The sequence below is a fragment of the Haemorhous mexicanus genome, chromosome 2 (genome assembly GCF_027477595.1).
Source record: "Haemorhous mexicanus isolate bHaeMex1 chromosome 2, bHaeMex1.pri, whole genome shotgun sequence".
Lineage (NCBI taxonomy): Eukaryota > Metazoa > Chordata > Aves > Passeriformes > Fringillidae > Haemorhous > Haemorhous mexicanus.
The window spans coordinates 529,598-801,410 of record NC_082342.1 but is presented as its reverse complement, the minus strand read 5'-3'; the positions used below and the strand labels follow the sequence as shown (position 1 = coordinate 801,410).

Sequence of the window (271,813 nt, the reverse complement as noted above, 5' to 3'; positions counted from 1 at the left end):
GGTGTAGAAGGCAGCCTGAAGGGAGGCCCAGAGTGTGTGAGGCAGGGGCTCAGGAGCAGTGCACAAGGAATACATGGATTTAGGGGCTGCTGCAGAGCCTGTGCTCCCAGCCTGCTGCTGCAGAGGTGAGACCTCCCCTCCCAGAGCCCTGCCAGGCCCTGGGCAGTGCCTGGCCCAGCCAGGGGGGCTGTTTTGGGCTGCCCAGGGATGAAGGGCTCCGTGCTCCCTGCTCATTCCCAGCCCTGCCCTCGGCTGAGCTTCCCAGGCACTGCCTTGGCTTTAATTCTGCTTCCTCCCCCTACAAAAGGGGCTCTTCTTGTCCCGTGAGGGAGAGGGGAAACCACGTCTGCTGAGGTGGCAGGGCAGGTTTATTCTCATTTCCTGGAGCCAGAAACAGCCCAGGAGTGCCAAAAGTTCCATTTGCCATTCCCAGAGACTTGGGGCTGACACCTGGTCAGCTCCTTGATGCCTGGAACAGAGGCTGGGCAGAGCTAAAGAACAAAGCAGGATTTATTAAAATGGCTTCGAAGGATGCACCTTGGGCAGCACAAGAGCCCAGCCAGATGGACCCAAAATGGTCACAAAATGGGTGATTGGTCACACTTTGAGAAGTTTGGGTCCATTTCCACAGTGGGGTTGTCTGTCCAATTCCAGCCCCAGGTTCTGCAGTCCCACCCTCCCAGCTTGCTCTCCTCACTCTGCCATTTTTACACTTTTTGGGCTGAAGCTGCAGTGCTCTCCTTGGTTCAGGGGCTGGAAAAGGATTGTTTGGTGTGAGTGAGCTGTGAGGAGAGCTGCTGACACTCTGTGTGGGGTTCAGATTTCAATATTAATGCAGTGCAGGACCTGGAAAACATGACAGCTGAAACTCTGGGCATCAGGGGAGCAGAGCAGCAGTGCTGAGCAGCTGCAGGGGGCCCTCACACCCCTGCCTTCTCTAAGTCCTAAACTCTCTGAAACTAAAACCTTTTAAAAAAACCAAAAACTTTCAGAATTCTTGGAACCCAGGTAGGTTTCACCCTTTGCTGCCAAAAGGTGACTCATTAAAGGCTATTTTCCCATCTGCCTGCAGAAACAATTTGGTGTCTTCTGAAAGGTGTGGGGTCACTGGAATAATGGGTTTCTCTCTTAATAATGGGATCCTGATTGCAAATGATGGCCTCTTCTTTTACCCTTAATGAAGCTGCTCTGTGCATTTGGCAGGAATTGATGACTTGATGGAGGTCCTCACAATTCCCAAAGCCTGGCTCTCCTGGCTCCTGCTCCCAGTGAAGGGATGGACTGAAATTCATTCCCAGCGTGAAATTTAGAGGCAAAGTTCTGCTCAGACTGAGCACAATGCAGTCCACTGGATCCACTTCAGCCCTCCTCAGCCACAGGGAGCAAGAAGGGAGAGAAGGGAGCTAGAAGGGAGAAAAGGGAGCTAGAAGGGAGAAAAGGGGAGCTAGAAGGGAGAAAAGGGGAGCTAGAAGGGAGAAAAGGGAGCTAGAAGGGAGAAAAGGGAGCTAGAAGGGAGAGAAGGGGAGCTAGAAGGGAGAAAAGGGGAGCTAGAAGGGAAAAAAGGGGAGCTAGAAGGGAGAGAATGGGAGCAAGAAGGGAGAAAAGGGAGCTAGAAGGGAGAAAAGGGGACAAGAAGAGAGAAAAGGGGAGCAAGAAGTGAGAAGAGGGGAGCTAGAAGAGATAGAAGGAGAGCAAGAAGGGAGAAAAGGGAGCTAGAAGGGAGAAAAGGGAGCTAGAATAGAGAAAGGAGGAGCTAGAAGAGAGAAAGGGGAGCAAGAAGGGAAAAAAGGGGAGCTAGAAGGGAGAAAAGGGAGCTAGAAGGGAGAAAAGGGGACAAGAAGAGAGAAAAGGGGAGCTAGAAGTGAGAAAGGGGAGCAAGAAGGGAGAAAAGGGAGCTAGAAGGGAGAAGAGGGGAGCTAGAAGAGAGAAAAGGGGACAAGAAGTGAGAAGAGGGGAGCTAGAAGAGGTAGAAGGAGAGCAAGAAGAGAGAAAAGAAGAGCAAGAAGAGAGAAAAGGGAGCAAGAAGGGAGAAAAGGGAGCAAAAAGTGAGAAAGGGGAGCAAGAAGAGATAGAAGGAGAGCAAGAAGTGAGGAAAGGGAGCAAGAAGTGAGGAAGGGGAGCAAGAAGGGAGAAAAGGGGAGCTAGAAGGGAGAAAAGGGAGCAAGAAGGGAGAAAAGGGAGCAGGAAGAGAGAAAAGGGGAGGAAGAAGGGAGAAAAGGGAGCAAGAAGTGAGAAAAGGGAAGGAAGAAGTGAGAAAAGGAAGCAAGAAGTGAGAAAAGGAGCAAGAAGGGAGAAAAGGGGAGCAAGAAGGGAGAAAAGAAGAGCAAGAAGTGAGAAAAGGGGACAAGAAGAGAGAAAAGGGGAGCAAGAAGAGACAAAAGAGAAGCAAGAAGTGGAGCCAGTTCAGAATCAGGGTCACAGGACCACTGATGTTGGAAATGCCCTCCCAGCCCATGGAGTGCCAGCTGTGCCCAGTGCCCACCCTGTCCCCAGCCCAGAGCTCTGAGTGCCACCTCCAGGAATTCCTGGCACAGCTCCAAGGATGGGGACCCCAAATCTCCCTGAGCAGCCCCTGAAAATGTTTAACAACCCTTTCCACAAGGAAATTCCTGCTGGTCCAGCCTGGCCCTGCCCTGGCACAGCCTGAGGCTCTGCCCTGCTCTGCCACAGACTGAGCTCACGTGGCATCCACGGCTGGAGAGGTTTGGAGCAGGGACCAGGCTTTGGGACCTGGCTTAGGAAAGGAAAGGTGGCTGACAAAACACCTCTCAGACACCCTCCCTAAACAATCTTCTCTAAACTAACTAAAACTTCCTCCAAAAGTTTCTCCCTTTCCCTGGAGAAAGGTCCCGAGCAGGGTGCAGAGAGAAGGTCCCAAAATTCCCCCAGGGAGGGGTGCTGGGATCTGAAATGCAGGGAGCTCTCAGAGCTTTGGGCCTGTGAGCCAAGAGTTAAAGCCAGGATTTGGTCTGAGCCCTTGGGAAAGGCTCCCAGACTGAGGAGCTGGAAGTGAGATGGTGGATTTGTGGTTTGAAGCAGAGGCACGTTGAGGAAAGGAACGTTTAGGGGTTTGGAGTTTAGGATACAGGAAAATCAAGGTAGTTCCAGAGGTACACCAGGAGCTGAGAATGCAGCACTGTGGGGTTGTGACTCACAACATGAGTGGCTAAGAAAGCTCTCACTGTAGGTACTTTTAAAATATCCCCTTGCTGTTTTTTTGCCCAAAATGTCAGTGTCTGCATCAAATCCCTTCTGGTTCTGCAGGTAAAATACCCCATAAAAAGGAAGATCTGAAGAGTCAGCAGGAGTGAAAATCCCCTGTGGAGTGGGCACATCCCTCTCTGGCCATCAGTGCTGCCTCTCCCTCTTTGAGAAGGAACTTTGAAAGAACAAGAAGAAACCCAGGGAGTCCTTTTCAGGTAAGCTGGAAGCAGCAATAAATAGAAGCATGGTGGAACTGTGAGGGTAAAGCCTGCAGCACCTGGTGGAGCTGGGGCACTCAGCCTCGAGGAGCTGATGGAGAATTGTGCCTTGGAATGTTCCTGTGCACGCTGCCAGAGGGGGAAAAGCGGATTTTGGGGCAGCAGATTCCCTCCAACCTGGAATGTCAGAGCCCTGCAAAGCCAAAGCTGATTTGCCTGCATCACATCAAAACTCTTAAATTAATCCTTAGGCAGAACCTCAGCTCTCTGTGCACGGCTCATGGAGCTCTGCCATGTCACCAACACAGCAAAGGGAGCTGCAGGAGCTGCTCCAGAGGGGTGGGAGCTGCTCCTGCACCCCTGAGAGCCCAGCCATGGGCTGCAGGGCTGCTGCCAGGGCCTGCAGGTGTCCTCTTGGCAAACACACCTGGGCTGAGCATGCACCTGTCTGTACAGAGACACAAACTTCAACCAGCAAACAGAAAAATCCTAAATGTAAAAGAAAATGGGAAAAAATGAGAAAAAATTTAAATAATTTAGAATTTAAAAATTCTAAATCCAGAATCAGCAGCCAGCTCCTTTGCTGTTCCCTCAGGAAGCCCTGCCAGTGATCTGCCATGAGGGCTGCCCTGGGCTCCCTCCATCCCTCCTATGGCACTGCTGGAGTGGAATTCCCAAAACAAAAAAAAGTGGGGGGAAAAGAGCAAATTTCCTTACCCTTGCCATTTGAGCTGGGGGAAGACTTTTATCCCTCCAGCAGGAGCTCAGACTGGCACCACTGCCTGTTTGCACCTCGAATTTTTTAATCCCTTTTCAGGCCACCTGTGCTGCTGCTATTATTATTATTATTATTATTATTATTATTATTATTATTATTATTATTATTAATATTACTATTATTATTATTACCATTACCATTGCTATAAATAATAACATGGCATTATATTAAAATAATAATAAGAATTTTTATTTTTATTTTATTTTTATTTTTAATTTTAAATTTATTTTTAATTTTATTTTTAATTTTATTTTGGTTTTTGTTTTATTTTTATTATCTTTGAGGTGCATAGCATGTATTTCTCTGCCACCCTGGCACCTTTCTGGTTTGGTTTGCTGCTCAGCCCCCTCTGGGCCAGGCAGGCCCTGTTGAGGGAGCATTATCCCAGCCCGTGCTCACTTTGGGAATTATCTGAAGGCAAGCTCTGTTCAATTATGGTGCTGCATTATTAACAGGCCATATGGGCATCAGGCTTGGGAGAGAGGAGCTTAGCAAGGAAAACAATCTTCCAGATCCTTCCTTCTCCTAAACCATAATCCTGAGGGCAGGAAGGGGATCAAATATTGAAATACTGTGCTGCAGGGCTGGGAGGGGCAGGCTGCTGGGAACTGCTCTGGGAGGGCTCCATGTCCAGCCACCACCTCTGCTGCTCTTGGCCAGCACTTGTTGAAAGCCAGAATAATTTGGAATTGTTCTCAGGCCTGAGATAAGCACAGAAAAGCATTTTTCCTGCTTTTTCTGCCAGGTTCATTCACTTCCCTGCTGTCACCTGCTGCAAAACTGGGTGCAGCTTTGGGCAGCACAATGTAAGAGGAACAAAAAGCTGTTAGGGAGCATCCCAAAAAGCTGTTAGAGAACATCCCAAAAAGCAGTTAGAGAACATCCCAAAAAGCAGTTAGGGAGCATCCCAAAAAGCAGTTAGGGACCATCCCAAAAAGCTGTTAGGGAGCATCCCAAAAAGCTGTTAGGGAACATCCCAAAAAGCTGTTAGGGAGCATCCCAAAAAGCTGTTAGGGAGCATCCCAAAAAGCAGTTAGGGAGCATCCCAAAAAGCTGTTAGGGAGCATCCCAAAAAGCTGTTAGGGAGCATCCCAAAAAGCTGTTAGAGAACATCCCAAAAAGCTGTTAGGGAGCATCCCAAAAAGCTGTTAGGGAACATCCCAAAAAGCTGTTAGGGAGCATCCCAAAAAGCTGTTAGGGACCATCCCAAAAAGCAGTTAGGGAGCATCCCAAAAAGCAGTTAGGGACCATCCCAAAAAGCTGTTAGGGAGCATCCCAAAAAGCTGTTAGGGAACATCCCAAAAAGCTGTTAGGGAGCATCCCAAAAAGCTGTTAGGGAGCATCCCAAAAAGCAGTTAGGGAGCATCCCAAAAAGCTGCTAGAGAACATCCCAAAAAGCTGCTAGGGAGCATCCCAAAAAGCTGTTAGAGAACATCCCAAAAAGCAGTTAGAGAGCATCCCAAAAAGCTGCTAGGGAGCATCCCAAAAAGCTGTTAGGGAGCATCCCAAAAAGCTGTTAGGGAGCATCCCAAAAAGCTGTTAGGGAGCATCCCAAAAAGCTGTTAGGGAGCATCCCAAAAAGCTGTTAGGGAGCATCCCAAAAAGCAGTTAGAGAACATCCCAAAAAGCTGTTAGGGAGCATCCCAAAAAGCAGTTAGAGAGAATCCCAAAAAGCTGTTAGGGAGCATCCCAAAAAGCTGTTAGGGAGCATCCCAAAAAGCAGTTAGAGAACATCCCAAAAAGCAGTTAGAGAGCATCCCAAAAAGCTGTTAGAGAACATCCCAAAAAGCTGTTAGGGAGCATCCCAAAAAGCTGTTAGGGAGCATCCCAAAAAGCTGTTAGAGAACATCCCAAAAAGCTGTTAGGGAGCATCCCAAAAAGCTGTTAGAGAGCATCCCAAAAAGCTGTTAGGGAGCATCCCAAAAAGCTGTTAGGGAGCATCCCAAAAAGCAGTTAGAGAGCATCCCAAAAAGCAGTTAGAGAGCATCCCAAAAAGCTGTTAGGGAACATCCCAAAAAGCATTTAGGGAGCATCCCAAAAAGCTGTTAGGGACCATCCCAAGGAGGGAATGGGCACATGCTGGCCCCAGCACTTGTGAGCTCTTGGGTTTAAAACCCTGGGAGCAAGAGTCACCAGCTGCAGTGTGTCCTTAGGATCCCTGGCAGGGAGCTGCAGTGGAAGGCAGCAGGCAGCTCTGAGGTGCACATCCAGCTGCTTCTGTGTGTGGGGGACAGCTGGTGGCACTGGGAGGGAATCCGAGCAGCTCCAGTGACAGCCACGAGGTGCTGAAGGCAGCTGGGGGAAACCCAGGGCAGTATTTGCATGGAAATGGGAGTTCCACTGGTGTGGGAGCTCAGCCTTCCTCACCAGCAGCTCCCAGAGATGGCAGTGCAGCGAGGGGTGGCTCCTCATCCCCCTTTTCCAGCCAGGAATGACCCCCACCCTGCTGGGACAGCCCCTGGTGTGACATTGCCATCCCTTGGTGTGACATTGCCATCCCCTGGTGGCACAGCCCCTCTCCTCCTTGGTGCTGAGAGGAATGAGGATTTGTCTTTCCAAACCAACTCTGGGGCTGCTGTAGATAAAACCAGCCCTGGGAGAGAAAAGGAACAACGGGAAGGGTTCCACTGATGGGTGAATGGAAAAGAGATTTGCTTTTACAGATAAACTTCAGGTTTGCTGATAAAGGAAATTGGACAGTGAAAGGTGAAAGAAACAATGGGGAAGGAAAACTCCTAAATTCAGTAAGAATTAAAAATGAAAAGGGAGGGTTGTACATTAGAGGGGAATCTCTGGGTTCTGGGAATTTTACTCTCAAGTCCCTCAGAAATGGGGAAAGAGAGAAGGGAAATGAGGGAAATTGGGATAAAAAGGAGGCTGCACCCCCAAAACTGTGAGAGACCCCAGGGGATGCCCCATGGCCTCTCCCTTTATTGGAATAAAGAAAAAGGTCTCCTCTGTCTCCTTTTTGGACACAAACCTCTGGTGTTTGGGGATTAATTTTCCCAACAGTGTTCCCCCTCACCCTAATGCTTCCTCACCAGGCTCTGCCTCCCCCTTTCCATGACAGAGGTTGCTCCTCTCCCCTCTGGCATTTATTGCAGTTTTGGTCAGTTCTGCTGGGAAGACAGAGCAGGAAAAAGGATTTGCCTGAATGTTTGTGTTGAGGAGAGCTCCATGAACCCCTCAGGGCTGAACAAAACAGCACCAGGCACTTGTTTGGACAGCTGGAGAGCTCCTGCTGCCATTCCTCATTTCCCATCTCTCTGCTGCCTCCAGGTGAGCTCAGCAACAGGGCAGACCCACCCGAGCAGGCACTGAAGGATTCCTGTCCCTGCAGGGCCTGAGGAGGGGGGACAGACAGAGGGACAGAGCCCCAGAACCTCAGGGCAGCTCTAGCCCACCTTGCTGGGGTCTGGGACACTGAGCACTCCATCCTCCTCCTCCTCCCCCCCTCTGTGGGACCCTGGTTCTTCCCACTTGCTCCTGCCTTGGAAGGTTTAACCCCTCCTTCCCTTTCTGCCAGCCTTGCCCTGTGCCTGCCCATAGCCTGCCCTGCCCTCACTGCCTCTTCTTCTCTGCCTGCCTCGGGAATTCCTGCATTTCTGCGCCTTCTCAAGTGGGAAACAGTTTCAGTTTTCTGTGTTTGTTTGGGCTTCTTAGTTTGGTTTTGCTTGTTTCAGGTTTTTGTTCGTTTGGTTTTGCTTCTTTCAGTTTTTTTGTTAGTTTTGTTTTGCTTGTTTCAGGTTTTTGTTTGTTTTCAGCGGGTTTTTAGTGGTTTGTTTGTTGATTTTTTTACTGCTGCAGGCACAGAGGCTGCCCTGGGTGTGCCTCCCATCCCTGGAGGACTTCAGGGAGGAATTCTGGGGTAACCCATCACCCTCCTGCAGGACCTGAGCCCCCCGTGCTTCCAGCACATGGACGAGGTGTTCCTGCTTGTTTGCCCTCCCCAGGTGAGTGGGAGGCTCAGGCTGGGGCAGGTGGCACCCAGCAGTCTGGAGAAGCTCAGTGACTCAGTGCCCAGGTGTGTTCTGGCTCCCTTGCAGGTATTTTAATGGCTGCTTTCTATTCCCCTGCCCTGCCTGGAGCTGCAGTGACCCCTCCACCCTGGGGCTGGTGAAATTGCTCTCTGGGCATCCTCCCTGCTCTCCTGCCATTCCCAGCCTCTCCAGCCAGGCCATCACTCTGGAAGAGGCTCCATTCCCATCCTCTGCTAATTATTATTTTGGAGCTGGAGCTTCCCACACTTAGCAAAGTGTCCATTTCTGTGGGGAGCCTCACCTGGGGCTCTCTGAGCAGCCTCACCCCAGGCTGCCTGGCTGCAGAAAAGCAGAATTAAGGGTGAAAAAGGGTTGGAAACGGGTTGTGCTTCCCCGGGGGGAGACGTGGGGCTCTCACCTGGCCTTTCCTCTCTGCTGTAATGAATGTGAGGTGGGGAGCAGCTGAGAACTGCTTGTAATGCAGGAGAGGAGGGCAGCAGACACCTGGTACCTGCTGCTCCCAGCCCTGGGACGTGGCAGCAACAAGCACTGCAGCTGTTTGCTGGGCAGCAGGGTGTGCCAGGCTTTGGGGGTGATAATCGGGCTGTGAGCACATCCAGCACGCTCCTCCTGCTTCCCGGGGGCTCCTGGCTCCAGGAGAACATCCTGGGGCTCCAGGAGAACATCCTGGGGCTCCAGGAGAACATCCTGAAGCACATCCAGCCCTGTCTGAGATCACCCACCAGCCTCCCCTGAGGTGCTGTGTGACAATCTGGGACACACACACACACACAGGGGAATTGCCCTCAGACTCTTGAGCTGCCTTGCACTTAAACATCATTTCAGCCACACCCCAGGGGAGAAAAGCCAGGAGTTTGTGAGGGAAACACTCCTGCCTTTGGCTGGAAAAGCTTTGCTCAGTGTGAGGCTGGGTGAAATATAAAGAACAAGCAATTAAAATAGAATAGAATAAGTGCACAAGGGGCTGGAGTGACAATGGCAGTAAGAGTGACAATTTGGGTGCTGGGGACAGGAGTTCCTGGTGCAGCCCCTTCATGACCTGGGTGGGAATTCCTTTTTCCACGTGCTGAAAATTTCCTTTTTCCTCTCAGCAGAGCAGGGAGCAGGGAGGGGACAATTTGTGCTCTGGGGAGGCAGGGGGACAGCCAGCACTGCCACCAGGAGCCAGCTGCATCCCCAGGGCTTCCCTGAGGAACCCAGCCAGGAGGAGCCAGGACAAGCACACGCTGCAGGTGCCTCTCTTGGGACACTTGGGGAGTCTCCTCCTCGGGGAAGGGATGGCTTCCAGAGAGAATTCCTGAACAGCAGCTCTCAAGGAGGCTCCCAGAGGGGTTTCCCAGAGCAGCAGCCTCTAAGGGATGCTTTCCAGAGGGGTTTCCCAGAGCAGCAGCCTCTAAGGGATGCTTTCCAGAGGGGTTTCCCAGAGCAGCAGCCTTTGCACCCCTGGCTGCAGCCATCCCCCTCTTCCTGAGCCTTCCCTGCTCGTGTTTCACCCAGGAAAGCCAGACCAAAGGCAGCTGCTCACAGGATGTGCCACGATGTCCCACGTGTCCCCAGGGGCTGTGGGGATGTGGCACAAAGCCCCAGGGTGGCTGAGGGATTTGAGGATTTTCTTGATTTTGTTCCTCTCCCGGCTCTGCCTGCCCCCAGTGGGCTGAGAGAAGCTGGGGCAGGTGCTGGGAGGGAGGAGGGCTCTGGAAGGTGATGGAGCCAGGAAAGCCAAGGCCAAATTCCTGGAAACAGAAGCACAAGGGGCTCCTCATTCACGGGAAATCCTTTGCACAGTGGATTTTTGCAGGTATTTCAGTGCAATAATTGCTGCCTCTGCTCAGACAGAAATTGCTCTGGGCTGGGAGGGACCTTGGAGCTCTTCCCATTCCAGCCCTTGCCATGCCAGGGACACTTTCCTCCATCCCAGGGTGCTCCAGGCTGGCCTGGGGCACTGCCAGGGGTCCAGGGGCAGCCACAGCTGCTCTGGGCACCCCACCAATTCCCACCCTCACAGGGAATTCCTGACCAAAATCCCATCCAAAGCTGCTCTCTTCCCTTTTGCAGCCATTCCCTGTGTCCTGCTGCTCCAAGCCCCTGCAAAGAGCCTCTCTCCACTTCTCCTGTGGGTGCTGCCACTCTGAAACCCTGGCTCTCTTTCTGAGGAATTCATGATGGAATGTGCATTCCGTGGCGTTTGGGGATAATGAGAATTAATATTCATCAGCAGTCTTACAGGGGATTTGTAACAGCCTCCAAAAAAGCCCAGGCTTGTTTGAGATGTGTAATGATAATGTTCTTGCACAGCTGCTTTTGTGAGGGGGAATAATTTGGCAGCACTGGAGCTGCTGTTGACTCTGCAGTTGGTGGTGCAGTGATGGAGTGAGTGTTCCCTCCCGAGGCCCCCAGAGCTCTGGAGAGAGGCTGGAGCCTGCTGGGCTGCCCTCTGCTCAGCTGGTGTCCTTGCACTGCTCTGCCCCCATCCTGCCTGCATCCAACACAAAACAAATTGGCCGAGTTTTCTTTAGGCTTGTGGAAAATGAATTCATGTAAAATGGATTTGTCTTTTATTTTTTTTCCCCCTACAGACAGTGTTGGATCCTATGTGATGATTTATCCACAGAAGCAGTTCTTTCTCCCCCTGCTCCTAATGGGAAATTTCTGCAGACAGAAAATCCTTAAATGTGAAAAGGCCAGGGGCTGGTACAAGCTAAACAGAGGGAGATTAAGATCAAATACAAAACCAGGCTGTAACAAGATAAGAGGCAGCACAAAATATCGAGATAAGGATTATTTGGGACACTGCAGGGAAGGGGTGGGAAGTGAAGGGCTCTGCTTTTCCTCATCCCCTGCACCCCTCTCCAGCCTCCCCCTTTGGTGGCTGTCCTTGGAGCTGCTCAAGAAGCTGTCCCTGAGCAAGGACCCTGCTGCAGAAGGCACCATGGAGAGGAGCCTGACCTGGCTGGCTTGGCAGGAGAACAATTCCCTGGCCCTGCTTTCCTGCAGAGGGGGAATGCTGGGGCAGTGACACCTGTGTCACAAATCTGTGATGTGTTTTTAACCAAAGCAGTGGGTTTTATCTTGGATGAAGTGCCCTGCCACACTGCTGGAAGTGCTGCCAGCCAGCATGGCAGGAAAGTCAGGAATGCTGCCCACAAAGCCTGGGCACCTGTTAGGAGAGGGAATGGAATGCAGGGTGGTGGTGTGACCTCCCGTGGGCTGGAGCAGAAGGGCCACCAACGGTGGGGTTTGTGCAGAGATGGGAAATGTTTAATCAAATCTGCTTGGGCAGTGTCCCTCCGAGGGTCCAGCTCTCTCTGAGCCAAGGACTTGAGGGAGCTGAGCCTCTGGAGCTCTTGGGCCAGCACAGAAACCCTCTTCTGGAGCTGTGTCCCTGCTCCAAGCCGGGAAAATCCTTCTGACCCACAATTCCAGAACATCTGAGGTGCAAATACACAGAATCAAAGTGCCTGTAGCTCTCACCCCCTCTGGAGAGGAGGAAGGGGAGGAGGGCAGAGCTCCAGGCAGGAAAACACACGGGCTGTGCAGAAAAGCTGGGAACTGACTTCAGGGCTATTCATTCCTTACCAGAATGGGAATGGGGGGAAAAGGGAAGGAGGAAAGGAGAGGTGAAATGATGGCTGCATTCTGTATTTGTTTTCCTCCACAGCAACAGGATCCTGGGGCTGACAGTGAGCTGTGATCAGCTACTCCCAGGCATTTCTGAGGTGTCCCCTTGATGAAATGACATGTCTGGATGCAGAGAAGAACAACTGCTGAGATTGCTGCCTTGCCCCTCTCCTGTGTTTTAATTATAAACAAGCAGATGCAATTCATAACATCAAACAAGATTTCCTCACATTTCCTTCCAAAAATGGTTTTTGGGCAAGATAAGGCACTTAAACTTAATCCTTCCAAGAATGCACAAACACTGGATCCCTGATGCAGACACAATCTTACCACGAGTTTGTGTGGAAGCTTAATGCTTCTGTAAATTAATCAATAACATGGTTAAATTATATTTGCTCAGCTAATTATTTTCCATGTCCTGTAAATTAGAGCTCCATCAGCCTCGGGGAGAAGCCAGCCCAGCTGTTTGTGCCCCCTTGGTGTTTACCTCCTGATGCATTACTGAAGTGTTTATTTGTTCTCCTGAGCAGCCAGGGGGCTGCAGAGCCAGGCAATGATAATTCCATTTTCTCCTGGGCTGGCCCTGCCAATCCATGCCAGCAGGGAAATGCTGTGCATGCCTAGGCTCTCCTCAAAACCCTCCTTGGGCAGCAGGATTTCACCCCCTGGGAAACCCTGGGGGCATTTTTGGTGCTGGGGATGGACCTTGGCTGGCTTCTCAGGGTTTTGGGAGGGCACAGCTCCCAGCATGGGGTGGTTGAGATGATGTTCAGGGGCTCCTCCTGACCTGAATTATTCTGTGAATTATTCCAGGAACCTGCTCATCCAGGACATTTCCTCACTCAGTTTTCCTGCAGTCCTGCACCCAGACACCCAGCAGGCACTGCTGCACAAGACCCAGAAGGACAAATCAGGGCTCCAAGGGCCAGAAGCAGCAGGAGAGGCCCCCTGCCTTCCCTTTTTCCATGTTTTCCATGTTTTCCAGAGGTGGGGTAAGTCACTGGATACAGACAAACTGAATTGTGGAATGCCACAAACACACCTGGGCAGCAGAAAATGTTCTCTGTGAATGGGACCTTCCTCCCTGCTCTGTCCCTGCCTCGCCAGCCAGCTGTGTGTTTGCTTTCTGCCTCTGAAGAGGGAGAAGTGGCAAGGGAAAAAGGAAGTTCAGGTGAATAGCAGCAGGCTTGGGTTTCAATATCTGGCTAGTTATAGCCTAAATTGTTCTTTTAGTGTGCAACAAATTAGGTTTTCTCTTAACATGTGGAGTTCAGCTTGCCCACAGGAGTATCCTGGGTTTTTATTTCCCGTGCTAGGGCACTTTCAGAGGTTGGGCTGGGTATCTCATGCATATATTCATGGCTACAAGGGTTTGTAAAGAAGATCTACTGTTCCCTGTCTGTTTGGGGTGTTTTCCTTAGATTTTTACCCGTGGTTTTTGCTGTTCTGGTTCTCACCAATATCTTCACCTGGCATTTTCCAGGAAAGAAAAAAAGAAAGACAAGAACTCCTCAATGGGCAGTTCTTGCCATAAATGTAAGGGGTTTGGTGTTGTTTTCCTAAACAGAAGTGGTGTTTTTCTGATCTATTTGTGCAGGTCTGGCTCTCTCAGCTCCTGGGGCTTCCCACTGCACTCCCAACAGGGGCAAATTCCTGATTTCTGCAGAGGGAAACAGTCTGTTGGGTGGCTTAAATCCCATGCTGAGGAGCTGAATGTGCAATCCTTTGGGGATCTCTGGAGCCCTGCCTGTTCCACAGCTCCATCTGCAGCAAAAGGAATGTCTAGAGGTGTGTATAAATATATATATATATCATATTCCTGATCCCAGCACACCCCAGGGCTTCCCATCCCTCAGCATGAACACAGCCACAGCTAAGGGCAGGGCTTGGGGCTCTTTATTTTTCATTTTTTAAACAGTTACTCCCTTGCAGAGCACTTGCCTCAGAAAGGGACATTTATCCCAAGTGCCTCTGGCTGCTTCCAGCTCTTCCAGAGGGATTCAAGGTCTGGCAAAAAAGGAATGAAAACCTGCCTTGGCCTCCTGCTGCTCTTGGCTGTGGCTGGGGGGCTCTGGATGGTGTATATATATATAAATAATGTTATTTTGGGAGTGCCTTGGGTTATTCTGGCAGTAACCTGGGTTATTTTGAGAGGATCTTGGGTTATTTTGGCAGTCCTTTGGTTATTTTGGTCGTGCTTCGTGTTGTTTTGCTAGTGCCTTATTTTGAGAGCAACTTGGGTTATTTTGAGAGTAACTTGGGTTATTTTGAGAGTAACTTGGGTTATTTTGAGAGTAACTTGGGTTATTTTGAGAGCAACTTGGGTTATTTTGAGAGTAACTTGGGTTATTTTGGTAGAACCCTGGGTTATTTTGGTAGAACCCTGGGTTATTTTGGTAGAACCCTGGGTTATTTTGGTAGAACCCTGGGTTATTTTGGTAGAACCCTGGGTTATTTTGATAGAACCCTGGGTTATTTTGGTAGAACCCTGGGTTATTTTGGCAGTGCTTTGTGATATTTTGGTAGTGCCTTGGACTAGCTGTGTGTGGTGAGGCTCTGCTCCTGCTTTGGGGTGCATTTTGTGTGACAAACAGTAATAAAGGCCTTGGGATTACACCATGCTATGAAATTCTGCCTTGTTGCAATGCAGAGCTGAGTTAAGCAGCTGAGGGTTTTGGGGTTTTTTTTTCCTGCCTGGGAAAGAAGGGCTAACAGTGAATAAAGACAAGATAATAATGGTTTAAAAGAAAAGCATTCACTAAGGGATTGATTTACTGTAGGCTTAATGGAGGGTTGCCTGGAGAGTTTATCCAGCAGAGGAAGGTAAGCTGAAATACATGAAAAAATATCCCTTATTTCAGAGAATAAACACAGCTCTCTATGTGCATCCCAATTATCCTCCTTTCAGGGAAAGTTAATATTTCCTTTGTAGCCCATTCAGGTCAAGCTCATTCACAACCTCCTTCCAGAGGCAGCAAACTCGTGGCTTACAGCATTTCTCCTCCAGCACTGCACACACACAACCACTGGGTGCTTGCCACAGGACTCTTCTGGCATGGATATGCATATTTTTTAATCATTATTTATTTATTTTTTAAATATATATATATATATTTTTTTTTTTTTTAAATATATATATGTTTTTGTACAGGGATCTTCTGTACAGTCAGCCCAAGATTTTTGGGACCCCCTCACACACACCAGCCCAGTTTATAGGCATAAGGAACATAAACAACCCTGATATTTGCTCACAGCTCCCATGAAAACAGGCTAAATTACATTATTCCCATTAAGGTCGTGTTGCCATGATAAGCAATGGTGTAAAGAAACAAAGCCTAGTAAAAAATGAGTAATTCCAGACAAATTGATTTAATGAATGGCTCAAACCAATCAATAGCAGCAATATTTTGATAGAATTTTGCAACCAATTAATAAAGTGTAACTCCAGACCCCCAGAAATCAATGGACTCCTGCCTTTGACTGAACTGGGAGCATAATTCAATTTGTGGTGCCTAATGGAGCACAACATTCCTGTTCTGGAGCTTGACTGACTCTTTTCAACATTTCATGGGAAGTTTGTGATGTCAAAGCCTTTTTTCCTGCTGAGGGACAAGATTTGGGGAATGAGCAGAGCTGCTTCCAAGGGGCTCTGCCCTGTCCCTCTCTCCCCTGGCCATTGCATCCCAAGGAAGGGGAGCCCTTCCAGGTGAGCTGCTGCCATGGATGCACACCCTGCAGGCCCAGGGGAAAGGCTCCTGTGCCTCAGGGGGGGGAAGCTCCCCCCAGAACATTCCAGAAGTTCCCATTCCATTCCAGAGCTCCAGAACACCCACGATGAGGGTGGATAAATACACCCCAATGCTCCTGAGGGCTGCAGCATGTTATTCTTCATTTCCTGAGGAGTTGTTAAGCCTCATCCCCATGTGCATCCCTGAGGTGTCCAGTGGAATGAATGAGGAATAACAAGCTCAGGGTCAGAGGAGCTGCTCTCCTGGCTGCTCCAGGCACTCTCACCTCCCTGGGAATGGCCTCGTGCCCAGATGCAGCTCCTCTCACCCTCAGTTCCATCCCCTGCCTGCAATGGGAGCCCTGCTCCTCTCACTGCTCCCCAATTCCATCCCCTGCCTGCAATGGGAGCCCTGCTCCTCTCTGATCCCCAATTCCATCCCCTGCCTGCAATGGGAGCCCTGCCCCTCTCACTGCTCCCCAATTCCATCCCCTGCCTGCAATGGGAGCCCTGCTCCTCTCACTGCTCCCCAATTCCACCCTCTGCCTGCAATGGGAGCCCTGCTCCTCTCTCTGCTCCCCAATTCCATCCTGTGCCTGCAATGGGAGCCCTGCTCCTCTCTCTGATCCCCAATTCCATCCCCTGCCTGCAATGGGAGCCCTGCCCCTCTCACTGCTCCCCAATTCCATCCCCTGCCTGCAATGGGAGCCCTGCTCCTCTCTCTGATCCCCAATTCCATCCCCTGCCTGCAATGGGAGCCCTGCTCCTCTCACCCTCAGTTCCATCCCCTGCCTGCAATGGGAGCCCTGCCCCTCTCACTGATCCCCAATTCCATCCTCTGCCTGCAATGGGAGCCCTGCTCCTCTCACTGCTCCCCAATTCCATCCCCTGCCTGCAATGGGAGCCCTGCCCCTCTCTCTGATCCCCAATTCCATCCTCTGCCTGCAATGGGAGCCCTGCTCCTCTCACTGCTCCCCAATTCCATCCCCTGCCTGCAATGGGAGCCCTGCCCCTCTCACTGATCCCCAATTCCATCCTCTGCCTGCAATGGGAGCCCTGCTCCTCTCTCTGCTCCCCAATTCCATCCTGTGCCTGCAATGGGAGCCCTGCCCCTCTCTCTGATCCCCAATTCCATCCTCTGCCTGCAATGGGAGCCCTGCTCCTCTCTCTGCTCCCCAATTCCATCCTGTGCCTGCAATGGGAGCCCTGCCCCTCTCTCTGATCCCCAATTCCATCCTGTGCCTGCAATGGGAGCCCTGCCCCTCTCTCTGATCCCCAATTCCATCCTGTGCCTGCAATGGGAGCCCTGCCCCTCTCTCTGATCCCCAATTCCATCCCCTGCCTGCAATGGGAGCCCTGCCCCTCTCACTGCTCCCCAATTCCATCCCCTGCCTGCAATGGGAGCCCTGCTCCTCTCTCTGCTCCCCAATTCCATCCCCTGCCTGCAATGGGAGCCCTGCCCCTCTCTCTGCTCCCCAATTCCATCCCCTGCCTGCAATGGGAGCCCTGCTCCTCTCACTGCTCCCCAATTCCATCCTGTGCCTGCAATGGGAGCCCTGCCCCTCTCACTGCTCCCCAATTCCACCCTCTGCCTGCAATGGGAGCCCTGCCCCTCTCTCTGATCCCCAATTCCATCCCCTGCCTGCAATGGGAGCCCTGCCCCTCTCACTGCTCCCCAATTCCATCCTGTGCCTGCAATGGGAGCCCTGCTCCTCTCACTGCTCCCCAATTCCATCCTGTGCCTGCAATGGGAGCCCTGCCCCTCTCTCTGCTCCCCAATTCCATCCCCTGCCTGCAATGGGAGCCCAGCTCCTCTCACTGCTCCCCAATTCCATCCCCTGCCTGCAATGGGAGCCCTGCTCCTCTCACTGCTCCCCAATTCCATCCCCTGCCTGCAATGGGAGCCCTGCCCCTCTCACTGCTCCCCAATTCCATCCCCTGCCTGCAATGGGAGCCCTGCCCCTCTCTCTGCTCCCCAATTCCATCCCCTGCCTGCAATGGGAGCCCAGCTCCTCTCACTGATCCCCAATTCCATCCCCTGCCTGCAATGGGAGCCCTGCTCCTCTCCAATGTAACAGCCCCAGCTTTCCTGAGGAAAACATCCTTGGTTTTAAGTCAGGCTGCACACCTCAGGCTGTTTTCCACCTTTTGTCCTTTCCCTTCCCTCACTTCCAGCCCCCAAGCTCCCAGCACATCTGTGGGATGAACAGGTTTCAGACATTGCTCCTTCTCCTGTGCTGTCCCCTGTGCATTTCAGACCTGGAATGAAAGCAGCTGCTGCTGGGCCATGGGCAGAGGAATTCCCACCTGGCCTGGCCAGGAGCAGCCCTGGCTTTGGGAGCCCTCGGGAGCTGTGCCCTGGTGCCCCAGGCTGGGTGCCAGTGCTGGAGCTCTCTTTGTGCAGGTTCATTTTGGAGGTGGAAATGAACAGGGTAATGACGCTCAGGACGTGGGCTTGGCAGAGGGGATCAGACTGGACTGAAAGTGTCCAAAGCATGACCAGGAAAGATGAAAAAAGCCCTTTTTGGCATGGTTTGAGACTGGTTTAGTTCCAGCACTGCTTGGTTACTGGCGAGCTCTGGCCCAGGGCTCTATTACAGTGCTGAGCTCCAAAAACAACCTTGGGAGTCTGAGCCCAAAACCTTGCTCCTAAGGGCACCAGGTGAAACAAAAGCTGTCACCTCTTTCTACAGACCTTGCCTCTCACCTGTCTTCAGGCCATCCCTGCCATCCCTTCTCTTTTTCTTTCATTCCACCCATTACAGCTCCCAAATGAAGCAGGTCCCCTGTGCCCGCCCAGCTGCTGGGGCTGGCTGTATTTCCAGGAGCTCAGTGCCCCCCGGAGCCCCCAGACCCACCTGGAGGTGCTGGCTGCAGGCACTGAGGGAGGCTGCAGCTTTCTGGCAGCTCCTGTCCCTGTCAGCCTGTCCTGCTCCCCTGTGAGTCAGGCAGGTGACAAATGCTTGTGAAAGCCTGGAGCGGTTCGGGGCATTAAACACTCGGAGGGGTGCTGAGTGTTTGGTTTCTGCAGGCTTTCATCACTCTCCAAGCAGCTTCCTGGGTGTCCAGGAGCCAGGCTCCATCAGCCATGGCACCACCCAGAGCCTGGCAGCCCTGGCAGCCCGGGCATTTTGGGTGTGCTGCAGCAGGTGACCAAACCAAACTGAGCTCTTGCAAGGCCAGTGCCAGGCAGGGCTCACCCCGAGGCTGGAGGGGAGCTCAGTGCCCAGGGAAGGATGCAGGGAGGCCCAGCCCTGCTGGCTCTGGGGAGCAGGAGAGCCCTGGGAGCCTGGTGAGCAGGGATTTGCAGCGTGCCTTTGGCAGATCTCCCCGTGTGCCTGCCCCAGGAGTGCTCCTGAGCCTCAGGGGCTGCACACAGCCTGCAGAGAGAGCTCTGGACACCATGGCTGCACACCTGTGCTGGGTCAGAGCCTCCTGCCCTCTCTGAGGGTGCAGGTGTGTGGATGGGCACTCTGAAGTGAAGGGCTGAGAGGTTGTTAGAGGTTGCTCCCAGAGGAATTGATGCTGCTCCAGGGGAGGCAGCTCGTGCTGCCATCACTGGTGCCTTAAATTAAACAGGAGGCTCACTGACAGGCTCTGGGAGTCCTGTGGGCTGGGGATGCTGCACTCCTTCCTTTGCAAGGGGCATCAGCACCTGCAGAGCCAGAGAGGGAGCAGAAGGTGGAGCCCCAGGGAGGGATTCAGACGGGCATCTTGGTTTGCAGGAAGAGCAGATGCAGATCAGGCAGAGATGAGGTGGAAGGGGACGTGCTCCCTCAGAGCCCCCTCTCCTCTCTAAGGCACAGTTTGGGCTGGGCAGAGTGCAGGGGAGCTGCTCCTGTCCTCCCGAGGCAGGCAAGCATTCCAGCAGCCCAGCACAGCTCAGGGATGGCCGGTGCACAGCCAGGAGCCTCCCAGGTCTAGCCAGGAGTGAGCAGGGATTTCCCCTTGGATTCAATTCCTGCCACCTGGCCCTAAATCCGTGGGATCTGCGGTGCCCACCCTGGGAGCAGCCGTGTGCTTTGTGCTCTGAGGGAGAGGAGCTGCCTCAGCCAGCCCAGCCCCTCCTGTGAGAGCCCAGCAATGGAGCTGCAGATCTGGGGGGCACAGGGCTGTCAGAGCCCCTCCAGGCTGCCCCAAACAAAGGATTGACCTACACAAAATGGCTTTTGCCATGCTTAGCAGAGCCAGGGCCTCGCTGGCATCTGGGGGAGGCTCAGGAGGTCCCAGATAGCCACAGAGTGTTGGGGTTTTATCCCAGCCTGCCTCCTGTCAGTTCTGAGAGCTGCGGCGCTCCTTTCAGCTCCTGAAATCGGCCTTCAGATTCCAGGTGGAGCTTTCCCTCTGCTGCCTCCTTCCCCTCTGCTTCCAACAGAAGGAACCATCCTGCAGCAGTGTCCCCTGGCTGTCCCCTGGTCCCACAGCAGTGTCACCTGGGTGTCCCCATCTCCCCCAGCAGTGTCACCTGGGTGTTCCCTGGTCCCACAGCAGTGTCACCTGGGTGTCCTCTGAGCCCACAGCAGTGTCACCTGGCTGTCCCCTGAGCCCATGTCACCCGGATGTCCCCATGTCCCCCAGCAGTGTCCCCTGGCTGTCCCCTGGTCCCACAACAATGTCCCCTGGGTGTCCCTTGAGCCCACAGCAGTGTCACCTGGGTGTCCCCTGAGCCCATGTCACCTGGGTATCCCCATGTCCCCCAGCAGTGTCCCCTGGGTGTCCCCTGGTCCCACAGCAGTGTCACCTGGGTGTCCCCTGAGCCCACAGCAGTGTCCCCTGGGTGTCCCCATGTCCCACAGCAATGTCCCCTGGCTGTCCCCTGGTCCCACAGCAGTGTCCCCTGGCTGTCCCCTGAGCCCACAGCAGTGTCCCCTGGGTGTCCCCTGGTCCCACAGCAATGTCCCCTGGGTGTCCCCATCTCCCCCAGCAGTGTCACCTGGGTGTTCCCTGGTCCCACAGCAGTGTCACCTGGGTGTCCTCTGAGCCCACAGCAGTGTCACCTGGGTGTCCCCTGAGCCCATGTCACCTGACTGTCCCCATGTCCCCCAGCAGTGTCCCCTGGGTGTCCCATGGTCCCCCAGCAGTGTCCCCTGGGTGTCCCCTGAGCCCATGTCACCTGACTGTCCCCATGTCCCCCAGCAGTGTCACCTGGGTGTCCCCTGGTCCCCCAGCAGTGTCCCCTGGCTGTCCCCATGTCCCCCAGCAGTGTCCCCTGGGTGTCCCCTCTGCTGCTGCTGGGTGTCACCCACCAAGGGCTCTAATCCTGCTCCAGAGGAGCCCCACCCAGCCACGGGGCACTCCCTGGGTGGATTGCTGCACTTTAATCCCGTTTCTCTGAGTTTTCATCCTCCCTGCAGCCGTGCCCTGGTGATTTCCTGCGTGGCCTCAGCTGCTGCCCCTCCCAGAGCATCCCAGGAGAATGATCTCCCAGCTGGGTCAGGCAGGCAGGAGAGGGGATGCAGGGCCTTAGGCACGGTCTGTGCTCCAGCTGTGCTCACCTGCAGGGCCTGCCTGCCCAGAAACTCTGCACAAAGGGTTTTCCTGTCTAAACAAACCCATTACATGCTGGTTTTAAGAGAGATTTCCCATCATAAGTTGATTTCTGGTTCTGGAGTTAAAATAAGGGATGCAAAAAGCAGTTTGGGGAATTCAGAGGTGAAGGATGGTGATGGAGGCTGTGCTCCAGCTGAACAGCCCAGGTCTGTGTGCAGTGCTCCTCTGAGGGAGCAGGGTCCTGCCAGAGATGGGAGCTTCCTTCAGAGCCACCTCTGGCTTCTGATTCCATCTCCTCCTCTGGGGCAGGATCTCAGTGCCCCAAACTCCTGCATCACAGGGCTCCTCTCCTCTGCCTGCAGAGCAGGGGTGTGGCACTCCTCTCCCTGTGAGCACACACCTGGCGAAGGATTTGTTCCTGTGTTTCACACCTCACCTGAGGATGTTCTTTTCCCACCAGATTCCTGCTTGTAGACTCGAAGCTGCATTGCCCACATCCCTTGGGAGCATTTTCCACATGGAAATGTCACATTCTGCTGAATAATTTGCATTACCTGGCACTTCCTTCCTTCCTTCTTTCCTTCCTTCCTTCCTGCAACTGGGCTGTGAGTGGTTTGGGTGGACAGTTTCCTTTTCCTGGCTTTAGCTTTGGCTTTGAGCATGTTGTGCAGGCACCTAAAGCTGTAATTAAATTAATGCCATCACAGGCAATGTCTGAGATTTCCAAACACACCAGCAAAAAAACCCAGAATATGTCCTTCCTCCACAGCACTTCTTTCTTGGGCTTTGGTGGGCCAGATTAGAAGTTTATTTTTTAACTTGTGGTTTTTTTAACAGGTTCCAAGAGGTGGAGTGAGCATCAGCACATCAGCCTCTCCACCAGCTGTGAGCTGTCACCATTTGTGTAAGTTTTCTAAAATCTGGGATAAGTGTACACACTTAGCTCTGTGAAATTCAGAGGTCAGACAATTCTAAGTGCCAGCAGTTTACATTAAATGATTAAGGCCACTGAGAGTGCCATCTGTAGTTTTGTACAGGATTAATGTAGTAAACACAAAATGGCACTTAGCATCTAAATATGAAAGCCACAGAAAAATATATGCAAGAGCATACTTCAAACATACTTCTGCTGAGAAAAAAAATTGCCTTGCTGCATCTTCTCTCTGTGCCTTACACACCTGTAAAGGCCAGCAGATCAAGTCAGGCAGAAACCTCAGGGTGGGAGAGGGAAGGAGCCCAGGTGGGTGCAGCAGCATGTCCTGGGCTGCCCGAGGCAGGGCAGCCTGTGCCAGGGGTGTGTGCCCAGGCTTGCAGGGACCTGGGCTGCAGCTCTGGGGAGGGGCTCTGCTCCTGTGCCTGCACACCCTGCACACCCTCTGCACCCCAGAGCACCCCCGCTGTCACTGAGACCACTGCTGTGGCACACAAGGACTTTTTCCTTCTGGCTCTCATGGAGGAGCGTCCCCTGACTGTGGTGCCTCTGCTCCTGGAGTCAAAAGCAGCAGCAGCTGTGAAGCTCAGCCTCCTCTTGGCTTTGTTGCCCTGGTGAATTTTGGAGCTGGAAGAGCGAAGCTTTGATGTTGGCTGGAATACTTGACTTTCCTGTACCTGTCTAAGATCATGATTAGGCTTTTGTGCTTGATCAAACGAGAAATCTCCATTAAAGGGCTGCACCAAGTACCTGTTGGCTTGATTGAAAGGCAAATAACAATCGGCTGTTTTCCCAGCTCTTAAGGAAACGAGCCCCACTCAAGCCTCAAGTGGAGCTTTTGTTGTAAGAACAAGTGTAATGACCCATTTTAAACAATACTTCAGCAGGAGGAAGTTCAGGCCTTCTCTACTGCATTTCCACAGAGCTGCAATCTTGCAGTGAAGAAATTGTTAGCCCTGCAATTAGGCACCTTTAATTGAATCCCTGCCACTTGCTTAATTACAGCAGCACTTCAGGCACCCCGTGAGAAGCAGTGAAATCAGCCCTGCCCCACCTCTTCCAGGCTGCCATTGGCTGCAAACCTGCCCGGCTTGATGGGCTGCACTCAGGGGCAGTTCAAAGCCAATAAATAGCAGGGCCTTGGAGCACTCAGGAATGGATTTCCACCTGTGGGGCTCCGGGCTGGAGCCAGCCTCTCCCCAGGAACCCGACCTGCTGCACCAGCAAGCCGCTGCAGAAGACATTGCCTGTCCTGCAGCTTCCACTGGAGCTTTCCAGAGTCCATGGCTCGTGTGGGTAGGTGACTTTGGGGGCAGCTGGAGCCTCTCAGGGAGCTGGAGCCTCTTTGGGCAGCTGGAGCCTCTCGGGGCAGCATGGCCTGCTGCGTGCTGCAGATCACCGGGCTGATTTTCGGCGGCGTGGGCATGCTGGGCACGCTGGCGGCCACGGCCATGCCCCAGTGGAGGGTGTCTGCCTACGTGGAGGCCAACATGGTGGTGTTTGAGAGCATCTGGGAGGGGCTCTGGATGGACTGCATCAGCCAGCTGGGCCTCAGGCTGCAGTGCAAGCTCTACGACTCGGTGCTGGCGCTGCCGCCGCCGCTGGAGGCCCTGCGCGCCCTGATGTGCCTGGCCGTGGTGCTGGCCATCGTGGCCTTCCTCATGGCCATCGTGGGGGTCAAGTACAGCCAGAGTGGCAAGGAGGGGCCCCGGGTCAGTGCCTTCGTCCTGGCAGCGGGGGTGGCCTTCCTGCTGACGGGCAGCCTGGTGCTGGTGCCGGTGTCCTGGACCGGGGGCGGCATCGTCCGCGACTTCTACGACCCCGCGGTGCCCGCGCCCCTCAAACGGGAGCTGGGGGCTGCCCTCTACGTGGGCTGGGCCAGCAGTGCCCTGCTGCTGGCTGCAGGAGCCATGTACTGCCACGTCTGGAGCAGGGCTGGCACGGCTGCCAGGCCCAGCCACCCCTGGCTGGCGGCGCGGGCAGCGCTGCCCCGGGCGGGAGCGCCGGCCCTGGGCGTCCATGCCTACGTGTAGCTGCTGCCCACGGAGAGCTCTGGGGGAACAGAGCCCTAAGGATCATCCACCCCAGCCCCTGCCACGGCAGGGACACCTTCCACCACCCCAGGTGGCTCCAAGCCTCATCCAGCCTGGCTTTGGACACTGCCAGGGATCCAGGGCCATGCTGAGATCTTCCCACCTGACATTGATTGACTTCTTAATTTGCCTCCAGGAGGAGAAATGTTGTTGCCCTGCTGTTTGCTGCTGACTTGGGTCTCTGCTCTCTGATGGCTGGCAGGAGCTGCTCTCACACAGGTGTGTGGTCAGAGCCCAGTCTCCATCGCTTTGGGAATGAGGAATGGCGTGGGACAGCAGCAGCCTGTGCTGGGCTGGAGGGAAGGAGCAGCTGTGCAGGACCCAGTGCCCTGCCCAGACCCCTGAGGGGCAGAGGGAGCAGGGCATTTCCCTGAGGAGTGGAGTGTCCCTAAGGAGTGCCCTGGGAGAAGCCTGGAGCTGGCAGCATGGCCCAGTGAGCAGAGAAGTTTGTGCTGCCCCAGCAGAGGCCTCTGGGACTGTCCATGGATCTCTCTGATGCTCGTGGAGCTGGTGTATCCTCCTCTCCTCCTCTGCAGAGCTCGGCACAGCCCCTGCTCAGGCAGCCCATGCCAAGTGCAATGACCCAGCCAGGGAATGCACAGGCAGTCCCCACCTGCCCCTCAGAGCACAGAGCTGCTGCCCACGGCTCCCAGCACGCCCAAAAAGCCAAGCCCTGACCTTGCTCCAGCTGCTCTGTGCTTGCCAGGCTGCCTTGGGAATGCAGCCTGGTCCTGTCTGTCTGTCCTGCAGGATCCAACAGCATTTGCATGGTTTGGAATCCCAGCATTCCCAGCTGAAAGCCTTGGAGCCTGCGTGTGACTTCCATGGTCAGTGGGCAAGGAAGGGCCAGCTCAGCAGGGTGTTCCTGGATGGATGGAGGGATGGGTGGAGGGATGGATGGAGGGATGGATGGAGGGATGGATGGAGGGATGGATGGATGGAATGGATGGCAGCATTGCAGGGACAATCTCATGGCCCAGGGCTCAGGCTGACCCTTTGCTGTGCCCATGGCTGCTGAGAGAGGGCTGTACTGGCTGTTGGGGCTGAGCAGAGCAATGTCTCTGCCCATTCCTTTGGCTGCTCCGTTTGAAAGAGAACATGGAAAGCTGCATTTAATTAAAGGAGTCTTTTATTAACTTGCCTTCAGGTGAACTGAGATGAGGCAGTGCCGTGCTCCACAGAAATGCATTACATGGATTAACTCAGGAGCATTTGCATTGAAGGCAGCCAGCTCAGATCCTGCACTGGGAATTTTCCAGGCCCCACCAAACTGGTTTCACGTCTCCAGCTCATCACTCGAGCAGTCAAATCAGCACTTACTAATCCTAGATGGAAATTGAAGAAAACACTCGTAAATAGGTTTTTCTAGCACTGAACCATTTTTTTTTTTCCTGTTGTCTCATGAAGTCTGTCACTGACAGCTGATTTCAGTGGAGTCGTTCTGGTGACTTTTGTGATAATTTCCACCACCCTGAGGAACCCCACCTCCTATTTTATTGTGGGGTTTTTTTTTTCCTTATAATGCATATTTTGTTTAATATGGAACTATTTGGTGAGTAAGCCAGAATTGCAGATTTTGGAGTAATTTAGATATGACATTTGTGATTAACAAAGCAGAGGCTGAAGACATTTGCAATGCAAATCTGATACATATTTATGTGTAGGTAATGGATTTAAATGATGATGTATTCAGTGTAATGCAACTTTATGCAGATGTAAGTGCTTAAGAAGTAATTAAGTACAGTTTTCTGTAACATTAATTAGAGGATCCTGAACGCTTCCACTATCAGTGGCCTCATCTGGGAATCAGACTGGAACTGGGTGTGCCATTTGCACTGGCAACTTTATTTTCAAAGGGCAGGAAGACGATAGAACTGTTTTATTTGAGCATTTAAGATCCGTTTCAAAGCAAACCTGAGCTTTTCATGTCTGGCATGAGCACCTGATGACTGCATATTCCCCGTTTCTGTCTTTTTCCAGCTGATCAAAAGAGGAGCTCAGGCAGCCCCGTGCTCGTGTGTGGGCTCGGAGCCCAGCCCTGCCTCCAAGGGCAGAGCAGGCTGGGCTGCTGCTGGCATGTCTGGGGTTGAGTGGCACGAATGGCACTCTCTGGTGATGCGTGGAGCATCTCAGGCTCACAGGAATCCCTTCCAGGGTGTTCACATTTCAGAGCCTGCTGCAGGAGCAGCTGTCTCAGGTGGGGCTGACCTGCAGGACGGGGAAGCAGGGGCTGCCTCCTCCTGCTGAGCAGAACTGGAATTCCCCCAGCGCTGCAGCTGCCCCGGTGCTCTGTGCCCACAGCCCAGGCACAGCTGGCAGAGCCTGCAGCCCCCCTGCACTGCTGGGACAGAGCTGGGTGAATATCGTGGTTAAATCTCTGCTCTGATGTGCTTTGATGTTTGGTGACTGCAGGACCAAGTGACTTTGGGAACAAATGTGTCCAGCTGAGCTCTTGCTGTGTATTTGAAATAAACGCATGGCCTTGCCACCAAAATCCACAACTGCCTGAGGTTTTTGTTTTAAATGTATTTATTTTAGCAGGAGACAGAGGAGTCCTGCAGCTTTGTTTGACTGAAGGCGGAGCGCCCCGGGGCACAGCCCGCGGGGTTGGGGAGGGCACCGCCTCCTTCATCCCGCACTCCGGCTGCATTCCGCGCTCCTCCTCTCCCCGGGGCTGGCCGGGCCCCGGGGGGTGCAGCCCCCTGGCCCACAGCTCCGAGGTGCACCTTGAGCAGAGCCCCTCGTCCCTCGGGGAGCCAGGGCTGGTGCCAAACCTGCTGCCCACCGCCCCCAGGGACACCGAGAGCCTTCCAAAGACACTGACACGGCCCCTCCACCCCCAGACTGTTTGTAAAGACTGGGTGGAGCACTCTTCTTTCCTCTCAGTCCCTGCTCGTCTCACCCTGGCTCCACAAACCCTGGGCATCACTACCCTAACCCTTTTTAACAACGCTGGAACATTTGCAAGGTGACTTTTCTGAGTCTGCTCCCCGCAGGCGCTGTGGTGAGTAACTGCAGAGAGTAAAGCCAGCTCTGCCAGCCCCTGGAGCCCTGAGAGAGATCCCTGCCCAGCTCTCCCACCCTTCTCTTCCAGCTGAGACACCCAGACCTGCCGGGCTTTGGGCACCCTGAGCCGAGTGTGGGGTGGCCACTCGTGTCCTGCTGTCCTGGCTGCTGTCCTGCTGTCCTGGCTGCAGGCTGAGGACACCCAAGGCCACAGGCAGAGTCTCTGCACACCGGGCTTCCTGTTCAAGTCATCCCAAACTAACTCAAGTGAAGAGTAAAAGGAAAATAAACTAAGTTAGTAAATGAATTTTAAAATACTCAAATGACCTCAAGTAACCCCTGTGACCTAAAATAACCCCAACTGTGACCTCAAATGACCCCTATGACCTGCAGTAACCCCGACCGTGACCTCAAATTACCCCCATGACCAGGAGTAACCCCGATCGTGACCTCAAATGACCCCTGTGACCTAGAGTAACCCTTACTGTGACCTCAAATGACCCCGAGCACGGTCTCAAATGACCTAAAGCAACCCCTGGAGAAACCAGAAAATTCTCAAATGACCTGAAGTAAACTTTGTGTCCTCAAATGACCCCTGTGACCTAGAGTAACCTCGATTGTGACCTCAAATGACCCCTATGACCGGGAGTAACCCCGATTGTGACCTCAAATGACCCCGAGCAGGGTCTCAAACGACCTAAAGTAACCCCTGGAGAAACCAAAAAATTCTAAAATGACCTAGAGTATCCCCAATCGTGACCTCAAATGATCCCCATGACCTAGAGTAACCCCGATCGTGACCTCAAATGACCCCTATGACCGGGAGTAACCCCGACCGTGACCTCAAATGACCCCCATGACCGGGAGTAACCCCGGCCGTGACCTCAATTGACCCCCGTGACCGGGAGTAACCCCGACCCTGACCTCAAATGACCCCTATGACCGGGAGTAACCCCGGCCGTGACCTCAAATGACCCCTATGACCTCGAGTAACCCCGGCCGTGACCTCAAATGACCCCTATGACCGGGAGTAACCCCGGCCGTGACCTCAAATGACCCCCATGACTGGGAGTAACCCCGGCCGTGACCTCAAATGACCCCTATGACCTAGGGTAACCCCGGCCGTGACCTCAAATGACCCCCATGACCGGGAGTAACCCCGGCCGTGACCTCAAATGACCCCCATGACCGGGAGTAACCCCGGCCGTGACCTCAAATGACCCCCATGACCGGGAGTAACCCCGGCCGTGACCTCAAATGACCCCCATGACCGGGAGTAACCCCGGCCGTGACCTCAAATGACCCCCATGACCGGGAGTAACCCCGGCCGTGACCTCAAATGACCCCCATGACCGGGAGTAACCCCGGCCGTGACCTCAAATGACCCCTATGACCGGGAGTAACCCCGGCCGTGACCTCAAATGACCCCCATGACCTCGAGTAACCCCGGCCGTGACCTCAAATGACCCCCATGACCGGGAGTAACCCCGGCCGTGACCTCAAATGACCCCCATGACCGGGAGTAACCCCGGCCGTGACATCAAATGACCCCCATGACCGGGAGTAACCCCGGCCGTGACCTCAAATGACCCCTATGACCGGGAGTAACCCCGGCCGTGACCTCAAATGACCCCTATGACCGGGAGTAACCCCGGCCGTGACCTCAAATGACCCCTATGACCGGGAGTAACCCCGGCCGTGACCTCAATTGACCCCTATGACCTAGGGTAACCCCGGCCGTGACCTCAAATGACCCCCATGACCGGGAGTAACCCCGGCCGTGACCTCAAATGACCCCCATGACCGGGAGTAACCCCGGCCGTGACCTCAAATGACCCCCATGACCTCGAGTAACCCCGGCCGTGACCTCAAATGACCCCCATGACCGGGAGTAACCCCGGCCGTGACCTCAAATGACCCCCATGACCGGGAGTAACCCCGGCCGTGACCTCAAATGACCCCCATGACCTCGAGTAACCCCGGCCGTGACCTCAAATGACCCCTATGACCGGGAGTAACCCCGGCCGTGACCTCAAATGACCTCCGTGACCGGGAGTAACCCCGGCCGTGACCTCAAATGACCCCCATGACCGGGAGTAACCCCGGCCGTGACCTCAAATGACCCCTATGACCGGGAGTAACCCCGGCCGTGACCTCAAATGACCCCTATGACCGGGAGTAACCCCGGCCGTGACCTCAAATGACCCCCATGACCGGGAGTAACCCCGGCCGTGACCTCAAATGACCCCTATGACCGGGAGTAACCCCGGCCGTGACCTCAAATGACCCCCATGACCGGGAGTAACCCCGGCCGTGACCTCAAATGACCCCCATGACCGGGAGTAACCCCGGCCGTGACCTCAAATGACCCCCATGACCTCGAGTAACCCCGGCCGTGACCTCAAATGACCCCCATGACCGGGAGTAACCCCGGCCGTGACCTCAAATGACCCCCATGACCTCGAGTAACCCCGGCCGTGACCTCAAATGACCCCCATGACCGGGAGTAACCCCGGCCGTGACCTCAAATGACCCCCATGACCGGGAGTAACCCCGGCCGTGACCTCAAATGACCCCCATGACCGGGAGTAACCCCGGCCGTGACCTCAAATGACCCCCATGACCGGGAGTAACCCCGGCCGTGACCTCAAATGACCCCCATGACCGGGAGTAACCCCGGCCGTGACCTCAAATGACCCCCATGACCGGGAGTAACCCCGGCCGTGACCTCAAATGACCCCTATGACCGGGAGTAACCCCGGCCGTGACCTCAAATGACCCCCATGACCGGGAGTAACCCCGGCCGTGACCTCAAATGACCCCCATGACCGGGAGTAACCCCGGCCGTGACCTCAAATGACCCCTATGACCGGGAGTAACCCCGACCGTGACCTCAAATGACCCCTATGACCTAGGGTAACCCCGGCCGTGACCTCAAATGACCCCCATGACCGGGAGTAACCCCGGCCGTGACCTCAAATGACCCCTATGACCGGGAGTAACCCCGGCCGTGACCTCAAATGACCCCCATGACCGGGAGTAACCCCGGCCGTGACCTCAAATGACCCCTATGACCTCAATTAACCCCGGCCGTGACCTCAAATGACCCCTGTGACCGGGAGTAACCCCGGCCGTGACCTCAAATGACCCCCATGACCGGCAGTAACCCCGGCCGTGACCTCAAATGACCCCTATGACCGGGAGTAACCCCGGCCGTGACCTCAAATGACCCCCATGACCGGGAGTAACCCCGGCCGTGACCTCAAATGACCCCCATGACCTAGGGTAACCCCGGCCGTGACCTCAAATGACCCCCATGACCGGGAGTAACCCCGGCCGTGACCTCAAATGACCCCCATGACCGGCAGTAACCCCGGCCGTGACCTCAAATGACCCCTATGACCGGGAGTAACCCCGGCCGTGACCTCAAATGACCCCCATGACCGGGGGTAACCCCGGCCGTGACCTCAAATGACCCCCATGACCGGGAGTAACCCCGACCCTGACCTCAAATGACCCCCATGACCGGGAGTAACCCCGGCCGTGACCTCAAATGACCCCTATGACCTCGAGTAACCCCGACCCTGACCTCAAATGACCCCCATGACCGGGAGTAACCCCGGCCGTGACCTCAAATGACCCCCATGACCGGGAGTAACCCCGGCCGTGACCTCAAATGACCCCTATGACCGGGAGTAACCCCGGCCGTGACCTCAAATGACCCCTATGACCGGGAGTAACCCCGGCCGTGACCTCAAATGACCCCTATGACCGGGAGTAACCCCGGCCGTGACCTCAAATGACCCCCATGACCGGGAGTAACCCCGGCCGTGACCTCTAATGACACCCATGACCGGGAGTAACCCCGGCCGTGACCTCAAATGACCCCCATGACCGGGAGTAACCCCGGCCGTGACCTCAAATGACCCCTATGACCGGGAGTAACCCCGGCCGTGACCTCAAATGACCCCTATGACCTCAAGTAACCCCGGCCGTGACCTCAAATGACCCCCATGACCGGGAGTAACCCCGGCCGTGACCTCAAATGACCCCCATGACCGGGAGTAACCCCGGCCGTGACCTCAAATGACCCCTATGACCGGGAGTAACCCCGGCCGTGACCTCAAATGACCCCTATGACCGGGAGTAACCCCGGCCGTGACCTCAAATGACCCCTATGACCGGGAGTAACCCCGGCCGTGACCTCAAATGACCCCCATGACCGGGAGTAACCCCGGCCGTGACCTCTAATGACACCCATGACCGGGAGTAACCCCGGCCGTGACCTCAAATGACCCCCATGACCGGGAGTAACCCCGGCCGTGACCTCAAATGACCCCTATGACCGGGAGTAACCCCGGCCGTGACCTCAAATGACCCCTATGACCGGGAGTAACCCCGGCCGTGACCTCAAATGACCCCCATGACCGGGAGTAACCCCGGCCGTGACCTCAAATGACCCCCATGACCGGGAGTAACCCCGGCCGTGACCTCAAATGACCCCCATGACCGGGAGTAACCCCGGCCGTGACCTCAAATGACCCCCATGACCGGGAGTAACCCCGGCCGTGACCTCAAATGACCCCCATGACCGGGAGTAACCCCGGCCGTGACCTCAAATGACCCCCATGACCGGGAGTAACCCCGGCCGTGACCTCAAATGACCCCTATGACCGGCAGTAACCCCGGCCGTGACCTCAAATGACCCCTATGACCTCAAGTAACCCCGGCCGTGACCTCAAATGACCCCCATGACCGGGAGTAACCCCGGCCGTGACCTCAAATGACCCCTATGACCGGGAGTAACCCCGGCCGTGACCTCAAATGACCCCCATGACCGGGAGTAACCCCGGCCGTGACCTCAAATGACCCCCATGACCTCGAGTAACCCCGGCCGTGACCTCAAATGACCCCTATGACCGGGAGTAACCCCGGCCGTGACCTCAAATGACCCCCATGACCGGGAGTAACCCCGGCCGTGACCTCAAATGACCCCCATGACCTCGAGTAACCCAGGCCGTGACCTCAAATGACCCCCATGACCGGGAGTAACCCCGGCCGTGACCTCAAATGACCCCCATGACCGGGAGTAACCCCGGCCGTGACCTCAAATGACCCCCATGACCGGGAGTAACCCCGGCCGTGACCTCAAATGACCCCTATGACCGGGAGTAACCCCGGCCGTGACCTCAAATGACCCCCATGACCGGGAGTAACCCCGGCCGTGACCTCAAATGACCCCTATGACCGGGAGTAACCCCGGCCGTGACCTCAAATGACCCCTATGACCGGGAGTAACCCCGGCCGTGACCTCAAATGACCCCTATGACCTCGAGTAACCCCGGCCGTGACCTCAAATGACCTCTATGACCTCGAGTAACCCCGGCCGTGACCTCAAATGACCCCCATGACCGGGAGTAACCCCGGCCGTGACCTCAAATGACCCCCATGACCTCGAGTAACCCCGGCCGTGACCTCAAATGACCCCCATGACCGGGAGGAACCCCGGCCGTGACCTCAAATGACCCCCATGACCGGGAGTAACCCCGGCCGTGACCTCAAATGACCCCCATGACCGGGAGTAACCCCGGCCGTGACCTCAAATGACCCCCATGACCGGGAGTAACCCCGGCCGTGACCTCAAATGACCCCTATGACCGGGAGTAACCCCGGCCGTGACCTCAAATGACCCCCATGACCGGGAGTAACCCCGGCCGTGACCTCAAATGACCCCCATGACCGGGAGTAACCCTGGCCGTGACCTCAAATGACCCCCATGACCGGGAGTAACCCCGGCCGTGACCTCAAATGACCCCCATGACCGGGAGTAACCCCGGCCGTGACCTCAAATGACCCCTATGACCGGGAGTAACCCCGGCCGTGACCTCAAATGACCCCTATGACCGGGAGTAACCCCGGCCGTGACCTCAAATGACCCCCGTGACCGGGAGTAACCCCGGCCGTGACCTCAAATGACCCCCATGACCGGGAGTAACCCCGGCCGTGACCTCAAATGACCCCTATGACCGGGAGTAACCCCGGCCGTGACCTCAAATGACCCCCATGTCCGGGAGTAACCCCGGCCGTGACCTCAAATGACCCCTATGACCGGGAGTAACCCCGGCCGTGACCTCAAATGACCCCCATGACCGGGAGTAACCCCGGCCGTGACCTCAAATGACCCCCATGACCGGGAGTAACCCCGGCCGTGACCTCAAATGACCCCCATGACCGGGAGTAACCCCGACCCTGACCTCAAATGACCCCCATGACCGGGAGTAACCCCGGCCGTGACCTCAAATGACCCCTATGACCGGGAGTAACCCCGGCCGTGACCTCAAATGACCCCCATGACCGGGAGTAACCCCGGCCGTGACCTCAAATGACCCCTATGACCTCGAGTAACCCCGGCCGTGACCTCAAATGACCCCCATGACCGGGAGTAACCCCGGCCGTGACCTCAAATGACCCCTATGACCTAGGGTAACCCCGGCCGTGACCTCAAATGACCCCCATGACCGGGAGTAACCCCGGCCGTGACCTCAAATGACCCCTATGACCGGGAGTAACCCCGGCCGTGACCTCAAATGACCCCCATGACCGGGAGTAACCCCGACCCTGACCTCAAATGACCCCCCATGACCGGGAGTAACCCCGGCCGTGACCTCAAATGACCCCTATGACCGGGAGTAACCCCGGCCGTGACCTCAAATGACCCCCATGACCGGGAGTAACCCCGGCCGTGACCTCAAATGACCCCTATGACCGGGAGTAACCCCGGCCGTGACCTCAAATGACCCCTATGACCTAGGGTAACCCCGGCCGTGACCTCAAATGACCCCCATGACCGGGAGTAACCCCGGCCGTGACCTCAAATGACCCCTATGACCGGGAGTAACCCCGGCCGTGACCTGAAATGACCCCTATGACCGGGAGTAACCCCGGCCGTGACCTCAAATGACCCCCATGACCGGGAGTAACCCCGGCCGTGACCTCAAATGACCCCCATGACCGGGAGTAACCCCGGCCGTGACCTCAAATGACCCCCATGACCGGGAGTAACCCCGGCCGTGACCTCAAATGACCCCTATGACCGGGAGTAACCCCGGCCGTGACCTCAAATGACCCCCATGACCGGGAGTAACCCCGGCCGTGACCTCAAATGACCCCTATGACCGGGAGTAACCCCGGCCGTGACCTCAAATGACCCCCATGACCGGGAGTAACCCCGGCCGTGACCTCAAATGACCCCCATGACCGGGAGGAACCCCGGCCGTGACCTCAAATGACCCCCATGACCGGGAGTAACCCCGGCCGTGACCTCAAATGACCCCTATGACCGGGAGTAACCCCGGCCGTGACCTCAAATGACCCCTATGACCGGGAGTAACCCCGGCCGTGACCTCCAATGACCCCTATGACCGGGAGTAACCCCGGCCGTGACCTCAAATGACCCCCATGACCGGGAGTAACCCCGGCCGAGACCTCAAATGACCCCTATGACCGGGAGTAACCCCGGCCGTGACCTGAAATGACCCCATGACCGGGAGTAACCCCGGCCGTGACCTCAAATGACCCCTATGACCGGGAGTAACCCCGGCCGTGACCTCAAATGACCCCTATGACCGGGAGTAACCCCGGCCGTGACCTCAAATGACCCCCATGACCGGGAGTAACCCCGGCCGTGACCTCAAATGACCCCCATGACCGGGAGTAACCCCGGCCGTGACCTCAAATGACCCCTATGACCTCGAGTAACCCCGGCCGTGACCTCAAATGACCCCCATGACCGGGAGTAACCCCGGCCGTGACCTCAAATGACCCCTATGACCGGGAGTAACCCCGGCCGTGACCTCAAATGACCCCCATGACCGGGAGTAACCCCGGCCGTGACCTCATATGACCCCTATGACCGGGAGTAACCCCGGCCGTGACCTCAAATGACCCCCATGACCGGGAGTAACCCCGGCCGTGACCTCAAATGACCCCTATGACCGGGAGTAACCCCGGCCGTGACCTCAAATGACCCCCATGACCGGGAGGAACCCCGGCCGTGACCTCAAATGACCCCCATGACCGGGAGTAACCCCGGCCGTGACCTCATATGACCCCTATGACCGGGAGTAACCCCGGCCGTGACCTCAAATGACCCCTATGACCTCGAGTAACCCCGGCCGTGACCTCAAATGACCCCCATGACCGGGAGTAACCCCGGCCGTGACCTCAATTACCCCCATGACCGGGAGTAACCCCGGCCGTGACCTCAAATGACCCCTATGACCGGGAGTAACCCCGGCCGTGACCTCAAATGACCCCCATGACCGGGAGTAACCCCGGCCGTGACCTCAAATGACCCCTATGACCGGGAGTAACCCCGGCCGTGACCTCAAATGACCCCCATGACCGGGAGTAACCCCGGCCGTGACCTCATATGACCCCTATGACCGGGAGTAACCCCGGCCGTGACCTCAAATGACCCCCATGACCGGGAGTAACCCCGGCCGTGACCTCAAATGACCCCTATGACCGGGAGTAACCCCGGCCGTGACCTCAAATGACCCCCATGACCGGGAGGAACCCCGGCCGTGACCTCAAATGACCCCCATGACCGGGAGTAACCCCGGCCGTGACCTCAAATGACCCCCATGACCGGGAGTAACCCCGGCCGTGACCTCAAATGACCCCTATGACCGGGAGTAACCCCGGCCGTGACCTCAAATGACCCCCATGACCGGGAGTAACCCCGGCCGTGACCTCAAATGACCCCCGTGACCGGGAGTAACCCCGGCCGTGACCTCAAATGACCCCCATGACCGGGAGTAACCCCGACCCTGACCTCAAATGACCCCTATGACCTCGAGTAACCCCAGCCGTGACCTCAAATGACCCCCATGACCGGGAGTAACCCCGGCCGTGACCTCAAATGACCCCCATGACCGGGAGTAACCCCGGCCGTGACCTGAAATGACCCCTATGACCGGGAGTAACCCCGGCCGTGACCTGAAATGACCCCCATGACCGGGAGTAACCCCGGCCGTGACCTCAAATGACCCCCATGACCGGGAGTAACCCCGGCCGTGACCTCAAATGACCCCCATGACCGGGAGTAACCCCGGCCGTGACCTCAAATGACCCCCATGACCGGGAGTAACCCCGGCCGTGACCTCAAATGACCCCTATGACCTAGGGTAACCCCGGCCGTGACCTCAAATGACCCCTATGACCTCGAGTAACCCCGGCCGTGACCTCAAATGACCCCTATGACCGGGAGTAACCCCGGCCGTGACCTCAAATGACCCCCCATGACCGGGAGTAACCCCGGCCGTGACCTCAAATGACCCCTATGACCGGGGGTAACCCCGGCCGTGACCTCAAATGACCCCCATGACCGGGAGTAACCCCGGCCGTGACCTCAAATGACCCCTATGACCGGGAGTAACCCCGACCCTGACCTCAAATGACCCCCATGACCGGGAGTAACCCCGGCCGTGACCTCAAATGACCCCTATGACCGGGAGTAACCCCGGCCGTGACCTCAAATGACCCCTATGACCTAGGGTAACCCCGGCCGTGACCTCAAATGACCCCTATGACCTCGAGTAACCCCGGCCGTGACCTCAAATGACCCCTATGACCGGGAGTAACCCCGGCCGTGACCTCAAATGACCCCCCATGACCGGGAGTAACCCCGGCCGTGACCTCAAATGACCCCCATGACCGGGAGTAACCCCGGCCGTGACCTCAAATGACCCCCATGACCGGGAGTAACCCCGGCCGTGACCTCAAATGACCCCTATGACCGGGAGTAACCCCGGCCGTGACCTCAAATGACCCCTATGACCTCGAGTAACCCCGGCCGTGACCTCAAATGACCCCCATGACCGGGAGTAACCCCGGCCGTGACCTCAAATGACCCCCATGACCGGGAGTAACCCCGGCCGTGACCTCAAATGACCCCTATGACCGGGAGTAACCCCGGCCGTGACCTCAAATGACCCCCATGACCGGGAGTAACCCCGGCCGTGACCTCAAATGACCCCTATGACCTCGAGTGACCCCGGCCGTGACCTCAAATGACCCCTATGACCGGGAGTAACCCCGGCCATGACCTCAAATGACCCCTATGACCGGGAGTAACCCCGGCCGTGACCTCCAATGACCCCTATGACCGGGAGTAACCCCGGCCGTGACCTCAAATGACCCCTATGACCGGGAGTAACCCCGGCCGTGACCTCCAATGACCCCCATGACCGGGAGTAACCCCGGCCGTGACCTCAAATGACCCCCATGACCGGGAGTAACCCCGGCCGTGACCTCAAATGACCCCCATGACCGGGAGGAACCCCGGCCGTGACCTCAAATGACCCCCATGACCGGGAGTAACCCCGGCCGTGACCTCAAATGACCCCCTATGATTTAGGGTAACCCCGGCCGTGACCTCAAATGACCCCTATGACCTAGGGTAACCCCGGCCGTGACCTCAAATGACCCCCATGACCGGGAGTAACCCCGGCCGTGACCTCCAATGACCCCCATGACCGGGAGTAACCCCGGCCGTGACCTCAAATGACCCCCATGACCGGGAGTAACCCCGGCCGTGACCTCAAATGACCCCCATGACCGGGAGTAACCCCGGCCGTGACCTCAAATGACCCCCATGACCGGGAGTAACCCCGGCCGTGACCTCAAATGACCCCCATGACCGGGAGTAACCCCGGCCGTGACCTCAAATGACCCCCATGACCGGGAGTAACCCCGGCCGTGACCTCAAATGACCCCCATGACCGGGAGTAACCCCGGCCGTGACCTCAAATGACCCCTATGACCTCGAGTGACCCCGGCCGTGACCTCAAATGACCCCCATGACCGGGAGTAACCCCGGCCGTGACCTCAAATGACCCCCATGACCGGGAGGAACCCCGGCCGTGACCTCAAATGACCCCCATGACCGGGAGTAACCCCGGCCGTGACCTCAAATGACCCCCATGACCGGGAGTAACCCCGGCCGTGACCTCAAATGACCCCTATGACCTAGGGTAACCCCGGCCGTGACCTCAAATGACCCCTATGACCGGGAGTAACCCCGGCCGTGACCTCCAATGACCCCTATGACCGGGAGTAACCCCGGCCGTGACCTCAAATGACCCCCATGACCGGCAGTAACCCCGGCCGTGACCTCAAATGACCCCCATGACCGGGAGGAACCCCGGCCGTGACCTCAAATGACCCCCATGACCGGCAGTAACCCCGGCCGTGACCTCAAATGACCCCCATGACCGGGAGTAACCCCGGCCGTGACCTCAAATGACCCCTATGACCGGGAGTAACCCCGGCCGTGACCTCAAATGACCCCCATGACCGGGAGTAACCCCGGCCGTGACCTCAAATGACCCCCATGACCGGGAGTAACCCCGGCCGTGACCTCAAATGACCCCTATGACCTCGAGTGACCCCGGCCGTGACCTCAAATGACCCCCATGACCGGGAGTAACCCCGGCCGTGACCTCAAATGACCCCCATGACCGGGAGTAACCCCGGCCGTGACCTCAAATGACCCCCATGACCGGGAGTAACCCCGGCCGTGACCTCAAATGACCCCCATGACCGGGAGTAACCCCGGCCGTGACCTCAAATGACCCCTATGACCGGGAGTAACCCCGGCCGTGACCTCCAATGACCCCTATGACCGGGAGTAACCCCGGCCGTGACCTCAAATGACCCCTATGACCTCGAGTAACCCCGGCCGTGACCTCAAATGACCCCCATGACCGGGAGTAACCCCGGCCGTGACCTCAAATGACCCCCATGACCGGGAGTAACCCCGGCCGTGACCTCAAATGACCCCCATGACCGGGAGTAACCCCGGCCGTGACCTCAAATGACCCCCATGACCGGGAGTAACCCCGGCCGTGACCTCAAATGACCCCCATGACCGGGAGTAACCCCGGCCGTGACCTCAAATGACCCCTATGACCGGGAGTAACCCCGGCCGTGACCTCAAATGACCCCTATGACCGGGAGTAACCCCGGCCGTGACCTCAAATGACCCCCATGACCGGGAGTAACCCCGGCCGTGACCTCAAATGACCCCCATGACCGGGAGTAACCCCGGCCGTGACCTCAAATGACCCCTATGACCGGGAGTAACCCCGGCCGTGACCTCAAATGACCCCCATGACCGGGAGTAACCCCGGCCGTGACCTCAAATGACCCCTATGACCGGGAGTAACCCCGGCCGTGACCTCAAATGACCCCTATGACCGGCAGTAACCCCGGCCGTGACCTCCAATGACCCCTATGACCTAGGGTAACCCCGGCCGTGACCTCAAATGACCCCCATGACCGGGAGTAACCCCGGCCGTGACCTCAAATGACCCCCATGACCGGGAGTAACCCCGGCCGTGACCTCAAATGACCCCCCATGACCGGGAGTAACCCCGGCCGTGACCTCAAATGACCCCCATGACCGGGAGTAACCCCGGCCGTGACCTCAAATGACCCCTATGACCGGGAGTAACCCCGGCCGTGACCTCAAATGACCCCCCATGACCGGGAGTAACCCCGGCCGTGACCTCAAATGACCCCCATGACCGGGAGTAACCCCGGCCGTGACCTCAAATGACCCCTATGACCGGGAGTAACCCCGGCCGTGACCTCAAATGACCCCTATGACCGGGAGTAACCCCGGCCGTGACCTCAAATGACCCCCATGACCGGGAGTAACCCCGGCCGTGACCTCAAATGACCCCTATGACCGGGAGTAACCCCAGCCGTGACCTCAAATGACCCCTATGACCGGGAGTAACCCCGGCCGTGACCTCAAATGACCCCCATGACCGGGAGTAACCCCGGCCGTGACCTCAAATGACCCCTATGACCTAGAGTAACCCCAATTCTGACCTCAAATACCCCGAGCAGGGTCTCAAACGACCTAAAGTAACCCCTGGAGAAACCAAAACATTCTCAAATGACCCAAAGTAACCTTTGTGAACTCGAATGACCCCTATGACCTAGAGTAACCCAGATCATGACCTCAAACGACCCCTGTGACCTAGAGTAACCCCGATTGTGACCTCTCATGACCCCGAGCAGTGTTTCAAATGACCTAAAGTAACTCCTGGAGAAACCAGAAAATGCTCAAATGACCTGAAGTAACCTTTGTGTCCTCAAATGACCCCTATGACCTAGAGTAACCTCGATTGTGACCTCAAATGACCCCTATGACCTGAAGTGACCCCAACTGTGACCTCAAATGACCCCTGTGACCTAGAGTAACCCCGACTGTGACCTCAAATGACCCCAAGCAGGGTCTCAAACGACCTAAAGCAACCCCTGGAGAAACCAGAAAATTCTCAAATGACCTGAAGTAACCTTTGTGTCCTCAAATGACCCCTGTGACCTAGAGTAACCTCGACTGTGACCTCAAATGACCCCTATGACCTAGAGTAACCCCAATTCTGACCTCAAATGACCCCGAGCAGGGTCTCAAACGACCTAAAGTAACCCCTGGAGAAACCAGAAAATTCTCAAATGACCTTAAGTAACCTTTGTGTCCTCAAATGACCCCTGTGACCTAGAGTAACCCCGATCATGACCTCAAGCGACCCCTATGACCTAGAGTAACCCCAATTGTGACCTCTCATGACCCCGAGCAGGGTTTCAAATGACCTAAAGTAACCCCTGGAGAAACCAAAAAATGCTCAAATGACCTGAAGTAACCTTTGTGTCCTCAAATGACCCCTGTGACCGGAAGTAACCCCGACTGTGACCTCCAACGACCCCTGTGACCTGAAGTAACCCCAATTGTGACCTCAAGTAACCCCGAGCAGGGACTTAAAAGACTTTGAGTAACCTGTCCTGGTTTGAAAATAATCCCCCATGTGCACTGGACTTAGGGACTGGCCCTGTAGGGCTGAGCAAGCCTTGCTGACCAGCCCTTGGCTCCCCAGGTCCCAAATCATCTCATGGGAAGGGGAATCACACAGACACGTTGAGACAAGTCTTATTTTGGGATTTACTTTGTTTTAATTAGGGGGGGAAAGGACATAAAGCGCTTTGGCCTTGCTGAGACCTTCTACAGCAAGTTGATGTTCTGATGAAGAGTTGCTGATGGTGCAGGGTTGCTGTGGTGATTGGTTCCTGCTCTTCAGTTCTCAGCACAGGAGGCTCATCTGAGAGAGCAGCCAGGGCACCCAGCTCTCTGATGTCTTCTGTCTCTGCAGCAGCAATCCCAACAGCCCAACCATGTCTCTGAAACTCCCATTTCTGAGCTGGCCTGTGCTGAGGATGCAGGGGCCTCTGGGCCAGCCACCACGGGCTGTTTGTGCCACTCGTTCCCAGATAAATCCACTTCAGCTGCTGGGATCCTCCTGTGAGCCCAGAAATGGAAATGGGTTCCACTCCCACACACCTTGGTGGCATCAGGGTGCACGGAGTGCCAGTGTGCACCAAAGCTGTCCCTTCGTGGGTCAGACGTGCCAGGCCATGGCATCCACACCATCCAGCAGATCCAATTCTCCTGTTCCTCCACCTGGCTGGTCAAGGCACAGCTGCTCTCCTGCCAATGTGTTCCTGAGAACCAGAGCTGGTTCTTCACGAGAACCAGTCGTGTTATCACTCCTGCACCAACAGGAGCTCTGCCCACGAGAGACCAGAGCAGCACTGACTCTAGATGAGCTGCTTGTGGTAGGTGTTCCTCTTCTCAGCTCAGGTACCCCGGCTGCTAAGGAGGAGGGGGCTCTCCACCCCATGTTCCTGAAAGAAAAAGCAGAGGTTACCTTGTGGGGTGTGTCCTCTCTGCCTGGCTGGGGGACATCTGCTCCTAGTGCACAGACTTGGTGGTTCTGCTGAGACGTGGTAAATCCCTTCCTGAAGTGGTAAATCCCTTCCTGAAGTGGTAAATCCCTTCCTGAAGTGGTAAAGCCCTTCCTGAAGTGGTAAAGCCCTTCCTGAAGTGGTAAATTCCTTCCTGAAGTGGTAAAGCCCTTCCTGAAGTGGTAAAGCCCTTCCTGAAGTGGTAAATTCCTTCCTGAAGTGGTAAATCCCTTCCTGAAGTGGTAAAGCCCCTCCTGAAATGGTAAATCCCATCCTGAAGTGGTAAATCCCTTCCTGAAGTGGTAAAGCCCATCCTGAAGTGGTAAATCCCATCCTGAAGTGGTAAAGCCCTTCCTGAAGGGGTAAATCCCATCCTGAAGTGGTAAAGCCCATCCTGAAGTGGGAAATCCCTTCCTGAAGTGGTAAATCTCATCCTGAAGTGGTAAATCCCATCCTGAAGTGGTAAATCCCATCCTGAAGTGGTAAATCCCTTCCTGAAGTGGTAAAGCCCTTCCTGAAGTGGTAAATCCCTTCCTGAAGTGGTAAATCCCTTCCTGAAGTGGTAAAGCCCTTCCTGAAGTGGTAAATCCCTTCCTGAAGTGGTAAATCCCATCCTGAAGTGGTAAATCCCATCCTGAAGTGGTAAATCCCATCCTGAAGTGGTAAATCCCATCCTGAAGTGGTAAATCCCATCCTGAAGTGGTAAATCCCATCCTGAAGTGGTAAATCCCTTCCTGAAGGGGTAAAGCCCTTCCTGAAGTGGTAAAGCCCTTCCTGAAGTGGTAAATCCCCTCCTGAAGTGGTAAATCCCTTCCTGAAGTGGTAAAGCCCTTCCTGAAGTGGTAAATCCCCTCCTGAAGTGGTAAAGCCCTTCCTGAAGTGGTAAAGCCCTTCCTGAAGTGGTAAATCCCATCCTGAAACGGTAAATCCCATCCTGAAGGGGTAAATCCCATCCTGAAGTGGTAAATCCCATCCTGAAGTGGTAAATCCCTTCCTGAAGTGGTAAATCCCTTCCTGAAGTGGTAAAGCCCATCCTGAAGTGGTAAAGCCCCTCCTGAAGTGGTAAAGCCCCTCCTGAAGTGGTAAATCCCATCCTGAAGTGGTAAAGCCCTTCCTGAAGTGGTAAATCCCATCCTGAAGTGGTAAACCCATCCTGAAGTGGTAAAGCCCTTCCTGAAGTGGTAAAGCCCTTCCTGAAGGGGTAAATCCCATCCTGAAGTGGTAAAGCCCTTCCTGAAGTGGTAAATCCCATCCTGAAGTGGTAAATCCCTTCCGGAAGTGGTAAATCCCTTCCTGAAGTGGTAAATCCCATCCTGAAGTGGTAAATCCCATCCTGAAGTGGTAAAGCCCTTCCTGAAGTGGTAAATCCCATCCTGAAGTGGTAAAGCCCTTCCTGAAGTGGTAAAGCCCTTCCTGAAGTGGTAAAGCCCTTCCTGAAGTGGTAAATCCCATCCTGAAGTGGTAAATCCCATCCTGAAGTGTTAAAGCCCTTCCTGAAGTGGTAAAGCCCATCCTGAAGTGGTAAATCCCATCTTGAAGTGGTAAAGCCCTTCCTGAAGCTCCCTTCTCAGTTTCTGGTGGCCCTCTTCAATTTTCCTTTCCAAGCTCCAGACATGCTCAGCCAGCTTTGTTTCATGGAGGAGACATGGGTGCACGACAGGGCAGTGACAGAGCCCTTGTAAATTATTAATTTGCTGACCAGTTCTCCCACCTTGTTCTCTCCTCCCCTGCTCTGCAGCACCTCCAGCTAACAGGAGGATCTCTCTGGCCCAAGGTGTGCCAATCTCACCCACATCTGCAAGGTGCACTGTTCACCCTTGGGGCTCTTAGGGAAGAATGATCTCCTTGTTCCACCGGGCTCCATCTCCCCTGGTGCACCTGGAGGTTTCCTTTACAAAGCACCCATCCCTCACACTCACCAGAGTCACTGCCAGAGGCTGAGAGCTCCCTGGGCTCTCCTGATGCCCTGGGCATCGAGCACGTGCCAGGACAGGGATGCCAGCTGCCTGCCCAGGGTGCTGTCACTGGCTGTGCTGTCCCAGGCCAGGGTGGACTCGTTGGTCTGGGGGGCGAGCTCTCTCCACAGGCCTTGCTGCCCACCCAGGGACAGAGGGACAGGGATGGCCTCTGCCTCTGGCTCTTCTGCTGGGTGTGAGGGTCCAGCCACCTCCTGGTCACTGTGTGGATGGATTTGCTCTTGGACTTCTTCTTCTGATCGGGGGCAGCTGCTGCTGGCTTGGGCTGCCCTGGCTCGGTGATGGTCTGTGTGGAAGCACTGGCTGCCCTTTGGGCTCCTCTCCTCCCTGTGGCAGGCTGTGCAGACCTGGTGCCTGTTCCTCTGCTCTTGGTTCCTTTTCTCTCCATGGCAGGCTGTGCAGACCTGGTGCCTGTTCCTCTGCTCTTGGTTCCTTTTCCCTGTGGCAGGCTGTGCAGACCTGGTGCCTGTTCCTCTGCTCTTGGTTCCTTTTCTCTCCATGGCAGGCTGTGCAGACCTGGTGCCTGTTCCTCTGCTCTTGGTTCCTTTTCTCTCCATGGCAGGCTGTGCAGACCTGGTGCCTGTTCCTCTGCTCTTGGTTCCTCTCCTCCCAGTGGCAGGCTGTGCAGACGTGGTGCTTGCTGACTCTGTCCTTCCCTCCTCCTCCTCCTCCTCCTCCTCCTCCTCCTCCTGGAGACACTGCTGTGCCACACGGAGCCCTTCTCTGTCTCCAGGCATGGTGTACAGGGTGCAGGGGGTGCAGGGGGTGCAGGCTACAGAGAGAAGACAAAGCAGAGCTAACAGCAAGATGATGATGCCATCTTTGACACCCAGAGGGAACTCAAGATTTTCAAAACCTGCTCTGTCAAGTCTGAAAGTCAGGGGCTGGCTGTGATTATTGAGGGGGATGGAGATGCAGCAACCCAGCCTAGGACAAGTGAATGAAAGTGAATTTTGATTCTAAGTTATGCTCCCTTCCCCAGAGGTTATCATGCAATGGGCACAATAAACCAACAAAGCAGTTCCCATACCATTCTCTGAGCTCAAGAGGAGCAGTGCAGCAGACAGGCAGCTCCCCAGGTGAGGAAACAGAGAGAGAGCAAGGTGTGAGAGCCACGTCAGCATGGTGAGCACCACGGTGACCAGGGGGTTTCTGTAACACAGAATTCTGATTTTTCTCAGGAGTGGCTCCATCTGGGTGCCAAAACATGTACCAGTTTGACAGCAAACCAGTGGGAGATCCCAAGCCAGAAGTACAATTTAATGGGAGAAATGAAATAAAGGCAGAAAACACCAGCCCAGAGTGACAGAGTCAGAATACAACCTGGCACTCCGGCCCTCTGATCAAAGGGTGGCTGTGGCAGGGAGGGACGTGGCTCTGTCACAGCACTGCTCCTGCAGAAGGGCCTGGTCTTCCTCTGAGGGTCCCCTGGTGATCCTGGACCTCCTCTCCTCTGGGAACTCCGCAGGCAAAGTGCTCCTGGAGCTCCAAGCCTCGGCTTCTATGCAGGTGGGATGCTTGGCTCCCCCCCTGGGCGGAGCATCTCACCGTGGGGTGATGTCACTTAGGAGTCACCCAGAGAGATTTTGGGGGCCACCTGCACAGAACTACCCCTTGGAGAGATTTATTGGAGATGAGTCATGGAAGAGAGAAAGAACTCTGTCCCACCTGTTTGAACAGCTTATGGAGATGGGGACAGCATGCATACTTTCAGTTTCGTTTTTTGTTCTAACCTAAGGCACAACCCCACCCAGGGACTGCAGTGACATCAAGAAACCCCCAATGACCTCAAGCAGCCCCTGGGGTTCTGCACCCTCAGCTCTGGGGAGGAGCAGCCCATCAGAGCCAGGCTGGCAGGGGCAGGGGTGCCAGGCAGGCTCTCCCACAGCTGCCCTCCCAGCCTGGTCCCTCCATCCATCTGTTCTTCCCGAGGAGTTGGCTCCTCAGCAGCAGGATCTGAGCAAGGCAGAGAGCTCACCTGGACCATGGCAGCCCTCCAGTTCTGCTGCACACAGTCAGGGCAGGGCCTTCAACTGGGTCAAAAAAAACCAAAAGTGATGAATGCTGTTCCACAGAGAAAAAAGTGTAAAACAACTCGGTGGACACAAGACTGCTCATGTCTCATTCTGCCTCTCCCAGCCCTGTACAATGTGTTTGAAGGGAATGGGCAGCTGTGGATGTAACACACACAGTGCTCATTGCCATCCACACCCACATTCACCAACAGTGCTTGAGCCAAAGGCACCTGCCCATCCTTCCCACCTCACTAAAGAACATCTGAACAACTGCTCCCCCTTTGGCACAAAACTCACAGAGAAGTCCCTGTGCCTGCCAGGAACACTTTGTCCAGCAAGGGCTCCAGTGTGGTGAGCCTGGGTCCAGCAGCAGGTCCTGACACCCTGAACAATCCATTTCTAATGGTCTTTTTTACAAAAGACACACTGACTCCTTCCCAGTCACTGTGCTGGTGGCTGCCCCCTTCCCTTTGCTCCTGGGGCTCCCTGCACTTCTTCCCATGTAAAAAACTGTGTAAAAACTGTGCCCTTATCCTTGCCTGTACCCTCAGCTTTTCCTCATCCCTTCTTCCACATCTGTCATACACCTGGGAGCCCTTTCTAACCAATTCCTGGCACACTCAGCCACCTCTCCACCCCCTGCTCCCGCTGCACGTGGGCTCTCACCCTCACACGGCCACCAAATTCTTTGTAAAACCACTCACCTCCCCAGTGACACCAACAAAATCCCTCTGTGCCTCAGGCCAGGCTTTGGTGACACATTATCACTTACAGGGCACACCAAACCCTGTCCCTGTCCCTCACAGGGCACACCAAACCCTGTCTCTGTCCCTCACAGGGCACACCAAACCCTGTCCCTGTCCCTCACAGAGCACACCAGACCCTGTCCCTGTCCCTCACAGGGCACACCAGACCCTCTCCCTGTCCCTCACAGGGCACACCAAACCCTGTCCCATCCCTCACAGGGCACACCAGACCCTGTCCCTGTCCCTCACAGGGCACACCAAACCCTGTCCCTGTCCCTCACAGGGCACACCAAACCCTGTCCCTCACAGGGCACACCAAACCCTGTCCCGTCCCTCACAGGGCACACCAGACCCTGTCCCTGTCCCTCACAGGGCACACCAGACCCTGTCCCTGTCCCTCACAGGGCACACCAGACCCTGTCCCATCCCTCACAGGGCACACCAGACCCTGTCCCGTCCCTCACAGGGCACACCAGACCCTGTCCCTGTCCCTCACAGGGCACACCAAACCCTGTCCCTCACAGGGCACACCAGACCCTGTCCCTGTCCCTCACAGGGCACACCAGACCCTGTCCCATCCCTCACAGGGCACACCAGACCCTGTCCCTGTCCCTCACAGGGCACACCAAACCCTGTCCCTGTGCCACACACCAAACCCTGTTCCTGTCCCTCACAGGGCACATCCAGCCTTTCCTGATCACACAGCCTCCCACTTCCACCTGCCTTAGCCACATTTCCCCACACTCCCCTTTGACCCCTCCTTTCCCAAACCAACACCCTATTGTCCCCTCTGGGTGTGGATGGCCAAGACCCCTTCTCTGAGCCTCTTACTGTCCCCTCTGGGCACCCATGTGCTCAGCTACCTCTGGGAGAATGTGCAAACATCCCAACACTTTCCTAAAGACCCTTCAGGGGCAGTTCTGATCACCAGCCCTCCAGCCCAGACCCCATTTCTGACCATTGGGTGACATTTGCCAAAACCCTTCCTGCCATTCCCTCGGTGCCTGCTCTGGACATCCTTGTGGTCCTTTCTGTGCACTCCCCCATGTCCCCTCTCCTCTGTCCTGGGCAGTCTCGGGTGCCCCAAGCACCTCCAGGTGCCAGCCAGTGCCCAGGGGAGCTGGGCACCCAAACTGGGGGCACCAAACTGGGCGAGGCACCTCCAGCCCCGCTGGCCACCTGCTGGACCTGGGCAGTGAGAGGATCCTGGACAAGCCCCAGCTGCCAGGAAATGCCACAGGTTAATCCCAGACAGGAGACAGACTCCTGCAGCTTTAGTGCAGTAAGGGGAGAGGCCAATGGGGAATGTGCCCCAGGGGTTTTTCTTTCTTCCTTTCTCTCTCCCTCCCTCTCCTGGGTTTTTCTCTCATTCTCTCCCTCTCCCATTTTTGTCTCTTTTCTCTCTCTTTCCCTCCCAGTTTTTCCCTCTCTCTCACTCTCTCTCTCTCTCTCCTCCATTTTATTCTGTCTTTCTCTCCCTCCCTCTCTCTCCCTCTTCCATTTTTCCCTCTCTTTTTCTCTCTCCCTCTCCCGGGTTTTTCTCTCTTTCTCTCTCTCTCTCTCCCACTTTTCCCCTCTCTCTCTCTCTCTGTCTCTCCCCCATTTTATTCTTTCTCTCCCTCCCTCTCCCGGTTCTCTTTCTCTCTCTCTCTCCCTCCCTCTCTCTCCCTCTTCCTTTTTTCCCTCTCTTTTTCTCTCTCCCTCTCCCGGGTTTTTCTCTCTTTCTCTCCCTCTCTCTCCAACTTTTCCCCTCTTTCTCTCTCTCCCTTTTTTCTCTCTTTTTCTCTCTCCTTCCTTCTCTCCCTCCCGTTTTTTTCTCTCTTTCTCTCCCATTTTTTTCCTTTCTCTCTCTCTCTCTCCCCCATTTTATTCTCTCTTTTCCTCTCCCGCTGTTTTCTCTCTTTCTCTCTCTCTCCCTCCCTTTCTCTCGGGGTTGCAGCCTCCTTTTACCCCAAACCCCCAAACCCACGTGCCCCATTTTCCCCCCTGAACCTGTTCCTCTCCCCCCAAGGTCAGAAGCTGAGCCTCGTGCCTGGGCTGTGTAACAAACCTGCCCCGAGCCAGCAGAGGCACCAAACCCATCCCAGAGCTTCACACCCACAGCTTCAGCCCTCAGACATCAGCTTTCCTCTCAGACTGCTCAGCTGCCTTTGGTTTTATTCCTCTACCATTGCATCATTCCTCTTTCACAAGGAAGGGAAGCAGTGCCTTTCCCCACTGCCAGGGAAAGCCAGCTGCAGTATTTTTATAACGCTCCTTTCTGATTCACTCCTGGTTTTTACATTCTGCTTGGGGTTTTGCTAGATAATAAACAAAGTGGGTCTGATTCCTTGGGAAATAGAAGATACTAAAGTGATTTAGTGCTGGCTGCCCAGACTTGCTCATAAGAAGTTTCCTGAAGCAAACTGGCATTTCAAAAGCTGGTCCCGAAATGTGTGTTCATCTCTGAGATGAAAAGAAAAGATTCTGGAGCAAAGAATGCACCACGAAGATGCAGCCAAGGGAATGTATGTATGGTAAAAACAATGGCTTAGCAAAACACTTCATTCTAGCAGGGAGAGGACTCAGGCAGGCCCTGAGACAAATAAACACACACAGTCCTCAGCCCTGAGGGGTGAGGGGCAGGAAGACTGAACGTGTTTGTGCTCAAGGATGGCACAGCTCTGCTGCAGCTCCCGGGGAGCCCTCACTCAGGCAGGAGAGGGGTTTCCAGGGGAGCCTGGGCAGCTGGGCCAGGGCTGACCCCCCAGCCAACACCCTTCCCTCGCCTGCCCTGGGAATGCTCCTGGCTTGCCCACTCTGCCCTCCTGGCTCCAGAGTCTGGCTGAGACCAACCTGGCCTTCTCTGGCTGCCTGGGGAAGCAAAGAGCAGGAGAGGATGAGAGCTGTGCTGGGAAGGGCAGGGCATTTTCAGCTGGAGATTGCTGCCAGGGCTGCCTGTGTGGGGCTGCCATGCAGAAAATGTTCCAGCTGTCAGTGAGGACAAACAAAGCACATTCAAAAGCACAAATGGTCTGGTTTTAGCAACATCAAGGAGCAGAGTGGCTGGGGAGGGGCTGTGGCAGGAGGGTTCACAAGCCATGTGCAGCCACGGAGTTTATTCCATTCCAGGGATCAGAAGGGACTGGAGCCAGTGTGTGTCCTCAGTGACAGCAAATACAACCAATTGTCTCATCTTAAAAACAATTCAGGGGGAAAGAGAAAATGCTGAACTGTCTGCAGCAGAACAAAGCAGAGCACAAATGGCTACCTGGGATCTCAGCCCTCCACTCCCAGCCCTTTAAAAATGAAAGAGGGAGCTAATTTTACCATTAGGTTTTTATTCTTTTATCTCATCCTTTGCCTGTCCCTCCAAAAAGGCTCCTCACTCCAGTGTGTCACCACCTGAGCAGTGGGAAATTCCGAGGTATCATGGAAAAGTAAACTCTGCTGTAAACTTTTCTCTAGCCAGGCAGCGAGCCCCACCAGGGTCTGTGCCCCTCAAAGCCCCTCCCTGCCCCCAGAACAAGTCCTGCTGCTGAGGGGACTTTTCTGAGCTGCAATTTTAGCCAAACACAGTCTGAGTCCCACAGCTCCCTCCAGAACCCCCTTCCCTTTAAACACCCCTCTTCATTCCAACAGCAGCATTAAGAGCTCACAGCAATTCAAGTGACAAACCCAACACCTTTGTGCAAAACAGACTCTCCAGGAGCAGAAAACTCACCTGTTCCTGGAGCAGGCACAGCACCCAGCACCTGCATGAATTCTGTGACCCACTGCTGCCTGAGCTGCCTCAGCTGCCCTGAATTGCCAGAGCTGATGAGCCCAGCAGCCCCAGGGCCTGGCAGGCAGTGCAGCTGCATCTGGAGCTCCCCGAGGCAGCTGGGGGAGGAGATCATCACCCCCAGACCCCAGCAAACCCCCCTCCTCACACACTGGCACATCCAGCGGGGTCCAGCAAGGACTGCCCTGCCCAACCTCCCCCCGTGGAGGCCAGGGATGCTGGTGACAGTGCCTTCTGCCAGGCCAGGCTGCCCTGAGCCTTGTGGGACATCCAGAAGCCCCCGTGGGGGATCAGGCACAGCCTGGGCTCCGTGGTCCCCGAGGTCTTTTCCAGCCTGGATGATTCTGTGGCTCCAGGGGGCTCCTGGAGAGCAGAGGCACGGTGCAGGTGCCCAGCTGTCTGTGCTGCTGCCCCAGGATGTGTCCAGCAGCCCTCAGTCCACTCCCCAGCTCCTGTGCACGTCTCCTGAAGCAGCCAAGCAGTGATGATCCTGCAGGCACCAGGAATTGCAGTCTGTGGAGCAGGGATGTGTGCAGGGCGAGGAAGCGCTGCCTGCCCAGCCCTGCCTCGGGGATGTCCTCTGCTGGGCTGGCCACAGCCAGCAGGGTTGCTGTGACACCCAAAGCCTGTCTGCACATCTGGAGCCCTCCCCTGCCAGCAGGGTTGCTGTGACACCCAAAGCCTGTCTGCACATCTGGAGCCCTCCCCTGCCAGCAGGGTTGCTGTGACACCCAAAGCCTGTCTGCACATCTGGAGCCCTCCCCTGCCAGCAGGGTTGCTGTGACACCCAAAGCCTGTCTGCACATCTGGAGCCCTCCCCTGCCAGCAGGGTTGCTGTGACACCCAAAGCCTGTCTGCACATCTGGAGCCCTCCCCTGCCAGCAGGGTTGCTGTGACACCCAAAGCCTGTCTGCACATCTGGAGCCCTCCCCTGCCAGCAGGGTTGCTGTGACACCCAAAGCCTGTCTGCACATCTGGAGCCCTCCCCTGCCAGCAGGGTTGCTGTGACACCCAAAGCCTGTCTGCAGATCTGGAGCCCTCCCCTGCCAGCAGGGTTGCTGTGACACCCAAAGCCTGTCTGCACATCTGGAGCCCTCCCCTGCCAGCAGGGTTGCTGTGACACCCAAAGCCTGTCTGCACATCTGGAGCCCTCCCCTGCCAGCAGGGTTGCTGTGACACCCAAAGCCTGTCTGCACATCTGGAGCCCTCCCCTGCCAGCAGGGTTGCTGTGACACCCAAAGCCTGTCTGCACATCTGGAGCCCTCCCCTGCCAGCAGGGTTGCTGTGACACCCAAAGCCTGTCTGCACATCTGGAGCCCTCCCCTGCCAGCACGGATCCCGTGACAAACGCTGCCAGCAGAGCCTGCCCAGAGCTCTGTGCCCCACGGCCTCCACGAGGCACAGACAGAGCCAAAACATCCCTGCAGCCCGGGGTGGCACAGAGCCACTGGCATGCCCCAGCTGGCACGGAAATGCTCCGGGTAGGGTGACAGTCAGGGGTCACTGCAGCCTCTGGAAAGGCCCCTGTTGTCACCAGCTCATCTCTTGGGGTCAGACGTGTCAGCCCCACTTAGAGTCACCCAGGGCAGCTGCCAGGAGCCCTGGAGAGGCTGGGTTGGTTGTGAGGACAGAGCCCTGCAGCCCTGGAGAGGTTGGGTTGGTCCTGAGGGGATGGACAGAGCCCTGCAGCCCTGGAGAGGCTGGGTTGGTGGTTTGGGAGGGGATGGACAGTGCCCTGCAGCCCTGGAGAGGTTGGGTTGGTTGTGAGGACAGAGCCCTGCAGCCCTGGAGATGTTGGGTTGGTTATTTGTGAGGGGATGGACAATGCCCTGCAGCCCTGGAGAGGTTGGGTTGGTTCTGAAGGGAAGGACAATGCCCTGCAGCCCTGGAGAGGCTGGGTTGGTTGTTTGGGAGGGGATGGACAGTGCCCTGCAGCCCTGGAGAGGTTGGGTTGGTGGGGATGGACAGTGCCCTGCAGCCCTGGAGAGGTTGGGTTGGTTCTGAGGGGATGGACACTGCAGCCCTGGAGAGGCTGGGTTGGTGGGGATGGACAGAGCCCTGCAGCCCTGGAGAGGTTGGGTTGGTTATCTGTGAGGGGATGGACACTGCAGCCCTGGAGAGGCTGGGTTGGTGGTTCCTGAGGGGATGGACACTGCAGCCCACCCCCTCAAATCCCTTCCCAGATTTCCCAGTCTGGTGTCACTGGTGGATCAAGTGGTGCTAAAGATGGAGCTCTCCCAGTGGTTAGCAGGAAATAACCAAGCACAGATTACTCACTATTTACTCCCCTAACAAGTGACTGAAATTCCACCCCACCCTTTAAGGTGCATTTGGGGACTTTTAAAATTGTGTAATGCTTTTGTTTCATGGAATTCTTTGATGTAATTCTTTTAGGGTTTTCTTTTGTTTGTTTTTCTTTTAATCCCTTTCCACCCCTTCCCTGCAATCTGTTGTTACTAATTTGGGTCTGAGGTTTGACCCCCTGTGGAACAGGAGGAGGAGAGCTGAAAATATCTGTTCAGTGGGGTTTGATGGTGCCGTGGTTCCCTACATCACTCATGTGGTGGCAAACGTATTTCCTAGAACTTCTGTGAGAAAATCTTAGTCAGTGTCAACAGTGATGCTCCCAGGATGAGTACCAACATTCCAGAGGAAGAGAAGGAAGCACAGGAAAAGAAATGCCCAGGGGTTGGTTCTGGTGGCCCTCTGTGTTCCATTTTATCTTTTTATCTTTTTTCTTTTTATCTTTTTCTCTCTGCTTTGGCAGCATGTCCCCAAGGGACAGCCCACCCCAAGTGCCTGCCCAGGCTCTCTCTAAAGCCCTGCAACACCACAAGCATTCTCTCTTTCCCTACTCACACTCAAACCTGACTGACAACCTTCTCTCAGAATGTTCAGGCCTTGCTTTGTGCTTTTCACAGGATCCTTTCACTGCTGTAATTAATTCTCTGCATCTGGCCAAAGATTGCATTTTTCATCTTCCCCAGCAATAAGTTCTGCTATTAATATGTAAATTACCAGTTTGTCGTTTTCTTGGAGCAGAAGAACTTTTTTTTTAACATTTTAATGCTAATTTCCCCATGGTGGTCCCTTCCTGTGCTTCACAAGTGTAACTTTTGCTTACATTTCACTCCAGAAAGCCAAAGGGAAAATCAGATTGCATTGCAGCAGGGAGCACTGACACTGGGCAGGCAGGGCCTGCAGGGAGCTGCTGGAGAACCAGGAATAAATGGGCTGGAATTGGGTGAATTGGGGCAGGCAAATCCTGAACTCTGCAGGGAAAAGAACAAAATCTGGGGTAGGAGTCAGAATGATCCAGCAGTCAGCCACAGCATCCCAGAATGCCATCCCAGAAGTGCCCAAGCTTTGGGGCCAGCTGGGCTAGAGGAAGGTGTCCCTGCAAAGGACACAGTTTAAGACCTAAATTTGTCTCCTGCTTTGCCACTTGCATTCGAGGAGATTCAAAGGGTAGATCCTTTTGTGTGTAAAACAAATAATAAGAAAAACCCAAACAAATAAAAATAGTTTCCCCATAAGTTTTAAGTCCTAGATAAACTCTTTGTTGTGACTTTAGGAGCAGAAGAGTTTGGCCCACCAGGAGAGTTATAATTTAACAAGTTTAATTTCATCCACAGGCACATCCCTCATTCTTGTGTAGCCTTCTGATGCTTCCTTTCTCTCTCTTTAGAATAGTTTTAGTGTATCATTTTCTTTTAATATAATGTAATATCATAATCTAATAAATCAGCCTTCTGAGAGCTTGGAGTCAATTCTCATCTGTCACCTCATCCTGGGGACCCTCACAACACCACAGCCCTGGGCTGCTCTGTACACTTGGATTTCTGGAGCTGTGCTCTTTTTAGTGGCATCTTCCCCTTGATTTCCCTCTCCCCATCAGCTTTCCCCTGCCTGCCTTTCAGCCCTGCCTGAATTCTGCTCTCCCATGGGGATTCTGGTTTTCCTGTGAAGCCAGGCTGCCATTTGGCTCCTGCAGCTGCAGCAGGATGCACTCTGCTCTTCCTTGGGTGCCCTGCAGTACAGCATGGGGGGCTGCAGACATTCCTCAAGTGTCCCTCTGCCCCCTTTCCCAGGATAAAAATTATTTGGTCTTCACAGTTGCCTTAAAAACCTGTAACTCAGCAGGGCAGGGAAACACAAACAAAGCATTTATTGGTGGCATGAAGTGGAAAACAGGAGGGACAGGATGGGGGAAAAAAAAAAAGTAGATTTAGAATGGACACAAGGAAGGAATTGTTCCCTGTGAGGGTGGGCAGGCCCTGGCACAGGTGCTCAGAGCAGCTGGGGCTGCCCCTGGATCCCTGGCAGTGCCCAAGGCCAGGATGGATGGGGCTTGGAGCAGCCTGGGACAGTGGGAGGTGTCCCTGCCCGTGGGTGGGTGATCTTCAAGGTCCCTCCAGCCAAAGCCCCTGTGACTCTGTCACAGCTCACTGGGGTCTGTCCCAGCCCAAAGCCCCTGTGACTCTGTCACAGCTCACTGAGCTCTGTCCCAGCCCAAAGCCCCTGTGACTGTCACAGCTCACTGAGCTCCATCCCAGCCCAAAGCCCCTGTGACTCTGTCACAGCTCACTGGGGTCCATCCCAGCCCAAAGCCCCTGTGACTCTGTCACAGCTCACTGAGCTCTATCCCAGCCCAAAGCCCCTGTGACTCTGTCACAGCTCACTGGGGTCCATCCAGCCCAAAGCCCCTGTGACTCTGTCACAGCTCACTGGGGTCTGTCCCAGCCCAAAGCCCCTGTGACTCTGTCACAGCTCACTGGGGTCTGTCCCAGCCCAAAGCCCCTGTGACTCTGTCACAGCTCACTGAGCTCTGTCCCAGCCCAAAGCCCCTGTGACTCTGTCACAGCTCACTGAGATCCCTCCCAGCCCAAAGCCCCTGTGACTCTGTCACAGCTCACTGAGATCCCTCCCAGCCCAAAGCCCCTGTGACTCTGTCACAGCTCACTGGGGTCTGTCCCAGCCCAAAGCCCCTGTGACTCTGTCACAGCTCACTGAGGTCCCTCCAGCCCAAAGCCCCTGTGACTCTGTCACAGCTCACTGAGCTCTGTCCCAGCCCAAAGCCCCTGTGACTCTGTCACAGCTCACTGGGGTCCATCCAGCCCAAAGCCCCTGTGACTCTGTCACAGCTCACTGGGGTCTGTCCCAGCCCAAAGCCCCTGTGACTCTGTCACAGCTCACTGGGGTCTGTCCCAGCCCAAAGCCCCTGTGACTCTGTCACAGCTCACTGAGCTCTGTCCCAGCCCAAAGCCCCTGTGACTCTGTCACAGCTCACTGAGATCCCTCCCAGCCCAAAGCCCCTGTGACTCTGTCACAGCTCACTGAGATCCCTCCCAGCTCAAAGCCCCTGTGACTCTGTCACAGCTCACTGGGGTCTGTCCCAGCCCAAAGCCCCTGTGACTCTGTCACAGCTCACTGGGGTCCATCCCAGCCCAAAGCCCCTGTGACTCTGTCACAGCTCACTGGGGTCTGTCCCAGCCCAAAGCCCCTGTGACTCTGTCACAGCTCACTGGGGTCCATCCCAGCCCAAAGCCCCTGTGACTCTGTCACAGCTCACTGGGGTCCCTCCAGCCCAAAGCCCCTGTGACTCTGTCACAGCTCACTGAGCTCTGTCCCAGCCCAAAGCCCCTGTGACTCTGTCACAGCTCACTGGGGTCTGTCCCAGCCCAAAGCCCCTGTGACTCTGTCACAGCTCACTGGGGTCCCTCCCAGCCCAAAGCCCCTGGGACTCTGTCACAGCTCACTGGGGTCTGTCCCAGCCCAAAGCCCCTGGGACTCTGTCACAGCTCACTGAGCTCCATCCCAGCCCAAAGCCCCTGTGACTCTGTCACAGCTCACTGGGGTCCCTCCAGCCCAAAGCCCCTGTGACTCTGTCACAGCTCACTGAGCTCTATCCCAGCCCAAAGCCCCTGTGACTCTGTCACAGCTCACTGGGGTCTGTCCCAGCCCAAAGCCCCTGTGACTCTGTCACAGCTCACTGGGGTCCCTCCAGCCCAAAGCCCCTGTGACTCTGTCACAGCTCACTGGGGTCTGTCCCAGCCCAAAGCCCCTGTGACTCTGTCACAGCTCACTGGGGTCCCTCCAGCCCAAAGCCCCTGTGACTCTGTCACAGCTCACTGGGGTCCATCCCAGCCCAAAGCCCCTGGGACTCTGTCACAGCTCACTGGGGTCTGTCCCAGCCCAAAGCCCCTGGGACTCTGTCACAGCTCACTGAGCTCCATCCCAGCCCAAAGCCCCTGTGACTCTGTCACAGCTCACTGGGGTCTGTCCCAGCCCAAAGCCCCTGTGACTCTGTCACAGCTCACTGAGGTCCCTCCCAGCCCAAAGCCCCTGTGACTCTGTCACAGCTCACTGAGCTCTATCCCAGCCCAAAGCCCCTGTGACTCTGTCACAGCTCACTGAGCTCCATCCCAGCCCAAAGCCCCTGTGACTCTGTCACAGCTCACTGAGGTCCCTCCCAGCCCAAAGCCCCTGTGACTCTGTCACAGCTCACTGGGGTCCCTCCAGCCCAAAGCCCCTGGGACTCTGTCACAGCTCACTGGGGTCCCTCCCAGCCCAAAGCCCCTGTGACTCTGTCAGAGGTCACCAAGGTGCCACGGGGAGCTCCTGAGTGGCCCTGAGCCAGCCCAAGGAGGACACTGGCCCTGAAAGCTGCCGCTGGAGTTAACCCACTAAAAAAGGCAGAGTCAGTTCTCAGCCAGGTCAGCTGTACAGGGAGGCTTCCCTGGGCTTAAATCAACACCAGCATGGAGTGAAAACATGTCATTCACCAGTAGCTCTCACTGGGAGAGCATCCAGAATCCCCTCGTGCACAGGAACCTCCAATTCCTGCAGCTGGGCATTCAGCACTGCAGAGATGGACACACTCAACGTGTCCATGGAGTGCCTCACTTGGGAATTCTGACTGAGTGAAAGAAACAGCAATGTTGGCAAATAAAATAAAATAAAATTAAAATGAAAATTTAAATTATATTAACTAAAATTAAAACTAAAATTGAAATTAAATAAATTAAAATTAAAATTAACATTAGCATTAAAATTAAAATTAACATTAAAATTAAAATTAAAATTAAAATTAAAATTAAAATTAAATATGGGGGGGTTCTGAAGGCTGGGAATCAGAGTCTGGGACCTGAACCAAACTCGCTGACACCAAAGCATGTACAATTTTTTGCCACCACCATGAAATTTCTCAAATTGGCTTAAAATCCTATTTTAAACCCAAATGACTGTCTTGGACTCTTTGTATATGTTCTGGATCTCAAAGTCCTGAGGTTCTTCCTCATGAATTTTGCATTAAATCATAAAAGCTGGAGTTATGTTTTAAGTTAGGAAGAACTTCAAAAGTTTGGATTCTTCCTTAATCCATTGACTCAAAGGATTTTAAGAACATCAAACACAGCCACACTTCCAACTAAATCCTAATAGCTGGCGTAATAAATGCATATATATATATGTATATATATGCATATGTATTTGCATGTAGGCACATAAGTGGAATAAAACCCCTTATTCCCTTCCTTAAAGGCATTTCTGAGCCTGAATTCCTGCAGGTCACCTCTGGCATAATCACCCCACCAAGGTTTGCCCGGAGGTCCTGAGATCAGCTCTCTGTCTCTCTGTTTATTTCCCCCAGGGCTCATTTGGGGTGGTTTTTTGTCATTTTGTCGGGCCCTGCTCTGCCCAGCAAGGGAGCAGAGATTTACTGCTGGCTCATTGTGCTCTGGAGCCCCAGGGCTCTGCTGCCTGCCCAGGGAGCAGAGGTGATTTCCCTGGGCTGCTGCTGGCCCTGGGGCTGCCACGAGGCTTCTCCCCTCTGCTAACTGGGATGGATGTCCCAGCCTGAGCCCTGCTGCTGCCTGTGCACCTCGCTCCCTGCCCAGCTCTGGAACAGAAACTCTCAGCCTGAGCCCTACTTTCAACTAATTTCCCCTGGGAACTGAAACCTGTGCAGCTCTGCTACCAAAAGGTGCAATACTGGGAGGCACTGGGAGGCAGCAGGGCCTGCCTAAAGCTCAGGAGGAACACGAGCTGCACTTGACAATTTTCCCTGTTCCAGTGCTTGTTAAGGGCTGTATTTTTAGAGCTGGGAACACATCCCTGCTCCAAAGTTGTCCCAGTTCCTCAGCTGCAGCTGTTCCCTTATGCTCTGCATGGGCATGGCAGGACAGCCAGAGCTTCTAGCAGGTTTAATTCTCCATGAAAATGTTTGGCTGAAATCTGTGTCCGGGGCCCTGCCAGCAGCACGAGGACAATAAAACCCAGTTTGGCCTCAGTGACCTGCAGAAGTTCCTGCAGCACAGAGAGCTCTGTTTTCTCTGTGAGCCATTCCCTGTGCCCAAAGAACGAGGATGTTGGCACGAAATAAATCAATCTCCAGCCACGACAGGTTATTACCCAAGCTTGAGTGGGAGCTGGATGCCATCTCTGGCTTGGCACTCCATGAAAACCTGCTGCTCCTTCCCACTGAGTGCACATAAAAAGGCACCCCAGCAATTTGTCAGTAAAGGACCTCGAGTTTTCAGCCATGCCAGAAGGATGTGGAGAGCCCAAAGGGGAACAAGAGGGGTTTGAGACAGAATTCCAGAGGTACAAGGGACACTCAGGAGCTGGGGCTGCCAGAAGTCCCTGCCTTTGGGGCTCAGAGCATGGCTGGGCTCCCCACACCCCAGCTCTGGGAATCTGGGGGTTTGGAACACCCCATCCCTGTTCCCTGGTTCTTAGGACCATGCTGATCTCAGCTCTGGGAATTTGGGGGTTTGGAACACCCCATCCCTGTTCCCTGGATCCCAGGGAAGTGCAGACCCCAGCTCTGGGAATTTGGGGGTCTGGAACACCCCATCCCTGTTCCCCAGCTCCAGGGCAGTGCAGATCTCACCTCTGGGAATTTGGGGGTTTGGAACACCCCATCCCTGTTCCCTGGATCCCAGGACCATGCAGATCTCCCCTGTAGGAATTTGGGGGTTTGGAACACCCCATCCCTGTTCCCTGGATCCCAGGGCAGTGCAGACCCCAGCTCTTGGAATCTGGGGGTTTGGAACACCCCATCCCTGTTCCCTGGCTCCAGGGCTGAGCAGATCTCAGGCTGTGGGAATTTGGGGTTCTGGAACACCCCATCCCTGTTCCCTGGATCCCAGGGCAGTGCAGACCCCAGCTCTGGGAATCTGGGGGTTTGGAACACCCCATCCCTGTTCCCTGGATCCCAGGGCAATGCAGACCCCAGCTCTGGGAATTTGGGGGTCTGGAACACCCCATCCCTGTTCCCCAGCTCCAGGGCAGTGCAGATCTCAGGCTGAGGGAATCTGGGGGTTTGGAACACCCCATCCCTGTTCCCTGGCTCCAGGGCTGAGCAGATCTCAGCTCTGGGAATGTGGGGGGTTGGAACACCCCATCCCTGTTCCCTGGCTCCCGGGCAGTGCAGATCTCAGGCTGAGGGAATCTGGGGGTTTGGAACACCCCATCCCTGTTCCCTGGATCCCAGGGCAGTGCAGATCTCAGGCTGAGGGAGTTTGGGGGTCTGGAATACCCCATCCCTGTTCCCTGGATCCCAGGGCAATGCAGACCCCAGCTCTGGGAATTTGGGGGTTTGGAACACCCCATCCCTGTTCCCTGGATCCCAGGGCAGTGCAGATCTCCCCTGTAGGAATTTGGGGGTCTGGAACACCCCATCCCTGTTCCCTGGATCCCAGGGCAGTGCAGATCTCCCCTGTAGGAATTTGGGGGTTTGGAATACCCCATCCCTGTTCCCTGGATCCCAGGGCAGTGCAGATCTCAGCTTTGGGAATTTGGGGGTTTGGAACACCCCATCCCTGTTCCCTGGATCCCAGGGCAGTGCAGATCTCAGCTTTGGGAATTTGGGGGTCTGGAACACCCCATCCCTGTTCCCTGGCTCCAGGGCAGTGCAGATCTCAGCTCTGGGAATTTGGGGGTTTGGAACACCCCATCCCTGTTCCCTGGCTCCAGGGCAATGCAGATCTCAGCTCTGGGAATTTGGGGGTCTGGAACACCCCATCCCTGTTCCCTGGCTCCAGGGCAGTGCAGACCCCAGCTCTGGGAATCTGGGGATTTGGAACACCCCATCCCTGTTCCCCAGCTCCAGGGCTGAGCAGAGGGAAGCCCAGCCTGGTCCGAGCTCCTCTGGAGCCGGGGTGGCAGGACAGGGTCCCTGGGCAGGTCCTGCCAAGCCCAGACTCGTTCGTCAGGTGTGTTCCAGACCCGTGCCAGCACCTCTGTCCTCCCTTCCCATCAAAGCCAGCTCCTGATTTGCAATTCTGAGCGGGGATAATCGCTTCAGCAGCATTCCAGCCCGGGCTGCCGTCACGGAGTGGGCACGCATCAACAGCAGTAATTTAATTTGTGTGTCCATTTGTAACACACGGAGAGAGCCTTGCAGGCATCACTGTAAGTGATATTTCTGCCTCTGGTACATGTTGGAGGCCACATTGACGAGAAACGCTTGCATGAATAAAAGATGAGAGCACCGACTCCTCTGCCTAGCCAAACAAAGAAAACAAACATTGCCTCGGGGACACCGAGTACAAACAGATGCACGGGGGCTTGCCTTACCTAAGGAGGGGAGAGGAGCTGCCTGAAACAAACATTTCGTTTGGGTAGACCTGCCAGAATTCTGACACTAAGTGGTCTTGAACGTCAGCTAATCAAAATAGCTGCTAACCAGCTCGGGAGAGGAACTTCTAATTAGCAGCAAAATGAAATTTGCACTCCAGGCTCCCACTTCCTCTCTCCTTTGGAGGAATAAATGCCTCCAGTGGTCAGTGACATCTGGTTTTTTTAAGAGATGGGGATTTCCAAAGGTGCTGGAGTCACTTCAACAGAGAGTCCCAGCAATGGAAAGGCTTCTGTGCCCCAGAAACAAAAGCAGAGCCTGCTCCCCACAGAGCACAGCTTAAAATGCTCTTGCTCAACTCCCCCTGAGTACTGGGGCTCGAGCCCACGGGGGTTTCATAGTTTCTGAGCCATATGCAGGTTTTTTCAGCCCAAAAAAAGTGCTCAGGCAGTTTTCTGTGAAGTATTCCACTGAGGTGCTGTAGCTGCTTGTTCCCTGCTCTCCAGCCAGCAGCTGCCATTCCAGACAGGCTGGGAGCTGGGCCCTGTGTCACACTGACACTGGGATAACTCCCTGGTGTCACAGTGACACTGGGATAACTCCCTGGTGTCACACTGACACTGGGATAACTCCCTGGTGTCACAGTGACACTGGGATAACTCCCCTGGTGTCACACTGACACTGGGATAACTCCCTGGTGTCACAGTGACACTGGGATAACTCCCTGGTGTCACACTGACACTGGGATAACTCCCCTGGTGTCACAGTGACACTGGGATAACTCCCCTGGTGTCACAGTGACACTGGGATAACTCCCTGGTGTCACACTGACACTGGGATAACTCCCTGGTGTCACTCTGACATTGGGATAACTCCCTGGTGTCACAGTGACACTGGGATAACTCCCTGGTGTCACACTGACACTGGGATAACTCCCTGGTGTCACAGTGACACTGGGATAACTCCCTGGTGTCACACTGACATTGGGATAACTCCCCTGGTGTCACACAGACATTGGGATAACTCCCCTGGTGTCACACTGACACTGGGATAACTCCCCTGGTGTCACACTGACACTGGGATAACTCCCTGGTGTCACACTGACACTGGGATAACTCCCCTGGTGTCACAGTGACACTGGGATAACTCCCCTGGTGTCACACTGACATTGGGATAACTCCCTGGTGTCACACTGACACTGGGATAACTAACTCCCTGGTGTCACACTGACACTGGGATAACTCCCTGGTGTCACTGTGACACTGGGATAACTCCCTGGTGTCACACAGACATTAATCTGATAAAACTTTCCTGAAGACATACTGCTATTACTCTGATAAAACTCCACTGATATCACACTGATATTAATGTATCTCCCTTGATATCACACTGATATTGGGATATCTCCCCTGATATCACCCTGATATTAACCTGATATCACACTGATATTGGGATATCTCCCCTGATATCACCCTGATATTAACCTGGTACCACTTCTGATGAGAATTGTGAAGAAGAGTAGAAATAAATTTGGAGGTGAAGTCTGTTAAAATCACAGCCTGACTCTCAGAAAATGCCTGGAAAGCATCTCTAACCACAGAGGAAGGAACAACAGAGCTCAGCCAAAGTCAGAGATGTTTTTATTTGCCACAGAAGATAATGCCAATTATCAGTGCATTGTACCCTGCCCCCTGCAGCAAAGGCAGCAGTGCCAGACACCCTGGCTGCTAAACCCCAAGAGTCAATAATTATTGCAGACAAGGATCCCATCCCACCTTTACTGGGCTGCTCAAGGCACACTGGCCCAACTGCCAGAGGAGAAACCAAAGAGGGTCACTGGCAAACCCAATCTGCACATGTCAAGACACAAGGAACAAGAACATATTTAGGAAATAATTGTTCAGAACACATTCAGAAATCCCTTTCTGGGTGCAGTGATGGTCTGTGCCCCAGTTTGTTACCAGAAAAGCCACAGCAGCCCAAACCAAACACTCTTCAGGAGCAAATCACACCAACCAAGGATTTGTCCGTGTGAGAAGGAAAATGTGAAAAATTAACTCCCTCAATTTAGCCTCAAGGGAGCTTTCACCCAAAGGTGAGAACAGAGAGAGTCTCAGGCTGGTGAATGTATGAGTAATTCCATGGCTCCTGCTGATCTGGAGTGGGAGGTGCTGGCTCACAACAGTGTTGGGTGGCCAAGTGACACAAATGAGGAAAGGACTGCTGTCACCCCAGGTGTAAAGAGTGGCAGAGGCAAATTACTGCCTATACCCCATTTGGATGAAGTACATCTGCTAAGAACCACTTAAAATGGATAAAAAGCAGCAAGGCAGGGGGGTCCTGTGCTGAGGGCAATGGCCCCAGTGCCAATTCCAGCCAAGGACAGGTGTCTGGGACCTGGGAGCTGGGCTGCTGAGACACAGGGACAGCTCCTGCTCTGGCAGAGGTGGCTTCAGCATCACCTTCTAGCTCCCTCACCTGCCTGTCCAGGGGCACAGGGGAACACAAGACCATGTGAACCTCTCCTGTTGCCTTTCTTTGGAAAAAAAAAAAACCAAAAACCTTCTCTTGCTTTTTGTTGCAAACCAAAGCAGCCATTTATTTGAAATACCTGTGGTTTTATCTGCCCTGTTTCTGGGTGAGCAGAGGAACAAGGCAGCTGAGTGCTTCCCCAGAGGAGGCTGTGAGATGCACAGAAAGGGAGCCAGGCTGGTGTGCTGTGTCTGGAGAGGCAGATGGGGCCTGGGCTGGCCTGGGGGGGACAGCAGCTGTAACAAACCCTGCTGGGGTCACTCCTGTGACATTCCATTGCTGGCTACCAGCAGATCCTCATTTCTTAGCTGGAACACTCCAAGTGCCTCGTCTTGTACAGAACAACGAGTGGGTAATTAGAGAGACCAGAAGCTTTATTAATAAGAGAAGCTTCTTTGAAAAAGAGCTCAGCTCACTCCTGTCAAGCAGCTGGCAGCCTCTGCAGATCACCAAAGGGGCTTTTTGATGCTGCTCTCTAAAACCCTGCTCTGCTTCCTTCAGCCTGCCTGGCAGTGCAGACTCAATTAACCTTTGATGAGACCAAAGGGTGCCACTGGTTCTATCCTGGGAATCTCTGCCTTGCTGCTGGACCTTCAGAAACCAGCACTGTTGCAGCTTTTCTGTTTCCTAAAGCCCCCCTTGAGATAACAACATTTTTTCCAGAGCACTTTCTCTGTGCCTGTCTCAAAGGCCACCTGGAACAGGAGCGGTGCAAAGCCAAGCCAGACTCGTGTGGGCCCCAAAGCAAAAGGAGGAGCAGATTTCCTGAGCTAAAGCAAATTCCCTGCAGTAAAGCCTGCAAGGAGCATCCCCTCCCTCGTGTGTGCTCCCCTCCTGCCCTCCTTCTGACCACAGGCATTTTTGGGAGGCGGGGTTGATTATGCTGCATGTCCAAATGCACCTTAGACAGGCAGGGAGTGGTAAATGTGGCTGCAAAAAAAGAGAGAGAATCTCTGGACCAAACAGAAACCTGCTCAGGAATCTTCTTGGCTTCCTCTGCTATTCTGCAGCCAAAAGCTGCAGGAGTATTTTTGTTGACAGCCCCCAGCCCTCCCCAAAAAAGCCCTCATCAGCATTCCGTGCGAGGAAGAGAAAAGCAGCAAAGTTCCCTCTGAGGTGTTTGCTGCCTTTGTTGCTCCATTTACCATTTTTAAAGAATTATGCAGCAGGGATTGTGCAGCAGGAGCCATAGAAGCACAATAAATAGAGACTCCTTCATGCTTTAGAGAAGAAAAAATACTGATTTTCAGTATGTGGGAATCCTCAGGTTTATAACTTATTGTGAGGATGACTTTCAAATCATGCAATTTCAGCAAGCCTGGGCTGGAAGAGACCTCCAGAGGCCACCTAATCTGGCTTCCTGCTCCACACTGGATCAGCTGCTTTCTGTAATCAGAATAACTCAGAGGACAGACACTCCACAGCTTCTCCACTTCAGTGCTGTGCCAGGAAAAAACAAAAAACAAGAAAAGAAAGATGTCTGCAGCTATTTCTGCTCACATTTTGGACTCAGACCCTTGAAAGTTCTTGTATTAAAACACTTATTTAAAATGCTGAACACTAAACCCAGAATTCTCCAGTAAAACACTTCAGCTCTTCCTGCAGGGGGGTGACTCCACCAGCTCAGGAGGTTGCAAGGTTCTGCAGGCCCACCTTGATGAAATATTATTTTTATTCATGGTTTGCTGAAACAGTACAAGCCCAGCACCAACCTTTGCTGTTCTGGAAGAGCCTGAGGTGGAATTTCACCTCTCCAGCCTCAGCAGCCAGGCAGGGAGGGAATGACTGACAGAAACCTCATGTCACAACCAACACAGTCTTGTACCAAAACACCCTCGTGCATTTTAAAGAGCCTTCTCCAAAAACCAAGACAGTGGTTTATAGCTAAAAATATATCAATCCAAATCAAATATTTGCATGACAAGGGTGACTTTAATTAAAAACCTTTGGCATAATTTAAGTCACATCCATGAAAACAGTCATTGCAGAATGAGATGACTCAGAGCAATTGAGTCTTCCAGCTCAGGGTAATTGGAAGGGAATGTCTGGGGCATCACTCCCTGCAGTGATCTTACACCCCTGAAAAAAGCTGATTGTGAGATCCTTTTAACAGACACTGAAGCAGCTGAGCCCAAACTGACACAGCACCCTGAGAAGTCCTAAGTTCCTATTTGCTTAAAAGGAGCATGGTTTTGCTCAGGTACAGCTGGGTTTGGATGAAAAGCCCCCGGGTGCAGCGGGAGCTGCTCCCAGCAGGAAAGTGAACATGCACAGGTTCCTTCCCCTTCACTGCCTGTCCCAGGCCAAGAGGCTTTGAGCATCCTGCACCTCCCAGCTGTCTCCTGAGGGCTGCTGGCTCTCCCTGCCCCCTGGGCACTGCCTTGGCATGTGCACCCCTCATCTCCTGCCCACAACTGCTCCAGATCTGTCAGAACTCTCTGAAAATTCAACTTCCCCGGTGGGCAGGGGCACTGAGCCCAAACCACAGGCAGGCCTGACCCTGCTGGCCTGAACTGTGCCTTGCAGCCAGCAGACACCCTGCTGAAGTCAACACTCGCTCACCTGGGGCCAAAGCTGGGCATTTACAAGTGCAAGGCTGATTTTCCTCAGTGCCACTGCAAACCTGAGCAGTGAATGGGCACAGAACGGAGAAACAGCCAAGGAGCTGCTGCCACTGAACTCATGGGACACACACTGGGGGTGTGCCAGGGGCTGAGAGGGCCCTGCTGCAGCCTGCTGGGTCTCAAGAGTGACTTCAGTGGGGTTGGACCCCTCAGGCAGGCACAAGGAGGGGTTCTGCCCTCTCCTCCTGCCTGCCAAGCTCCTGGGTGCTGGGGAGAAGCCCTGGGTGCCACCCCTCCCCAGGGGATTTCCCCTGACTGTCCCTGTCCCCTGTGGCCAGAGCATTGCCTCCCCATCCCCAGCCTCCCGTGGCTGGAGAGGATTTGGGAGGAACACCCAGACGGAGGATGGAGCTGGGCACAGAGCCTGAGAGGAGCACTCAGGTTCAGGGGTGAGCTGGGCTCAGAGGCTCACAGGAGCACTCAGGTTTAGGGTTTGAGCTGGGCTCACAGGAGCACTCAGGTTCAGGGGTTGAGCTGGGCTCAGAGGAACACTCAGGTTTAGGGTTTGAGCTGGGCACAGACGAGCACTCAGGTTTAGGGTTTGAGCTGGGCTCAGAGGCTCACAGGAGCACTCAGGTTTAGGGGCTGAGCTGGGCTCACAGGAGCACTCAGGTTCAGGGGTTGAGCTGGGCTCAGAGGCTCACAGGAGCACTCAGGTTTAGGGGTTGAGCTGGGCTCACAGGAGCACTCAGGTTTAGGGGCTGAGCTGGGCTCACAGGAGCACTCAGGTTCAGGGGTTGAGCTGGGCTCAGAGGCTCACAGGAGCACTCAGGTTTAGGGGTTGAGCTGGGCTCAGAGGAGCACTCAGGTTTAGGGGTTGAGCTGGGCTCAGAGGAACACTCAGGTTTAGGGGTTGAGCTGGGCTCACAGGAGCACTCAGGTTTAGGGTTTGATCTGGGCACAGAGCCTGAGAGGAACACTCAGGTTTAGGGTTTGAGCTGGGCACAGAGGCTCACAGGAGCACTCAGGTTTAGGGGTTGAGCTGGGCTCAGAGGAGCACTCAGGTTTAGGGTTTGAGCTGGGCTCACAGGAGCACTCAGGTTCAGGGGTTGAGCTGGGCTCAGAGGAGCACTCAGGTTTAGGGGCTGAGCTGGGCTCACAGGAGCACTCAGGTTCAGGGTTTGAGCTGGGCTCAGAGGAGCACTCAGGTTTAGGGGTTGAGCTGGGCTCACAGGAGCACTCAGGTTTAGGGTTTGAGCTGGGCTCAGAGGAACACTCAGGTTTAGGGTTGAGCTGGGCACAGAGGAGCACTCAGGTTCAGGGTTTGAGCTGGGCACAGAGGAACACTCAGGTTCAGGGTTTGAGCTGGGCTCACAGGAGCACAGGAACACTCAGGTTTAGGGGTTGAGCTGGGCTCAGAGGCTCAGAGGAGCACTCAGGTTCAGGGGTTGAGCTGGGCACAGAGGCTCACAGGAGCACTCAGGTTCAGGGGTTGAGCTGGGCACACAGGAACACTCAGGTTCAGGATTTGAGCTGGGCTCAGAGGAGCACTCCGGTTTAGGGATTGAGCTGGGCTCAGAGGAGCACTCAGGTTTAGGGTTTGAGCTGGGCTCACAAGAGCACTCAGGTTTAGGGGTTGAGCTGGGCTCAGAGGAACACTCAGGTTTAGGGTTTGAGCTGGGCACAGAGGAGCACTCAGGTTTAGGGTTTGAGCTGGGCTCAGAGGAGCACTCAGGTTTAGGGGTTGAGCTGGGCTCAGAGGAGCACTCAGGTTTAGGGGTTGAGCTGGACTCACAGGAGCACTCAGGTTTAGGGTTTGAGCTGGGCTCACAGGAGCACTCAGGTTTAGGGTTTGAGCTGGGCTCAGAGGCTCACAGGAGCACTCAGGTTTAGGGTTTGAGCTGGGCTCACAGGAGCACTCAGGTTTAGGGGTTGAGCTGGGCACAGAGGCTCACAGGAACACTCAGGTTTAGGGGTTGAGCTGGGCTCAGAGGAGCACTCAGGTTCAGGGGTTGAGCTGGGCTCAGAGGAGCACTCAGGTTTGGGGTTTGAGCTGGGCTCACAGGAGCACTCAGGTTCAGGGTTTGAGCTGGGCACAGAGGAGCACTCAGGTTTAGGGGTTGAGCTGGGCTCAGAGGCTCACAGGAGCACTCAGGTTTAGGGGTTGAGCTGGGCTCAGAGGAGCACAGGAGCACTCAGGTTTAGGGTTGAGCTGGGCACAGAGGCTCACAGGAGCACTCAGGTTTAGGGTTGAGCTGGGCTCAGAGGAGCACTCAGGTTTAGGGGCTGAGCTGGGCACAGAGGCTCACAGGAGCACTCAGGTTTAGGGGTTGAGCTGGGCACAGAGGCTCACAGGAGCACTCAGGTTCAGGGTTTGAGCTGGGCTCAGAGGAGCACTCAGGTTTAGGGGTTGAGCTGGGCTCAGAGGCTCACAGGAGCACTCAGGTTCAGGGTTTGAGCTGGGCTCAGAGGCTCACAGGAGCACTCAGGTTCAGGGGTTGAGCTGGGCTCACAGGAGCACTCAGGTTTAGGGGTTGAGCTGGGCTCACAAGAGCACTCAGGTTTAGGGGTTGAGCTGGGCACAGAGTCTCACAGGAACACTCAGGTTTAGGGTTTGAGCTGGGCTCACAGGAGCACTCAGGTTTAGGGTTTGAGCTGGGCTCACAGGAGCACTCAGGTTTAGGGTTTGAGCTGGGCACAGAGGCTCACAGGAGCACTCAGGTTTAGGGTTTGAGCTGGGCTCACAGGAGCACTCAGGTTTAGGGGTTGAGCTGGGCACAGAGTCTCACAGGAACACTCAGGTTTAGGGTTTGAGCTGGGCTCACAGGAGCACTCAGGTTTAGGGGTTGAGCTGGGCTCAGAGGAACACTCAGGTTTAGGGTTTGAGCTGGGCACAGAGGAGCACTCAGGTTTAGGGTTTGAGCTGGGCTCAGAGGAGCACTCAGGTTTAGGGGTTGAGCTGGGCTCAGAGGAGCACTCAGGTTTAGGGGTTGAGCTGGACTCACAGGAGCACTCAGGTTTAGGGTTTGAGCTGGGCTCACAGGAGCACTCAGGTTTAGGGTTTGAGCTGGGCTCAGAGGCTCACAGGAGCACTCAGGTTTAGGGTTTGAGCTGGGCTCACAGGAGCACTCAGGTTTAGGGGTTGAGCTGGGCACAGAGGCTCACAGGAACACTCAGGTTTAGGGGTTGAGCTGGGCTCAGAGGAGCACTCAGGTTCAGGGGTTGAGCTGGGCTCAGAGGAGCACTCAGGTTTGGGGTTTGAGCTGGGCTCACAGGAGCACTCAGGTTCAGGGTTTGAGCTGGGCACAGAGGAGCACTCAGGTTTAGGGGTTGAGCTGGGCTCAGAGGCTCACAGGAGCACTCAGGTTTAGGGGTTGAGCTGGGCTCAGAGGAGCACAGGAGCACTCAGGTTTAGGGTTGAGCTGGGCACAGAGGCTCACAGGAGCACTCAGGTTTAGGGTTGAGCTGGGCTCAGAGGAGCACTCAGGTTTAGGGGCTGAGCTGGGCACAGAGGCTCACAGGAGCACTCAGGTTTAGGGGTTGAGCTGGGCACAGAGGCTCACAGGAGCACTCAGGTTCAGGGTTTGAGCTGGGCTCAGAGGAGCACTCAGGTTTAGGGGTTGAGCTGGGCTCAGAGGCTCACAGGAGCACTCAGGTTCAGGGTTTGAGCTGGGCTCAGAGGCTCACAGGAGCACTCAGGTTCAGGGGTTGAGCTGGGCTCACAGGAGCACTCAGGTTTAGGGGTTGAGCTGGGCTCACAAGAGCACTCAGGTTTAGGGGTTGAGCTGGGCACAGAGTCTCACAGGAACACTCAGGTTTAGGGTTTGAGCTGGGCTCACAGGAGCACTCAGGTTTAGGGTTTGAGCTGGGCTCACAGGAGCACTCAGGTTTAGGGTTTGAGCTGGGCACAGAGGCTCACAGGAGCACTCAGGTTCAGGGTTTGAGCTGGGCTCAGAGGCTCACAGGAGCACTCAGGTTTAGGGTTTGAGCTGGGCTCACAGGAGCACTCAGGTTTAGGGTTTGAGCTGGGCTCAGAGGAGCACTCAGGTTTAGGGGCTGAGCTGGGCACAGAGGCTCAGAGGAGCACTCAGGTTTAGGGGCTGAGCTGGGCTCACAGGAACACTCAGGTTTAGGGGCTGAGCTGGGCACACAGGAATACTCAGGTTTAGGGGTTGAGCTGGGCTCAGAGGCTCACAGGAACAGGCATCCTCAGACAATGCAGGAGGTGGAACACTGAGCACAGCTCGTTGCTGCATCCCCAGGATGGCCCAGACTCTCCAGAATGCAAATCAGGCAAGGAGAGAACACCATGCTGCTGTCAGAACTTTGTCTGCAGCCTGTGTGACTGCAAGAGGCTGTAATTATTTCACATTTTGAGTTCAGCTTCCCCAGTGGAGAAGCCCTTCCTGCCTGTGCAGCTGCTGCAGCTCCGTGGCACACTCAAAGAGCAAATCTCAACTGCACAGCAGCCCAGGAGTCACAGGGCTGTCAGAAATGCACTCCTGTCTGCCAGGCTGTGCCTGCACTCAGCAGCACCAGGCTGGGCTTTCTGCAGACCCTAACACACACACACACAGCCTGTGCTTGCATTTCCCAGCTCCTGCAGCCTCTCCTGAGAGGTGCTCCAGACCCCTCCACTGGGCTCCAGCAGCTCCAGGAGGTCTTTTGATCTCCTTGCTAATTATGCTGCACCTTCCATCTAATCCAAGGGAAAAATAAGAACCTGATCTCATTCCCCCAGCCCAAAATCAGAATATCCTCACCTCTCAGAGCTGACAGCTGCCCACAGCTCTCTGCTGCCCAGGTTCCTTGGCAGGAGGAAGGGTCAGAGCTGCCCCCCAGCTGCAGGAGTGCTGGCTGTGGAGGGCCAGGGGAAGGGGAGCACAGTGCACATCTGCCAGGGAGCAGCCCCCAGTCCCTGCCACAAAACAACCCCCTGCAGCTGAGACAAAGCTCTGGGGTGGCTGTGCCTGGGCTGGGGGCACACGGAGTGAGCACAGCACCAAATGAAACCACAGGAGATCTCACACCCTCCCAGCAGGACTGAAAGCTGAAAGGGGGGCTGTTATTGCTTCATCTTCAGGGGTTTAGAAGTTTATAATGTTATTCCTTCCTTTGCTGTGAGTGTCCAGCCATTTCCAGCTGTTCCCCTTATCCCCCCCTGCCCTGGCTCCAGATGTGGCTGCATTTTGGCACTTAGGGATTCATTACCCATAAATCATCCAGGCTTGCTGAAGACCCAACGTTTTCAAAAGAAGGACAAGATGTTTTTCCTTTCTGCTAAATGTTGAGGCCCAGACCTGACAAATAATCTTTCCCAGGGAAGCAGCTGGCCATTGGAAAGGCCACATTTCTTCTCAGTGACAGCACATTACTTGGAGAAAGACCAATATAAATGCATATGCAGATTATGCAGCAGTTCTGGCCCATGTTGGCCTCTGAATTTGCTGACCCAGCCACCCACTTATTGGAAGTGACATCTAATCATTTTGCAAATTTTTTTTACTTTCTGGTTGTCTATTTAGATTTTTTTTTGGTGTGTGTCTAAGATGTGTCCTTTAAAGCAACCAGGAGACACAAGGAAGAAGCCCAGTAGAGAAAATAAAAATGTTTCTGCTGCTTGATCAGCTCTCTTTTGCCCTCACATGTGCACAGATGTGCTGCAGCTCTGCAATCTTGTTTGTGTGGAAAAGCACACACCTGCTTGTTAATGGGGAAACCTTGCTAATTTTAGACTGAAAACTCTCAGAATCTGCAGCCCCAAAATCCCTGCACGTGAGGGGGCTCACAAAGAGACTCTGAGCACGCAGGCCCTGCAGAATTCCCAAATATTTCTGAGTTTTGACACTTGTGCAGGCCGTGCCATGCAGACACTTGTCTGAAATGCCAGCTCAGGGGGTCTGAAGCACACACACACCTTTAAAGCCAAAGAGTGACCAGCCTAGGGCAGCCTGGAGAAAAAGGAATATCCTGCCATGTTTTTCACCTCTGCTCAAAGCAGGTCAAAGGCTGAACTTGCTGGAAGTGAAGAGGGGCACTGTCCAAATTCTGGCTTCTTTTTGATGCTGTTCCCTTGTTTGGCTAAGGGATGCTGGGCAGAGCAGAAGGACAATGGAGGGATTTTAGAAAGATCACAGATGCATCTCTATTAAAAAAATAATTGAAAGCTAATTCAGAGTTTTTGGGGAAAAATAAAAAAAACATATCTTTTTGTATCCACATGTCACAACTGCAAAAGAATTAGGAAAGCAAGAGGATCTGACAATAGACTGGAGATCCTTATCACCTACTAAGCCAGATTAGCTCATTTTTTTCCAGCTGCTAATTAAATATTTACAATTTCCCGTGCTAGGACAAAGCTTTGACCCGGGAAACAAGGATGCAGTCCAAAGCAGGCTGAGTACAAGGAAGACACAAGTGTGAGAAGATCCCATTGCCCTGGAGGCAGGAGGGACCTGGGCTGATGGCAGAGCTGGGTGTCCAGCAGTGGCCCTGATGGCCCCGGGTATTTCCCATGGATTCCTGCAGGGAGGGCTGGGGAATGCCCTGGGGCTCCAGTCCTCTCCCCAGCCCAGAGCTGAGCTGACATTTCCCTTCCACAGCCTGAGATGCTGCTGCAAGAGCCTGACATGGCTGAGCCTGCAGCCCTCTGCACCCCCAGCAGTGAGAAATGGGTTTGCAAAGGACTCCCCAAACCTGACTGAAAGCTCACACAGCCCTGCACATCTGTATGCAAACTCTGAGATGAGGAGTGCTGGCTTAAAAAAAACCCAGAACAGAGATGACATTGCTGAGTGAGAGACTGAGCTAGAAACAAGTTTCAACAAGTTCCAAAATACAGCCCTACAAACACACAAGATATTTTAGAGAATTAGAGCTGTGAAAGGTTCATTGTGGCAAGACCATGTGGGGTAAAAATGTAGGTGATTATTGACAGAAGTAATAACAGCATAAGCTAATAGGCTAAAAACATTTATAAAGTATTGTAAGCAAAAAATAAATTAGCTTCTGAGTTTTCTACCTCCCCATTCATCGAGACTGATAGCAAAATAAAACCTTTTAAAACCTCTCAGTTACCCCATCTCTGTAAGAGCCAAGGAAAGCAACACCCATGGAGAGGAGCTCTGGAAAGCAGAGCCCCAGCTGCTCCCAGCCCTGGTGGCTATTGCAGCCCTGGGACAAGCAGGGACATGGGCATTCCCTCTTTTCCCTGGCCTTTCAGACATTGTGGAGCATGGCACCCCCAAACCTGGGGCTGGTGCTGTGGGTTCTCCCATCCCTGAGAGTCACCAGCAGACTGGAAACACACAACTGGGGTAGAGACTGTGAGCCCAAATTGAGAGACTGAAATAAAGGCTCTAAACCCAAAAATCAGAGATTTTCTTGCTTTACCTAACTTCGAATGATGAAACAATCCTCGGGAGTGTGGTTGGTTGGTGTTTCCTCAGGGTAAACAATGCTTGGAAAAGAACTTTGAGCCCCTAAAGGATGCTGAGGTCTGTCCAAAAGGAATGAGACCTCCCTGGGTCAGGCAGCTCCTGCCAGGGATCACTGAGACCTTCCAGGAGACACTCCAATCCTATTACTGGGCACAGCACTGGTGCAGGGACTCTTCTGCAGTGTTTTAAGGTTACAGAGAGCTTTTCACACTCTCTAGCAGAGCCTGCTTCATGCCAGAGAGAATTATCTATTCTACCTGAGTAGAAAGGAACTGAGGCAGCTTAAAAAACAGCTTTAAATCAAAATAAACACTGAGTCATTAAAATGCTACAATGAATTAAGAAATTATTTGCTTTAATACATTGACTTTTGTGGTTTACTAAATCAAGAGCTGCTGTAGCCCCCATGGAAAACAAGCTCCATTTGTCGACCTTTGTATTTATGTGCAAAAATATTGGAAAGGGACCAGAACACTGTCTGCCTGTAAATCAGCTTTTTCTCACTCTGAACTTTTACAAATGAAATACATTACTCTGACACCTTTAGCACTCAGCCAGGTAACGAGTCCTGCACGTTCCTGACTCAGCCATAAATTCAGGAGGGCACAGCTGAAGGCAAACCCCTTTCTGACAGAGCAGGCCCTGTGATGCCATGCCCAGAGGGATGGCCCTGACCAGCCTGCCCTGGACCCCCTGTGGAAGGGACACAGCCCTTCCCTGAGCCCTGGAGCTGCAGGACTCCATCCCTTGGAGCAGGAGGGCTCCCAAGCTGCTCCTGCCTTTCCCTGCTCTCCCAGCAGGGCTCCTGCTGCCCAGGGCAGGGGGCTGCTGTCTCCTCCTGAGCCACTCCAGCATCCTGAGCACTGAGCAGGGCTCTTGTTTCACTCCTCTCCCCGTTCCCTTTCATTTCTGTCTCAGCACATGCATGAATACACTTGTCACATCACAGCCACTACAGAGGAGCTCTCGAGGCAGGCCCTGGGGCTGCTCCTGAAAGCTGGGAGAGAGGGAGAGGGCTGGGAGAGAGGGAGAGGGCTGGGAGAGGGCTGGGAGAGGGCTGCCTGCAGGTGTGGATCCCTCTGCAGGGGCTGAACATTCCCAGCTCCATCCACCACCGGCCCTGGGCAAGCAGGGAGACAGAGGCACCTGGAGCTGCTGCACCTGCACAGGGAAACACCTTCCAAACCCAGCCTAAGATGGGACCCAGCCCTGATTTCTGTCCCAGGCTGCAGTGAACCCAGCCTAAAATGGGATCCAGCCCTGATTTCTGTCCCAGCTGCAGTGAACCCAGCCTAAAACAGGACCCAGCCCTGATTTCTGTCCCAGCTGCAGTGAACTCAGCCTAAAATGGGATCCAGCCCTGATTTCTGTCCCAGCTGCAGTGAACCCAGCCTAAAACAGACCCAGCCCTGATTTCTGTCCCAGGCTGCAATGAACCCAGCCTAAAACAGACCCAGCCCTGATTTCTGTCCCAGGCTGCAATGAACCCAGCCTAAAACAGACCCAGCCCTGATTTCTGTCCCAGCTGCAGTGAACCCAGCCTAAAACAGATCCAGCCCTGATCTCTGTCCCAGGCTGCAGTGAACCCAGCCTAAAACAGGACCCAGCCCTGATTTCTGTCCCAGCTGCAGTGAACCCAGCCTAAAACAGGACCCAGCCCTGATTTCTGTCCCAGCTGCAGTGAACCCAGCCTGAAACAGACCCAGCCCTGATTTCTGTCCCAGCTGCAGTGAACCCAGCCTAAAACAGGACCCAGCCCTGATTTCTGTCCCAGCTGCAGTGCTCCTCTCTGCTCACACAGCCCTGCTCTCTGGGGGCTGCTTTATTTCAAATTGAATGCACATTTGCCCACAACCTCCACTCTAAAAGTGTCTAAGCCCCATCCTGAGGCTGTTCAGACTAGGACTAAAAAAACCACACTTTTCCCTGGCCTCAGTTACAGGGTGAGGAAAAGGGGTTGTTCAGCACCAAGTATTAGCATCATTTGCTTCACTAATTACAAACAAAGAGCTGTACCTGGCAGAAATCACCAGGTTACTAATTAGGAAGTAGAAAATTAATACTAATACTAATTAGGAAGTAGAAATGTGTTTCCTAGCAAGGCTTTGCTGCCTGCTAAGCTTGAGGAAGCGGGCACTGTGCACGAGAAGAGTCCCTGCATTTTTATTCACTGCACCCTCTCTAGGAGCACTTGGACAATGCACTGGAATAATTATTTCCTGAGAAGCAGCGTTTAACACGCTCCTCACTTTGGCTGCTGTGCTGGGAGAGCTCCCTGGCAGCAGGCAAGCAGGGCTCCTCACAGCAGCACTCCTCTGGAGCAGCAGCAGCAATGATTTGTGGAAGGCTAGCAGGAGGAGGAGGGAATGACACCCTTTGAGGCCCAGCCAGCAAACATCCAGCCCCATGCTGAAGGCCACGCTTGCTCCTGGAGCAGGAGAGCAGCACTGGGATCCCAAACAAGCCTCCTCACTCCCAGGGCTGGGAGTGTTTCCCTGCCCAGACTGACTGCAGGAGCAGAGGGCACTCCCTGGCGGCTCTGCTCCTGCCCTGGGGAAGGGTTTGTGTGCTGCATCACCTGCCCCAGGTGGCTTCTGAGGCACTTTGGGCAGCATGGCAATGACAGGCTGGAGTGCCAGCTGTGCTGGGCTCAGAGGGGAGCTACAGCTCTGGGTGCTCTTGCCAGCTGTGCCTTCCCAAAGAACCTGACTGCAGAAAAGAGCAAAACAAATCTTTGCTGTCTTCCCCTTTCAAAAGCACGATGCTCACACCTCTGCATGCCCTCACACGTGCCCAGAGGGGCTGTAAAAGCAGCCCCCATTCAGGCACCCTGCTGGTCTGGGCTCTTGGCTGCAGTGTTTCCTTGGGGGGATCCTGCTCCATTCCACTGGGTGGAGCACGGCCTCAGCCCTGCTGGGGGATGGCACAAAGGGTCCTGGGCTCCTGCTCGGCTCCAGTTCCCTCCCCATCTGCACACACAGTAAAACAGGGCTGTTGCTGGAGGGATGTGACAGGAAATTGATCCTGGGGATATCAAACTCAGTGTCAGGTCAATGCTGAACCATTTCAGGAAGATGTTTTTGCTTTAGTTATTGCAAACAAAACGCTGTGCAGGATTTTAATGCCTCCTCTTGTGCCTTTTTTGCTATTTGTGGTTAGAAGCAGGTAGAACTCACCCCATTCCTCTCCATCTCAGCAGCAGCTCTGACAAATGCACCAGGTAGCTGATGGCAAGCATGGCATAACTTATGTCATTTGGTTCAACTGGGAAAAATTACCTCCATAGCTGTGCCACCTGCAAAGGAAATACTCACACACAGGCTACTCCTTCCACCTAGAATGCTAAACCTCATTTCCAGATAGAAAACACTTCTGCCACCAAGCTCTAACCCATTCCAAGGTGTGTTTTCATTGTCGTGCACACAAAGCAGCAAAGGGAGAACAAAACCACCCCACTAAGGGCACGTGGCCAGCAACAGAGACACACTGGGAGCTGGATCCCCACTTTCATCCTTCACTATTCCAAGTGGTGCTGAAGGGCCTTACAGGACCAAAAGCTCCCTGTCCCTCCTTCTGCTGGGACCAGAAGGACACCCTGGAGGGAAGGCTGCCACAGCAGGGGCAATTATCCCTCCCAGTTCCAGCAGGGTGCATTTCAGGGGTTTCATTTCTCAGGGTTGTGACTGGAGCCCCATGGCTGTGTCCCAGAGAGGGGCTCAGCCCCCTGTCTGCACCCTGTGGGTCACAGCCCATGGGTGAGTGCCACCCCGGGGGGCTTGGTGACAAAGTGCTGCTCTCTGCTCCTCCTGAGGTGCTGCCAGTGCTGGGCTTGTGTGGGACACGAGGAGGGAGAAATTATTCTTATTTCCCTCCTCCCTGCTGGGCAGGACCTCTGGTCCCCTTTCCCCAAGGTGACGTGCCCTGCTCTGTTCAGTGGCTCCTGGAGAAGCTCTCCCCTTCCCCCGAGCGTGTCCCAAGTGTGCCACCCCTGGGCTGGCAGGGGTGGCACAGTGCCCAGGCACCAGGTGACCCCTGCACAGGGGTGTCCCTGCTGCCTCCTGGGCTGGCAGGGGTGGCACAGTGCCCAGGCACCAGGTGACCCCTGCACAGGGGTGTCCCTGCTGCCTCCTGGGCTGGCAGGGGTGGCACAGTGCCCAGGCACCAGGTGACCCCTGCACAGTGGTGCCCCTGCTGCCTCTTGGGCTGGCAGGGGTGGCACAGTGCCCAGGCACCAGGTGACCCCTGCACAGGGGTGTCCCTGCTGCCTCCTGGGCTGGCAGGGGTGGCACAGTGCCCAGGCACCAGGTGACCCCTGCACTCCCACTGTGACACAGTGGTGTCACCCATCTCCTTCTCCCCACCTCCCTAAGCTGTTCCTGAAGGCCAAACCCAGGTGTGAATTGAGTTTTTCAGAACATTTCAGTGGTGGTTCTGAGAGGAGCTCCCAGCTCCTTCCCACTGATGGCTGAGCACTGTGCCTGGCTCTGCAGGCACAGGAGAGCAGTGGCAAGAGGGGGAGGATGTCTGATCCAGCTGGGTTGTGCATTTCCCTGTCAGTGAGACAGCACAGCTCTGATTATCTGACACGTGAATGCAGAGATGGCTGTGAGAGCTCTGGGGTGGGGCAAAGCCCTCCCTGCCCTGCCCAGTGCCGAGCTGGGGAAGCACAGAAGGATGGGGATCAATGGCAGTTTGGCTTTTCTATGCATCTCATTCTGTGCTGCTTTAGTGTGTGGGTCTGGGATCACATCAGGGCATGGTGAGCTCTGTGCCCAGAGCAGGGAGACAAAACAATTCCTGCTCCAGCTGGGCACCAAGGACAAATGACCCAAATCCCAGCCCAGGAGCACAAACCCCGTGGGCTGGAGAGAGAAAAACAAGCAGGGTGGGAGTGCCTGGGCTAAAGCTGGGCTGGGACAATGAACTGCAAGGTGCAAATGGAGCAGAGCTGATCCCAGGGAGAGACCCCGGGAGAGCTCGTGCATTTTGGGGCCATTTTGGGTCATCTTGGGTTCATTTTGGGGCCATTTTGGTTCATCTTGGGTTCATTTTGGGACCATTTTTGTCCATCTTGGGTTCATTTTGGGACCATTTTTGTCCATCTTGGGGGCAGCCCTGGCTGGGCTCTGGTGCTGCCCCAGGTGCATCCATGCAGGAGATCCTTTAATAAATCCCTGCTTTATTCTGTGACTCTGTCTGGTCTGTGCTCTGGCTCAGCCCGCACAAGGCACCAGCAGCAGGGCTGGGCTGGAGCTGGGGAGGCAGCAGGAGGCTGGGGCTCCCCAGAGCTGCAGGAGGGCAGGCAGAACCCAGCCCTGCATGGAAAACACAAAGGACAGGGGACAGCTGTGAGGCCAGAGGACCCCAGCAGGGTGGCTGAGAATTGAAATTGAAAAGTGAAAGGCATTGCAAAGCTGAGGCTGGGAGGAAGGCAGGATGTGGATGAGCACAGGACTGTGCCCTCCCAGGGGTGGAAATGCTGAGGTGCCAGGGACAGGGTGGGCTGACACAGAGGCACAGCACAGTGACAGCAAAGCCCAGCTTAACAAGGGAATCAGGAGGAGATGGGTGTGCCTGTGTGCTCAGTGCCACAGCTCCCAGCACAAACAGGGCTGGCTGCCTGAAACCCCACACAATGAACCAAGGGACATCACAGACAGCCAGGGCAATCAGGCCAGGCCTGGGTTCAGGGAGGAAAACAAGGATTCAAGGAGGGTTTGGCATCCAAAAAGGCAAATGCTCTGTGAGCACTGGTGTGGCTGGGATGGAGCTGAGTGTTGGCCTTGGCTTTGTGCTGACAAAGACCCAGTGCCCGTCAGGACAGGGCCTCTTGCAGACAGGATGAATTCAAGCACTGTCAAGGATTGCTTCTTCAATTAATTGGCCCCAAAACCCACAAAGGAAAAGCCATTCTTGATTTAGTTTCAAGCAGAGTATGTGACCTGTTTCAAGATGCAGCCACTGAACTTTTTCTCGGCAAAGGAGGCCATAAAGTATTCAAATCTGACCTTTTGGGAGGCTGAGAAGTCAAAACACAAACCCATGATAATAACATTTAACTTAGGAAGTGGAATTACAATCAGGGGAGAGAAAAAAAGAAGATTGAGAAGGAGCCACTGGAAAGGTAAAATGTTTGCAGGTAACCTAAAGAGCACCTCAGGACATCACCATATTCCAGGCAAGGAATAACACTTTAAAAAGCCTTTTCCAGAGGGGAAAACCCCCACCACAAATGCACCCCTAGCAGGAATGATTCACAGGGAGGAACTAAAAAAAATAAATAGATCTCTGTTCAGAAATGGGAGCATTATCAGCAATTGGGAAAGAACTGATTAATGAATTCCTGGCAGCCAGCATGAGATATTCCAGAGTTTTTCAAAGGGATTCACACACACAGCAGGTCCCTAAAGTCTCAGAGCAAGAGACAAGAATGTATGAAAAGACATCTAAAACAAATACAGAAATTAATCCTGGACAGGAGGAATTCAGGAATTTCAAAGCAAACCCCAAAGCCCTCCAGTTTCTGTGTGGGTAAATTAGTCTGAACAAGGATAGAACCCATTCTGTACAGGAATAAATGGAAATTGGGCACATATTCCCCTGGCTTCTGTGCAGGCAAGAAATGCCTGGTGAATATGTGAGATTCCTTTCAAATCAGCAGTAACTGCAACACCACATAACAAAAGGCAGATGACTTTTTGTCTTTTTGGTTTTTTTCAGCTGGCTGGCAGAGGATCTGAATCTCTGCACGTTCCTGATTTAATTTGGAACTGTTTCTACCACAGCTCAGCATTTCAGAACTGCCCCAGAGCACACCAGGCTGGCAACAAAACCCTGACACATCACAGGCAAACACCTGTCTGCTGTGAGCAGCACAGCCCACATCCTCCAAAGGCAGCACTGGGGGGATGGCACTGTCTGTTGGGAAACACGAGGAATGAGAAACACACCCCAGGATTTGAGAGTTTTAAAGAGTTGTGGTGATAAACTTAGAATTCATCACCAATTTAACCATCCTTTTCCCCTCCCACTAACTACACTATCTAATTATTTCATTTTAGTGGTTTTTGCTCTAGATTTTATTTTCTTTGTATGTCTGAAGCTGTGTTCTGGTCTTTTCTCATTCCAGAAGCTTGGAAAATTCCTGTTGTTGCTGAACTTTCCTAAAGTTTTTTTTTTTTTTCCATTTCTCCAAGGAGACTACAGATTGTATCAGACTCATTGTTTTAATTTGTGCATCCTATAATTCCAAATCAAACCTAAGTAGACTATTTCATCAGAGGAAAACAAGAACATGGCTCAAAAAAAAAGAAAAAAAAAGCCAAAAGAATAATGGCAAACCCAACAAATAGTTTCATAAGGGGCTTTAAATGTTTACTCCAGTGTGTTCTGATTGTGCCTGGGAGCAGTAAAATGTAAATTAAATTAGTACTCAGGCTTATCATTAGGAAACAAGCTGGTTTTTTAAAGATGAGGCAAAAACACCATAAATTAAGCCCGATGTGGGTTAGGCCCACGTGTTACATAAGCCCCTAATCCACATTAAAACCCTCTCAGAACACATGGGCCAGAATAATTCCCAGGGCTCTTTGCTCCTTAAGCATAACAAGCTGTTAGCTGGGGCCTTGCCCTGCCCCTGGGAGCTCCTGAGCTGGGATTTCCCCAATTCCCATCAGGATCCCAAGGGCCCAGCAGAGTCTGGGATCCTCAGTTCCCAGGGCCAGCATTGGGGCACCAGGAATGGGGAACCCCAACCACGGCCATGGAATGGTGGGGACACCATGGCTCTGGGCTGGGAGGGACAGGAGGCTGCTCTCACTGCACCCTGCCATGGCAGGGACACCTCCCCCTGCCCCAGGGTGTCCCAGCCCTGTCCAGCCTGGCCCTGGACATCCAGGGATGCAGGGACAGCCCCAGCTGCTCTGGCAATTCCAGCCCAGCCAAGAATTCCTCATTCCCAGTATCCCATCCAGCCCTGCCCTCTGGCACTGGGAGCCATTCCCTGTGTCCTGTCCCTCCATCCCTTGTCTCCAGTCCCTCTCCAGCTCTCCTGGAGCCCCTTCAGGCCCTGGAGGGGCTCTGAGCTCTCCCTGGAGCCTTCTCCTCTCCAGGTGAGCACCCCCAGCTCTCCCAGGCTGCCTCCAGCCCTGCAGCAGCTCTGGAGCCTCCTCTGGGCTCTCTCCAGCAGCCCCAGGTGCTGCTGCTGTGTCCCCAGGGCTGGGGCAGCCCTGCAGGTGGGCTCTCACCTGGGCTCAGGGGCTCACAAGAACCCCTCAGGGGTGCTGCCTGCCTTGGGTTTGAGAGGCAGGTGTGTTGTGTGAGGTGCTCCTGGAGCACCTGACAGCCAGCTCAGAGTGAAGTCCTGCAGAGCACAGCCCTGCTCCACAGCAGCACTCACCAGAGCCCCCAGGCCACTGCTCACCCCCCCAGGCCTTCAGGAAATCATTCACCTGCGGGGTGAGGAACACCTGAGCAGTGCTCAGGCTCAGCAATGCCACTGATGGTGGGAGCAGGCTGCAGCCCTCCCTGTCCCCCCACTCAGAGCACCTTCCACTGATTCTCCTGAGCCTCTCAGACCTTCTCTCCTCTCCCATCGAGGCTGGTCCCAGGGCTCAGGTGAGTGGAGCACCCACTGCTCCTCCCCAGTGCCAGGATTCACCTGCAATGCTGAAATATTTGCAAGAGCAGCCTGAACAAGGCTCTTTTTTTTTTTTTTCCCCTTCTTTTTTCCCTTTTTTTTTTTTTTTCTGAAGCTGTTGAGGGGCATGGAGGGGCATCAGTGAAACATTTAATGTGTCCCTGCAGGGAGGAGAGCCCAGGCCTTTGCTCTGTGTTCTGTGAAAGGGCTCTGAAAACACAGAATGGGAGCTCCACACGGAATGTTGAGCTCTGCAGGGAAGAGGTGGCTTTTTTATTCACCCACAAAGGGCCAGGCCCACCCACAGGGCTGCACAAACCTGAATAATAGCCCTGATTGAGGAAGGAAAATATAGGCCAGACCCTGGCATTAACAAAACTCTGAAAGCTGCTGCACTGCCTGCAATCCAGACAAAAGAGATGAAACGTGGCCACACCAGTGAGGAAGGGGAGAGGGCCTCCAGGCACAAAGCTGATTTTTCCCTTGATTGGTATTTAGCTCATCTAAAGGGAAGCTGAAGGTTTAAAAGCCATGTTTTAAAATGGGAAATGATTCATTTCTTTTTTCCCCCCAACAATATGTTCTAATCTTGCTCCCTTCACTGAGAGCATGGTGACACATGGGGAAGGACTGTGCAGCAATGACTTTCCTGAATGGAAAGGAAATGTCAAACAGGATTCTTCTGCAGGCACATGTGACATTTTCCTGCCCTCTCCCAGCAGAAAAAGCCAAAAAGTCACAGGTGACAGCCTTGGCCACATCTTCCCAGGGATGCTGGCTTCCTCTAGCACCACCTTGAGCAGGGACCTCCTCCTCCTCCTCTCCAAAGCAGAAACTCAGCCTCAGAGAATGCAAAACTCTGGCCAGAGGGTTTTCTTTATGTATCAGGAATTACCCACACACAAAAGGCCTTTTTTGCTTCTTGTTTCCCCTCTCAGGAAGTCCCCAGCACCCCCTTCCCTGCTCTGTCCCCTTAGGGCTCCCTGCAGAGGCACCAGGTGCCCAGGGAAGTTCCTGGCACTCTCTAAAAACCCCCTTCTCCTTCCCCTCCCATCCCTGCTGGTCTCTGCAGAAAACCCTGGGAGAACCACGGAGCAGGAGGCAAAGTTTTGCCAGCCAGAGCCCGGGGATGACCAGAAATGAGACATCAGACTGGAACTGGGATAAATAACCATGCAGAGGATGGCTGGGGGTATCTCTGATGTGCCTGAGCCACTGCACTGCCCCGTGAGCCTGCCCTGAATTCTCCATACCTACTAAACCCAAGCTGCTGGAGCCTCCTGCACAGCTGACATTCAGCCTGCACTTGGAGCAGAGGGGGTTGATTTCTCCCAGCTAACACCTGAAAGGTTCTGTGCTGATATACAGATGTGCTGGCCATGGCTGCTTGCTTTGAGAGGGAGACTGCATCACCCAGAGCCAGCAGAGCCAGCTGCACAGCCCACAGCTGTCCCCTGAGGGATGCCCAGGCTGGACCCCAGCACCCACAGACCCCCAGGAGGTCAGCAAAGACCAAAGTCACAAACCTGGCCCCACACGGGGCCCACCTGCCACCTTCACACATCAAAAAGACACCCTGGAAGTGGCAGCAAGCAATTAGGACACGAAGGTGAAACACGTTTTAACGAAAGCAAAGCTGCTGAAAGCTCAGCTTCAGCTTCAGTCCTGGACTGAAGGGAACTCTGGTGGTGTCCATCTGTGGCACCACTCCCTCCCAGCCTTGTCTCCTGTCAGCAGCTCCTGCCTTCCCTCACGCACCTCAGATGGGGATGGCAGCAGTGAATAAACACCCCAGAGGGCTGGGATAGCACTGCTCAGCAGAAATGAATGTCTCACAGACTGTTCTGCCTGCTCTGTTCAAGGAGTCACAGGAGCAGAAAACTGAAGGGCACCTAATGAGAATTTGGTGTACCCCAGTCACTCAGTGCACTGGAATCCTCCTAATAAAATAAGTGACCCTTCCTACCCCTCCTGCCCCCTTTAATAAGCTCAGCACAGCACTCAACCCTTTCATTGTGAGAATGTCTGATTTCTTTCTAACAGAAAAGGTGTTGGAGCTATAACAGTGATGGCACTAACAATTAACCCTTCTTTTTCAGAGAAATGCTGTTCATCACCTCATCCCTGAAAACCTTTACATGTTTCTCAGGTTTATTTTAAGGGTGGAATTGGAAAAACCACTCCCTGTGTGGTGCCTCAGGGTGGGGCTCTGAGCATGGCTGAGGCAAAAGGGGGAAAATAAAGAACAGAAAGGATGAAATGGCACTTTCCATCAGTACCTCTCTGCAGAGGGTGCTCCTGTCAGTCAGACCTGAGCACTTCCCCAGCTCACCTGAACTTCTGTCTCTGTCTGAGGTGCCAGCACCACATCCTGCAGGGCTTTAGATAAACACAGGTTGGACTTGATGATCTCAAAGGCCTTTTCCAACCTAGTTAATTCTCTGATTTGCCAGGGTTGTTATTAATTTCACTAAACCTCAGCACAGATTCAGCTCCCCTCTGGAAGCTGAAGGTCTCTGAGCACAATTCACTGTTACAAATAACCCCCTTACAAACAGCCAAGGCCTTCCAATTAGGCAAGTGCAGGATAATAGCAGAGCACATTTTCCTGAGGTTACGTGGCAAATGGCAAAGTTTTGTCATTGTCTCCACGTCTAGCAATGCCACTGACATGCCAACACACTAAAATAAATCCCCTGCTGGAGGACTTCGAGCCTCTGCCCCCTGCAGTGGGGATTTCACCAGGCTGACAAAGCAGGAGTGCCATCTCACCTCGGTGGCACGTGGCTGCAGAGTGCTTTTGTGCAGGAAGGCATTTCTTTTGGCATTTCGATGAAAGGGACACATTTGGGGTTGTTCTGCAGGTATTTCACACAAGGGCAGAGTGCTGCTCTACCCACGGAGCCCGGGGGGGTTTACAATTCCCTTTTCTTTCTCTGAACACACAGTTCTGTGCTGCAGCAGCATCCAGAGCCCTTCTGCCACGAGCAGGACCTGGGTTATTTTTGTGCCAGCAGAAAGCTTTGCTTTCCTACATTGCTTGGGATTAAAATAGCCTGACTGGGTTGCAAAAGTCACAAATGGTTATGGCTGGCAGGTAATTCAGGGGAAAACACCGAGAGCCCTGTGCACATTTCACTGGAAAAGAAAAGGAATTGGCTCTGAGATCGTGGAATGGTTTGGGTTGGGAGGGACCTTACAGCCCCCCAGTGCCAGCCCTGCCATGGCAGGGACACCTCCCACTGCCCCAGGCTGCTCCAGCCCCGTCCAACCCGGCCTGGGGCACTGCCAGAAGGTCCCAAGACCCTCAGCCACCAGACCTTTGAAGGAGTTATTGATTAATAAAACACTGCCAACAAGGATATTGATGTTTCTGACCCAATCCTCAAATATTTCATCTTATGGACCCGTGCTACAGTGTGAGCTTTCTTAGCCACTCATGTTATGGCACACAGAAAACCCCACAGTGCTGCATTCTCCACTCCTGGTGTACCTTTGGAACTACCTTTATTTTTCTCTATCTCAAACTCTAAAACTCTCAACTTGCCTTGACTCAGTTTAATATGTCTCCACATTCTTGCTTCCAGCTCCTCAGTCTGGGAGCCTTCTCCAAGGTCTCAGACCAAATCCTGGGTTTAATTCTTGCCTCACAGGCCCAAAGTTCTGAGAATTCCCTGCATTTCAGATCCCAGCATCCCCTGAGCAGCCAGATGGAAAACAGCCCTGCAAAATTCATGCTCTGGAACATGAAGGAACAATCCAAAGAAATATCTAAGATCTGATTGTTGTTTTATAACCTTGGGGAAATATAGACATTTTTCTCCCAGAAATGGCCAGGCTGCTTCTTGTTAACTTTTCCAGAAAGAAGCAGCTAAAAAGCAAATTTATTCAAGCCCTAAGAAATTGCCTTTAGAATTTTACCTGTATCTCCACTAGATCATCATTAGTGACAAAATAAATCTTCAGTGATTGCCGAATTCCTGTTTAATTTATGGACATCTTTTTGAAAAATGAAGGCTAAAACATACACAGGTACACGAGAATAAATTATAGATTTGGAAAGGGATATGCAAAGGCAGGAATGTGAGCAATCATTTTTCTCTCTCCCTTCATCTCAGCTGCAGAATCACCAAACTCAATGAGCTCCATGTATCCCAACCCTGCCTGGCAGACCTTTTAGCTGTAATTATTAAAATTAGGCAACACTAAACAAGGCAAATGTTTTCCCCTTGTTCTGTGCATGCCACACTGCTGCACGCAGTGAATTCCTTTGTTATTTGTGTTAAATCTGGTTTTTTTATAGCCAATTCCTTGCCAGCCAGTCTGGCTTTCCTGTTTGTGTTTCCAGGGATCTGGGACTGGGAATTGCTGTTCCTGCACTCCACAGGTTGCCAAAAGTCAGATTTTGCACAGGGCACTGGTTCTGTAAAAGCCAGGAAGAGCCCTAATTTCAGCTTTGGTTTTTTCATAGAAATGCTGTCCACGGTTTTGTGTGGGCTTTTTTTCCCCTCTGTCAATTCAAGATTAATGAGATTCAACATGAATTAATGTGGACACTTCAGAAACTCACAGAGGACTCTGTGATCTCAGAAGTCTTTTCAGACCTAAATGATTCTGATTTATGGGATGTGAGCAAAGGTTTTGAGCTCAACAAACAAGCAAGAGCATATGTAGGTCACCCCTTGTGGAGCTCACGCTTTTCCTGCTGCTGGATAAAGGAAGAAAATATTTTTTACCAATATTTTTTACCTCATTTTGCTGTTGCACAGAGGAAATTTTTAGTATTTTTAGAAGATTTTGCAGCACCAAGCCTTTGTCCCATTTTTAATCTGGTTTAGGATGGCTTCTCACCTGGATCTGCCTTGTGAGCATAAGAAAAGATGTTTTCCCTGGCAGAGGCACCAAACCCTGGCACAGGCTGCCCCTGTCCTGGGAGGTGCTGAAACCCCTGGAAGTGACCTGAGCATCCTGGTGGGGGTGGAGCCAGAGGATTCCCAGGGATGTCCCCTGGCTTCAGGCACTCTGGGATCCAGAGGGGTGCTTGGCTGGGACTGTGGATCCCACACCACTCCGTTTAGTGGGAATCTTTGTTAGTTAGGCCATTAGAAGTGACTGGTTTTGCCAGCCAGGTGGAAACACAAACATGGGAAGGTGACCTGTCATCCTGGCATAGCCTTCCCAAGCTTTCTCCTCCAAGAAATCCCAGGTGATTTTCACAAGGGGACCTGCTAGCCAGAATACCTTAACACCATCACTTCCATTTCCTTTTGTCAATATTTTTAATCAGGAATCTCCCCTAAAATATTCCCACGTGGAGATGGCCCAGCAAGGTTATCATAAGATGAGTAAAGCTGATAAAAATCACTGTGCAGGAGCCAATGCCACCATAAATAACGTTGGGGTGAAGGCTAAGCAGCAGCTCAGAATAAACCCAACCCCACTGAGGCTGAAATCCACTGCAGTGAACGCCAGGTGAGCACACAGAGCATCAAATATCAGAGGAGCACGTGAAGGGTTGTGGCTCTGCCTGCTCCCAATGCTATGTCTAATCTGAGGGGAAAAACATAAAAAGATCTTTTGAGGCCAGTGCCAGCAGTTTAATGCCAAATGGCCACAGGGAAAGCCCTCATTGCTTCTGGTGAGGATGGATTTATTTGGGTGTCTGGCTGCCCCACAGTGAAACTTTGGTGCTGTATCCAGCACCCTGGGAATTCCCTTCCCTGCCAGCAGCTCCCCTTCCCAATGGCACTCCCCCAGGGACAGAGGCTGGGTGTTGGGTAATCATTGCAAGCAGATCCACTCACAGGCACAACATAATGAAGCTCTCTCTGCTGCTTTGGGGCTTTTTTCCAATATTTCATGTGATACCTCTCCATTCTTCTCTCCTCCTTGGTCAAACACGTAGAGCCAGAAGGGAGAAACAATTTATTTATCATGGTGAGAAAATCAGATCTGTATAAATTACACAAGCAGGAGAGAATCAGGAATTAGCACTGTGAAGGAAGACTTAAGTAACCCAAAGCAATAAAAAGAACTGTGCTGATTAACTTCTCAGCTTGGGCATTTCATTCATTCCTCAAAGACACTGCCCTACATCAACTGGAATATTTCATTTGCACTTCAAGCTACTTAAGAACTGCAAAAATAAGTGATCTAGGAATGCTGGCCTTGGGTTTCTGTTACAGCTTCATGGTTTCCCAGCTGACCATCTCCTCCTGCCCCTGCCTTGGGTCACAGAATTCCTGTGCCAAGGCTGGAGAGGAAAAGATGCCCAGAGGCACCTGAGTTTGTCATGACAGGGCTTTTCCCAAAGGCACATTTCAGCAATTGACGATGCCAGCCCTGATTTTTTGGCACAGCAGAGGGGAGAAAGAGAGGGAGTTTGGCTGAAATGTCTTGTCCTGTCCTCCAGTGGGTCAAACCAGGGTCTCTCATCAGCTGACTGCAGAGAGCACTCGTGCAGCAACACAGTGGAGTGGGTAGAGTGTGAATTAGCCAGGACAAGAGAAGCCCACAACAAAACCCAACCAGGCAGGAGGGGAGGGCAGAGGGAAGGTGACTCTGCTCTCCTCACAACACAACACTAATGCCAAAGTCTTCAGCATCACTGAAGGTGCCAGAGGCAAAAGGCAAAGCCTGCAAGGAGTTGGTTTGCAAATGCACCAGGACAGCTGGAGAGCCATGAGAACTTCTGCAGCTCAGAAACACCCCAGGGTGCTGGCAGAAATGCAGACTGTGCTGGCTCTGGGCTTCCATCCAAGAGTATCCCAGTCACACCCAGCCTTTGGGACACCACAATCTGTTTGTGCCCTCCTGGCCACCTCTGCAAGGAGCTCCCCTGATCCTGATGCATTTAACAGGGAACTGTGCTCCTGCAGAGCCCCTTCTGCACCCATGGGGGTGCCTGAGGTGAGAAACAGCTCGGCCAGCAGGACATCAAAGAGCTGGTGCACGCCCTGGGGCCGATGGAACGGGCACACTCAGGGGCAGAGCCCAGCAGGACAGGCAAGGTCCACTCCCAGCAGGACAGGGAATGTCCAGTCCCAGTCCCAGCAGGACAGGGAGTGTCCCACCCCAGTCCCAGCAGGACAGGGAGTGTCCCACCCCAGCCCCAGCAGGACAGGGAATGTCCCACCCCAGTCCCAGCCCCAGCAGGACAGGGAGTGTCCCACCCCAGCCCCAGCAGGACAGGGAGTGTCCCACCCCAGTCCCAGTCCCAGCAGGACAGGGAGTGTCCCACCCCAGCCCCAGCAGGACAGGGAGTGTCCCACCCCAGTCCCAGTCCCAGCAGGACAGGGAGTGTCCCACCCCAGCCCCAGCAGGACAGGGAGTGTCCCACCCCAGCCCCAGCAGGACAGGGAGTGTCCCACCCCAGCCCTAGCAGGACAGGGAGTGTCCCACCCCAGTCCCAGTCCCAGCAGGACAGGGAGTGTCCCACCCCAGCCCCAGCAGGACAGGGAGTGTCCCACCCCAGCCCCAGCAGGACAGGGAGTGTCCCACCCCAGCCCTAGCAGGACAGGGAGTGTCCCACCCCAGCCCCAGCCCCAGCAGGACAGGGAGTGTCCCACCCCAGTCCCAGTCCCAGCAGGACAGGGAGTGTCCCACCCCAGTCCCAGCAGGACAGGGAGTGTCCCACCCCAGTCCCAGCAGGACAGGGAGTGTCCCACCCCAGCCCCAGCCCCAGCAGGACAGGGAGTGTCCCACCCCAGCCCAGCCCCAGCAGGACAGGGAGTGTCCCACCCCAGTCCCAGCAGGACAGGGAGTGTCCCACCCCAGTCCCAGTCCCAGCCCCAGCAGGGAAGGAGCAGGAGGCCCTGGCAGGCTGCCTGTGCTGGCTGGGGCTGGGACACCAAGGCTCCAGGCTGAGCTGGGGCCCTGCTGAGCCCTGCAAGGGCACTGAGCAATAACAAGGCACAGTAATTACACTGCCTGTTCTTTCTCCCAGGAATCAAACCCTTCTCCTCCCCCCTGGCACGTGCCAACCTCTGCACCAGCCCAGGGGCTCCCTGCCCACAGTGGCAGCCACAGGAAGGGGATGTCCCCAGACTCATCCCTGCCAGAGAATTCCTGCCTCCCCAGTGCCTCCCTGCAGCTCCACTGCCCTTCTTCCCCCACATCTCCTCCTCAGATCCAGCTCACAGGAGTAAAGTGACACATTTATATTTAACCTACACACAGATTATATCTTATATATGTGTAACACACAGATCTGAAAATGTTCTACGTACCCTTTCAGCTGTGTGCTGACACATAAATTTAAACCTGTTTATTCACATCCTCAAAAACCCATCTATTGTTTTTATCAGGCATTTTATTGTGTGGGGGTACATAAAATAGATCATGCAAATGCCAAGGGAGAGACAAAACATTCACAGAATGCAGAGATTTACACCCAAAAACTGCAGCTCTCTGTGGGTTTCACTTTGCCAGGTGCTATGGAAATGATGATATGGGCTATCAAAGCCTATATTCCACATGTTTAAACTGAAACACTCCTGCTTGTGAGCAAGCTCTTAAGCAGTGGAGTTTGTTGTGGGTTTTTCTTCCCAAAATCCTGTCCCACATCTGTGGATGAATGGAAGAGGGTCTACAATGCCAGGACCAGGGTGAACAGAGTTAATAAATCGGAATATTCTCTTGGTGAGATTTAAGTCACTCTTTTGAAGTAAGTGTGGAAGGAGGAAAATGAGTTAGGACACATTGAAATGACACTGGCAGAGATTTGGGACAGTCATTAATTTATCCCACCAGCTTGCTGATAATTAATAATAACTAATGGCAGCAGAGAGAAACATGCACTGGGAAAACAGAGCAGTGGAATAAAAACATGACATGAATCCTTCTCCCTCCCTCATTATCTGCTAAGAGTTGTTGGTTTGGGGGTTTATTTCTCCTGCAGGAAGGAACAGTGGGAAGAGCTGCAGGGAGCAGAAACTGCCCTTGCACACAGGCTGGAGGCTCCCACTCATTCCCAGGCTGCTGGGAGTGTGACCCAGCAGTGTTTGTTTTAGCTGAAGGCTCTGGGGCAGGAAGGCCCCCAGCTCAGGGAGAGGCATTCTGCAGGTTACTGCTACCCTGCCCCGTGGGGAGGTCAGGGCAGGCCTGCTCAGAGCTTCCCTGTGGCATTGTTAGAGAAAAGGGACTGCTTGTATGGCTCTGGGGACAGAAATAAACACAGCACTTCAGGAAAAAGAGCTTTTTGAAATGTGGTGATTAAACTTGCTGTGATCACAGGGAGCTTTTCATTTGTGTTTGCTTTCTAAGGTGTCGTGGTGCTCCAGCAAAAGTACTGAGGGCTTCACATTCTTGAGTTTAAAAAGTAGTTTTGCCTCCTCACTTTCATGGAATGTTTTGGTCATGTGCAGGTAAAGAGAGAGAGGAAAAAAAAGCTCATAAAAATATTCTGTAGCACCTTAAGCTGGGTAAGAGCTGTAAAGTCCTAAAGGCAACAGAGTTAAAATCTCTCAGAACTTGACCAAGAAACTGAGAAAACTTCCAGGTTTTTTATTTAAAACTTCCACATTTCCCAACATGTTAGCACACACTTGTTTTTCTGATACTGTGGCTGCTTCCAAACTCAAACCAGAATTCTGGAAGGATACAGAGTGGGAATGAGGTGTTTTACATCCCCAAACTCAGCCAGGAGGCCCTGAAATCAGAAAAGGCTTTAGCTACCAGCCTATCAATATTATATAAACTGCAATTTGTCTAATAATCACACATTAGATCCAACTGGAATTCCACACAAGACATAAACCAGAATAAAGACATTGGAACAAGAATAAAGACTTTGGAACAAGAATAAAGAGTTTGAAATCCTGTGCAAAGGACTCTGTCACCATTGGTAATATCAAGGTGCTACATGCTTACCCTCCAGTAAACAAGAAATCAACATTGCTCATTTCAGAGGAAATCATCCCTGGAGAACCCAAAACATGCTGGGGAAAATGCAAATGGGGGCTCTGAGCCACCAAAGATGCCATGAGAAATGCACAGTGGGCTCTGACCCCCCCAAACATGCCATGAGAAATGCACAGTGGGCTCTGAGCCCCAAACATGCCATGAGAAATGCACAGTGGGCTCTGACCCCCCAAACATGCCATGAGAAATGCACAGTGGGCTCTGACCCCCCCAAACATGCCATGAGAAATGCACAGTGGGCTCTGACCCCCCCAAACATGCCATGAGAAATGCACAGTGGGCTCTGAGCCCCCAAACATGCCATGAGAAATGCACAGTGGGCTCTGACCCCCCCAAACATGCCATGAGAAATGCACAGTGGGGCTCTGACCCCCTCAAACATGCAATGAGAAATGCACAGTGGGCTCTGACCCCCCCAAACATGCAATGAGAAATGCACAGTGGGCTCTGACCCCCCAAACATGCAATGAGAAATGCACAGTGGGCTCTGAGCCCCCAAACATGCCATGAGAAATGCACAGAGGGCTCTGACCCCCCCAAACATGCAATGAGAAATGCACAGTGGGCTCTGACCCCCCAAAACATGCAATGAGAAATGCACAGTGGGGCTCTGAGCCCCCCAAACATGCAATGAGAAATGCACAGTGGGGCTCTGACCCCCCAAACATGCAATGAGAAATGCACAGTGGGCTCTGAGCCCCCAAACATGCAATGAGAAATGCACAGTGGGCTCTGACCCCCCCAAACATGCCATGAGAAATGCACAGTGGGCTCTGACCCCCCCCCAAACATGCCATGAGAAATGCACAGTGGGCTCTGACCCCCCCAAACATGCCATGAGAAATGCACAGTGGGCTCTGACCCCCCCAAACATTCCATGAGAAATGCACAGTGGGCTCTGACCCCCCAAACATGCAATGAGAAATGCACAGTGGGCTCTGACCCCCCAAACATGCCATGGGAAATGCACAGTGGGGCTCTGAGCCCCCAAACATGCCATGAGAAATGCACAGTGGGCTCTGACCCCCCCAAAGATGCAATGAGAAATGCACAGTGGGCTCTGACCCCCCCAAACATGCCATGAGAAATGCACAGTGGGCTCTGACCCCCCCAAACATGCCATGAGAAATGCACAGTGGGGCTCTGAGCCCCCCAAACATGCCATGGGAAATGCACAGTGGGCTCTGACCCCCCCAAACATGCCATGAGAAATGCACAGTGGGCTCTGACCCCCCAAACATGCCATGAGAAATGCACAGTGGGCTCTGACCCCCCAAACATGCAATGAGAAATGCACAGTGGGCTCTGACCCCCCAAACATGCAATGAGAAATGCACAGTGGGCTCTGACCCCCCCAAACATGCAATGAGAAATGCACAGTGGGCTCTGACCCCCCAAACATGCCTGGGAAATGCACAGTGGGGCTCTGACCCCCCAAACATGCCATGAGAAATGCACAGTGGGCTCTGACACCCCCCAAACATGCCATGAGAAATGCACAGTGGGCTCTGACCCCCCAAACATGCCTGGGAAATGCACAGTGGGGCTCTGACCCCCCAAACATGCAATGAGAAATGCACAGTGGGCTCTGACCCCCCAAACATGCCATGAGAAATGCACAGTGGGCTCTGAGCCCCCAAACATGCAATGAGAAATGCACAGTGGGCTCTGACCCCCCAAACATGCAATGAGAAATGCACAGTGGGCTCTGACCCCCCAAACATGCCTGAGAAATGCACAGTGGGCTCTGACCCCCCCAAACATGCCTGAGAAATGCACAGTGGGCCCTGAGCCCCCAAACATGCCATGAGAAATGCACAGTGGGCTCTGACCCCCCCAAACATGCCATGAGAAATGCACAGTGGGCTCTGACCCCCCCAAACATGCAATGAGAAATGCACAGTGGGCTCTGAGCCCCCAAACATGCCATGAGAAATGCACAGTGGGCTCTGACCCCCCAAACATGCCATGAGAAATGCACAGTGGGCTCTGACCCCCCAAACATGCCTGAGAAATGCACAGTGGGCTCTGACCCCCCAAACATGCAATGAGAAATGCACAGTGGGCTCTGACCCCCCAAACATGCCTGAGAAATGCACAGTGGGCTCTGACTCCCCCAAACATGCCATGAGAAATGCACAGTGGGCTCTGATCCCCCAAACATGCCATGAGAAATGCACAGTGGGCTCTGAGCCCCAAACATGCCATGAGAAATGCACAGTGGGCTCTGACCCCCCCCAAACATGCCATGAGAAATGCACAGTGGGCTCTGACCCCCCCCAAACATGCCTGAGAAATGCACAGTGGGCTCTGAGCCCCAAACATGCAATGAGAAATGCACAGTGGGCTCTGACCCCCCCAAACATGCCATGAGAAATGCACAGTGGGCTCTGACCCCCCAAACATGCCATGAGAAATGCACAGTGGGCTCTGAGCCCCCAAACATGCCATGAGAAATGCACAGAGGGCTCTGAGCCCCCAAACATGCAATGAGAAATGCACAGTGGGGCTCTGACCCCCCCAAACATGCAATGAGAAATGCACAGTGGGCTCTGAGCCCCCCAAACATGCCATGGGAAATGCAGAGTGGGCTCTGAGCCCCCAAACAAGTATGCTTGAGATCACTCAAAAAATCAGGGGTATGAGGAAAAGTCCGAATGAATATCAAACTACAAAGCTCAACAGGTTCTCTGGCAAGATTCACTCTACTCACAAAGGCCAGCTGAGGCACAACGAGGAAATCAGCAACAACAAAACCTAACAAAATCCAGGTACAGTCAAAGCAGAAATGGATTGGAACTACCCAGGTGTGTGTGTAGAGCACAAACAGGGATGGAAAGCTTAACAGCACTTAAAATTAGCAACACTTTAACTTCACCTATACCTTAATTTATAGCTGAACCACCACACTGTAACAGAGGAACAATATTTAACAGCATTTAGGCTAAATCAGAAGTAGGACTCTACTGCACTCCCAAATTTCTATGGCACAGGGCAAATGGTGGGCAGACACACGGACACAGCTAGTGCAAGATAAAACAGCTTGCCAAAAAAAGTGCAAGTGGAAAAACCCCCTCGGGGTGGGTGAAGTACTCACTCAGGATGCCTTGGCACCTCCCGAGGGGCGGGCGACTGCCGGTCACAGCCTGGTGGCCCGGGAGAGATCAAAGAGCGCCAAGGGCGGGGCCGCGGGCACACCGATGGCTCTTCCCAGCCACTTTTCGGGCGAGCACTTGTTTGGGAGTGCAGGACAGGAATGTGGCGCCGTGCAGGGCACAGGAGCGCTTTCCAACGTGAGAAAGGCAGGAGCCGCCGGGAGGGACAGCGCTTTATGCTCCGCTCAGAGCCGAGCCCAGGTGCTCCCGAGCAAGCCTAAGCTCCGGTTACAGCGCACCTGAGCGGAGTTAAAGGGCCCAAAACACACCTGGGAAAGGCCAAGTGCGGTCCTAGCGGGAATCCTGCCCGGGAATCCCAGCCCTGGGAACCCCTGCACAGCCTCCCCTGCTCTCTGAACAGGAGGCAGCTCTTTCCAGGGTCCCTTAGAGGCTGGCCGGGACACATCGTGCGGGTGCTTTTCCTTGCACGGCACTCCAGCGTGTGCTGCCGCTGCTCGGAGGAGTTAATTTCTGCAACAATAGTTAGGCAGGCTGGAGAGGAATACTAAGTAAACAAATCTACATGATGTCAGGTTTGGATCTCAGCTATGCAATTTTAGTTCTGTTGCTAGGTGGGAGTCATTCTCCTCTGGTGGTGTTTTCTTTTTTCAGAGCAGCTCAGGACCCATATGTTTGCTTTATGGTGGAGCACTCTGAGTCCCACGGAACCCGCAAAAACCAAATTTAAATGTTTACGTGACAACTCCTAGTCAGCAGGGGAAGCGATCTGGTGGCCCAGGCAAGGCCAGAGGATGTGATAATCCTTGTGAGGGAGAGTTCCAAATCGGCCTCGAGCATTCATCGCTCTGTGGACACCTGGCCCCAGCCCTGCTGTCCCCCTGGGATGCTCCTGCCACGTTTGGGACACGTCACCTGTCCCTCGCTCGGCACACAGCAGCACAGACACTGCTGGAAGTTCCTCCTTCCCTCCCGCTGTCCCCGGGCTGTCCCTCAGCCCGCACACCTGTGCGTGTCACCTGTCCCACGCCAGGCGCTGCGGGACGGAGCTGCCCCGCACGGGACATCCCTCCGAAGCCCCGGGAGGGCAAAAAACCAGGAGCTGCGGGGCTGGAGGGCACGGGGGTGGGGGGACGACACGGTTCTCCCGTGCCGAGGAGGGGCTGCGGGAGAGACCCGCGGGGGCTGGGGGACAGCTCTCCCTGTCCCGTGTCCCAGAACCGCGCAATCCCAGAATCCCAGCACGGCTGGGGATGGAGGGGACCTCTGGAGAGCCTCCAGACTGAAACCCTGTCGCCTCCTGGAGCGGGTGACACGGGCACGCGTCCGGGTGGCTCTGGGATGTCCCCGGAGCGGGGGACTCCTACGTGCCCTCCCTGGGCAGCGGTTCCGGGGCTTGTCCCTGTCCCTGTCCCTGTCCGTGTCCCTGCGCGCCCGGACTGCTCCGCGCGTGTGCGCGCGCGTGTCCCCGAGTGCGCGCGCGTGTCCCCGAGCGCGCGCGGAGCCCGGAGCCGCCTGGCCCCGCCCGGGGCCGCCCCGCGGGAGGATCCTCCCGCTCCATCCCTCCCTCCCTCCCTCCCTCCCTCCGTCCCTCGGGCGCGGGGGGCGCGGGCAGCGCGGCGGCGGCAGCGCGGAGCCCCCGCGCCATGGGCGGGCGGCGCGGAGCGGCGCGGAGCCGGCCCGCCCGGGGGTAGCCGGCATGAACTGAGCATGGCGAGCGGCCTCGGCCCGCGCTGGCCCCGCCGAGCGGCCCCGGGCGGCGGCGGGGGGCTCCTGCTGCTGCTGCTCTGCGCCGCGGCGGGGCTGCCCCGGAGCGCACAGCAGGTGCTGCGGATCGGTGAGTGCCGCCGGGGCGCAGCGGGGCCGGGCGGGGGCTCCGGGCACCTCCCGGGCCGCGGGGAGCTCGCCCGGGCGGCAGCGGGACCCGCGCGGCAGCCGCTCTGGAGCCGGGGATGCTCGGGATGCTCGGGGATGCTCTGGATGCTCAGGGATGCTCGGGGATGTTCGGAGATGCTCGGGGTGCTCAGGGATGCTCGGGGATGTTCGGAGATGCTCGGGGTGCTCGGGGATGCTCGGGGACGCTGCGCTACCGGTGCTCCGCTGCCCAAAGTTCGCCCCGGTGAGCGGTGCCGGGGAAGTTGGGAGCGGGGATCCCGGCGGAGCATCCCCGGAGCCCGCGGGCTGTCGGCTCCGGGCGCTCCGCGGGGCACGCTGCGAGGGGCTCCCAAAGGCGGGCGGGCACCTCTGTCCCCGCCGCAGGAAGGGTTCGGTGACGCTGAAATCTGTGCCGAGGGATGCGGAGTGTCCCGGCTCGGAGCGCAGGGCGGGCGGCTGCGGCTCCGGAGGGGGACCGGGGGGATGCGGGGCGCGTTTGCCGCTTTCCCCGGGCAGGGGCAGCTCCGCGGGGCTCCGCGGAAAACTCCGCGGAACGGGAATTTATTTTTGAGTAGAAAACTCCGCACCATGGAAACGGGGCTCGGCTCACAGGAAGCCTCTCTTCCTACAGTGGGTTTCTTGTGTCAGTCAAGTGAGACGGTGAATACAAAGTGTCGGAAGAGTTCGGGGTTAGGAGAGACTGTGGGAAAGATGTAGGCAGGATCTGGCACGCCGCTGTTTCTGTTTATCCCTCTTTCGCTTGGCAAACACTGAACATGAGGCGGGGGAAAAAGGAAATAAACAAGAGGAAAGAAAAATTTAAAAACAAAGAAAGGGAAAGAAGCTGTTAACGGCGCCGGGGAGAGCATCCCGCAATTCCCAAAGGAGCGCTGCCGTGCGGAGCTAAAGATCGGTGCCTTTTGCCCCGCAAGCCCTACCCCCGCTCAGCTCGCCCGCAGCCGCGCTCCTGAAGCCCAGGGGAAGGCTCCTTGTGTGCCCGGAGAGCAAAGGACGCGCGGCCGGAGCACTGAAATGAAGGAGGGCGCAGCCCTTCCCAGTGCTGGGCAGAGGCTTGAGCGGGGCAGAGCCGGGGCACTCGGCCCCCGCAGCCGAGGATGTCCCCCGGCTCCCGGCTGTCCCCGCTCGGGGGGCGCTCACCTTTCCCTGGGGGGTCGGGGGCAGCTCGCCGTCCCCCGCTTACCCCTGCCGGGAGCACGCACCACGCCAAGCTGGGCGATGCCACAGCCGCAGAGAGGATTCAGGGACATTTCCCCCAGTGAAACCTGGGGAGGAAAATCTCTTCGAATCCCTGAGCCGCAGGCACCAGCGGGATGCTCTGGCACCCCCCAAAACACTGCTTTGACTTGCTCTGGTTGAGTGGGAATAGCTCTGAAGGAAGGAGCAGCGTGCCGGCGTTTTAAGGGCTTGAGCTGAGCCTGAATGCCGGTGTGCAGGAGGGAAGCTCGGCTTCGCACTGCCCTCAGGCTCGCAGGGGCCGGGCAGGGCTCTGGGGTGCCCCTTTGCCGCCCTGTGCCCTGCAGAAGTTCTGCGCTGCTCGGGTGAGCCCATCGCCCTGCGAGGGGAGCGGGCTGTGCCGCGGGGCCGGTGGGTTTCTGGGTCCGATTTGCCCTCCCAGGGCACGCAGGGATGGGAACCCAGCGCTGACTGCCCCCCGCCACTGCCACCAGGACAGAGCGAGGCACAAAGCTGACCAAGTGCTCGGCTCTCGGTGTCACCCGTGCCGAGGGATGTGCAGCGCAGTCGATGTGTTAGGGGCTGGGAATGCATGAAATATTGAGTGTATCCTTCCTGCCGTGGTTCTGCTGCCTGTGGAGTAATGATGTTATAAAATATTAATCCTTCACATCCGTTAAGGGCTGCAAAGTTCCTCCGCGGAATCTGTCACTCTCGGAGGTGGCAGAGAGGAGTAATGGCAGTAACTCCTCCAAATCTCTTTGTGATAACATCAGAAAATCGTCCCCAAGCATTTCTGACAGCAAAGGAAATGCCATTAAGCCATCAGATTGTTTTCCCCGTGTTTTAGTTAATTAAGGGGAGAGAGTGCAGCAGTTTGTGCCCGGATTCATGCACTCAGAGTTTAATTGCATTTTCCACTGACAGGGAGCTTTCAGATTTGTTTTTTATTAATTTTTTTTTCTGGCTTGTAATAGGGATGAATGGATTGTCTTGGTGGTGTTTAATTAGTTGAGAAAGGACGTGTGAGTGATATGAATTCTAGTTATTCCTCAGCACTGACTAACGACTCCTTTTCCAGCTCTCCAAACAAAAGATGAGGGATGGCACTGTGACCATGTAAAACTGACTCATTAGGATAAAAGGAATGGATTTTGAGATAAGATGGAGCTTGAAGTTTCAGTAATAAAATAAAAGAGAATAAAATAAAATAAAATGCTGGTGTCTTACTGGGTATTTCTTCCCCACTCCTGCTCCAGAGCTTTTCCCTTGACACACGAGCTAATGGAGCTGTCCAGGGAAATACCATCTTTATCTGCACACTACCCACCAGACTGTATTACATAAAAGTGTATTTAAAGTTCATGACCCCAATATTTCTTACTGAATTCCGAGGAATTTTCAGTTTTTACACCAAGTCCTTCCTATCTGTGCTACTTGTACCACTTGTATGAAATAAATGATCTCCAAGGAAGAATGGTAATGAACTGGAGCAGATGCTCAGGTGCAGAAATAGCTTCCAGAGACATCTCAGCAACAACAGAATAATCCATTTGTTGGTGCTGGATGCAGAGCTCTCATTTCTGGACAGATTACAGATTCTGAACAGGTTGAAAGGGTAAAATCCAGTGATATTATGTGAAAATCTACAGATGGTCATCATCTGAGCTCCATTCTGGGTTAGAACTGACCAACAGCAAGTTCTTAGCAAAGCACTGGAGTTACTCAAAAAGTAATGGAGGCATCTTGGAATTATCTCTGAAATTACCAGCTCCTGGAAATGAACAAGTGGGCAGGTTTTCAGGAATTGCTGAGGGTGAGGAGACAGAAACCAGAAGGATTTTCAGGAATTTGTGTGTTTCTGTAAATGGAGTATTCTCATGAGGGTTTGTCCTTTGCACTGATTTACTCCTTACTCAAGCAAAATTCCCCAATTTAGTCAATTGTGTTTGCCACAATAGAGGACTAGCCCCATAACATTGACCTCCAGCTGAGAAATATCAGATTTAAACCAAACACATGCAGGTCAACCTAACCCACCAAATATCAATTTCTAATAAGTTGGAATTTCCAACATAGACTTCAAAATCTCTGTTGGATTTCCCCCAGCAGGGCTAAAGCTGTGAGTTCTGTGTGAAATTGCCATTTTGCCCTCACGAGAATGATAAAGACAGAAACCTCATTAATTTCTCTGCCAATCTGCTGCTTTTCACCAACTCTTTTTGAGATTTTGTTTGTGAAGGGAGTGGTACTAACACACATCTGAGCTTCATCAGTGGGAAATGGCAAAAGCCCTTCTTGGAAAATCTCTTATCATATTTGAACATCATGAAAAATGTTAGCCTACAGTATTTGTTACTAGGTATCTACAAGTTATTCCATTTTATGATATGACAGGAAATGCAGCTGCATTTTTCTTACCAGATGATGAGACATCAAATACATTTTGTTCACTAGACTCTGAGTGCTCAGTGGTTTATCAATTCTTTGTGATACACTTTACCTAAGTTTCCTTATTCTACACTTAGGGAAAACTATTTTGCTGCAAATATTTCTAAAGGATTGTCACCAAAGCATCCAAAATTTGATTTTCACACCTCTCCCTCCTCACTGGATTTGACAGCACTGTACAAGTGGGAGGCAGGGCAATGTTTGGCTGAGTTCAGGTGGGTAATTGAGTTAAAGATCCCTAAAAATGCTGGTGCAAAATGCTTTGCAACCCCTCAGCAAGGGAACTCCTGCCGCCTTGGTGGGTGGCTGTGCCAGGACACGGTGACTGCTGGGGACAGGGGAACTGTGAGGGGACCTGCACTCTCCAGAAAATCGCCAGCTTGGGCCTCCATGGCCAGAACCTCCTACACACCTCCTTGGGCAGGGAAGAGATGAGCTGGAGAGGTGCAGGGTGGTCCTCACATACTCCATCATGCAGGGGCGTGGTGGTTTGCAGCAGCCAGCCAGGGCTGTGTTAGCACAGCCTGGGGGTGTCAGTGGTGTCTGTCCTGCACTGCCTGTCCCCAAAGGCTGGGGGGAACAGCCAGGGAAAGGTCCCCAGGCCAGACAGTGCAAACTGAGGGAGGCAGGCTGCGTTTGGACCAGAGCTGGGGTGCTTTGGGCCCGGCTGAGGGACTGAGAACACGAAATGAAGCCAGATCTAGATGTGGCAGTGCTGCATTTCCCAGGAGCTCCGTGGGTGAGCCGAGCTCCCCTCGCTGTCTGGGTGAGCAGCCGTGGGCTGTGGGACAGCAGGGGTGCCTGTGCTGGGCAATTCATCATTGCCCCTCCCTGACACAGGGCTGGCAATGGGGCACCTGCAGCCTCCCTTCTGCAGCCCTGGGAGCAGCTCAAACACGGGACAGGTTCCTGGCAGTGATGGAATTGCCCACATTTCACCAGGGAGGAGAGTTTGCCATCAGGTGCTTGGGGCAGGAGGAGCCTTCCTTGCAAACAGAATAAAAAGCCATTTCCCAGAGTTCATCTCTTGCCCAGCAGGCCGTTTTCAGGAGTTCAGGTGTGCTAATTGCTGTTTTAAGTCCCCTGGCTTCTCCACAACACCCAATTTCCAGGACATTTCCCCTTGCTGGAGCTCTAAGCTCCTCCATATGGCCCTGTCCTCTCTCAACATTTTCCATTTGGGCTGGAAGGACAATCCCAAGAGTGTTTTTTCATTACAGTCTGGTTTGTATGTCCTGGTCAGTAATAAAGCTTAAATCCTGCTCCCCCCTCAATACTTTAAACAACTGCCTCTAATCTTCTTTTCTCAGAAAGGCTTGATTTGACCAACTAAACTATAGATTGTGCTGCAGCAAAGGAAACAAATCCCATCCCAGAACTGATTAGTTTTACTGCACAGCTTTGGGGCTGTGACCAGCAAGCCCAGCCTGTCCTAGTTTGGGTTGACTTTAGATTTTAGTTTGCAGTAATGTGTTTATGATCTTGGGCAAGCTTTGCAGTGGGAGGTTATTACCCTTCCCTCTCTCTCCCTGCTGAAGGTTAGAGGGTATTTTCCAGGAAATTGCGAGCTCTCAAATGATGAATTTGCTTTCTCAGGGCAAAATCAAAATTCCAAATCAAAACAGCTTCATTATTCCACACTGGCATTGTTTTCACTTCAGCTACAGGAGCCAGTATCTGACAGGGCTGTTAAAGTAACTTCTTCTTTTCTTTCTTTTTAAATTCTTCTGTCAGTGCAGAAAGTTCCTTAGATACTCTTAGAGCTTCACTAAATGAGGGTGGCACAAACAGTGGGAAATGGGAATGGCTTCTGTGGCCAGAGAGGCAGAACTGGTGTCAAAGGCTCAGTTTTGAGCTTCTTTTCTTGGTCCATCAGGCTTTCAGCAATCACACCTTCTAGTTGGGCTGCTGTTGGTTTTTGTTTTTCCTTTGAGCTTTCGGACTGTGCAAGTTTAAAAGAGGAGAGTTATAAATTCTTTTAGCACTGAGGTTGTTCCCACGTCCTGCCCCCAGCCCTGCACACCCAAACTTGGCCTGTTTGAAGGCAAATTCTGTTTGCAGCACACTGGTTCTGGCTGGGGCCCAGGAGCAGCCCCCTCCCAGCCTGCTGGGAGCCACCAGGGCCCTGGTGGGTGGAAGTGGCAGTCAGAGTGCAGAGGCACTCCTGGAAAGCAGAGTTTGGGTGAGCACTCCCCACGCAGGGCCAGGGGACATCCTCTGTGTCCCAGCTGGAGCCTCAGCACAGCTCTGGCTTGCTCTGGCTGGAGCAGCCCTGCTTCAGGCACAGCAGCACCCAGCCAGGCTGCTCAGAGCCCTGCAAAGAGCTCAGGCTGCTCAGTCCCACCTGTCTGGGGCAGAACGGGCAGGCAGAGACATCCCTGGGTGCTCTCCATCCCACAGTTTGAGGGGAAAATCTGTTTTACAGGCACAGCATCAGGCAGCTGTAAGAAAAGAAGGAGAACCATCTGAAGATAGCTGTCCTGCTCCCATGGGGAGGGGGAAAGAACAGAGTCCTGCCAGGCTGTTCTGGAGTAGAAAAGTCAGGTTCAGTGTGATTCAGCAGGCAAGTACTGAGAAGAAAAGCTTCTACACCTTAAACTCTTGGTATAATTAGAAGGCAAATCCATGGAAATTTCTGCTTTTGGGGTCTTACAATGCAATTTCCCCCCCCCCCCCATTTTGGCACTCCCACAGACCTCTCCACTGTGGCATGCAGGCCCTCTGTCATTACAGGTATTTTGGACACAGCAGCAGCATTTTGGGTTTTAAGCCCTTTCCAGAAGGGTATTGTGCACTTTGGGAAGGTAATGAAGGGTTTTCCTGGTCTGTTGCTCAGTGACAGCAGATCAGGGTGTAAGAGAACAAATCAGAATTGCCCTGACTTGTTCTCTTGCAGCACGGGGTTTGCCTCTCCTGCTCCCAGCCGAGGCTGCTGGAGCATCAGCAGGGATGTGGATGTGCCTCCAGATCCTGAGGTCTCCCCCAAAGCTGCACATGTCCCCATGCCATCCTCCAGCCAGGCTGGCTGGGCTGAGCCCTGCCTTTGGGAAAGGCTCAGCTCAGTGCTCACAGCCCTTGGCTTCACCGCCTCCCTCCCAGCCCCCATGGAGATCTGGAGAGCTGGAAACTGGATGCACGGGCATGCAAACACCCAGAGGGTAAAACAACTAAAACAACCCCAAAAATGCAGCTCCTGCTTGCCCCAAAATCCCCTTTTCTGTGCTCACTCTCAGGGAAGCCTAAGAACAAGCCAAATCCAGGTTAGAGCTCCTTGCTGGGGCACAAAGAGGTTTCCCCTGACTGTGCTGGGGCCTGTGCCTGCCCAGCCATTCCCACAAAGGCTCTGGATGAGGGAGGGCGAGCCGGAGGAATTTCAGGAGTAGTTTCCCTGGAACAGTCTCCTCCATCTCGAGGAGCTGCAAATGAATCCCGATTTCCCTGGCACAGTCCCAGGGGATCCATCTGAGCCCGGATCAGGCGGAGCTGTGCCTATCAGCAGTCAGAGCAGCCAGGTTGCTGCAGCAACAGGCTGACACATGTCAAACTCCCTTTGATAGTGCCACTGCCACACGGGAGCTGCTGAGAGTTAGGTCAGGCTTGGAGCTGTCCTACACTTTCCCAGGGACTCGGAATGCACCGTGAGTATTCAGCAGGCCCGTATGGATCACAGCTTAGCTGGCCACAGAAAACAAGGGAGCAGTAAACCACCAAGAACTGTTAAGCAGACCATGAGTAAGTCACCTCAGAATTCCTGCCTGCAGTTTGGAGACTAAATGACAATTTCTGACTGAAATATTCTTGTTTTGGTTTGCCTTTGCTTGTTTTTATTCATCTCAGAATTCAGAAAGCGCATAGGAAAAGACTAAAAAATCAAAGAGATGGACCTTGATAGCCTGTGGGAATGGGAGTGGAATGAGTAAATACCTGGTACAGGGCACAAGAAGGACGTGGAGTCACTGCTGGGCTGTTTTCACTCAGAATTGTTCAAACCCATTCTGTGATAAGCTGGGCTGGTGCCCACCAGCTCCAAGCCTGCCTGAGTGCAAGGAGGGCTTGGACAGGCAGGCACAGGCTGGGGTTCCTGGGCTGGACTGGGTGATCCCCAGGAGCCCTTCCCCATTAAAGCCCCAATTCCTTTGCCTGTACTTACCAGTGTGAAATGCAGAATGCCACAGGGAAAGGCTGCAGTAAAGGAGGCAGGAATCTCGTGTTGGTGTGCAGCTGGGTAACAAAAGTGGGGGTCTGGAGTTGCTCAGTCAGCTTTAGTGTGGTGTTTCCCATCCTCTGGGCTTTCACTCTTAAATCTCACATGTTTATAGGAAAGGCTGGAGTCCAGCTCCCTGTGCCTGTGTGAAACACAGCCAGAAACGTCCTCTGAGCTTCCCAGCCTGTCCCCTGTGTCCCCCTGTCCCCCATTCTCTGCCCATGTGACAAGCTCTGTGCCACCGAGGCCACTCTGAGAGCTCTCCTGTAAAAAGGATGTCTTTCTCCTCGCTATCTCTGATCCAACAACTCGTACACAAACCGCTTTTTGTTCTTCTGCGCCGCTTCCTTTCAGCTGTGCCAGCCACCCCAAAACCTTATCAGTGGGGCTCTGCAGCTGCAGCCCAGTGTCAGCTCCTGCTTCCCTGGCTGTGACTATCTCAGAAAGTCCCAAATTGTTTACTTATCTGCCAGAAACACATGCCGAGGGGAGTTCAGGCTCTGCTGCCCAAGGTGCATTTTAAATCAGGGGCAGAGCTGCTTCAGATATTTCACATTACATCTCCCAGCTTTATCTGCTGCTGTGAATTATGAGGCTGCTCCATTGAGCTGCATGAAGATTCAGTTTTTGAGCAGTGTTTTCTGAAGAATGGAGGTTTTTCTCTGTGCAAGGAAGAGCCTGTCGTGCCCCAGCGTGGCTGGCTCTGGCTCTGCTGCCCAAGCCTTTCCTCTCCATTGCTCCCCGGGGACACAGCCTGGGGCTGAGCCGTGTCCTGGCAGCAAAGGCATCTGCAGATGGGGTCAGGGTGGCTGTGCCCTGAACTGCAAGTGCTCTGGGGAGCTGCCATCCTGCTGCAGTCGTGCAGCCATGCCAGCTGCCGTGAGGAAGGGGAGCTGGGGAAATGCATGCTCTGCTGTCTGCAGCCCTTCCCCTTCAGCCAGCCCCTGTGCTGGGATGCAGGGGTTTAAATGACCCAGCCATGTGGAACACTCCCAGCCAGGCTGCATTCCTGCCTGCAGCCCTCTCCTCTGGCTCTGCATGCTGGGGAGATCCCAGCCTGCCTTTGCTTCCTCTGTGCCCCACCTGTACAGGCCCCTGGGAGAGAGCTGGGGGGCCTCCTTTAAAATGCACAGCACCCACGGGGTCCAGCGTGCAAAACAGCTTTGTTGCCTCGTTTGGAGCTGAATTTAGTGCAGTTTCCTCCTAGGAATGGTCTCCTGTGGGTGCACACAAAAGCCAGGGAGCACAGCACCCCGAAGGCTGCTGGCTGGAAGTGGCAGCACAGTTCCTGAGGTGGGCACCAGCTCCCAGGCTGGAGGACAGGATGGCAAGGGCTCCCCATGGCCACCCCCCTGCAGAGCTGCCCCAGCCCTGGCACAGCACAGGCAGGACCTGGAGCTGCTGGGTGAGCTCTGCTGGGAGGAAGGGCTGGAGAACTGGGATTGTTCACCTGGACACGGGGCTTTGGGATCAGCTCAGTGTGCCTGCTGTCCCATCTCCCTGTCTTAACCCTGAGCCAGCTTTTCCATCCAGTTTTGTCCTTGAGTCCTGGTGAGGAGAGGCAGTGGGAGCACTTGGGAGGCATCACCCCTCCCCAGTCAGGAAAAGTGAGAACTGGAATTTCCCTGGCGTGTTTATTGGAACTGATGACTTTTAGCAAGTCCTAATAAGAAGAGTTTAGCTGGGGCTGAGCTGCTCTGTGGTGCCAGAGCATCTGCACAGTGAGAACTGGGGGGTTTAAACAATTTAAATAAGGCAGTTAAGGAGATGCAGAGCAAACTTTGCTGGGGAGCTTTAATTAATGCTAAAAATCCAGGTTTTTATGTCTGCACTCATCTGTTTGCAGCACCAAGAGTGTATTTTATGGCAGTTCTTCGAATGAGGCTCCATTCCTGCTGAGGAAAGTGGTGCTGACAAGCTCATGCCTCACATTTAAAATCATTTGCTACTGTTGGCAGGGCTAAAGAAAGGGGACACAGGCTTTCAGAGAGTCAGACCTCGGTCCTTGTCCCATGGGAGTCACCTTGTTAGAAACCTCCTTGGCCACAGGTAGAGCCCAATGAATTCACATCCAGCTTCTCCAGGAAATTTCAGTGACAGGAGCTTTAAATTTTGTAAATTTAACTGCAAAACTTCTTTCAAATCCAAGCCCTTGCTCTTGTCTGTGAGCTCTTGCAGAAAATCGGTGAGAAAATTTGGTACAAAATCATCTCTTCTGGCTGCCTGCCCTTTGTTTTAAGTGGCAGAGCACTTTTTCTCAGGGAAAAAAAAAAAGAACAAATGACCCAAAGACTCCTTCAGCTCTGCCTGTGCCGGAGTCAATGGAGCTGCAGCAGTTGATAGTGATGAGGTTCTGGCAAGTGCATTATTCTGGCAGAAGAGAACAGTTGGGCAATTTACTGCAGCTCATCCAAACTGCAAATGAAGGTTCTGTGTTCCCTCAGTTTGAGGAAATCAGCAGGAAAAGGCCTCCTCCTCTTTCTTTTGTATCCCCAGCCGCTGATTGTGCCAAGGTTTCCCACTTCTGCACAGGTTTCCTTCTCTGCCCTGCCTTCCTCAGCCCAGCAGAGGCAGGGTGAGGAGGCCCACGTCCCCTGGCTGGTAGCAGGAAGCAGTGAGCAGTGAGTTGTTCCAGCTAGGGTGGAGTGAAGAGGCTGGAATTGAAGAGCTGGGGTGAATTTTAGCCACAGTCTCTAGAAATAACATTGTTATTTCCATGCAATCCCGTGGCTGGGGCAGCAGAAGCACCAAGCTGCCTTTAGATGGAAAAATGTGTTATTAGGAAAGAGCCTGGCCCTGCTCTGTGCAGCTCAGCACAGACTCTGTACACTGCTCTATCAAATAGGGTCAAGCATGACACAATTCTGGTGTCATGCTGAATTGGTGCTGGAGCTAATATTGTTACAGCCCTGTTGTGGCTGACATAAAGCTGTCACTTCTTCAGGAGGGTGATTCATGAGAGACACGGGAGAATCAATGGAGATAAAAATAGGGAATGCAGTACCATCCATCTCATCACCGTTTTGCCTGTGTTACACCGAGTAACCTGATTAAAAGGGTCATATTTAAACATCATCTGGCACAACTGCTCAGAGAAGTGAGAGTGGGAGAGGAGGAGCCCAGACTGGGGAGCCTTGGAGCTGGGGGATCCATCAGCCTGCACAGGGCAGCAGCAGGGGAGGAAAGGGGGCAGTGGGCAGCCCCCACCATTCCCAAAGCCTGGACTCAGCTGAAGAACTGCAGGCAGCTTGGCACATTCCTGCTTGGAGAGAGCCAAAGACAAATAAAAAAGGCCCAGAGTGGTGAGCTACACAAAGTAGAAAATCCCCTTTGTATTCATGCCTAGTGAATATTTTAAAAAAAAAAAGTAATTTCCCTCCTGAATCAATCTCTAAATGCACACAGATACTTTTCCCTAGAAAATCTGTCTGAAAAAGGGACTGAAAGTGTTTGGATTAACCTTGCCCATGAATTAACTTATACCTGGAACAGCCAAAATGCAGGTTTGCCCACACTGCAGTCTCTCAAGGTGTGCAGTCAGATCCACAGTTGCACAAAGTTTGTGCTTTGGCTGAAACTTGCTGACCTGGGGGATCCTCGTTCCTGCTGCTCCCATCGGAGCCACAGAAATACTCCAGCACCCCCTTCCTTCCCTGCAGCCTGGCTGTGGGCTCACAGCAAGGGGAAGGGGCCAGCAGGAGCTCGGCTCTCCGTTCAGCAGAGGCCAGCCTGTCCAGGAAATCCAGGAGCAGGGGAAGCTCAGCAGTGCACTGTGGTGTCATTCCAGAAGGGAGACCTGCACCTCCCCACAGCTCAGTCTGCATCTTCTCCTGGGGATGAGGAGCACAGAGTCAGAATTCCCCCGCCCTTCTGGAGGTGCTGTATTTTCTGGGATCCAGGATTGGAGCCCTGCAGTAGCTCTGAACTGCAGGCTCACAATCTCCTGTCATCATGGGCTCAAGCACCAGCTTGATGCACAGAGGGGATAAAGAGAAGGAAACAGAATGGAAAAGGTCTCAGATAAGAGGGAATTGGCAGGTTGATGATAATCTTAAGTGTGTGGGAGCTGTGTTCATGCCTGGTTTTTAGTGAAACTCCAGTGCTTTCCAGCAGGCCACATGCTTAAGGGATTACAGGGTGTGGGATTTAGTGCCAGAGCTGTCTGGAAATCCTCAAACACTCTTCTCTCATCCTGGCCCACTGTGCTGTGCCCCAAACCTGAGAGAACACTGCAGTGGGAACTCAGACATCCAGCAACTCAGGGGAAGTGCTCAGAAAACCTCCAAGGCAGTGCCAGGATGGATTTGCAGCTAACAGGGAGTAAAGGGTTCCTGATTTTCCTTTCGGGGATACCTCTGAATTAAGACTCAAAGACATTCAGTGTTTCTTGCCAGGGTGAGAAAAAGCTATGGCCAGACTGTGAGGAGGCCAGGGAGTTTGCTGTCTCTGCAAGTGCTAAACCTGAGGAGAGTGGCAGTGCCCAGGCAGCTCTGAGTGCTGCTGCCAGCCTGTCACTTGCAGTCACCTTGCAGGGCTTCACTGCTGTGCAGCAGCAGCCACAGCAGCTGGAACAGACAGGCTGCTGCAGATGACAGGATCTTTACAAGGGGCAATCATGATGGCATCAGTGTTTATCCTCTGCAGCAAGTGGATAAATCACAGTGAATGGGCTTCCCCTCCGAGCTGGAACCTGCTGGGTTATTTCTGCCCAGCCACAAATGTTTATCCAGCACATGGTGCAAGTGCCAGGCACAGCCCAGCCACAAACTCCTGCCCTCTGAACACAAAGCTGGGAGCAGGATGGCACTGCAGACACAGATGCTCAACCAGAGGCGGTCTGGGCAGTTGTTGAGAGGTGTCCCACCTTCCTGGGAGCCAGAGGGGGTTTGCAGTGTGGCAGGGTGAATGAACACGGGTTTAAGGGGGGCTCCTCCTCTTGGGAGGCCTTTGGGGGAGACTGAGGTCACCCACCCTGGCCAAGGGGCTGCAGGTGGGCCCCAGGGCACAGGTCAGATTCACTGTGGGCTCAGAAACAGAAGGTTAATTTTACCCAGGTAAATACTGAAATGCAGTTTTATCTGCACACTCAGGCAGTTTGTTTTCAGAGAATAGGCACTTCCCAGAAATGGTTACATAAATCAGAGGAATTACAATGTGAGCATCCTCTGGAGCTTTTTCATTTCAGTTTTCAATGTCAAACAGTGTTCAGTGGTAGAGGTTTGAAAGGATGAAATTAGAAACCCTGTAATGGAGTATTATGGAAGGATATCCCTCAAGAAAGCTCCTTCCCAGCTCCTCACCCTCTGCTGCTTCGCCCATTACCAGCGAGCATGAATTCTGCATTTCATCTTATCTGATGTAATCGAGCTGTTCTCACCCTCCCAGTCTCCTCTTCTGCTGAATCCCCCGGACCCTGAGCTCTCAGGATCACCTTGCAGCCACACACTCCCTGAGTTAATTATCCCTTGTATCAAAGTGCATTTCCTTTTATCCCTTTCAAATGCAGTGCGTTCCCATTTCTCCGAGCATCTGCCCGTATCCACACAAATGAAAAGGATCAGCTGGAGAGGATAATCTTCTGCCTCTATCCCTCTTGCTATTTCCTGTAGCTGCATCCCATTTTCTCTGCCCTGCTCCATCTGTTGGCTGCTCCATCCCCAAAGGCTGGGAGCCCCCATTCCCCTCAGTATTAAGTCGAACCCCAGTTTTAGTTCTGGTTGAACAAGATGCTGAGAGGGAAGGAAAGAACCAGCTAAGAGAACAGAGGGAGGTTGCTTTTTCTTCTGGAGTAGTCATCCTAATGGGAGTTTTTGGTCCTGAAGGAAGATTCCAAGGTTAAACAACAGCAGCAGGAAGTTCACAGCTTGGGGTGTGCATCTGTGCTGTTGGTTGTTTTCTCTCTCCTCCCTTTGCCAGAAAAGGATGCCCTGAGAGGAGCAGCATCTCCTGATCTCCCAAAAATCCCCTTTTCCTGAGAGCCCTGCTGAGGTGAAATCTCTCCTTAGCTTTGCAGATTTTTGGACACAGCACTTCAAGGTCACCCACCTGCTCATTTTCCATGTGTAAACCAGGATATCAGGGACAACACCAGGCTTTGCAACCCACTCAAAGTTCCCTCTTCTCCAGGTGGGCTGTCCCACCTGGCAGGCAAGGCTTCCCTTGAAAACAACCCCCTGCCTTTCATTCAGCACTCTGCTTTCTGGAGCTCTCTCCATTTTCCTGTTCTGAAGGGGTTTGGTCACTTTATGAGACAGAAAAGTTGGACTCTGGCTCTCTGTGCTTGTCCTCAGATAAAGCTGTGACAGGCATTTATGCACCTGGATGAAAAAGACACAGGGGCTTTGTGGTTGTCCAGTCCTACCCAGCTATATTAATATTTACCAGTAACATTGCTTTTCATTCCCATGCAGGAATTCTGGCAACTACAGAGCGTTTTTTTACATAGAAAGAAGAGTGGTTCTTTAGATCCTGAAAGCCACACCAGGAAGAGATTCTTGGATTTGTTGTCGTGGGATTTTATGGGGAAGAGGGATAACAGCAGGAGGAATTTACATGGAAGGATTATGTACCTATTCCCAAAGGATTAGGTATTTAAAACTGCATTTTGCAGCCCCACTGAGGGCAGAGTGCTCCTTTCTTTCCTGACAAGGGAACTGGAATGGTGAATCAGGGTTCCTTCTTCCCCAGGGTGGGGGGATGGCACAGAAAGGAGCAAATTCCCTGAGGAACACACAAGTATGGGGGCACTCCCTGCTGTGTGCCAAGGAACCACAGAATTACTCAGTTTGGAAAAGGCCCTGAGAGAGTCAGTTCAACCCCCAACACAGCACTGCCCAGCCCTCCACTAACCACTTGTGCTAAAATCACCTTTACTTCCCTTGCCTTCCACTTCCCTGAGAAATCTGGCTTCTCTCCCCCCAAGAAGTAGGAAAGATTGCAGCTTTCCCTGTGCCAGTCCCCAGAGGGCTGTAAGGATGCACTTGCCTGGATGAGCACACGGAGCTGAGCCCAGAGGAGGTGTCAGTAAATCACTGCAGAGCAGCCCAGGCTGCTGGGCTGTGCAAAGGGAGCTCTTGCCTGGCTCCTCTCCAGCCCTGCCTTCATTCCCCCTCCTGGGGGGCTGATAAAGATGCCTAATATCTGTGTAGACAAGCCCTAACAGGATGTCTGCTGAGCAAGGTGCTGGCCAGGCACACACTCCTCAAGGAGCAAATGGGAAATGCAATTCAGAACTGCAGGGAAATCCAGCAGCTTCCAGTTTCTGCCTCCTAATGGTGTAAAGATTGCAAATCCACACAAATGGAGATGCTTGTGCCACTGGGTGGCCTGGACCCCTGCCAGCACAGCGTGGGGGCAGAGGAAACATGGGGAGCTGCTTCATTTCTACCCACTGGAAACAGAAATTACCCTGTACTGGGCACAGAAATTACCCTGTACTGGGCACAGAAATTACCCTTTACTGGGCACAGAAATTACCCTTTACTGAGCACAGAAATTACCCTTTACTGGGCACAGAAATTACCCTGTACTGGATACAGAAATGACCCTGTACTGGGCACAGAAATTGCACTGTACTGGGAACAGAAATAACCCTTTACTGGGCACAGAAATTACCCTTTACTGGGCACAGAAATTACCCTGTACTGGGCACAGAAATGACCCTGTACTGGGCACAGAAATACCCCTTTACTGGGCACAGAAATTACCCTGGACTGGGCACAGAAATTACCCTGTACTGGGCACAGAAATTACCCTGTACTGGATACAGAAATGACCCTGTACTGGGCACAGAAATTACCCTGTACTGGGCACAGAAATTGCACTGTACTGGACACAGAAATTACCCTGTACTGGGCACAGAAATTGCACTGTACTGGGAACAGAAATAAGCCTTTACTGGGCACAGAAATTACCCTGGACTGGGCACATAAATTACCCTGTACTGGGCACAGAAATTACCCTTTACTGAGCACAGAAATAACCCTTTTCTGGGCACAGAAATTACCCTGTACTGGGCACAGAAATAACCCTTTTCTGGGCACAGAAATAACCCTTTTCTGGGCACAGAAATTACCCTGTACTGGGCACAGAAATTGCCCTTTACTGGGTACAGAAATTGCCCTTCACTGCCCAGGCCCAGCAGTTCACCTGTCCAATAGCTGGTTCTGATTTTGGAGACTTTTCTGTCCCTCTCAGGAGGCACAGGAGGGCTCAAAGAGACAGGAGACAGGCTGTGTATTTTCATTTCCCACTCCCTGCCTCAGCTGAAAGGCCCAGTGAGCCAGGGAGCAGTTCCACACCCAGTCCACTGTCCTGTTTTAGGGTGAGTGTAGGAGTTGTCTCGTGCCCTGTTTGGGGTTAGCCCCAGGTCAGGGCAGCTGCAGCAGGGTGGATTTCTGAGCTTCCCAACAATTTCTCCTGCAGGCTGTTGCTGCAGGGAGCACTTGGAGAAAGGGGAGCACAGAGCAGGCTGTTTGCCTTCCTTCGTGCCCCTGGCCCATGGGGCTTTCCAGAGCTCTCCAGGTTCAGGCCATCCTAAAAAAATCCTCCTTTGCCCTTTTATTTTTGCCCTGGTCAGTGTAAGATGCTGGCTTGGACACTTTGTTCTCCTTTGCTTGATGGATTTCCTAAAATAGGTTCAGAAAGGAGCTGGGAACCTTCTCCTGTGGAAAATCCAGTGCAGAGTGAATGCTGGGTGGTTTTTCCCTGGGAAGCTGTCCTGGGAAGCCGTTTGCTGCTCCCTGGGCTTCAGCCACACAGAAGCTGGAGAAATGGCAGTTTTACTCATGCCTAGAAGATTAAACCCCTATTTATATATCTCAATCCTATCAGTTATAAAGCACTTTTTGGCTTCTGTATTAATTTTTTTTTTCCCCCTAGGCTTTGTTTTTACTCTGTTTTGTGGGTTCTTTTGAGGTGTCAGTCACTCAGGTTTGGGAAATGTGCTGGAGCTGTTTGTTGTACAAAGGAGAGCATCGTGGGGAAACTCTGAGATGAGAAGCTTCAGACAGAAGCTCACCACGAGTGCTTTTGCAATGTGCAAACACATTATCTTATCCCCCCTACAAGCCTGTCTACATAGAGAGGAAAAAATAAAGGCTAAATAAACTAATAAAACCCCAAACAGGCAAATAAAATACTTAGTGAGCCTCTAGGGAATATCCATCCTTCTCCTGAACCCTGCACTAGGTGGCTCAGCACTGCCTGGCCTGATGATGTTTTCAGCACTGAAATGTCACTTTTTAAATTTAAACTTTAATAGTTTTTCAAAAATAAATGGCTGTGGGGCAGAGAGCAGAGTGTGGCAGGTCACTTGGGGACAGTCCCTGCCCGTGGGACTGGAGTGAGGAGGGGACTCCCACCCCAAAACCTGCCCATGTCCCACTTGCAGCTCTCTGCTTTTGAGAAGTCCCTTCAGGAGCCACAAATTTGTGCCAGGATTATGAGAACAGTGGGACACAGTGCTTTTGCTGGAAAATGGCACCTCTCAATATCCATCAATAACCTGGGACTCTCCCAGCTGCCTCCAGCCTGAATGTGGTTACAATTCTCCCTCCTGGGTTATTCCTTCTTGTGTGTGTGCTCAGAGATGAACATAAGCCTGCTGTCCTCACATTGAAACATTTCCTTTTTTTATAAACAAGTGTACTCTGCTGTGGGGGTGTTCATCTGCTAAAAGCAGAGTTTGTTGTGTTTGATCCATGCGTGAAGAAATCATGAACTTGATGGTTTGCTTTCCATTTAACTCAATGCCTCCTCCTATTTTCTGATTCCTTGGTCAAAGAGAATGGAAGGATGAATTGCAGTTTGATCTGATGGGGATAACTTTGATCCGATGAGGCATTTCCTAGGGGCTGGATCAGCCTCAGGAGACAAACTGACCACAGAGGAAGCTTGTAGGGGAACAAAGGAGCCACTTTGACAGGACTCATTTGTCAAGATCAATGGTGTGCAGCCCAGGTGGAAAACTGGTAACTGCAGGCTGTCCGTGTGGAATTGTAGTGATTTTTTCTGCTGCTCTCCAAAGAAGTGTGAGCAGTGCCAGCAGGACCTGTCCAGGCTGAGAGTTACTTAACGTGGCAAATAAAACCTAATTCTCTGAAGAGGTTCCTGTTGTAAGTATGGATTTCACTTAATTGCTTGAACACTGAAAAATGCCTTCCAATTGCATTTTGTGTGTTGGTTCTGCTCCAGATATTTCTATTTAACCAGATGTAGTGCTCAAGCAAAAATTTTGTCTGCTCCTTCCTGTGTTTATTTAGCTTTCCTTGTTGCCTTGTGGATGCACACAGTGGCTCTTTCTGAAGGGATGCAGCTTCTCTTCAGACATGCAGCAAACTGGGCACTGCTCCCCAAGCAAGCCCCAGGGGGGCTCAGCAGGGGGAAGAAAAGTCAGCCTCTGGCACAAGAATGACTTTGCTTCCCTTTTGGGTGTGCTGAATGCCAGAGGAGAGGGAGCCTGCTCACATGGTGGGTTTGCAGAGCTGTTCACATTTGGAAGAGATAAAGTGTGTGCCCTCAGATATCCTGGATCCTGCAGGGATGCTGGCTGCTCCTGGGGTTCCTCTGCAGCTCCTTGGAGAGGTGGGAAGAGAGAGGGTCCCTTGGAAGTGCTGTCTAAGCAAAGCAATGGAGTCATCTGGTGGAATCACTTCAGTTTTAATAATTTTGAGGAAGGATTTTTTCATGGAAAAATTGTACAGAATTGCCTGGGGAGGTTTGGAGTGCCCATCCCTGGAGATGTCCAAGGAATTCCTGGATGTGGCACTCAGTGCTCTGGGCTGGGGACAAGGTAGGGATGGGGCACAGCTTGGACTTTTTTCTTGGAGAAGCACAGAATAACTCTGGCCACATCTTCCTGGTGTTTCCCTTTCCTCAGGCACAAATTCTTGTAAAGCTGGCAGCTCTCTTAACCAGGCACGGGGTAATGGCATCGTTGACATATCCTGTGATGTGTGTCCAGCTCTGTCCAAAGGGGCCATCTATTTCAAGGAATTAATTTCCATTTGGGATAGTCAGAACCCTTTTAGTGTTATTTCATTGCACCCACTTGCCTTTCAGACAGTGCTCCCTGACCTCTGTAGCACTGTCCTTTGTGCAAGAACTAGATGATGTGCTGCTTGGAGCAAGAATTAATATCCTCTTCCCAAACTCCCCTCTGTGTTTTCCCCTTCCAGGCTCTTGTTCCCCCCCCTTGCCCATCATGGCACTGGCACTACATTCTTTGCTGTTGGATGCAAGGGATTGTTTCCTGGTTTTGGTGGATTTCACCTCCTCCTGTGTAGCCCTGGCACACACCCACTCCTCCCTGCCCAGCTCTGAACAAAGTCCTGGGCACTGCACTGAGGGCTGGAGGTGATGAATGTCCCTTCCCTGCCAGAGAGCCTCCTGCTTGCCCTGCCCTGCCTGGCCACCCAGCTGCCCTGTGTCCCAGGGCCCCACAGAGAGGAGCAGAGCTATCCACAGGAGGGCACTTGGGCCCAGCTCTGGTGCCAGTTTAGGAAGCTGAGGAGCACTGGAGATAATTCTGCCTAAGGCAGTGCCCCGTGTGCCCCGTGCCTGTATCAGACTGAGGGGTTAAACACCTGAACTGCGTGTCCCACCTGCAGGCTGTGAGTTCTGCTCTCCTTCCAGGTGATCCTATTTCTGCCTCTCCCAGTCCTGCTGCCACTTGGCCATTCTGACCTGGTTTAGTGGAGTCTACAGCAGAAAAATAAAGTCCCAGGGAACCCCTCCCTAAATCTTTGGAGGAAAATGAGAACAGCAATCCAAAGGTTATATTTCTCCCATGTTCTTCTGAGCTGATTTTATTTCTCTTTCTGAGGAACATGAAAGAAATGGATGAGCCACAAATTCAATTTCTTCCTGATGTTCTTATCAGAGACATCTCAATGTGGTGTATTTTTTCTCATCTCGTGTTTACTGTAAAACTGGGAAGTTGAAAAGTACAAGTATGAGATCTGTCCCTACCCAAAATCTCTTATGACCCCCAAAAATAACACTTGAATCCAAAAAAATGGATTATTTGCTCTTGTGGCAAGATAAGGAGTTTCTTTGTGCTGATAAAGCCATAAATTTGCATCCTACTTAATAAAAGGACAAAATAAAAATCAGTTTGCAAATGACTAGAATTCATTAAAACGTAATTATTTGTGAACTTCCCTGAATTGATGTTCCTGATGAGATGAGCTAATCCTGTGCCACTTCCAACCTGAATGGAATTGAAATGTAAAAATCAGAACTCAGGGAATGCTTGGGGAGTTTTGGGCAGATGCAAACCATCAAATGATGAAACATTTCCTGGGAGTTACAGGCTGAGCCAAAAAAGCCACAAACATCTTTAGGGCCTCATAACTCCACTATGGTTTTTGAACATTTAAAACTGAATGTGATTTTTGTTCTGAGGCTAAGTGTCACTTGGTTAGGTGGCACATTTTAGGGGGATTGGGATTTGGATCCAAACTCTTGCTGTGGGATCAGCACTGTGCTTCCATGGATGGTTCTCTGAGGGACAGACACTGATAATCCCTCTTTGCATCCTTCCTGCTGCCCATCAAAGTCCCTGCAGACAGAACAGACACAGAATAGAAACCCTGTGTCCAGAATCAGATGTTTTCTCCTCACAATCTTGGAATAAATAGGAGAGGAAAAGGCAAGAGTCCAGGCTGAGCCAATTAATGATATCCTTAAATAATGATGGCTTGATATCCTAATGCAGAGGCTGCTTTTTTCCTCTGGTGCAGGAAGTTCCTCTTAAACCTTTGTTTCTCTGTCCAGCTTGTCCACTTTTGTGTGTATTGATAGAAGAAAACAGATTGTTAATCCTGCCTTGACACCTCATCCAGGTGCCTGTGCCAGTGCCTGGTACGTGTTTGGATCCTCTCTGGAGCGTGAAGGTGGGCTGGGAGGTGGAGCACCCCGAGGCAGAGGAAATGGGCAGATTCTTTTCCCGAGGCTGTTCTCTGGTGAAGAGCAATGCCCTGTGCTGGAGGCACGTAAGGGCACTGCTGGCACTCAGCATTTCTGTGCTGGTTTGTTTCCTGCACGGATGAGATGGCTCCCTGTGGCGAGATGGCCTCAGCGTGCTGGTCCTGGGTGTGTGGCAGGGCTGTCAGAGAACAGTGCCCTGGAAGGCAGTGTGTTCAGAAACAGTGCCCTGGAAGGCAGTGTGCTCAGAAACAGTGCCCTGGAAGGCAGTGTGTTCAGAATTCCCCACGTTTCCCCACTCCTGCCAGACCATATGCACACAGACAGTTTGCGTCAGGCGCCGGTGCCAATGTCTGAATTGCTGCTGAAACAGGCAATATTTGATAAAAGCAGGAAGCTTTCCGATGGCATTTCACGCCCCATTAGGAGCTCGAGGGGCAGTCACTGATGAGGTTATCCCAGATGTGCACTGGTTCACCTTCTGTCCCTCCCTGTGCCGAGGTCCCTGGCGTGCCCAGCCTGGCCGTGAGCGTGAGGCGAATCCGTCCTGAGCGTGCAGGGAGAGCTCTGAGGGTGTGGGAGGGAAGTGTCACTGCTAACTCAACCTGGCAGCTCTCAGCACAGCTCCTGACAGCTTCCCGTGCTGGAGAGGCCCTGGTGATCCAGAAATTCCTCTGCATCAGCTCCTTGTGGCTCTGCCTGGGTGGCAGGCTCAGCACTCGGGAGGGAAGTGCCACCCACGGGCACTGCTGGAGTGCAGAGGAAGGACAGCAGAGTTCTGGGCTCCTTCTGGGAACTTTGAGCCTCAAAAGCTGCTCTGGTGGAGAGTTTCTGCTCCAGCTCAAAACCCTGGAGAGTTTCTGCTCCAGCTCCACCTCCAGCCGAGATCCCAGTGCCTTTGGCACAGTAGCCCCAGGCTTGGATATTGACCACCTCTCCAGGAAACCTGTGCCAGTGTTTAAGCACCTTCTCGGTGGAAAAATGCTTGCTAAGGTCAAGTCCAAAAGCTTCCCCATAACTCCTGCCTGCCCTTTCAGCCCCCAGCTGCCAGTGCTGGCTCCCCAGTCTCCTGGAACCCCGGGGGTGGCACAGCAGGGACGTGCAGTGGCTGTGACCTGCAGCAAAGCAGAGACCCAGGGGCTGGAGTTCTGTCACCTGAGGGTGTTTATGGTACAAAATTATGGCCCAGAGGGTGTCAGCACAGTTAAATCAACCCTGCACTGACAGCTCGTGGGGCTGTGCCTGTGTACACCTCAGCAGGGATCCACAAGGAGGAGGGAGAGGGAATATTTACAAGGACCTGGAGGGACAGGACAAAGGGAACAGCTTCAGTCTGACAGAGGGCAGGGATGGATGGGATATTGGGAAGGAATTCCTCCCTGTGAGGGTGGGCAGGCCCTGGCCCAGGGTGCCCACAGCAGCTGTGGCTGCCCTTGGATCCCTGGCAGTGCCCAAGGCCAGGCTGGACACTGGGACTGGGAGCACCTGGACAGTGGGAGGTGTCCCTGCCATGGCAGGAGGTGGGATGGCATGGGCTTTAAGGTCCCCTCCACCCAAACCTCTCCGTGGTTCCATGATCTCCCACGGTCACTGAGTGCTGGCACAATGCCTGCCCCAGAGCTGCAGTGGGAGCAGATGCAGGTTTTGGCCCAAAAGATGCAGCTGAGTGCTCTTTGTGAGTCTCTTTGAGTTTGGGAGCTCATTTTATCCACGGGCTGGTTTAAGCATTCTGGATGGATGTGTACCGTGCTCAGTGATTCCTTGCTATTCCAGGACCATAATAACAAGGTTTATTATGTTCTTACCCAGCGTGTTGTGACGTTATTGCAAAATTATTGTTTTGTTTCTCCTAAACTCAAGATTTTTTTTGTAACGGTAATAATAATAAAAGACATACAGGCTGATGAATTATCCACCGTGTCAGACTGCAGCACAGCAGAGTCTGAAACAGCTGAGAGAGTAAACCAGAAAAATATCTCAATTTATGAGTGAAACACTAACACACACTAAACTTTTGCTGCGCTATTCCTCATCTGATTTTTAGTTTTCTCTTCACAAGCAGACAAGACTTACGCTCCTCAGGTGATGAATTTTAACCAGATTAAAGGGATATTCAGCACAGGCCTTTGGAAAGCATGGACTGTGGGGTTTGTGCAGGCCAGGCTCAGAGGGAAGCACTGCTCCTCAGTCTGGGGAGAAATGCATTTCCAAATGAATAAACAATCCCTGCTGGTCACAGGCAGGTAACAGCTAACTTCTGGTGTGATGTATCAGGTGGGATGATCTGGCATTGAATTGCTGCTGCTGGCCACGGGCAGCGAGTGGTTTGCACTGTGCAGTTCAGAGGAGCTTTACAACCCCAGCTGCTGCAGCTGGGGTGGCTGTCCCTTGTTTCCAGTCACACCAGTGGGTGGGAAATGTGCACGGGGGTCTGCTTCCCACCTGAGGAAAGGCTGACACCCCCTGGGGCTGTGGGAAAGAGGAGCAGGAGTGGTGAGCAGCAGGGAGAGGCTCCAGGCTGGACTGCTCTGCTCACAGGTGTGGGTGCAGCCCCATCTCTGCCAGGGATGCCAGTGCTGGGCAGGAACCCTCCTGGCCGTGGGGTTGTGTGAGCCCGAGCTGTCAGCTGTGCAGTTAGAGGATGGATACCCTCAAACCCTTACATCTCTCCTGACGGGAGAGGATTGGAGTCTCCCCCTCAGCCCCTGTGGTGCTGGTGCATCACCTGCCTTCCACCTCTGCAGGTGAATTCCCATGGCCATGAGCAGCATGGATAGGTGAGAGCTACTTGAAGAAATTCCTAGCTAAAGGTGGGAGTATTCATTTCTGTTTTCCAAAAGGAACCAGGTGAGGTTTAAGATCCCTTTCTGTGAAAAAAATTCCTCCATTACGTCCAAAACCATAACTTCTGCAAATCCATTTCCCTTCATTCCTATTCATGTGCCATATGCTGCCTGTCCTCCTGTGTGCTTCCCCGTGTGCAGAGCTAACAGGAATCCTCACTCTGTGCTGCAGAATTGGGAAGACAATTTAGCTTTGATTAATTCTAGCTGCCAGTGATTGCAGAACATGCATGGGGACAGCGAGCCTCTAATCTGTGTTCAGTCCCAAAGTTCCCAGCACGGAAATACTAATCATTATCTCCCCAATTGCACAGGATGAAATGCTCTCTGATTATGGGAGAAATAACTTTATCAGTTGCAATTGGGAAGGTAATCCTTAGTGTTATTACACTGGAATGAAAAGGTGCTTTTCTGTGCAGACATCCCTGAGGATTGTAAGAGAAAAAGGCCAAGAAAACCTACAGGTTCTTTCTTCCATTCACCCCCTCCTCTTCCAGCCTGTCTGGTGTCACAGAACCCTGTGGGTGGTGGGTCTTTGATCCCCTAACACTGGGAAAAAATGGTCAGGCTTTTAGGTGCACCATCCCTGCCCCATGGAGTTTCAGTTTCTGCTCTGCCTCCATGCACATCCTTTCTCCAAGTGTGAGCCAGCAGGCACCCTCCACGGGCTTCTGTTCTTCCTGAAGATTTCTGCAGGCAGCTTCATCAAGAATCAAAGTGTCATTAACTCTGGTGATGGGAACAGGTTCACAATAAAGCTGTGATGAGGCCATGGCACTTACTGAGCCCCCAGTCCCGTGTCAGATTTGCCCAGAACAAAGCAGCCTTTTCCTGTCCCAAGCTCTCGGTGCATTCTGAGGCTCAGGGGGGTTTCTCTCCTGTCCCTCATCATTGTTGTAAGCAGCCAAATTCTGCCCTCAGCTCCCTCTGGGCAGCCCTGCTGCCTTCAGGTGCGTCCAGGATGAGCAGCCTCACTGGGACTGAGGGAATCTGCAAAGGTTTCTCCAAAGGCACGGTCTGGGAGGGGTGGACTCGTGGAATATTGCATTAATTGCACAATATCCTGCTGCTGCTGAGCAGGACCCAGCTGTGCTGGCTGAACTTCTGAGGGGGGACAAAATACTCGGAAGGAAAATATCAGCTGAAGGAAGTGGGACACAGTAATTGCAAGGCTTTGATCTGTTTTTACAGCCCATTTGAAACTGATTTTCTTAGCAACACTTCTCCCCAAGCTGGGGTTTGGTAAGATAAGGAGTTCCTGGAGCTGCTGGTGATTTACATTTGCATGGCATCTTTTCTGTGTCTCTATTAAAGGAGGCATTTTCAAGTGTCCCAAGTGGTTCAAGCACCTGATTAAGAGACTCAGAAGTGCTAAGCAAAAGTAAACACCAAAAGTCACACGTCACAGAGGAAAATGAAGGATATATTAAAGGCAGCTTAATTTTTAATAAGAGTTTTAATTACTTTTTCTTCCACTATGTCAACATTTCCAGAGGAAATCCAAAGCCTTGCCTCCTTGTGTGTCCTTTCAAAAAAAGACCTGCAAAGAATCATTTCTCCTCTGTGAGAATGGAGTACAGATCAAGTTGAGTAAAACTTGTCTCTGATCAGACTGCAATAATTTCTCCAAATGGCTCTATAAATTAAAATATTTGTTCTGTGTTGAGCACCAAGGGAAGACAGATTGTAGCTCATTCACCAGGAAAGGTCAGCAGACCCAAATGAAAATGCAAAAACATCAATTGTTTCCATTCACTAATCACATATAATTGGTCTGGCTCACCTGAACTAGAACACATTTGTTATTATAATGCATAATTAAGGTTCTTTTCATTTTGCTGCTTTCCAGATGCAATTATCTTTCTTTTAACAAATGCAGAGAAGGAAACTTCTTGTAAAACTGAAGATACATTTGACAAATTAGTGTAATTAAGGAAATGTCCCTGAAAGAGGAAAAACTTTCTAAGTAGGAACACTGTCAGTTCCCAGTACTTATTGCTGTCCTTTGTGCCTTCCATCCACAGAAGAAATCCTGATTTACGTGCAGGATGGAAGTGTCCAAACCAGCAGGGCTGAAACATGGACGTCTTTGTGTTTGCTCTTCACTCCCAATCCTCTCATGAAGAAGAGATTTGTCCTCTTCTTTCCCCCACTCCTCGAGCACAGAGTGTCCCCAGCTCTGTCCCCAGTGCCACCCCCTCCTCCCCAGTCCCCCTGGGCAGTGTGGGCAGGGACATTGGAGAGGCACAAAATGGATTCAGGTGAAAGATGAGGTTCCTTTGGGGAACCAGCAGGGAAACAATCCTCAGGAACTGCACCTCTAAAGTGAGATCAGACACTGGGGCAGAAGGTTTAGCTGTCAGGCTTTTAGTGTGGGCTGGCCTTGAGCCCCTGAACCTGAGGCTCCTGACCCCAGTCGAACATCCCAGGGTTTCTGCTCCTCTGTCCAAACTGCCTTCTGAAGACCTGCACACAGTAGGTGTAATAATCTATTAAATATATAAAATACAATAGAATCTGGGCCCCTGGGCTCCTGGGAGCCAGAGCAAACCTCTGATGCTGTCCCTGCAGTCCCCCCTAGGGACATCCAGGGAGATGAAACCATGACAGGACAAGGACACAGCCTCCAGCTGGACCAGGGGAGGCTGAGCTCGGGCATCAGCAAGGATTTCCTCATGGAAAGGTGCTCAGGCCCTGGCAGGGGCTGCCCAGGGAGGTTCCCTGGAGGTGCCCAGGAAAGCCTGGACATGGCACTCAGTGCTCTGGGCTGGGACAGGGTGGGCATGGGGCACAGTGTGCACCCAGTGATCCTGAGGGCTTCTCCAGCCTGGGTCATTCTGTGAAACTCTGCAGAGATCTCCTGACAGAAGACATTTGTTCCTCAAAGCTGGATGTGTCCCCCTGCAAGGAGGGACATGAGGGCAGTGGGAGCAGGGACATCTCTCCCTAAATTCCAGCCAGCTGCTCCCTGCCATCCCATATTTGCAATATCAACACAACAGGTTCAGTTAAATCTCACATTCTGAACGAGCTTGCCTCTTTCTGGTGCATAATTTCCCCTTTTTCTGCTGCATAATTCCTTCCTGTAACTTAAAGCTGATTTTAAATAATGATGTTAAAGTCAGTGATGGGTTAGAGGCTTACTAGTATCTTCAGGGATCTGAGATTAAAGATTTTAATATTAAGAAAATGCATGCAGTCATTAATGTGTTTTTGAAGTGTAAAGCCTGTCTAATCTAATTTACCATATTACAGTATGAGCTATAATTTTGACTAATTAAATGTCTCTAATATTTTTGCTAGCTTAAGCCTCGATTAACCAATATTTACTTTATTAGGATAAGATTAAACACCTCAAGAAAAATCTTTCAAAAGTTGAACATACCAATTTCCAGTGGAGCAATGGGGCACAGGGAAGCCAAGATCCATTTTAGAGAACCAAATTGTGCTCAAAGACTGAGCACACCATTTCCCTAACAGTCACTATTAAGCTGGTAGAATGAATTCAATAGAATGTTGTAAGCACAATACTTTGTAAGGCAGAATTTATTAGGGTGCAGGAAAAGCAAATTGCTTTATTCTGGTCTGTGCAGCTCACCAAGTGAGGCAGGTCTGAGGCAGGTGGAGGCTCACCCTCTGTGGGTTCTGAGTGCCAGCCAGAATGAAAAATAACTATTTCTGTGTGCAAAGAGGAGGCACTGCAGGGAGAAAATGCAGCGTGACTGGAAGGCAATTTATGGAACTCCTCAGCGCCGTTAAGTGCAGAATGAAAGTTGCATTTACAGGCCAGGGAATGCATCAGACAGGACAGGAGATCACAGTGATAAACAAAGGAGAAAGCAGAATGCTCTGCACAGAGACAGCACAGGCATCTGAGCGGAGCCCTGCCTCCAAAGGGGCCTGCCAGCAGATGTTTCACACTTGGGGCTTGTCACACCCACCTATCCTGCGGGTAATAAAGCACCCCCCAGCAGCACCAACAGTTTGTGCACAGCCACCAAAGGGGAGGAATCATTGCCTGTCCTTCCTGCTGAGGGATGAGCCTGCAGGAACTCAGCTCCCCTTCCCCAGCAGTGCCCGGAGTGCTGAGCGCTCCCTGTTCTTGCTCCTGCTCCTGCCCCTGCTCCTGCTCCTCTTCCTGCTCCTGTTCCACTCCCTGCTCCTGCTCCTGTCCCTGCTCCTGTTCCACTCCCTGCCCCTGCTCCTGTTCCTGCTCCAGTTCCACTCCCTGCTCCTGTTCCTGCCCCTGCTCCTGACCGTGTTCCTGCTCCCGCTCCTGCTCCCTCACCCAAACTTGGATTTTCTTAGGAAGGGGAGGAGGGGGGAGTGGAAGAGAGGAGTTTTTCCCTCCTTTTCCCCCCAGTGCGCTCTGAGAACTCAGTTTTAATCTGAGCCCCCGGGATGGGAGCCTGCCCCAGAAGTGCCTTTGGTTTATGCATTCACAGCCCCACCTCCTGTGCTGGCTGTGTCCTTCAGCCTGTCCCTCCCTCCGTCCCACGCCCTCCACACCACCAAAACTGGGATTAGAAGGAGAATCCCTGCTCTTGCAGGCTCTTTTGCTCTCTGATCGAGCCTCTCTGGCCCATCCCCTGCTCTGAGGATGGATTTTCCCTTCTCCTGGGCACCTTGGCAGCAGTCTCTGCTCACCTTTTTGGGATGTGCAGGTGATGGGGATGTGTGCTGTGCTCCTGGGGAGCTCTCAGCAGGAGGTTACACTTTCTAGGGGATGGAGCACCCAGAGATTTCATTTTCCTTGCTCGTGGGAGCCCAATCCAATCAGACAGTAAATTTCCAGACAAACACCAGTCTGCTGCGACTTTGCCACTTTCTTTAGAGGCTGCACTTCGTTCCAAAGGGAACATTCTGTTTTGGAAGCAGCTGTGGAAGCCCAGTGGCACTCCCAGGGCAGTCATCTGCTCCCTGCCCAGTCCCCATCTGGCACTGACTGCACAGAGCACAGCTGGAGCTGCACTGTGCCAGAGGTGCAGAGCAAAGCCAAGCTGGCCAGGAGGGGAGGATGGCACGGGGTCATGGAGAAAGGAGATTTGGGAAGAGCCAGTGGTATTGGTAGCCCCATCTCACCCCACAGCACCCCTGACAGCTGCCCCTGTTTTTGTGCACCTCCTGGTGAAAGGCAAACACACCCACTTCTGGCCCCAGTCAGATCCAGGCTTCCCAGCAGAAAGTGCTTCAGAGCACTGGCTGCAGCCCAGCTGGTGCTTGTGTGTGTGTGTGTTTGTTTGTTTGTTTGTTTGTTTGTTTGTTTAAAAGGTGTTTGTTTTCACATCTGCCCTGCCTGTGTTTGTTCTGCTTGGGTGGTCTCTGCAGGCAGCCCTAACCTTGAAAATATCCTGGAATGGTTTGGGTCGGAAAGGACTTCAAGCCCACCCAGTGCCACCCCTGCCATGGCAGGGACACCTCCCACTGTCCCAGGCTGCTCCAGCCCCAATGTCCAGCCTGGCCTTGGGCACTGCCAGGGATCCAGGGGCAGCCACAGCTGCTCTGGGAATTCCAGCCCAGCCCCTGCCCACCCTGCCAGGGAACAATTCCTGATTTCCAGTACCCCATCCATCCCTGCCCTCTGGCAGTGGGAGCCATTCCCTGGGTCCTGTCCCTCCATCCCTTGTCCCCAGTCCCTCTGCAGCTCTCTTGTGGGCTCCCCTCAGGACAGCATACAGTGAGAAGCATTTAAGTACAACCTACAGAAATAATCTCATTTTGAAGCCTGTTGTGGAAAAACTTACTGGTTTTTTACTAATATTCCTTATCCCTTACAATTCTGGCTCGACAGACCATAGCAGGGCTATAAAGCACAGAGCAACTACAAACAAAACAAAGGGATTTTTTTTCCCCTGGAAATAATTCAATTTAAAAGCATTTTCCTCTCACTTTGCAGTGCAATGTGCACCAGTTCAGGAGTGTTTACAATAATTGTTTTTGTTTGGTTTAGTAAGGTGTAACCAATGGTACCATGAAGCAGTGCACTGTCTGTTTTGGCCACAGCTGTGGAACATAAATGATCAAATTAAATGGATATGATTGCAGTAAATATTACTGGGATGGAAATAGAAGTTAGAGCAATTATCCTGAAATGAAGTTAAACCTGAAACACAAAATTTCTGTACCATAATTGCAAAAAATACTTCCATAAATTAACCTGGATCTTCCATAACCCTTGTCATCTCTTGCAGTGCTTGCACCTTACTTGGACAATGTTGTTTTCACTCCAGAGCACTTTGTGAGAGAAAATGTCTCGGTCCATTGCTGCTTAAAGCAATGCCAGGAATGATGTACAGAATTTTTAGCAGTGGGCTGGGGATCCGGAAAAGATGCTGCATGTGACAGGGATGGCCCGGGGATGTGGTGGAGACAAAAGCTCTGGGTGTGACACTCCGAGGAGGGGAGGTGACAAAGCATCTCTCTCCTCCCTGGACACTCACGAGTGCTGCTCTTGCCTGCTGATCCAAGCCCTGCCCGGCAGGGAACTGAGTCACAGCTGAGGGGGAGCAGTGTCAGCTCCTGCCTGGCTTTTCCCTGGGGATCTGCCCCTCAGGAGGGGGCACAGCTGGCCTGGGGGAGCTGGGGAAGGCACCTGCAGGTCCCCTGAAGGATTCCTTGGGCCAAAAGTTGCCTGTGGGTGCAAATGTGAGAGCAAACACCCTCCTGCTGATGGAGCACACTTTGGAGGAGGTATCACTCCTAATAACGATGCCTGAGGGAATGGGCTCATATTTCATCACACTAAGGATATTTATAAATATATTTTAAAAGCAGGAGGGGAAGTAGCAGGCAATTTTGCTTCCAGAACATAAGTCAAGTGTGTATTATTAAGCCTAAATAGCCTGGATTAATCAAATGTCATACTGGCACTTCTAATAATGACTTTACATTGCAAATTCCATTACCTGGCTTTGCCAGCCAGGAGAGAAGCTACTGAAGATCAATTAAACAAACAGGAAATTACCTTTTCTCTTTATAGTCCGTGACTTTCAGCACTTACAATGGTGCCAGGATCCTGAAAATTAAACAGGCATTTGCATAAGATTAATAACTCACTTGCTTTCTCCCCGAGTCACTGTGGCTTATTTAGGACCCCAGAGTTATCCAACGTCTGCTGGAGAGGCTGGGGATGATGGGAGCAAATTAAAAATGGCTTAATGTGTCACAGAGGATCCCGACATGTGACCAGGGGCTCTGCTGTTAATAAATGCACCTGCAGCATCCCAGAGATGGATGAGCAAGGTCTCAGCAGAGTTACTGGGGGCAGGGCTGTGCCTTCACTTGCTCCTGGGAATGCTTCCCCCCCTGGAGCATCCCTGTCCTGCAGGTGGCTGGGAATGGCCACCCCAGAGGGCTGCAGGGAAGGTTTAGGGGACAGCACCTGCTGGGCCATGAGCAGGGAGCTCCTGCAGGGAGCTGGGTTAGGGCTGCATCTCAAACAGGGCTCATTTCCCTGGCTCTGCTGATGGATGATAGATTTTAAAGGTAGATTTTAAAGGGTGCTCTTCGGGGGGTTTCTTCTGTCCCACAGGAGAGAGCGAGGGGGGAATTTTCCAGCCCCAAGTTTTGCCCGCCTTGGCTCAGGATGGGGTTTGTGCCAGCAGCACCAGGCACAGGAGCTCAGCAGGTCTGGGGTGCTCAGAACTCTTGCAGCTCAGAGTTTGGGGGAGGCTGGATGGGAGCAGCCTGTAGGAAGGCACAGGTCCCTTTTGGGACACAATAATTGCTGCAGGGAGAAAAGCCAGGCTGGCAGTTGGAGGGGAACAGCCATTCTGGTGGCTGATCTGCACATCCTCACCCAGCAGGGCCGGGGGTTTCTCTGGCCAGGGAATAAATGCTGAGGTTGTTACTGCTGGAGCTGCTTACCAGTGCTTGGGACGAGAGGGAGCTTCCTGGTGCTCCCAGGATCCTGGCCAGGTGGTGCCCTGAGATCCCTGGGAAATCATTTCCAGAGGGAGCTGAGCCCCAAGGAGCAGCTGCAGTTCCAGGTGCCCTGTCTGGAAACCCAGAGCACAGGGTCAGTTCAGAGGGAAGCACTGCCAGGCTGTCCCCAGGACCCTGCATGCTTCCCTGGGTGTTCCTGGGGCCCAGAGCCACAGCAGAGCCCTCATCCCTCTAAGGAGGGGGTGTGGAGGGGGGAAGGAGGCAAAAGTGTCCTTTAGGGGCAGTTCCAGAGAACAGGCACAGAAGGTGGGAAGACAGCAGGTGTGGGGGTGAGGGGAGGAGGGCAGAGATCTTTATCCAGCCCAAATGAGAACTCACTTCTGCTTAGGGTGAAGGATTATGGGCAGCTTCGTTTAAAAAAAGGGGGAAAAAAAGAAAAAACCAAACCCCTGTAATTCCTCATTTTGGTACATGAAATGAATATCCTTTAAAAAAAAAGAAAAACCCAAACCAACCAATGAACCAAACAAAAAAAAAACCCCAGCAGGATTTGGCAGTTAATTCCTCCGTGATTAAAGAATGCCCAAACATATGAGGCAAACCCAGGCTCTGAGGGTGATTAAATGCTGAAATGAACCCAGAGACATTTGAGAACTGCACAAGCAATTTACTGAGAATGTTCCTTCTAATTCTGATGGCTGCCAGAGTCTCCACTGGAGGAAAATAGGTTTGAGTAACCCCCAAACACAGATTTTTATATATGTAATAGCTGTAACAGTGGGAGTTTGAGAGTCTGTTGCTGCTGGGGTTTGGTTTGTTTGTATTCTGTGTTTGCCACGCTGAGCTCAGGCTCAGCTGAGCATTGATGGGCTCAGCGAAGGGCTCAGCCTGGAGAGCAGGACTTGAAAGGCAGACCACAGGCAGGGAGGGATGCTGGAGCTGTGCAAGGAGCTGAGTCTGCCCAGGTCACCTGGTCCCAGGGTGTGCACACATGATCTGGGACAGCAGTGCCTGGGTTTCAGGAGGGAGGGAGGTTCCATAGGGACAGCTGGAAGCACGACAGGAAGGTGTGCAGAGCCAGCAAAGACAGAGGGCTGGGAAATCACCAGGGGCAGGGGAGAAGGTGAACACAGAACGAGCTTTCCTGGCCTTGCTGAGCACAGGGACTGGGCTGCACCAAGGGCAGCTGCCCAGAGCCCAGACTGGCAGCAGGGGGGATGGAAAGGGCTCCTCACACAACCTGCAGGCCAGCCGTGACACTTCTTGCCACAGGGCACTGAGGAAGCTCACAGCCTTCCAGGGTTCAGAAAGGCACTGGGAAAACCCTGGGGAAATAATCTGGCTGACTGCAGAGCCATGACCTCTGGCTCTGGGGAGCTGCACTTGCCAGGTGCTCAGGGCAAAAACTCCTGTGAGAACAGGGCTCAGACCCCACTGGCACCAAGCTGAAACCTGCTCTACCCAGAACTGAAAATGCATTCCAGGGAAATCTAGGAATGCTCACATTTGGAAATACTCAATTAAGTCATTCTGGTTAATGGCTTTAGATTAACAAGATGTAGGCACAACCTTTATACCATCTTAATATGCTCTTGTTCCAGCATCTCCTTGGTTTTATTAAGATTTTATTAACTTTCTAAGCAGGGGAATTATGTCTGGTATTGACTGAGTTATGGCTAAGTTAGAAGCCAGCGAGTCTGGAACCTGACAGTTCATTTAATTCACAGTTCCAGACTTAATTGTCACAGGCTGCTCTTACTCTCCTCCCAAATTACAATCTCTTTTTGGGCTGGAATCTCTGTCTGCAGCTGATTTTGAGGATAATAGCAAATTAGGGCTCTTATCTCTGTTCCATTACCCAGCCTCAGGCACCCACTGCTCTGGGATGCAGGGTGAGTATCTCTCTATCCTTGGCAAAACCCGTGCCAGGAGAAGGAACAACCTCTTGGATCCTCATGGAAGAGGAGGGGGAAGAGAGGTGGGGCTGCAGCAGAGATGAAGTTGGGAAATACAAGAAAAGCTGTGTGGCTGAGTAATGGAAACTTAAGGGGAAAACTGAAGGGGAGGAGGTGAAAGTGAAATGAAAAGTGAGAGGGAAGGGATGATAACAGAAGGATGATGTGAGCTAAAAACCAAGGCAAGGAACAGAGCAGCTGAAGAAGGGCTTGAGAGGAAAACTGTGCAAGTTGTTACCACTTTGGGGCTTTTTAGGAAAAGAGCCTCAATGTTATGCAAGAGTAAAGAATAAAATGTGGGATTCGAAGCAATGTTGGTTGGGATGCACTGGAAAGGAAATAAAGTGATTTAGGAAGGAAAGTATTGGCAAGGAAAGTAAATACTGGCACAGGGTGAAAGACCAGAAGTGAGGAGTGAATACAAGTAGGGATGAGAAACAAACTGGGGCACAGAAGGAAACCAAATGGCTTTTTTGGGAGCAGGGACCAAGGCAGTGGCAGAAAGGAACGAGGGCACCAAGGGAAAGGAGATAAAGCACCACAGAATCCGTTCTTATTTTGTTAGAGCCTGGAAAAGAAGGGATGGAGGAAGGAAGGCCAGAGGAGAGGTCTGAGAGGACCCTGAGTTCAGCTCCACCAGTCCTGGGGGTGTTCAGGGCAGGGCAGAGGGGCCTGTGGCAGCTCCAAATTCCTGTGAGCCCTTGGCTGCCCCTGTCCTGCTCCTTTCTGTCACTTTGACATGTGACATGAGCCCAGATCCGTGAGGAAACCTCCTTCCATGGGCATGGCACAGGTAAACTGGGGCATCTGTGTGCTTTGATCCAAGCACTGCCCAGGACAGGAGGATGGAGCACATTAATTCCAACACTTGTGTGTCACTGCCCTCAGTGAAGAATTTTCCCCTAACACCCAATCTAGACTTACCCTCTCTCAGTTTGATTGTGCATTTGGACATTGATGCAAACCCTACTACCCAAATTCACTGCAAATCTCCAGCACCATCTGCACTAGGGCTAGGATTGAATAAATTTTAAAACCCTTCCATTTTTGTGACTAAAATGTTGTTGCTATTTAATATTCCCCAGTTTTCTTGCTGCACTTCCCCCATGTCTAGATCAGCCAAGGCCTCTGTGACAGCTTTAGCATATTTGCAAAAATGAACTGATTCTTTTTTTTTTTTAAATGTATATGCTTTGAATAAAACATTCATTCCCTCTCCATTTTGGATGGAATTCCTACTTTTTAAACACATGCTCTATTGATTGAAGTTTCTCCTGTCTGGCATTCTCCAGTAGTACCAAATGGAGGATATGGTGAAAAATATTAACAGTCCCACTCCAAATATTCCAGTGGAGATCACAGTTGGAGCCCACCCACCAAACCCTGCCCCGTGGTAATTTTCCTGGGAAATCCATGGCATGTTTGTGCTGTGTGCCACTTTGCAGCTTTGTGGACACATCCATTGCAATACCTCCCCCAGGTCTGTGGTGCTCACATGAAATTTCACTGTAGCTGCCACCTCCTCTGGGAAAATAAAACATCACCCAATTAAAGAGCAAAGAGAGGGGCAAGCCTCAGAGTGGAAGCTCAGCAGGAGACAAAAATCTTGTTTCTCTGAGCAGATTAGTCCAGGAGGCTGGGCCCTGGATGTTATGAGTGGGTCAGAAAAGGGGATCTGTCAGAAAATACAAAGAGATTTTGCTCAGAGGAGCTGTTCTACACCTGAGTGGAATCTGCAGCACTCAGGGCAGGGAATATCTCAGCTCCTCAGGGTTTATTAGGCAGCATCCTCTTGCTGCCTCAGAGTCTCACTGGCTGCATATTTACCCACCTGAGTGGGCAAGGATGGCATCATTTACATGTGCAAAACCCAGCTTTTATTTTTCTCCAGGAGACTTAACAGCCCTGACAAGATTTTCCAGCAGCACAGTGGCTTCATGGAGGGGAAAAGCCCATTTCAGCATCCCCTGCCTCCTTTGCATATTAAACAGCATTGCTGGGGAGGGCTGCATGAACACCTCTGTCACACGGGGTGTGAGTCTGAATTACTCACAGTATTTAGATGTAAGCACTCTCCAGCCCATGGAGAAGAGTGGAAATTAAGTTTATAAAAGCCCTGATGCTTTGCCTCCTTTAACATAATACCTTTTATTTTTGTTGTTGTGCTTCTTTTATTTTTTACTTGATGGGGGCTCTGTTTACTTTTTGTAAGTCTACTACTTTAAAATAAAATTTTATAAGACATATAGCCCGTGCTTCATAAATCCAAATGCTGGAACATGGAAATAGTTTTTAGAACAACATTAAGGAAGATCTGTCTTTTTTATGTGTGCCAAAGGCACCACAGTGATGTTTTTAGGTAATGCACCATAAGTTTGCCAGTGCAGCAGACTCCAGGGAAATTATTATAACAATAAAGCACATATTTAAAGAAAGATTTTAAAGATTTTTAGAGCTGTGTTGCAAAAATAGATAAAGAGTAATTGTATAATTACTGTTTTACTCTTTTTGGGGGGTGGGGTTTTTTTGAGAGGACTTCAAGTCAGGCTCTGATTTTATGGGAGCAATTTGCCAGAGACAGATTACTCTGGGAACATTCTGTAGCACAGAACCATCTTTTTGTGGGATCATCAGGTAGGCAGAGATCTGCTGCCTGAAAGTGCCCTTGCCCCTATTTGAATTGTACCTGTAATTATTTGCAGGCACAGAGGCTAATCCTCAAAAGTGGGGCCATAACACCTTGAATAATCTATTGGAAATGGGTTTAGTGGGTTGCAAGCTGTAGAGAATCCTAAAATCCCAGGGATTTCCTATCAGCATGTGGACATTGTCAGTGTGGGCCAGCCCCTGCAGCACAAGGTGCACTGTGCTGGCTGAGGGAATCTGTGATTAATCACCACCAAGGCTGAATAATGCAAAGGAAGCACGTTCATAACAGAAGTCCCTGCACGAAGAAAAACTTCATTTCTTTAAGAAAGAATAAATCTTTAAGTGATTTTATCTTTAAAGCCCCCTTGCTGCTCTCAGATGATATAAGAACATCTCCAGCACATGCATGATTCAAAGACTCTTCAAATAAAGTCTTTTGATGGAATAAGGGAATTAAACATCAAGCCCAACATCTCCCAGTTGCCAAAGAGTCCTTGGTGTGGCAGCTGGTCAGCTGAGCAGCAGAGAGCTGACAGCTCCATCACTCAGTTCATTACCCAAATGTTTCAGAACACGAGATGATTTTATTAAACCAGTGATGTCTGAGAGTTGTTAAGAAAACCAGCAGAAAATGCTGCCTGAAAGCAAAAAAGGAAACACCAAAAATGTGTTTGGCACTCTGGATGGAGCCATACAGCTTCCAGCTGAGCTTTGCCTTTTTTATGATCCTAATGCCACAATATAATGTTGTGTGCTAAGGGAAAATCAGTCTCAGTGCTAGAACATCAAAGCAAGCCCAGGCCATGCTGTGTTTTAAATAAAAGGACAAACCTTTGGTCTCTCCATTTCCTCCTTGCTGGAAAGCTGCATCAGCAATCTTCCAAAGGCTTGAAATGTGGAAAACACTTTATTTTCATTTCTGCCAATTCCACTGGTTTTCACATGGTTCTCACATCTGTCCATTTTCAGCACAGGAAAAAAGAGGGAGAAAATGAATTAATTTAAGTTTGCATTGCTATTGTACAACCCTCCTGATTTTTAATGTTTAATTTGATGGATGTCATGGGGCAGGTTGAGTAAAGTTCATGTCACAATTTCCCAAGTTCATCTGGATTTAGGTAGGGCATGTGGCAAGATTCCTTCCATGGCAGAAGCAGCATGAAATTCATTTTTACATCTTGGTGTAAAAAATGCCCAACGTCCACATAAGGAGATTTTAAAGATCTCCACCCCTTTGCAAAGATCCCAGGAGCTCACCAGAAAACACCTGCAAAAACAAGCAGTGGATTGAGGCAGCAGGAGTTTGCCAGTCAGAAACTTCTGGATGATATCTTTAATTTTCTCCTGCTCTTCATTTCTTGCCAGCTCTCACACATTGATCGAAATGCGTTAAGGACCAGCAGCAATTTCTTATATTAATAAGCTAACTCGGCTCCCTGCTGCAGCTTGATTGAACAAAAATGAGCTCTAAATGCCTAATAATGTACTTTTACTGCCTTTTCTAGAACTCAAACCTTCAGTCTAGCTCTGCTCACAGTTTTGGGGAAGGAATTTCCCGGGTATCCCTCTGCAGAGCCGTCCTGGCTCCAGCAGATCAGCACTCCCACCCAGTCTGGAGTCATCTGGGAATTAAAGGGTGCCCTTGTTTCCCTTTTCTGAAACAGTTTAGTGTTTCAGAGATTTCATTTGCTGCAGTGGATATGAAGGCAATGGTTCCTCTCAGGAAATGCTCAGTATTTTGTGCAGGGGAGATGAAATAATCATCAGGGAGCAAAGAGGAATCAGAATGAAGCTTTACACAATATCCACACGCAGAAAAGTGTGAAATTTCACACTTCCACGTTCTAACTCTTTTATTTAAAGAAGCTCAGTGTTTGTTCTCCTCTCAAACCCATTTAGCTGATTTCTATTTAATGCTCCCTCAGATCCCAGGTGGTTTTCTGTACAAGTTTCACTGAGCAAGAGGTTTCTGATGCTGCACAGAGCTCAAGCTGGCTCCCTTCCCCTCAGGAAAAGCAACATTTCCAGAATGTTCCCAGGCTATCAAGGAGTGCAGATCTCCTCTGCAGGGGCTGGGTTGGTAAGAAAAAGGGTTCTTGGGAGGTTTGGAGTGCCCAAGGAAGGGCTGGAGGTGGCACTCAGTGCTCTGGGCTGGGGACAGGGTGGGCATGGGGCACAGCTAGGACTGGGTGATCCTGGAGGGCTTTTCCAGCCTCAGTGGCCCTGGGATTCTCTGATAATGGAATCAGCACTGCTTCAGTGTCCCTGAGCCTTTTCCAGGGGAAATGGCACGCTCATTCTGTCACTGACCCTCAGCTCTCCCTGATTTCACCAGCATTCCTGCCAGAGCAGGCAGTGCTGGGCTGTCCAAAGGCCAGGGAAGTTCATGGAATGCCCTTCCATAGGGATCAAACCCCACCCTCACCCCAGGCAGCACCAGGGGGGCTGGGCACTCGCCTCCCACTCATTCCAGCTGGGGCTGCAGGGGCTCTGTGGCTGCTGGACCTGGGCTGGGGTTTGCCATGGGGTTTGTGACATCCCAGGGAAGGGCCTGGCAGCTGCAGCCCCCACGGAGCTCAGGCTGGCACCAGATCCCATGGGGACACTTCTGAACCCACAGGGGCTCTGTGGCTGCTGGACCTGGGCTGGGGTTTGCCATGGGGTTTGTGACATCCCAGGGAAGCCCCTGGCAGCTGCAGCCCCCACTGAGCTCAGGCTGCCCCAGATCCCATGGGGACACTTCTGAACCCACAGGGGCTCTGTGGCTGCTGGACCCCAGGCTGGGGTTTGCCATGGGGTTTGTGACACCCCAGGGAAGCCCCTGGCAGCTGCAGCCCCCACTGAGCTCAGGCTGGCACCAGATCCCACGGGGACACTTCTGTGGCTGCTGGACCTGGGCTGGGGTTTGCCATGGGGTTTGTGACACCCCAGGGAAGCCCCTGGCAGCTGCAGCCCCCACGGAGCTCAGGCTGCCCCAGATCCCACGGGGACACTTCTGAACCCACAGATTCCCTCACTCAGCAGCTCTTGATGAACCCTGAGACACAGAGGAATGGAGAAGGTTCCCAAGGGGTGGGTGGCCAGTTCTTCCTAATTCTCATGGGAACAGCTATCCAAAACCTGTTGCCAAGGTGGCTTGAAGAACTGCAGGCGTCACAATTAAACAAATGAATAAAAATCAAGTACCAGGATAGGGTGATTTTGCTGTGGCACCTGGCTCCCCAGCAGGTTGTGCTTGCTCTGGGACGTGGCTGAACAAGTGCACAGGGACACAGAGCGTGGCAGGAGCCCCCAGCTGAGATCCTGCAGGACACAAATGGAATGCAGGCAGCGGATGATCCTCGGCTGAGCACAAGCTGCAGGGTAAAACATAAGCTTCAATCAACTCTTGGAAATCATTTGAGCCCAATGCCATAAGTGCCTTAAATGAAATCCCTCTCCAGAGCAGCCAATCTAAATCATTAGACATATGTCACGTAGTGAGCCCTAATCACCCAGAGTTGTGTACACAGCCTCCCATTTACAGAGGGGTGGCTTGCAGAGGGTAATTTGACCATTTTCACTGTTCTGTGTCCCAGCAAACACAGAGTGGGAGCAAGGCAGGTGGTGTCACATCACGCTGTGGCACGCAGCACTCTGCCAGCAGCTCTCCTGCCCCACTGCAGCCTCCCCTCTTGTCTGAGCTCCCGGGCCAGCATTCACTGCTGCTCCAGGATTTCAGAAAGTTCCAGGCCAGGCAGGAGCAGCAGAGGATCTCCAAGCTGCTCAGTTCCACGCCCTTACCCCAAAAGGGAGCCCAGCCAGTTCTGCCAAAAAACAGAAACCCGTTCAAATGTGTTCATGGAATACCCTGAGTGGGAAGTCTGACACACAGCGAGGAAAACTGAGCAAGGAAAAATAGCAGCTGCATTTTTAATTTTGTTTTGAAATTTAAGTTGTTCAATCAGGAGGTTGGTGGTAACACATGGAAATGATGGCCATTATGTGCCATCATTTTTTTCATCAGTTATGGAAATATTTAATTGGATTGAAGCCATCTTTGCACACTGTACTAATTACAGTTTCCTCTTCAGGGCAAGGGTATTTTATGGGCTTTTGATGGAAATTATGAGGCTAAAAATAACCCCTACAATATTTATGCCCAGTAGCATAAACTTTCATGTTTTAAAAATATGAGTAACAATTTAGCATCTCAGATATTCACCTTTTGGGGCCTGGAGATATTCTATCAGTTTTTCAGATAATTGTCTTTTTCTTTGTTTAATTTTTTTATTAATTTTTTAACACAGTTTTAACCTCTGGGTAAAATTACCCAGGATTTTCCTGCCTGTTTTTTCAAAGTACACATCTAACTTCCCTATCCAGAAGTGTAATAATTACAGCTAAAAAGACCTTTAATATAATAAATGCAATAACTGTAACTACTATCCTAATTGCTGCCAATAATTCCTGATAAAGCTGTTCCCAGTGAGGCTGCTGCAGGGGAATGTCTCAATCCAAGTGTGATTTGTGGTGAAGGACATTCTAAGTTCTCTTTTGAGAGAATCTTTACAAGGAGGAAGCATTCCTAGAGTTGTTTGGGTTCCCATGCCATATTTCTCCTGGAGCTGTGTAATTTAGCACTCGATGTACAGTTGTCATCAGGTGCAGCAGTGTTTTGTTTACACTTGGTGCTTTAATATTTGCAAATGTAGACATTGAATAAGGCATTCTTCAGACTCAAATGGCCCTCAGAAGATGGAGGAATAGAAATGTTCCAGATTGATAATTACCAGGGAAGCTTTGAACGGCAGGCACCTCCAGTAAGTGTCTGTTCAAGAGCCAGCCATCATTATGATGAGGAGATGTGGCAGCTCAGAGCACAGGTGCTGATTAAACATCCCTGATAAGAGTGGATCTGTTGGAAAATCTGCACCCCCCACCCTTTAGAGCGTGGTCTCCCATGAGCTCCTCAGACATTACACTTCCAGGGCTGGAAATGTACCTTGGCTTTCCTTAAAACAGCTGCTGCTGAGGCTGCAAGGGGAATAATGGAGGATGGCAGCCTGTTTTCTCTCTGTCCCTTCCTGATACCCGAGGAATTAAGGATGGAACTGCATTAATGGCACTTAGAGGGAGGCAGAATAATGATGCAGCAGCATGGGGAAAATAAGCTGCTGTAAGGTTTAAAGAAAATCCTGAGCAAAACCTGCACATTCCCTCATGTCCCCCAGACACAAAATGTGTGTCTGGAGCTTCAGGAGAATCAAAGCCATGGATCCATGGCTGGAAACCTGGTAACATTTGGGTTTAAGTCCTTCCTCCATGCCAAGGAAACCTAAAGGGGGGGATTTATTTCTTATCATGAAAACCAATCAAATCACTTATGTCTCTTCACAGTTTTTATCATTTTTAAACTTCAGGTTTATCCTTTCTTAATGCCAGGCCTGGCACAATCTGGGGAGAAGGAAGGATGGGGACAGTCACAGGCAAAGCCCTCTCCAGCTGAGTGATTTGAAGCCTTTTCCCCAGAGCCAGAGGAGTGACCCAGCCTCAGAGAAATCTTCCATCAGCAATTGTTGGGATGGAAGGCAAAGCCAGAATTCCCCATGGCCTCGTGCAGAGGGCGTGCCAGCAGGAGCTGCTGTCGTTTGGGATCCCTAATGTTTGAACTCCTGATCAGGACAAGGTGTTTGCATGGTTCAAAGAGCCAGGTGTGCCCAGCAGTTTCCACATGGGGGATCTGCTGCAGCCCTTGGCTGCCAGGCATCCCCCATGGCCATCATTCCTGGCGGGATGGGCAGCTCTGCCTTCAGGGCAGCTGGAACAGCTGGAATTCAGAAACACAGCAGCCAAAGACCAAAGTTGGAGCTTAAAATGTCCCCCCTGCCAACTTTAACCTCCCTCCAGCACCTCCTCCCTGGCAGGGATGTACTTTGGGACAGTCTGTGATCTGATTTATCCATGCTTTTCCAGGATAAACTCGGATTTCTTCAGCTTTAATAAAGACCTTAGGTTCCTAAGCATCTTAGAGATAATAGTGCTTAATGGGCACTCAGGAAAAGACAGACTGTGTCATTTTTAAAGATATAACCCTGACATTTATGCACAAAAATGCTGTTTGCTAAATAGTGCTCATTTCAAAGCACTGTCTTGGATTTTGAAATGCCTTTCTATTCCTGGCTAACAGCTGGAGAAAAATGGCTCTTCCTGAAGCAGTTCCACTGCAAATGCAAGCTCCCAACTGCTCTGCAGTGGGGCCAGCTTCCCTCCCCTCAGGGCTCCTCTCTGGAGCAGCTTTCCAGGGCTCTCTCGAGTGAAAGTCTCTGTTTCCAAGGCTCACCTGCTGTCAGAGTGCAGAAAAGCCTGCACTTATTGCTGCTTTCTGGGAGTGTCACCTCCTGCAGCCACTGCACAGGACAGTGTAAAGCACTTTCTGTAAGCTATCCTCCTCATTTAACCAGGTGTCTGTGTCAAAGCAGTGGCAGAAGCCCCTCTGAATTCAGTTTGCCTTGCTGTTGTTCAGGGGTCTCTATGGCTTCCTATGGCTTGAGGTTTCCTCAAGTGTAAGGTACCATTGCTTTGTATCTGCCCAAAAAAATCTCACTGTATTTGTCAGCTATTGAATACTTGTGAGATGGGCTCAGATTAAAGCAGTAAACAAAAATTCCAGCAGTGCCATCAGTCTCTCAGTCTTCATCCCACCAGCTTGCTTTCCACTCTCCTCATCTGCTTTTTATTTCTGCCAAATTCTTTTCCCCTTCCTTTACTCCTTAATATAAGCATTGATTTTGTTGTTGTTGTTGGTTTTTTTTGGTTTGGGTTGGGGTTTTTTTGTGATTGCTCCTTCCTCTCTGTTTTCCTGTAGCCCCTCAATTTCCAGCAGCAGCCTGCAGTCCTGCACATGGCCAGCAGTGAATGTGCCAGCATGTCTGGGTGTCTCAGAGGGAAACCCTCTCACTCAGACACTCAGGCAAAGCAGGCCTGTGAAGCAGGGCTCTGAAAGACTCACAAAGGCAGGAGAAAGGAAGTTTCTTTTCCAGAGGGACTATTTAAGCTGTTACAGCGTGGTGGGAGGAATGCTCAGCCATGAGGGAATTTGATCAAACCCTGCTGGAATCAGGAGAAACGTTTGGAACAGCCCACAACCCATGGCATAGTGCAGGCAGAGGGAAAGAAAAAATGTAAAGGAGAAAGGCAACAGTTTTAAAACTTCCTATCAAATTGAGAGCTTGCACCTCGAAAATCATGCTTTAGTTCCTGCCTGGTGTTGCAAGAGATACCTAAATCAGGTCAACCAGATTTTTTTGCTGTTAGTAAAAAGAAGAAGTTCATTACTTAGAAATTCTGAAACACGAATCATGCCAATTGTGCCTTTGGGAACTATCTCCACTTGCAAGCTGAAGTGAAATAAATCCCATTGGAAAAGGCAGATCCTTGTATCTTAATAAGCTCAACTTTTTCTATATATACATACACACTTGTATTTTTATCCCCCTGCTTTGCAAAGGATCAAATCAGGGCTGGGTGCACCTTTCTGGAGTGCAGATAATTATAAAAACCTGCCCTGGCACTCACGGGGGATTTTTTGGGTGGAGAGATACTTTATCATTTTATTTAGCCCAAAGTGGGATTTGTAGCAGTTTGATCACTGGTCATTCAGCACCATCCATGCTGCATGAAAAGGGCAGAAAGGCTGAGTACCTCTGAGAGTTCAGCCAAAAAAAAAAAAAAAAAATCAAGCAAAATTTGAGCAGCCTTGTTGCAGCTGGGGGCAAAACCTTCACAAAAGCAGCTGGAATAAAACCACATCTGGAACATGGAGCTGGGTTTTGGATAGGCAGTTTGGAGCAGAGGAGATTCCAAATGTGACAAATGGGCAGGGACCTTGCTATAAACAAGCCTAGTCTTAAAAATAAATCCCATTTGCTGAGTTTGACACTTGGGGCTCATCCCCTCCCTGGTCAGGGTTTGGGTCCTGAGCCTGCCCCAGGTTTCAGCTGCCCACAGCCATAGAAAGGAGAATTAAACCAGAGCCAGCCCTGCATTTATTGCATTTTAAAATTCCTCTGTTTGGCTGCAAATTTCTTACAGTCTTGAGAAGCTTGCAATCTACAGGGACAGGGAGTTATTGGGGTAAGGGAGGCAGAAATCCAGGGGGGCTCCCGAGTGGGGATTTTGCCTTTCCATGCTCAGCACCTTTCCCTGGGGATCCTGATGGCTGGAAACAAGGAGGGGAAGGTGCAGGAAGGCCAGGGCAGGGCCCTGGGGCTCTGTTTGAGAGCCCCCTAAAAGCAGGAGCCCCCAGATGGGTGCTGGGTTCCAGGGGGCAGTGATGCCGGAGCTGGCAGGGGCAGGGCAGTGACAGTGACAGTGACAGTGACATGTGGCAGGGTGGAGCCCGGCAGGGGAGCTGGGGGCGGGCTGGCCAGGACCCAGCCTGGGGAATGCGGACATCAGGGATGCCAGGGCAGGGCCAGGGGCTCGGAGAGGGTGGGAGTGGGCTGGAACAGAGCACAGTGCATGGAAGGCTTCCAGAGCAGCTTTGGAGCAGGTTGGACGGGCAGTGGTGGTGGGAGCGCGGCTCTCAGCTCCGGGGTGTGTGAAATGAGGATGTAATAGCTCCTGCTCCGGGGGCTGGGCAGGCTCAGCCAGTGCCCAGAATGCTGATGGGCTCAGGGTGGGCTCTGCCAGCCGCACAGCCCTGTGCTCCAGCTCCAGGAGAGCCTGGGGGGCAAACCCTCTGCAGCCTGCAGGATGTGCGACTGCCAGTTGCAATAGTGCTTGCTGCAGGGCTGGGGCTGGTCACCGTCCTTCCTGAGAAGCTCCTAGTGCACATCCACAGAGCAGAGAGCTCGGGGGTGCTGTCTGGAGCCAACTTCCAGATGACCTTACACTGTCAGAGAGGTGACTTTGCAAAGGAAGGTGCTGCTAAACCGTGAGCAATGCTTATTTTCTGGGCAGATGAGTGTGGTGAGTGCACAGGTAGTGCCTCCCAGCTGGACACCACATGGCACAGGAGGATCTGTCCTTTGATAACTGATAAGGATGGAAAAATATGCTTGGAGGGAGTTCCCAGGAGCAGGTGTTTTAGTGCAAGTGGAGCTCTGTCAGAGGAATCATCTGGAGACAAACATCTTCCTCAGCACTGCTTTGCTGTGCCCTGCTCCCTTTTGAGCCTTCTTTGTGCCCTTGAGCCCCGCTGAGTGCCTGTGATCAGACCCCTCCGGAATCCACATCCCTGACAAAGAGCCCGAGGGCAAACCCTGTGCTCACTCGGCTTCTTGAATCCCCTCCATTACCCTGGCACCAGCAGCAGCACAGAGCTCACAGCCATTCGGATTTTAGCTCTCCTTTCCCTTCAGTGACTGCCAGGTGGGTTTTAATGAGTTCTCATGCACCTCCCGGGGTTCCCTGGGGAAGGAGGGGAGGCTGCTGGGAGCAGAGTCCCTGCAGGAGATGGATGTCCAGGTGTTTGTGGGAGCCCTGCTGGCAAAGCACCTGCCAGTGCTGGCACTGGGCTGCCTCGGGGAGCTGTGGCTGGCTCCCAGCTCGGGAGGGAGCAGCAGCCAGCAGGGCCTGTGCTTCCACACGGCTGCTTCCATGTGCTCACACTCAGCCCGGGAAAATTCCTCCTCTGAGCCAGGACAGCACCAACCATGCACAAACAGGGGTTTATCCTCAACTAGAGAGAGTCACAAACTGTAAAATCCCCCCTTGGGAATGGATTCAGCCCTGAGCTTTGCTGAAACTCCCCCAGTCCCTGATGACTCCTTGAAATGGAAATATTTGCTTGCCTGGGAGAGCTGGAGGAGCTTTTCCAGGTGTGCCTGCTGAAGTGTGCTGTGCAGTTGTGACATGTTCCTTGCTGTGGGGATTTTTGTGCTCAGAGAGTGAATGGAGCTGATGCTGTCACTGACTCACTCACGGGGCTCAGCCCCTTTTGGCAGAGCAGAGCAGCTGGACCCAGGCTGTCATTCCCTCTTACTTTCCACTGCTAAATTCCAAGGAGGGGCAGATATTGTTTTTTGCCTTCATCATGAAGGAAATCACGTTACAAATGATGTGCTGTAAGTGAAAAGTCAGGTCTGGCACTGAGCAGGACTCAGCAGCCTTTGGTTTGCTGTGCAGGATTCACTCTCTGACTGAGGGAGGAGGGAGCTGAAAGGGAGGACTCCAAAATGTACAGGTTTTCCTACCTAAGTGCTACCAGCAGCCAGTGCTTGTTTTCACACTCAGCAATAGCAGTTTCATTCCTGGAACATCGTTTATGTTGAGTTAACATCGATTTCTTCTTCCTTCCTTCCTTCCTTCCTTCCTTCCTTCCTTCCTTCCTTCCTCCCCTTGTAGAATGCCGTGCTTAATTTGTTTTTAAAATGTTATACAGTTATTACTTTATTCTAATGGATCATCTGACAAACTGGTTCTTCATCAAACTCGTCACTTACTCTGCTATTTTTCTTTTAACCTGGACCTTACAATAAATTCTGAGCTTGGCTGTCAGTCCTCGGCAGAAGAAGGAGAAGAGACTATTTATGGGATTGCTGGATTTCATTAGGGATGTAAGGATGAAAATGCTCCAGCACAGCTTGTTTGTGATGCAGATTTATCCAGTCATTCAGCTCCTTTTTAGCAGCTGAATGGGCCTGAAGAGAAGAATCAAGCTCAAATAGGTACAGCCCCAGCCTGTTTAATGCAACATCCCCTGGCTCTGCCACAGTGAGGGATTACTGCCTCCATAAACTCCCTCCTGGGCTCTGTCCATGGCTGGCCGTGGGACTGGATGAGGTCCCCTCCAACCCAAACCATTCCATGGTTTTCTCCAGGGGATCTCACCAGCAAATAAAGCCTGCAGTCCTGGGTGCTCTCCTGCTCTGTTCGTGTGGGCAAAAGGAACATGGAAGTGTGTGCAGAGCTTTGTTTCCTCAGAAAACACATCCACACAACTTCCCCTCCTTCCCTCCCTGCCCTCCTGCTGCCCACTGAGCTGGCACTCTTCTCCAAAAGGAAAAAACCTGCAGAATTCTGCTAATGAAGTATAAATAGTTCCTGGTTATACATCATTAATTCAAATTAATCTTCATTTAATAGGCAGTTGATTAGAGGGATGGAAATGGTTCTGGCCCTAGAATGAGGAAGTGCTTGTGTACATCCAGGTATGAAGGTTGCCTCAAGGGTGGTTGGATGAAGTAGTTTTAATTAATTAAAAAAAAAAAAAGAAGAAGCAGAAAGTGATGGAATGCGCAGTAATAATTTCTGAGGTGGAAGGGATTTTTGCCAAGATCAAATGGCAAAATACCCATCCTATTGGGAGTGGGGAGGGATTGTGGACACCCTTATTTCCAGGTTATCTCAGGCTGTACCTTGTACCTGTGACATCCACCCTCCCTGACGGAGCAATGCTCTGCTGCTTCCAGCAGGGATTCCAGGAAAACTCAGCAGTGGAACCTCTCTGGCCCAGCCCAGGCTGGCATTGCAGCTGCCTGGAAACAATTGTCTTCCTTGGGTGAAATGAGGGAGAGATTATTGAATTTAACCACTAAACTTGCTGGGATCATAGCTGGGATGAGGAATTACAGGATTGGATCTGAAAGGACAGGCTTTAGATTTTTTTCCCTTCAGGTGATCTGGAGTTTGCAGCTCTGGAAAATCCTGCTGACTTTTAGCATTCCACTCAATGTTTTGGTTCCAAATCCTGCACTTAGGCTGGTTTTTGGGCTGGTTTTGTGTATCACAAGCTTTTGTAATCACTGGGATGTTTTCTGAGGAAGAGGGAAGAAGTCTTTAAGGTTCTGATACCTGCACATTGCACATGAGAAATCCACGGTGTGTACAAGAAAATTGCTGAAGGTGACAGATTGTTTAAGGCACGTCCAGGCATTGCTCTGTGTGGGTTCAGGAGAAAAACAATGCTGTTTATTCCAGGGATAATATTACCAGAGTGGGGTTGGTAGCCTCCAGGGTCTTTATTGCTGGATTTAAATTCAAACCAGGTTTTGATTCCAGTGTGTTCCCATTTCTGATGGTCAGCTAATGACTGCACGGTTCCTACATGGGTGACATCAAAACTGCAGGAGGTTGCAGCTCATGAGCTGAAGGCATTCAGATACCCAGAAATTACAGAGAGAGGGGCCTCAAATTTTACATGGGGAAATGGGGAAATATGTAAGTGAGAAATCCAAAGTATTCTCCAGTGACTTGCACTAAATGAGTAAATTATACTTGCAAAATCAAGCACTGAAGCTGGAGATTGCTGTTTAGAGGAGCTATTTTTTAAAATCAGCTGTGTGTGCAGTGCATTCCTCAAATCCCACTGCCCCTGGAGAGTGGGAATATGCTGTTGGCATAATAAGGTCTCTAGAGGCTGGAGAGAGTGGCCATCCCAGGCTGCTGTGGCCTTGAGACACCTTCCCCATCCCAGAACACCCTCCAGGGAAGAGCGTTGCACTTCCTAAATGTGGGTTATTTACAGTCCTCTTTTGGAAAGCTTGCTGGTGTCCACAGGTTCAGCTCCTTTTTCTTGGAAAAAAGCAAAAATCTTCCCCTGTCCCTGAGCAAACAGCAATGACCAACAGTGCTGCCTGGGGTTTAGGAGAAAGCAGAGGGAGCACAGAGCTCTGGGGGGACTCTCAGTCCGCTTTCTCCCAAGCTCCTCAGTGGATCTTGGACTGCCAGGGTGTGCAGAAACACCTCAGCAAACACCCACGTGTCCAGGTTCCATCTCCAAAGGGGGATTAGACTGCAGCAGGGAGAACAAGGCCCATGCCCATCCCTGGTTTCGTTAGAAAGGAGCTGCACAGAAGTTTTCACAAGCATTTAACACGTTCCTCTGCAAAGGCTGGATGATAAACAGGCGTCATCTTCCCCAGGTGTTTGTGGAGCAGCATTCATAATTCTGAGTTAACCCCAGTGCCACAGCAGATAAAAACCAACCATCCACCCTGCTCGTGCTGCAGTGCTTTGGACAGCATTGGGTTTTCCTAGATGAGCACTCAGAAATTATAGCTCATGATTCATTTTTCCTTGTTTCTGTGCGGCAATGAAGAGGTGAATAATGCTTCCCATTTATCTCTGTTCCAACAGGAGGGATATTCGAAACTGTGGAAAATGAACCTGTTAATATTGAAGAATTGGCGTTCAAGTTTGCTGTCACCAACATTAACAGGAACAGAACACTGATGCCTAATACCACATTAACCTATGACATCCAGAGAATTAACCTTTTCGATAGCTTTGAAGCCTCAAGGAGAGGTAAATATCTCAATTACTGTGTCAGTTACATCCCTGGTTTGTACTTTATTCCTTTCCCCAGCCTGATCTCCTTTTCTGCTCTGCTTGTATCATGTGTACCATAAAATTCATCTTTCAAAGGTGCTTGAACTAAGACTCAAGCTGGGCTTGGACCTGTCATGTGCTTTCTGAATAACCCCTACATCCTGTCTGCATGCTAAGAGCCCCAGATGGCAGGTGGCAAGTCCAAGCCATTTTTCTGTCCAAAACATAGATTTGCCACCTGGAATTCTGCAGAAAAATGATCACAGACTCACAGCCAGCACAGTGGGATGTCACAATCCATAATTAGCACAGATACCCATTATTGGAAAATTATTTCTACTGCCTTTTAAAGACCAGAGGCCAGTAGCCCCCCTGCCCTGAAATAGTAATGCACAGTGGCCTGGAAACAGAAATAAGTTTCTCTGTTATAAACAACTGTAAGAATTGGAGTGGTCAAGTGTGGAAAGTTTTTTTGCCTCTTCTTTTTTTTTTTTTTTTTTCCTGAGAAGTTAAAATATGGCCTAATTTACTCCCATCTAATTGACCTGCAGGCCAAAACAGAGAGGGGTAATAAGTCACAACTGTCCTTAAGCTCCATGTGTTCCCTGGCCTCTAGGAACCAAGCTCAAAGTTTGATAAAATGCTGTAAAGAGCAGCCCAGTTCCTGGAACTGGATTTGCTGGAAAATAGAAATGCCTCACTTCAGAAACCAGGCCAGTGAGCCTGGTGACCTTTCAAACACCTGCACTACCAAGATTTCCTCGTGCCACTTCAGTTTCTTAGTAAGAGTGGAGAAAAGGAGAATCATTCCAAAGAACATAGAAAGGAGCTTTAAATGGCTTTGTTTGCATTCTTTTTCAGTTATCAGGTGTGTGCTGGAGCCATATGCTGTAGAATCTCAAGCATGGTGGATTTATAATCCATATAATCCAGGCTGATACAGTATTTCAGATTCCCTGTAGAGTGAGAATCTCTTCTGTGACTGTTGTGAAAGTGCCTCCTCCATTTACTATGTAGGAAGTTGCTCATGTACATGCAAAAACTCACACAGACAGCAGTAATTTCTTCTCATCATGAATTATTGAAGTTATTTATGGAATTTGCACGTTCAACCTGTGATGCTTTAGAAAGGCTTCTGAATTAAACCTGGAAAGCCTGTGCACTTCATGCTGTCTGTGAAACACTCATTTGTAGAATGGAAACAGAAAATAATTGATTTTCTGTCATATTCTATTACAGTCAGAGAGCTCAATACGAATTTAAAGAAACTCAGCTCATTGTGGAAGTTGGTGTATGCAATATTTCCCTCAATCAGAGCAATTTCTAAACTTCCCACCCTCACAAGGAGAGCAGCCCTGCAGCTCAGAGCAGGGCTTTGTCTCAGTCGGGAGCCGCGTTAAAAACACTGGCAGTAAATTTTACCAGTGGACAGAAATAACTGATATTACTGCATCTCCTGTCTGTCAGCCTGCAAAGACATGGCAGAGAAAGAAAAAGGCAGAGACAGCTCCAGGCAGGGTTCTTGAGGCTGAGATATGGGCACAGGAGAAGGAAAGCTTTGTTGATGTATTTGGCTGGTTTGGAGGGGGATAAAATGTCAGTGTGTGAGTTCTTTATTTCCCTGAGCTGTTACCTGGGGCTTTGGGCACTCCTGCCTGCTCTGTAAACACAGATTATGGAGGGCAGTGAATCGTGGTGCCCTTTGCTGCTCGTGTCCCTGCAGCTGCCTGGAATGAGAGCAGCCACACAGGCAGAAAGGTGCCAGTCCCAGGGGGATGGATCCCTGGAGAGCCTGCTGTGGCTGCAGGGATCTATTACCTGTGCTCTGCTGTGGAACTTCATTGCTGAGGCATTCCTGTGGCAGGCAGAGAGCCCCTGGTTCCTCTGGGACAGAGCCATTCTGAGAAAGGCAGCTCAGGAGTCCGTGTGATCTGCAAGGCAACGAGCAGAGAAGGCTTTATTTGCAGCAAGCAAGGTCAAGGGTATAAAGCTGATCAGTAAAGCCATTTTCAGAACCACAATCAGACCAGGATCACTGAGGCTGGAAAAGCCCTCCCAGCCCATGGAGTCCCTCCCAGCTGTGCCCAATGCCCACTTTGTCCCCAGCCCAGGGCCCTTTACCCTCTAAACCACCCCTGAACACCTCAGGAACCACTGGCACATCCCTGGGTGGGTCTGGGAGCGGCGCAATGCTCTGTTCTCATTGGAGGTGGTGGGGATGGAGGATGGATGGAGGGATGGATGGATGGATAGATGGATGGATGGATGGATGGATGGATGGATGGATGGATGGATGGATGGATGGAGGATGAATGGATGGAAGGATGGAAGGATGGATGGATGGATGGATGATGGATGGATGGGTGGATGGATGGATGGATGGAGGATGAATGGATGGATGGATGGATGGATTATGGATGGAGGGATGGATGGATGGATGGATGGATGGATGGATGGATGGATGATGGAAGGATGGATGGATGGATGGATGGGTGGATGATGGAAGGATGGATGGATGGATGGATGGATGGATGGATGGATGGATGGATGATGGAGGGATGGATGATGGATGGATGGATGGATGGATGGATGGATGGATGGATGGTGGATGGATGGATGGATGGAAGGATGGAAGGATGGATGGATGGATGGATGGATGGATGGATGGATGATGGAGGGATGGATGATGGATGGATGGATGGATGGATGGGTGGATGGATGGATGGATGGATGATGGATGGATGGATGGATGGATGGATGGATGGATGGATGATGGATGATGGATGGATGGATGGATGGATGGATGATGGATGGATGGATGGATGGATGGATGGATGGATGGATGATGGATGGATGGATGGATGGATGGATGATGGATGATGGATGATGGATGGATGGATGGATGGAGGGATGGATGGATGATGGAGGGATGGATGGACGATGGATGGATGGATGGATGGATGGATGGATGATGGATGGATGGATGGATGGATGGATGGATGGATGGATGGATGATGGATAGATGGAGGGATGGATGGATGGAAGGATGGATGATGGATGGATGGTTGGATGGATGGATGGATGGATGGATGGATGATGGATGGATGGATGGATGGATGGATGGATGGATGGATGATGGATGATGGATGGATGGATGATGGATGGATGGATGGATGATGGATGGATGGATGGACGGATGGATGATGGATGGATGGATGGATGGATGGATGGATGATGGATGGATGGATGGAGGGATGGATGGATGATGGAGGGATGGATGGACGATGGATGGATGGATGGATGGATGGATGGATGGATGGATGATGGATGATGGATGGAAGGATGGATGGAAGGATGGAGGATAGCCGCCCTCAGTGAGCACCCCCAGGCCCTTGCTGTCACCCACTAAGAGCGGCTGTGCCCTCCTGTGCCCCAGCCTGTGACCAGCTGGCCCTGGGCGTGGCGGCGCTGTTCGGGCCGGCGCACAGCTCGTCGGTCAGCGCCGTGCAGTCCATCTGCAACGCCCTGGAGGTGCCCCACATCCAGACCCGCTGGAAGCACCCCACCGTGGACAACAGGGACGCCTTCTACATCAACCTGTACCCCGACTACGCCGCCATCAGCAGGGCCGTCCTGGACCTCGTGCTCTACTTCAACTGGAAAATCGTCACCGTGGTCTACGAGGACAGCACGGGTGAGTGCTGCTGGCTGCTCCTGCCAGACCCCACCAGACCTGGGGCAGCTCACTCTGCCATGCCCTCTGCAGCTTTCCTGGCTCACAGGGGAAAAACCCCTGTCCTGCTGCTGCCATGGCCTTTGGAAAGCTGCTCACTTCACCTGACCATGGGAAGGAGTCCCTGGGGTTTGAATAGTCAATCCCATTTTGCTTCCTGGTTGTGGAACCCATAACACAGCTTCAAACTGATTCCAGAATCCCAAAATCTGGAGATCACCCAGTCCAATCCCCCTGCCAAGTCAGGGTCACCTGGAGCAGGTGACACAGAACTCTCCAGGTGTGTTTGGGATGTCCCCAGAGATGGAGATCCAGGCCCGCCCCGGGCAGCTGTTCCAGGGCTCTGCTCCCTCCATGGACAGAAGTTCTTCCTCAGGCTGAGGTGGAACTCATTGTGTTTCAGTTCATGGCCACTGCTCCTCATCCTGTCCCTGGCACCACTGAGCAGTGTGGCCCCATCCTGTGACAGCCTTGGGGATATTTGTGAGGACTGATGGGGTATCTGTGTGCATTGATGGATCCCCTCTCAGCCTTCCCTTCCCCACACTGACCAGGTCCAGCTCCCACAGCCTCTCCTCACAAGAGAGCTGCTCCAGACCCCTCATTCTCTCTGTGGACCCCACTGGACATTCTCCAGTAGCTCCTGGATAAATCTTCTAGACAGAATAGAAAGAAGGAGAGGTCTTTTCCAGCCCACCCCGTAACCAAATTGGCATTCCAAATCACCAAGTGCTGTGTACCTGCTCAGCAGCAAAAAAGCCTGATATTAAAGAGATTTCATTTGCAGAGATATTTACAAAGTAAATTAATCATCAATCATCTTATTAACTCAGAGTCAGGAAAGTAAACATGTCAACTTTGATCAGTATAAATAGTCCTTGGATTTGGGGTTAGAGTGACGCCAGTTAACTCAAGCTGTTGTATTCTTCATCCCTAATGTTTGACATCATTACACCACAAGAAATAAAAACACCTTGGCCAGGTTGGATGGGGCTCAGAGCACCCAGGAGGTGTCCCTGCCCAGGGCAGGGGGTGGCACTGGATGGGCTCAGGGGGTCAGGCTTTTGCCATGTCCTCCAGAAAAACAGCTGCAGTTCTTTGCACTGCTGCTTTGGCTTCTCCAGGACACACACTGGGCTCCATTTCCAGTTTGTGTGGCAGCAGGAAGCAGTGGGAAGTGCAAGGTCCCAGTCTCATGGGACCAAAGGAGATATTTTAAGGCACACAGTAATTTCTTCCCCCAAAAAGGAGAGGGAAGTGGGTCAGCAAATCCTTAAGTTTTTTTGCTTTTCACCACACTTGCACTGAAGTACTTTTCGGTGCTGGGAAGACAAACACCAGTTCTCAGTGCGAGGTGAGGATGAGATGAAGGCTTCCCGGACTCCTCCTCCCACATCTCCTTTCCCCTCCTGGAGGTGCCATCCCAGGCACTGCACCCGGGCTGCAGCTTCCCAGCCAGGTGACCCCAGCCCCTTTGTCAGTGAGCGCTGGGAGCCCATTCCCATCAGAATCAGCTCCAGTGGTCTCCTGTTCCTCAGCTGGCTCCTGGCCAGGCCCAGCTCCCGGTGCTTGCAGCATTTCCAGCTGAATGCTCATCATGTTTCATTTTCTCTATTGATTGTTGGTACTAGAAAACCTGCAAGGAGCAGGCCTGGCCCCTTGAGTGAAAGCCAGCAGCCCTCGAACCTCAGAGGGAAGAGGGAGCTTTGTCTTGCCTTAGATGTGCCACTCAACCCCAAACTCACACCCCACGCAAATATTATCCTCTCTCCCAGCAGGAGAGGCAAGAGCTCCTTCATTTTAATAATTTGTTTGATTTTTGTCCAAGAAGTGCTCCTTGCCTGTGTTCTCTCTCTCTCTATGCATAATTTTAAGGCAGCCTTTTACTTCCCCTCGGCAGGAGATCAGGAATTTTTTGTGGGTGAATTGCATTCGTGGATAATGCGAGGCTGTAATCACACACCTCAAAGAGCTCTTAACTATCTTCCCTCGGTTTTGGAGGCAGTGCAAATTACACAGGAGTGCTGAATTGGCCAGTGGAGCTGCAGTGTGTTTAAACACTTGGACAAGGCTCTGGCTGAGCTCCACTGACTTCAGCTGAGGCATGTAAAGCTGTGCCAGCCGAACACCGAGTCTGAGAAATCGCCCGTGTTTGAGGATGTAGAACTGCATCCCAGAAGATCCTGTAAGAACTCACAGCTGCTGAGTGACACCAGGCAGGAAAGTTAGGAGGAGGTTTCCTCAATTTTACCTTCTTGCTGTTTGGTATTGGAATAATAATGAGCTGCACAGGAAGAAGCCTTATTTGCTTTACATGTCTCAGTTTAAACATACTACAGTATGTTTATATTGTATTACATCAATGCAAACATATCCTGTAGTCAACCAGTTAAAAACACCCTTCAAAATATTTAGAAGCCAAGTATAAACATGGGAATGAAAAGCTTTAATAATATTAGCTAGGAAGCTGGCAAATATGGAACTAGCAGTTATCCTTAGGGAGTGTGGAGTGTGAGAGTACCCTGAGTTCTGACAGTAAATCCTCGTGGCACGGGATGGTGATTGTGTCATTGCCTGTCATTTCTCAGGTCTGATTCGCCTGCAGGAGCTCATCAAAGCCCCTTCCAGATACAACATCAAAATCAAAATCCGCCAGCTGCCCTCTGGGAACAAGGATGCCAGGCCTCTGCTGAAGGAAATGAAGAAGGGCAAGGAGTTCTATGTGATATTCGACTGCTCCCACGAGACGGCGGCAGAAATCCTCAAGCAGGTACGGGGCACGGGGAGGCAGAGCTCCATGGGAGCCTTGCTCCCCAAAATCGGCCAGCCTCTGTGACCCCACTTCCAGCAAAACCAAAGGCACTCCCCAGCCTGGCCCAGGGCCTTGTGGATGCAGGGACAGAAGTCACAACAGAAGGTGCAGAGCCCAGGGCTGCACTGAGCCACTGACACCCCCAGAGAGCCCCGCGTGGATCCGCAGGAGCAAACGGGCTTTTCTTTCTGACATGCCAGGTCCTGCCTGGCTAGGGACATCACTCCATGTGTTTCAGCTTGTCCTGCTTTAATCAACAGGTTTTGTTTCTTTCCCATCAAAAAGAGAGGCAGAATCAGGAGAAAAATCTATCCTTTCAATCGATGGGAGAGGTGGTGTGAGGGCTGGCCCAGCCTGAGGGTGAGATTTGGGCAGCCACAGCAGGCCAGGACAAACACAGCCTGACATTAACGGGCTGGGACGTTCCCAGGGGCACACAGGGAGTGGTGGGAATTACAATTTACTGCTGCCACTTGCTGTATATTCCTCAACAAAAAATCATAGTCTAAAGCACAGTTTGCTGACCTGCAGGAAACAGCTCCATACATTTTGAGGGCAGTTCCCTTCTTGCTGCAGCCCTAGGGATGAGGGACGAGTTGTTATTTCTCCTGCCAGGCAATGGGATGCATACCCTGATCCCAGAAGAGCACCAGGGACCTTCCACTGACTAAAAGCCCATAAAAGTCCCTTTCTGTTCCCATCCCAGAGTGTTTGACTGAAATACTGAAGTTCTGCAGAGCAGCTTTTTGTGCCCAAGTTGGTAAGGCAAGTTACTGCATTCGTGTGTGGAGCCTGGAATGTTCCTCTCCAGGCTGGAGGAACTTGGGGCTTGCAGAATCCTAGATGAGCTGCAGCACACAATTCCTGTGAGCCTCAGGGTGAGATGTCCTGCTCCCAGCAATGCTGTCCTGCAGTAAATGTTAGGATTTCCTCGGTGTGAGTGATTTGAGGTACAGGGATGGGGAGGGCACTGTTGCAGCACTCTTTGGGCAGGGGGAGTGGGCTGTGCCCCCACTCTGCTCCCTGCAGGCCTGCCCAAAAGCATCCCCATTTTTGGCTGTTCCAAAAGGAGATTTGTGGGGGAAGAGTTAAGTTGACAACACAGATTTTGAAGGACCAGCAAGATGAAGGTGCAGATGTCTGGCACCCTGCAGGAGGCACAAAGCTTCCAATATGCCAAGCTGAGTATGGAAAAAACCCCAAAAAGCAAACCTGGGTGTCAAAAGAAGAGGAGGGAGTGCTGAAAGATGCACTAAAGCAGGGCAAAGCAGCAGAAAAGTTTGTGTGGGATATAGATCAGCCAGACAAGTGACAGGCTGCAGATACAGATAATGCTCTCCAGTGCCTGAAGAGCTGGGAGAAGGAGGAAGAATGACAGTGTGGGAGAAAACAGCAAAACTGAGAGAGGTACACCTGTGGGTCAGCGCTGTGGGAGAGGGAACAACATAAATATAGGCTGGAAAGAAAGGGGAAATGGCCTTTCTGTGAGCTAGGGGCTGAGTTCCTCCCTGCCAGAGCAGCTGTGAAATGTGGAGGTGTGCAGGGCTCTGAATTCCTGTGGCTCTCCTCGGATGGCAGGTTGCAGGAGGAGCCCTGCTCATCTCCCCATCCCTGCACTCACAAACCCCTCTGTCATTGTACCCTGGATGGAAGCAAGAGATCAAGCACTGGAGAAATCATTTCAAGGAAACTCTGTGATGTCAGCAGAGAATATTTTTGACTTTGCAAACAATCCAGCAGCCATCTCAGGAAAAACAGGTGGTGTTGTTAAATTAATTAAGATTTCTGACAGGAGCAGGACTCAGGGTCACCTAGAGCTGTCCCCAAAGCAGCTCCTTCTTGTCTGTTCACTGTATTTAGGTAAGGTAGTAGGTGTTTAGTAGCCATGGAGCAGGGAGGGGACACTGCTTGTTTCCCAGGGAGGGAGGTGCCCAAAAGCTCCTCTGGGAGCAGAAGGATCAGCCCAGAACTCTGCTGGAGCTGTGCTGGCAGTGTGTGCACCAGGGACCTCTTCCCTCGCCTCCTCCAGCCTCTGCTTTACAAAACACCACAAAAGACAGATTTCTTCTCTAATTTCTGCTTATTTATGGCATCCACTAAAACCCCATCAAGCCACACTTGTGTGCACAACGAGAACAGGTGAATCAATAACCTGATTCAACCCAAATGCAGAGCCTACACTCAGCTGAAGAAGCTGTGCCCCTTCTCTCTGACATGCCCAGAGAGCCTGGAAGCCCTCAGCCCCTGCCCAGCCCCTTGAGGCCTGGCCCTCCCTCCCTGGCTATGGCATTCCCTGGAATATTTGGTGGACAGAGGGTCGGTGCTCTGTCTGCATCAGACAAGCACTCCCAGAGTAAATTAAATATGGCTCTTGCAAATTGCAATGTTTTATGCACAGAGCCTGCAATTTATCCTGCACACACTGTTCAGTCTGATATTGCCTTTTGTGTGAGGAACTTGGCTGAAGAGGTTGAGTTGTTGTGCTTAACCCTCAGTTTGTGCTGACACACCAGGAACAGTAATCTGAACACAGATTTTACTGCTAGGCAAACTCACCTCTCAGAAAGTACATCCCTGCTACCTTAAATTCCCTACTCCTTTCTTCACACCCCCAAAATACATTTGAGGATGTGTACTGTATATTTAATCAGGTTTAAGGCTCTCACAGAGCATCCTGTAAAGACAATGTGACAGACAACGAAAAGAATCATTAATTCAGTTCCTCCAGAAGGCAGACAAACCAGGTGTCACCGTGGAGTACATTCCTGGTACAGTAATAGATGTGAGGATAGAAAACTTCAGCTCCTGACTCTGCTCCCTCAAGGAAGCTGGCAGGTAGGCTGGAGCCCACTCCCTGCTAAGAAAAGGCTGGATTAGCTCTGTTCCCACTTCCACGGGAGAAACACGTGGCACATCCCCTCCCTGTGGGTGAGAAGCAGGGATGGACTGGCCTTAGCAAACAGCAGGGTAATTAATTGGAAAATGAAATGCATTTAATGGTCGTGAAATTAAATAACAGCTCGAGTGGGGGAAATGCAGAGTGAAAGCAAGCACAGGATTTGGTGCAGTTCCCACTAATGCACTGGCCCATCATTCCAGTTCCAGCCCGCCTCGAAGGCAGACTGACAATGGACCCAAATGAGACAGGGAGTTTTTTACAAGATGAACAAATGCAAGTTAGAGCTGGGCTGTGATTCCAGCCAAGAACAGGGCACCCAAAAGAGATTTTCAGACATAAGAGAGAGTATTTTTATCCAGTCTCTGTCAGCTCGCCATATATAATTTGACCACTGATACTTTCTTGGACCCGCAGCTGAAAGTGCACAGCTGCAAAGGCCCAGGCTCCTGATCTGGAATGGATAATTAGAGATGGAAGTGTCTTTATCTCCCATTGTCCTGCCATATCTGGGTTTGGCTGAAGAACAAATGTTATACAGGGAAGGCTGGGCAGGAGATGTACAAGGAGGATATCTGAGGCTGATTTCCCTAGTTTACATTCATCTGAGTTCCACTGTAAGTAAAAGCTATTATTATTTAAATAGCGCATTTGTATCAGGTGCATAATTATTTACATAATTACATGCAAAGTTATTTAAATAGCAATGTGCAATGAAACCTCATCCCAGTCTCCTGTGGGCAGGCACACAGACAGAGATGTTGCCTTCCCCTCTCTCTCCTGGCCTGCTTCTCTCTTTCAGGTCACCTGCTCTGTGGGAAGCTTTGCCAGGTGCTTCAGGGGTGTCCCAGCCTGAAATCCATCCTTGCTCCAAGCAGGCTCTCATTGTCCTGCTCCTGGGAGCTGCTGGGAGCTGCTTTCCTGTGTCTGCTGTGCTGCAAACACTCAGCAGAAGAGCCTGGGAGACTCCTATTTACACTGGCAGGAGCACCCAGGGAATGAAGGCTTGGGGGTTGTTGATGCTTTGGGATGTCCAGCATGATTCCCAGCATTCCTCTTTTGCTTTGACTTGATTCCATCTCCTGTTTCCCTGCATCAGAGCATTAAATCGTCCTTAGGTGTGAATTCTGCTTAGCAGCCCTATTACCCTTAAACATGAGTTATTATTGCAAATTCTGTTTGATCCTCGAATAAAAAGCCCCTATTTAGTATCTAATGCACATGCCACAGGCATGTCAAAGTGCTAAGCAGCTTTTAGCTAATTCTCATCCTCCATGACTGAGAGAGGGGAGGACAACCAGTTGAGGCTGTTCTCCTCAGGGCCTTTGCTTCTGTTTGTCCTGGGCTTTGGAGGCTTTGCTTGTTTGTTTGGGCATTTTGTTCTGCCTTGTTTTGGGGTGGTTTTGCTTTAAAGAACAAACCTGTAGCATGACCTGTGCAATGACTTCCCACTGGGCTCTTTCAGTGCAGTTCCAGCTCAAAGGAGATCTGCAACATAAAAATCCCATAAATTTGGCACCTCCTTGGCAAAGCCACAGGAATCCAGTGGCTCCAGGGAGGGGGACTGAGTCCAGCCAGGTCAGCTGGGAAGCACAGCACACAAAAGGTCCCCTGGATGCAGCCCTGCATTGTTATCTGTGCATAAACAGGGCAGGAGCAGCTTATTCTACAGCTTATTCTACAGGTAATAAAAGAGCTCCAAGAAGCAGAATAGAAGAGGATTAATAAAATCAGAAATAAAAAAGGCAATTTTGATGTGTAAATCCAGTGGAGCATTTCAATGAAATAGTTGCCTCTGGCTTGACTTTCAGTGGCTGGAAACGGATCAGTTGTTTGCGATTAACACTGAGCTGTTTTATTATCTGCTGCAGCTCAGAAAGTCCAGGGTTTTCTTTCTCCCTTTCTTTTTCTTTCTTTCTTTCTTTTTTTTTTTTTTTAATGTGAGGAATTGCCATAGACAATCACTCAACTAATGTTCAGAGGCTTCTGCCAGCAAAGGGAATTTTGGCCAGCCAAATCCCTCTGTTTCCCCCTGCCTTTCAAACAGCTCTTCAGGCACTCCAAAACTGTCCTAAAAGGGTATTAGTGACAGATCCTTACATTGCTGTGATCAGGACTGAGCACGAGTTACCCTTGGTCTGTGTTCTGTTGTGGCAATGAACTCCTCAGCACCTTCCCAGTTTATAATTCCTCCTCCTCCTCCTCACAGGATCCCAGAGAGGGCAGAATTCTCCTGGACAAGTGGAGGAAGGCTGCAGGGAGGCTGTTTCTTCCAAAGTTTCTTCCATCCCAGCTGTTTTGTCCCCCTCCTGCTGACCCACATTCCCCAGTGGAACAAAAGGCACTTGGAGAAACTTCCTTCTTTCTGTTTTCCTGCTTTACTCCTGAGCCCTCAGCAGTGTCCTGTTCTCACCTGGCAGCAGAATACAAAAACCTGCCCCTAAGCACTTCTCTCTACCAACTGTTTTGTCTGCTCATAATTCCTTTTTAGCGCTCTCAGACTGCAGACTAAAGGATTTTTAAAATCAGCATCTCGTTATGTCTAGTAATTTTTCGTGTCCTGGAAGTTTTGCAATCTTTAATCTCTTTCCTGAGCAGAGGTGATAAAAACATCATTTAAATACAAGAGGATATTTTTGGCTCCTAAAGAAAAATGTGGGGTTTATTGCAATCAAGCTCTCATGACCTGTGATGTGCTTAACCCTTGCTTTTCAAAGGCACTGCCCCACCCTGGGAGCTTTCAGAGTAAAGTACCTTCACCTTTCCATCTCTTTCACAGATTCTCTCCATGGGAATGATGACAGAATACTACCACTACTTTTTTACAACACTGGTAAGGAATACTATAAACATCTGGGGGGAAAATTCTTCTGTTTCAGAAAAGACAGCTAAATTTTCCCCTCTTTCTAGATCTTTGCTGCCATTAGTCAAGGAAACCCCTGGGGAATGGGTGCTAGCACTCCTTAGGAGTATCAGGACCCACCATTTCTTAAGAAAGCTGTTTGGCCCCGTTTTTGGGGCTGGCTAACACTTAATTGCAGTGAAAATTAATTGCAGTATGCTGATTACCAAGAAACCATCAGTACAGATGGACCAGAGTGAAACAAAATAAAGAATGAATGCTTTGCACTGTGTGCACTGCTGGTTCATCACTGTTTCATCGTTTCATTTACTTATAAAACCACAGAACCACAAACGGATAAAAGCACTCAGGAAATTTTATAATAAAAGTTTTCTTTGATGGCACGAACACAGCTCGGGAGGGTCCCACATGGTTCAGTCACCCCAGCTGCCCTGTAAATGCCATGTGGAGCACATGGAGCTTGCATGCACTGACATATCCATCCCACAGCCTGGCAGAGGTGCCTGGGGAGGCACGGCAGGGGAAATTGGGATTCATAAGCAGCTAAAGCACGGCACTCGCCGCGTCTCTCGGAATCTTCCTCCCCTCACAGCTTGACACTGGCCAGCTAATTCCTCATGTGGGCCTGTCAGAGCTGCAGCACTGCTATAAATTCACATGTGCAGGTTGGTTGCAAAGCAGTACTGCTGTGGAGAACTGATCTTTTCGCTCCCAAAAGCAGCGGTGTGCTATGTCACCCATCTCACTCACACAGCTTTGGCTCAGTCAGGTTTCACACGGGAGCCAGGGCGGGCACAGGGGAAAAGCCCCACAATTTCCTTTAGAAATGGTTCTGTTTGTGTTCCTGCTGGCCCTTTAGGACCTGTTTGCCCTGGACCTGGAGCCCTACAGGTACAGCGGGGTGAACATGACGGGCTTTCGGCTGCTCAACATCGAGAACCCGCACGTGTCGGCCGTGGTGGACAAGTGGTCCATGGAGCGCCTGCAGGCACCGCCCAAGCCCGACTCGGGGCTCCGCGATGGCACCATGACCGTGAGTGAGCCGAGGGACACAGGGACAGCGAGGGAGCAGCCACACTGCCGGGGGGGCACAGGGACAGCGAGGGAGCAGCCACACTGCCAGGGGGGCACAGGGACAGCGAGGGAGCAGCCACACTGCCAGGGTGGCACAGGGACAGCGAGGGATCAGCCACACTGCCAGGGGGGCACAGGGACAGCGAGGGAGCAGCCACGCTGCCAGGGGGGCACAGGGACAGCGAGGGAGCAGCCACACTGCCAGGGGGGCACAAGGACAGCGAGGGAGCAGCCACACTGCCAGGGGGGCACAGGGACAGCGAGGGAGCAGCCACGCTGGCAGAGATGGCACAGGGACAGCGAGGGAGCAGCCACACTGGCAGGGGGGCACAGGGACAGCGAGGGAGCAGCCACACTGCCAGGGGGACACAGGGACAGCGAGGGAGCAGCCACACTGCCAGGGGGGAACAGGGACAGCGAGGGGGCAGCCACACTGGCAGGGGGGCACAGGGACAGCGAGGGATCAGCCACGCTTCCAGGGGGGCACAGGGACAGCAAGGAAGCAGCCACACTGCCAGGGAGGCACAGGGACAGCGAGAGAGCAGCCACACTGCCAGGGTGGCACAGGGACAGCGAGAGAGCAGCCACACTGCCAGGGTGGCACAGGGACAGCGAGGGAGCAGCCACGCTGCCAGAGATGGCACAGGAACAGCGAGGGAGCAGCCACGCTGGCAGGGGTGGCAGAGGGACAGCGAGGGAGCAGCTACGCTGGCAGGGTGGCACAGGGACAGCGAGGGAGCAGCCACACTGCCAGGGTGGCACAGGGACAATGCCCCAGCACGGTGCCATCGTTCATGTCACCCCTGCTGAAAGCTGAAATGCTGCCTGCCCCACTTCTCCCATCGCCCTCTGCACTGTGCAGCAGGAAACGCAGCAGGAAATGGAACTTCCCGAGCAGGTGCAGGATTTGTAACCTGCAGGGGCAGATCCCACGCTGTGGGAAGGGAGCAGCATTTTTAAATGGCTGAAATGCCCCTTCTCTTCATTCCCACCTCTACAGAAGCTCTGGCTTTTGAGACGTAATTTAAAGATAGATGAGAGGTATCAAGGCAGGGAATCAGGATTCCTCCCGGCACTCCCCCAAGGAGGAAAGGAAAGAATAGGAACAATTACAGAGACAGCATGACTCCATTCAGTTTGGCAGGGTGAAGGGTTGCCATCTCTTTGCAGTATGAGATAATGTATCTCATGGACTGAGTGCAGCTCAAAGTGATAAGAAATAGACTTTATTGCAGATGATTGCAGGGAAAATTTGGAAATGTCTTAACATCCTGAGGAGAAATGCATTAAGTGTGCTGTCCCTGGCATTGCACACACAGGTGCTGCTTTGGGCTGTGTCACCATGCTCACTCATACCCAAAGCTGAGAGAAAGCTGTCCCTGGGAATTCCTGATGGGAATCCACATAGAAATCCCCCAAATACAAAGTTCTCACCACTTGTCTGCTCTCCTTGCTGTTCCTGACTCTTGTGCTCTCCTTTTAATCTTTATAATCTCAGTGTCCTTGATGCCCTGGCACAGCACCAAGGGAAGCCTCTCCCTTCTTGCTGGGATCATTTCAGTATTCCCAGCAGGTTCCATTATTGCCCAGTTTGATGGAGAGCTGCACCACTGTTGCATTTCATTTGACAATAACTCTGTGACAGGCAGCAGAGTGCACAGAGATCAGGACTGTACATCCTGTTATTAACTCAGGATTTATCCCTTCTGGTTCATGCTCTGCTGTTTGCCCTGAAAGCAGCTTGTGGGAAGTCAGCAGGGCACAAGCAAGGCAGTTCTGAGTTCACGTCCTGCTGGATGCCCAAACTGCACCCAGAGGCACAGCTGGTCTAATGAGATCTCTGCCTTTCTTTGCAGTGGCTTAAGCAGCACACAGAAATGAGAAAACTAAGTTCCAGGACTGACTCTGAGTCTCTTTCTGCTGACATAAAAGCACAGAAGTCAGGGTGAGGTGCTTGACTTAGAAAAATGAGGTGACCTGTTGCACCCTACAGCCCTAAACAGAGCCACGGTGAGGGGAGAAGCGGCAAGCCAAGGGAGGTGGCACACAAAGCAGGGACAAGTGACAAGTGGCACAAGGACAGGGCTGAGCAGCCAGGCCTGGCAGTGCTGCAGACACCGTGTGCTCAGGGCAAAGCATCAGCAGTCCCAGACACAGCAGAGTGAGGACAGAGGAGCTTCCTCACCAAGCATCTCCTGCCAGGGTCTCTGGGCTGGGACACAGGCAGAGCCAGTAAAATCCAATCCTGAGCGCCCAGTCCAGTGTAAAAACTGAGCTCTGCTGACACTGATGGGAATATTTCCATCGGTTTTGAGGCACTTGGAGTCAGCCCTTGATGCCCTGAGTGTGCTTGGAACAACTGTCTGCTCTGAGACTCTTTGCAGTGAGAACAGCTGCTATTGTCTCCTCCTGCTTGACTCATCGCTCACAATGTTTCCTGAGCTCACAATTTGCTCCCATTGTGGAGCATTATTTTGGGCAGATTCTGACAAGCACATCAAGACCAGTTCCTCCTCTGCACTATGTTAAGATTAGTCCTTAAATTCAGATACACTTGAGCAAAACCCTCCAATACTGGGACCACTGATGCTGTTGTAATTCAGTCAAGTAAATGGAACGAACAAAGAAGCAAATGTATTAATTTCCCAGAGGAATTGCATGGAAAAGAAACAGAAAACTGATCAGCTCTGTAGTTCCTATAAAGGACTCCAGTTTCTCATCTGCAGAATTGCTGCCTTTTTCCTTCAGGCCCTGACTTAATTATTCACTAGGTTTACCTGGAAGGTAATTTGTGCAGCATCATTAAGGGAGGCACAGCCATTCCCACCTCACTGTGAGAGCACTGAAGCCCAGTGCAAATGAGCGTGAGACTTTTTTGAGGTGACAAAGTGGGACACAGTGTGTGATGTCGCTTTGAGGCTGTGGCTTTAAACCCACAAACCCGCTCTCAAAAGAAACACAGATGCACAAAGAGCACCCAGTAATTTTGATATCTGAATCTTTGGGGTTGAATTCAAGGATCCAAGGCTGTAGTGGGAAGCTAGATGTGTGAGTCCAAGTTAATCTCCCCAAAACACACCTCCAAAGGACATTTCCCCTCTCTCTAGGACACCATTGCACACATTTGTGCCAAAAGCCAGGATCCTGGAGGGCAGCAGATACCTGGGTGGTGGGATATGTTCCAGGTGATCAGTGGGATTGGCTTCCCTGGAAAGCAGGGCCAGCCTGTCCTGTTGGGAAGGAAGCAATCCCACAAGTGCCATGAGAAGAGTGGCTCATACACCTGGGACTTCTTGAAACCCCTCTCCAGCCTGCCTGGGACCCCTGACCTCCATCTCTCTGTAGCTACCTGGCGTGGTTTCCCTCCCAGTGCTGAAAACACTCCAAAATAACGCCAAGAACTGGATTTGGCTGCTCCTCAGGGCTGCAAGGCGAGCCCAGGAGAGGTTTTTCCCTGCGAGGAGCCCTCGGCAGGCTGGCAGCAGAGGGGCAGGCAGTGACTCGGGCTGTGTTTGTGCAGAGCAGTGGGCAGTGACTCGGGGCTGTGTTGGTGCAGAGCAGTGGGCAGTGACTCGGGGCTGTGCTGGTGCAGAGCAGTGGGCAGTGACTCGGGGCTGTGCTGGTGCAGAGCAGTGGGCAGTGACTCGGGGCTGTGCTGGTGCAGAGCAGTGGGCAGTGACTCGGGGCTGTGTTGGTGCAGAGCAGTGGGCAGTGACTCGGGGCTGTGTTGGTGCAGAGCAGTGGGCAGTGACTCGGGGCTGTGCTGGTGCAGAGCAGTGGGCAGTGACTCGGGGCTGTGTTTGTGCAGAGCAGTGGGCAGTGACTCGGGGCTGTGCTGGTGCAGAGCAGTGGGCAGTGACTCGGGGCTGTGTTTGTGCAGACGGAGGCAGCGCTGATGTACGACGCCGTGTACATGGTGGCCGTGGCCTCCCAGCGAGCGGCCCAGATGACCGTCAGCTCCCTGCAGTGCCACCGCCACAAGCCCTGGCGCTTCGGGCCCCGCTTCATGAACCTCATCAAAGAGGCAAGTGCAGAGCCCTTCCGCCACTTCCTTCCTTCCTTCCTTCCTTCCTTCCTTCCTTCCTTCCTTCCTTCCTTCCTTCCTTCCTTCCTTCCTTCCTTCCTTCCTTCCTTCCTTCCTTCCTTCCTTCCTTCCTTCCTTCCTTCCTTCCTTCCTTCCTTCCTTCCTTCCGCCACTTCCGCCACTTCCGCCACTTCCGCCACTTCCTTCCGCCACTTCCTTCCTTCCTTCCTTCCTTCCTTCCTTCCTTCCTTCCTTCCTTCCTTCCTTCCTTCCTTCCTTCCTTCCGCCCCTTCCTTCCGCCCCTTCCTTCCGCCCCTTCCTTCCTTCCTTCCTTCCTTCCTTCCTTCCTTCCTTCCTTCCTTCCTTCCTTCCTTCCTTCCGCCCCTTCCTTCCGCCACTTCCTTCCTTCCTTCCTTCCTTCCGCCACTTCCTTCCTTCCTTCCTTCCTTCCTTCCGCCCCTTCCTTCCGCCACTTCCTTCCTTCCGCCACTTCCTTCCTTCCTTCCTTCCTTCCGCCACTTCCTTCCTTCCTTCCTTCCTTCCTTCCTTCCTTCCGCCACTTCCTTCCTTCCGCCACTTCCTTCCTTCCTTCCTTCCTTCCTCCCTCCCTCCCTCCCTCCCTCCCTCCTTTCCCTTTCCTCCTTTCCTTCCTTCCACACTGTAAGACCTCCCAGGTTTTTTATTCAGGTAATGTTTGTTGTGGATGTTGATGATTTCTAATAATGTGAGGTAACCACAACAGTTGTTCTGGAAATGGAAAGAAAAGTGAGTCTGTAGCTCTGTCCTTGCTTCGCTGTGCAATTCCAATTGTTTTGCAGATTGTTTGATCAGGGATCAATATCCAGAAAACATTGCAGCCAGAATTTGTAAAGAAGGAAATTACTTCCTGAAGCAAAGCTCTGTCTTACAGGAGTCCATGACTGAGCTTGATCCAGAGATGTCCTGAAAATACTCAATTGAAATGCCTTCAGTCTTTCTAAAGTCCTGGTTTTGTTTTGATTTTCAAATGGAAACCTTTCCTTTAGGGAAGTGTGGAAATGAAAATTGGAAATTAGGTGGAGCGTCCCACACATGTTTTACCTTTTCCCCACCTCAGTCCCTGTGTTTGAAGAACAATTACAATGAAATTGAAAGTTAACAAAAGACTTTTTCAGTGAATACCCCTGCAGTGATGGCCTCCTTGTTTTGGGGGATGCTGAGTATAAAACTAAGGGTTCCTGAAGCCTGAACCACAATGCTTTGCCCAAGAGGAGCAGAAGTACCCCAGCAGATCAATTCAGAGCCTGAACAGTGGCACAGCTCTCATTTATCATGGACAAGCAGCTTCTCTTGCACGGAGTGAGATATGGGAGCTAATTACTGATGGCCTTGCAAACAGAGTCTCTCATGGTCAGTAAAACACTGATTTAAATACTCTGAGAGTCTTATCTTCCTGGCTGATGTAACCAAAAAAGGGGTTGTTAAAAGCAGAGGATGAGGTTTAATAAGACCTTATTGAGTTTCCTGTAAAGCCTAAAACACGAGTTGGAAACAAATAGCAAATACATTTGGACCCCAGATCATGTCAGGGTCTGGTTTGTTCAACAGGGATGGAGGAATTTTTTAATTAGGAATCAGTGAATAGGTGTGGAGAAAACAAAGTCAAGGAGGCAGAGGGGTAGCTTGGGCCCACGTAGGCAGAATATAATTGTCCTGGTTTTTGATGTGGTACTGACATTCTGTGAAGGCATTTCACAGACTGATCTAAAGACAAAAATATTCAGTACTCCAGTCTAAATAAACCAGTTTCAGACAAAGAATTTGCCTGCAGTGATTCCTGCAGATGCTGGAGTTAACAAGTGCTTCAGTGGCTCCCTGGTGAGTTTTTGCATTTTATTTTGGTGGTGAAAAGAACTGAGGTCACCTCATTTGCTTTGTGGGCCAGCTCTATGAAAAGTCTGAGATCAGGGCTCTGCAACAGCCCATTAAGGAGTTTTAATGAGAAGTAAATCCTTGTCAGAAGCTGTGTCTGTCAGTGACCCAGTGCCATCCACAGCTGAAGGATGTTCTGATCTCGGAGCCCCTCTGGAGGCACCTGCAGGGAGTGCCCCTCACCCCTGCTCAGAGGGAGAAGGAGGTTGTTGTCTGTCTGCAGAGGGGGAGCAGGGACAGAAAGGAGGATCCCACCTTTTCTGAAGGAAAAATGGGGGTAAACATGAAATATGTTTATAATTGAATGTTCCAGTTCTGCTCATGTCCCCTCTAAAACATAAGGCCCCAGATTATGATTGGTTTTCAATTATCATCAAAACCAGTGTGAGCTCCCCTTGTTCAAATCCAGCCACAGTGAAAAGAACAACTGCAGAGGGAAGGATAGAGATGCAGATAGCATTCTGAGTGACTGTCACATGCCCTCAAGCAGAATCACAGAGAAAGATCTCTGAGATTGAAAGAGATCTGAAGAGACTTCAGTTTCTGCTGTGTTTCTGAGGAGGTCCATGCCAAGCACTGTCACCAGGAGGGAGAGCCATCCATCTGCATTCAGTACTGGAAGGAGAAGGACCTGGAGGTTTCTCATGACAGTAAAAGTAGAAATCTAAATTATGACAGAAGGGAAAGCAATCCATCTGCACAAGTATCCATCAATGAGTTGTGTTTCTGACTGGCAGCAGCTCCAAATGTGGGAGCACAAAGCACCTTGTAAGAGAACAGAACATTTCTGTTGTCTAAGGGTCTTTGATTACTCCCAGAGTCAGCATGTCAGAGTGTTTCCCTGGGAGAGCTTTCCTGCAGAGTGGAACAAATAAGGAGAGAGCAGTACAAGGGCCTGATGCCAGAAGAGCCAGGAAATCTCCCCTGCTCTCTGAGACAGGGGCTGTGGGGCAGCACTGAAATCTTTGTGCAATGACTGGGAAAAGATGACAATATTTTGCTCCAAACCATGAAATAAAATCTCTTCTGCTGCATCTTTTTTGTTGCATTTTAGCACTGAGCCAGTGACAGGGTCTGGGGGGGCTGGCTGATTTCTCCTCTGGGCCCTGGTGCTACAATTATTCAGTTACATCAAATTGAAACAGCTGTTTACTTTGGTAGGGCTTCTCTCACCAGATAATTTAATAGTAACACTTGATTCACTCTCACTAAGACAATCTTTTTTCTTTGTTTCACTTCTCATAAACTTTACTTCTACTCCATGAAGTGCATTTCTGCTATGAGCCTATTACTGGCTGTTACTTTGACCTGAAAACTCTTAATTAGGAGAGCAAACAAAACAACTGCCTGACCTGCATCCCATGGTGCTTTATTAGGAAATAAAGCTCAGCTTCCCGAGAAGACAATGAGGCTGAGGGCAATGTCAACAGGCATTCCTACTCTGAAATCAAATTTCAAGTGGAAAAACACTTATTTATGGAATTATCTATGCCCAGATTGCAAAGTAATTGCAGGATTGCATGCTGGGAATAAATACATTTTGAATTGATGAAAATTGATAAAAAATTACCTGCCAAGGTACTGGCACTGTGATATCCAAAATCAAAACAAGCTGTGTGACAAAAAGATTGCATGTATTTTCTTCCATTCTGTTTTCAGCTCATTAAATGTTTCCTGGGCAATAGATTTGTTTATAAAAAACAAGCTAGAACCATTATAAAGTGACTTTATCTGAATATATGGAGGATGTTTTGATATTTGCTACACAGAGCATTTTTTCAGGCCATATTTAATATATCCAGGCTTACTCAAACACAAAGCACAATTTTCTGTGTTCCCAGTCCACTCTAATCCCATCCCTCCAGCCTGGAAAATGCACCTTTCTGCTTCTCACTGCATTTCCATTCCAGTGCTGCTCAGGGAAAGGCCAGGACTTTTCCTGGACCTCTTCCAAGTAAAGAGGCTGTGGAGCATCATAATTCTCAGTTTATCTCCACAGATAAAGCCCTGTGCTGGCGAGTGCTGAAATTCTCTTTATTCCATCAGTTATGCCAGATTTGGAGCAGGATAATGGCCAAGTCATACCCTAACTCACTGAATTCCATAATCCTGGGGGATCTCTGGTAATAAGAGGATTAATTGTGAGGGCTGACAAGTTGATGTGTGGCTCATCACACACGGTTTCCACTCCAAGGAGAAGCAATATCACTGTCACTTCAATCTGGCAGCTTCTCTGCAATTCCAATAAAGCAGGAGCTTTCTCTTCCCAGAGGAAAGAAAAACAAAGGAAAATTTAACTGCTCTTGGTCAGTAGCTTTCTGGTCATTATTTATTGGGGTATTATTTATTATTACAGTGGTATTGTTATTTATGGCCTTGGGAGATTTTGTTACATAAGAGAGACCTGAGGTGTTCTGAGCTTTGTAGGTTTAGGTGTTCCTAGGTTTTTGAATTTTTCATTCAAGTGTCAGGTACCATCAAAGCCCTCATCAGAAATTTGGGAATATATCTTCCTTCACCCCTGTAGGTAATTAGGAATGTACATTAAATCAATAACTGATGTTCATTTTGCCTAGGAACTTCTGATAATAAATAAACAGATTATAACCCCAAGAATTAAATATATATACCATGGGTCAAAACAACCCCAGGACAAAACAGAGGTGGCAGGAAAATATTCTTATCTCCAATTAGACTTTACTCCAGCTTCTCAGTGTACTCCTCCCACAATGAAAAGTCCAGTGAGTGATTTCTGACCAAACTCCCATCAAAGCCAGGGAAAAACCCAGATTGCTTGCCTTCAGGGAAAAGTTTCCAAATTTTCAAGTTACACTTGAACAGCAAGAGAAAGGAAAAAGAGAGAGAGAATAAGAACCACAGGTCTGTTCCACAAAATAAATAACTGGATCTGGTCTGTTTGGGGAATTTCTCAAGTCACTGCTCCCAGGGATGCTCAGGGTGGGATTGCTTGGTGTCTGTGCAGGGCCAGGGCTGGGCTGGGTGGTCCCTGGGGGTCCCTTGCCCCTCAGGATATTCCATGAGTCTCTGATAAGTCTGGAAGCAGCTGAACAGCTCAGTTCTGGGATTGGCTCTGGCTGGAATGGAGGCTGCTGCATTGATCCAAGGTGGTGAAGTGGAAATTGATACAGACCCTGTGATGGGTGGGAATGGATACAACTCCTCTGGAGTGTTTGACCTTGGAGGCTGAGTCAGCTCTGCTCTGCTCTTGTTGCAATTTCCCATCAATCTATTGATAGGGATTGTAACTGGAATATTTAACCCCAGAGCTCAGCTTGTGCTTTCCCCACAATCCTCATCTTTTCCAGCAGTGAAAGCAGGGAGTTCCACAGTGAAAGCAGGGAGTTCCACAGTGAAAGCAGGGAGTTCCACAGCTCTCCCTAGGTGGCTTTGTGTATTTTGGCCGTGGCAGGTGCTGCCAGCCTCTGAAGGTGGCTGAAGCTGTGTCTGTAGCCTGTTCTGTCCACCCCCTTCTCGAGGCTCAGTAAGAAAGGGTCTGAGCAGCTGCTCACAGTGATTATGTTTGATCAATTACCTGATCAGGTTCCAATTCATCTTTTATTATGTCCTGTAGCACTCAATGTGTCACCAGAAACATAAAAATTGTGATAAATCCTGTGTGTGAAAGCATGAAATCCCATCCCTGTGATACACACAGATGCAGCTCCTGGCTTTTCAGGAAGTTCTGCTTCATTTCAGTTTGTTAATTAGCAAGAACTCTGCATATGATGCTTTCTCTGTTTTGGTTTAGAAGCAATAAAATAAAAATTCAGAAACTAAATTCAGAATTCAGATGGTATCTGAAGCATGTTCCTCACCATTAGGATTTAAAAATCCCATCAGCATTTAACCTTTCTGAGAAGCACTCCCTGAACCTCCTGAGAAACTGATCTCTAAAGAGCAGATTTTATAAAATGTTCCAACTTTGTGAAAAAGAGATGGGGGCACATCAGAGGAATAAAAAGACAGGCTGGAAAAGGGGATGTTAGAGATTGAAATTCATCCATATGTCATATTCATCCATATGCTATCTTGATTATATCATTACAATAAATAAGTAATAAATAACCCTGCAAGTGTTTCACTGTTTGCAGCAGAGACTTGTGTATACTCCCAAGTCATTAAGATGGAAAATCTCACAGCAAATTTGTTGCACTAATGCTTTTCCATTCTTGTGCTACTTAAGTGTGGATCAAAGTGTGTCTTTTGTTTCCACAAATTCCAAATGCACCAGATCTGCCTCAGGCATGTGGTGAGAACTCCCCAGCATCCCAGATTAAATCCTGCAGACTCAGGGCTGGAATTCAGATTAAGCAGGGAGGGGGGACACCGGTCTGTAAGTGTGATTTTAATGCAGCTTTACTTCTGTCCTCTGTCTCCAATAAATTAAATGAGGCAAGGAATGATGTGTGGTGGAAAAGCTTGTAATTTAAAATTATATGGCTGACACACACGAAGGAACAATGCCATCATTTATCGTCAGCTCTCCTTGTATCTCTGACAAATTTAATCTAATGGGGGGCCTCCCAAAAATAGATTATCAAGATTGTCTGCACTTTTAAACCCATCACTTTGTTTTATGGATAAGCACCAGCTCTGGGGACAAAATGGAGTGGGAGGGAGGGAGATCTCATTTCAAGGCAAACAGGCTTGGTGGGGGGCTCACAAGATACAGGGGACTGAAACTTAGTGAGTTCCTGTGCACTGCACAACTGCCCGGGCTTTGGGCACGAGCAATTCTCCCTTTCTCTTTGATCACTCTGCATTTTTTATCAGTACCACACGTATGTAAATCAATCTATGCAAACTGTCACAGACTTGTGCCTGGTTGCAAAATGCAAAACATATCAGAAAGAAACTAAACAACAACAACAAAAAAGGGGGTTTTGTCAGAGTAGCAAAGCCACATATGCTTAAAAGCCCCCAGATTTGGAAGTGATTCAAGGCTGCGATGTATTTAAATTACAGTTATAGTTACAGTTCTTGGTGTGGGTTCAGAGAGCTCCTGCTGGGTGCCACAGGGGTGTGTTTGTGTCCCCAGGCACGGTGGGAGGGCCTGACCGGCCGCATCACCTTCAACAAGACCGACGGGCTCAGGAAGGACTTTGACCTGGACATCATCAGCCTCAAGGAGGAAGGCACGGAAAAGGTAGGCAGGTCTTTGCTAACAAAACATGGCCAGAGGTTCATTTGACAAGGGCATGGTTCCTCAGCTTGAATCTCCTGTGACTGGGGTAAAAAGCCCCACCATTCTCAAGTGATTTGAGTCAGAGCCAAAGCAGAGCTGTAAGATTGGGTTTTCATTGTACAGTGCATTTCGAGGTATGGGAGAGGAATGTGGGGCAGGCAATATTATCTAATGGAAAGAATCATCTTCAGTGCACCTCGTTTTCAGTTCTTGCCACTACAACTGTGGATGGTAAATTCATCTATAGAGAGAGATAAATTTATATAGCAATGCACAGATAAATGTGACATGAGGGAGAGAGGAAAGAAGGTGCTTGAGTAATAACCTCAACAAAGTGGAGTAGTTGAGAATTCTCCAGGTTTCTGAGACTGGATTTGCTCTCTTTCCCTTTCCTCAGCCCTCAGCCAGCCATATGGGCTGCCCTGGGAGCTGTGGGTGTCCCAAGCCCCAGCACAGGTGACAGCAGCTCCCGAGGCTGCTGGCCCTTGCTCTGTGTGCTGGCTCAGCTCTGGGTGGTAATTGCTGATGGGTTAATGGAGAATTTAACTGTAATTGCTCCCACACAGCTCTCCAGACAGCTTCTCTTTTCATTTTTAATGAAGCACTCTGTTTATTTTTCCCTGTACCAAGGCTGCTGGCGAGGGTTCCAATCATTTGTATAAAGTGTGGAAGAAGGTTTGTACACAGACAGGTGATGCCAAAACCCTCTGGGCTGGGTCTTCACACTCAGCCTTTGGGTTTTAATGGTGACTCTCCTATTGCAGTTTAGAGACAGCAGTCTCTCTGGAAGCAGGAAATTTCCTGGTAGGATAAGTTTTTCTCCACTTGAGACACTGTAATTGCAAAGACTAAGAACATCTTGGCAGCATTCAGCTTTCTCACCAAAATCAGGGGGGTTTAATTATTATTTTACTTCTTGGGAGCTGTGCTTTTCCCATCTTTGAGTAAAGGCTCCTAGTGCAGCAAAACCAGTCCTTTTCTCCTGTGCCATCCTTCCTGATTCACCTCAAATTTACAGGGTAAAATTACAGTATTTTGGATGTGTATTGGCATCAGCTCCAAAGTCTGGTTAATGTGCAGGGTTGGGGGCGTTTTTCCCCACACAAACCTCTCAGTGCTGGCAGTGTTCAAGCATTATTTCCTCAAAATTTGGATGAGTGTGTTATTAGCTCCTTACAGAAAAGAATGGAGATGATTAAGTGGGTGCTGTCATTCACTAACATATGGAAATTGGGACTAAGCTTGTTTATAAAAGATGTAAATTACCCCAGGAATCTCATCCCTCTTTGAACGTAAGGTGCTTAAAACACAAAAGTGGGATTTGGAGACCAGCTCCACGCACTGCTCCCCACAGGACTTACAACCCCTGGGTGCTGTTCTATGAGGAGAAGATAAAAACTGCATCCACTAAGTCTGAAGTGTTCTGCAGTCATGAGACACAACCTTTCTGTAGTGCTTAGAATTGTGTTTTGCTCATGGTTCACACAGATCTCATTATTCCACACCCCCCTCTCCTGCACAGTGTAGGAAGGTTTGGGGTCTGTGCTGTTTTTGTGAGAATATACCAGTGTGAAACCCCCTCTACAAGCCTTCCTGTGTTCTCGTGGAGCACATGCATCCTTAATAAACCAGTTTAATCTCCAGCAGACAGGGCTGAGGCACAAAGGCCCTCTCCCCTCCTTCCTGGGGAGTAAGCAGATCATCCCCTGACACGCAGAAGCAATCTCCCTTTGGACTGCAGGCATCTCGTGTTCTGCTCAACTGATTTAAACCAAATTACAGCTGCTTCAGAGCAGGGGCTCGCTGGGGAGGGCACATGGCGCCTCTCACACTTGTCACTAAACTGCAGAGCACCCCCTGAACTCCCCAGTGCTGTCCTACCTCGGTGTGACCCTTCCTCCTCCCCCGTGCCCCTCCAGGCAGGGCTGTCCTGCAGTGCTGTCCCTTTGCCCAGACGTGCAGTGCTCTCCTGGTGTACTCTGTGTGCTCTGTGACTGTGCTGCTCCCTGGCCTCGTGGCTGTCCTCCTCTTTCCCTGCTGCCAGCCAACAAACACATTCCCAGTCACTAACAGTGAGCAGAAGGGCTCATCCACCCTGGTGCAAATCCAAGGACACTGGATATTTACTGTATTCCTGGCTCAGGCTGCCATAATAGCCAACATTTTATCTCCTTTGTAAATCTGTGCTTCCCAACTAGATCCCTGATCTAGTTTTGGAAACAAAGGCAATGACTGGCAAATGCTTGGCATAAACATTTTTTGTAATGGCATGGATGTCCCCATTAAGAATTTGGGAAAAAAATAGTTTGTGAGGGGCCAAAGCAGTGGCACGTGGGGACACGAACGCCAAGTTTGCTTGAAATTGTTGTGCTCTCCACAATGCCCAGCATAAATCAAACTGCCTGAGCCAGCTCCTCCCCTGGAGCTCCTCACATCAGCCCTCAGCCGGGCTGGGCATGAAAATCCAAAGGCAAAACCACTGGAGATGCTTCCAGCCTGCATTGAAGTTGGGTAAATATTGATGTGAAGAAATAACATGGTTATAATTTCTGTCCCCACAGCGTAGATCCAAATCCACTGAAATGACAAATATCTTCCCTGGAGGCTTTGGATTGGGCAGCAAATACTGGCAGTTTTCACTGTCTCCAGGGCTGGAAAGGAATTTGCCTTTGGCCACTGATGTTTGCTGAGCAAATACTGCTCGGGCTGTGAAATGTGCCACCTTGCTAGCTCTGGCACATCCAGGAGTCCAGGAATGACAGAATAATCTTTGCTAAACCTGCTGAAGGCACAGGGCAGGCAAAAAGCCAGTGCATCCATCAGTCTGTTCCAATGTAGCTATTCAGGCTTTTAACCTGTTCTATCAGAACAGAGAGGTCTTGCCACATGTCTCAACTCCACCACTGACAAAATTTCTCTAAAAACCCATAAAAACAGACATTTGCCTTTTTTTTTTAGCAGGGAACAAAGCCAGCATGTTCCACTTTAGTAGCCAGCTGGCCAGCCCAGCACTGCCCTGCCAAGCCTCACACTCTCAGTGCTCCTGGGTTTGCATTTATGCATTTTGCAGTCATTGCCCGGAGTTTCTGAATCAGCCCGCGGTGCTGCCGCGTTTCTCCGAGCTGCTGCCCTCTTCTAGCACTGGGTCCCCTCCTGAGTGAGCCTGAGGGCAGTGCTCTGGGGGTTATGGGGATGAGGGTGGCCTCTCACCCGCTCTCCTCTGTGCAGATTGGGGTCTGGAACTCCTACAGTGGCCTTAACATGACGGACAGCAACAAGGACCGCTCCACCAACATCACGGACTCCTTGGCCAACCGCACGCTCATCGTCACCACCATCCTGGTAAGGCTGCCCGAGCTGCACATTCAGGCTCAGGATCCACACACACACGCGTGGCATTGACTCCAAAACACCACACTGCCACTGGAAGACTCCCAGAACCTCTGCCTCCAAAATTGTTCCACCTTCTCCAGCGTTTCAGACCAACCCTGCGCACTTTTCCTCCCAGAAGAGGGAACACACACAAACACTCAGCTTTGCAGTCACTGCCCATACAGCCTTTGTTTTAGTGGAAATGACACAAAGAGGGCTGAAGGGAAGTGGTAAACAGCAGGCAGACAAATTGAGTCCTTGTGCTTCCTGTGAGGAATGGAAAAGGTTTGACTGGGTATTCGGGAGCTGCTCTGCCTTGTGCTCTCTACGTGCCCTGTAATGCCACTTTTTTTTCAATTGCTCTGCCTAGTTCCTGAGGAGGAGGGAAAGAGCTCAAAGGCTTCTTCTACACTACATGTCTATTGACAGAGGTTTTGCCACATTAAACTGCTTGCCCAGATCTTCTTTTATCCAAAATCCTGTAAAAGGGAAAGCAAAAATGTACTTTGCAATCTGCTTTTGCTGTTCTCCATTCCCTCTTCGCTCCATTTAAAGATTTTTCTCTGTAAGGACTTATTTTTCACAGAATACAAAATGCTAGCTTCCCCTTATGGGTTTTTTTTCTGTTATTTAGGATCCTCTGTCCTTCTGTATCCCTTCCTGTCCCTTAGAGTGGGACAATGTGGGATCCAGACCCTGGGTCTGAGTTTGGAGCTGCTGGGCACAACTGGAAATAAAGCTCCTGGGAGCCACAAATGGTCCATTCCACTGAAAATTAAGGCCCCTATGCTCATCACTAATTCATTCAGTGAGTTTGTTAACACACCTAGAAGAGCTTTTAATGCACACAGTAAATTGCTGGTTTCCATGTACTTGCAATCCCTGTGGAAAATATTAGCATCGTGTAGAGAAAGTGATCTAATCCCTGCCAAGGCTCACATCTCTCACTGCCTGTCTGCCGTGTGTTCCTGCAGGAAGATCCCTACGTGATGTACAAGAAGTCTGACAAGCCCTTGTACGGCAATGACAGGTTCGAGGGGTACTGCCTGGACCTGCTAAAGGAGCTGTCAAACATTTTAGGCTTCATCTATGAGGTCAAACTCGTTTCTGACGGCAAATACGGAGCCCAGAATGACAAGGGAGAGTGGAATGGGATGGTCAAGGAACTCATAGATCATGTAAGACTGAACCCTTCTTCTCTCTCTGTTCTCCTTTCGCCTGGGGTATTTTGTATCTGAAATCTTTGCTGTGGTTTTCACCTCCTAGAGCCACTGCTGTGTCTGTTTTGCTGCCCATCAGAGTAGGAACGTCTGAATGAGCAGTTTGCAGGTGTTGGGGGGAAATGCCCATCAGTGGCCATGTCCCAAATGTCCCCCTGCCTTGTAAAAAGAGGAAATGGAATGCTAGACCCCTCCAAAATACCCTAGGAATGTTAGATTTTGTTGAATTTGAGCCAAAATTGGTTTATTTTTTAATGCTGAGGACAGAAATGGAGGGAATTGCGATGGGTTTGCTGAACGTGAAGGAGATGTTTTCCCTTTTGTGCTTCCAGAAAGCTGACCTGGCTGTTGCTCCTCTCACCATTACCTATGTCAGAGAGAAAGTGATTGATTTCTCCAAGCCCTTCATGACACTGGGAATCAGCATCTTGTACCGGAAGCCCAACGGGACCAACCCCGGCGTTTTCTCCTTTTTAAACCCTCTCTCTCCAGATATTTGGATGTATGTTCTCCTGGCCTGCCTTGGAGTCAGCTGTGTGCTCTTTGTCATTGCCAGGTAAGGCCAGGACAGAGTTTTGGATGCACCCACAGCCTCTCCCCTCACAGGTGTTGGATGGGCTCTGGAGTACCATCCTAAGGGGGTTATCCAGTCCTAAAACCTTTCTGCAAAGTCTTGGTATTTTCTCACCAACATTGCTTTTCTGTATTGCACTGAGGTTTTGCTTTCTTTAAGGGCTGTTCCAAGTGAAATATCCCATGGGATGCATCAGGAGGCACCACCCCAGCAGACATGTGCTGAAAAGCAGTTTGTTACTTGCATGTAGGCATTTCCCTTTTCCACTCATGGTGCACACACTTCACAGGTAGAAGACCCAAAAGGTGAACCTAGTTTTGCTGGAGGTCTAACCTCAGAGGTCTCTTCCACCCGAAATGGTTCAGTGCATTAGAGGAGGAGAAGCCAAGGTTAACCTCCCAAGGGTGGCCTGAGGAGAGAGGAGTTTCTCCCTCCCCAGCAGCTGTGGGGCTGTGTGCAGTTACTCACCACTTCCCACAGGCTCCTGCAGTGCCTCGCTGCACCATAAGTAATAACTCCACTGTACACAATCCATGATCTCTGTCATGACTAATCTTAAATCTGCTGCTCTCTGGCAGATTGACTTTTCTGCACTTGTGTGCCAAGACTGAAAACATCTCCCAGCCCTCTCCACCTCAGAACAGTGGAAGGAAACACAAATGCTTCCTCGAGCTGATGCCTGAAAGCATTTGTGTTTCCTTCCACTGTTCAGCTGCATGGACTGAAGAAGTGAAATTGTGCTCATGCTAATTTAAATTTATACATTTTAAGCTAAGCTGCTCTTGAAACCCACATCAAGACCTGTCCATGTCTCCAAACACACCAAGATTTCTGTAAGATTTGCAAAGTGTTTCAGCAAATATTGGTTACTTTTAATAACCCCAGAAACCATCCACTTCTTAACACTGTCACAGTAAATTACATTGCTACCCACATTTTGACATCAGTTCCAGGAAAACAAATACTTGGGAATAATTTGCACAGACTGGTATAATCCTCCTGTCATTTCTTTCAACTTTTCAGCAGCTGAATAATTTCTCATTTGTCTCTGAGCCTTACGTAGCCCTGTCATTGTTACATTAATTTTTAAACTCAAACACTGAAGTTTTTATCTCTGTGAAGGCTGGCAGACTGGCAAAGCTCTGTTCCAAGTACACTGCCAGTGGATGAACAAGGTGTTGTCTGCCAAAATTTCCCTTTCTGCTGATGCCATCTCAGCTGTGCTGTTACGTCAGTGAAGGTAGAGCCAAGTAGCTGAGTCAATAATGTCACACAGACCCCGTGGAAAAAGGTGCTTGGGTGACCTTGAGCATCTCAACTCTATCAGAAACCTCAGCACAGCTGCTGCTGAAGAGAGAGAAAACCAGAGGGAAAAAGGCCAGGAAAGCAGAAGGTCTGAGTAGTGAATTCTGCTGAACTGTAAACCAGAGCTCAGTGCAGCAATAGAAACACAAGAAGAAAATCAGCTTTTTTTTTTGAGGTGTAAAAGAGGCATACACCCTGCTAACACATTGAAATATGTATCCAGGGCTAGGAAAACCTTCCCAGTCTGGAAGACAAGGCTTTGCTGCCAGGATTTCATGGCCCTTTTGCTCTTTCTGTGATGGAGACATTTCTTTCCAGCTCACTGAATGTGGTGGTTTTCTGAAACCCTGCAAAATTCCAGCCTTGGGCTTCCCAGGCAGGTCAGGCAGAGGGGTTTATTCTTTTTCCTGCCCTGTGTGAACAGTGTGGGGGAACTCTTCACTCCTAGGGCTGTTGAAAACTTACGGGTCCTAACTGGAGGTGTCTTGTGAAGGATGTGTTTCCCTCGGTGTTCATGAGCTGAGTCTGGTCACTCCACAACACCTGCTTCCATTATTACAGCAGAAATCTGGAACATCTAACTTGGGAATTGCTTTTCTTTTGATGGGTGCATGCAGAACTGTTGTAACTTGAACCTGGAGACTTTGTCTTTTGTCATGATTTTTTTATACTCTCGTTCTGGGTATTGTGCAGCTGATGGCATCCTAAGCTACATCCTCTCCCAATTAATGGGTTCATTATACCAGACTTCATTACTTCAGCCAAGCAAGGCACTCCGCTCGCAACCGTGCATAAATTCAATGCTTAATTATATTGTTGCAACAGTAATTAGAATGTGTTGGGTGAGGTTGTCAATTAAAGCTGCATCCACGTGTTCCATGAGGAAGGCACGCGGCACTGGGGAGCCTGAGTGGGCTCCCTGAGGAGGAGCAGTCCTCGGGGTGCTCCTGCTGGGTGTGTGCTTAGCCCAGAGTTCTTCCAGGGATCCCTGTGCAGCTCCTTTCCTGCAGTGCCCATCCTGTGTCCCTGTGGGTTGGGGAGCTGCCTCCCAAGGCTGGGGAGAGCAGGGTGCTCTGAATGCCTGGCCTGTGGGGCTGGTCCTGAATGGGCACCTGCTCCAGAGGGGGACTCCATGGTCCTGGTGGAGTCCCTGGGTCCCTGCCAGCTCAGAACATCCCGTGATTCTGGGAATGATGGGCAGCTGCTGCTGCAGGGACAGCACGTCCAGCACACACCGACAGTGAGTGGTGCTGCCCTGACAGGGCTGCTGCTCCTTCCTTATTCCCAAAGTGCACCCCAGGAGCAGCCCCGTGGCTCCAGCAGTGCCCTGTGAGTGGGGCAGGGAGCCATGGGGCTGTGGCAGGGAGGAGGGGAGAGGAGAAGAGAGGAGCAGCAGCCCCATGCCAGGCCCAGCAGCGTGCCATCCATCGCTCCACAGCTGATGCACACCTGGCACGGGGCAGTGCCGTGTACCAGGACACCCTTCACACCAAGCTCTCCTTTGGCACGGGGCAGTGCCATGTCCCAGGACAGCCTTCATGCCAAGCTCTCCTTTGGCACGGGCAGTGCTGATGTCTGGGAACGCCCTTCACACCAAGCTCTCCTTTGGCACGGAGCAGTGCCATGTCCCAGGACAGCCTTCATGCCAAGCTCTCCTTTGGCACGGGGCAGTGCTGATGTCTGGGAAAGCCCTTCATGCCAAGCTGTCCTTTGGCACGGGCCAGCCCTCCGTGCCAGGCTCTGGTGTGCCCGTTGCCTGCGTGGTGCCGTGCCGGGCGCGCTGCTCAGCAGGTTTGCTGTGTGTCCTCTGCTCGATGTTTACAGACTGTTTCTGTTGACTGCCACAGGTTTACACCATACGAGTGGTATAACCCCCACCCGTGCAACCCAGACTCAGATGTGGTGGAAAACAATTTTACTTTACTAAATAGTTTCTGGTTTGGAGTTGGAGCTCTCATGCAGCAAGGTACACCGGTTACACTTCGTTCTCGCACACGTCCCACAGTCTGCTCAAGGGCTTCTGTGCTGGTAAACTCCACCCTCTGTAAAGCAGCATGTACTGTAAAACCTGATCCCACACACACAGAGTAGACAGGGGAGGGAAGCCAAGGGCCACTGCCCCTGGGGAACTGTGCAGCCCAGGCCAGAGGAAGGAGGGCGAGCATCTGAGAGAAAGGGGAGCACGCAGGGCCACACGGGGGTTCTGCAGCTGAAATGGAATTTAATTGCAAGAGGGATATGAAGTGCCTTGTGCCGAAGTTGAGTTTATCACTATAAGAGCTTTGACAACAGGAAAATGTTGGGCTCCATCCCAACACAAACAGCCTTAGCTGCCCCAGAGGAACTGTTCCAGCTGCCAAACAGGGAAAGATGCTCTTTCTCCAGAAGGGTTGTTGAGTTTGTAGGCACTTGTCAAACATGTTGTTTAAAACCAACACCAAACCCTGGTTTTCTATGGCTTTTCTGCAGGTATGAGTCCCATACTTCTGTAAATCCAACCCTAGAAGCCTTAACTTAACCGGGTCACAAGCCCCTGTTACTGATGATTTCGGAAACAGCTGACATTTTATTCAGATGCCAAGGAGGGGCAGGGAAGCTTACTCCATGTGGGAAGTCAAATAGATCTATGTACTAAACACATTTGTTTATGGCATTTATGTTCCAAGGTTTACAATTAAATCACTTTTCACCAAAACTGGGGTCCACTGAAAAGAGAGAAAATGTTTTCTGACAAACATTTCGAGTTGAATCAAAGATGAACAAAAAAGACCCCACCCCACAACAACCAAAAAGGCAAAGCCCAGCAGTACCTTGGTATTAAATTCCTAAGCATTTAAGTGAGGAATGTAAAACCATCTCTGCATTCATACAGGTACAGTTTATTCTTTCCTCTTTAACAGACATGAGTAAAAACAAAATAAAAATAAAGAGGATTTTTTCCTAGATGTGGTAGAGAATAAAGTTTGTATTAACCTAAGATGCACTCGCTTTCAGTGGTGCATTATTGTATTAAGAGGATACAGAACTTCCCCACAGAAGTTGCTTTGAAGGAGGTTGGATGAAAGAAGAGCATTTCTGCTTTGTTTTGGAGCTTTTTTGTTTTGTTTTCCTTCCAATTTGTCAGTAAAACACAGGCTGAGGTTTTACAGTATCAGGCAGGTGTGTGTATCTAACTGTGGTTGCCCTGTGTGTGAAAGTGCCCCAGGATTTTGTGTTTCCTGTCCTGCCTTTTTTGGAGTTTACCATCATCCACAGCAAACTGTGGGATGCAGTGTCTGCTCGTTACCACTACCTTGGGTACATGACAGTCAGCCCCAACCAGACTCTGCTTGTCTTTTAAGGAGATTCAAAACAAAACAAAAGAGAGAAAAAGAAAGAAAGGAAAAAGAAAACATTTGTAAGGCAACACAAATGTTTCCATGTGCAAACTTGCGGTGTGATTGTCTGTGCATCCTGGTCACGTGAAGAGTTTGGACATGATGGGAGCGGTGGTGGAAGTCTGGGTCTAGCGTTGCACTCCTCCTCCTCGGCAGCAGCTGCTCGTTATGCTTGACTGGAAGCCACTTGTGATTAAATTTTAAAATGTGATGATCAGACTTTCTCTTTTCTACAGAGCGTGAGCAAAGTCTGGATCAGGATTGGCTGTCATGTCTGCCATAAAAAGGCACTAGAGAGACTTCAGCAAGTATTGTCTCTGCCCCCGAGTCTTGCTGGCAACATTTTGATTTAGATGCTGCTTTCCCTGTTTTTCCCCTGGAAGTCTCAGATGTGTTTGCATCCTCCGAAAGCATCCAAACAGGGCACATTTCATCCAATCCATCCAGGGAAGCTGTCACTGTCAGAAAGGAGAGCTGTTCCTCAGAGCTCAGCTCAGCCAGGAACGGGGCAGGCAGGAGCAGAGAGTGCCCGGGTGGAGCGGGGTGGGGATGGAGCAGATCCCGAGCTGATCCCCCAGCCTGGGCAGTGGGAAGGGGGGATCCTGCCCCTGAGCCCAGGTGAGAGCCCACCTGCAGAGCTGCCCCAGCCCTGGGAACACAGCAGCAGCACGTGGGGCTGCTGGAGAGAGCCCAGAGGAGGCTCCAGAGCTGCTCCAGGGCTGGAGCCAGCCTGGGAGAGCTGGGGGTGCTCACCTGGAGAGGAGAAGGCTCCAGGGAGAGCTCAGAGCCCCTCCAGGGCCTGAAGGGGCTCCAGGAGAGCTGGAGAGGGACTGGGGACAAGGGATGGAGGGACAGACACAGGGAATGGACTCAGACTGACAGAGTATGTTTAGATTTGGTATCAGGAAAGAATTCCTCCCTGTGAGGGTGGGCAGGCCCTGGCACAGGGTGCCCAGAGCAGCTGTGGCTGCCCCTGGATCCCTGGCAGTGCCCAAGGTCAGGCTGGACAGGGCTTGGAGCAGCCTGGGGCAGTGGGAGGTGTCCCTGCCATGGCAGGGGAGGCACTGGGTGATCCTCAAGGTCCCTTCCAGCCCAGGCCACTCTATTATTCTAGGATAAACCAATGCTTTTTGCTGGAACCAAGCAGCTCAGCCAGGAGCAGGGTTTGCTCTCCCCTCACCAAAGCAGTCACTCAGGGCAGGATTACCAGGGTGGGAACTGAGTGTGTTCCCACAAACCATGTTTTGCTGCAGAAAATCACAGGTTTGGCATCTCACCCCACCAGTGAGCTCACAGGGATTTTCCATCCCCTCCTGAGCAGTGCTGGCACATTCCACGTGTGTGGCACAGCATCAGGGGCCAAGTGCAGGAATTCTATTTGTATGGCTGCCCAAGCTTAAAAGCAAGAATCCCTTCAGGATGACCTGAACTTTTGCAGTTCAACCTCAGCTTAGAAATAGAGAGCTACAAGGAAATATTTCATTGTATTGAAAAAAAAATCTAATCAGGAGAGCAAGAAAGTACAGCAGAAGCCCAAACACAAACCCAGGCAGAGCTACAGCTCTGGAAACAACTCCATTTGGCCTGGAAAATTTCAAGTGAGAGTTTTTGCCTTCAGACTGCTCTCGCTGTTTGGCAGTTCTGTCAACACACTCCAACCCTTGGGCTAAGCTTAGCTCTGACCTTTAAGAGACACAGCTCTGTGTTTACAAATACAGCTCCAATCTGTTTGCTGGTTGGTGGGGAAGGTTTTACCCTTTCGGTCTCTGCCCCAAAAGTCACATTCAGAGTTTTTGCAAAGAGAAAATGTTCTCTGCAATGTTGAAATTTCTTGCAGAACTCACTGAATAGCTGAGGAGCCATAATGTGTCAACAAGTTTTTCCAGAATAGAAAAATGTTTGTCAAATCAAAAGCTTTAGCCCTGAGCACTCTGTTCACAGGCTCTTAAGTATTTTCTTAAGTCCATCCCTCATCAGCAAAATAATGATGCAAAAACTTTACTTTGAAGTCAAATTACTCAGGTGGCTACGTAAGAGCTTTGCTGAATCAGATCCTGAATCCCACATTATGCACAGAATTCAGTGGGAATGGCCCCTCAGTTAAAGAGCAGAAAATTTGCCTCAGAATGCTTAGAAACAGGAGTATCTCTGTGGCTGAAATGGAGGTTATCTGAGTGCCTGGAAACCATTGCAGTGCAGGTAACACGTGCTGCTCTGTGGGGATTTATGGCAAAGGCAGAGAGCTGCTCAAACCTGTTCAGAATAATGTGCTAAATTCACTGTCCAAGACTTTGCATCGCCCTGAGGATCCAAGGGATGTGTCCGTGGACCCTCTGGTTTTTCAAATGTGAAGCACACGTTGCTAGGAGAGGTTTTGTGGGGGCTGAGCTGAGGTTCACTGGAGGTGACTGGAGCTGCATTATCTCCCTGTTGGTGCTGAGATGTGTCAATAGGATGCATGGGGCAGGCTCCTCCTGTGAGGTATTTCTGTCAGGCAGCTGTGAGCAGAAGAGCGTTTGCTAAAGAGCTCTGGTTACAAAATTGATTGCAGTCTACGGGCACAAAGGGACTCCAGAAGCAGACAGAAATACCAGAGTAGCTTGCTGGGGATGTACAAGATTAATATCACAAGGCTGGTTAGCTCAGAGAGGTAAGGGGCTTAGACCCAAGGATAATTCCATTTGTCATGTATCATGGCACACATCCCCTTCCCAGTGTGTTACCATTATAAATGTCAGCTGTGCATCTGTGAGATTATTGTTGAAATCATTTTATCATGCTACAGCTCATAAAAGCATTCTGTGCCTAAAACCAGGCTGTGGTATCAGGAAAGCCTCATTTTAATATGATTGTTTTGATGGTGTTGTAACAGGATCAGAGCTGATGCCCAAAGCTCTTTCCACCAGAATAGTTGGAGGAATATGGTGGTTTTTCACCTTAATCATAATCTCATCCTATACTGCCAACCTGGCTGCCTTCCTGACCGTGGAGAGGATGGAATCTCCCATCGACTCGGCAGATGACCTGGCCAAGCAAACCAAGATAGAGTACGGGGCTGTCAGGGACGGATCCACCATGACCTTCTTCAAGGTAAGGCAGCCCGGGGCAGCCGCGGGGCCGGAGCCGCTCCCGGCGCTCCAGCGGGGCCGGCAGGCGGAGCCACAGCATCCCCGGGGGTCACAGGGGTAGGGAAACACAGCATTCACCCCAAACCAGGGCCACAGCATCCCCGGGGGTCACAGGGGTAGGGAAACACAGCATTCACCCCAAACCAGGGCCACAGCATCCCCGGGGGTCGCAGGGGTAGGGAAACACAGCATTCACCCCAAACCAGGGCCACAGCATCCCCGGGGGTCACAGGGGTAGGGAAATGTTTCATTCACCCCAGACCAGGGCTACAGCATCCCCAGGGATCACAGGGGTAGGGAACACAGCATTCACCCAAAATCAGAGCCACAAGATCCCAAGAGATTGGAGGGGTGGGTCAATACATAATTCACCCACAGCCACAACCACAGCATCCTGAGGGACTGGAGAAGGTAAATACAGCAGGTAGCAGGTACCCCAGCCTCAGGGGACCCTTCAGCACCAGGAGGGTTAAACCCAGCAAGTTTCCCCAGGACGTGTGGAAAACCAGCCTGGCAGTGAAGTGCAGTGAGGGGTAAACCCATCTGGCTCTGATGGGAGCCAGGGCATGGACATGGAGATATTCTCCTCCAGCTGGGATGCTATTTCCTCCCAGCCACTTCACTAAAAAGCAGCTGGAAAAGTCTGCTTCCCCTTCTGAAAGCCACATTTGCACCATGGTAATTCCACAGGAAAATGCAAATTTGTTTGTCCCTTTTTTGAATGCTCCACCATCAATATTACCCAGTCTATCAATAGAGGGGCCACACACACACCTGAACTCATCTGCAAGTGAAGAGTTCTCTGTGGCTAATTGTTTAGTAGACAACTGTGATAATTATGTCTTTTTCCTTTTCCTTAATTATTAGTATTAATTACAGACCAAATGGATAATGTCATAAAACGTCAGTGTAAAAGCCAACAAGCTATAAATACAGAATACGTGCACAAAATCGTGTGACAGTCAGAATTACTTAGCAGTTCCCTCAGCAGTGTCAGCAGAGAAGTCAGGCTCAGGATGAGCCTGGATCAGGCTTTTCCCTGTGGCATCTGAGGATGCTGTTCATGGAGTCACACACACAGAGCCTCGGGAGGGGATGAGACTCTGGGGGAAGCAGTGGGGCAGAACAACATCTGTGACAAGAGATCTCTTCCCTCTCTGGGGACGTCCCAAAAACACAAAAATCAAAAATTCCTGTGCCACCTGCTCCAGGTGACCCTGCCTTGGTGGGGGGTTGGAATGGGTGATCTCCAGAGGTCCCTTCCAACCCCAGCCATCCCAGAATTCTGGGATTCTGTGTAGTCTGTCCCTGCTGGTGCTGCCAGGGGTAAACTGCCCCTGCCAAGGCCCTGCTGTGGCTGAACAGAGATGTTTCCTTGCTGCAAGAAAAACACCAACTACAGCATTTTGCTATAGTGAGCTCCTGAAATGATGAGCTTACATTTCCACTGAGATGGAAATCCACCTGGAGATGTTCCAGTAAAGCAAGCTCTGGATTCTCCTCTGGCTCTTTTATGTCCAAAGAAGCTCACTGCCATTGATATTCTGAAGTCAAATTTAGCTTCAGAGACAAAACTTCAAATCCTGTTGCATCCCTGCATTTTTAGAGGAAATAGGTCCTGGAGCTGTACATGAGAAGCTCAGAACAAATTTCCTAGAGCTGTTTTTAGTTTTACACTGATTTCTTTTTGCACCATTAATCCTGCAGGCAGAAATATGTAGGCTTTAAAGCATGTGAGCTTCTAAAAGAAAACCTTCAGACAAGGTGGTTAAATATTTATGCACTACATGTGCCAGCTTACTTGTGCCTGAAATGCATGTGCACAGAAGCACAGGGGAGGGACAGTACAGAAACTGGGGATGGATTCCCTGGCAGGGCAGAGGGATGGTGACACAGTGAAAATGCATGAAAAATGCAGTGTATCACACTTGTAAACACTGTGTTTTTTTATTATTATGGAAGCATCTCCAGATCCTCACAAGATTAGGAGTTCATTGTTCTGCCCAAAACTTGAAAGAAAGAATCCTGGAGTAGCTCTCTGTACAAAACCAGCTACTTCTGTCTGCAGAGGAAGGCTCTGACTTTCCTTCCTCAGACTGTGAAATGGTGCATCTGCTCCTTGAGCTAAACAATCACACGCACCCAGGGAGGGGCCTGGGAACCGGGAGAGGGCAGCAGGAGGGAGTTCAGGCAGCAGGAGGGAGTTCAGGCAGCAGGAGGGAGTTCAGGCAGCTCTTACTCCGCTCCCGCACTCCTCCCAGGGTTCAGCGCAGTTACAGCGCCTCTGCCGCAGCATTCCAGCCTCTGCCTCTTTCCCGGGAGCTGTCCAGTCCCCGGGAGTGCTGAAGCGCTGGGAACAGCGAGAGGGAAAGGAGGGATCACTGCGGCAGCAGCACATCACCCTGAGGAGTGAGGCACGGGGCTGGGTGCCCTGGGAAGGGTCTTTGCCTCGAGTGCTTTCTCTGCTGCAAGATGTGACTTGTCAAATCAAATCGTACTAAAGCCAAGGAATGCCAAAGGGAACAGATTGTTTTCAGACCAACATTTTTCAAAGCAAACCATGACGTGCTGGGCATTCCTCGTTGTGGAGGGGACAGGAACAAGGGAGTGACATGTAGGACACAAGGGGCACAGCCCAAATCCCTCTGGTTTCCAGGACTGGATGGGACACACGTGGAAAAAAGGGTTTCTGGAGACATGGGGCACAGGAAAACGCAAAGCAGATCTAAAGAGCTTTGATTTAGGACTTTGTGCTCAAAGTAGCAGCAGGAAGCCCTGGAAGATGAGATTCCACAGTGTAACTGCTGATGGGACAGAGGTCAGGAAGCATATTAGAAAAGTAAGGTGCTCCCACTGCTTTTCCAAAGCTCCATTTGCATTTATTCAAGCTGACATCACTTGCAGTTAGTGGTGTCTATAAGGCCTGTGCTAACAGTTGTGATTACCCACTGGTTTGGAATGCCTACCACTAGTGTCCCTGTTGCTACAGTTTCCCCAGAAAAAAAATTATTCTGAAGATGAAATATTTTTCAAGGAAGTCACTTTTCTGCAATGACTTTTAGCCAGACAGTGGGGGGAATGAAAACAAAAGCAACTGGAATTACTTGTGGGGGGGAAATGGAGTTCTGACCTTGAAAGGAACCTCAGAATTGGCCTCTTCCCTGTGTAGAGATGCCAGATCAGCCCAGAGAAGATGAAATACCCCTAAAACAGAGCCTGGGCAGCTCAGGACAGTGAAGCCTTGTAGAAGGGCAAGCCAGCAGCACCCCAGGCAGCATTGCTCATCTGTGGGAATGGCCAAATCTGGGAGAAGTCCAGCTGAAGGCAAGATGTTTCCCATCCACAAGCAGTGACACACATTTATTTCTCCAGACTGCTGTCCTTCTCTGTTTCCAGCATGTCCATAAATCTCCCACTGCTTTCTTGCCCCTCCATCTCAACAGATCTTAGTCCTTGTTGCAGCTTGTGCCAGCTCCTGCCTTCTAAAGTGCAGATGTGTTTCCACTGAAATTAATGAAAATTCAAAGGCCAAAATTTGGCACAGGATCCATCCTGAGGAAAAAAAATGGGAGCTGGCAAGTTGAGAAGCCAAGATCTTTCTTACAAACTCTTCTGAATAAGGAATACATTCTTCCACTAAATTCACTGTCACACTCAGTCTAGTGCATAAACACAGCATCAATTCCAAAAATATTCCCAACTGAGCTATAAAAATGGTAACTACTTGTGGGGAGCCACTTCACCACCTTCAGAGTTTAGCGGAATCCTGTGGCTCACCAAACTGAGGTGGAATTCAGGTGACATTCACAGATGCTGAATTGATAGGTAAGGCATATTAACATTTAAAGCTCAAAGAACCAGAAAAATCAACTTCTCACAGGAATCCCCCAAAGCTGGTGTTTAAAACTCAGCCTGGAATCAGCTGAGATGGCTGTAAACCAGAGACAGGGTTTCAGGGATTGAGAAGACACTGCCCTTAACCTCTGTGGCAAAAGGATCATGTCCTCAAGTCTGATTGCAATGGGAAGCACAGAGCAGGAGTTCACTTGGTCTGTTCCTCAAACTTTATCCCCAAAGCACGAGACTTCAGGCAAGTGATATGAACAGACAGGGGCAGAGGAATGCTTTGTTCATTACCAGGCTCTTGGAGCAGTGGGTGTGCTCCAACAGGCGGGAGCAGAGTGTCCCAGGGCAGCAGTGTCCCAGGGCAGCAGTGTCCAGGGACAGCAGTGTCCAGGGACAGCAGTGTCCCAGGGCAGCAGTGTCACAGGGCAGCAGTGTCTGAGGACAGCAGTGTCTGAGGACAGCAGTGTCTGAGGACAGCAGTGTCCAGGGACAGCAGTGTCCCAGGGCAGCAGTGTCCCAGGGCAGCAGTGTCCCAGGGCAGCAGTGTCCCAGGGCAGCAGTGTCACAGGGCAGCAGTGTCTGAGGACAGCAGTGTCCAGGGACAGCAGTGTCTGAGGACAGCAGTGTCACAGGGCAGCAGTGTCTGAGGACAGCAGTGTCACAGGACAGCAGTGTCCCAGGGCAGCAGTGCCCAGCTGCACTGGGTCAGCTGCCTTCATGCTGCAATCTATGGAGCAGAACGGGCCTGGAAAACTCCAGAGCACTTCAGGCCAGGCCAGTAATGACATTTCTGGCACTGCAGAGAAAGTGGGAAACAAGAAGAGATTCCTCAGCATAAAGCCCAGTAAGAGGGGAGTGCTGCTGGAAGGAAAACCCTGCCACCAATGTCCTGTCAGTCCAGATGTGGTACCACCACTGAGGCTGGGGAGGCTGAGGAACATCTGGCAAGGGCAGTTGGGGTGCTGGTGTGACTCCGTGCCTCCTTTTCCCTGGGCAGAAATCCAAAATCTCGACGTACGAGAAGATGTGGGCGTTCATGAGCAGCAGGCAGCAGACGGCGCTGGTGAAGAACAACGACGAGGGCATCCAGCGCGTGCTCACCACCGACTACGCCCTGCTCATGGAGTCCACCAGCATCGAGTACGTGACCCAGAGGAACTGCAACCTCACCCAGATCGGGGGCCTCATCGACTCCAAGGGCTACGGCGTGGGCACCCCCATTGGTAAGAGCCTGGGGAGCACAGCCACGGAGCCCCCTGAGGCAAACCAGCCACTCCTGGGATCTCAGAAACAGGGCAAGGGAGAATGGATTCATACTGACAAAACCAGGGCTACATGGGATATTGGGAAGGAATTCCTCCCTGGGAGGGTGGTGAGTCCCTGGCACAGAGTGCCCCCAGCAGCTGTGGCTGCCCCATCGCTGGCAGTGTCCAAGGCCAGGCTGGATGGGGCTTGAAGCGACCTGGGACACTGGAAGGTGTCTCTGCCCCCCTGACTGGAAGGGCTTTATGGTCCCTTCCCACCCCTTCCATTCTGGGATTCTGTATGTGCTCCAAAGAAATCTGCTTACTCGAAACACTGAAATTCCTGATGCAGAACCTTGCAGTTGACCCTCCCTGTTCTTCAGTGTTGCACTGAGGTCATGAAATAAATCAGAAATTCATGCCCTTTCATGCAGAGCTTTAAGACTCCCAGTTTCTCGGAACTCTCTGGCAGACCTTTTCTAGCATGTCCTGTACCCTTTCTAAGATCTTCTAATTGTACAGCATTAAAATTGTGTCAGATTTTTGTGCTGTGCACTTGTGCACAATTGGCACTGGGGAGGCAGGTTTTGTCATGTTCATAGAATTATGGAGCCACTATGGAGAAGGGTTTGGCTTGGAAAGAATCTCAGAGCCCATCCAATGCCACCCCCTGCCATGGCAGGGACACCTCCCACTACCCCAGGTTGCTCCAAGCCCTGTCCAGGTGGGGAGTGGTTCATCCATTGCTTGACAGAGCAGACATAAATAAGGGAGAAACACCTCTGCACTTGGAACTGTCATTCTTTGTGGTGCTGAGCCCTGCAGACAGATTGTCACAGACATGACATCCCAAGAATATTTTTCCACTGGCTGTGTGAGAACAGCCTTGGCACTCTGAGAAAAGTGATACAAAAGCTAAAATCCCCAAGAATGACAAACTCATGGCAAGAGTTTCCTTGCAGTTATAAAACTGCCACACTTTAAACCAAGAACAATGAAGGAATAATTGGAACAGATGGCAATCCTCAGAGACAGTGCAGCCATTGGAAATGCAGCTGTAAAATATAATTATAAGATGTTTCTTGTATGAGAAGTGAACCTGTATTTTTTTTGTTAAGAAAAACCTGCAAAATTCAGGGGAATAGATATCCCCAAGCACTGTGGAATAATCCAGCATCATTAAGCATCTCATAAACAACTGATTTCATAAACAAGATAAGCCTGCCACTATTCAGAGCGACCCCCAAGGCTCTGTTATTTCTCTCAGAGCATTCAAGAGTATTGATTGCACAGGCTGTATGGGGAAAAAAAAAAATGAAAAAGGGTTGTCTGTGACCTTTAACACCAGATCTTCAGCAAGGCTGAATAACTGCAGAGGAATGTAAAACCACAGGGCCTGTGACTCCAGAATTTCCAGTGAGGGAGCTGGACAGCACTTTATGGCTCCTGAAGAAACAGGGAGGAGAACTGGAGACTTCTTGAATCCAGGAAATATATTATTTTATCAGAACATCTTCAGTAATACAAGTAAAATACAGCAGTTATAGGCATCAGGAGGAATTTCTCCATGGAAAGGGTGCTCAGGCCTTGGCAGGGGCTGCCCAGAGAGGTTTGGAGTGCCCACCCCGGAGGTGTCAGAAAGGCCTGGGTGTGGCACTCAGTGCTCTGCGCTGAGGACAAGGTGGGCATGGGGCACAGGCTGGACTCAGTGCTCTCAGTTCTCTTCCACCCTCAATGATTCTGGGATTCTGTGGTGTGTCAGGACAGGTTTAACTCCAGGATCAGTGCCAGGCTGATGCAGGTAATTCTAACACCAAAGCTCTTCCCAGCTCCTTGGGAGGCTGCTAAGAAAGTAGATAAATGCACTTCTTGGCCTAAGAGGTTTGTTAATAGCTCAGAGGCCATAAGTAATGTGCTGAATATTTAAAGAGGTGTGGAGATGGATTTGTGGGTGGTGGTAGAGCTCACCAATAAACCACCACCAGTGCAGCTCTCCAGGCACTCTTGACAAACTCTAAAAGCCTGTGCAGAAATCTGGAGGTGTCTGCTACCCTCCAGATGAATTGTGGTAATCCTGATGGCAACATAAACACCACAAGAAAGAATGAACAGCCCCACAAATCCTGTGCTGAGACTCTGGCTGCTCCACTTTACCTCCTAGCTGTGTCCTTCCAGACAGGGGAAATGGATGAGTCCTGCAGCCTTACACATGGCAGGGGACAAGGCACAAACAATTCTGCTCTCTCTTCTGCGAGGCACTGCTGTTTTCAGGGGTAATAATTCACTCCTCTGTGTGAAGCCAGTTTTGGGAGGTGTTTCTGGCCTGTTTTCTGTGCTGTTATTTTTGGGTCTTTAACAGCTAGCACACAAATTATCCATTCTTACAGCGGGCACGTTTTCCTCTCAGGGCTGGCTGCCACCAGCAGTGCTGGTCTCTGGCTTCCCAGATGGATTTGGGATAGTGTGACACATGTCTCCTGGCAGCTGTGGTCACAGCAGGGCCCAGTGCTGGCAGTGCTCTGGCCCAGCAGCAGCTGAGTGGTGGCACAACAAATGGAGCTGCAATGTTCCTCGTGCTGCTCTCCTCAGACAGGGCTGGGGGATGAGGGGAATGGAGAGCAGTGAGGGGGACATGCATCCATGGCACAAGGGTTTTTAACAGCGTCCTGCAGTGCAAAATAAGGAGCAAAACTGAAACTGTGGGGCCGAATTTCCAAGGCTATTTCAGTGCATAAGGAGTGGTGCCTCAGTGAGATTTGTCTGAAGTGCCACGTGATCCCTTCAATTCTGGCACACAATCTGCCTTAAAGCTTGGTTTGCCTTCATGGAGTTGAGTTTGCAACACCTTTAATGTGCAGCAAAATGTGACTTTGGTGAAACAGTGGTTGAAGAAAATCTGAGAATCACAGAATGGCCCATCCAGTGCCACTCCTGCCATGGGCAGGGACACCTTCCATTGTCCCAGATTGCTTTAAGCCCTGTCCAACCTAGCTTTGGACACTTCCAGGGATCCAGGGACAGCCAGAGCTTCTCTGGGCACCTGTGCCAGGGCCTCCCCACCCTCATGGGGAAAAACTTCTTTCCAATATCCCACCTAATCCTGCCCTCTGGCAGTGGGAAGCCATTCCCCTGTGTCCTGTCCCCCCATGTCTTATTAATGTGCTGCTAAAGGAGGGGAAAGGGGAAAGAACTAGCTGCAGGGCTTTCAGCTCTGCATTTCATCCCAGACTCTGAATGCTTCCAGCTGTAGGGAGTCCAGCAGGGCAGGATTTGGGAGCACATATGTGCCTTTGGAGCCAAACAGCATCTCACAGAACCACAGAACCATTCTTGCAAGGCCCTCCTCCTTGCAATCACAAAATCCTGGTCCCACAAAGTCTCTCTTACAAACACAGGCTGCAGGATTTTGGAAGATGGAGAGGCTGAGCAGAGAGTGTGAGAGCATATCTAAGCAGACTGAGCCACTCAGTGTGACCCCACTCCTCACCAGACACTGCCCAGGCCCATAAAGCTGCAGAACCTGCACACACATCATTTAGCAAATGGTGGCCTGCAAACCAAAGGCATGAAATTGTTGCTATTTTCAGCTTGCAGGGCTGCTATTGTTGAAAATCACAATAAAAAGGACTTGTCCACACAGTGTTCTTACAAGCTGTAGGTAGCTGAGGTGGAGCTGTGAGTGTAAATGAGAAGAGAAAGTGTCTGAGTGACTGTGGACTCCTCTGAGGCAGCCCTCATTTACAGGCAGCAGGAAAAACCAACAGATGCTGAAGTCAATAGAAGGGATGCAAAGCGGAAATTCTCAACGAGTGCTCACAGCAATATTCAATATGATGTGGAGGAATGCCTCAGCAAGAAAACCCACTGCCAAGGCTTAAATACACTGCACTAGGAGACCCTAAAATTATCATGAATTCTCAAATAACTGCAGCACTGGAGCCTACTGCTTCCCAGTCCCCAGGGAAGACACCCACAGAGATTTCCCTTCCCACCTCCAGCCTTTCCAGCTGTAATAATCCCCCCTGTGACAAGGCAGGCTTCTCCCTCAGATGGTAGCAGCTGCTCCCTGCAGCGCTGCCACGCCTCGCTGTCCCCTTGCAGGGTCCCCGTACAGGGACAAGATCACCATCGCCATCCTGCAGCTGCAGGAGGAAGGCAAGCTGCACATGATGAAGGAGAAGTGGTGGCGAGGCAACGGCTGCCCCGAGGAGGACAGCAAGGAAGCCAGCGCCCTCGGCGTGGAGAACATCGGGGGCATCTTCATCGTGCTGGCGGCGGGGCTGGTGCTCTCCGTGTTCGTGGCCATCGGCGAGTTCATCTACAAGTCGCGCAAGAACAGCGACATCGAGCAGGTGAGCGCCCCGCCCTGCTCCTGCGGGCTGAGCCCGGGCACGGCGGGGCTCTGCAGCGCAGCCTCCGTGATGGAGTGTACATTTCCTGCTGCTGGGCTCTCACCAGGCACGCCCGGCTCTAATGACAAATAATTTATTAATAACGACAGGGAAGTGCCTCACCCACGGTCCAATTAGTGCTGCTTAGCAGGGCAGTGCAGAACAAGGGCAATTAATTTCTCAAACAGTTTCTGCTTGAACTTCAGGACTTCCAGCATAAATTACATCGGAAAGGAATAAAACACAACTGGGCTGTTGGGTCTTTTCTATGGCATTATCACAAGCTGCTTGAGTCACACAGGAAAGCACATCCAAATCCCAAGAGTCATTTTCCTCTTGCTCTAGAAAGCATCTTTTTTCAGAGCCAGGGGTTTATCAGTTGTGCTGAAGGATGCACTTCAAAGCAGGGAGATCTACTGGGAGGTGATGGATGCCACTGTACAGTAAGATTGTGGAGCCAAAGAAGTTCTGGTAATAGCTCTGCTGAAGTGCAATGAGCAATTTAAAAGGGCAGAGTAAAACGAAGGAAATGCTGTGTGTAAATCACACCTTGAGCATTAGAGCATTTTGTGAGAAGGGATTAATCCTTAAAGCCGAGTGGAAACACCCCTTTAGAGAGCCACCAGCTCTGTGAAAGAGGCAGGGCTGAGCAAGAACTGGCAGAATGTTCCCAAGCTGCCAGCCAGCCCCTCCTGCCCCTGGCTCTGTCCTGGACCTTGCTGTGGCCCTGTTTGGCTCCTCTTCTCCCCAGCACGACTTTCCTGAGGGACAAGGGGACCCCACCTGCAGGACCAGGGGGTGACCCTGAATCCCCAAAGGTTCCCATTTTCCCACTCTAGGCTCCCAGATGTGAGGCACACACCTCTAAGTGGGTTAAATTCCCTTTGCACTTTGAGGTGGGAAAGGTTAGAGCTTTTCCATGGGGAATTTCCCCCTCCCCATCCAAGGTGTTATCCTACAAGGGTGGTGACATAAATGCCAGGAGTGGCTGTTGAGGCAAAGACCCTCCCTGAGGGCAGCAGGGATGAGTGGGAGGAGAAAGGAACATTTGAACTTGATCTGGGAGGTGCAGTTTGTATCAAAAGCAGTGCCACTGTCCGCAAAAAACAGATGCAGCTCATGGAGCAACCCCAGGACATGCCAATCAAAGGGTCCCTGGTTTGGGATAAGGCAGAGATTAAGGATTAATGTATTTGCACATATTGCAGCTTTCTAATTAGTACTTTAGCCCGGTTTAGCACAAAATACATAAAAAATGTATTGGTATCTTTGTTTTGTTCCTGTCTCGAGAGATCATCTATTCAAATACGTTTTGGAGAACAGTTGCAGCTAATTAAAATATTTAGTATAATTAAAATGTTTAGTTTAAGTGCTAACATGGTGCAGAATATCCTGGAAACTTTGCATGAGTCTGTGCAAGGCACTGCCTCCCTGAAGCCAGGACTAAAGCAGACCGAAAGCTTTAGGCCAGGGGAGATAATTTACTGAGCAATAAGTGGGGAGAGTAACAGAATTCGGGGTTGCACACACGTGTGCACACCCCCCATTTCTGCACCTGCACTGCTGCTGCTCAGCAAGGTGTTGCTTAATAATTAGAATCATCAAGTGAGTTAACGTGGCACAGCCTGCCTCTTTTCCAGAAGCAATTTCACAGAGAGCACAACACCAGCGATTCCAGTGTTTTTCTCTGGTTCTCTGGGACTGTTTTCTCTTTTCCCTGGTGAGATAAGCAGCTTAGATGGGAAATGCTGTGCAGGGTGTGTTATCACTAAGCTAATCCAAAGCATTGTTGAACACAATCTGTGACTTTTCTGTTCCCATAAGTTGAGTCTCTTTTGATTTAAATGGCTTTTGAATCATTCTCATGCTTGTTTTCAGTTTTGCTTTGTTCATTTATTTACTTTCTCCATTTCTCTTCTCTTGCATGCAAGGCCTTTTGTTTCTTTTACGGACTGCAGTGTAAGCAACCCCACCCGTCCAACTCCACCTCTGGCACCACCTTATCCACGGAGTTAGACTGTGGCAAGTTAATCCGGGAGGAGCGAGGGATCCGAGCACAGCCCTCGATCCACACGGTGTAGTCAGGAGAGGAGCAAGGTGTGTCCGGGAGAGCGTCACGGCCAGGCAGGGCTCAGCCCTGCCAAGGGTTAACGCAGGGGGTGAGCTGATCGAGAGTAAATTGCCAAAGCCCCGAAATCGGGCAGTTTAAATGGTGTCGCAGGAAATAATTCCACCCCCAGCAGGGAGCTCAGCGGAGCGTGGTAGCCTTTCAGAATTATCACAGCCTCTCATGTGCAATTGTCACCTTGTCATTTCCTGGGGTAATTCACCTGCTTCAGGTAAGAAAAATGATTTGCCTCCGTTTCATCTCCTCCCCAAGCCGAGCTGAGCAGTGGCAGCCTCGTTACTGAAAGCAGGGAGGAACATCCAGCTTGGTGTCTGCTGCAAGTGGGCCAGGCAGCTCTGAATTCAGGAACCTCCCAAACACCCTGCAGGGCTCCATTAGCTTCCTGAACCCCTGTTACGAGCTGCCAGAGATGCTGAGCTGTGTCTTATTCCCTGTGTCAATATTTAATGAATTTTAATTCCTCCATTTCAAATGCATTACTCAAAGCCTGCTAGTAACTATCATAGCACAAAATCAGACCCATCAATTAAATTTTATGCCATGTAACCATTAAGGACATATTCAACAGCAGCACCCTCAGGCAACACCCACAGAGACCATTAATAGAGCAACTCCATTGTCTTGTTTGAGCAATTCATGAGGTTCATTTGTAACAGAGAAACTCCTTTGTGGGAAGGTCGGGCATCAGTTTATCCCAGACAGCAAAGCCCTGGCATTGCTTTGCATATTGCACCCTGGCGGCATGTTTTGTGTAGGAGGCTGGCACTGGATGTGTTTTACACCCTGGGAGGACAACTCTTGGATTTCCTCCAGCCCTCAGCCAGTCAGGGGCTGACAGGGCAGGGGACAATGGACTGGATGTGGTTTTGCCACCCAAAAACATATGTCAACAATTTGAGATGCACAAAGTGCACAGAAATGCCAGCTCGAGGGATGTCATCAACTGTGGCAAACCCCAGTGTTCCCACACCCTTTTACCTGTATTCCAGTGTATCCCAGATCCCCTTCACTGTCCCCAGCTCATCTCCCTCCCCTCAGCCCTATTCTATGCTTCCCTGCCCAGTGGAGCTCCTGCTCATCAGACGAGTTACTGCTCTGTTTTCCTGGGGCCATTTCTGCCCCCTGTGCAGTCAGGGGCCTTGCTGGAGAGGATTCCTTCACACCCAAAGTGTTCCCCCTTGAATGGTGTCTGTGTACCTGGCTGCTGAGGACAGGCAGAGCAAGCAGTGCCCTGTGAGCTCCTCTCAGCCCTGTGCCAGTGTTTGTGCTGCTGGCAGCAGGCTGGAGTGCTTTGTGACAAAGCTCTGCTGCTTGCAGCCCGGCTCCTCCAATTCTCCCTTGCCCATCCAGGGTGGGAGTTTGTGCTGCACTCCAGATGCTGCAAGAAATTGTCTTGCTCAGAATGGTCTCTTAACTTGTTTGAATGGGGCCTTGAAAGCTTTGGCTCTCCATAAAATGCTCCTTCTTGCCAGCAAAGACCTGAATTGGGTCCTCTGAATACCTGATTTAAGAAAACACTTTTCTTTTGCAGCTCCCCAGTAGAAGAGACTTAAAACTAATTAGATTCAGCTCCTCTCAACTCTCAGAGGAGAAGGAAGATGCCTAATGTGTTTATCTCCATCATTGCTCCACGCAAGAAATCCTCTGGGCTGCAGCTTGGACCGGTTTTGTAATTGTTCCTTAGATTAGTGCTGCATCCAGAGCGTTTCTGTCACTTGCTGGGTAAACATTGTCCCAGCTGTCAGTCCCACAGCCCCGCTGGCAGTGACAGCCTCGTTGCCCGGGTTCAGCTGTCCCACAGACAGCCCCACAGGCTGGCAGCAGTTCCCTGGGGGAATGCCAAAGCAGCTCCTGCTATCCCCGACAGAGCCTCATCCCTAGCTACAAAAACAGCTATCAAAAACCATCACTGCTCAGGTGATCCGGGAGACCAGCAAGCAGCTTTTCTGATTTTTCTTGGGAACAGAGCACAAAGGAACAGTTCCTGTAAGCGGGGAAGAGTTAAATTAATCCCTGGGTTACTGTCACACTGTTTTGACAGTCACTGCTCAATAGACTCTGGCAGGTTAAAGGAGTTAATTTGGGGATCTCCTCATGCCACCAGAATATGCCTCTCCTCATGCCATCTGTGTGACAGAATACTCACACAGATCCTCAATGTGCCCCAGCAGCAGTTTGCTCACTAAAAGAAACTATTTCCGATATTTTTCCTTCTGTGCAAAAATAAATCCATTTTCTTTCAGCACAAGGCATAGGTCAGTGTCCCAGCTATGGGTGCAGGAGAAAAATCCTGACTTCTGCACTTCCTCCTCTGTCCCTGAGCTGCTCAGGAGTTCTACCAGAATGAAATCTGCCCCACGTCCTTTGATTTTCACAGTTATCAGCACTTCCACCACACACTGGTGTTTGGGTGGCTTCTTTATTGTTATTTGGGTTGGTTTTGCAAGGTATTAATAAAATGCCTTGTCCTCAGTGGTAGCCCAGCAGCAGATTGATAAATCCTGACTACAACTCGTTTTTTTTTCATTGTTTCTACTTTTTGTTATTTATTTATTTATTTATTTATCTGCTTTTTCATTCTGAGTCTGTAATTCTCCTAAAGCTTAGCATAGACCTCTGCATGGGAGTGCAAGGAGGGATTTGGGAGCTGCATGACTAAGCTTTAGCAGCTGCTGAAATGACCAAAGGGCACAGAGAAAGAGTCCCACATCACACAGAGAGCAAAACCTAGTCTGTTTTTAAAGGATGACATTTCCTTTTACATGCCATGGCCGGCAGCATTTTGACACTGCCAGAATGAGAAAGTTAAGCTGGCTGAAAGCAAAATGGTAAATTCATCATGGAGTTGTAAAAGGGATTGATCTGTGCCCACTCTGCTCTTGCTCTGGGCAGACCTCAGCAGTGGACTGACCAGCATGGAAAAAAAAGGGGTTTCAAAGCAACCCTTTAAGTCTGGCCACCTGAATATGAGACAAAAGAACAGTATATTTCCCTTTTTAATCGAATTTTAATGTCAACATTCCCTTTTTGAAGGCTGCTTTGCAGGTGCTGCTCAGAGGACTTGGGCTCAGAGGCCTTAGGGTGTGTTCCTTGTCCATGGCTTTCCTATAAACCCCACACCCTTCTGGCTGAGGCCGTGCACCACTTTTCCTAGGAATAACTTGGAGTCTTCCTGATAATTATTATTTTAAAATTCAAAGCAGTTGGAAGTGGAGCCACTGGGCACTCCACAGATCAGATATTAGAAACCTCCCAGCAATATGTTCTGTGTATCCATCTGCAGATGCAAAATGGACTTCATGGGGGTGTTTAGTGGAGATGAATGTGAAAGGCGTTGTGGTTATTGCACAGTCTGAGTACCAGGAATCCCGTTGGAAAATTAAAGTACCAGCCTATTAACAAGGCAGTGAAATGCACTCTTTCACCTGCAGAAATCATCCCTGTCTGCACTCTGCAGAGGCTAATGGCTGGGATTAAATAGGACGCATTAGGAGGCTAGTGAGAAACACAGGGAAGGAAAATAAGACTGATCGATCCTACAAAGGGTTAACAGGACGCTAGTTACCACGGAGCTCTGGATTCCCTTTGTAATCCAGACTTTAAAACCAGTCAAAGCTGAGACCACAGAGAGCACTAATCCCCTCGGAGCCTTTGGGTTCCTAGGTTTGGGGATGAGCGGTGCTGCTCTCCGGAAAGGCTTGGAGCATACGGAAAGGGTCGGGAGCATCCCTGCTCCTCCTGCTGCTCCAGGGGGAAGGAGCGCCGGGATGCCGGGCTGATATCCACAGAGGGAGGGTATTGAAATGACAATTGCAGCAGCAGAGGCCTGCCCACCTCGGCTGCCCACCAATTAACAGGAGTTTAATTGACCTCGGAACGGTGGATGAACAAACATGAAGCGCCTCAGAGAAGGAGAATGTTGGGCTGTGAATCTGGCACGGTCTGGGATCTCAGCTGTGTGCAGCCCAGCCCACAGGGCGAGGTGGCACACACAGGACCCTAAATTCACACCTGCTGAGCTCAGGAGCTCGCTGCGGAGCCACTCACACACTTTATTTATTTATAAGGTAAGGGGCTTAAAGCTTTGTTTCCCCCTGCTGCCATCACTCGATTTTATCTATAAATAATCCATTCATGTATATTTGCACAGAACAATTATTGTGGGGTTTTTTTGCAAAGCCAGATACTTCCACTTAAAGGCTACTTGTGTTTCTTTCTGTTATACGTAATTATTCCAGCTGTGAATTTTAAAATATGTTTCCACTTACCCCAGATGTCTTTGTTAATGTTGTGATGGTGGGAAGAATGAAGACCTCTTCTTTCTTTCCAAGCCATTCAGCTCCCTTATTCTTGTGGTAATTATCTCCTTTCTTCACCACACGATATTTGAAAAGATTCCTTCCAAAGAAAAGAAGAAGATTGAGGCCTGCGCTATTTTTGAGAAATGTCTGTTCATTTCATGAGGGAAAAATAACTAAACCACAAAGAAATCTTAAAAAAACTCTTCTTTGTTTCCTCCAGCATGCTCATGGTTCTTTTGTGACTAAAGTATATGGTGTTTAAAACAAGATCTTTTCTTTTGAAAGGCCAGGGTCAACTGAGAAAGGGTAAGTTTTGTGACGCGAGGCCACCAAAACATGGCGAACGCGCCTGTGGGGAATTTCAGAAACATTCATCAGCATCTTTAGTTGAGCCAAAGTCACATGAAAGTCACTGGAAGATGAGTTAGGGAAAAACCCCTGCACTCACCTGTTGTGTCCAGGGATTTTTCCCAGCTGGATCTTCAGAGGCCGAGCTCTGCCCTCACCTGAGGGCTCCGTGAGGGCCTGGGCCGAGCTCTGCCCTCACCTGAGGGCTCTGTGAGGGGCCTGGGCTGAGCTCTGCCCTCACCTGAGGGCTCTGTGAGGGCCCAGGTTGAGCTCTGCCCTCACCTGAGGGCTCCGTTAGGGCCCAGGTTGGGCTCTGCCCTCACCTGAGGGCTCCGTGAGGGCCTGGGCCGAGCTCTGCCCTCACCTGAGGGCTCCGTGAGGGCCTGGGCCGAGCTCTGCCCTCACCTGAGGGCTCTGCGAGGGCCTGGGCCGAGCTCTGCCCTCACCTGAGGGCTCCGCGAGGGCCCAGGTTGGGCTCTGCCCTCACCTGAGGGCTCCGCGAGGGCCCAGGTTGGGCTCTGCCCTCACCTGAGGGCTCCGCGAGGGCCCAGGTTGGGCTCTGCCCTCACCTGAGGGCTCTGCGAGGGCCCAGGTTGGGCTCTGCCCTCACCTGAGGGCTCCGTGAGGGGCCTGGGCTGAGCTCTGCCCTCACCTGAGGGCTCTGCGAGGGCCTGGGCTGAGCTCTGCCCTCACCTGAGGGCTCCGTGAGGGCCCAGGTTGGGCTCTGCCCTCACCTGAGGGCTCCGTGAGGGCCTGGGCCGAGCTCTGCCCTCACCCGAGGGCTCCGTGAGGGCCCAGGTTGGGCTCTGCCCTCACCTGAGGGCTCCGTGAGGGCCTGGGCTGAGCTCTGCCCTCACCCGAGGGCTCCGTGAGGGCCTGGGCCGAGCTCTGCCCTCACCTGAGGGCTCTGCGAGGGCCTGGGCTGAGCTCTGCCCTCACCTGAGGGCTCTGCGAGGGCCTGGGCTGAGCTCTGCCCTCACCTGAGGGCTCCGTGAGGGCCCAGGTTGGGCTCTGCCCTCACCTGAGGGCTCCGTGAGGGCCTAGGTTGGGCTCTGCCCTCACCTGAGGGCTCCGTGAGGGCCTGGGCTGAGCTCTGCCCTCACCTGAGGGCTCCGCGAGGGCCCAGGTTGGGCTCTGCCCTCACCTGAGGGCTCTGCGAGGGCCCAGGCCCAGCTCCGGCCGGGCTCTCCCTGAGGGGAGCCTTTAACGCCATCCCCTCTCCCCACAGTGTCTTTCTTTCAACGCCATCATGGAGGAGCTGGGCATTTCCCTCAAGCACCAGAAGAAGCTGAAGAAGAGGTCGAGGACGAAGGGGAAGTCGTCCTTCCCGAGCATCCTGACGTGCCAGCAGCGGCGCACGCTGAGGAAGGAGACCATGGCGTGAGCGGGCAGGGCGGCAGGACAGAGCCAGCCTGCCCGAGGGGCCGCCAGCTCCCGCTCCTCGGAGGCTCCCCGGGTTCCTTTTCTTAATCTAGAGGTACAGCAGCTGAAGTGCTCGCCTAGACTGACGTACTACTGATCCTGCGGGAGGTGTCTGGCTCTTCCTCTGGGCTGGATTTCTCTGCTCACCTGGTCTGCATCTCTGTCCCCTCCCCGTGCATCGCTGTATGTGCTTTCTAAATAAATCAATAAACAACTGACAGGGTTCTTTTTTCCAAGAAGCTGGGAGTGAAACTCTTCTTTTCCCTGATTGTGTTGACCTTCTCCCTGTATCCCAACAAGTCCCATTTCCCTGCCTTCTTCCCTGCACGGCAGCAGGGAAGCCTGGTTAGAGATTAGGAAAGGCAATGTCCTCTTTGGGATGGTAGGACAAGGGGGAATGAACTTCCCACTGCCAGAGGGCAGGGATGGATGGGATATTGGGAAGGAATTCCTCCCTGTGAGGGTGGGGAGGCCCTGGCACGGGGTCCCTGGAAATGTCCAAGGCCAGCTTGGATGGGGCTTGGAGCTGCCTGGTCTTTTTCCTTCCAATAAAGCAGCATCTTCTGAGAAGGCAACACCTTAAATGTGCAGAGGAAGGAAAGTGGGCTGCCTAACAAGCAAACAGGCAGAAATACTGCTACCAAGGTTCTCCTAAAGCACCAGCCCCTGTGCAGGTCAGCAGGTTCGTGCTCTCCTAATTGCCAGAGCAGTCATTTCTAACGGGCTACCAGCTCCAAATGAAAAGGGAGGCTTGGCCCCCGAAGGAGTGATGTGTTTAGCAGTTAATCTCTCTAATCACAAGGGCTCCCAACTGCTAATCCAGCATTCTGCTGTGCAGCAGGGAGTGCCTGGAGACGAATGCCCTGCTCAGAGGCACAGCCCAGGCTCTGCTCCGGGGCACAGGGATGGCCCAGCAGCTCCATCCCGCAAACCCTGGCCGGGATCCCGCACCCGGAGGGGCTGGGGCTGCCCCTCATCTCCCACTGACACCACACACACCCCTAAACCTGCCCCTCTGCAAGAATGACAGAATTCAGGGCTCTGCTGCTGCAGAAGCACAAGGACCAAGTCCACACCTGTTTGACACAGGCTCCTCTTGTCATGGATGTCACCACAGGCAGTCCCCAGCCAGGACAGCTTTCTGTCAGACACACTTGTTTCCTGCTCCCCTTTCAGAATGAGCAGAAAATTACTTCTCTTTAAAAAATTCAACCCCAGGTTCATGATTGATTAAATAATCTTTCCCTGCTGATTAAATCACTCTGAGCATCCCTAGGGGATGCTCTGAGGCTCGAGGAAATCTTTTTCAGCATGCTGTCACTGTCCCCACTTTTCCCAAATGATCACCTCCCTTCCTCCAGACAGAAATGCCATCCCAGCCAGAAACTGAGCCCTGCAAGGGGATCCTCTAGACCCCAAAGTTATCTCCTCATTTCAGTGCACACCTGGAGCTCAGGAGCTGCAATCCTTTCAGCAGGCCCAGTGGCATAAAGCCATGTGCAAAGTTTATCTGGCTGTAGAATTAAAGACAGTGAACTTACCCAGCTATGGATGGCTAAATTCCCTTGTTCAGTGTCTGCTCTTACCATGCAAAGTGCCCACACCTCCAGGCCCTGCCCAGAGCTGCACTGTGCACCCCAAGCTGGTATTTCAAGGGTCAAGCCTTGCTCAGGTAGGAAGAAAAATTAACTGGGAGACCACCCCTGTGAGCAGCACTTGGTGACAGCTGGCATTATCAAAATAAAATTGCTTAAAATAAATTCCTAAGCAGCATGACCTGTTTGCCACTTCATTATCTACAGGCTGAACTCAGTAAACACGTGGCCTTTTGTTCTGTGCTCCTTCTATTGATTTTAATGAGACCCAGTGCTAGGGAAGAGGCATTCAACAGGAGGCCTGCATTAGTTATTTATTTGGCCTTCAGCTTCATCTCTGCACATTTCTGCAGTTATTCCAATCAGAGTTTTGTCCAGCCTAATCCAGCCAAGGCAAGTGCAGGAGGTGACCTAAAGTGTCACCTGCATTTAGCTGAGGTGAACAATTCCCAAAGTTTCCAGGAGAATCTGCATCCCATTTGCAATTGATCAAATATTATTTGGCAGGCTATTTGGGCAGTGAATTGCTGACATTTTGAAAAGAGCTATTTGATGATCTAACACAGACTTAAAACATTTATGCCAAATGCATAGAAAGTGGGCAAAATGAGGGGCTGAACTTCCTGCACCCATCTCGGCTGAGTTTTTTCTGCTTTCCTCACATCCCAAATTCTCTGTGGGGAGATCTGGGGAGATTTTTCAGGTACAAGTTTGAGCATCACCCATTCTGCAGGGCTATTTCAAAATGTTAATAAATGATGGTGCTGATCCAGAGCCAAAGCAGCAACAAAACATACCAGCCTTAATATTAATAGATGATCAATGTTTATTCAACTCAGGCACTGCTGGGGTTTGCTTTTTGTTTAGGAAATCCAACAGCACCGTGGGAGTTAAAGGTTGTAAAGGGGCTTTCCCCTTCAAATCTGACCTTCCAGTGCTGTTGGAAATAGCACAATGATTTTTTATATATGTATATATGTGTATATACACACACATACAGGACCTCTTCTGCTCTTTCTAGACATATTCCAATGTCCTACACAGGGAAGGCAGAAAACTGAACTGGAAGGAGTCCTGAGAGGTCCCTCAGTTCCCCCACACATAAAACAGAGATGGAGATATCCTATAGGGATTTTTCTTAGGATATTAAGGTGATAAAGAAATTGTAACTATTTTTTGTTGCTGTTGCTCAGGTCAACTGCAGATGAAGGGAAGAAATAGGATGCTTGGGTCAGAAATCTAATCCCATAAACTAAGGCAAACAGAACCTCAGTCTGCAATCTATGGACACAACTGTGTCTGCTTTCCAAAGAAGTAATTTCAGCCCTAATTGTGATTGCCAGGCATATCCCAGCTTCACGGCCCTCAAACTGCTGCAAGCCAAAATGTGGGGGCTACAAGCCAAAAATTGTTCCCTTTTACTCCAACCCTGCCCATCTCCTTCCATCTCTAACTCCAGTACCAAACCTGAGCCCTTCCCTGCAGAGCAGCTGAGGAAATACCCAAATCTGCAGGGCTGTGGTGCAGGAACAGGGCAAGTGCCAGAGGAGATTTTCCCAACCAATATAAACAGACAGAACCAAATTTCATTTTGCACCTCAACCAATGGCCCAAGAAAGCCCTGAAAGAGCTGGATGGTCCTGGATTTGTATGCTTAGATAAAGTCTCAGGGGCAATAATTGTTGATAGGAGTGTGACTTCCCACCAAGCTGAAAAACTACTCTGTGAATTTCATGGCAAAGAGATTCCTCCCCAGGTTTTCTGTCTTAGTTTGGCTAAGCCAGAAGGACTGTGATTGATAACAGCCTCTTAGAAATTCAGCACTCTGAACCTGCAGGCTGCTCCACCTCTGAGAGGAGCATGAATTTACAGCTTTTCATTAAGAGAGCTATGCATTAAAAACCCCCAGGTTGCTCACAGAGAATGAAAACGTGCTCGTCTCTCATATCAGCTTCTCAAGCACTCATCATTTATTCCAGCCCTTAAACTGAGCTGCTCAGCCTGCAGTCCTGGTGGCAGGGAAAGCCTGCCCAGGCTGAGCTCAAGTCAGGTCCCATTAAGCCGAGCCCTGCTCAGGAGTGAATGCAGAGCCAAGCAAGCAGCTGACACTTCCCATCCCCTCCAGGCAGAAAGGACAAGTGAAAGCAGAGGGAAACCCATTCCCAGGAATTTCCACAGGTGGAAATTGCACAGTGACCCATTGCAGAGGTGTTCAGCACCCAAGGTCATTGCTGGCAGAGCCAAGAACCAAACTTGGCAATGGCAAAGTCTCTGAGGAATTTCTGAACTAATTCATCTCCTCCTTATTTAATTCCCTAAATAATAAGGACAAAATCATGGCCAGCACCCCCCAAGGTGCTGGATGTGTGTGCCAGGCTGTGGGCTTTGTATCCCACAGAGCTGGCTGGAACTGAGCAGCACTGGAGAACACTCCAGCACCAGGGGGCTGTACCCTCGTGGCACAAAGATGCTGGGAAAAGGCAGATTTAAAGGCAGTGTTCAGTGGCTGGAGCTCTGCAAGGCCCATCAGTCAGCATTATGCAGGGAACACTCCCCACCCTTCTGAACCCCTCCAGTGGGACACTCCCTGGGAGAGCCCGACCACCCAAAATGCACCGAGGGCTCAAATAAACTTCAACTGTGGTAAAGGTGATGAAGGGAATTTGAAAAAGTAGAGCCATTTAGACACCTTCCCAATTAGATTTTTCTTTGTTTTTAAGGTGATTTAAGCATTGCACTGACTTTTGTAAAGGGTCATGAAATCTTTTTCTCCATACGTAGGAAAGGGCAAAGCAATGTAAAATCTTCCATGGCAAAGCTGATGTAAAATGCCTGTGTTCAACCACAAAGCCCCATGCAAAAAAAAAAAAACAAAAAAGAAAAAAAAAAACCAAAACAAAACAAAACAAACAAAAAAGCCAAACAAACAAACAAAAACAAAAAACACCAAAAAAAAACCCAACAAACCAACCAAAAAACCCAACAACACCACAACCAGATATTTTGCCATGCAGTGGAAAAACTGGATGTTCCTGGCTCTGACTGGAGCCCCAACTCTGCCTGCTGAAGGCTACAGGACAGCCCAGAGGCCCCGAGGACAGGCTGCTGCTTGTGCTGGCTGTGGAAAAGGTGCTCTTCACAACCAGTAAAAATAAATGTGTCCACAGGCAATAGCTTGTACAGATTCTCTATGCTGGAAATCACAAGTGCACTTTTCCTCTCCAGGTTCAAAACATGCAGATTACCAGCAGGTAACCATAACAAACAAACAAGGGTTATTAAAAAATTTAAAAAAAATTATATAACAACCAAGAGGAAGGCTATTGTAAAAAGTACAATTTGAACTGCACTTTCCATTTAAATTAATAATGAAAATATTTTAAAATCATCAGAAAAGGAGATTTTAAAACAATATTTTCTTTTTTACAGCTGCAGTAGTGGTTAAAAGGACCTGAGTATTCCCAGCTAAAAGACTTCCCACCAGAGCATATTCCTGACATTTATCAGGCTATAAACAAACACCCACTGAAGAGCAGCACGCTCTCCTTAATTAAACAACAACAGTTGGATGGGGGAGGGAGCAGGGGAAGGAAATAATAGTAATTTAGTTTAACTGGGAAAACGTGAACAGCCTTTTAATGCAGCCAGTGACTCGGAACCCCAACCTCTGAAATTAATGAACCACAACCTCTGAAATTAAACAGGAACAGGACTGGGCACAGGGGCACTGGTGGGATCAGTCCCCTTTTGTTGGTGGCACCACACAGAGCTGCTGTGCCTGCAGTTTTAACAGCAGATCAAATGAATTTATCATCATCAGACTCTCATGGAATGGTTTGGCTGGGAAGGGATCCTGGAAGGGATCATCCAGGGCCACCCCTGCCGTGGCAGGGACACCTTCCCCTGTCCCAGGCTGCTCCAAGCCCTGTCCAGCCTGGCCTGGGACACTGCCAGGGATCCAGGGGCAGCCCCAGCTGCTCTGGGAAATCAACTAATGTTTCTTTTTTTGTACAAAAACTAAAATATTCTTTAAGCTTTGCTCCTGCAAGTGAATCTGGCCCACAGTCTGCCCAGGAAAGAGCAATATTCAGTAAGCAGGACTTTCAATTGATGCTGGCATGTTTTGGTCTCTGGCACATAGAGACCTGTAATAACAGAGAGCAAGAGCAGGGTGGTGGGAGCTGTGCTCAGAATGCAGGTATGGGGTGGGATTTGGGAAAGGATTAATGGGACTGAGGGCCTGCTGCACTGGGGAGAACCAGCTCAGGGCTGGAGCTGCTGGGCAGCCATTCCAGCAATCCCAGAGGATGGAAAGGTTCACTCTGATATGGCTCTTAAGAGTAAAAATACACTGGTAATAACTACAGCAAGTAACCATTAATAATGACCACACTAAATAACTATTAATAATAACTACACTAAATAACCTCCAATAGTAACTGCACTTGTAAAGGGGGATAATAAAATTCTACGAAGAACAAAAGATCCAATTTTCCTTTAAAAATAAAAAGAACTCCCCATAATTTAACATTTAAATTTGATGTTCTGGATAAGACATTCTGCACAGGGATGTGGGAAAGTTAAAAAGTGGGTTCAAAAAACTTAGAATTGTGTGCTTAACTCTTACAAAAAGTTCTAAGGCTTGAGATGCAAATTTGGAAATGGCTCACTTGGCACAGTGTCTTTCAAGGGAGAGTAACTTCAAGTGAAAGCTTTAATTAGCACAGCATTTAGTAACGTTATTAAGTTATCTTTTGTGGAAAAAGCCCTGGAAAGCACACTCTTAATGTAGCTGAGACATCCCAATTCCATAAATGAAAAATGGGAAGGACACAATTTATTCTCCTGAAAAGCAGGGGAACATTTGCTTTAATGCATTACAGCAGCTTTAAATAGCAACTGTGGCAGTTTGCAGGATGTGTTTTCAGAGCAGTTCTTTGCTTTAGCTGATCCCTGGGTACAAAACCCTGGACAGAACTGGCTCTGGAAAGGTGTGAACATCAATCCTGGACTTTCAGGGCTCATTGTCAGGTACCTCAGTGGCCTCATCCCACTCCTGTGTCTCCCTTTTTCCCAGGTCTTTGGGATCTGTCTGACCAGAGGTGGGAAGGAAGTGGGATTGATTGATTGATTGATTGATTGATTGATTGATTCCTTGGGATGTATTTCTTTTTTGGGATGTGTTTATTGCTTTAGGCCATGCTGTGGGTGCCTGAGAGCACTTCCTAGGGTCTGCTCCACTGGGTGGGAGTGCACCAAGCAGGGCAGCACAAAGGAGGCTCCCCGTGGGCCCCAGGCTAACTGGGGCAGGGCAGGAATGCCAGGAAAGCCCCGGGGGATCCAGGTGGGACAAGACACTAGCTGGGTTTATGGGAGCACAGAGCTGAGCGGGAATAAATCACATTGTCCAGGGAAGGACATCAAATCAGGGTAGGGAAGCTTTGCACTAATCCTGTGTTGTAATGACAGCTTAGAAATTTGGAACTTTGATGAGTTCAGAGATTGACTTAAAGCTCTTTAATTTGGCTTCCTGGTATTTAATCTCTTCACTTTGCGTTCTTAATCAAAACTCGGGGCGGGTCTCTAATCTTGTGTGCACAGACTGGGAGATTAGAGGCCCTGAGCTGCCTCTGGCACACAGCTGGAGCTCCCCTTTGCCTCCTCCTGCCCCCAGAGGCACTCCAGACCTGGGGAAAGGTCTGGGGAGAGAAAGGAAACCCAACAATATCCTCTGGCAGAGAACAGCTGGAACACTTCTCCCTCTTCAGCAAAGAGTTAAAATCCATCAGAGCCCCCGGGTGTGTTTCTTTTAAAACATTCCACAATTCATTTTAAATTTCCTCCACTTTCCATGGTAGTCCTGGAAACACTTTATTTACCTCATTGTTACTGCTGGTTATCCTGCTTTATCTGTTCCTGAAATATTCAAATTACTTAAATAGAGGCAGAGTCTATGGAAAAGTAATTTCCCAAAGTTCAGTAGGAGTTTTGAACTGTTTTCAACTTACTTTGCTGCCAGTGAGCCAGAATTAAACTTTTTTTAATAAGGATTGTTTCCTCACAGAGCACATACAGCTGGACAGAGCAGCAAAAGTTATCTGGGGGTTTATTGAGAGGAGCAGGGAAAGGTCAGAAGGAAAAAGACATTTGCTCTACAGCACATAAACACAGGAAAAAATTGCTCAGTGAATAAAAAGAATGTTTCCAGTGAGGCTTCCGACACCCTGATTTTTGTGCAGCCTTTGCAACACAAATGTTATTGACAGAATACAAGGATTGAGATGAGATCTTCCTCCCTCTCTTGAGGAAGATTAGGAAACTTTCAAGAAACATCCCTGAAATGACTAAGTCATCGTTTTAAAACCAGTGTGAAGTAATTTTAAAAACCGTGGGGAGGAATGACCAATGTTACACCACTTCTCCATGTTTTTCATATTGTCTGAATAGCACAAAATAATTTTTTTAAGAGATGAAAACCAGCAGCAATATATAAATATATATATATATATATATATATATATATATATATATATATATTCACCATAAATTACGTTCTGGTGAACAGGAGAGTCCTGAATCCTGCTACACAGTCCTGCTGCACTTTGGTTTCTGATGTGAGAACAGAACCCAAGATTTGTTTTTCTGGGGCAGGATCGTAGACAGGATCTCCAGCTCCCAGCAGGGCCACCTGCAGAAGGTGGCTGGGAATCACCAGTTCACCTCCAGAAGATCACATTTCTCCCCAAGGTATTTTCCCTGGAAGCTGCAACACCCAAATATCTCAAATTGCATCTCCCTGGGAGGACAAACCCAACAGCCAGGGATGCTCTGGCCCCTGGCACAGCAGGGAATTCCCTGCACTGAGCCTTCTCCCCCGCCCCAGGTTTATTTTTCCCCATGAAGAGCTCCACAGGGCAATCCAGTGAGCAAAGAGCATTTCTGGGATCACAAACCTGATCCTCAGAGCAGGAGAAAAGCAGGATGAATGTGTCTTGGCCTTGTGTCATGCCTTGGTTCTGCCCAGGTTCCAGGCTGTATCCCCACAGTTTTACAGCCTGGTGTAAAATGCACACCCTGGGCTGAAGCAGAACTGTTTGGTTTTAAGATGGAGCAGAAATAATTTTTGGATGGCTTAAATAAAGGATTTTTCAAAGCTGTTTTTGTGATTGGAGTCATACAGAGGTCATTTTCCATTCCTAAGAAAAAGCATGTGAAGCACCTGGAAATTACTCACAACTGTAAAGCAATAATCACCTTTGAGATAATGATTTTCTTTTTATGACACCAGTACCCTCTTGCTTTTAACATTTGCATTTTAATACCTCAAGAACAAAGACTTCCCCACATATTGTTCCAACAAAAAGCTGCTTTCCAGTCTAGCTTGTAATTTTTCAATCAAATTAATAAGCCTCAAAGCACTTTTATTGCTGAGGGTATTTGAAGAGCTTTGTAAAAAGATAACTGCATTTTCTGTAACATTATGGGGGGAAAAAAAGCCACATAGATGTGAACTAACAAGTTTGGGGCTTTTTAAACTGATGGATAACAGATAAAGGATAAGTTCCTGCCAGCACCTGTGTGTTGCTGAGTTGACAAGTATTTTATCCATGGAAGCAGATAAATATGAGCTTGGAACTTCTTCATTCTTCTTTAAATACACTCAGTTAATCTGACACAGCGTTAGTGTGACAGATCCCACTGCAGCTTCTCAGCAGAAATAATGAAACAATTCAACATCTAAGCAAAAATAATTATTGTATTTTTTATATTCTAGTTCTAGTTCTAGTTCTAGTTCTAGTTCTAGTTCTAGTTCTATTATTACTACTTTATCTCCACTAACTCTTTGTAGGCAGCGTTTCATGGCACCAGCTCAGAGCTCGAAGTGACGCTGTGTAAAAGGGGTAACAGCAAATCTTTTCTTCCGAATTTTAAAACCTCTCCTCCTTTAGACAGAAGCAAGAGAAGCTCCTTGAACTATTAGCACATTTGATATTCAAAAGTGCTTAAATGCCTTTAGGCATCCAAATGCAGGACGCGGCACCTTGCCCTTTGTTTTGCCCTACTTGTCACAAATGGTTTAAATTCGCTTCCCGCTGGGTTTCTCGGGGGTTTTTAAGGCCAGACCTTGGGATGGCGTCGCTCTCCCGCAGGAGCAGCGAGGCAGCAATTCCCAGCGTCGTGCTGCCATCTGCGGTTCCGAACTGGAAAGGAACGGGCAGGGACACCTTCCACCGGCTCAGGCTGCTCCAACCCGGCCTGGGACATTGCAGCAATGGGGCAGCCACTTTCGCATTAAAAAAAATAAATAAATAAATCGTCATTTTAAAAACACAGAAATATTTTCTTTTTCTTTTCTTTTTTTTTTTTTTTTCCCTGTTAAGAAAATAATGGAAAAGTCTCTTCTTGCTGTGGAAATCCTGTCATTTCCCAATTCCCGTTTGCCAGAATCTGACACATCCTGGTCTTACTTCCTTTGGTGGAGGTTTGGGATTTTTCATTAAGCAGAGAGGACAAGTTATTCACTTTGGTTCTGGTTGAAATCCCAAAAGCAGATGAGCCTTTCCTGTTGTCCTCTGCAGACATTACAAATACAGACATCAAAAGGCAGGATCCAAGCAGGGATTCAGAAGGCAGCCCCAAAATTCATAGAGGCAAGGGAGCTGATCACCACCAGCCCCTCCATCTGAATCCCAGCTCTGCACACAATTCCTGCACAATTCCAAACATTTGCATCCCACCTCTCGGCTGGCACTCTGTGAGGCATCAGCAGAGCCCAGATGTGAAATCCCAGCCCTAACCCAGCTGGTTTTTCCAGCCCCACAAAGAAGAGGATCAGCCCCAGCCCCACAAGTGGCCTCAGGTCCCATTTCCCACCCAGGACACCGAGCTGCTCCTTTCAATCCCAGCTAAAGCCTTGAGCCAGGAGCAGAGCTGGAATAAGCAGCAGAACCTGGGCAGTAGTGGGATCCCTAATTTTCCAGGCTGGAAGCCTGGATTTCTTCATCTGTGCACATCCCTAGCCTCAGATGTGAGATTTGGCAATCTCTTTGCACCAGTAAGTGCTGCTGTCATTTCCTGTGAACTGCTCCCGAGCGTTCCAAGGAATATTCCTCCCTGCACATCCTCCGGAGCGCTCAGCCCCCCTCACCTGACCCAGCCCTGCTTGCTTTAATGGGAATTACCCTTTTGGGAGGCACTCGGGGGCTGCACACCCCAGTATTCGGAGACCAAAGCCCCGCATGACCTAAAAGCTGAAGGAGCAGCAGGAAATCTCTTGGCCAGAAAGCGGCAGCAGCAGGCAGGACACCAGAGGCTCCAGAGGCACCCGGACAAGCACTGCCCTGCTCGGAACACCCCACGGCCTTTTTGGGATTGGGCTGGGCTCAGGGGTTTTACAGATCCTCCCCCTCTCACGGGCAGGGACACTTCCACCGTGCCAGGCGGCTCCAAGCCCTGCCCAGCCTGGCCCGGGACGGATGAGCATCCTTTGGGAGCATCCCACGGCGATGTCCCGGAGCTGGGACACGGAGCAGCGGGACGAGGTGCTCTGGGCACCCGCTGGCCGTGGGATGGAGCAGCAGCCGGAGCAGCTGCGGGGCTCCGAGCAGCTCGGAACGAGAGCTCAGGAGGAGTCATTAGATGGTGCTCTTCTTCCGTGGAACATCGCAGCGGGGCATTCCTGCCTCTCCCTTCCTGGGTGTCCCCTTTTCCCTGCCTGGAGTCCCGTGTCGGGGCTCTTTGGGGCGGCTGCCTCATGCTGCCCTGCAGCTGTGCACTCTCCTCTTCCCCTGGGTTACTGCCCCTCCCAGGCTCCGCCCGGCCAGCCCCAAATCCCCCCGTCCTGGGGGTCCTGGGGGACGCTCTGTGCACAGGAAGGAGCTGTGCAGCTGTAAAATATTAATAATATTTGTTTCCATCTATTAATGCCTTCCTGCAGCCCTGCAGAGCCGGCGGGGCTGATGAGTTTCTTCCCTCAGCAGTGGCAGCCCAGCTCGGGGTCACTTGGGCACAGAGTGCTCTGGGACACGCTGCTGTGGCTGCCTCCTGCTCAGCCAAACCTTCCTGTGCTGCCAGAGCTGATAAAGGGGCTGTTTAATTACTGTGTAATGAGCCGGTGCAGAGGAAGCAGATGATCCTCCCTTGGGAAACACCAGTCCCTCTGCCCAGCGCGTCCTGTGGGCCGTCCCATCCTCAGACCCCCACAAGAAATGCCAGGAGGGAAAGGTCTGTGCCTTTCTCTGCCTCACCACCACCCTGAGAGGGGAAATATCCCCCTCGGAGCTGGGATAGCCAGCAGCTTCTTGTGGCTGCAACTTTATGGAATCCAAGTGTGAATTTGCCCTGGCAAAGCTCGCCTGCGTTTGTGCACCTGTCTGCTGGGAGAGCTGGGGGTGCTCACCTGGAGAGGAGAAGGCTCCAGGGACACCTCAGAGCCTTTGCAGGGCCTGAAGGGGCTCCAGGAGAGCTGGAGAGGGACTGGGGACAGGGGATGGAGGGACAGCAGGGAATGGCTCCCAGTGCTGGGCAGGGCTGGATGGGGCAGCCTGTTTGCTCTCGTCTGGACAAGCCCCAGTGCTCCAAGCAAGAGAGGACTGGGCAGACCTTGAAAATAAAAGTCCAGGGTTAGATAAACAAAGTTCCCCTTTCCCAAATCCCAGGATTACACCACGGCTTCAAAATTTATAGAAAGAAAACCTGCAGATGAAGCAAATTGAAGGAGAAAATGAACCCAAGGAAAGTGCCCCGGAGGAATGGGAGCCTTGCAGGGAGGGGAGAGGGGACTGGAGCCGGGGGACGGCGGAAAGCCAAGCCCAGTTTGGACTGGGGCTGGGTAAGCAGCTGGCAAAGCCCTGGCTCAGCAAACCGCACACTCTGTCACTCTGGGACTGCAGCTTGAGGAAAACACAGAAACAAATGAAACCCCATGGAAAGGGATTGCAAAACTTGGATTTGCTCCGGCTTTTAAAAGTGCGGGCGAAGCCCCACCTCCGCCGAGCCATCCCCACCTCCAGGCGGGCCGGACAAGGAGCGAATGGCCCCGGCTCTGGTGGCAGAGGGAAAGCCTGGCTGCCGTGGGGTCAGCGAGCATCGGGAGAGCCCCGGGAGCAAGGGTGAGTGCGGCGGCGCTGCCCGCTGATGGAGCCGCTCGGGCTCTGCCAAAGGTGAACTTTCTGCTTGTGCAAGGCTCCGGCTGGGGCTGGGAGCAGCTCCACGGGGGAGAAAGAGGAGGGACTGCTCTCCTGCTCCCTGCCAGCCTGGGCACGTGTGCTGTGTCGCTGCCTCTCTGCTTGTGCTTATTTATCTGAGGGTCTGTTCTATCCCCAGTGGGGCAGCCCCACTTCTTTCTCCCACCGCAGGGAATTTTTCCCATTTTCCCAGCGCTGCCCCGATGGTTTTCTCTCGTGGTTTCACTTCTATAGGGGCAGTGGCTCTTTGCAGCCCGGATCTTGGGAGGAGGCCAGGCAGCGTGGATCTGACCTGTGCCTGGCTGCCAAACCTCTCAACCCTGCCCAGAGCTCTCCAGCAGGGAGGAGAACTGATCCTGCAGCCCCCGGGTCACGGGAGGCTCTGGGGTCAGTGCTGAGCTGCTCCTGCCGAGCTTTTCCGTGGCTGCAGGGCTCTGGGAGCAGCAGGCTGCCGGGTTCCTGCTGGCTCCAGTGAGGGGACTGCCGAGTCCCCTCAAGCCCTTGGGGTGGGCACATCCCCCGGGAGCCAGCCGTGGGAACAGCCTGTCCTCCCCGGAGCACGGATTTTAGGTTTGGGGCGAGGCTGGCCACACCTGTGCCTCTGTCAGGTGTCCCTGCTGGGCATGGGGACAAGGGGACTGCTCTGCAGGGGTGGGTGGGCTCGTGTCCCCTCCTGTGTGGGGGCTGCTGCTCTGATCCCACCGCTGGAGATGGGCACCCAAGGGCAAGGACACCCCTGAATGGGCAGCTCCTGTGTCAGGAGGGAATGGCACTGCCTGTCCCAAAAAACACTGCCCCTGGACCCTGGCAGTGTTCCAGGCCAGGTTGGACACTGGGGCTTGGAGCACCCTGGGCACAGCTGGCACTTCCAGGCTCTGCAATGCCTCACCCAAACCCCCAAACCCTGCAGGGCTGCTGGGCCTCCTCCCCTCCATGCAGCAGCCCAGGGCTCTCTGGGGACCTTGGTCTGGTCACAGCTGGATCCCAGCCCCGGTTCCTCCGTGGTTCCTGGCTCCCAGTCTGCTCCCAGCCCTGGTTCCTCCATGGTTCCTGGCTCCCAGTCTGCTCCCAGCCCCGGTTCCTCCGTGGTTCCTGGCTCCCAGTCTGCTCCCAGCCCTGGTTCCTCCGTGGTTCCTGGCTCCCAGTCTGCTCCCAGCCCTGGTTCCTCCGTGGTTCCTGGCTCCCAGTCTGCTCCCAGCCCTGGTTCCTCCATGGTTCCTGGCTCCCAGTCTGCTCCCAGCCCTGGTTCCTCCGTGGTTCCTGGCTCCCAGTCTGCTCCCAGCCCCGGTTCCTCCGTGGTTCCTGGCTCCCAGTCTGCTCCCAGCCCTGGTTCCTCCGTGGTTCCTGGCTCCCAGTCTGCTCCCAGCCCTGGTTCCTCCGTGGTTCCTGGCTCCCAGTCTGCTCCCAGTGCTTCCCTGGGGGAGCTGCTCTGCACTGTGCCCTGCTCTGGACCTGCCACATGTGTCCTGGCTGGAGTAGGTTAAATATTGGTGTCTTGAGCCATGATGTGGCTGAGTGTGGCTCTGGGGGATGGCCTGGGAGCTTCATTTCCCCCCTCAGCACCTGCCATTGGCACAGCAGGCTCTGGAATGTTGCTTTTCCAGGGAAGTGGAGGCAGTGGGAGGCAGAGCGGGCGGTGAGGGGAATTCCTGCCTTGAGACATGATTGGAACACCACAAGGCTCTGAGGCGCCATCCAGGGAAAACCGAGAGGGAGTGCGTGGCTGGAGAAACCCCAGGACAAGATCACACCCAGGGGTGCAGGAAAGGGCTTGTTGTTGTCAGGCAGCTCGGCTGGGGCCAGCTGTGCCTCCAGCTGCAGGTCTGGGCACCTCCAGAAGGTAATCTCCATTTTCACTGGACTTTCTGGGTCCCTCCGGGTGTGCAGCTGACAGTGCAGCCCACCAGTGCTAAATAATGGAAGAAGGACATTGGGTGGTTCCCCCTGGAGCCCAAAATACCAGCGTTTCCTCCTTTTCCTGAGCCAGCTCCAGCCCCCAGCACTGGGGCTTCACTCCAGCACTTGCTCCTTGTCCATCAGCACCCAGAAGTGTCACCAGGTCTGTCCCACCCGCAGAGTTTCCTCTGCTCTTCACAGCCAGCTCCTCTCTTGCTGGCTAAGGAATTTTCTCACTTCTCCTAAGCTCTGCTCAGTTCCCTTTCCTGGCAGCAGCATTTCCCTGCTCCTCCATCCATCCATCCATCCATCCATCCATCCATCCATCCATCCATCCATCCATCCATCCATCCCTGTTGCTTGCAGCATCATTCCCGGCTCCTGGTGAAGCAAGTCTTTCTGTCCACCTCCAAAATTTGGGGATGCTCTGGTTGTTAGTCCCTGGGTAAGTGTGGAGGGGTTAAAGAGCTGCCCTGGAATGTCCCCTGCAAATAAATGTTCAGGATTGGGGTGCAGCTGCTCCTCATGAAATACTCAGCGTGAGGAGCAGGTCTGTGGTCCTGGCCAGACCATGAGTGCAGATGGAGGATCTGGGCTTGTTGGGACTTTTTTTTTGTCAGAAGTTACAGATAATAAATAGCAGACAAGCTCTGGTTTGCTCCAGGAGGTCTCAGCTCCAAGGAGCTGCTGGGGTTTCCATTCAGGATGTGTGCTCGAGGCATGGGGCTGTTACAGGGGCTCTTGCTCCTTGTTTTGCAACAGCTTCCCCTTCAAAAAGTTCATTTTTCTCACCAGAGGTGTCTGTGTCCCTGGAGCCACTCTGGCTCTGCCCGTTTCCTCCAGCTGCTCCTTGCACTGCACACTCTCACAGCTTTCAGGGGGACTCAGCAAAAAATCTGTGTTTTTCTCAGTTTTCACTCCTGTCCAAGCAGCAGTGAAGTACAGAGGGGAAAAAACATCAGGAAGGTATTTATGGTGTATGAAACCCCAAATGGGGGAAGCTGTGGTTTGGGATCACTTCCCTCCAGGCTTCTCTTGGCAGGTGTTTGTCCATGGAGCCAAGCACTGCCTGCAGCCTGTGGAATGGCAGATTCCTGCTGGAATCGGGCTCTTCATCCTTCCTTCAGCGCTTTAACTCCCATCCAGGGCTGGAGCTGCTTGAGGCAGGAAGAGTTTCTGTGCCAGACACAGAGGAGGTGGTGCTGAGACAGAAAATGGACACAGGACAAGGCTTTCCTGCAGCACAGCCACATCTGTCCCTCCCAGGCTAGGGGGTGGCTGCTCAGCACCTGGCTCCATCCAGAACACAGGGGTGACTTCTGTCCTCAGAATACGGCATGAAACCGTGCAGGGAAGGAGCAAAACTGGCAAAGCTGGGAGGTCCTGGTGAGGCAAACCTCACAGACCCTTGAGCCACACACAAACCCACAGTGATGGGGAGGAAGGGGGGCAGGAGCATTGGGGGCTGTTGGTCCTGAGAGGCTGGACATGAACCAGCCCAGAAACTCACAACCCTGGGCTGGTCCTACTGCCTGGGCAGTGGGAAGGGGGGATCCTGCCCCTGAGCCCAGGTGAGAGCCCACCTGCAGAGCTGCACCAGCCCTGGGGACACAGCAGCAGCACCTGGAGCTGCTGGAGAAAGCCCAGAGGAGGCTCCAGAGCTGCTCCAGGGCTGGAGCCAGGCTGGGAGAGCTGGGCGTGCTCACCTGGAGAGGAGAAGGCTCCAGGGAGAGCTCAGAGCCCTTGCAGGGCCTGAAGGGGCTCCAGGAGAGCTGGAGAGGGACTGGGGACAGGGGATGGAGGGACAGGACACAGGGAATGGCTTTGAATTGACAGAATAGGTTTAGATTTGATATTAGGAAGAAATTGTTCCCTGTGAGGGTGGCAGGCCCTGGCACAGGTGCCCAGAGCAGCTGTGGCTGCCCCATCCACAGGCAGTGATACCAGGTGAGCTCCAGCTCCTGCCCCACATGCTGCAGTGCTCAGGGAGGTGAGGATCCCTCCGGGAAGGGCTCCAGCCCTGGCAGGGGGTGCCAGGGAGAGGCAGGGAGCTCTGGGAGGCCTCAGCACACACCACACTCCTGGGGAGCAGGGTTTCATCACTCCTGAAGCAGAGGGGTACCAGGGCAGGGCTGGAGCCTCTCCCTCGTTGCCTGTGCTTGCAGCTCATGTGTTCAACACCACTTTTCCTTTTTCCTCTAATTTTTTACCTCCAATAATGTTTTCCTATTCTAATTTGTTGTAAGATTTCTGTCATCTGTGGCCCGTTTCTCATTACACAGAGTCACTGAGCTGGGCCCATCTCATTTCACTTTCTTTTTGCCACGTGGTGCAAGACAGAAACAGCTCTCAGGCACATCCCTGCATCCCTTTTCATTCCCTGTCCTTTTCCATGCCCTGTGCCCGCTGCCTTTCCCTTCTGCTGTGTTATAAAGCATCTCTGCACCCACATTTTCCGAGACCCCAGGCACATAAACACACAAATTACCCCCCTCATAAATACACACCCTGACTCCCTTCCAGCCTCACTGCCACGGAGGCAGAATTATTCAGCAGAAGGAAGACGATTCCAGAATATTTGCTGGCATTTCGTTCCCCTGCTGGGGTTTAATTTGCTGTGTTACATTGGCTGTTATTTACTCACGCTCTGCTGAGCCCAGCGTGTGCCTCTCCTTGCTCAGCCGAGGGGAGCAGCTGGTGATGAAGGCTTTGGGAGGAGAAACAGCCTCGGGAATGGGACAGGGTGCTGAGCACCCAGCCCAGCCCCTGCTGGCACAGCAGGACCCTGGTGCAGCTCCCAGAGGGGTTTGGGGCATTTCTGCTGCCCTGGTGTCAAAGGAGAGGCAGCCTGGGGACGAGTGGAGCATCTTAATCAGTGCTGCAAATGGTTTGGGAGATTGTCTCACATATAGGCAGTGACAGGACACGGGAAAGGCTTCCCACTGCCAGAGGGCAGGGTTAGGTGGGATCTGGGGAAGGAATTCCTCCCTGGGAGGGTGGCAGGCCCTGGCACAGGTGCCCAGAGCAGCTGGGGCTGCCCCTGGATCCCTGGCAGTGCCCCAGGCCAGGCTGGACAGGGCTTGGAGCAGCCTGGGGCAGTGGGAGGTGCCCCTGCCATGGCAGGAGTGGCACTGGGTGAGTTTTAAGGTCCCTCCCAACCCAAGGGATTCTCTGCCCAGAGGGGGGGTTATTCCCAGTCTGCAGCTCCCTGCAGTCACTGTCCCCTGGGGGCAGGCGGGAGGTGCCAGGCAGGTGAGGCTGGGATTGCTGGCAGAATTTTAGTGGCATCACTTGGTGTGAGGCTGAGCTCAGCTCCCTGTGCCCACTGCACCCAGGGATTGCCATGCCAAGCCTTTCTGAGGGATGCACTGACCCAGGACAGAAGTGAGAAGAAAACTGGGCTCTGAGGACAAATCCTGCACCTGTGGCTGAAGGAACAACAGCAGCTGATGGATCTGCAGCACTCTGAACAGCCAGCCAGCCATCCATCCATCCATCCATCCATCCATCCATCCATCCATCCATCCATCCATCCTTTTTTTTTTTTTAAACCAGTTAAGTCCTATCTCCCTCTTTATCTGATGTCCTCTCAGCAGGATCAAAGTACTTTTCTGTTTAGTTTCGTTCCTAAGGGAGAGGAGGGGTGAGCTGGGCGGGATCTGAGGGCAGGGCTTTATCCTCAGTTTGACCTGCTGGCAAACCCTGCTGCTGTTTGAGGTCTCTGCTGAGCACTGCCCGGGGTCAGCCGCCCTCCCTCCCTCCTCCAGACACGTAAAGGAGAGTGGAAAGGATGACGGTGCATTCTGGATTTGTGGTTTGCAGGTCTAATGAGGGACAAAGACATGAGCACAGTTAACCAGGACATGGAGCCTGCTTCCCGCTCCATCAGCACTCCCATCCCTGGAAATCCAGGCTCCTTTGGGTTTCCTGCCTTTGGTGTTCCACCCTTTTCCTGCCCCCTGAGCATCCCAGGAGCTGCAGCAGCAAGCCCAGGGCTGTCAATAATTGATCAGGGCTGGAGCCAGACAGGTGCCTCTGCCCCAGCACTGCTGAGCCCTCCAGGGGCCGGGGAGTTTTTCCTGCCTGCTTCCATTGAGGATCAAATCCACTGTATTGATCCCACCCTGGATTTGTTACAGCAGTCTCTCTCAGAATGGGCTGAGGGCAGCAATTGCGTTCTGCAGAGGCTGCTGTGGCACTCAGAACTCGTGCAGGTCCCCTCTGGAATCCACCCCTCGGGGTTTATAAACACCACAGAGAAGGCAGGCTCGTCCTGCGAGAAGTTACATCAACCCCGCGTTTTGTTAATTTGTTGGAGGCTGCGGGTCCTCGCTCCTTTGCCTCTCATCATGGGGGAAATAGAATTACACACAACAATAATGGGAAGCCTTTCACCCCATTTGCTGCGGAGATGAAAACATCTATTAGAATGTGCTGAACAACAAGTTAAAGCCTAATGGCTCTAACGTGCCTCGGAACAATGCAGCTTCCTGAGCAGGAAGCCTGGCTGCTGGAACCCAACAAAGACATCGCCGGTCCCTGGGGAGGAGGCACTGACAGGAGGGAAGGAGACCTGCGGGCAGGCAGGGGCTGCTGCCTTCCCGCGGGCTGGAATTTCTTTGCGTGGTCGCATTTAGGTGGTGGCTGGGGCCCCGAAAGCGAGCCTGGAGGGGTTCTTCCAGGGGCATGCAGGAACGCCGTGGGTGGCAGTGGGATGCACAGGGATGCAGGGCTTGAATCCAGCAGTGCCCAGCACAGGCAGGGATGCAGGGCTTTAATCCAGCAGTGCCCAGCACAGGCAGGGATGCAGGGCTTGAATCCAGCAGTGCCCAGCACAGGCAGAGATGCAGGGCTTGAATCCAGCAGTGCCCAGCACAGGCAGGGATGGGAAGAGCTTGCTGAGCAAGGAGCTGCTGTCCCTGAGCCTGGACAGATCCCTCCAGAGGGATGCAGAGGTTGGGTCCTGGTCAGGGCAGGGCCAGGAGTTTGCATCCCCTCGAACTTCTGGGGTTCTGCAGCCTGCTGAGATCCCTCTCAGAGCCCATTTCTGCAGCCCGTGGGATCCCTCTGGAAACCCATTTCTGCCACTCACTGCTGCCCTTCGATTCCCACTTCTCCAGGCAGCTGAGGTGCCTCTGGATGGCAGCACAGCCATCAGCTTTGCCAGCTGCCCTCCCGGTGTTTGCAGCTGGCAGCTGGCTGAGGGTGCCCCATCACCCCTGCCATCGATAAGGAGTCACACCGACCCCAGAAATGTTGCACAATATTGTCTTTGGCTCTGCTGAGCAGCATTTCACCTCCCAGTCCTCTGGGGTTTAACATTTTGCAGGCTTGCTTTGTTGCTTTGCAGAATCAAAGTGCTCGGAGCAAAGGAAAGCCAGGAACAATCAGTGATTGCTTGGGAGACCTGTGTGCCCGCTGTGGGGGTGTTTGGCAGGACTCTGCCTGCTGAGCAGGGGGGGATTGAGGCCCAGCCACGAGCATTGTGCTGAATGATTTATCCCTGACAGGCTGACAGGATGACGAGGAGCAGCCAGCCGGACGCGGCCCGGAGCAGGCTCTGCAGGAGCCCCTTTCTCAGCATCAAGGTAAACACCCCCTGCCTTCCCCAGCACCCCCTCGGCTCCCTGGCCTGGGAAGCAGCAGCTCAGCTCCCTGCAGGAGGGAGGGATCCTCCCTGTGAGGGTTTATGGACACCAGGTGTGTTGGGGGAATGCCCCCTGTGTTTCCCAGGGCACAAGTGCCTTTGGTCTGCAGTTGTCTCTGTTCCAGAGCCAGTGGTGGGGCAGTGATGTTTCAGTGCAGGTTTAACTCCCAGCTCCTCCAGAGAATCCCAGGATGGGATGGGTTGGAGGGACCTTAAAGCCCATCCAGTGCCATCCCCTGCCATGGCAGGGACACCTCCCACTGTCCCAGGCTGCTCCCAGCCCTGTCCAGCCTGGCCTGGGACACTGCCAGGGATCCAGGGGCAGCCCCAGCTGCTCTGGTCACCCTGTGCAGGGAACAATTCCTGCCCAAGAGCCTCTCTAGGCCTGGCTTTGTCAGTGGGAAGCCTTTCTTCTAAGTCTTGGGTCCTCCTGGATTTGGTGCAAGCCCAGGCTCACCAGGTGAGGGTTTGAGGAGCTCTGCAGAACCTCAGGCTCACCTGGAATGGTTCCCTGTGTCTTGCAACATCTGCTTCATTCCCTTCTGGCTCGATAATCCCTTGTTATCAGTAGTGGCACTAACACCAGTGCATTACTACACTCAGGGCAGTTGGAAGCCAATTACCTGGCTCATGAGAGAATCTCACCAGGCCAGAGGGCCAAACATGACAGTCGGACTTAAAGGCTCAGGATTTCTCTGTCCCTTTTGCGGGGAAGATTTGGGGTTTGAGGGTTTTTGTACAAATGCTGGTGCATTTACTCACCCTCCTCCATGTGGCAGGAGGAAAGTGAGTCACTGAGGCAGAGGCTAGCAGAGCCTGCACAGAGGCTGGAGATACACAGCCATGGCCTGAGGCTCTTCCCCAATCCTCTTTCAGCCCCTTCAGCTGGTTTTTATCTGGTGGGCTTTGCTTGTTTCTTCTTTACTCCCCAGCAAGGTTCTCTCTAGAAATATGACCCTGCTGATTTTTCCATGAGGAAATATTTTAAAGGGGTTCAAAGATTGAACCATTGAGGGGCAAAGCTCAGGCCTGTGAGCAGAATCAAGCTGTATTTTGCTCTGTCTGTGAAGATAGATCCTAAAATCCCAGACTGGTTTGAGTTGGGGGGTACCCCAAAGACCCTCTTGTTGCAAGCCCTGCCACGGGCAGATGTGGAGGAAGCTCTTGTCACCAAGAACACAATTATCCTCAGCACAGGATGTTTTCCCCTTATCTCCTAGGTTTTTTTTCAAGAAGTTAGGCCACCCTGTCCGGTTTCTAAATGACTTCCTCAGAAAACAAAACTTGCAGCCCAGGGTTTGAATGGCTCTTGCAGAGACACAGAACCATTGCACAATGTGGTTGGATGTGTTTGAAGTGGCTGAAGGACCAAAAATCACAGCACTGCAGTTTTTATGGGTATTTATATCTCCAGAGAGTGTGTCACAAAAACCATGAACCACATGTCAAAATGCAACTGGGGGACATAACCTAAAACTGCCCTGCTTGGCTTCAAGGAGCCTTATGATTTAGCTGGGATAATTGGGAAGGAATTGTTCCCTGGGAGGGTGGGGAGGCCCCTGGATCCCTGGCAGTGCCCAAGACCAGGCTGGATGGCACTGGCAGCCACCTGGGACAGTGGGAGGTGTCCCTGCCATGGCAGGGCTGGCACTGGGTGGGCTTTAAGCCCCCTCCCAGCCACAGGCCCAGCCAAACTGGTTCCAGCTGTTTCCTCCCAGAGCCATTTGCCATAAGCACAGCCCAGTGTGCCTCTGCCACGTGCTGAGGCACAAGACCCTCTCTGAAAATAGCCTCCAGAACCTCCCAGGCACGTGGAGGGAGCGTGGTGGGGACGTGCTGCTGTCAGCTGGGCAGGACGGCCTGGGGAGCCCTCAGGAGGAGGGTTTGCTGCCAGGCTGCTCCATCCACACTGCAAACACAGGCAGCCCTTGGAAAAGGGCTTTTTCCAGACCAGCAGGAGAGGAATTACTGGTGTTTATTCCCAGGTCTGTGGTTTACTAGGATGGAGGGTGTTTCTCTGCTCCCTTGCACGTGTGGGGTGGGAGCAGCAGTGCCTCACCAGGGTTTGGGTTCTCTGAGTTATTTGATTCCATGGGTGTAGAGGGAAGGCTTTACAAGCACAGCTCAGCCCGGGGCTGCTCCTGGTGTCCATGGTCTGTTCTGCTGCCAGGGAAAAGGTCTTGGGAAAAGCCTGGTGTCTGCCAATCCAGGTCACCTGCTGGGCCAGCACATCAGTCCCACCAGTCCAGCAGATCCAAAGGCCAGGAAAAGCTTGCTCTTTCTTTTCCTGACAAAAAATTGGTGTCTGAGAGCAAAGAGCCCCTGAAGGCAGGACTGGGGTCCTTGCCCAAGGCACTGCAGGTCCTCTGCAGGGCCATCTCTCCTAAAATAGCAGTTTCCCAACCCATTTGGAGCTGCAGAGGATGTGGGGCAGTGCTGGGCAGCTGCTGAGCTGCTGTAAACCCCCGAAGTTCCGGGATTTGGATGCTCAGGGGGCTGTGTGCTAGGATGCCTGCAATGACCAGCTCTGGTTTCAGCCTTTCCCTCTGAAGTGATGTGCTCAGGAAGCAGAGCCTGCACACAGCCAGCGACGCGGAGGAACGCAGGGGGTTTAGCAAAGCTGACTCTGGGGACGCCTTCCTTTGGCTGGGTGACATTTTCCCAGTCCAGACACGTTGCAGCCGTCGGTGGTGACATGAGCCTGGAGGGGGGAAGGTCCTGGCTGCCGTCCTGGCGTGCATCACGCCAGCCCATCATTTGGGAGGCAGTGACCACAGCCCAGCCCCGCAGTTCCCAGGGACCCAGGGGTTTGACCTTCCCCCTTCTGTGCTGGGGATGCTGCCCTGGCTGACAGAGCAGCCCAGTTTGGCAGTGACCTCACTTGAGGCCTGGATCAGAACGAGATGTAGCAGAAATCCAGGCCAGGCTCAGCAGTTTCTCCGTGGTGGGAGCTGCTGCAAAACACACGGAGCAGGAGAAGCACCCCAAGGGTTTGGGCCAGGCCATCCAGCCTGTCCCACAGGGAGATGGGTGGGCCGTGTCCTGAGGGTGTGTGACTGTTTGGGCTGGTTATCTGAGCTCCTTTGGGGGCTGGAGGGGTGCCACAAGGGAGAGCCACAAGGCAGCAGGAGGGAGGTGGCTCAGATGGAGGAGGGAGGATGGACATGAGGGCAGATTATTTTCTGGGAGATGGTGGACTTTGACCAGGTTTGCTTCTGGAAGTGGAAGAGAGCCGTCACATTTTCCAAAGGAGATGTGTTTTACATCTAGGGCTTTGTGAGAAGGAAAGGAAAGCAGCCTGAATTCTTGTCCCCGACCTGCTGACTTGTTTGTTGGTGTGTTTGGAAGGGCTCATTCCTGTCCCAGAAGAGCTCCCAGCACTGGGGATGGCTGACTGCCTCAGGCTGAATGGGAACAGGAATGTTGTGCAACCTCCCTTCTGCTGCTGCATCCGAGGGACAGGGCCAACACAAACAGGGATCATCCCAGCTGAAGGCATGTGTTTGTCCAAAGCCACTTCTCAGCTAAGAAATTACAGCCTCCTCGCAGATACTGACCCTGCTGTGACTTTTGGAAGGGGCCAGTTTCATGGTTCTGACCTAATCTCAGGAGATTTCACTGGTGGCAGAGCAGGGGAGATGTTTCCACGGCTTGTGGTCAGAGGTTTAAGTTGGATAATGGTGCCTTTCTGAGGGGGATGCAGTGCTGCTCTCAGTGACCCTGCAGCTCTGGGTGACCCTGCAGCTCTCAGTGACCCTGCAGCTCTGGGTGACCCTGCTGGGGGTTCCATTTCTGTGTTGGCAGTTCTTTGTGTTCTGCCACGGGCTGCTGCAGCTCTCTCAGCTCCTGGTCTCCGGCTACCTGAAGAGCTCCATCTCCACCATCGAGAGACGCTACGGCCTCTCCAGCCAGACCTCGGGGCTGCTGGCCTCCTTCAACGAGGTGAGCAGCCCCCCCAGCCGTGTCCCCGTCCCCTGAGCGCTGTCCCCGTGCTGCCCTGCCCTGGGACACACCGCTGCTCTGTCCCTGCAGGTGGGGAACACGCTGCTGATCGTCTTTGTCAGCTACCTGGGCAGCCGCGTGCACCGGCCGCGCCTCATCGGCTGCGGGGCCCTGCTGGTGTCCCTGGCCGGCTTCCTCATGGCCCTGCCCCACTTCCTCACGGGGCCCTACGAGTACGACCACTCCGTGGCCAGTAAGTGCTCAGAAACCTGCTCAGAAACCTGCCTTGGGCCCTGGGACACCGGGAGGAAATAACAGAATGATAGGATGGTTCGCGTGGAAAAGACCGTAGAGATCATCTCATTCCACCCCTGCCATGGGAGGGACACCTTCCACCAGCCCAGGGTGGCCTTGGACACTGCCAGGGATCCAGGGGCAGCCACAGCTCCCCTGGCAGCCACCCTCACAGGGAACAGTTCCTTCCCAACATCCCACCTATCCCTGCCCCCCGGCAGTGGGAAGCTGTTCTGAAATGGCCTTCCCTCCAGGCACTGGGAGCTGCAAGCTGTTGGCTTCTCCTCAGGACATTTTATTTTTCTGGGAATGAAATCATCCCAGCCCTGAGAGGCAACAGCTACTGGTGGAAAGCAGAGCCAGGGGGATGTGAGAACCATGGAACCATGGGAAAGGACAGGAAAACAATCAAAATGCAGGCTGTGCCTCTGATTCCCCTCGTTTGCTGCACATCCAGCCTCACCTGCCTTCCCTGGTCTAGCTGGGCTGTCCTTGAGGTTTTGGACCCCACTGGAATATCAGCCTCCCTAGAGAAAGGGTTTAAATCACTCATGTAGGGAACAGGACAGGGTGGGTTTGGGATTTTCTGCCTAAAGGAAAATGAAGGGATGGGAACAGAAAGAAAGGAGAAAACAAGTTACTTGCTAGCTCCCCAATTCCTGCCATGAAGCTCCAGCAAACCTTCTAGAAACCTCCACTGAACAGCTTTTTTTTGGCTCACCAGAGGGAGTGTGGCTGGTTCAGGCAACTGCAGACACCAAAAGAAGGCTGAATAGGTGAATCATTGCTGGCTGCAAGCCGGAGCCAGGTACAACCCCAGCTTGGAAACACTGAGCTGGTGTTTCAGCAGTGCTGTCTGAGCACTTGGAGTTCTCCAGGATCTGGGGCATAACCATGGAAATCCTGCTGTCAGCACCAGCACCCCCTTGCCCGGGGTTCTGAGGAAGATGAGGGTGCTGGAATCAGCCTTTCACCTAGGCAGCTCCTCTGAGGAGAACGAGCTCTCATTTCCTGGGTAGCTGCTCACAAAATCTGCAGGTTTGCTCAGTTACCTGTATTGGGCAGTCTGTCAAAGGTGCTGGGAGTGACCCTTGATGGAGGAAGAGCCTTGAAGGCTTTCCAGGCTCATGACCCCATGTCTGTGAGCACCAGTGCAGTGACCTTTGCACCTTCTTTGTGTTTTCTTTCACTTGCCATCTAAGATAAGGATAAGGATAAGATAAGAGCTAAGATGAGGACATGGAGCTGCTGGAGCAGCTCCAGAGCTCCTGGAGAAGGCTGCAGGGAGAGCTCAGAGCCCTTCCAGTGCCTAAATGAAGAAGTCCTTTCTGCAGACCGAGCTCCTCAGAGCTGTCCCCTTGTCACCTCAGGCACCCTCAGCAACACCACGGACCTGTGCCAGCCCGGAGCCCCAAGGGCTGGAGCCAACCTGAGCGATGCCAGCTGCCCTCCCCACGGCTCCAGGGAGAACCACGAGGTGCTGCTGGTGATGTTCGTGGCCCAGGCCCTGCTGGGCATCGGCGGCGTGCCCATCCAGCCCTTCGGCATCTCCTACATCGACGACTTCGCCAGCGAGAGGAACTCCCCCCTCTACCTGGGTGAGGTGCTCCTGGGCTGGAGCTGGCAGCCAGGCCAGACTGGGCTAGTTGGCATTAATGAGAGCAGGGCTCGTTACAGCCCTGCTCTGCCCACGGCCAGCAAGGGTTCTGCAGAAAGAGTTTATGTGCTTCAGGCTTGGGCAGGCAGCAGGAGAGCTGGGAAACACCATTTGGGGCAGAAGCTGGGGTTTTGGGCCTGAGAGTGACAAAAACCGAGTTAATGACCATGAACTCCTACAAAGAGGCTTCAGGAAGGCCTAGAGGGACAGTCTGATCTCTGTGTTCACAAGTGGCAGCTGTGGGTTTAATGGGCAGCAGTGGGCACTCTGTTTAGCTGTCAGCAAAGCCAAAGAAACCAAAGAAAGCAAAAAAACAAACCAAACAAACCAAAGAAAGCACTTTCAACCACCTGGGAGATGGGAGGGTACCCTTAGCAGAGGGGGTGCTGGAGAACAGCTTGGGCACAGGCCCACAGGGTGGTGGGATGGACAAGGTGGTCCTTGCAGCTCCTTCCAGTCCTTTCCCAGCTGTTACCTGTCACAGCCTAGAACTGAATGGAGCAGCAAAGGTAGATCAAAACCCGGTCATTACTGCTGAAAAAAGGAAGCACAGCATCAAATTTTGCTCTGGTAGGTGATCCAAACCTCTCACAAGTCAGGTAGGAGTTGAATGTTACATGTGTGGATTTCTTTTATCAGTAATTCACAGAGAAGAGTTCACTGCTAACTTTTATCTCCTTCACCTTGTGAAAATTGGTGTTCCCTGGATTACTGATGCCAAGGGGCACCTCTTGTTCCTGGGAGTACTGCAGTCCTTCTAGGAGGCTGAGGACAAGTGTCAGGAAAGGTCTGAGCTGAGCCAAAGGGAATTCCATGTGGGAGAGGAAGATGGGGGGCATGGGGCTGTTGCTCTTGGAGACAAGAAAGCTGCCAGGGAAATGGGCTGTGCTGGAGGCAGGTGTCCCCCAGGTCCCTTTCCCAGGCTGAGCCCCCCCTGCTCTCGTGCCCCACAGGAATCCTGTTCTCCCTGACGGTCGTTGGGCCCGGGGTGGCCTTCATGCTGGGCTCTGCCATGCTGAGGTTCTACGTGGACATCGACAAAGTCAGCTCAGGTGAGGCAGCACAGGTCCTGGCAGAGCTTGGGGAGCAGAGGGGATTCCAGCCCCCTGGGGGCTCTCTGTCCTGTGCCTGCCAGTGGGGCAGAGTGGGCATCCAGCACATCCCTCTGCCAGCTGTCTCCATCCAAAGGAGCTCTTTGGACACCCTGGGGGCAGCAATGAAATGGAGAGAGACAATGAAATGTGATTTAGTGGTGGGATGATCGGGACAAACGCTGCTCAGGCCCCAGGACTGATGGTCCCAGGGCTGGGAGCACCACCTTGGGGCTGGTTGGTGCTGGGGTGGCTGGGGCCACGCTTTGGTGCACTGGGGTCCCTGCCTTGTCCCAGCACTGGTCTGATGCCCCTCTCCTCTCCTCTTGCAGCTGAGGTGCAGCTCACCAACAAGGATCCACGCTGGGTGGGGGCCTGGTGGCTCGGGTTCCTGGTGGCTGCCAGCCTGGTGGCCCTGTGTGCCCTGCCATACTTCTTCTTCCCACGGGAAATGCCAAAAGAGGTAGGAGAGGTTCTGCACACACACACACCTCGGTGGGGCTGAAATGCCAGCCACGGGAACCAGAACCACTGGCAGTGCTGTGCTTGGGGAGGGGAGGATGCAGTCCCAGATCCTCATGTTTACCAGAGGTTTGCCAGGGGAGGCAAAAGGCAGCCAGCTTTGTCCATCCTGGCAGCTTTTGTCGGGGACAAGTCACTAATTTTGGAGTTGAAGTTGAAATTCCATCAGTGGCCTCCTGGCAGACAAGGACAGCTCTTCTCCAGCAGAGCTGGGGAGCTGGGCAGGGAGTGCCTGTGCAGTGCAGAGCTGCTCCCCAGGGGTGTCTGGGCAGTGCAGAGCTGCTCCCCAGGGGTGTCTGAGCAGTCCAAAGCTGCTCCCCAGGGCCTGACACAGCTCAGGAGCTCCCTGAGTGTCCCGGCTGCGCATGGCAGTGCCTCAGGAGCAGCACAGCAGAACGAGCTGTGCTGGCAGAGGAGGTGTTTGGTGTTTCTGAGGGCTGGGATGTGGCTGGAGCTGCTGGGACACGCTCAGGAGGTGAAGCTGTGCTCCTCTTGGCCGTGCTGGAAGTGGTGTCAGTGCCCTCTATGTGTGCTGTACCTCGAGGCAGCATCGAAACCTCCCTGTCTGAACAAGTCTGTGCACCCGTGCAGAGTAATTCTTCATTTCTCCTGACACTGCCTGAATCTCCACAGGAATCAGTGCAGACTGGGGGTTCCCTGACCTGATTTGCTGGTTCAGCTTGGGGGTGCAGTGATTTACTGCTGGCTGACATGAGCTGTGAGGTGATGGGGTGCTCTGTGCATGGCAGGATGGGGCTGACCCCAAATGCAGCGTGCCTGGGCTGCTCTGAAGCCCTAGGGAAGGTCTGGGCTGGCAGGCTCTAGGCTCATCTTAGGGAAAAATTCTTCATTAGGGCTGATGGGAATATTAATTTCATAAACGCCTCTCGAGAGAAGATAATGCACTTCCAGCTAAAACAGCTGCACTTCCTGGCAAGTGCTGCACTCTGAGCAGTTTGGAAGGGTTTAAGGGGGAACAGGCTATTGATTTTAAAAGGAGCAGGAAGATTTCACCCTGCTCTGCTGGCTGAGATGTGTAGGATACACTTCCACATGGCTCAGCACCCACGTGTCCCTCTGCAGCATGTGAATTTCTTGAATTCTTGGATTTCTCCCCATTTTTGCATCTCCCTCAGAAAGCTCTTGGAATCTGCTGACAGTTAAAAATAATAGTAGGAAAATACAGTAAATAGCCAAATTCTGCCCTCCTTGCAGAATGGGAGGCACTGGGGCCAGCCACACCTGTCCCATGGGGGTATCAGCACCAGCAAGGAGCCCTGGCTAAAAATATTCAAACGAAAGCCTCTGCAGAAAGTTTGCCACGTGCTGTTCTGGGTAACACATGTGAGCTGTAGGAGCACACACTCCAAGACGTGCTGGAAATGGATGTTCTCCTGTGTGTGTGTGTGCTGTCCTGCCCACAGCACATCCCTTCAGGCACAGCCTGGAAGAGCAGAGCTCTGCTGTGCCCAGAGGCAGCTGAGGTGCTCCTGCAGCACCAGCGGGGATCCCACTTGTGGCCACCCTCCTCAGTGGGCATGGTGCAGCAAATGCTGGGTGTCACTGAGCCCTCTGTGCCTCTGGAGACTGATCTGCCTCCTCCCACCAGCCAAGACACATTTTTTATCCCACTGCCACCTTGCAGCTTCACCTTTTCTTGATGAATTCTTTCTTTGAAGTTCCTGGAATGGCTCGTGTTAACATTAATGATAGTGTGGGGCTGCTCTTTTGATCTTTTTCTCCTAAATTAGTCGCTCCAAACCCAGAACATTTTTATTTCTCTACTTTGCTGCTTGCCAGTAGGTTTCTAGCACCAAAGTATCCTGAATAATCCTCTTGAGGGCTGATCATGGCAAAGCCATGAGGTTGTCATGAGATCAGGAAGGGGATGAGAGGATGAGGCTCTTATACAGGAAAACCTGTTTTCAGTCAAGAACAGCTTTTTCCCCCAGTAATTCCAGTTTAATCCTGCCTCCAAGGGCCTGAACCATTCCTTGGAGTTGTGTCCTGGGTTGTGAGGAGCTCCCAGCACTCTCCAGTTGCTGTGTGGCCATAGTTTAGCTCGTGCTTTGCCATCTGCTGGTGTTGCTGTATCCCAAGGCAGGCAGCAGTATTGTCACAATATTCCAGTATTCCTGGCACACAGGCTCTGCCTGTCCTGCAGCTCTGAGGGTGACACACAAAGGGACTGAAAGGGGCAAAGCTGCTCTCAGAGACCAAAGCAGACACTTCCAGGGATCCAGGGAAGGCCACAGCTGCTCTGGGCACCCTGTGCCAGGGCCTCAGCACCCTCACAGGGAACAATTCCTTCCCAAAATCCCACCTAATCCTGCCCTTCTTCCTCTTAAAGTCATTCCCCCTTGTCCTGTCCCTCCCTGTCCTTGCAAAAAGTCCCTGTCCAGCTCTCCCAGGGTCCCCAGCAGGTGCTGGAAATCGAGGTCCTTCTCTGGAAAAAGGTACTGTGGTGCTCTGGGTGCCTCATTAAAGCTCCAAAAGCACCACCACAGGCAGCCCAGGAGCACAGGGCACGGTCTGAGGCACAAAGAGGGCAAGTGGCAGGACAGGCTACAGGAATCCTGCTCTCTACAGCTGGATTTTCCCTAGGGAGCTTTAAAGGCAGGCACAAACAGCAGCTAAAAATAATCCTCCCTTGTGGTGGGAGCAAGGTGCCCCTCAGCTGGTTATTTTAACACTCCTGGAAATAGGGTCCCTGGAGGGACCCACCCCTGCTGGAAGAGACATAATGAAGTGTTTGTAGGGAGCCTGACCTTGTCAAAAGGGAAATAATTCTTTCCCAAGCCGTGAGGCTTTACACTTTGTTTGTCTAATATGAAAATAACTTCTCTGACCTTACTTTTAAGTGAGCTGGGAGTGCCAGGGTCTGTTCACAGCCAGAGGGAAACTCTGCAGAAACCTCAAAATAAACAAGGAGAACCTCTCTCTCACAGAGCAGGTCATTTATCCCTGTTTCCAGGGGTGTATTTGGATCAAGCCAGCCTGCTGGCACCTCTGGCTGCCCTTCTCACAGGTGCAGGAGCAGGTGGGGAGAGCAGGAGCTGCCAGGGAAAGCTGCTTTCATTTTCCCTTCCTGCAGAGCCCTGCTCAGCCATGCCTGGATTTATTCCTGTCTGTGCAGGGAGATGGGGAATTTCCCCAGGCCAAGGTCAGGCTGGGGATGCTCTTCCTGATGCAGAGTGTGTGGCACCTTCATTCTCCTTCCCCAAAAGCCTGCCTGCCTCCTCCAGCCCCCTGAGGGTGGGAGTGATGCCAGTGGACTCATGGAATCATGGCATGGGTTGGGTTACAGGGACCCTAAAGCCACCCCTGCCGTGGCAGGGACACCTCCCACTGTCCCAGGGTGCCCCAAGCCCCAGTGTCCAGCCTGGACACCTCAGGGATCCATGGGCAGATAAAATGCAGATAAAATCCGATTGCAAAACCGTGCGATGCAACGAGTGGCAGCGAGGAGCTGAGTCCTTTAAGGACTCATCCAGGGAAATCCAAGTGTGGGGGCATTTTGCAAGCTGAGTTTGTTTCTCCTTGGCAAGATGCTGGGGCAGGGCTGAGCAGCCAGCTGGTGTTACTGCACCTTGCAGCTCCAGCTTGACAAATTTCTGCTGTGAGAATGCCAAAATCCCCCGTGGCAGAGGCACAGCATCCTCCTCAGGGCTTGGGCATCTCTGATGGTGCAGCAGCACCATTCCAGCATCATCCACAGCAAGCAGGCTGGATTCCTGCTTTTCCTTCTGCCCCTGCTTTCCTTCAGCCTACAGGAATGTATTTCCTGATCCTTTCAGGCAGCAAAACACCATGCCAGGGCCAAGGCAGCACAGGGAGAGGAGCTTCCCAGCTTCCCCCCTCTGTGAGGGCTTTGCTCCATGTGCACGCAGCTGAGCCACGGGAACATGGCCTGCAAGGGTCACACGCAGGGACATCCCAGACCGGGGGATTTGGGGGAGCTGGGGTTTTGTCTGGACGTGCAGGCTGTTGGCTCTCAGAAGTACAAACAGCTGGAAGCTGAGGAAGCCACGGGCAGGAGCAGCTTGAATGTATTTTTGGAAAATGCTGCAGTTTCAGAGCAGAGAAGAGCCCCTGTAAGGCAGTTGAAAAGTGAAAGGGATTTTATCTTTGCATTTGAAAAATGTATGAAAGCCTGAGCTCCAGCAATTCAAAACAGGAAAGGAGTTCATTGCCTCTGCCCTTAAAAAGGGCAGGTGGCAGCCACAGCACAGACACTGTGACCTCGCTGCTGTTTAATGAGCACTCTCATTTCAGAGCAGAGGAGTGGTTTCAGCCCAAGAGCTGTCCTTTCCTCCTGTCCATTACAGGTCTCTAATTGCTGCTGAATGAACTCATTTGCCCAGCTCGGGTCAGGGCTGCTGAGCTGATGGGGTGGCAGAGCTGTAAATGCTCTGTGGCTTCCCCTGAACACCACGCTGCCCTGAGCCCTGCCTGCCACTCCAGAGGCACAGCAGCACATCTCCAGCCAGTGTCCCCTGCTCCCCTGGCTCCCCTGCAGGCCTGCAGCTCCTGCAGGGGATCAGACCACATCCCAGTAATGCTCCTTTGGCTTTCTGCTGCCCTGGGGTGTTGGACACCATGAGGGAGGCTGCCATGGACCTTCTGTCTCTGACCCCTCCAGGGCTGGGACCCCACACTGCCCTTGCCTTAGGGGGTGACAAACATTTTGCCTCCATCCCAGACCCCCTCCTTGCCTGGATACATTTTCCTCTTAAATTTGCTGCCTCTTTCCTGCCCAGCAGCTTGGGAGGGAGCACAGAGGCATGGGGACTGCTCAAAGCTGTGCTGCTGGGGAGGCAGGTGTGTCCCTCCTTGGGTACCTGTGCCCACACACAGGGGTAGAACAAGCTCTGGGGCACAAAGCCATCCCCCTAAGGGTATCCAGCAAAGGTTGGCACCTCCTGAGTTTGGCACCTCCTTTCCCTGCAAAGGCTGGCCCCTCCTGAGTTTGTGTGAGCTGAGCACACGGTGTGCTGTGCCTGGGGAGTGGCACAGTTGATATTGATGGAGTGTGCACCACCACTGTCCCAGAGGTGGGAAAGGCCCTCTGCAGCATGGGAATGTGTCTGGATGCTGTCAGCCTCACTGGAAACCCGGAGGTGTGGGCAGGGAGCACAGCTGGACACGGCAGGGATGGCCATCCTGGGCTGCTGTGTGTCAGGGTCTGGGAGAGAAGAGGCCAGGGCAGGGGAAGCTGTGGCATGACACGTGCAGTGACAGCCTCTGGTGTGTCCCCAGGTGGTGAGAGGGAAGGACAGAGGCTGCAAGAAGAGGGAGGACTTGCTGAGCCAGCTCAGGCCGAGGTCCCAGCACACAGAGAGCCTCTCCCTGATGGAGTTCATCAGACGTAAGTGAGCCAACACCCTGATCCCACACAGACAGCAGCTCCCTGCTGGCACACACACACGGCCAGGCTGGGCCATGCCAGGGCTGCAGTGCTGCCAGGGCACAGGGATGTCCCCTGTGCTCAGCTCAGCTCCTGGATCAGCCCTTAACATGCACCTTAGGCTCAAGGTTGGGTTTAAGCCCCCTGCTCCCTGCCCACACCACCCTGCTGTACCTCCTGCCAACCAAAGCACCTGGCCTTGGTCACCTGAGTGTCACATGCCTTCCCTGGCAGTGCCCAAGGCCAGGTTGGACAGGGCTTGGAGCAGCCTGGCACAGTGAAGGTGTCTCTGCCCATGGCAGGGCGTGGAATGGGGTGGGCTTTAAGGCTCCTTCCAGCCCAAATCCTCCTGTGACTCTGTGATCTGTGGCTCGTGTGGGCAGTAGGAATCAGAGGCCAAAGTCTCACCAGAGCCCAGATGCAGGCAGGAAGGAGGGGTGCTAGCTGTGGGGCTGGAGCAGAGCCGTGGGCAGGGACAGACCCCTTCAGTCAGAGGGGTTTGGGAGCTGCTCTTGCTCAGTCCTCAGGCCATGGAATCAGGAATTGGTCCCACAGCAGCACTGGCAACTTCTCCTCCCCGAAAAGCCTCTCCAGACTCCCTCCTGCAAGGCTGGAGATGCTGTCCAAGGCAGGCTGACCTCCTGTCCCACTGAGAACAGCCAGCGCTGCCCGGGGCCAGGGTCTGGGCAGTTATAGCCCAGAGGGAGAGCTGAATCCAGTGCAATTAAATTGTTTGGAAGTGAGTGGGCTCTTTATGCTGAATTGGATCAGCTGGGCTTCAGTCTGTGGAGGCATCTGCTAATGCTTGGGATGTTTGGGTTTTTTAAATACTCTGCACTTTGGCAGCTACTTAAGAAAACCAGCCCTCTGAAGTCACTCCGTGTCAGCTTCCTCCATATTTCCCAAATATTATCCCGTTAATTTATTGCAAATTCTCCGTGTTCTCAAGGTCAGTGCAGGGCAGGCACAGCCAGGCAGGCGTGGGCAGGCTTTTCTCCCGCCAGTGGCAGCGTTTGCTGTCAGCCTAATGCTCAATTAGAGGAGGCAGTCGGGGGTTTCTTCCCCCCCTGACCTTGTGGCACTGTCATTTAGAAACCTGTGTGCTGGGAGAGGCTGCGTGGGAACAGATTGATGGTGCTCAGATGGGATTTTCACACCAGCACTCCGCTCTGTGCCTCCGAAACACGAATCAAAATGAGCTCCCTGCTCCCGGCTGCAGCTTTGGTGCGGGGCTGGAATCTGTGTGGCTGTGTCAGGGCTGTGCTAATAAATCCATTATTCCTCAGAATTTATCCCCCAAAGCCCAGTTCTGAAAGAAATGAAGTGTCTGGTTTATGTCAGGGAGCAGCCTTGCTGAAATCACCGGGTTCTCTAATGCAAAATTCTTTTTGGAGCCAGGAACGAGGTGGCAGGTCGTGTGTGATGGTTACATGGGACAGTCTGGGTGAAGCCCAAACTCTTCAGGGCTGGCTCATCTGCAAGTCCCTGGAAAGAGAATTTCCTTCCCATTTCACCACTCTCCTGCTGGTTTTGTTTCCTCTCTCTGTTTCTCTTTCCACTATTATTTTCTGCATGGTAATTTATGAAAGCAGCATTTGGAGATGAGATTCTCCAGCCTGAATCTCCTTGGAAGCTCCCCAGGCCAGGCTGGGCAGGGCTGGGAGCACCCTGGGGCAGTGGAAGGTGTCCCTGCCATGGCAGGGGTGGCACTGGGTTGGCTGTAAGGTCCCTCCCAACCCAAACCATTCCATGACTGTGGAGAAGGAAATGCTTTTGCCGTGTGTTCTGTTGCTTTGGGGATACCCAGAGAGCAAAATCGCTCTTGTGGCAATTTCTGCCGTGTGCTGCAAGCAGAGCAAGGGCAGCTTGGAGCCCATTGATCCCGAGGTGCTCCTGGGAGCCCCCTGAGCCTCGCTGGGCAGGCTGTGAGGGGCAGGTGCAGAGCCCTGGAGGCTCTGTCTGGGCAGGGAGGGCTTTGCCAGCCCAGCAGCAGCACCAGGATGGGGCTGTGTGCAGGGTGAGGGTCAGGCCAGGCTCTGGGGACACTCCAGCACTGAGGTCTCGCAGCCCAGCATGGAGCTCTTCTGGACTCAGAGCTGGGCACTGATCTTGGCTCTGGCAACACACTCTGCATGACACCAGCTTGCACCCTGCTCCTCACTCTCACAAACTCCTCCCAAATTCCTCCTGCTGCAGGCATCGGGTCTTCCTGCAGTGATGGAAGAAGTAGGGTTTAGCTTGCCTGAAGTCATTTCCATTGCTAATTTCCAGGCTTCTGTTGAAAACACCTGGGAGGATGTGCAGATTCTGCTGCACATACTGGGAATTAGCCCGTTAAAGGTGATCTTCAAAGCAATTGGAGCGCTGCACTCGTGACTCCTTTGTTTCTCTTATGGTCCCTAAAGGCAGTTTCAAGGATATTTTTTGTTTATTATTTTAGAGTTTCTACTTGTTTTTCCTTTCTGCCCAGCTGCTTCTCTGGAGCTGCAAGGAGGATCCAGTTAGGGATTGCAGAGGATGGAAATCTTGATGCTCCCACCATGAAGTGGGGACCTGCTCAGCTTTTCACCTCTGATCTGGGGTGTGTGTTTTGATTGAAAAGACCAGAGACCTCCAGGGAAAAGGACTTTTTGGTGGAAGACCCCACAAAAGGCTGGGCTGGCTCTCAGGAGATTTTTCAGCCAGCAAGCTGAGGTTTCCTATCTGCAACATGACTGAGAAATTCCAGGAATACTCTTCAAAAATCAGGACCTTTAGTGGTATTTGAGAGCAAAACCATCTCCCCCCGTGGGTTCACAGTGGTGTAATGCAGCTCCTTCCCTCTCTGCTGACTGCCAGCCTCCAGAGGGCCAGCATTCCAGGGTCCCTGGCCATGCTCTGTATGCCTGGGTCCCTCTAAGGACCTGCTTGTGCAGCTCCCTACGATTTTTGGCTGCTTGCCTGACCTGAGGGCAGAGTGCTGAGCTGGAAGGGCCACGCTGCCATGAAGGGGAGTTGGGGACATGGGGGACCCCACTGCACCCTCAGAGAGTCCTTTTGCTCTTCACAGAAGATTTAGGACAGCCAAAATCCATCCCCATCTGAGGCCAGCTCCCAGACAAGCCCCAGGGAGATGTCCCCAGCACCGCTGTGCTGGAGCAGATAGAAAGATTGCCCCACTTGTTTGTCAGCTGCTGAGAATTAACACCATTAATTTATGGCAGTCCTCTGCATTAATCCTCGCTGTTAATTCCTTATCTCTGCTCCAGCATATTGGCTGCCCTAGCCCTCATCTGGGAGACTCATCAGCAGTTTGTTTGGAAGTTGCCCTTTGCTGCCAGCCCGAGCAGGGGAAGGCGGTGGGGGAGCAGCAGCAGGAGCAGAAAGTGGCTCTGGGGTGTGCAGGAAGGGGACATCACTCCAGGGGGGACAGTGGCAGCTCCCTCTGGCAGCACGGGGCACCCATGTGCTGAGCAGGCTGCACACCTCTCCTCTCAAGGGTTCAGCCCTAGGGCAGTTTGCTGGAGTGTTCCTTGGCTGTAACCAAAAAATGCTCTTTTCATTGTTTCATTTTTTCATTGAAACCAAAAGGACACTGAAATTGCAACCGCAGCAAACAAATAAATTAACTTCTAATGACTTCCCATCTACTTTTGTATTTGCTTTCTGGCAGCTCTGCCAGAAAGCTGCAAGGAAAGGGGTGGAACGAGATGAGCTTTGCAGTGCCTTCCATCCCCAACTCTTCTGTGGCTCCCTGATCAATAATTTGCTGTGGCCCTGCTCCCTGTGCAATGGTGGCCCCTTGTCCTTTCAGGTTTCCCCGTGGTGCTGCTGAGGAACCTGCGGCACCCCGTGTACCTGCTGGTGGTGCTGGCTCAGGTCAACATCTCTGCCATGGTGGCTGGCTTAGCGACCTTCATGGGCAAGTTCCTGGAGAGGCAGTTCTCCCTCACAGCCTCCCTGGCCAACATGATCATTGGTAAGTGCTGCCGAGCTTTTGGCTCCTTAAAAAACCATCTAGAAATCAGGAAGAGTTCCTCTAGAGTAAAGCCTCCCTCTCAGAGAGTTCAGAGATCCTGCCACAGAAGTGTTTAAAACACGTTTTTGAGCAAACAGCCCCTCAGGGAAAGGGGCCTCTGAGGTCTGGGACAGATAAATCAGAATAAATTGAGCAGAGCAGACTGGCAGAGCCAGGGCTGAGTGCAGCAGGAAGGTTAAATGCTGAAGCAGTGCTGTCCTGCCCTGATGTGCCCAGCTGAGCTGTTCCCAGCCTTGATTTACCCTCTGCATTCAAGTCAGCACCGTGCTCCCTGGGTGAATTCATCTGGCCTTTGTGCTCACCATTGAGTCTCTCTTGGCCTTTTTCTTTCAGATCAAAAAGCTTTCTGTAGCTGGAAATTCCTTCCTTGCGTGGGTATTGAGGGGCTGAAAGCAACCTCCCCGTGGATTCTTAGCTGAATTAAACTGTTTGCATGTCTCTAGCTGAACTTTGGTCTCCCCCCAAAAAATGGGGGGTTCTATGTAAATGGGGTTTTATGTAAATGGGGTTTTACAAGGGTGACCACAGAAATGGGCACAATCCTGCTCTGCACAGAAATTACACATCCTCCCCAGGCTGACTTGGTGCTTCTTCCTGTCAGCACTGAAAAATCACATCTTGCTGGGTGAGGCACAGCTTTCCACTGCTCCTGACATCTTCCACCCATGGATCCATGAGGCAGCCAGTTTGCTGTGGGATCCTTTTGAAAAGCAGCTTTTTTGTAGCATTACTCCACCAATCCCTGCAAACACTTTGGTCCCTTCTGAACCACCTGTGCTGAAAAATAGCAACCCAACAGCAAATCCTCTGGACCTTTGCTGTGAGAAGGGACTGGCACAGAGCAGAGATGGAAAACAAGGTACAGGGATAGGACAGAGGGGGAATGGCTGTAGACTGGGTGTTCAGAGGGAATTGTTCCCTGGGACAGTGGGGAGGCAGAGAAGCTGTGGCTGCCCCTGCATCCCTGGAATTGTCCAAGAACAGGTAGGATGGGCTTGGAGCAGCCTGGGATGCTGGAAGGGGATGGGACTGGGTGGTGTTGAAGGTTCCCTGATTGCATGCCTGCCTTTCCCCAGGTGCTGTGAACATCCCTGGGGCCATGGTGGGGATCGTGGTGGGCGGTGCCATCCTGAAGCGGTTCCAGATGTCCCTGAGGCAGTGCAGTGCCCTGTGTGTGCTGGGCATGCTGCTCTGCCTGCTCACCGCCTTTCCCCTGCTCTTCCTGGGCTGCCCCACGCAGAAGGTGGCCGGTGTCACCCACTGGGACAGGTACCACAGCTCCTGGGCTGGGCACGGGGGCATCCAGGGTGGGCACACCCCAGCCACAGGCGCATTCCTCAGGGTGGGAGCCAAGCAGAATCCCCAGAAATGGGTATGTTCCCTCAGAAGGAGCAGCTAGTGGAAGTAAGCTGAGAAAATCTGAGTCTTCTGTGTCCTCAGGTTTAGGGCAGAAAATGTACAGCTTGCCTTCGTGACTTATCCCACACAGGGTGGAGTCCTTTCAGCTTTTATCTCCTTAGGGTTAAAACCTTTTCAACATGAGATTTTTAGGAGCAGGGTTATAAAAGTTAGAGCAGTGAGATTTCCTACTGAGGAGCAAACATGGAACTCGAAGTAAACATGTTTTTGGCACAAACAGCACAAGTTTTCATCTTGGAAAGCTTGGTGGATGAATAATTCAGGCAGGGGCCAGCCCTGGGATCACACCATCCAAGCTGTGGCAGCTAAATGTGGGCAGAACCCTGTCGTGTGGATCCAGGTCTCTGAATTCCCTGTTTAGTGTCCTGTGGTCCCTGCTCTCGGGGGGAGCCTCCCTCCCACAGTGTTGCAAGAACCCCAAAGGCCAGGTCTGGGACCAAGTGTGAGGGCAGTGGGTGGCTCTGGTGCCCAGCTGTGGTCGGGATGCTTTGCCAGGCAGAGCAGAGGTTTGGGGTGACGCTGGGATTCCCGTGGGGAAGGGCTCCTTGTGCAGTCAGGTGGGTTTTGCTGACCCCAGCGTGCACAGTGGGTTTTCTCTGTGAGATGCACGTGGGTGATGCCCCATGCCTGCATTAACCCTTTCCTGGGCCCAGCTCTGGCTTTGGCCACCACGCCATGGCGTGCAACGCGCAGTGCCGCTGCCCCGAGCGCGGCTTCAACCCCGTCTGCGGCTCCGACGGCGTGGAGTACACGTCCCCCTGCTCTGCTGGCTGCAGCAGCGTGGCCCTGCGCCCTGACGGCTCCGTCCTGGTGAGTCACAGCTGGCCACAGCTGGCCCTGCTGGCCCACTGGGCTGCCCTGAGTGCCTGTGGGACAGGGGAGTGGAGTGCGGGGTCACAGTGCAGGGCTTTGCTCCTGCCCTCCTTTGCTGTGGGTTGTTCTGCTGGCAGTGCAGCTCAGCAGACCCACCTGAGGAAACCTCTGCCACTCAAAGCCCGACCTGCAGGTCGAGTGGCTTTCCTGCACTCTTGGCACAGGGTGTGATGGCAGCAGGGAGCCGTCTGGGTGGTTTGCAGCAGTTTTGTTAATTAGCGGCGCTTCATTTTGATAACAGTTGTGCTTTCTGCCAGAGCTCAGTCCCACATGTGCTTCCCTGCACCCCCACGCCTGCCTTTTGTACAGCAGATCCTTTCCAACTGCTTTTTTTTCCTCCTAGGCCATGCCTCTCTCTTCCAGCCCTTGGAAGAGAAAAAGCCCTTGCTTTCTTGGAAATTTTACACTTTTCTTACCATTTTCAGCAGTACAGGGACCTGTGGCACTCATTGCCTGTTGCCTTCCCGTCCCAGGGTTTCCAGGAACCCTCCCAGCCTGCAGAAAACCCTGCAATTGTGTGCACAGCTTTGCTGCAGCCCTCCCAGAGAGCATTATGTAAGCTTGGATGTAGGAACGAGGTTTTGGGAGACCCCGAGCTGCCCCTGCAGCTGGGACCCCTCTTCTGCAAACTGCCACCCCCTGACAACCAAAACATCGTGCTCGTTTTATTTAAAGGTCTCTTTAAAACAAAAAAACAACCCAGGGGTTTCTTGTTTAAAGCAGAAAAAAAAAAAAGAAAGAATTGTGACTAAATTAGAGAAAAGGAAAAATTCCTTATCCATCACCCCAAGGCATCTTTCCTTTGCTATAAAGCCGCGCTAGTTATTTATGAGCCTCTCTCAAAGGTGAGGTTTTGCATGTTTGATTTAACACTGCCCTGGGCTGTGGCTGCAGCTCTGCCTGGGATGCAGGGGCTCACAGCAGGACAGTGCCTGGCACAGGTGGCACAGCCAGGAATTCCTGCCCAAAATCCCACCTGTCCCTGCCCTGTGCAAAGCCATTGCCTGTGTCCTGTCCCTCATCCCCAGTCCCTCTCCAGCTCTCCTGGAGCACTGGCCATGTCTCTGAGCTCTCCCCAAAGTACCGAGTGCTAATTCCTGCTAATTACTCCCAGACAAATCTTACCTGCTCTCCTTGGCTCTGTCAGCTGGCAGCGTTCCCTTCCACCTCTGGAAGCAGCCTGTGGATGTGGTCTGTCTCCTCTTTGCAGAACTACACCGGCTGCAGCTGCGTCGGGGCGCCGGGCGCCGCCAGGCCGGGCCCCTGCGGCACCGGCTGCTCCCACCTCTTCGTGCCCTTCGTGGTGCTCTCCTGCCTGGCTGGCATCCTGGCCAGCACCTCCCACACGCCCTCCTTCATGCTCATCCTCAGGTGGGCACAGCTTGGGCACCCTCCTGGGCAGACACAGAGCGCGTCCAGAGCGGATCTGTGGGGCAGGGGGAAGGATTTCACCAGCTGCGGGACTCAGGGTTAAACCAGCCCTGGATGGGGGATAAACCAGCCCTGGATGGGAGCTAAACCAGCCCTGGATGGGGGATAAACCAGCCCTGGATGGGGGATAAACCAGCCCTGGATGGGGGTTAAACCAGCCCTGGATGGGAGCTAAACCAGCCCTGGATGGGGGATAAACCAGCCCTGGATGGGAGCTAAACCAGCCCTGGATGGGGGATAAACCAGCCCTGGATGGGGGTTAAACCAGCCCTGGGTGGGAGCTAAACCAGCCCTGGATGGGGGTTAAACCAGCCCTGGATGGGGGTTAAACCAGCCCTGGATGGGGGATAAACCAGCCCTGGATGGGGGTTAAACCAGCCCTGGATGGGGGATAAACCAGCCCTGGATTGCACCTCGAGCCCTGTTCCTTCAGATTGGAGTTAAATCAGCCCAGGATTGCCCCTCGAGCCCTGTTCCTGCAGTCTGGGGATTAAATCAGCCCTGACTGGGAGTTAAACCAGCCCTAGATTGCAGGTGGCAGCAGGATGGAGCCAGCCTAGCTGGGAGCCCAGGCTGGTGGGGCTGGACCCCAGCATGGGTGAAGCTGAGGCAGAGGGGAAAGCCATGGGGGAATCTCTGTTTTAGTCTGTAAATGATACTTCCAAGCTCTTTCTGGGCCTGGCAGGATTTTCAGGCCAGGAAAAGGCTATGGGCAGTGTTTATCCCTAAAGAATGAGCCCTCATCAGCTTTGGTGATGTGAATGGGAACTCCCTGGGATCCTTGGAGGCTGGGTTGAAGGACGAGTGTGTGGGCGAGGTGCTGTGCCAGGGAGGGAAGCATCCATCCTGGAGGGATTGCCAGAGGGCATTTTGTTCCATTTTGTTTTTCAGGAGCATCCAGCCTGAAGACAAATCATTTGCCGTTGGCATACAGTTCATGCTGCTGAGAGTTTTAGGTAAATTGAAATGTGTTAAAATACCCTCCTGGAAAATAATGGCAGCTCTTGGAGAGGGCTTTCCTAGGGCAGGAGAGGATGCTGCCCTGCAGGGTCTGGGGACATGTGGTGGGGGATGAGACAAGGCAGCTCCAAGGGCTCCATCCCCAGTCCCCAGGGCCGTGGTTTTGGGGTGGCTGTGGCACCTGGGGACATGGTTTGAGCTGTCCCACTTGGGGCAGTGGTTCAGGCTGTGGCACCTGGGGCTGTGCTTTGAGCTGTGGCCCCTGGGTCTGTGGTTTTGGGGTGGCTGTACCCTCTGGGGCCATGGTTTGGGCTGTGGCCCCCGGGGCCTGTTTTTGGGGTGGCTGTGGCCCCTGAGGCCTCTTTTTGGGGGGGCCTGTGGCCCCTGGGTCCATGTTTGGGCTATGGCCTCTGGAGCCTGTTTTCAGGGTGGCTGTGGGCCCTGGGTCTATGGTTTGGGCTGTGGCACCTGGGTCTGTGGTTTCGGGGTGGCTGTGCCCCCCAGGGCCTGTTTTCGGGGTGGCTGTGGCCCCTGGGTCTGTGGTTTTGGGGTGGCTGTGCCCCCTGAGGCCTGTTTTCGGGGTGGCTGTGGGCCCTGGGCCATGGTTTTTGGCTGTGGGCCCCGGTGCCTGTTTCGGGGTGTCTGTGGGCCCCGGTGCCTGTTTCAGGGTGTCTGTGGGCCCCGGTTCCTGTTTCGGGGTGTCTGTGGGCCCTGGTACCTGTTTCGGGGTGTCTGTGGGCCCTGGTACCTGTTTTGGGGTGTCTGTGGGCCCTGGTACCTGTTTTCAGGGTGTCTGTGGGCCCGAGTTCCTGTTTCGGGGTGTCTGTGGGCCCCGGTACCTGTTTCGGGGTGTCTGTGGGCCCCGGTACCTGCTTTGGGGTGTCTGTGGGCCCCGGTACCTGCTTTGGGGTGTCTGTGGGCCCCGGTACCTGTTTTGGGGTGTCTGTGGGCCCGAGTACCTGTTTCAGGGTGTCTGTGGGCCCGAGTACCTGTTTTGGGGTGTCCATGGGCCCCGGTACCTGTTTCAGGGTGTCTGTGGGCTCTGGTACCTGTTTTGGGGTGTCTGTGGGCCCCGGTGCCTGCTTTGGGGTGTCTGTGGGCCCGAGTAGCTGTTTTCGAGTGTCTGTGGGCCCCGGTGCCTGTTTTGGGGTGTCTGTGGGCCCTGGTACCTGTTTCGGGGTGTCTGTGGGCCCTGGTACCTGTTTAGGGGTGTCTGTGGGACCCAGTACCTGTTTCGGGGTGTCTGTGGGCCCCGGTACCTGTTTCAGGGTGTCTGTGGGCCCCGGTGCCTGTTTTGGAGTGTCTGTGGGCCTGAGTACCTGTTTTGGGGTGTCTCTGTTTCGGGGTGTCTGTGGGCCCTGGTACCTGTTTCGGGGTGTCTGTGGGCCCCGGTACCTGTTTTGGGGTGTCTGTGGGCCCCGGTACCTGTTTTGGGGTCTCTGTGGGCCTGAGTACCTGTTTCAGGGTGTCTGTTTGCCCGAGTACCTGTTTCAGGGTGTCTGTGGGCCCCGGTACCTGCTTTGGGGTGTCTGTGGGCCCTGGTACCTGCTTTGGGGTGTCTGTGGGCCCCAGTGCCTGTTTTGGGGTGTCTGTGGGCCCGAGTACCTGCTTTGGGGTGTCTGTGGGCCCGAGTAGCTGTTTTCAGGGTGTCTGTGGGCCCCGGTGCCTGTTTTGGGGTGTCTGTGGGCCCCGGTACCTGTTTCAGGTGTCTGTGGGCCCCGGTACCTGTTTCGGGCTGTCTGTGGGCCCTGGTACCTGTTTCAGGGTGTCTGTGGGCCCCGGTGCCTGTTTTGGGGTGTCTGTGGGCCCGAGTACCTGTTTTCAGGGTGTCTATGGGCCCCAGTGCCTGTTTCGGGGTGTCTGTGGGCCCCTGTACCTGCTTTGGGGTGTCTGTGGGCCCTGGTACCTGCTTTGGGGTGTCTGTGGGCCCGAGTACCTGTTTCGGGGTGTCTCTGTTTTGGGGTGTCTGTGGGCCCTGGTACCTGCTTTGGGGTGTCTCTGTTTTGGGGTGTCTGTGGGCAGGGCGGGCCGGGCTGCCGCTTGCCGGGCTGACGCTGCGGCTGTTGCAGCGTGGATGCCGGGCCCGGTGCTGTACGGCAGCGCCATCGACACCAGCTGCGTGCTGTGGGAGAGGCGGTGCGAGCGCAGGGCAGCCTGCAGATACTACGACAATACCCTCTTCAGGCACAGGTAGGGACGGACAGCGGGACAGGGACACGGCATAAACTCTGTGCCAAGCACTGGGAACACCCAGGGATGCTCCCCACGCCCTGGACCATGGAGGGTCACTCCAGGCAGCTCCCTGCTCTGGGGCAGAGGCCGTGCCTGGAACAGCCTCCCCAGAGTCCCAGGGTGCTGCCTGGAACATCCCTGCTGCCCTGACCCGCTGTGTCTGCACCCACAGGTACCTGGGGCTGCAGTTCTTCTTCGAGGTGGGCGCCTTCCTGTGCTTCGGGGCCGTGTATCTGATCCTCAGGAAGCAGGAGAGGGAAGCCAGCCAGACAGAGCAGACAAAGGCAGAGCCAGAGAAGGAGAAGCTGGCGGGAAAGTCCACGAAGAGCCCAGAATCCAAAGTGTGACAGCGAAATGTGGATTGTGATCTGTGCCGGGGAGGTGAATCAGCCCACAGCCGAGCTGTGCGGGGTGGATGCTTGGAGTGATGGACCCGGGGCTGCTTCCTGCTCTCCCAGTTGGGATGGACTCTGCCTGCACTGCATGGATCCATCCACACGTTGTTCTCCTCCTCGGGGGTGCAGCTTGCTCCTTCACATGGATTAGTCCTCACTCTTTAGCCCGTGGACTCTGCAGCCTCCTGGGATTGTGTCCTGCAAAGCAGTTTTTCCTGCTGACCGTCTCAGTGATGCCAGCACTGAGCAATAACCATAAACCTGAAGGGGTTTTTAAATAAATCATTTTTAATAAATGGTTTTGTACTGAACCCGCAGATCTCTGTGCCTGATGTTTATAATTCTTATTTTCTGTGTTATCAGCACTTACTTTCTGATGGTCAGTGCTTGAAGCATATGGGAGTTCAGGTGCATCCCTGGCTTGCAATTCAAGAAGGGCAAAGCTTTTCCCAGGATCAGAGGACGAGGTTGGACCCCTCTCCAGACTGGGTATAGCTTGTGGCTAAACCATCTGAGCCCAGCTGCAGGCAGGCCTGGGCTCCCTGAAGGGGGTTCTGTCTGTAATTATGGGGTAGAAGTCCAGCCTGGCGCTATTTTGGTTCAGCTGCCTCTGTTTCCTGCATTCTTCCCATCCTGGGGCTCCTTCCCACCCAGGAGTGAATTGTGTTACCCAGCCACAGCCACTGGATAACTTTGTCATTTTTGGCTCCAGGATGGAATTTAGTAGAGAAAACAAAACTTGTAAGTTCAACTCAAATATTCAGAAAAGAAATACACAGAGGGGAAAATTCACTCCCTCCTGCCACCCTGGCAGACATCCTCTGGGAAGGGCTGGGTGTGCAGAGAAGGGAAGGGAGCAAGCCTGTGGTGAAGTGACTGAATTTAGCAGTTTCCCCAAACTGTTTGCCCAGCCATTCTGAGGGACCCAGTTACCAGTGCAGACTGGTGGAGGTGGAGGTGGATTGGAATTTTTCAGGGGTTTGGGTCAGGGGTTTTTTCCTATTTTTGTGCAGTGCCTTGTGTTCACTGAGCTGAGAGTTTACAGCCCTATTCAAGAAGTGATGTCTGGTTTCAGAGAAGGTTCTGGAAGGCAGAGGAGTGTGTGGATGTTGCAGGGGTGCAGGTGTAGCCATCCAGGGAAGGAGGAGTAGCATTTGCTGAGCAGGACCTTTAGAAAGCCAAAACCGGGAGAGTTTTGCTCTATCCTCTTTTCCAAGGCACGGCCAGGCAGCAGGTGTTGCTGAAGCAGCAGGAGAGGGATGGGGATGAGGTTCTTAGGGCAGGAGCAGGGAGGAGATGGGGTGTTCCAGCTCCTTGCAGCCCAGGAATCTGTGGCACCCTCGGAAAAGAAGGTTCTTTCCTGGCTGAGCACAAGCCTTGGCTCCCAGGCGCTGTCCTGCCATGCTCAGCTGAGTCCCAAGTACTCCAAGGTACTTTCCACACCACAACAAACAAACAGCAGCATAATTTGCTCCAGTGGCGTGGGAAGTGGGGAGCTGCAGTGTGCTTTGCCAGGAATCTGCCACGGATTCCATTCCTTGCCGTGGAAGTGTGCAAGCCCAGGCTGGATGGGGCTTGGGGCAGCCTGGGGTAGTGGGAGGTGTCCTTGCCCATGGCAGGGGGTGGAATGGGATGAGCTTTAAGGCCTTTCCAACCCAAACCATTCCATGGTTCTCTCCCCTGTCCTACTGGAGCCCCCCAGGGCTATGCTAAAAGCAGTGGTTTGATTTACAGAAAGGAGGTAGAAAAGGGGATAACTGACCCTTTTCCCAAAATAAACAGGGATTTTAATTGCCTGTGCTGCTGCTGCAGGTGGCAGGCAGGCTGCACGTCCCTCTGCTGCCCGGTTGGGATCCTGATGGATGCACAAGGGGCCTGGAGAATGGCCTGGCCAGCTCACTGCCAGCCCCTTCTCACTGCTGGGCTCGGGGCTGCACGTTCATTTTCCACCTGGAAAACTCCCATCACATCACAGTAAGGTCTGGCACAGCCTGAATTCTTCCCTCCCTCGTTACCCCTCCAGCAGAGAGGACAGATCCCTGGGGATAACCATCCAAGGCACTTGCAAGCTGTGTCCTAGCTCTAGGCTTGTTACTCTGCTTTTGCTCTGGTAATTTCCATCCATTTGGGCTGGAGTTTCTAAAAAGAGAAATAAACCCCCATTTCCCCATCCCCTCCCCTGTGCTCTTTAAGAGCACGGTTGAAAGGGACTGGCTTGCCAGGGAGGATGAAAGAGAGGCAGTTTGGAAAGGCTGCTCCCACAAAGCCCAGGGAACATGAAAGGGCTGGCAGCAGCGAGGGAGCAGCAGGAGCAGTGCCTGATGCAGAGCAAGGGGCAGGCAGGTAGGAGGGCTGCAGAGAAAGGGAGCAAAGGAAGGGGCAGCAGCAGCAAAATCCACCCTGTGCTGTTTGCCAGGCTCTCCCCAGAGGAGCTGTCCCCTGCAGACAGCCTGAAACAGAATTTACAGAGCTCTGAAGGGTACAGCTTGGGCACCAGCCAGGAATTGCATTGGGGGGGTTAACAGGAGCTAATCCAGCTGGGCCAGGACTCATGGACTTCCTGGAACTGCAGCACTGGATGTTTTCATGCAGCACTTTGTGGTACCAGGGGTCACAGACCTGGAGGCAGAACGGTGCCTTTAGGGCTGGTGAGAATTGCACAGGGTCAAGAGGAGGAATTAGAACTGGAGGGAAGGACCCAAAGCACTCACAGAGCCAAGATCTGCTTTAGAGCCCAGCACAGCTCCCATTCCTCTGGAAAAAGAGCAAAGCTGAAGCTTTTAAATCATCCTCAGTGTGTTCAGCTCAGATCTCCCCCTGGAGTGCTCCTGGCCACTGCTGCAGCCAGACCCAGAGGTTTCTCCTGCTTTCCTGCTGGTTTTCCAGGGGATAGGGATGGTCCTAGGTGGATTCTGAGGCTGTTTACAGGGCCCAGCAAAACATGACTCAAAACCCACTGGATGTTTCACCTAAAACTCACTGGAGCTGCCTCTGGCAACGTGAAATCTGCTCCCAGGAAATGCTCCCTGAGGAGACACGGTTTGCAGCCACAAGACAAAGAGTTGCTGAGGCTGGGACTGAAGTTGAGCTGTGGGTGCCATCCAGCCCCCAGGCTGGGGAAGAGGAAGGCAAACAACCCAGAGATGTTACACTGAATTCAGGAAAACCTGGGAAGTTCCCAGAGGAATGCTGCAAAGACAAGCCAAGGAATCACTGAAACGCTACCAATTAAAACCACAATTCCCAGAAACTGGAGGTTGCCAGGGATCTCAGAGGGGGAAAACAGAACAACCAGGCAGATCCAGACCCAGCCCAGCGCTGGTCCCTGGAAAGATGCTGAAGAGGTGACTCATCCACGTGCAGGCACTGGGATGGGGGTGTCATGGACTGTCTCACACAGATCTCACAGCAAACGCTTCATTTCTCCTTCAGGCAGGCACCTGTCCCACCTGGGCAAGCTTCCTTCCTGACTGAAGGAAGGGTTTTGACCCTGTCCCACCTTGTTCCCACAAACCAATTATCAGCCAGATGGAATTATGCAGAGAAGAGAAAAAGAGGAGGAAAACCAGGCTTAATTGGAAAGCTTCAGCTGCAGGAGCTGCAGGTAGTTTGCTGCCTGCCCAAAAGGATTTATCTACAAGAATCTCACCAGGGTCTGTCCTGTCTCTAGGACTAATCAATATTTTAATTAATTACTTGGACAGTGAGAGAAACAGGAACTAATAAAATTTCTGCTTATGGTCCTGAGTGCTTTGGACTGGAATCCAAATCCTTCAGAGCAGACTGGAGAAATGGTGTGAAATGGATAACAGAGGGATTTACAAGAGCAAAACAGTGGTGCAGGGGAAGGAGGGCTGGGGTGCAAAGTTTGCCCTGGGAGAAAGGGGATGTGGCAGCAGCTCATAATGGAGCAGGGAGTTTTGGGTTCATATTGTCCCTTTAAATTAAATTGGCATTCACCACAGTCCTCTGGCTGTCCTGTGAGGGGAAGATATGACCCCTTGCACTTGGAGGCATAAAATTATCTCCTCGTGTTGCTGAACTGAGTAAGTTTCCTGCTTATTGCCAAGTGCATCTCCTCCAGTTGAGCCCTCTCGAAGGTCCAAGCAAACAGAGCAGAGTAAATCAGGAATTATCTCCTGTGCTTAGAGACAGGTTGAGTAATGATTACTCCTGAAATATGGAATTCATCTTTGGGGCTTAATGGACTTGCAGTGGAGCTGCAGGAGCTAGCTGCTGACAGTTCTGAAGTGCTTGTGGCCAGGGAAGAGCATCCTTTATCCTGCAGAGGTGATGAGAGCTGGAGCTGCTCCCCATTCCCAGCCCAGCCTCATCTGGTGCTTCCAGGCTGCTGAAGGACAGGAGTGCTTTCACACAGCACTGATAAAGGATTCTAATCTTTCTCCCCTCACTTTTCAAGTGGGAATGGCATTTGCTAAAGAGAGCAGAACCTGAGGTGGTTCCAAGCTCTGCACACTGGTGCAACCTTCTGAGCAAACTCGGGAAAAAATAACTTTCCCTGGGAAAACTTGCTATTGGATTCTTCTTGCTCTCACACCTGCTGTGAAAAAAGGCTTCCCTTTCCACCCTCCCCATCTCCTGTTTGTCCCAGTGCCATGACCTAATCACACACTGGGCACTCAGTGTGTCCAAATTGCACTGAATGTGTCCATTGCAAACGAAGCTTCGGGTCTCTGTGCTCATCTTTCTTTCCCCCCCCCAGTTTCTGATTTCTTGGGACTGCAGGAGTGCTCTGGAGCACGGGCTGGGCACCAATAATGAGATGTCCCAAAACCTGTGGTCTGGGAGATGGGAACTGCCGGTGTGTGAGAGCAGTGCAGGAGCAGTAAATCCAGGAGGATGGGGGTGGCATGCTGAGAAATGGAGACACTGTTGGTGATAATCAAACTGGGAACAATGGGGAAACTCAATTTCCAGCATGCCTGATGGGGTACAGCCCCCACAGCCCCGGGACAGGACAGGTCCATGAGGATCAGCCCCAGAGGAAGGAGATGGCAGCAGCTGTGCCTGACTCACAGAAGCCAAATTAAGATTTTAAGGCAAAAGGCACCAGCTACACACCCCTTTCCAACAGCTATTTGTTATTGCAGACAAAGAAAGATGGAAAGGCCTGGATATTTCGGAGGCCTGGCATCATTCCTGGGATGGTCCTGAGCAGACTGAGGCACACTGGCCTTGGCAGAACTGTGGGCAGCAGAGAGGGACTGGGGGAAATGCAGGAGCAAGAGCCTGGAGTTCAGCTGGACTAAAGGAAGTGTCCCTTTCCTATCCCAAGGGTCTCACACTGAACCTTGCTCCTACTCCTGGAGCAGAAGGGGCACAGCCCACTGTCCCCTCCAGCAGGGGGGTGACACCTCCAGCTGTCCCAGGGCTGGGCTCACCTGGCCTGAGGATCTTCAGGCACACAAGACTTTCTCTGGGCCCTGCTGGCATGTCAGGCAAGCCCAAAGGAAGTCACAGCTTTGCAGTTTCCAGGGAACTGGGGTTAAAAAAAAGGGCTGTGGTTAACAGCTGGAATGTCGATCCCTGAAGTCCCAGCTGCAAAGTTTCCTGCATTTCTCATTCCTCAGGGGAGCCGTTGCAGAGGATGCTGTGGGAACACAGGATGCAGGAGGGAGCAGTGCCTAAAAAACAGCTGGGAGGCTGTGGCAGCTCAAGCTGGGTGCCTGTGCAGGGAGCAGCATCCCAAAGGGGTAACCCTGATCCCCGGGGCAGCCTCCACCACCCCAGTGGGAACCTCCCCTCCTTGGGTTCAAAGCCAAGACCCCTTGTCCTGTCACTCCCACAAACCCTGTCCCCACTTCCCTTGGTGGCTGACTGCAGGAGTGAGAGCCCCTCACCAGGGCCCTGCTCCTGTCCCCACGCTGTCCCAGGATGTCTCCCTGCTCCCTGCAGGGCACCTGGAGCTGTGCCCCGTGCTGCCGACCCCAGCAGGCTCCAGCAGAGCTGGTGGGGACAGGAAGGAGCCTGCAGGTGGTGTGGCTGTCACAGCCAGGATGGATGGGCCGAGCACTGCTGATCCTCTGCAGGGCATAAATCAAGCCAAGGAGAAATGGGAACCTTCAAGGGATCCAGAGGAGGGTGGGAAATAGCACCAATGTCACCGAGGAGCTCGGGGGCACAGACTGGCTGGGGACCCTCCTCCTCTCCAGAGCCCAGCTCCTGCTCACCAGGACCACGCCAGCTCTGGGGAAAGCTGCTGGACAAGCTTGGAAAGGACTTTTGGACTGTGCCCCCTCCCTGCTCTTCAGCCAGGCTCCCGGGGGCTTTGTCACAGCCCTCAGCAAGTGGCCTCCGTGCCCTCACATTCCTCTGGCTGCTGTGGTGTGGGGCAGAGAGAGCTCTGGGGCTTTAATTCTGAGATTAACAAATGATAATTCCACTTCCACGCTTCTCCTCCACAAAGGGAAGGAGCGAGGTGTAGGATTCCTACTTTCTGAGGGGAAAAAACTTTAAAAAAAAAAAAAGTTAAACAAAGAAGAAATGAGATGCTTCTGTTGTGGCTGCAAGTGCTGGCTCCCCTGGGAATCAGCTCCTTCCCAGTCACAGAGAAACACCTCGGGAAGGATTTGGGGCTGGGGCTGCTCCCGGGGGCAGCTGCTCTCTGCCATCCAGCTCCCCTCAGACTCCTCCAGACACAGCAATAACAAGTGAACTCAAAGTCCCGGAGCCAGGAATAAATCATGACACGGGTGACACTTGTAATTGAGAGTTTCTTAATTGCTGCGTTTGATTAAAGAGAGCTGCCAGCTTTGTGCATAAAAGGCAGAGACTCCAGAAACCCAGGGTAGGAAGAAAAGAGGATAAGAAGATGATGGGAACAGAAAAACGCGAGATCAAGGAGAAGAAAGGCTCAGGAGAAATCTTGTTGGAGTGCCAGAGATAAGGGAGACAAAAATAGAACGAGTGGTTTCACTTGTGACTACATCCGTGTTTATTTCTGCCCTTTTGGGGCAGAAATGCAGGGATTTGTGCTCTCCTGGTGTGAAATGCAGCAGCTATTTAGCACCACAAAGCACCAAAGATAAAGGCAGCATATCAAAAAGAACTAAAACCGACTGCGAAATTGCCTTTTTTTTGTTGTTGTTGAAATAAGCCCGGAGAAATAGGAAAACCTTTCATTAGAACTTTGCTGGCTGCTCTGCCAGGAGGGCCGTGCTCCAAGAAGCCAGGAGCTGCACCAGGTGTGGCCCCTACCTCTGCAGCTCCTCCAGGGCCAGGGACACATCCCTGAGCCTCCCAGGGCATGGCAGTGGCTCTCCTGCCCCAGGCTGTCCTCCAGGGATATTCCTGACCTCTGCAAGTGGCTCCGGGGGAAATCCAAAATACTGATCCCAGGGAGACAGCCAGCACAGAGGAAAGAGCAAGAGGAATGGGGAAAGATTCCCTTCTTGGAGGGGAAATTCCTTCCTTCCTGTTGCTCCTTCCTGTGAGGCTTTTTGCCAGCCCCGGTGGGCAAAGCTCAGGGAGCAGAGAGGGTCCAGCTTTAGGAAGAGCACAGGATATGTGCACTCTTCTCAGCCTCTCCTTTCCTCTGGTCCATCACTTTCCTCATTTCCAAAGGAATTACACAGAGCAGCAGCCTGGCTCTGTCCTGGTTGGATGGGTGTGGATAGGAATGGATGCTTAAAGGCTGCAGGGGTGAGCCTGGCTTGGGTAAATCCCCCATCCTGCACGGCTTTTTTCCAACTCAGATGACTTTTTTGTCTTTGTATGAACTCCTCAGCACCGACCTCATTGCTCCCCAGGTGGAAGCTGCAGGTTTGGTGACACTGCAGGAATTAAAATACTCCATTTCCTCCCTCTTCCATGGCTGTGCTGGCTCCAGCCAGCTCTGAGCAGGTCTGCTCTGAGTGAAAATAATATCTCTGCTCTGGGTTAGGGGGAGGAGAGGAGAAGGAGAAATCCTGGTGCAGCAGAGGCCTGCAGGGAGCTGGTGCTGGGCACTGGGCCACGCTGGGGCAGGCCAGCTCTGACACCAGGGATTTCCACAAAGAAATGCCCCAACAGTTCCAGCTGCAGCCAAAATCTTCAGCAGCCCCCTGAGAGGCTGCCTTGCACTGACTGATACAGGGCCTTTCAAGGTACCCTCAGTGCACTACAAAAGCTTCACCTGGGAGGAAATTTGACCCTAAGAAATCTTTGCCTTGAGCTAAAACAGCCTGACGAGTGTAAAATTTGGGGTACTCTGTAGATAGCTTTTTTCCCTTCCCTTTAAAAACCCTTCAAATACATGATGTGGTTTTAATGACAACAGCTCCCCAGTAATAATCTGCAGCACAGGCTCATGAAATTTCCAGACTCATTAATTTAGAGAATCACCACCAAAAAAACCCTGAGGTTTGGTGATCTCTGAAGATTTCCTTTGTGAGCAGAGTCAAACCGAGCTGCTTTGTTCCCACAGCTCCCAACTGCTTCCCACTGATGGGTTTTTTCCCCTGCATCACTTGTGTCTGTCTTTCTTTAAGCTTTGACAAATGTGAGGGCTGCTGGCACAGACAAATGGTGCATCACACCCCTGGAAAGCTCAGAGCATCTTTATTTTGTCCCTCCTGTCACAGGTCCTCAGCCTCCCTTCCTGTGACAGCAGTGTCCCCAGGAGTTTCAGGGCTGGGTTTGGAGATCCACTGGTCCATGATCCTTCTGGGAAACAGCACAGTTTCCCAGAGGCAGCATCCTCCTGGCCTTTCCACACCTCAAGGGGCTTAAGAAAGATGGGGACAGACATTTTGGTACATCCTGTAGTGAGAGGACAAGGGGGGGGAGGATTTAAATGAGAAGAGGGATGATTCAGGATGATTCAGACCAGATATGAGGATTTTTATGCTGAGGGTGCCCAGAGAGGTGGTGGCTGCCCCTGGATCCCTGGAAAACACTCAAGGAGAGGCTGGACAGCCTCTGAGCAGCCTGATCCAGGGGAAGGTGTCCCTGCCCGTGGCTGAGCTCTCCCAGGTCCCCGAGCAGGCTGTACCTCCCTGTGCCATCCCCCAGGCTGCATCTGCCCTCTCCAGGTGTGCCCAGACCTCTGGGTGATCTCTGCAGGGCTGGCACCCAGAGGAGGGGACAGAACAGTGGCACTGCTCCCCTTACAGCCAGGCCTGCCCTGCTGGGTCCGGTTTCAGCATCTCAAGGACAGCCCAAGGGAGCTCAGGTGACAGCAGTGACAGTGATCAGGGGCCAGGAGAACAGGAGCCATGGAAGCAGTCGGTGTCATTTGACAGGAGACAATGGCAGTGTTCAATTATGCAAAAGGTCATTGCCAAGGAGGAGCTTCCAGGCATGGCCTGGAATTACAGCAAGGACAGCCAGGCTGGGACAGCACCTCCAGCTCCCAGCACACAGCCCGGGGCTGAGCAGGGACACAGAGGGGCAGGGGCTGGGTCAGCCACCAGCCAGGAGGGGTTTCATGGCACTGACCCCTTTTTTGGGGCATTCTCCTGGGAACGAGCAGCTCAGGGGCCCTGGGGAATCCCCATCAAAGGTGTTGGCCAAAGAGGGCTTGGTATAACCCTGGAAAAACGCAGCTGAACAAAGCTCAGGGGTCACTGGCACTGCCCACGGGGTGGGACACACCGGGGAAATCAAGTTGGGATCCATCTAGAAGGGCTTGCACAGAAGGGTAAGGAGCACCACCCTGCTGAGGGGAGCCCCTCACTGCCCAAACTCCTGATGGAACTGAGCTGGGGCCAGCTCCAGCCTTGGCCTCGGACTTGGACAGGGACTTCTGCCCAAATGAATTAACTACGGGGATTAATTAGTGCTAATTCAGAGCCTCAGCAAGGATCTGGTGGGCCCAGAGGGTCTCTCTCCCCTGGGCAAGGAAGGATCTCTTAGTCCTGGGTAAGGAATCTCAAGCCCTGGGAGATGTCCCTGCTGAGCAGGAGAGCTCCAGCAAGGCTCCCCAGGTCCTCACATCCATGGGATGAAGCAGCTGGACTGTGGACAAATTGCATCCCATGGGAAAAGCCAGCATGAGTCTCCTGGTACCCAGAGCTGTCTTTGCTCCTGGCAAAGGAAAGGTAAGGGTTTATTATTGGTGAAGGAGTCCTGGAAAAGCCCTGGGATTTGTGTTATCCACCTGATCTGTGTTCCAAGCCCTCACACCCCATTTCCCCCGGGCCACTCTCCTGCTTTGGGGGATTCCTGGAGGAATTCTTGGCTCAGACCCAGCTGAAGCCTCCAGGTCCCTTAGAGCCAGACTGCTGCTGGTCTGAGGGGTGCAGTGCAGAGCCCAGACACCGAGCTCTGTGGTGCTCCCCAGCCTTGCTTTGGGCTGGTCTGGGCCCCCTGACCCCAGACTGGGCTGCCCTGTGCTGGCTGGGAGCAGCCAGGAGCTGGAACACCCCACACCTGGGGATCCCCATCCGGGGGAGTGCTGAGGGGAAAAAGCTGCCCAGTGAGAGGAATGAGGATTTGTCTTTCCAAACCAGCTGTGGGGCTGCTGGTAGATAAAACCAGCCCTGGGAGAGAAAAGGAACAAGGGAAGGGTTCCACTGATGGGTGAATGGAAAAGAGATTTGCTTTTACAAATAAACTTCAGGTTTGCTGATAAACGAAATTGGACATTGAAAGATGAAAGAAACAATGGGGAAGAAAACCCCCTAAATTCAGTAAGAATTAAAAATGAAATGGGAGGGTTGTACATTAGAGGGAAATCTCTGGGATCAGATGTTTTGGGAAGTCTGAACCTCTCAGGTACCTCAGAAATGGGGAAAGAGAGAAGGGAAATGAGGGAAATTGGGATAAAAAGGAGGCTGCACCTCCAAAACTGTGAGAGACCCCAGGGGAATGCCCCATGGCCTCTCCCTTTATTGGAATAAAGTTCCAGGTCTCCTCTGTCTCCTTTTTGGACACAAACCTCTGGTGTTTGTGGATTAATTTTCCTCACCCCAGAAGCAGGGAGCTTCTGTCAGCTGGAGCTGCACTCCTTGGAAAGTAATTCTGCAGTGATGGATCTGCTCCTGCTCCAGGCTCTGAGAGAGCAGGGAGATAAATGGGACAGGCTGTGGGGAAGAGTTATGGGAATGATCCAGGAGCTGGAGAAGCTGGAGAAGCCTGAGAGATGGAGGCAGCCCTGCCGTGGAGATGATGGCAGCAAAGGTTAAGAGGCTGCTGAGCTGCTCCCCGTGCTTGCCAGTGAGAACTCCTGAGGGGAAGGGATCTCCAATGCTCCTTGAGCCAGAGCTCAGGAGCTCACAGAGCCTTTGGGCAGCGCTGCCAGGCCCAGGTGGGACCGTGGGGGTGTCCTGTGCAGGGCCAGAACACCCCAGGGTGATTTGGAGAGGACCTGGCTGGCTCAGGCTGGGCACAGCCAGCAATTAAGCAGTGTGGCTAATTGCAGGCTGCCCTCCTGGAAGTGTGTGAGGGCTCAGTAACCCCAAAGGAATTCCAGCCCTGAGACCTCCCCGTGCCCCTCCAGCTGCTCCTCTCAGGGTGCTTTGGGCCAGGACCAAAGCTGGAAGCTACAACAACAGAAATGCTCCCTGGAGGAGGGATTTCCATGAGGGAATCCAGGGGAATGGCACAGACAGCAGCAGGATGTGGGGCAGGACCTCACTCCTGCTGCAGGAGCCTGGGGGGCCCTGGGCTGGGGCAGGAGCCTGGGCAGAGGGCAGAGCTGGGGGAAATTTCCCAACCAGCTTCTGACTGTCCATTAAAATGGAGATAAAAACCAAAAAAAGTCATTAGCAGTTCAGCAGAGGGTCAGAAAGCAGGTTATTGACTTGCTTTCTCACAGCTCCAAAATCCTCCTAAGAATAGAGCACTTTAGATTAATTGGGGGGAAAATGGATTGGAAAGTTGCAATTAAGTTGATGTCATAATTTTGGGGGGGGAAAAAACAGGTGTTCTGCTACAGCTGTAGTTCTCTCCCTGGCTTAATTGGCATCCCAGTCCCAGCAGTCTGTATTGATAAAATGCTGTCCATAAAAAAAAAAAAAGTATCATTAGCATTGTTTTGAAAGGTACAAACATTTTGAAGGGAAAAAAAAAAGATAAAAACCAGAAAAACTTGGACACTTTTTTTCTTTAACCTTTCAGAAGTTCGGGGTAATTGTCTCAGCCCCGTGAGGGGCGAGCAGGATGCTTCATTGCACAGCCCCTGGAGGAGCTGGCAGTGCCCCCCAGCCACACCCAGTGACACCGGGGATGCCATTAGCAGGATTTTATGGAGTGCTCAGCGGCGCGGGGGGCACTGGGTGAGGCAGCACAGCCAGCATTGCTGGGAACCAGCGTTTCTGCAGGGCACCCAACCAGGATTCCCCCTGGAAGGAAGCACAGCCCGGCCCTAAATCCTTTGGATCTTGCCCTGCCTGAGAGGGTTTGTCATGGGATCACAGGGGTTTGGGAGCCTAAATCATTCCCTTGGCAGCAAAATCCTTGATTCCCAAAATCATTGCCATGGCAGGGACACCTCCCACTGTGCCAGGCTGCTCCAGCCCCAGTGTCCAGCCTGGCCTTGGGCACTGCCAGGGATCCAGGGGCAGCCCCAGCACCCTGAGAAACCCATGTCAGTGCCTCAGCACCCTCACAGGGTGGATAACCCATGTCAGTGCCTCAGCACCCTCACAGGGAGAGGTTTTCCAGCCTGGGTAACTCCTGGCTCTCCTGCACCTCTCTGCACAGGCAGCAGCTGGCCAGCACAAACAAACTGGAGTTTCTGAGCAAGTGTCTGACAGCACCACTGGGTGCTCCAGAGGAAAGCAGGCTTGGTCTCTGTGCCCCTGCCTGGTACTCACCAGCTGTGCTGGCACCAGGACAGTTCTCTGGGGTCCTGAGGGGTCCCTGGGGCTCAGGGCATGCCACGGTGCTGAGCACAGAGGAGCTCGGGGCACTGGGGGGAAAGGAAGGAGAAATGGAGTGCCTGCCCTCCTGATAATGTCTCTGCTTGACTGCAGCCAACAATGCCTCACTGCATTTGGATTAGAGGAGTGGATTTGGAAGTGTGGACCCTGATAACTTCAGGCTGGCAAAGGGCAATTCCCTTTGTCTGCCCTGAGCTTTCCCGAGGAGGGCTTTTGCTGGAATTGCCCATCTCAGCAATGCCACCACTTCTTCTTGGCTGTTCAAACCCTTCAAACCACTCTGCACAGGCTGCAGAGTCTCCTTTGCCATCACTCACTTGAGCTTCTCATATTTAACTCCTTTAATGTCCCACCAATAAATCACTGCCTCCCAGCCCTTCATCATTCCCAGTGCTGCTCCCGAGTCCCTTGGGGACGCTGACACCCATCAGGCACTCAGGTAATTAATGGATGGCAGATCCCTGCCAGGGCCCAGCTGCACTCCTGGAAGACAGGCTGGGAAGAGCAAAGGAAAGGGAAGGTCGGCTGTGGGCGCTGGATGCAGAGCAGAGGCTGGGCAGTGAGAGGAAGAGAAGGAAGGGCAGGATCCCAGAGACTGCAGGGGTGGATATGGGCTCTCTGGGCCCCATAAATCTCACTCACACCTGCCAGGCTGAGGGGGCACAGGCATCTTCTGGGGGGCAGCAGCTCTATCTCAGATATCTCTCTATCACCACTCAGACTGGACTCCTGAGCACTCTTCCCCTTCCATAACCCATCCATGCAGTGATTCCCCTGCTCCAAGGCACAGCCACCTCCTCCCCCAGAAAGAGAGGAGGCAGCTCAAAGCAGGGCTGGGGAATAATGAGTGGGTGTCACCTCTCTCTGCAGGGTCAGGAGAGGGGTGAGGACATTGCAATGGACACTGCTGAGAGGAAGATTTATTAACCTCTTCTTCCCTTTTGTTTTTGGCACTCTCAATCAAAGTCACCAACCTGCTTCAAAGGAGAAGAGTTGCAGGTGCTGATAGCATCTGACTTCTCTGATTTGCTGCAAGCTGCTGGGGAAAGGAAGCAGAGATAAAGGGAGCCTGTTCATGCAGCTGTCCCCTGGGGATGAATCCTCTGGGGACACCACCAGACACAGAGCATTCCCACAGAAGGTTTCCCGGAGAATTTGAGGCTGTTCTGGCCCTGGAAGCATTCCAGGCCAGGCTGGCTGTGGCCTGGAGCAGCCTGGGGCAGTGGAAGGTGTCCCTGTCCATGGCAGGGGTGGCACTGGGTGGGCTTTAACCTCCAACCCACACCTTTCTGAAGGGCTCATTAAGGAGAATTTCCTGTACTTGGGGGGAGAGCAGCAGGCTCCTTCATGACTAACAAAGCCCCACGAGGCTGTGCAAACCTGCCAGCTCTCCTGGTGTCCCTGTAAGATTCCCACTGCCATCCCTAGCTGTGTCCCTGTAAGATTCCCATTCCCCTCCCATCCCTCTGAGGAGCAGGGCAGGAGGAACGAGTCCATGCAGGTGTTATCCGTGTGGGTAAGGATGGAGCCTTGCACTGGACAGCCCTGCAGGCGTGGAGCCCATCTGCTGGGTGGGCTCGAGCCAGCACACACCATCAACTTGAGAGACACTGTGGGGAGCACTTGTGCTGCTTTCTGGTAAAAGGGAGGGGGGAAATGTCCTCAGGTGACAGCAGCCAGGAGGAGACTTTGTGGAGAGGTCAAGGACGGGGGTTTGTGGAAAGTGAAGGCATCCACCGAGGCTGAGGAGGTGTGAGCAAGGATGCAAGGCCAAGAACAGCCAGAAAACCACTTACAGCACACTGGAGAGGGCTGTGGCAGGGCTTTGGGGACCTCTGTTACTTCTGAACATGGTGCAAGGACCTCGCCTTCAATATTTTAGCAGAAAGCCAAGGATGTTTAGGAGCACCTCCTGTGCTTGGCTCTGCTTGCTCCCCCCTCTCTGCAGCTCTCAGGGCACCCAGTCCAGTGAAATAAAAGGATCCTGGCTAAGAGAAATCCAGCCTCAGCAACCTGATATTCAGCAGGAAAATAACCCTAAGGGGGTCTGGCCCCCTCAGACGTTCTCTGGGTCAGCAGTGGGGGGGTCAGGGCCAGGAGGGCTCTGCTGGAACCACCCTTGGGCAAAGCTGTGTCCTCACCCCCACACTGAGCAGAGAGAGGGGCTTGGCAAGGCAAGGGTGGCACGTCAGCAGCACGCCTGCCCTCCCATCCATCTTCCCTGGCCTCAGGAAGCAAACAGCAGAGCAAATATTGCCTCCCTGTCAGACCTGGCCGGGGCTGTGCTCCTGTTTGCCTTGTGCTTTTCCAGGAGTGATGTCCCGTGACATCCAGGACACTCTGACACAGAACAGGACAGGCCTGGGGCAGAGGGAGGAGTCCTGGCAGGGATAAACAGGGCACCTCAGCTGCAGGGAGGCAAGGAAGGAATAATTATCCATCCTGCAGAGGGCAGGGGCTGTGGTGAGGACGTGGCTGGAGGCAGCTGTTCCCAGAGATTCCCACAGCTCCAGATGCATGGGCCTGCTCTGTCTGCCCATGGGGAACACTCAGCAGCACAGCCTTAACACCTGGCTCCCAAACCCCTCCCAGCTTCCCAAGGGAGCACCATTTCCCTCAACAAGGGCTGTCTTCTGCTGGTGTTTCCCGACCCTGAGCCCAATGTCCCCTTTCTCTCTGTGGAGAGCTCTCTGGGCAGCAGGATCTGCTGTGGAAACGCTCCTGTGCTGGCAGGATCCCAGTGTCCAGGGGGAACTGGTGAGACTGGCAGCTGTGCTGTCCTTGAGCCCCTTTTTGTCACCACAGACCCAAGAAATGTGTCCAAGCCAGACACACAGAGCCCTTCCCCCTGTCCCCACAGTGTTTGGGCAGGACAAACCTCCCTGGCTCCTGTCACCGAGGGGAGCAGCAGCTCTGCTCTTTGTGTTTGACCAGCGCTTGCCAGAGGCTGTGTGACATCCCAGCTCCTGAACCCCGGGCTGCTGCAGCCACAGCTGGGTCTCTCCGTGCTCTGGGGGCAGGCTTGGCTCCTGCCTGAAGCAGAAGAGCCCTGGCTTTGTAGGGATGCCTGCTCTCCCCAGGGAAAAGACAAGAGGAAGAGATTTACCCAGGTATCACAACCCCCATCCCTGTCTTCATCCTTCCTCTTGTCTTGTCCCTGTGCTCCCCACATCCTGGGCAAGCCCCTCTGCTCCTGGGGTGTCTGCATTCTCCAGAGCCCCTCAGCCAGCACCAGGAGCTGCTGCCCTGTGGTGCTGTTCACAGGGGTCCCAGGACGAGGGGAGAGACGAGAATCTTGATTCCATGTTTCAGAAGGCTGATTTATTATTTTATGATCTATATCATATTAAAAGAAAATGCTATTTTAAAACCATACTAAGCGAATAGAGAAAGGAGACATCAGAAGGCTGGAATGGAATGGAATGGAATGGAAAGGAATGATAATGAAACCTTGTGAGTGCTCACAGCCTCGACACAGGTGGCTGTCATTGGTCATCAAGTAAAAACAATTCACGTGCTGGGTAAACAATGCTCCAAATCACATTCCAAAGCAGCAAAACATGGAGAAGCTGAAACTTCCCAGCTTCTCAGGAGAAAAGATCCTAAGGAAAGGATTTTTATAAACTATGTCAGTGACACTGTTCAGAGGAGGAGCTGGCAGGTGAGGAGTGCCAGCGCTCAGCCCACCCTCACCTGGTGCAGAACAACCCCCTGAGCTCTGCCAAGCCTTTCCCAGCCTTGGCCTGCATTTCCTCCCCATCTCCCACCTCGGAGCTGCATCCTCACCCCCGGCTGATGGAGCACAGCGCTGCGCCGTGGAGAAGGTGGCTTAATCCTTATCAGCCGAGGAGAATTCCATCAAAGGAGCGACAGTGGGGAAATGGAAATGCGGAGATGCATAATTCATGGCAGAGAGGCCGCGTTTAATAGGTGTGCTCAGCGGCAGCCCGGCTCAACACCTTGTTCTCCGTGCCGGGGATGATGTCAGGTCACTCGGGATTAGCTCTTTGTTCTCCGGGGCTCCATCTGCCATCCCGAGCTCCTGCAGCATGAGCTCCGTGCCCGCAGCCCCTCGCAGCCCTGCTCGGTGGCAGACAGAAAAGGGCTTATTTACACATAAATGAGGAAGGAAATGTCCACAATGGATCCCAGGCTGCCAGGTCTTATTGGCAATTTCCTTCCCTACTTTGCAAAGGCCGAGATAACCCTCGGTGTCTCCTGCTAGGGCAGGAACCTGAACCTACCTGATCCCATCACAGCTTTGTCATAAATCAACAGCTTTAATATAAATCAACAGCTTTATTATAAACAGCTTTACTTGGGGTCTGGGATGTGCAGGGGATGTGAACCTGAGCCCACCTGATCCCATGACAGGAACAGCTTTAGTTTGGGTCTGGGATCTGAACCTGAGCCCACCTGATCCCATGACAGGAACAGCTTTAGTTTGGGTCTGGGATCTGAACCTGAGCCTGGTTCCCATCAGAGGAACAGCTTTAGTTTGGGTCTGGGATCTGAACCTGAGCCCACCTGATCCCATGACAGGAACAGCTTTAGTTTGGGATGGGGATGTGAACCTGAGCCCACCTGATCCCATGACAGGAACAGCTTTAGTTTGGGTCTGGGATCTGAACCTGAGCCCACCTGATCCCATGACAGGAACAGCTTTAGTTTGGGTCTGGGATGTGAACCTGAGCCCACCTGATCCCATCACAGGAACAGCTTTAGTTTGGGTCTGGGATCTGAACCTGAGCCCACCTGATCCCATCACAGGAACAGCTTTAGTTTGGGTCTGGGATCTGAACCTGAGCCCACCTGATCCCATGACAGGAACAGCTTTAGTTTGGGTCTGGGATGTGAACCTGAGCCCACCTGATCCCATCACAGGAACAGCTTTAGTTTGGGACAGGGATGTGAACCTGAGCCCACCTGATCCCATCACAGGAACAGCTTTAGTTTGGGACGGGGATCTGAACCTGAGCCCACCTGATCCCATCACAGGAACAGCTTTAGTTTGGGTCTGGGATTTGAACCTGAGCCTACCTGATCCCATCACAGGAACAGCTTTAGTTTGGGTCTGGGATCTGAACCTGAGCCCACCTGATCCCATGACAGGAACAGCTTTAGTTTGGGTCTGGGATGTGCACAGAGGTCACGACGCTGCCCGTGCCCTGGGCTGAAAGGGCAGAGAAGATTTCCTGCACAGGAAAGTTCTAATTCCCAGCAGGGCTTCCCTGTTCCCCCTCTGGGGTTCCTAAACAGCCGCTGCCATTCCAGAAGTGCAGAGGGCTCCTTGTGCTCAGCCCAGAGATGGGACACAAAGGTGGGATCGGGAGGTGGGAGCGGGCAAGGTGGGGATCCCTGGGAAGTGGGTGAGCCCAAGGAAATGCAGCTCCCAGGGCACTGATCCCTCCCAGACCTGCACAGGAGACCCAGCACTGCTCCTTTGGGGTGTCTGTCCTGCATCAGGGAAGGCACACGCTCCCTATCTGGCAGTGGGGAATATGGGAAGGATGAAGAACCCGGTCTGGCATCCTCCTCCAACTCCCACTGGAAATTCCGAAATAACCTTCCAGGTTCTTCCCAAGCCGTCTGAGGGAGGGGGTTTCCTCCTTCCCCTGCTCAGATTCCAGCCAAAGGCAGACTGATGACAAATCCCTGGGGTGGGAAGGGGAGGACCCAGCACTGCATCACCACAGCGCTGCTCCCTGCAGACACATTCTCTGCGTGGGAAAACAGAACTTTCTATTTCTATTTCTATTTCTATTTCTATTTCTATTTCTATTTCTATTTTTTTAATTTTAATTCTTTAATTATTTATCTTTTTTCCTCTTTCTATTTATTTTTTCTTTTTTCTTTTTTTTCTTCATATTTTTTCTTTCTTCCTTTCCTTTTTCTTTATCCTTTTCTTTATCTTCTCTTTCTTTATCCTTTCCTCTTTCTATCTCTCTTTTCTTTTTCTCTTTCTTTTGCCCTTTCTGCTTTTCAACTTTCTTTTTCTCTTTCTTGCCCTCTCTGTCCCAAAGGATGTTTAATTCCTCGGGCAGTTTCTGAGGTCAGCGGGCCCTGCTCTTGCCGAGGGCTGGAGAGCCCTCTGCTGTCCGCCCAGCCCTGCCCACTCTGTCCCTGCCGGAGCCACTCTCAGCCTCCCTGGGCCCTCAGAGCCATCCTGGGCTTTCACCTCCAGCCCACACTTTCTAGTGGGCTCATTAAGGAGAATTTCCTGTACTTTGGGGAGGGCACCAGGCAGCCACTGCCCTCGGGACGTGGGGACAGCTCCCTCTGGAAGGCAGGAATGCTTCTCTCCCCTCACCTTGCTCCATCCCCCAGCTTTTCCCGGCTCAGATTCCTCCTCCAAAGTCAACGCCCAGCTCAGGACTCTCCATTTTTCCCTGCGAGAGACAACCTTAGAAATTATAAATGAATAATTAACGCGGTGTTTATCTATGGCATAACAAATGTGTAAAAAATGCTCCTGTCACGTGGAGAGGTGCTAAATTGGATCATCATCCACACCATTCCCAGCACAAAGGTGGCAATTTCCTCCCAGTTACCACATGGATCACTTCAGCTCGGTTATGCACACACAGAAAGCCCCCAAGAGCCTTCCTGCTGGGGCCCTACCAGTGCTGCCACAATTCCTCAGCAGCAGAGGCCACGGCTAGCTGGAATGCAGGGAAAATCTGGCTGGATTCAATAATTCATCTCCATATAAAACGGGCCTGAGTGGGGAAAGGGAGGATTAAACACAAAGTGGTCCCCAGAGCCAAGATTACTCGCTGGTGCTGGCGGCGGTGCCTCAGACAGGAGGAGCCCTTTCCTGTTTGCTTTATTAGTTGTGCATAAAAGCCTCGTTAGCCCATCCTGCTGGCCATCCATTATTGATGTGGGACATCTCCTTTGGAGTGACTGCGGCTCCTTCCTCCAGCCTCCTTTGGCTGTGGGGCTTTCTGTCCCTCCTTGGGCTCAGGGTGTGTCCTGAGAGGCACAGACAGGACAGAAACCCTCCAGCCCCACGGCCAGGGCTCTTCCAGACCCCCATGCCCCCAGCACCAGCAGAAGGGTGGCAGGAAGGATGCTGGGACCACCCCATGAGGCTCCCTGACACCTCCATTCCCCCACACCAGCTCCAGGCAGGCTGCAGCACGTGGGTTCCTACAGAGACACTCTGGAAAAGGAATATTCACTCTCTGGGGTGAATAGCAGGGCTTGCTGTCCTTCCCAGATAGATATGAAGTAGTCCTTCAGTTTTATTTGATATTTGTTGAAGGGGGAGCAAGGCAGCGCCCCTGGCTGGGGGGATTCTCCCAGACAAATGGCCAGCCTGCAGCAGAGTGTTCCCAGAGGCAAAATCCTCCCTGGCTCATCCCTGGAGCCCAGGTGTCTCCATCTCAGCCTCACTGACTGCTGGGGCCGTGACAGGGGCAGGAAAGGGATCCCCCATGGCAGCAGGGACAGCTCTGATCGCTGGGGACCCACCTGTGCCACACCTGGGGTTGGGAGGCCCCTCCTGTGCTGAGCCACCTTTTCTGAGCCTGCAGAGCCAGCCAGGCTGGGCTGAAGGGGGGCAATTCCATCCCTCCTGGCCCTGCCCTGGCCTGGATCACAGCCTGAGTGTCAGCCAGGCACGTCCCACTGCTCCCAGGTACAGACAGCCCCTTCTCCAGCCTCGCACCACACCCAGGCTCCTGCAGGTGCTGCCTGGGGCACGACACCCCAGTGCTGCTGGAGGCCAGCTCCCACCTTCCTCCTCCTCCTCCTCCTCCTCCTGGCCCTGCTTTCCATCAGCCTGCCTCTGCCCACCCCGAGGTGCATTTCACATTGGTGATAGCTCTTGGAGCTGGAGTGGTGAGGGATATTCCTCCTCCCCTGGGAGGTCCCGAGTACTTTTCTTAAGGAAAAACTGAGCACCTTGAGATATCTGGGGCTCTGCCCTGGTTCAGATGCCCCCAGGCCAGTGCCCAGTGCTGGAGCCAGGCTGTGCAGAGCAGGAGAGGCAGAGGAAAAGGTGTTTTGCCTCCTCTGAACCTTGCTGCTGAGCATTCCAAACCTAGCAGGAGTGAGGATGCTCCTGTTTGCTGCCCTGGATCGCCGTGCCGAGGTGGCTGGACACTGGGTGTGGAAACGGAGAGCCCTGGTAATGTGACAAGAATTAATGAAACAGAGCCAGACTTTCATATAATTAAAACCAGTAATTGCTGGAAAGATGGCTCATGCAAAACGACGGGCTGGGGGTGGGCAGGGTTGATTAAAACTGGTGACTGGCTACAAATGATTAGATTAAAATCAATTAACTGTAGAATTGCTGTCTGGCATATGGAAGGATAATTCAGTTACGTAACCGACAGCGGGATTTGCACTTTGCAAATGTTGTTTCAGTACATCAGACCGAGCTTAGGCAACCTGGTTATTGAACAGGACGCACTCGTGATTCCTGGTTCCCAGGGTGGGATTTGGCGGCGGGACGCGAGGCAGAGCCCGCAGCCCGGGGCTGCTCTCCCCCTGGGTAAAGAGCAAGAACGGCTGCCATCCCCTGCTCTGCCCTGGTTATTTGTAAACAGGAGCTCTTTTCATTACTCTTTCAAAGACTGGCTGGATTAAGGAAGCATTAGTGGAATTCGGCGCTCGCATCCTCCCGAGAGCCCGCTGGTGGCGGTGCCCATTAGCGCTAATGCAGCCGCATTAGCCCATTGAAAGGATTCCTGTGTTACAGCATCCCTGGCGGCTCCAGCTCCTCTGCCTTCCTAAGCCTCGGGAAAAGCTGCGGTAAGCCCTGCGGAGGGACAGCAAAGCGACCCTGCAGGTGACCCTGCAGCCCCCTCTGCTCTGGGCTGTCGGTCTAATAAACCCTGCAGCGCCTGTGCCTCTGCTCCTGTCCCAGCTCCGAGGCTCCTCTGGCGCTGTGCATGAGCAGCCAGCTCTGGGAAAAGCCTGGGAGTAGCAGGGCAGTGCTGGCAGGCCAGAGGCACTGCACTTGGACAGGCTCGAGGTCCTGCTGAGATCCTGGGCTGCCTCATCTCCCACACAGCTGCACTGAAGATTCACCCTCTTCTTACACAGCTTGGCTTTCAGCACACATTTTGTCTGTCCCCAGCTCCTCTGTGGCCAGGGAAAAAGCACTCTCCCATCGTGACACCCCTGTCACCAACACCTGGGGCAGAGCAGCTTCCCTTCAGGAACTGTCCCAGGCCAAGTTGGATGGGGCTTGGAGCACCTGGGACAGTGGAAGTGTCCCTGCCCATGGCAGGGGTGGCACTGGGTGGCTTTAAGGTCCCTTCTGCCCCAAACCATTCCCTGACTCTCCTCCTGGTGAGCTACCCTGCAAGCCCACGTTGTTCCCAAGGCCTGGAGCTGCACCCCAGGAGTGGCTCCCACAGCTTTGGGGTGGGGCAGAAGGAGGTTCCAGTGGTACAGTGAACTTGGCCCAGCTGCACTCGTGTCCTCTTGCTTCTCCTGGCTGCAGAGAACCTGCAGTGGTCTCAGGGACGGGCCATTGTCCTGCCAGGGGATGGCAGTGGGCTTTCCCCACTCCTTTCTCAGAGAACCTCTCCTGGAATTGCTCTGGAAGTCTCCCACACCAGCCAAAATAGGTGTGCTTTCTCTAGAAGAGGCAAAAGTAGATTTAGGTCAAAAATTACTATGTATAGAGCAGAGAAGCATCTCCTGAGCCATCTGCCATGCACCAAAGCCAAACTCCACTTAGAGCCTGATGAGGCTTTAAAAAATATATAAAAAACTGACTGGCTTCCATTCAGGGCTTTCGAACCACTTCTGCTCTTTATGGGGCTGTCCAGACATGGCTCCACTAAGCTGCTGTCCATCATAAATAAGCTCTTGGTTCTTGCTGTCAAGGAGAACATTAACCCCTCTTCTGCCTCTGCTCCAGGAAAGAGCTCCTTGGAAGAGCCCTCATGTCCAGCCCCAGCTCTGCCAGGCTGATGGAGCACATCTTCCATTTTCTGCTGCTTCCAATGGTGCTGGGAGGAACCTTCACACACAGTGAGAAAATACTTTATTCAATTAACCTGCCCTGGTAATCTCCATGGAGATCCTGCTTCTCTTCCCTCTCTCTGCTCCTGTGCTTGCTTATTCTGGACTGATGCAAAATCCCTCTTTTCCTTGCTCTCCACTTTCCCTGCTTCACTCACAGCCCATCTATGATTTCCAGATCCTAGCCAGGATCTCTTTTCCTGCTTCTGTTTCTCCCCTCCATGGCCAGCAGAAATGCAGAGGCCTCTGGATGCCTTTTGCAGACATGGCACAGGGGCATCCCCATGCAGGGCCGAGTTATTGCTGCGTAAATCCCTTCCCCTTCCATGGCAGGGCTGCAAATCACCAACCAGCCAGGCTTCAGGATGGAGTCCCTTTCATCGTGGAGAGATGAGTAATCATTTCCCTTCCTGAAGGAGATGCAGCAGGTTTATTGTCCTGACTCAGCCCCCAAGTTTGTGTGAAGGAGAAAGGTCAGCACAGAGTTTACAAACTCCGTCAATATTCCTGCCCTAGGAGGTTTTCCTCTCCCTGACAAAGTGGTTCAGCAATGCTGGTCACTTGTTTGATGCCTTTAATAAAGGCAGAAGGACACAGATATTTTGCTGATGTTTCACTCATCTGCAGTGAATCAAGCAGCAATCCACACCACAGAAATCATGGCTGATGCTGGAAAATCGCTCCATTCTCTCCAGCCCTGGGGTCACACCCAACCCCAGATGAGGACAAAAGCTTCTCTGAACTCCTATTTCAAAATATTCTCAAAATATCTGTCCTGAAGCCAAATAATCTTGTTCTGGTCGTGATTTAAAGAGGGCTGGTCTGCTTTGGGACTTTTTAAGCTATTATCACATGCTTAAATTAAAACTCCAAGCAGAAGTCCCAAAAGGGGAAATGAACCTGCTCCATTCCAACTTTACAAGAACAACTTGCTCTGGGGATTTTTCAATGAGTTTTCAAAACTAAACATATCTGTGAAACATCGCTTGTTGAGTGAGCCCTTGGCCCATTCCACATCAATGTCACATGTGGAGCCAGCTCTGATGTCCAAGCAATTCCCTGTGTCCTGTCCCTCCATGCCCTGTCCCCAGTCCCTCTCCAGCTCTCCTGGAGCCCCTTCAGGTCCTGCCAGGGCTCTGAGCTCTCCCTGGTGAGCACCCCAGCTCTCCCAGGCTGCCTCCAGCCCTGCCAGCTCTGGAGCCTCCTCTGGGCTCTCTCCAGCAGCTCCAGGTGCTGCTGCTGTGTCCCCAGGGCTGGGGCAGCTCTGCAGGTGGGGTCTCACCTGGGCACAGGGACAGGATCCCCCCTTCCCGCTGCCCAGGCTGGGGGATCAGCCCAGGGCACGGGGCATGTCCAGGGTTTCACCCACCAACAGCCCCAAATCCTTCTTGGCAGGCTGCTCTCAAACTGCTCATCCCCCAGCCTGGGCTGATCCCGATATTTAGCATCCCTTTGCTGTCAGGTCACTTTGGAGCACACTCTTTATTTATAGGCATGGAAGAACAAGCACCTGACCCTTCCTGGTGTGTGACGTTTCCTCCTGCTCCTGGGGCAGCTCCACCTGGCAGGCTCAGCCCGGGAGAAGCACACCCCTCTCCAGATGGTGAGCTGCTGTCAGCCCAAAGGGGGGAATCACAGCTGAGATGGAGACACAGACTGGCATGTGGGAAGGTAGACAGCAGAAATCTTTGGGATGGCTGAGCTCTGTCACTCCCTGTGAGCAGCAGCCCGGTGATTTCCTGTCAGAAACCAGCCCCTGCTGAACCTAACTGCACACCTGATCCCACACCTTTGGAACAAGGATGCTGTGCTCAGCTCTGTCCCTCAGCACAGCAGGGCCAGGAGCTCCTGGAGCTCAGCAAGGGCCTGGAGCATCCCTGTGCCCAGGAAAGGCTGAGGGAGCTGGGGCTGCTCAGCCTGGAGAGGAGCCCAGGGAGAGGGGGCTCAGCCCTGGCTGGCCCTGGCTGTCCCTCTGTGTCCCTGGGTGCTCCAGGGGCTGAGCCCATCAAGTTCCACTGCTCAGGAGGCACAACTCCTGCCCTGGGCAGTGCCCAGCCCTGAGCAGAGCCCAGAGAGGCCATGGGGTCTCCTCCCTGGGGATATTCCAGACCTCTCTGGACATGTTCCTGTGCCCTGAGCTCTGGGATGGCTCTGCTGGAGCAGGGAGGTGGCACCAGTGACCCACTGTGATTCCTTCCAGCCTGACCCATCCAGGGATTCTGTGATTCCATGAACTGTAAGAGCCTCTCTCTCATTCCAGCTGTCTGGGAGCTCTCAGGATGGGAGGCACTGGTCCGAGAGGGGTCCCAGTTCAGTGCCACCCAACCCCAGCTCTCCTCTCTCAGGAGGGGACAGGTGCTTTTTTGGGGTGGAGAACAACTGCCCGCCACGGTGACTCAGCCACCCTTATGTTCCACTTCTTATTTACACTCCCCAGTGGTGATGCCATGGCACTCAGTGGCTCACAAGGCCCCGTTTCATCTTCTAAATATACATCCCCATTGTGCTGCCTGGGCTCCCTTCATTATATCACGAGCTGACTGCAGGCATCAGTCATGGCTGTGATAAACACAAACTGCCCTGATATCATTTCCCAGGCTGTGAAGAGCCTGATCTCAGCTGTGCTGGAGCCAGATGGAAGAGGGAGTTTGGAATAGAGACTTACACTCTGTTAAATGTATGTGACATTTAATTATGACTGCGAGAGCTTCCCTCTCATCCAGGGTAACATGAGGCTGAATTCTGCAAATAACAGGAAAAACCCAGATAATTCCAGCCCTGCTGTTCCAGCCCCAGCCTGGGCACTGGCTGGAGCATTCTGCAGCACAGCCCTGTTCCCACAGGATTTATTATCTCA

At 52.3% G+C, this 271,813-nt stretch overlaps 4 protein-coding genes across 18 annotated transcripts; 3 read left to right on the top strand and 1 right to left on the bottom strand.

Annotated features, from left to right (window-relative positions):
* Nucleotides 1–22,084: 22,084 nt before the first annotated feature.
* Nucleotides 22,085–26,561, top strand: LOC132340197 (claudin-8-like). 6 transcript variants are annotated; one of them, XM_059871070.1, is made up of 3 exons: nucleotides 22,085–24,279; nucleotides 24,811–24,887; nucleotides 26,041–26,561. In XM_059871070.1, exon 1 carries the CDS (start codon nucleotides 23,341–23,343, stop codon nucleotides 23,998–24,000), a length of 660 nt encoding a protein of 219 aa, XP_059727053.1. In that variant the 5' UTR covers nucleotides 22,085–23,340; the 3' UTR covers nucleotides 24,001–24,279; nucleotides 24,811–24,887; nucleotides 26,041–26,561. The 6 variants fall into 6 exon arrangements, 5 of the variants coding, with proteins under 5 accessions (XP_059727053.1, XP_059727038.1, XP_059727061.1 ...); XM_059871055.1 differs by having other exon boundaries at nucleotides 25,208–26,561; XR_009489818.1 differs by having other exon boundaries at nucleotides 22,096–23,263; nucleotides 24,197–24,887; nucleotides 25,208–26,561.
* A 14,507-nt stretch (nucleotides 26,562–41,068) lies between these two features.
* LOC132340164 (serine/Arginine-related protein 53-like) lies at nucleotides 41,069–95,619 on the bottom strand. 7 transcript variants are annotated; one of them, XM_059870997.1, is made up of 5 exons: nucleotides 95,154–95,615; nucleotides 45,835–45,889; nucleotides 44,887–45,469; nucleotides 43,800–44,628; nucleotides 41,069–41,820 (listed from the first exon to the last, which is right to left on the bottom strand). In XM_059870997.1, the coding sequence occupies exons 3-4, from the start codon at nucleotides 45,047–45,049 to the stop codon at nucleotides 43,805–43,807; spliced, it is 987 nt and encodes a 328-aa protein (XP_059726980.1). In that variant the 5' UTR covers nucleotides 45,050–45,469; nucleotides 45,835–45,889; nucleotides 95,154–95,615; the 3' UTR covers nucleotides 41,069–41,820; nucleotides 43,800–43,804. The 7 variants fall into 7 exon arrangements, 6 of the variants coding, with proteins under 6 accessions (XP_059726980.1, XP_059726999.1, XP_059727016.1 ...); XM_059871016.1 differs by lacking the exon at nucleotides 95,154–95,615 and adding an exon at nucleotides 48,668–51,388; XM_059871033.1 differs by lacking the exon at nucleotides 44,887–45,469 and having other exon boundaries at nucleotides 95,154–95,619.
* Nucleotides 95,620–96,862: 1,243 nt separating this feature from the next.
* Nucleotides 96,863–201,819, top strand: GRIK1 (glutamate ionotropic receptor kainate type subunit 1). Of its 3 annotated transcripts, XM_059870970.1 has the most exons (17): nucleotides 96,863–97,006; nucleotides 146,214–146,381; nucleotides 149,842–150,099; nucleotides 152,727–152,908; nucleotides 158,626–158,679; nucleotides 159,569–159,742; nucleotides 163,664–163,807; nucleotides 170,778–170,885; nucleotides 174,153–174,266; nucleotides 175,271–175,474; nucleotides 175,849–176,072; nucleotides 179,243–179,361; nucleotides 183,645–183,862; nucleotides 188,744–188,969; nucleotides 193,092–193,342; nucleotides 195,313–195,478; nucleotides 201,387–201,524. In XM_059870970.1, the coding sequence occupies exons 1-16, from the start codon at nucleotides 96,880–96,882 to the stop codon at nucleotides 195,460–195,462; spliced, it is 2,721 nt and encodes a 906-aa protein (XP_059726953.1). In that variant the 5' UTR covers nucleotides 96,863–96,879; the 3' UTR covers nucleotides 195,463–195,478; nucleotides 201,387–201,524. The 3 variants fall into 3 exon arrangements, 2 of the variants coding, with proteins under 2 accessions (XP_059726953.1, XP_059726943.1); XM_059870960.1 differs by lacking the exon at nucleotides 195,313–195,478 and having other exon boundaries at nucleotides 201,387–201,819; XR_009489814.1 differs by lacking the exons at nucleotides 179,243–179,361; nucleotides 193,092–193,342; nucleotides 195,313–195,478; nucleotides 201,387–201,524 and having other exon boundaries at nucleotides 188,744–188,881.
* A 12,334-nt stretch (nucleotides 201,820–214,153) lies between these two features.
* Nucleotides 214,154–246,456, top strand: SLCO2B1 (solute carrier organic anion transporter family member 2B1). 2 transcript variants are annotated; one of them, XM_059870940.1, is made up of 15 exons: nucleotides 214,154–214,286; nucleotides 221,768–221,845; nucleotides 225,739–225,846; nucleotides 225,937–226,099; nucleotides 227,511–227,738; nucleotides 228,751–228,849; nucleotides 229,221–229,351; nucleotides 234,670–234,778; nucleotides 238,611–238,775; nucleotides 239,912–240,104; nucleotides 240,908–241,064; nucleotides 242,338–242,498; nucleotides 243,450–243,514; nucleotides 245,588–245,708; nucleotides 245,923–246,456. In XM_059870940.1, the coding sequence occupies exons 2-15, from the start codon at nucleotides 221,777–221,779 to the stop codon at nucleotides 246,095–246,097; spliced, it is 1,944 nt and encodes a 647-aa protein (XP_059726923.1). In that variant the 5' UTR covers nucleotides 214,154–214,286; nucleotides 221,768–221,776; the 3' UTR covers nucleotides 246,098–246,456. The 2 variants fall into 2 exon arrangements, with proteins under 2 accessions (XP_059726923.1, XP_059726932.1); XM_059870949.1 differs by lacking the exon at nucleotides 245,588–245,708 and having other exon boundaries at nucleotides 225,709–225,846.
* Nucleotides 246,457–271,813: the final 25,357 nt, after the last annotated feature.

What these genes read in the sequence shown, in the direction of transcription:
- LOC132340197 (XM_059871078.1), top strand. Translation starts at nt 23,341, where the DNA reads ATGGCCTGCTGCGTGCTGCAGATCACCGGGCTGATTTTCGGCGGCGTG.
- LOC132340164 (XM_059870997.1), bottom strand. Translation starts at nt 45,049, where the DNA reads ATGGAGCCACTCCTGAGAAAAATCAGAATTCTGTGTTACAGAAACCCC. An exon ending in CCTCTTGAGCTCAGAGAATG is followed by an intron (nt 44,629 to 44,886) that starts GTATGGGAACTG and finishes TTCTCTCTGTAG; the next exon opens with CCTGCACCCCCTGCACCCCC.
- GRIK1 (XM_059870960.1), top strand. Translation starts at nt 96,880, where the DNA reads ATGGCGAGCGGCCTCGGCCCGCGCTGGCCCCGCCGAGCGGCCCCGGGC. An exon ending in CTTTGAAGCCTCAAGGAGAG is followed by an intron (nt 146,382 to 149,841) that starts GTAAATATCTCA and finishes CCTGTGCCCCAG; the next exon opens with CCTGTGACCAGCTGGCCCTG. An exon ending in TCATGAACCTCATCAAAGAG is followed by an intron (nt 163,808 to 170,777) that starts GCAAGTGCAGAG and finishes TTGTGTCCCCAG; the next exon opens with GCACGGTGGGAGGGCCTGAC.
- SLCO2B1 (XM_059870940.1), top strand. Translation starts at nt 221,777, where the DNA reads ATGACGAGGAGCAGCCAGCCGGACGCGGCCCGGAGCAGGCTCTGCAGG. An exon ending in TGCTGGCCTCCTTCAACGAG is followed by an intron (nt 225,847 to 225,936) that starts GTGAGCAGCCCC and finishes CTGTCCCTGCAG; the next exon opens with GTGGGGAACACGCTGCTGAT. An exon ending in CATGCTGCTGAGAGTTTTAG is followed by an intron (nt 243,515 to 245,587) that starts GTAAATTGAAAT and finishes CGGCTGTTGCAG; the next exon opens with CGTGGATGCCGGGCCCGGTG.